Source organism: Magnolia sinica, chromosome 6 (genome assembly GCF_029962835.1).
Source record: "Magnolia sinica isolate HGM2019 chromosome 6, MsV1, whole genome shotgun sequence".
In the NCBI taxonomy this organism is placed as follows: Eukaryota; Viridiplantae; Streptophyta; class Magnoliopsida; order Magnoliales; family Magnoliaceae; genus Magnolia; species Magnolia sinica.
The window spans coordinates 71,061,172-71,345,117 of record NC_080578.1 but is presented as its reverse complement, the minus strand read 5'-3'; the positions used below and the strand labels follow the sequence as shown (position 1 = coordinate 71,345,117).

At 41.2% G+C, this 283,946-nt stretch overlaps 3 protein-coding genes across 7 annotated transcripts; 1 reads left to right on the top strand and 2 right to left on the bottom strand.

The window, feature by feature from the left end:
- Positions 1-75,642: 75,642 nt before the first annotated feature.
- LOC131248852 (uncharacterized) lies at positions 75,643-144,321 on the top strand. Its single transcript, XM_058249330.1, has 18 exons — positions 75,643-76,077; positions 91,644-91,883; positions 93,185-93,248; positions 93,334-93,463; positions 93,554-93,698; positions 98,080-98,337; positions 98,430-98,514; positions 111,132-111,234; positions 111,582-111,707; positions 111,883-111,996; positions 112,318-112,436; positions 112,613-112,700; positions 113,478-113,570; positions 113,716-113,805; positions 113,936-114,055; positions 114,171-114,262; positions 115,012-115,069; positions 144,026-144,321. Exons 1-18 carry the CDS (start codon positions 75,891-75,893, stop codon positions 144,080-144,082), a joined length of 2,169 nt encoding a protein of 722 aa, XP_058105313.1. The 5' UTR covers positions 75,643-75,890; the 3' UTR covers positions 144,083-144,321.
- A 469-nt stretch (positions 144,322-144,790) lies between these two features.
- Positions 144,791-271,242, bottom strand: LOC131248849 (lysine-specific demethylase JMJ31). Of its 5 annotated transcripts, XM_058249325.1 has the most exons (16): positions 271,073-271,225; positions 270,864-270,941; positions 250,222-250,305; positions 249,921-250,088; positions 241,549-241,617; positions 222,868-222,994; positions 221,640-221,712; positions 221,382-221,498; positions 205,750-205,869; positions 205,485-205,503; positions 203,912-203,993; positions 195,326-195,651; positions 175,300-175,415; positions 175,120-175,213; positions 161,266-161,341; positions 150,642-150,985 (listed from the first exon to the last, which is right to left on the bottom strand). In XM_058249325.1, exons 1-15 carry the CDS (start codon positions 271,166-271,168, stop codon positions 161,306-161,308), a joined length of 1,605 nt encoding a protein of 534 aa, XP_058105308.1. In that variant the 5' UTR covers positions 271,169-271,225; the 3' UTR covers positions 150,642-150,985; positions 161,266-161,305. The 5 variants fall into 5 exon arrangements, with proteins under 5 accessions (XP_058105309.1, XP_058105308.1, XP_058105307.1 ...); XM_058249326.1 differs by lacking the exons at positions 150,642-150,985; positions 161,266-161,341 and adding an exon at positions 144,791-145,281; XM_058249324.1 differs by lacking the exon at positions 161,266-161,341.
- On the bottom strand, positions 253,758-255,236 carry LOC131248850 (uncharacterized). The gene is made up of 4 exons (XM_058249329.1): positions 255,043-255,236; positions 254,818-254,936; positions 254,367-254,718; positions 253,758-254,258 (listed from the first exon to the last, which is right to left on the bottom strand). The coding sequence occupies exons 1-4, from the start codon at positions 255,134-255,136 to the stop codon at positions 254,071-254,073; spliced, it is 753 nt and encodes a 250-aa protein (XP_058105312.1). The 5' UTR covers positions 255,137-255,236; the 3' UTR covers positions 253,758-254,070.
- Positions 271,243-283,946: the final 12,704 nt, after the last annotated feature.

The window sequence follows — 283,946 nt, the reverse complement described above, 5'->3', positions numbered from 1 at the left end:
TGCATTAGCTGACTTGTACATGTGTAGGCTTAGCAAAGCTTACCAAGGATATTTTCACAGGCATGGAACGGTGCTGGCCATCATCTGGACCATTGATGTCAGAGCCACCCTATGGGTGGAAAGTGCCCAAAAAATATCTTGGCTTGGAAGATCCTGGCTTAAACTCTTGGGCTTCTTTTTTTTTTTTTTTTCTAATTATTATTATTATTTTAATTTCAGGTGTGGGTGGCATCATATGCTCGACCATCTATTGTTAGCCAGAAATTGAAAAGCTTAGGATTGTTTAGTCCTGGAGATTTATGGGCCTTGATTCAACCATGTTGGGGGCCAACTGGAATGGTCTGGGTAAGTGAACCATGGGATCCAATTGTGCAAACTGAAACTGAGATATTCTCAGTATGTTGCAGCTCAAGAATCACCTGCATCTGTTGCCCCACTACATGTAAAGACGGTTTTTCGATGCATGGAACTGTCCATCCTCTAGGCACTTTTTTGAATGGTCTATAGTCGAATAATCACTGTGGATGAACCACTGAAAAAAATTCCTATTGGTTCACATCCCGCTTTGCATATTATTAATGGTTCCTATCATTCTTTCAGCTTTCAGCATAAGTTCCTTGGTTTGGCCCATCAAGGATTCGTGGAAGTTCCGAATGATCTTCTGTACTGAGGTTCCACAAGAAGAGCTTTCTCTATGAAGAACATTTAGTGTTGAATCTCATGTGGGCCACATATGATCATGGTGGACCTTGAATTCGAAGGTTATACTGTGCGCTGCATGGGGCCCCAGTGTCACCTGGATTGGATGATCACAACCATTTGAGCAAGCGCTTGTAAAATGGACGGTTCTCAATGGGTTGAATCTACAGGCTATACAATGGATTTCTTTCGGCTTTTTTGATCATGTGTGGGTCTAGTTTGGCCCCACTGAAATTCTTACCAGAATTCAGGTACGGAGAATTTGGACCACATAAAATGACAACTCATCTAGCTGATCCCCATCTTTTTGGTTGAGTCCCTTTCCTGGTGATTGAAGGCCAGTGATTGGACAGCTAGGATTTTGTTAAACTATCATGACTTTTGGGCTACAGGTTTCTACATAGTGGCTCACAAAATCAACAGTTCTCCTGGTCATAGATTTCTCCACATGTATGGTGGAGATGCGAATGAAGCCTCAGATAAAGATACAATATATGGTCCATCAGGCTCTTCAGCAAGAGGAACGCCAATTGGAGAAGCGCATCTGCACGTGGGGACCATTCACCAAGTGGGCCACATGACGGATGTGATCTCACTCAAAAATAGGCCAGTCCACCTCATGGGGGCTGCATTCACAAAATAGCATTGGAAGAATCCCAAACGAGATTGGAAACAAATTTTGCAGATCCAGCGGATCTGTGAATTTCTGCGCGAAACAGTTTTTTGTTATCGACACTTAACCTTTGATGACATCGAAGCCACTTTGATGGCATCAAACAACAGCCAAAACTATCCAGAACATCATATGGAATTCTAGAAAATGTCGATTGCATCGAACCAGCGTAAATGGCATCGAACTTGACCTTCGATGTCATCGAATACACCTCAATGTCATCAACAAATGACACATATATTCAACAACCAATTGAGGAAATTTGGAAATAATTGATAACATCGAGCTGACTTCGTTGAGATTGAAGCCTGCTTGATGACATCAAAGGTCAAGTTTAATGATATCAATATTTTTTATAATATTGATAAAACTAACATTTCTACTTGGAAAAAACATAGTGATTATTATTGTTTCCGGACCAACTTAAAATGAACACAATCACAATTTACTACGGTTATTCTTTCTAAATAAAGTGGCTTTAGTCCAACTTTAAACATGTCACTTTTTTTTAATGAATTGGAAATATTACTTTAGTGCAAATTAATTAACTAACAACAATCTACGTCAATTGTACATCTGAATAATAATTTACAGCGGTAAGAGATGGGAATGTTGGATGATGAATTTTAAATGAACCATTTACGAGATGTTACCTGGCAAATCGTGGAATTGTCTCTCGCTCATAAGATGAGCTGGTAGAGACTGTATTGTGTGGAGTGATCCAGGGTTCGATCCCTGGTAGCGTCACCTTTCAGGGGAAAAAAAAACAGATGTTACCTAGTTTGGTAAACTATAGTGTCACCTTGCAGGGAAAAAAGAGTGTGGTGTGTAGTATGTAGTGTCAGCTTCCAAGGAAGAAAAAAAAAATGTAGTATATGAAAGGTGACACTACCAGGGATTGAACCTGGATCACTCACACGCACTACACTCTCTACCAGCTTACCTAATGAGGTGGAGACAATTCTGTACACATTACCTCAAATTAAGGAGACTTAATTTGATTAATCCTAACCTTTAATCAAATTAAATTTCCAATCCCAATATCATATTGGTTGATTAATCCTAACCTTTAATTCTAGGAAACCGGCCTACTAAAATAGGACCATTGGATCTTTTCCTTTTTTTTAACTGTACAATAAATGTCCGCCATTCCCAAAGTCAAATAATAAAATATAACTATGGACATAAATTGGATAGTTTAAATCGGAATTTCTGAGTAATAGCAAAGGATGTCAATATCTGGTAACCTGTAATGGGAGCCTTTGGTGCTTAAGCACAGTGGGTCCCACCCGATGCATGTTTTACATCAATTTCATTAGTTTTGTCATATCATCTTAGGACATTATTCCAAAAAAAAAAACTATGGATCTAAAGCTCAAATAGGCCACAACACAGAAACAGTGGGTACCAAGTGTCAATGGTTGAAAAATTCGTTGAGGCTTGCTGAAGTCATGGGATCAAGCTGGTAGTTAGATTTTCCCTCGTGAACATATAAACATTTGAATGATGAGCATTCGATCCCCACCATTGCTTATGGTGTGGCCACATGAGTTTTGAATCCACTTGATTTAGGCTAACTCCCTAATATGAGCTGGCGCAACTAATGGACGAAGTGGATGTCATGCTGCCATCTCTATTAGCCTCATTTCACAGGAAATATGTGTCCATATTTAACTCTGTGCAAATACAAAGGTGCTGGACTGGACCGGGCTGGCCTGCCTTGGGCTGGGCTGGACTAAAGTATCAGGGCTGAGGATTGAACTTGCGTTTAAAATTCAAACTAGCTTATTATTCATTCGGGCTTGGACAATATACAACAGCCCGTTAGCTTCGCCCACCTGTTGGGGTTTGTACAGATACAATTCTTAACGAGTGATCCGCGGTTCGTGTGGGTCCACGGTAATGTTTATGTGAAATGTACCAGACGGGTTACTATATGTTAGAACCAAGGCCCAAAAGGCAGCCCTATTCGTGATTCAGGTGGACTACACGGTTGAAAATAGTGTTAAGGGCAATGCTCATTTCCCTTAATGTTAACCACTTGAATCAGGTGTGGGCCTGATTTTTAAGCCCTATCTCTAAATTTTGTTTTGAAATCTAACTGTTGTGAATTTTATATAATCATCATAAGGGGCTTTATAAAATTCAAGGGTGGATATCTCTCCTCCAGTTATTATTATTATTATTTTTTACTTTAGTGTGACTCACATAAATCTAGCCTATTTTTTGCCATGGGCGTCAAGTGGGATTATACATATAAGGGGGGAGTGGATTTCAATCAATATGGGCATTAAAAAGATTAAGGGTGGCGTCTTCTTGCAACTGTCTGATAAAAGAAATTTTATGGAAGCCCATCCTTCACTTTTGATGGGGCTCACTGTGATGTACATGTGTAATCACACTTTAGGTCCAGGTCAAAAAAATAAGGTTGATTTGTGATTTATGTGGGCCACATCAAAGGAAATAGTTGGGAAAGAGACGTCCACCTTTGATTTTTTCAAGGCCCACCATGGTGTTTTTATAAAATCCACTCTTAGCATTAGATGTTACACCAAAATTTAGGCGTGGGGCCAAAAATCATGCCCATACATAATTCATGTGGGCTGCATCAAGAGAAATAGTTTAGAGGGTGAGTATTTACTGCACACTGGTACCAATCGTGTGGACCATTTGAATCATGGATGGGGTTCATATTTCATCCCTGGCCCTAAAATGGTGTGATGCACTATGTGGTCGGGGTGGATTTCAATAAAGATTATGGTGGGGACCACCTGAGCTGACAACTCCTTTGCTTTACTATAACCCATGCCACCTTGTCTTCTTATACTTGGATTAGATAGTGTAGAAGTAGAACACACCAATGACTTTGTGCATATTGGGCAAAACTCCGTGAGCCCATAATGATGTATTTGTTTTATCCAGACCATCTGTTTATTTGTTCCATGATTTTAAAGCATGAGCCCAATAGTAGGGCAGATCTAAAGCTCAAGTGGCGTTTTAATGTGTGAGCAGAGGAATAAGGCAGATCTCAAGCTCAAGAGACCACTCCATGGGAAGTAGTGGAGATAATGATGCTGATCGTTGAAACCTTTTTAGGGCTTACCATAATGTTTATTTGTCATCTACCCTATTTATAAGATTACACAAACTTGGATGATGAGAAGATAAGTATCAGTTTAATTCAAAACTTCCATGGCCCCATGAACTTTAAGGATGTAGGCCTTCAATCCCCACTTTTTTCTGTATAATCTACTTAAGCCTTTTGGACCTGCCTAGTTTGGGGCAGGGCAAAAATGTGTGCACAAACACATAATGTATGTCCCACCATAATGATGCTGTGTTCTAAGGGTCACATCATCTCCTGTGTATGTCCCACCATAATGTATGTATTATATCGACACCATTTATCTATTTTTTTTTCCTATCATTTTAGGGCATGAATTAAAATTTAATATATCCAAGTTAAGTTTAAGTCAACCATACCAGAGTTGTGGGGATTGAACCTCTACCATTGAAAACTTCCCAAGGCATAGAAGTTTGGTATCAAGCTAACTTATGTCTTTCCCTTCATCCATGTCAGTATCACTTTGTGAATATATTGTATAGAGGTTCACAGACTCGTGGATAGAGTGGCTAGAATCCTCAATGAATATTGAGGTGATCGATTTTCATTATATAGAATGTATGTACAATTGGAAGATCCTATATAATAGAAAAGAAATAAATGAAATATATAAAGTTGAGATTATCCTATAAACTCGCAAAGGAAAGATATATATAAGATAACAAATCATCTAAGATCAAGGAAAAAATCGGAAGAGGATTCTTCCTTATCACCCCCCTTCAAGCTGAGCGTGGCAGAAGGAATCACGTGAAGCTTGTTACGGAAAAGTAGGAACTGAGGCTTGGTGACTCCCTTGGTAAAAGAATCGGCAAGCAGGGGACGTGAGGGAATAAATGCGACTTTTAAGGAACCATTTGCGATCGGTTCACGAACAAAATGGTAGTCAATCACAATATATTTAGATCGAGGCCGAGTGACAGGATTGACCGCCATAAAAATAGCAATCTTGTTGTCACATAATATTTTCAGAGGGGAAGGCATTTGAAGACATAGATCACGGAGTAGTTGAACAATCCAAGCAACGTCAGCGGTAGCAACGGCTAAGGATCTATACTCAGCTTCGGCACTAGAGCGAGAAACAATAGATTGTTTCTTGGAGCACAATGAAGAGATCACCACAGGATAAGTTTCATTTTCACCTAAGTATACATAAGCTCATTTGATAGTGGTTTTAGATCAAGCTTTAAAGCATTAGTTAGTGATGACAGAGATCGTAAGTCCTCGATAGATAGGATTTGAGTGCGCGGTCTTCATCGGTATATACCAATGTCCTGGGTAGTAGTGCTTTCATCCACCATCTCTTTTCAGGTGTTGGACATCCCTTCATCATTCAATCTTCTCCTTGGTCGACCTTGGCTTCACAAAGTTGGGGTCGTACCGTCAACTCTCCACCAGAGGGTCAAGTACATTTATGGGAATAAGGTGATCTGCATTCTGGCAGATCCTAAACCACTTTTTCCCATTGGAAAAAATGTTCACAGGGAGCCTAACATCCCAATTATTGATGCATGGAAGCCAGACAAAGACAAACCATATTATAGTTTTCAATTTGAAGCAGTGGATCACGTCCCAGCAATATGTCCCTTAAAATCAAACTATATTTTCACTCCAATCGAGCATCAAATCCTGAACTACCACCATGAACACCAATATACCGCCAAGGTAACTGAGGTTCAAGAAAGAGTAGGAAAGGTGGGACTGGGATATGAGTCTCATTCATTAGAAGAACCAAAGGAGATAGAAGGACTAAGAGATGAGCCATCCCTCCCATTTCACACCAATCCAATTTGTTAGTGCCGGAGTCATCCATGCAAGTCAAAATCTAAATTTCAACCCAATAGGTCATGACAATAGTCTCACCCTCATTGAGTTGCCTAAGAAACAACTGGGCAAGGGGCATGAGCTACCCTCTCTTGATTGAACCACAACAATAATCTCACCAAAGCTACAACAATCTGAAGAGTTCTATGACACAGGGGATGAAGGAAGGTCTGATGAATCTGATGCCAAGTCAGAACCTAGCCCTCGCTACATCATGATGATTGGGCACAATAAAGAAAATCAGCCCATTACATCTTAAAACCTTGCCCCTCGAGGGGAGAGAGCGCAGAGCTCCAACTGGTTCACCATCCCCATTACGTTTGAATTGGATGGCTAATCTTATCAGAGTGCCCATTTGGAAAAAAAATGTCCTTGTAAATAGATATTTGCACCCCGGGCAAGACCAGGATAGACACTAGTTCAAAACGCCTGCTTGCTCGGTGTTTGATAAAATTAAAAGACCAAAAAATCTGAAAAACCTTCAAAAATAAAAAATAATAGAAAATCCTCAAAAACCAAAAATAATAGAAAAAACCCAAAAAAAACCTTAAAAAATAGAAAATCCACAGAACCCAAAAACAGAAGAAAATTTACAAAAACCAAAAACATCAAAAAAATTTCAAAATACCAAAAAATCAGAAAACTTTTCAAAAACCACAAGCAATAAAGTGCGAGAGTCATCTGACGAGCTGCGTAAAGCTAAAGTTGACATATATGACTTTAACATAGAGTTAGACTTCGAACTCATGGGTTTAGAAGAGGTCAAGGATAAGGGAAATGCTAATTCGACTCCTGAACTTAAGGATCTCCTCAATAAGTTTGATTCAAAAGCTAACGTTGCACCTGACGATTTCAAGGTTGTCAATCTCGGAACCCCTAAGAATCCTCAGGAAGTATGCGTTGGAAAATCCTTATCTCTGAGCAACAAGAAAAGAATGATCGAGTTTTTAAAACCACGGTTATCAAACTTTGCCTTCTCCTACAAAAATATGCCTAGACTCGATGAAGATCCGGTGGTACTTCATCTACCCGCGAAGCCCGAAATCAAGCCGGTCAAGCAGAAGTCAAGGAGAATAAAACCAGAGTGGATCCTGAAAATACGGGAAGAAGTAATCAAGTAATACAACGCCAGTTTCGTGGTAGTATCCAACTATCCAGAATGGCTCGCCAACATCGTTCCTATTCCTAAGAAAGACGGTAAGGTTCGGATGTGCATCGACTTCCCCGACCTCAATAAAGCTAGTCCGAAGGATGATTTTTCGCTACCCCACATCGACATTCTAGTTAATAACACGACATTATACAAAATCTTCTCTTTCATGGACGGTTTCTCTGGCTACAACCAAATCAAAATGGCTGCAGAAGACCGTGAAAAGACATAATTCATAACGCCATGGGGAACCTTTTCCTACCGAGTCATGCCATTCGGGTTGAAAAATGCCGGAACAACATATCGGCTAGCCATGACGACACTATTCCACGACATGATGAACAAAGAGCTAGAAGTCTACGTGGATGATATGATCGTCAAGTCCCGAAGCATTGAAGGGAATTTCAAGGACCTCAAAAAACTCTTCTACCGATTGAAAAAGTTTAAGCTCCACCTTAATCTGTAAAAGTTGTATCTTCGGGACAACCAGTGGTAAGTTTCTCAGTTTCAATGTCAGCGAGGTTGGCATTCGAGTTGATGAATCAAAGACAAAAGTAATCCTGAAGATGTCACCTCAAAAAACTGAGAAAGAAATTCGGGGTTTCTTAGGTAGAGTCAAATATATCAGTCGCTTCATTACTCAGCTTACGCCCATATGTGAGCCTATATTCAAGCTGCTCCTTAAGAACACACTAAAAGAATGGAATGAAGATTGTCAAGAAGCCTTCGATAGAATCAAGAAATATTTGCTAAACCCACCAGTGATAGTCCCGTCAGTGCCCAGATGGTGCCTGCTACTCCATATCTCGGTCACTGTGGACGTCATCAGGTGTATCCTTAGCCAGCATGACGACACAGGAAGAAAGGAGCAAGCGATTTACTATCTCAACCGTCAATTCATTGATTATAAGTCCCAGTTCTTGATAATCGAAAAGATACCTTGCCCTCGTATGGGCCACCCAATGCCTTCGCCAATACATGATCACTTATCTAATCCTCCTACTTACACGAATGGATCCACTGAAGTGCCTGTTTGAGAAACTGGCTCTAACTATCGCAAAATAGCAATTGTTACTTTTCAAGTTTGACATGACCCATGTCACTCAAAAAGCAATCAAGGGGCAAGCTTTGGCTGACCATCTCGCAACACACTCCCTGCCTCACTATCAGCCACTAAAGACCTTCTTCCCTGATGAGGATATCTTATTCCTTGATGGAGAAGAAGGACCAAAGTAAGATGAATGGACCTTATACTTCGATGGTGTAGCTAACGCTAAAGGAAGCAAAATAGGGGCAATCCTCTACTCTCCAGATGGCATCCCCATCTTTATTTTGAGAAGGCTATTCTTCGGGTACACGAATAACATAGCCGAGTATGAGGCATGTATAATAGGCTTAAAAGAAGGAATCATTTTGGGGTGAAACAATTAAGGGTGTAAGGCCTGTATCTTAGTCTGTACCGTTCTGTAGACTTCCGTGATCCTCCCTGTCAAATTTCGACAACCTGCGACCTGTAATCGGCATTTGCGCGCGACCTTGAGTCGCATCCCATATATCTGAGTTGGCTCAACTCGAAACTTGTACCATTGCGACCGTATCGTCATCGCGGTTCCAACGCGCGTCTTATGCACCGTTGTGATACCTAAGCCAGGAGTTATGAGACCGCGTATATTTCGAAGAAATGTCGTGTGTTATGAATTGTAAGAGAATCCCTACAACCCATCACATCAATCAATTAAGTACTAGTCAAGTACACAACCTATGCCTCTCTCATCCCTTTCTTACCAACAAAGACAAGAAATCCATACCCCATGCCACCTCACCCCTCATAAGTCAACTCTCTCTTACGCACACCCATCCCTCTCTTACACTACCCATCCCCCTCATCCCATCCTTCTTACACACATCATTCCTCTCTCATTTCACTCCATCCCATCTTATTCTCCACCATTTCCAAGCAACTAAGGAGAGAAAATAAGCTATGTGAGGCCCACTCCCTACCACCCAATCTCCCATCCTAGTCATTCATACTTCATCATCTTTCATTAAAGAGAGAGCCAAGGAGTTTGGCATTCCATCGGACCAAGAAGATCCAATGGTGGGTGTTTTTATAGGCATAGATTTATGTTTTGATGATGGGCCAAGTGGGGCCTATCGATCGATGGTATGGATCTTACTTTGGACTCTAGGTGTGGCCAATGGCCCACCATAATTCATATGATCATCCCATGATGGGGCCATTCTCCATGGACCCCATCATGATGTTTATTTCCTAGTATGAAAAGGTTATCTAGACCTTGCATTTTGGTGGAGATGGGATCTCCACCATTGATTTTGATTGGTGGGCCCACATGTAATGGTACCCACTTGATGTATGTTGTAATGCATGGAAGGGAGGGCCCATAGTGGCGCTATTTATCTAACTATCTCTCTTTCCCATCTAGTGGCCCACCTTGATGCATGATATTATCCACGCCATTCATCATCCGGTGGTGGAAAACCACCTATATGTAATTGCATCTAGGTTGTCCAGGGCTTAGACGTTAGTATTGATTAAAAAAATAATAATAACATAATAAATAATAAAATAAATAAATAAATAATAGAATATTATATTGCATGTGGTGGGCCACACGTGGGACCCACATAATATGGAAGATGATTGGCTAGTGTAACTCACACCAGCTATTTAGCTGATGTAATGACATCAGTAAGCTACGTGGGACCCACCCCATGTATATTAATCCAGACTATCCACCCATTTGGCACGTGTGGGGCCCACCCCACACGTGCTGCATGTGTGGGATGGGACCCACCTTGATGTATGTACCTTACATCCTAGCCGTTTATCCATTTAAGAATGGTGGACCCTATCGTAATGTATGTGTTTGATACATTCCATCCATCTGTTTGGGACGTGGGGCCCACCTGAAAAATTTCGCGCTAAGACCCGAGTACTATCTCTATTTTCCTTAGAAGTTAATTATGGGTTAATTAGCGTTAAACTCGATTGCTTGTGAAATTAGCATCAATCACTTTAAATTTGATTTGCATGACTCAAAACCTGTAGAATAGTTAACGCTATGTTACTCTGAAATCTGGGATTCAACGCTAAATCCAGTTGCCCTTGGGAATTTTTAGAAACTTTAGATCGGACCTGGACCACGCGTCGAAAGTCCGATAGTGATGATCTTAGTTAGTTATGGTCACCATGTTAGACTTGACCATCACCTCAAAAATCAAGTCCAGATGATATTCTGAGTCGATTTGATTGAGTCGGAGTGAAGAGTGTGAGAACGGTGAGACATTAAATGTGATTTTATGAAATCTGAGTCGTGTCGTTTGTGCGAGGATTTTAAGCAATCTGATCATTAGATTCTGACCCAATTTCACCCTCGGATCAAGGAAGGTGGCCCAGGCATGTCTTTATGCTTGTGGACCTGATCAAGTTTCGGTGACCGTTGAATTGAGTGTGGTCCGCCACGACTGATCTGTAAAGCTGATCGGTACGAAAACTCAGCCTGACCTAGATCCATGGTCAGTGAGCTTAAGTCCCACCGCACATGGAAAAAGGACCACCAGAAGTGCTCTGTTGGATCGAGAGAAGCCTGATTTGGTTATAACCTAAGTATATCTTGGCCCTGGGGCTATTTTCATCAATGTTAGGCCTATATATAGACCTTAAAATCCTCAATCTCTTTTCCATACGAATTTCCTAACCTTAGTTAAGAAAGAGAGGGGAAAAGAGAGAGAGAAAGTGAGAGAGAAGTTGGTGAATCATCTTAATATTCTTTCCTGTCGCTCTTCATCCTTAAACCTTCACTTTTGAATCGTTATTTTGGCGATTCTAAGTTCAACCTTGGGAAGTTAACCTAACCCTAATCTGTTTAGAGCTTGGAATAGTCTATGTATTGTTGTAGCTCATTTCTATTCTTGCCTTAGGTTATCTAGTCGCCGTTGACGAAGACATATCGTCTGAATCTGATCTGTTGCGCACTTCCTGGTTTAAGGTGCGGACTATATTCGTATAGGTTATGGTTTTCAAGGCGTTCAATGTCAGATAATGGTTTATTCTTATTGTGGGTGCAATTTCACATGCCAAATGCTATGTTTATTTTACGTTCCTGATATGTATGTGTTATAGGTATTCTATGTAAATGTAGGAAGTATCGTATACATATAAAATATGAACATGTGTTTGCCATGATTATTTGTCGTGTACTTGTGCTAATTGTATGTGTGTCAACTCCTTGGCAAAAGGAATTGTCCAAATGCGTGTATTCCAACATGCGTCATGTATGTTGAACTATGTAGTCCAAGTGTTTGTAGAAATGTCTGAATGGTTTAAAGTGCAATATATTATCCTATTTGCAGGCATTGAGAAGTGATTCTCAACTCTCCTATAGGTGTGTAAGATTTCCTACATGCAAGTCACATTCTTTGTTGTTTAATTTCAAGTATTACTTATGTGTAAATCCATGTTAAGTTGATATGCTTCAATGCTCACATATTACATGATTTGAATTGTCGTTCCTTTACTATTCTAAATTGTATATGCATATCTGTTATAATGGAATGTGTTTGGGACTATGAAATAGTACAGGAAATTGGTAATCTGCCTTGAGTTCATGGCTGAGGTTGCTTTCGCCACGAAGGACGTGATTTGACGAACACGAGTCATATTAGAGTTGTCGGCAGTGGTTTGGCCACACGGAGTATTTATGCACTCTATGTCGTTCAACCCAATGTTCGCTCATGCTAGTCGAGTCCGTCAAGTAACCCGATTGTCCGATGTATGTTCACCATGTATGGACGCTATTGTTTGAATCTAGGGTACCAAACTTACCGATGAAATCCCGTTAACCGTGGTACCTTGATCCGCTAAGACTCATGAGCCGGACATGGTGGTATGGGACACCGTGGTCGAGCTATCGGCCTACGCTGGGGTGACGAGCCTCCTCGTAGTGACCAGTGAGCAACTAGACTTGTGAGCCGATTATGGTGGTATGAGACACTATATTCGTGCTGTCGGCCTACATTGATTGGTGACGAGCCCTTTGTAGTGACCTCGAGCATACCTGGATATTACATTAGGGCGACGAGCCTTAGAGTAGTAACGAAGGTATGATAGGCGTGCATTGATTGGTGACGAGCCCTTTGCAACGACCTAAAACCATATGATCGTATGAGATGGCCTAGGACTGACGACCCTAGAATGGATCACTGTGTGGAAATTGATACAAGAAAGGTACCTTAGCTTCCCAATCCTGCTGTATGAAAAGGACTAATAACAACTTGGTAATCATGTTCATGCACCGCATCTGCATGTGCGTGGAAGTCGTTGGCACTACGGGAGGATGTCATGTGTAACGTGAGATGAAGACGCTGAGGGAGTAAGGCGAGGGCATGCATCATTCTGCATGCATCCTTGCATTAACAAGAGTAATTAGGACGTGTTTGATTGTACTGCTTTACCATTACTGCTTGATTGAATTGATAATATGGTAACCTTTGCTTTATTGTTCCACTGAGTTGATCACTCACTCCCACGTTCTGGGGCGGTGTTTAAACACCAACCAGACTCTGTCTTAGATGCAGATGTTGATGCGACCCCTGAGGCAGAGCAGGAGTTCGAGAATGATAAGGCCGCATTTTCTTTTATGCAGTTCTTGGCGGGTTCATGTGAGTCATGTCTTGATGCGCGGGAATTCTAGGTTTTCTTTTGGAATAGATAATGTCATTTGATGCTTGTATTTTGTTAGCAACACTTGCAAGTATGACCTGGCATGTATACGTATTTCAGGGACTTGCACATGTACACATATGTTTCTTTAAGTCTTCCGCTTGCGTCTATCACTTATCCCTGAATTATGTTTGCAGTTTGGCTTAATCTATTCCATGTTTTATGTACTCTTACAGACAACATACATCCATCATTAAATATGTTGCATAAGTGATGTTTTGAAACTCGGGAGCTGAGTTATGCACGACCTCCGAATCTCCTGTGTGGTCGTCTGGTCGAATGGCAGCCTAATAGAAGGGGGCAGTACGTATGTTGTCACCACCTTAGTGTAGGAGGGAGCGAGTTTATTGTAGAATATGTGTATGTGTTTTCGTTGCTTCTATCGGTGAAAGTTTACTGAAAATGATCACCGAGATCGAGTCTGTGCTCACTCCTGATCACACACAACGACCCAAAATCTCTTCTAGACCGTCCATTGACGAGTTTAGATGGTTTATCTTCCCATCTCAGCCCTTAAAATGTCAGTAAACATGTGTTTGTGTCAGATTTTAACCTGAGTGGCCCGGTAGGCGTCGAATCAGACTAAGGAGCCGATCGGGGCATTTTCAGGGGGACCCAGGGGGGGCCCAAATGGCGAGTCATCGCCGAAGTGTCCAGAGACCGGCGATGACCTGGCCGGTTCGGTGAGCCCTCGCCGCCCAGCGGAGCGGGCCGGCTCGAGCCGAAGTCGTTGGGGCCTAGTGTGGCTGGCTCCTCCATGGTTGCACTATATTAGGTCTTTTTAAAACTCCTTTCCTTCATAAACTACCTTCCCAAGCTCTCATTTTCTTCAAGTTTCTCTCAAAACTCCACCAAAATCTCTCCCCAATCTCCTTCTTCCATTTTCGTGCACACCCAACCAACCCATCTCAAAAATCCATCCCCATTGCTGTTTTCACTCCCTTTTCTTCTCATTTGAGCTCTCAAATCCTCCTTTGGGATCTCAAGTGTGTGGAAGCCTCACCATTCTTCCCATTTCTCCCATTTCTCTCATTTTTCATGGCCCTATTTAAGTTTATTACGACCATATTTTCCATCTCCACCTTTCTCTCTTTGATAGGGAAGAAGAGAGCGCCCGTGGATGAAGCCGGGCCTAGCCGCCCAACCCGTGTAAGAAGGCCGAGAGGAGCCGCCGCGAGCACGACCGCCAACTGTGAGTTTCAAACCAAGCGGGACCTTGATCCTCAAGCTCCCATTGAAAGAACCTTGTTGGCGGAGCTATCTCATGGAGTTTATGAAGGCCGTAGGGTCCTTTTTGAGGCTCATGTTGATCCGCGGCTATTTGGCGAGTTCCTGTTGTTGGAGCGTCTGGAAGGAGCTGATTGGTGTCCCTTGTTTGAGGGCGAATATCGCGCCAATGTAAGCACTATTTGAGCTTTTTATGCCAACATTTGTGATCCTTCGCTAGAGCCTCTACAGTTCAAGATTCCTTGTGGTAGTGGTCGGGAGGCCACGATCAACATCGCTTTGATATCCCGACTCCTAAATGTGTCACTTGGTTAGGTGCATGTTAGTGAGAAGAATTTAAACAGTATGCGCGAGAGGAATTGTCGCACCAGGCTCTTATATGGTCGTCTGGTCGAATGGCAGCCTAATAGAAGTCTTCTAGCTACCAACATGACGGACGACTTCCGCTTGCTTCACCACATGTGTACGTTCAATGTATATCCAAGGTGGAGCAACCATAGCGAGTGTACGCGCCTGATGGTAGATTTTCTGTATCAGGTGGGGCAATGAGTGAAGCTATGTGTATGCCAATGTACATCTTGCGTCGATTATCCTTATCGCTCGTTCGAACAGGAGGACCGAATCGCTCCCATTTGGCCAACTCATTTGTTAGCTTGCACATGAGTTTGGCAATAGGCTTGGGGCTAAAAAGATTGTACCCGTACTATACATTAATGAGACGACCCTAAATCAGATGAAAATTGGGCCTCGTCGACGACAAGCCTCAGAAAGTGAGGATGAGACAGAGAGCGATGAGGAAGAGAGTTATGGCGAGGGTGGAGCTGAGAAGAAGAGCAGGACGAGGAAGAGGTAGAGGCCCAGGATACGAGTGACAGCTCTCCTCCTGTGGCACCAGAGCAGAGCGCAGATCAGGCTGCCAGGGATGCCCGTATTGCTCGGCTTAAAGAAGGGCAGGCTGTTTTACGCCAGGATATCATGGATCTTCGAGGCCTTGTGAAGCATAAGTTTAAGAAGGTGACTCGAACTCTGAAGTCTATGCTGTGTTGCTTGCAGGATCTCCTGATTCCGAGTAGTTGCAGTTGTAGTCATCATTTGCTTTGTTTTGTTGTTTGCCGTTGTTGGCATAGTAGTTGGAAGTTGTTTGTTGTTTGCAACTTTAGATGTTTTAGTTCACATGCTTTCTCTATCACGATTCATGTAATGCTGCACTTCTTGTATTGCGACAATTTTGTTAAATGAAATGCTTGTTGTTTATCATTGAAGTTGTGCTATGATTCTTTGTATGGGTGGATTATGTGGATGTTGAATCTTACATTGCATCCTCTGTTGAATGTAGGGTATGCCTCCTAAGGGTTCGAAGACTTCGGCCGATCTCTTTTGGTCGAGTCACTTGGGAGTTTCTCCCTAAGCGATGTTAGATGGATCCACGTCGGGCCGTCTCATGGGCTGACTCTGCTAGGCCGACTACACTCTGTGATTCCACCTATGGCTCCTACAGTCACGCCTTTGAGCCGAACAGTGCATCTGCGTCGATGCCGTATGCATCTTAAATGCACCTAGCCTCTTGATAGGTTTGAGCCATGATGATCTGGCGACAGCTGTTATAAGGCTTTGATGTCATCCATGGTTCTCATAGCATCTTTGCTCGGTCGGTGGGGCGACTCCACTTGCTTCACCTATGCACCCATCGGGAAACGCTAGTGCTAGCGGCACATTGAGTGATTTCAGCGCTTACGACCTCCCACATTTGTGGGTTCTCATAGACCCAGGAGGCCGAGTATTGGATTAATCGCATCTCTAAGATGAGGCCACTGTTCTTAGGTTGAGCCGGTCGAGCTTGCCTCCTTCATGTTTGAGAAGGAGGCCAGTTTATGGTGGGACAGTGTTCTTCGCACAGTTGCGGAGGGTTTCGTGTGGACATGGGAGGCGTTTGAGACTCGCTTCTACGAGAAGTATTTCCCGGTCACTTACCGACACGAGAAGGAGAGTGATTTCCTTCGCCTCCGTCAGGAAGGGATGTCGGTGACAGAGTATAAGAACCGGTTTATGGAGCTGGGTAGGTATGCTCCTTTGCTTCTAAGTGATCAGCCGATACGAATGCTACATTTTTTTGAGGGGCTGAGGCCTGAGATTCAATCGAAGATGTGTTGTGCTAGCATAGGTGATCAGCCGATGCGGATGCAGCATTTTTCTGAGGGGTTGAGGCCTGAGATCCGATCGAAGATGTGCTGTGCTAGCATATCTTCCTATGCGAAGTTAGTGAGCATGTCTCTGCGAGCTGAGTAGGATGGGGACAGGTCGTCTCGTATGCGAGCACCTATAGTTCCCAGACCACGACCTGACTTTTAGAGTGCACCATTTCTTGGCAAGAGGCTATAGGCAGATTCTCCTCTGAGGTGTTCAGCGCCGCCCGCTCAGCAGGTGCGAGTTATCTTCGCTGTTCGTACTGTGGGAAGATGGGGCATTCGGATCATACTTGCTTTTCGCGTATGCGGGATAGTGGATTTACTCCACCGCAGAGGATCAGCTGTCCAATGCCTCAGGTTATATCACCTCCACCTCTTTGTTTAGCGCCAGCTCATCCATCCTTCAAAACTTCTGTACTTAGCTTCAGGCCACCTCAGCAGCCCATGGTTCCTCCACTGAATCGCCAGCAGTAGGCTTGAGTTCACGCGCTCTCAACTAAAGCGCCTGTGGCTGACTTGGTGCCGAGATCCTTCGAGGTTACCGCTCACATTGAAGGTATTCTCATTTCTATGTTGGTGGATACAGGGTCCACTACCTCTCTTATATCATATGCGGCAGTTAGGCGTCTGAATTTGAGCAATGTTTCCATGAAGGGAGTGACGCTTACTACCGCTACAGGGATCTCCTCTGCTATGAACAAGCGTTGTATGGATTGTTTAATTGATCTTGGGAGTGGATCGATTCTTGTTGACTTTTTTGTCGCACCTCTTTACCATTACGATGTCATTATGGGTATGGATTGGCTCACGAGGATGCGAGCAGAGATTGATTGTGAAGCAAGGTCGGTGACAATCAATGGACCTGATGGCGAGACAATTACTTTTCCAGTTCAGGTCAGTTACCCTTTTCGTCTTGGTTATTATACTTCTCTGTTAGAGAGTATGGCTGGATCGGCATTTGAAAGCATGCATATAGTTCAGGAGTTTGAAGATGTGTTTGAGTCGATTCCTGGATTACCCCCTCAGCACAAGAATGATTTTACTATCGGTCTCATGCATAGTGCGGCACCCATTTCTTTGCCCACCTATCATATGCCTCCGAGTGAAATGGAGGAATTGAGGAAGCAGATAGATGGTTTGTTAAATTTGGGCTTTATTCGGCCTAGTGTGTCTCCTTGGGGAGCACCTGTTCTGTTTGTTAAGAAGAAAGATGGTTCCTTGTGATTATGTATTGATTATCGCAGGTTGAATCTAGTAACTGTGAAGAATAAGTACCCTTTGCCTAAGATCGATGATTTGTTTGATCAGTTAAAGGGGGCACGGTACTTTTCGAAGGTTGATCTGCACTCAGGGTATCACTAGTTGCGCGTAAAGAATGAGGACGTGCAGAAGACCGGACTATTTTTGGCCATTATGAGTTCCTTGTGATGTCGTTCGGTCTTACGACCGCATGCACCGGCCATGTTCATGGATTTGATGAACAGGGGTTTCGACCATTCTTGTTCCGATTCGTCATTGTCTTTATCGATGACATCTTGATATATTCTGCGAGTCGGGAAGAGCATGAGGAGCACTTAAGAGTGGTCTTGGATACTCTTAGGAAGAATCAACTTTTTGCACGTAGTTCAAGAAATGCGATTTCGGAAAGAGGAAGTCAAGTTCCTTGGACATGTGGTGTCCAAGGAAGGGATAGTCGATCTTGCTAAGGTAGCTAGTTCGGGAATCGGAGAGCGACTGGTTCGATTCTTGAGGTGAGGAGCTTTTAGGGGTCTAGCGAGGCTATTATCGACGCTTCATATAAGACTGCTTGAAGATAGCCAGACCGTTGTCTCAGTTGACACGGAAAGATTTGAAGTTTGCTTGGAATGAGAGGGTGGGATAGCTTTTCAAGAGCTGAAGGACAAGTTGACGTCCGCCCCTGTGCTAGTATTGCCAGAGCAAGGGGTTAAGTATACGATATATACTGACGCCTCTCGCGTTGGCCTGGGTTGTGTCCTTATGCAGAAGGACAAGATGATTGCTTATGCTCCGAGACAGTTGACGAAACATGAAAAAAATTACCCTACACACGACCTGGAGTTGGCAGCTGTCATTTTCGCACTAAAGCTCTGGTGACATTACCTCTACGGAGAGGAGTTCGAGCTCTTTTGCGACCACAAGAGCCTTAAGTATATTTTCACACAGCGTGACTTGAATATGAGGCAACGCCGATGGATGGAAACATTGAAAGATTTTAAGTTCGATGTTTTTTACCACTCGACAAGGTGAACCTTGTGGCAGACGCGTTGAGTCACAAGAAGACTATAGAGTTTGTGGCTCTGTTAATGATAGCAGAATGGGACATGTTGGAGTTTGTGCAAGACTTTGAGCAGAAACTTATAGTGGAAGAGTCGTATGAGGTTATCGCACACATTCGTGTACAACCCCTCATTGACGAGAGGATCGTTGCAGCTTAGGCAGATGATGAGCTTTTGGCGAAGATAGAAAGCGGGTTGGTACAGATTAGAACTCCGAGTGGAGTATTAGTTCGGATGGGGGCCTATGATTTCGTAGCCCGTTATGTGTCACAGACATTCCTGACTTGAAACGGGAGGTTCTCGAGTCAGTCCATAGTTCTAAGCTTGCAATGCATCCAGGTAGCACGAAGATGTATCAAGATATGAGAAGATCTTATTGGTGGGACAACATGAAGGTCCACATTGCTGAGTATGTATCTCGTTGTCTCACGTGCCAGCAGGTCAAGGCAGAGCATCGCCGACCTCCTGGGTTACTTCAGCCCATGCCCATAGCAGAATGGAAGTGGGACTTCATCTCTATGGATTTTATTTCAGGGCTACCGAGAATGAGGAAGGGACATGACTCTATTTGGGTGATCGTCGACCGATTGACGAAGTCAGCTCATTTCTTACCGATCAGAGTCACAAACTCTGTAGACGAGTTGGCTAGGTTGTACATCAAGGAGATTGTACGTCTGCATGGAGTTCCCTTAGAGATTGTGTCTGACAGAGACACGGATTCACATCTATCTTCTGAACTCGTATCCAAGAAGCGATGGGTGTGAAATTAAAATTCAGCACCGCGTTTCATCTGCAGACAGATGGGCAGACAGAACGTGTGAATCAGATTCTGGAAGACATGTTGCGAGCTTGTGTTTTGGATTTCAAGGATAGTTGGGATGATTGTCTCCCTTATGCAGAGTTCGCGTATAATAACAGTTTTTAGGCGAGTATCGAGATGGCTCCCTACGAGGCATTGTATGGTCACCCGTGTAGAGCACCGCGTTGATGGGCAGAAGTTGGTGAACATAGCTTGATTGGCCCAGAGTTGGTATAGGCAACTTCAAAGAAAGTTGACATTATTCGATGTCGACTTCTGACAGCCTAGAGCAAGCAGAAGAGTTACGATGATACGAGGCGGCGACCGCTTGAGTTTGAGGTTAGAGACCATGTATTTCTTAAGGTTTCCCCTATGAAGGGAGTTCTGCGTTTCGGTAAGAAGGGAAAGCTCACGCCAAGATTTATTTGTCCATTTCAGATTCTGGATCGAGTGGGAGTGGTAGCATACCGCCTTGCTTTGCCCACACCACTTGCGGGCGTGCATAACGTATTTCATGTTTCTATACTGAAGAAGTACGTTCCTGATCCTTCGCATATTATCAGTTGGGAGCAGGTGCAGTTGAGCGAGGATGCCACATATGTCCTGTGACCGACTCGTATCCTAGACAGGAAGGAGCAGGTATTCCGTAGCAAGGTCATCCCTCTTGTGAAAGTACTATGGACGCATCATAGTGAAGAAGAGGCTACTTGGGAGTCCGAGGTCAGAAAGAGCTACCCTCAGATCCTTAGAAATATGAGAAGGTACGAATTTCGAGGATGAAATTTTTCTTTAAGGGGGGTAGATTGTAATGACCTGGAAAATTTTGTGCCAAGACCCGAGTACTACCTCTATTTTTCCTTAGAAGCTATTTGTGGGGTAATTAGCGCTAAACTCGATTGCTTGTGAAATTAGCATCAATCACTTTAAATTTGATCTGCATGACTCAAAACCTGTAGAATCATTAGCGTTATGTTACTCTGAAATCTGGGATTCAACGCTAAATCCAGTTGCTCTTGAAAATTTTTAGAAGTTCTGGATCGGACCTGGATCACGCTTCAAAAGTCCGATAGCGATGATCTTAGACCATTTTGGTCACCATGTTGGACTTGACCATCATCTCAAAAATCAAGTCCAGATGAAGTTCTGGGTCGATTTGATTGAGTCCGGAGTAAAGAGTGTGAGAACGGTGAGAAATTAAATGTGACTTTATGAAATCTGAGTCGTGTCGCTTGCACGACGATTTTAAGCAATCTGACCATTGGATTCTGACCCAATTTCACCATCGGATCAGGGAAGGTGGCCCAGGCATGTCATAATGCTTGTAGACCTGATCGAGATTCGGTGACCATTGAATTGAGTGTGGTCCGCCACGGCTGATCTGTAAAGCCGATCGGTACGAAAACTCAGTCTGACCTAGATCCATGGTCAGTGAGGAGCTTAAGTCCGACCGCACAGGAAAAAGGACCACCAGAAGTGCTCCGTTGGATCGAGAGAGGCCTGTTTTGGTTATAACCTAAGTATACCTTGGCCCTGGGGTTATTTTCATCAATGTTAGGCCTATATATAGACCTTAAAACCCTCACTCTCTTTTCTATACGAATTTCCTAACCCTAGCTAAGAAAGAGAGGAAAAGAGAGGCAAAGTGAGAGAGAAGTTGGTGAATCATCTTTAGATTCTTTCCTATTACACTACATCCCTAAACCATCACTTTGAATCATTATTCCGGCGATTCTAAGTTCATCTCTGGGTAAGTTAATCTAACCCTAATCTGTTTTAGAGCTTAGAATAGTTTATGTGTTGATGTAGCTCATTTCAATTCTTACCTTAGGTTATCTAGTCGGCGTTGACGAAGACATATCGTCTGAATCAGTTCGGTGCGCTATTTCTGGTTTAAGGTGCGGACTATATTCGTATAGGTTATAGTTTTCAAGGCTTTCAATGTCAAATAATGGTTTATTCTTGTTATGGATGCAATTTCACATGCCAAATGCTATGTTTATTTTGCGTTCCTGATATGTATGTGATATATTAAGATTTGTGTATTCTATGTATATGTGGGAAGTACCGTATACGTATAAAATATGAACATGTGTTTGCCATGATTATTTGTCGTGTATTTGTGCTAATTGTATTTGTGTCAACTCCTTGGCAAAAGGAATTGTCCAAATGCGTGTATTCCAACATACGTCATGTATGTTGAACTATGTATTCTAAGTGTTTGTAGAAATGTCTAAATGGTTTAAATGCAATATATTTTCCTATTTGCGGGCGTTGAGGAGCGATTCTCAACTCTCCTATTGGTGTGTATGATTTCCTACATGCAAGTCACATTCTTTGTTGTTTAATTTCAAGTATTGCTTAGGTGTAAATCCATGTTAAGTTGATATGCTTCAATACTCACATATTACATGATTTGAATTGTCATTCCTTTACTATTCTAAATTGTATATGCATATCTGTTATAATGGAATGTGTTTGGGACTATGAAATAGTCCAGGAAATCAGTAATCAGCCCTGAGTTTGTGGCTGAGGTTGCTTTCGCCACGAAGGACGTGATTTGACGAACCTGAGTAGTATTAGAGTTGTCAGCAATGGTTTAGCCACACAGATTGCTTACGCACTCTATGTCGTTCAACCCAACGTGCGCTCGTGCTAGTCTAGTCCGTCAAGTAACCCGATTGTCCGATGTATGTTCACCATGTATGGACGCTATTGTTTGAATCTAGGGTACCAAACTTACCGATGAAATCCTGTTAAACGTTGTACCTTGATCCGCTAAGACTCATGAGCCGGACATAGTGGTATGGGACACCGTGGTTGAGCTGTCAGCCTACGCTGGGGTGACGAGCCTCCCAGTGAGCACACCAGACTCATGAGCCGATTATGGTGGTATGGGACACTATATTCGTGTTGTCGGCCTACATTGATTGGTGACGAGCCATTTGTAGTGACCTCGAGCATACCTAGATAGCGTGAGGCGACGAACCTTAGGGTAGTAACGAAGGTATGATAGGCGTGCATTGATTGGTGACGAGCCCTTTGCGGCGACCTAAAACCATAAGATCGTATGAGATTGCCTAGGGTGACGACCCTAGAATGGATCACTGTTGTGGAAATTGATATGAGGAAGGTACCTTAGCTTCCCAATCCTTCTGTGAAAAGGACTAAAAACAACTTGTAATCATGTTCATGCACCGCATCTGCATGTGCGTGGAAGTCGTTTGCCACTGCGGGAGGATGTCATGCGTAACGTAAGATGAAGACGCTGAGGGAGTAAGGCGAGGGCATGCATCATTTATACATACATCCTTGCACTAACAAGAGTAATTAGGACATGTTTGATTGTTCTACTTTATCATTATTGCTTGACTGAATTGATAACATGTTAACTTTTACGATATTGTTTCACTAAGTTGATCACTCACTCTCACGTTCTGGGACTGTTTAAACACCAACCAGACTCTGTCTTAGATGCAGATCTTGATGCGACCCCTGAGGCAGAGAGGGAGTTCGAGGATGATGAGGCCGCATTTTCTTTTATGCAGTTTTTAGGCGGGTTCTTATGAGTCATGTCCTGATATGCGGGGATTCAGAATTTTCTTTTGGGAATAGATAATGTCATTTGATGCTTGTATTTTGTTAGCAACACTTGCAAGTATGACCTGGCATGTATACGTATTTCAGGGACTTACACCTATACACATATATTTCTTTAAGTCTTTCGCTTACGTCCTTCACTTATCCCTGAATTATGTTTGCAGATTGTCTTAATCTATTCCATGTTTTATGTACTCATACAGACAACATACATTCATCATTAAATATGTTGTATAAGTGATGTTTTGAAACTCGGGAGCTAAGTTATGCTCGACCCCCGAATTTCAGGGACGTGGGGCCCACCCCACACGTGTGACATGTGTGGGGGTAGGACCCACCTTGGTGTATATATTGTATATGTGAGACCCGTATCCTAGCTTGTACCTTTCCATAGACTTCCGCAGTCCTGGTCGAATTCCGGTGACCCGCAACACGCAGATAGCAATTGCGTGCGATCCTAAGTTGTATCTCGTATTTTAGAGTCAGCTCGACCTGAGACTTGTACCTTAGCGACCACGTCGTCGCCACGGCTCCGACGCTGCGTCTCGCGCACCGAGGGGATACCTAGGCCAAGAGATGTGGGCCCACGTTCAGTTCGAGAAAAATGCCGCACTTTGCAAAGCCCAAGAGAACCTTTCAAATCAATCACATCATATCCCATTAATCAAGTACATTTCCCATCCGCAAAAGCAACCCCTAAAGTCAACTCACTCTCTCTCTCTCTCTCCACCCATACATGTCAAGTACACACCCATCACTTCCCATCACTCCATCACTCACTCACACCCAACCCTCTCTCTCTCATTTCTCACTCCAACTCCCAAGTAACTTATGAAATCCAACGTCCAAGCTCCCCAAAGAAGCTAGGTGTGGCCCATCTTCCTACCTCCCATCTCCACCATCTAACCGTCCAATGTCCATCATCCTCCGTCAAAGTTGAAGCCAAGGAGCTAGGGATTTCATCGGACCAAGAATGAATGATAATGGTGGGTGATCTTTGGGTTTCTACATGATTTGAGGGCCCACTTATGATGGGACCCATTTGATATATGTATTGTAAGTAAGGAGGGGCCCATGGTGTCGGGTCCCTCCCATTTCACTCTCTCTCTCTCTCTCTTTATGATGGAATGTGGCCCACCTGATCTAGACCGTCGTTGTTTTGCGCCCCACCTCGGTACCTGTCCATTTAGATGAGTCTAGATGAAGTAAAAACACAAATATCAGCTTGATCACGTTGATTGTGGGGTGGCCCACTCACATGGACCCCACCTTGATGTATGTACACTATATCCTCACCGTCCATTTGGAGAGATCATGGGCCAGATGGGTCAGGTGCATCATTCAGCCTACTGTTGGGCGTAAGGAAAACAACAAATATCAGCTGGTCCATGTGGACTCCATCACCATGATGCATTTGTTTTACATCCAGCCATCCATCTAATGGTGTGACCCACCTCAATTTTTTTAAAATGTATTTACATCCAGAGGACTGGACACTGTTTTGATATAAATAATAATAATATATATATATTATAAATATATTATATCATATAATATATATGTATATGTATGGTGGGCCCCACATGGGACCCACCTGATGTATGTGGAAATCCACATAGTCCAATGTGCTGGACGGTGGATTCCATCGTGAGGATCTCAACCTCCCATCGTGGAGTTGACTGGACGGTGTATATCACACCAGCTTTGTTTGGAGCAGGTGGACCACACGTGTGGACCCACCTGATATCTGTGTTCCATTTAGACTGTCCATCAATGGATGTCTATATCCAGATCGTCCATCGTTGGATGTCCAGAGGCTGGACATTTGATATATATGATATATGATATATTATTATAAATAATATAATAATATATATGGTAGGCCCCACGAGACCCACCTTGTAAGACCCGCATCATAGTCCATACCGTTCTTTAGGCTTCCGCCGTCCTTCCGGTCGAATTCCGGCAACCCTCGACCCGTATCCGACGTTTATGCGCGATCCTAAGCCGAGTCCTACATACCGAAGCTGGCTCGAACCGAAACTTGTACCCTAGCGACTGCGCCGTCACCACGGTTCCAAGCCATGACTCGCGCACCGATCCGATACCCAGGCTAGAAGATGTGGGTCCACGTTCATTTCGAAGAAACGCCGCACGTTGCGAATTTCGAGGGAATCTCTACAACATGTCCCATCAATCAATTAATCAATCAATGTAAAGTACAAGTCATATCCCAAGTACAACACCCATCTCTCATTTTTCCACAAGTCAACTCTCTCTCCCCTACACATCCCTCTTTTACAAAATTTCAAACCAAACCTTACCCATCCATCTCCTTTCCTTACAACCACCACTCCACCTATCCCTTTCATCCATTAATTCTCTTTTTCTCTCATTTTATCTCTACTCTCCAACTCCATAAGCAACATCCCATGTCCAAGCTCCCCAAGTTTCCAAGAGTAACTCAAGTGTAGCCCACTCTCTCATCTCTCATCCCCACCATCAAAACCCATCAACCACCATCAAAAGTGACAGCAAGGAGCATAGGAGTCCAAGGGATCAAGGAGGAGTGTAATAGGTGGGTGATCCACTGTTGATTCTTGTTTTAAGGGCTCACTAATTGTGGACCAACTTGATGTATGCATTGTTTAAGGGAGGGCCCAATAGTGGCGGGGTCCCTCCCCTTCTCGTTTCTCTCTCCCTCTTTCTCTTTCCCTTTCTCTTTCTTTGTGATGTCTTGTGGCCACCATGGTACAAGACGATCTTGACCGTCCGATCGTGAGGCCCACCTTACAGCGGGCCCATTGGACGGCCAAGATGAAAGAAAAACACAAGTATCATATTGATTCAAATTAGGTGGGCCACGTTCATGTGGAACCCACCTTGATGAAATGTGGGCCACATCCATGTGGGACCCACCATGAAGCCTGTGTTTATCCATGCCATCCAGCGTCCCTGGACCCTGGACAGGGTGTGGCTAACATGGAATGCGTGTACTGACATGGGTGTGAACTAACAAGCTAACAAAAAAATTAATAATATAATATATATTTGAGCTTTTAGGGTAGGCTGCTCATGCAGGCCCCACCTTGATGCAAGGATCAAATCCATGTCGTCCATTCCATTTCCCAGCTCATTTCAGGCATTGAACCTAAAAAATGGAGCCGATCTGATTATCTGGCAGGCCATAATATAGAAAATAATGGTTCTTACCGTTAAAATTCACTTTGAAGTTTTCTATACGCCAAAATACCTAGGATATTGGGCTTATTTAGCCTGTAATGAGCCGTAGGATCCAATGGCTGGTGTGGATTTGTCTGATGAGGGCCCCACCTAGAAAATTCTTTAGAAAAATATGTTTTCAAAAAAAAAAACAGCAGCAGTAGCAGCAGACGCTGCTGCCGCTGACAACCGAGGATGCTAGCAGCGTCCTGCTGCGTGGACGTTGGAGGTAGGGACCCACGGTCCCAGCTGTGGGCCCCACCGTGATGTGTGTAAAACATCTACACTGTGCATTTTGTGGGCCCTCCTTCTAGCTGTGGGCCGCCACAAAAATCAACCATACCTGAAACTCAGGTGGCTCACACTACAAGAAACAGTGAGGATTGCACATCTGTCATTGAAACCCTTTTGGGTCAGAAGTTTTGAATCAATATGAAATTTGTTTTTCCCCTCCATTCAGGTCCCTGTGACCTTATTAACAGGTTGGATGGTAAGTAAATGTTATGGTGGGCCCACGTGGGACCCACTGATGTATGTAATCCACACCTTCCATTAGTGTGGACCCCACCATGAGGTATGTACTTTACCCATGCCGTCCATCCCTATGGGACCCACCATGATGCACGTGTTGCACCCAAACCGTCCAACCACTTTGAAAGATAATTTTAAGGGTTGAGACAAAAATAAGACTGATCTAACTATCAAGTGGACCACACTGCCATAACAGTGGGGATTGAACGTCCAACACTAGAGCCTTTTGGGTCATAGAAGTTTTGGACTAATATGAAAATTTTCTTTCCTCCATTCAGGTCTTCATGACCGTATGAATAGTTTGCATAGAAAACAAAATGTTATGGTGGCCTCTATGGAAATTTCTAAACAGTGAAAATTACTATCTCCACTGCTATTTTTGACGCGGTCCAAATGATATTTTGATCATTATCGCTGCTGTTATTGTGGTATGGTCCAGATGATCCATTGGATATGATTCAATTTTTTTTAATAATGCTCTAACATGATCTCTAACAATAGATGAATGGTGATGTGAAACAGCCCATTTGATTCGGCCCATTTGATTCGACCCATTTGATTGGCCCAGATGATTCGGCCCATTTGACTAGGCCCGATGTAATATATGAGACACATTGTTGAGGCCCACCTTAATATAAATGAGGCCCATGTGATGTGGCCCATTTGATGTACATGAGGCCTATGGGTCGAGGCCCAATGGGATGTACATAAGGCCCATTGCAATGTGTGATTCCACTATGATTTATGTAATGATGTTTTTTGGCGGCCATGCCTTGGGAGCAATGATGGTTTGATGTTCACATTGTGAGAATGTTGTTGGTTAAATGTCTGCATTGTCACTCTCCCTAGGGCCCATTGATAGGCCCATACTTGTAGTGGTAGGCCGTCTAGGCCCATCTTCGTTATGAACAGAGCCCAGCACCATATAATATATTTAGTATAGATCCATGATTCATGATCATACGCATCATATGTATGCCTGATATGAAGAGTTACTGATCATAGCATATGCCTTCGGGCAGATTGTTTATGGGCTCCCTGATAGGCGGAGTTGTCCTACATGAGCGCGCAGTACGCGTAGGATTGTTGCATGTCTGGTAGAGTGATTTATGCACTTGCATGCGTGTGATTATGATTATTATATGCCCTAGTGATATCAGGGTCATAGCCTCCACAGAGACATCGTGGATGACTGAATTGGATACCGAAAATATCGTTATTCCGGATCCGACCGTACTTGTGATTGCCTCTCGATTCGGCAGATGTTACAGCTATGACCGCACTTTAGGGACAGGCGGGCGCCTAGTTGTTTCGCTTAGCTCAGGAGCAGATTGTGCGAGTGCCCTTCTTCATGAGTTCAGACAGCTCGATCCCGTTTCCAGGGCGAACCAGATCTGACAGCAACCGAAAGATGTGGAGAAGATTTTTAACATTATGAGATGTACGACCCAACAGCGAGTCCGATTGGCTATGTTTCTTCTCCACGGAGAAGCCAAGCACTAGTGGACCTCCATTACCCGTGTTGCAGGGGCTGATTTGTCTGGACATGGGAAGATTTCATTGACCGATTCGAGTAGCAGTACTTCCCCACATTCGTCGTCAGAGAGCGTTAGAGTTCAAGACTCTAGTGCAGGGAGACATATCTGTGACATAGTATGCAACTTGTTTTATGGTGCTATCGAGGTTTACGCCGTATCTGGTTGATGAGGGGCGGAAGGCCCGTCGTTTCAAGAACGGCTTACGTTACGGTCTTCAAGGCCGTGTTATTGGGCATAAGCTCCCGACCTTTCAGGAGGAGGTAGTACGGAGGGCCTAGATTTACGAGATTAAGTGGGCCAGCACGCAGATCGAGATCAGAGGAGAGGCCGAAAGAGGTAGGCCCCCTCCGGTAGCTCTCGGCAGCGTCGACAGCAGCAGAGGCATACAGAGTCACCCGTCCGAGCAGCCAGTAGCACCATCGGCACCTCCAGCTGCACCACCTCTGAGACAGCTTTTTGATACCGCTATGGATGCGGTGGGATAGGACATCATAAGTGGGAGTGTCCTCACGACCTTAGTAGCAGCAGGAGAGTACCACAACTCCACCTCCACTGGTCCTCCAGCCCTCCCAGGTCGGCCCAACGACTACGCCACCACCTCAACCGTCGAGGCCCTAGCGGCGGAGAGATAGATGAAGGCCGCCATAGAGGCGCGGCACTGGCCGGACCTCAAAGGGGACATACACCTTCCGGCCCGGCTCGTGTTAGGTTCTATGCAACCTGAAGGACCCGATCCTCGAAGGAGTCGTTGAGGGTATACTCCCGGTCTCTGCATGCATCGCCCGAGTATTATTTGATTCGGTGCTTCGCACTTATTCATGTCCGAGGATTTTTACCGATCAAGTAGTTTACCGACAGAGTCCGCTAGTGAGGGATTAATCGTATCGACGCTCTTGGGGAAGACTACAGTATTATGCGTCCACTTCTGTTCGTCTTGCCCGTGTTAGTGGGAGAGATTTTCTTGCCCGCCGACTTGTACGTGCTGTGTCAGACTTTGACGTTATCTTGGGCATGAATTGGCTTGCTAAGTACCACGCCATCTTAGGCATAGCGAGGAGTCACATTCGTCGCATACCAGGACTTGCCGTAGTTTCGCTTCACCCTGCGAGCTTCGAGGAGAGCCGTTGTCTTACTTGATGTCCTACGCCGTTGAGGAGCTTTGTTGTCGCTTGTATTGATCGATTGCCGATTGTTGTGATTTCCCCGACGTGTTCAAGGAGATTCCGGAAATTATCGTCGCGCGTCATATAGAGTTCCGTATAGATTTCACGCCCGGTACCACGCCTATCTCGAAGGCCCCATACCATATGACATCGATGGAGTTGCGTGAGCTGCGGCGAGTTGGACGAATTACGTGAGTTGGGATTCATTCGTTTGAGCAGTTCACCATTGGGAGCGCCGGTACTCTTCGTCGGGAAGAAGGATGACTCGTTGAGGCTTTGCGTAGATTATCGCGAGCTCAACCAGGTCATGATCAGAACAAGTATCCACTCCCGAGGATAGACAATTTATTTGACCAGTTGAAGGTTCTTTTCAAAGATTGACCTACGTTTTAGTTATCATCATTCGGGTCCGAGAGGAGGACATCCGAAGATGGCTTTCAGACACGTTATGGTCATTTTGAGTTTCGAGTCATGTCCTTTCAGGTGACCAATGCACCCGCGGTCTTCATGCGATTGATGAACGAGGTCTTTTGTCCATATCTCGATCGTTTGTTGTAGTCTTCATCAACGACATTTCGATATATTCGAGGACCCGTGAGGATCATATCGACATCTGGAGATCACATTGCAGACCCTCGTGCCCACCTATGTGAAGTGGAGAAGTGCGAGTTCGGTAGGAGGAGGTGAAGTTCCTTGGTCACGTGGTGACGAGGGAGGGTGTTGCGGTGGACCCCTCAAAGGTTAAGGCGGTGGCGTCAATGGGGCGGCTCACGTGCGTCAAGATCCGCTTCCTTGGTTTAACAGAAACTATTGGCGTTTCATTGAGGGCTTCTCTAGTCCCTGTTGACCAAGTTGACTCGGAAGGGCACAGATTTTGTTTGGGCTGACGCTTGTGAGCAAGCATTTATGGAGATGAAGGACCGTCTAATATCACGCTCCGTCCTCACTCTTTCCTTTGAGAGTGATGGATTTGTTATATTTATCGATGCCTCACATATTAGTTTAGGTGCTATCATGATGTAGCACGGAAAGCCCGTGGCCTCATGCTAGATCAAGGTCCATGAGTTGAACTACCCCATGCATGATTTAGAGTTGGCGGCGGTCATTTCGCACTGAAGGTGTAGAGACACTATCTTTATGGGGTCAGGTTCGACTCTTCTCCAACCACAAGAGCTTGAAGTATCTATTCTCTCGGTCTGAGCTGAACATGAGGGAGGTGATGAATGGAGCTATCGAAGGACTATGATTTTGATCTCCGGTACCACCTGCAAGGTGAATGTGGTGGCGGATGCCCTCAGTAGTCAGCCATGAGGCCCAGTGGCACACATGATGATTCAGAGTGGAGGATGCTTGAGAATATAAAGAGTATGACTTTGATTTTGGTCTGCAGTCCTCTTCTATCGTGAAGTTATCGAGCATATCGATTCAACCCTCTCTTATCACAAGGGTGATCGAGGCTCCATAGGCAGATGAGTCATTACAAGATTACCGAGTAGAGGCAACATCCGTGGAGCAGCAGATTGGCAGATTGGTTCTAATGGTGGACTCCGCTTCAAAGGCCGATTATGTGTCTCGAATATTCCTGAGTTGCGCAGAGATCTTATGACCGAGCCACATCGATCGCAGTTTTCTATCCATCCTGGCTCGACGAAGGTGTATCGCGATATGGAGAGATAGTATTTTTGGGTGGGGATGAAGCGCTAGATCGCCAGTTTTATCGCCGAGTGTGGCACATGCCAGCGTGTCAAGGCCGATCATTAGAGATCCCCTAGTCTATTGCAACCGTTGAGCGTCCTGATGTAGAAGTGGGAGCATGTATCTATCAACTTCATTATGGGCTTATCGAGGACTCAGTGCGGGCATAACACCATCTGGGTTGTTTTGGACCGTTTGATGAAGTCAGTACATTTTCTTGCGATTCGTGCGACTTGGCCTTCGGACCGACTTGCGAGGTTATTCATCGAGGAGATTGTGAGACTGCACGGCGTTCCAGTCTCGATCGTTTCTGACCGAGACCCGAGGTTTACGTCTCAGTTTTGGAGGAGCTTTCAGAGAGCGATGGGCATTGATTTGCAGCTCAGCACCGCGTATCACCCGCAGACAGATGGCCAGAGGTCAATAAGATCCTTGAGGACATGCTTCGGACCTACATAATTGATTTCGGGGTAGTTGGGATGAGCATCTGCGATTGGGTGAGTTCGCATACAACAATATCTACCATTAGCATGACTTCTTTTGAGGCATTATATGACAAACCGTGTAAATCTCCGAGTTGTTGGACCAAGGTTGGAGAGCAGTGTCTCTTGGATCCCAAGCTTATGCAGCATACGTCAGAGGTTATCAATATCATCAGGTAGAGGATGCGCACAGCTCAGAGCCGCCAGAAGAGTTTTGCTGATCGTCAGCGTTGTCCTTTCGAGATTGTTGTTGGGGACCATATATATCTCAAGGTCTCACCCATGAAGGATGTGGTTCGATTTGGAGCGAAGGGCAAGCTTACCCCGAGATTCATTGGACCTTTGGAGATCACTGAGCGCATTGGTGCCGTGGCCTATCGGCTTGCCTTACCATCTCAGTTATCTGGTGTCCATAACATTTTTCACATCTCTATGTTGAGGAAGTGTGGGTCAGACGTAGTTCCTGTTATCTATTGGCGGTGGTTGGAGGTTCGTGAGGACACTTCTTACATTGAGTAGCCAGTTCATATCCTTGATCGGAAGGAGCAGGTCCTCCAGACCAAGGTCATTCCCTTGGTGAAAGTTCGGTGGGGTCACCATTCTATTAATGAGGTGTCTTGGGAGCACGAGGCTGAGATTCGAGAGCGCTATCCCCATCTCTTTGATGATTAATTGTATAATGGATCATGTATGCTGTCTCTGATTTTATATAATGATACCTTATTTCCTCTTCTTTTATGAGTTATGATGACTTACAATGATCGTGTAAATTTTGAGAATAAAATTTTTATTTGGAGGGGAGAGCTGTAAGACCCGTATCATAGTCTGTACCGTTCCTTAGGCTTCCGCGGTCCTTCCGGTCGAATTCCGGCAACCCTCGACCCGTATCCGACGTTTGCGCGCGATCCTAAGCTGAGTCCTGCATACCAAAGTCGGCTCGACCCGAAACTTGTACCCTAGCGACCGCGCCGTCACCGCGGTACGCCGCGACTCGCGCACCAAACCGATACCCCGGCCAGAAGATGTGGGCCCGCGTTCATTTCGAGGAAAACGCCGTGCGTTGCGAATTTCGAGGGAATCTCTACAACATGTCCCATCAATCAATCAATCAATCAATGTAAAGTACAAGTCATATCCCAAGTACAACACCCATCTCTCATTTTTCCACAAGTCAACTCTCTCTCCCCTACACATCCCTCTTTTACAAAATTTCAAACCAAACCTTACCCATCCATCTCCTTTCCTTACAACCACCACTCCATCTATCCCTTTCATCCATTAATTCTCTTTTTCTCTCATTTTATCTCTACTCTCCAACTCCATAAGCAACATCCCACGTCCAAGCTCCCCAAGTTTCTAAGAGCAACTCAAGTGTAGCCCACTCTCTCATCTCTCATCCCCACCATCAAAACCCCATCAACCACCATCAAAAGTGATGGCAAGGAGCATAGGAGTCCAAGGGATCAAGGAGGAGTGTAATAGGTGGGTGATCCACCATGATTCTTGTTTTAAGGGCCCACTAATTGTGGGACCAACTTGATGTACGCATTGTTTAAGGGAGGGCCCAATAGTGGCGGGGTCCCTCCCCTTCTCGTTTCTCTCCCTCTTTCTCTTTCCCTTTCTCTTTCTTTATGATGTCTTGTGGCCACCATGGTACAAGACGATCTTGACCGTCCGATCGTGAGGCCCACCTTACAGCGGGCCCATTGGACGGCCAAGATGAAAGAAAAACACAAGTATCATATTGATTCAAATTAGGTGGGCCACGTTCATGTGGAACCCACCTTGATGAAATGTGGGCCACATCCATGTGGGACCCACCATGAAGCCTGTGTTTATCCATGCCATCCAGCCATCCAGCGTCCTTGGACGTTGGACAAGGAGCAGCTAACATGGAGGCTAACATGGAGTGCGTGTACTAACAAGCTAACAAATATATATATATATGAGCTTTTAGGGTGGGCTACTCATGCAGGCCCCACCTTGATGTAAGGATCAAATCCACGCCGTTCATCATACTTCTTGGCTCATTTCAGGTGTTGAGCTGAAAAGTGAAGCCAATCTGACCATCTGGCAGGCCATAGCATAGAAAACAGTGGTTATCACCGTTAAAATCCACTATGATATTTCTATACACCGAAACATGCTCAATATTGGGCTTGTTGGATTTGTTATGAGCTGTAAAATACAATGGCTGAAGTGAATCCACCTGATGTGGGCCCCACCTGAAAAAAACTTCAGAAATACAAAAAAAAAAGTATGTGCAGCAGGCGCTGATGCTGTCTAGAGGATGCGTAGCGTCCTGCTGTGCTGGACATGAAAGATGGGTAGGGATGTGGGTCCCTACCATGGATCCCACAGTGATGCGCAGGGCAACTAACCACTTTGATGATCAAATGGAACGAATACTCCTAGGGTGATTACGTATCAAAAGAAATGACAAACCAAACTGTAAGACCCGTATCCTAAACCGTACTGTTCCGTAGACTTTCGCAGTCTTCTCGGTCGAATTCCGGCAACCTTAGACCCTTAACCGGTATTTGCGCGCGACCCTGAGTCACACGCCGTCAACCTGAGTCGACTCAACCCAATACTTGTACCCTAGCAACCGCGCCGTCGCTGCGGTTCTGATGCCGGGTCTCGCGCGCCGAGGCGATACCCAGGCCAGGAGATGTGGGCCCGCGTTCGGTTCGAGAAAAACGCCGCGCGTTGCAAAATCCAAGAGAATCTCTACAAAACGTCACATCAATCCATCAATCAATCAAAGTACAACCCATCACTCCATTCCATCCCCAAGTACAACTACCCTCCCCAAAAGTCAACAAGCACCTTACCTCTCATGTCACTCCAACATCCCTCTCTCCCATCACCTCGTTTTCTCTCTCCCTCATTTTTCTTCATTTTCAAGCAACCATGAGATCCCAACGTCCATGGCTCTCCATGGGAGGAGCTTTGTGTGGCCCACTTCTATCTCCCATCTCCACCATCCAAGTTTGATCTCAACCGTCGAAATTGTCCCTTTGGAGCTTTATCATGCATTGACGGAAGAATAAGAGATCAAAGGTGAGTGTTCGTAACTCTAAATTATGATCTTGATGTAGGTCCCACTTTGATATATATGATGTGATCTAAGAGGAGCCCATAGTGGCGGGGTCCCTCATCTGCACTGTCTCTCTCTCTCTCTCCCTCTCTCCCTTTTTGTGATGGAGTGTGGACCACCTAATCCAGACCATCCACGTGTTGGGCCCACCTGATCAGATGGACAGGCTGGATGAAAGAAAAAAAAATGTAAATATCAGTTGATCCAGTGCCGTGGTGGGCCACCATGTGGACACACCTTGATGTATTATAAACACCGTCCATCTGGTGAGACCCACCTCGTGCATATGATGTGTCTGGGCCGTCCATCTGCTGGACGGCCAACAACACGTTGCTGATGAATTAACGTCAATAGGTTCTGTGAATTTCCCATGAGGCATGTGTTTCATCCATGTGTCATCCATCAGGGTCTGGGCGTGGCATCATGTTGATGATGTGTTGAATATCCACATAGTCCACACCTGGACGTGGGACCCACCCTGATGGCGTGAAGTATATCCACGCCGTCCAGGCTATAAGCAGATTCAAATTTCTAGTGGACAGCTGTCCATACGTGGGCCCACCATGATTTATATTTATATCCACACCGTTCATATATCTGGACGGTGGAAATCCCACCTATATAGTTGCTGGGTTGGATGTTAACTCGGTACGTGGACCTCCACCATGAGGTATTGTTATATCCAAACCGTCCATCAATGACGGTGGGGTCCACGATGATGTATGTATCCTATCTCCACCTCATCGTCCATCTAGACAGTTGCGTGATAGGCCACCATGATGTTTTGTTACTTCAGCCGTCCATCTGGACGATCCATGTGATGTCTGAGATGTATATATAATATAATATCTAATATTATAATAAATATAATGGTGGAGCTCACCTTGTTATGCAACCATCCACATCGTCCAGTCTCCTGGACGGTGTGACCCACCTATTTTATATATACATAATATCATGTATTAATATATATATATATATATATATATATATATTATGCATGTGGACCCCACGTGGGATCCACCATGATGAATGCCTTTATCCTCACCGTCCATTATCAGGGACGGTGGCCCCAGCTGGTGACGTCAGCAGGTGAAATGAGTCCGGTGATCCAGACCGTCCATCTAAAAGGCGAGCAATCCAGGGCTGCTGTATTGGCGCCAGTCTTGTGGGTATTATCCACACCGTACATTTGCAAGGTCCCACATGATGCGTGTGCTTCATTCACGCCGTCCATTTAGATGGGGCCCACCACAATATATGTACTTTTGATCCCCACCGTTCGTCTGATGGACGGTGGGCCTGTAGCTGCTGCATTGTACAGCAGGGGATAAGGGTCACCGTGATGTATGTACAATCCACTTCATCCATCCATTTGGATGGTGGCAGATGGGGCCACCACTGATGGATGTATTTCATGCAAACCGTCCATTCACTCTCGTGGACCCCTCACTCTGTTGGATGTATTTGATCCAAACCGTCCATCCATTTGATGTGCTGGCTACCCCACCATTGATGCATGTGCTGCACCTAGACCGCCCATTGATGGGCCCCACGACACCAGCAATTTTGTGGGGCCCGCTGGTGTATGTGTTACATCTAAACCGTTCATCCGTTTGGTGTCATGTCTCAAGCCTTGAGACTAAAAGTAAGACAGATCTAGTATCAAGTGAACCACACTGCAGAAATAGTGGGACTGAATGTCTACCATTGAAACCCTTTGGGTTACAGTAGTTTTGGACCAACATGATGTTTGTTTATCCAGGTCTTTGTGGCCTTATGAACAGACCGAATGGAAGGTAAATGCTATGGTGGGCCCTCTTGATTTTAATGGTGGAAATCATTATCACCGCTGTTATGTGTGGTATGATCCATATGATCTCTTGATATAATTCTTTTTATTTTTTTATAATACTCTAAAATGATCTCTACGGATAGATGAATGGTGTAGTCCTGTGGACACCTTTCACTTGTTGTATATGAGGCCCAATGGGGCGACGATGTGACCCATTGTGATATATTTGAGGCCATAAGTGGGGCCTAATGTGTTGCATATGTGGCCCATGAATGAGGCCCATTGTGATGTATATTAGGCCTTTGTGTGAGGCCATGGGCTTACTTTATGTTTGGCTCTATGTAGGTCATTGCTTGGGATCGATGTTGGTTGAATGTCCACATTGATGGGCAATGATAGTTGGATGTCCATATTGTGACCTTCCTTAGGCCTTATTAGGCCCATTCTCACCGATACCGATTTGCTGATTCTGATTGTCGATCGATTTTGATTGTCGTGGTGATTGACCGATTAGCGATCAAGGTTGATTATCGTGACCGATTTGTCGATTATCGATCGATTTTGATTGTCATGGCCAATTGACCGATTAGCGATTAAGGTCGATTATCGTGACCGATTTCGATTTCAGTATCGATTGATCCGATTGTCGTGATCGATTTGTCGATTCTGATTATCAATTGATCCGATTATGTGACCGATTTGCCGATTGAATATCGATCGATCCCGATTTGTCGATTACCGATTATCGATTGATCCGATTGTAGAACCGATTTTCCGACTCTAATTATCGATCGATCCGTTATCGTGACCGATTTGCCGATCGATTATCGATCGATCCAATTGTCGTGGCGATTTGCCGACTCGATTATCGATCGATCCGATTGCCGTGACCGATTTGCGGATTCACTCTAATTATCGATCAATCCGATTGTGGTGACCGATTTGTCGATTCGATTATCGATCGATCCGATTATCGTGACCGATTTCGACTCGATTATCGATCGATCTCGATGGGATTGTCGTGACCGATTTGCGATTCGATTATCGATCGATCCGATTGTCGTGGTTGATTGGCGACTCTAATTATCGATCGATCCCGATTGTCGTGACCGATTTGCCGACTCTGATTATCGATTGATCCCGATTGTCGTCACCGATTTGTCAATTCTGATTATCGATCGATCCCAATTGTCGTGACCGATTTTCTGACTTTGATTATCGATCGATCTCGATTGTCGTGACCGATTTTTCGACTCTGATTATTAATCGATCCCGATTGTCGTGACCGATTTGCCGACTCTGATTATCGATCGATCCCGATTGTCGTCACCGATTTGTCAATTCTGATTATCGATCGATCCCGATTGTCGTGACTTTTGTTGATTCGATTATCGATCGATCCGATTGTCATGACTGATTTACCGACTCTGATTATCGATCGATCCAGATTTCCATGGCCGATTGCCGATTTCGATTATTGATTGATCCCGATTGTCGTGACCGATTTGCCGACTCTGATTATCGATCGATCCCGATTGTCGTCACCGATTTGTCAATTCTGATTATCGATCGATCCCGATTGTCGTGACCGATTTGCTAATTCTGATTATCGATCGATCCAATTGTCGTGACTGATTTACTGATTCTGATTAGCGATCGAGGCTGATTATCGTGACCGATTTACCGATTTTGATTATCAATCGATCCGATTGTCGAGGCCGAGTATTGAAGTCGATTTCAATTGTCAAGGTCGATTGTACAGGCCGACTCCGATTGTTAAGGCCGATTCCGAGTGTCAATTCCAATCATCGAGACCTATATGATGTATATGCGAACTGTAGTCGAGGCCTACTGTGATGTATTCATGGCCCATGGGCAAGGCCGATTGTGGTGTATTCATGGCCTATGGGCAAGGCCATTATGATATGTATTAGGCCTATCATGTATGACGCATTTGATGTATTCGTGGCCCATGTGTAGGGCCGCATTTCATGTATTTGAAGCCCATGAGCAGGGCCCACCTGTTGTGTATATGTGGCCCTTGGGTAAGGCCCATGGTGTTATATATTAGGTCCTTGTGTGAGGCCATGAGTCTACTATATATTAGGCTTTATGTGGGTCATTCCTTGAGGGTAATGCTGGGTAAATGTCCACATTGACGAGATCGATTGTCAATGCGGTTCTTGATACCGATTATGAGTAAATGACAGCATAGCATCATGATACATGCCCATACGCATCATCTGCATGTTTGTTATGAGATGTGATTGACCATTGCATATGCTATATGGTAGGTTGTTTATGGGGCTTCCTGATAGGCGGAGTTGCCCCACATCAGAGCACAACATGTGCAGGATTGATGCATGATTGGACTGTGTGACTCATACATCTCGCATTTGTGTGACATGACCACCGTACGCCCTAGCAATATCAGGGTCGTAGCCTCCATAGGTATTTTATGGATCGCCAGATGGGACACTGGAAATCTATTCTACATGGGGTGTTATAGATATCCCTGGATGAAAGTCCCTAAACCCTTTTGGTTCCAGAGGTTGCTCCAACGTTTAGACCGAGTGGATGCATGAGCGCATGAGAGTCGTATACCGTTAGGCCGCGTCTCCCACTATGTCGTGGTCGGTTGGAATGGGGTACAGCCTTACCTGCCGGAGAGGAGGGGGTAATGCTAGGTTGAGTCTGACTAGCTCAAGGAATGGGTCCACTACCGACGAGCCGAGCCCGATATTGGCAGACCGATAGTGAGGTCTCTTCCACTCACCTTGTTGCGCACGATGGGGCGGCAATCTGGTTTGGAGTGTAATAGACCCCGGTGATTTTCCAGAGAGGAACCGTACTGATATGTGGACTTATTGAGTAGGAGTTGCATACTCATGCATTCATTTCATTCACTATCCACTCGGGCTGGTGGTGCGTAACTATTTGTTACGTGTATCTTCGCAATGACCAGGATTTCGGTTGAGGCGCGCGACTAACCTGAGATCAGGGGTTTACCACATTGAGTCCGACTATCCAAATTTAAGTATGAGACTGGTTTGGATAGAAGTCCCTTGTGATGGACCCCGTAGCTTGCGATACTACGTACTATCATCCCGACTACACACTCCAGTTTGGTTATTTCATTCGCATTGTATATTGCATTGCATCCTTAGCACATAGTATTTGGCTTACTGTCTCCGCATTGCATAGATGATCACATTGCTTTATTAGTATATGATATTAGTTTATTATATTTTTGTATCGCATAGTTTGAATAAGGTTGATGTATTTATGGGTCTATCAGCATGTTTTCACATTACTCTGATATTGTATGATTTATGAACTTGTCAGTATTTCTACTTACTCTGATTACTCTGATATTTCTTACTTGGCACTTATCTTGTGCACACACTTTCACCACCCTCTAAGCTTTCTATAAGCTTATGCACGATAGATACTTGCAGGTGGTGTTAGGTCGTAACAACATTGAGCTTGGAGCATGCAGCGGACTTCTGGAGCTTTGATTTTTGACATATGTATTTCCCTTTCAGTACTGTATTTAACTGTTTATATTAGTGGATATGTGATGATGATGTTGCCTTTATGATTTGGGTATACTTGTGGTTATGCTTATTACAAGATAAATGTACACCGAAAAATCCTCCTTGTAGGATCCCAGGATCGAAATCTGGCGTATAGGCATTGGAAGCCGAGAATGGGGTACTACGGAGGCTGTCGGCACTGGATTCGGCGATTGGGGTTTTTGTGAGTTCGATTTCTGATTTGGGGCGTGACAGAAGTTGCAGTGAGGATTGCACATCTGTCATTGAAACCCTTTTGGGTCAGAAGTTTTGAATCAATATGAAATTTGTTTTTCCCCTCCATTCAGGTCCCTGTGACCTTATTAACAGGTTGGATGGTAAGTAAACGTTATGGTGGGCCCACGTGGGACCCACTGATGTATGTAATCCACACCTTCCATTAGTGTGGACCCCACCATGAGGTATGTACTTTACCCATGCCGTCCATCCCTATGGGACCCACCATGATGCACGTGTTGCACCCAAACCGTCCAACCACTTTGAAAGATAATTTTAAGGGTTGAGACAAAAATAAGACTGATCTAACTATCAAGTGGACCACACTGCCATAACAGTGGGGATTGAACGTCCAACACTAGAGCCTTTTGGGTCATAGAAGTTTTGGACCAATATGGAATTTTTCTTTCCTCCATTCAGGTCTTCATGACCGTATGAATAGTTTGCATAGAAAACAAAATGTTATGGTGGCCTCTATGGAAATTTCTAAAAAGTGAAAATTACTATCTCCACTGTTATTTGTGATGCTGTCCAAATGATATTTGGATCATTATCACCGTTGTTATTGTGGTATGGTCCAGATGATCCATTGGATATGATTTTTTTTTTGTAATAATGCTCTAACATGATCTCTAACAATAGATGAATGGTGATGTGAATCGGCCCATTTGATTGGCCCAGATGATTCGACCCATTTGACTAGGCCCGATGTAATATATGAGGCACATTGTTGAGGCCCATGTGATGTGGCCTATTGATGTACCTGAGGCCCATGGGTCGAGGCCCAACGGGATGTACATAAGGCCCATTGCAATGTGTGATTCCACTATGGTTTATGTAATGATGTTTTTTGGCGGTCATGTCTTGGGAGCAATGATGGTTTGATGTCCACATTGTAAGGATGATGTTGGTTAAATGTCCGCATTGTCACTCTCCCTAAGGCCCATTGATAGACTCGTACTTGTAGTGTGTAGGCCGTCTAGGCCCATCTTCATTATGAACAGAGCCCAGCACCATATAACATGTTTAGTATAGATCCATGATTCATGATCATACGCATCATATGTATGCCTGATATGAAGAGTGACTAATCATAGCATATGCCTTTGGGCAGATTGTTTATATGCTCCCTGATAGGCGGAGTTGCCCTACATGAGCGCGTGGTATGCGCAGGATTGTTACATATCTGGTAGAGTGATTCATGCACTTGCATGTGTGTGATTATGATTATTATATGCCATAGCGATATCAGGGCCATAACCTCCACAGAGACATCATGAATGGCTGGATTGGATACTGAAAATATTGTTTCTAGCATCGGGGCGTCATAGATGTCCCTGGGTGAAAATTTCTAAACCCGATGGTTCCAGAGGATGACTCCAACGTCGAAATCGAGTGGGTATATGAGTGCACAGGGCCGAATACCAGGAGGCCGCGTCTCCCACTGTGTCATGGTCGGTTGGAAATAGGTGTGGCCTTACTCATCCGAGGGTAGGGGGCATTATTAGACCGAGTTTGACTAGCTCGTGAATGGGTCCACTATCGATGTGCTGGATAGGTATTGGCAGACTATTGGCCAGGCGGATGGTGAGGTTTCTTACGCTCACTTGGACTGTGCGGCTGGGAGAGGGGCAATGCCATTTGGAGTGTACTAAACCCGGTGATTATCTAGAATAAGAACTGTACTGATATTTGATGAGCTGTATGTGGATTTGGATGAGGATTGGTATGTTTGAGTTGCATCATGCATCGTATGGTCTTGATATGGCCGATAGCATTCATATCTTGCACCGCATTGCCTTGGTACGACTGCCTGCATTCATGTACTCATCAGCATGATTCCGCATTACTCTGACTTTGCATTCCGAGCATGCTTATATTGCGCACACACTTACACCACCCTCTAAGCTTTCTATAAGCTTATGCATGATTGATGCATGCAGGTGATGCCAGGACGTAGCTATAGCCTCGTCGTAGTTGGAGTGTGCAGCTGAGCTTCTGGAGTTTTTGTTACTTTCATTATATTGTATTTCCCTTTCATACGTATTGTAGTCAAAGTTTTTGAACATAGTGAATTTTGTGATGGTGTTCTTGTGGTTATTGTTCGTGGGTTATACTTATGGTTATGCTCATTACGAATCAAATTGATATTAGAAATCTTTCTTATAGGATCCCAGGATCGGAACCTAGTAAATGGGTGCTAGAAGTCGAGAATGGGGTTCTACGGAGGCTGTCGGTGCCGGATTTGGTGATTAGGAATTTTGTGAGCCTGGTTTCTGAGTTTGGGGTGTGACACACCTACCATGGAATAAGATTGGCCGGTGTATCCCACCCCAGCTATATAGCTACTGCAGTGACATCACCAAATTCTATGGGTCCGACTATGATGTGTTCGTTGATCTAAGTCGTCCACCTAGGGACGTGTGATGTGTTTATTGATCCAAGCCATCCATCTAGGGACGTGTGGACCTCTAGCAGCATCAGTTGCTGAATTTGATGTCAGTAGGTTTTATGGGTTCCGCGTGATGCATGTGATGTGCCTGCACCCTCCATCCCTGGACGGTGAGGCCCTTGATGTATTTGTGGTATCTACGTTGTCCGAATAAATGGCGGGCCCTGAATGATTTGTGTTTTTATCTCCACCATTCAGACTGCTGGACAGTGAAATGCACCGTGATGCATGTGCCTTATCAACACCGTCTATCAAGTGGACAACACTGTAAAGATCAATGGAGAATGAATGACTACCATTGAAGTCCTTATGGGATCACCAAAGTTCTGAATCTATATGATATTTGTTTTCCTCTTGATTCAGGTCTTTGTGACCGTATGAACAGATTAGATTGAAAATAAATGTTATGGTGGGCCCTGAAATTTTTAAACGATGAAAATCATTGCCTCCACTGCTATTTGTGGTATGGTTCAGATGCTATTTCAATATGATTCATTTTTTTTAGGAATGTATGAGGCCCATTGTTGCGGCCCATTGATGTGGCCCACTTGTTGTATATGATGGCCCATTAGTGCGGCCCATTGATGCGGCCCACTTGATGTATATGAGCCCATTGTTGCGGCCCACTTGTTGTATATGATGGCCCATTAGTGCAGCCCATTGATGCGGCCCAGTTGATGTATATGAGGCCCATTAGTGTAGCCCATTGATGCGGCCCACTTGATGTCTATGAGGCCCATAGTGTGGCTCAATTGATGTATGTGAGGCCCATGTTATGCGGCCCATTATGATGTGTATTAGGCCCAGGTATGTGGCCCATTGTGATGTATTTATGGCTTGTGTGGCAAGGTCCGATGTGGTGTATATGTGGCCCTAGAGTGAGGCCCAATGCGATCAATGTGCGGACCAATGTAATGTGTGATTTCACTATAATGTATATAATGATGTTTATGTGGGCCACTCCTTGGGAGCAATGTTGGTTAAATGTCCACATTGATAGGTAATGATGGTTGAATGTCCACATTGTGACCTTTCCTTAGGCCTTGTTAGGCCTATTCTCACTGATTCTGATTGTTAAGGCCGATTCCGATTGTCAAGGCCGATTGTTAAGGCCGATTCCGATTGTCGAGGCTGATTGTAGAGGTCGATTATCGATTTTTGAGGCCGAATCCAATTATCGAGGCTGATTCTGATTGTCGAGGCCGAATCTGATTATCGAGGCCGATTCTGATTGTCGAGGTTGATTGTTAATGTCGATTCCGATTGTCGAGGCTGACTCTGATTGTTGAAGTCAATTGTCGAGGTTGATTATTGAAGCCGATGCTGATTATCGAGGTCGATGCTGATTGTCGAGGCTGATGCTGATTATCGGTGCCGGTTATCGATACCGATTATGAGTATGTGACAGCAAAACATCATGATACATGCTAATACACATCATTTGCATGTTTATTATAAGATGTGGTTGACCATTGCATATGTCATTGGGCATGTTGTTATAAGACTCCTTGATAGGCGAAGATTGTCTTACATGAGCGCACGGTATGCGTAGGATTGATACATGACTGGATTGTATGATTCATGCATCTTACATTGTGTATTGTGATTACTGTATGCCCTAGCGACATCAGGGCCGTAGTTCCACAGGCATGTTGTGGATGGTTAGATAGGACACCGAAAATGTTTGGTTCGAGCATCTGGGCACTTTGGATGTCCATGGGTAAAAGTCCCTAAACCTCCGAGGCCAGGAGACACCCCAACGTCAAAATTGAGTGGATATATGAGCGCCTGAGTGCCAAATACCAGTAGGCCACATCTCTCACTATGTCGTGGTCGGTTGGGATGGGGTGTGGCCTGATCCGCACGATTCGTAGTGGGCAAAACTAGGCTGAGTTTAACCATCTCATAAATGGGTCTGCTATCGATGTGCTGGGTACATATTAGCTGACTACTGGCCAGGTGGATAGTGAGGTCTCTTCTACTCACCTGGTTATGCGCAATGAGGCAGCAATCTGGTTTGAAGTGTATTAGACCCCGGTGATGATCCTAGAGATGTACAGTACTGATATGTGGACTTATTGAGCGGGAGTTGTATACTCATTCATTCATTCATTCACTATCCACTTGGGCTAGTGGTGCATAATTATTTGCTACATGTACCTTCTTAATGGCTAGGATTTCGGTTGGGGTGTGCTACCAACTTGAGATCAGTAGCCTACCACATTGAGTTTGGATATCTAAATTTAGGTATGAGACTGGTTTGGATAGAAGTCTCTTATGATGGACCCCATAGCCTGCAATACTACGTACTATCATCCCGACTTCACTCCAGCTTGGTCATTTCATTCGCATCTCATATTGCATTACATTTGTGGCATATGACATTTTGGGTTGCTATGTTTTCTGCACTTATATAGCCTAGATGAGGTTGATGTTATTCGTGGCTCTTTAGGATTTGCATATTGCATTGCATCATCGGCATCAGATATTTTGGCTCTCTGTGATTCTGCATTTGCATAGCCGATCCGCATTGCATAACTCATGGACTTACCAGTATGTTTCCACTTACTCTGATATCGTATGATTCATGATCAGAGTAATTATGGATTTGTAATTTCTAATTGCATGGCTCCCAACGCGCATACGCCAGTATTTCTGACATTGTATAATTATGGCGTTGTATTTGTGTGCTTGACACTTATCTTGCATACACTTTCACCACCCTGTAAGCTTTCTATAAGCTTATGCACGATAGATGCGTGCAGGTGGCGTTAGGTTACAGCAGCGTTGAGCATGGAGCATGCAGCGGTCTTCTGGAGCTTTGATTTCGACATATGTATTTCCCTTTCAGCATTGTATTCAAATGTTTATATTAGTAGATATGTGATGATGATGTTGCCTTCGTGATTTGGGTAAACTTGTGGTTATGCTTCTTACGAAATAAATTTACGTTGAAAAAAACCCTCCTTGTAAGATTCCATGATCGGAATCTGGCGTATGCGCGCCGGGAGCCCAGAATGGGGTACTACGGAGGCTGTCGGCACTAGATTCGACAATTAGAAATTTTGTGAGCCTGGTTTCCAAGTTTGGGGCTTGACAGTATATCCACTCTGTCCACCTGTCAGGACAGTGGTGTGAACCCCACTGCGATGTATGTGTTTCTCCACACCATTCGTCTGGACATGTGGGGCACTCCATGATGTATGTGCTTTAATCCATGCGTGTGGACCCCACCATGATGCATGCATTATATCCCACCGTCCATCCAGTAACCTCGCCAGCTATATAGCTTCTGTATTAGTCAGCAAGTTCTGTGGGGCCCGTGTGATGTATGTGTGCATCCAAACCGTTCATATGCTTGCACATTAGCAAGTTCTGATGGTCCGATCATGTGGGACCCACCTCGATGTATATGTTGTTGCATCCAAACCGTCTGTCAGGTGGACTACACCACCAAAAATCAGTGGAGAATTAAACATCCACCATTAAAACCGTTGGGGTCACAGAAGCTTTGGATCAATATGAAAGTTGTTTTTCCTCTTAATTCAGGTCTTTATGATCGTATAAACAGATTAGATGGAAAATAAATGTGATGGTGGGCCCTGTGAAGTTTTAACTGTGAAAATCATTATCTCCATTGTTATTTGTGGTATGGTCCAGATGATCTTCCGATGTGATTCATTTTTGGGTAATGCTCTAAAAAGATCCCTAAATAGATGAATGGTGTAGATGGTGCGGCCCATTGATGCGGCCCACTTGATGTATATGAGGCCCATTGGTGCGGCCCATTGATGCGGCCCACTTGATGTATATGAGGCCCATTGGTGTAGCCCATTGATACGACCCACTTGATTTATAGGTGGCCCACTTAATGTATATGAGGTCCATTGGTGCGGCCCGTGGATGCGGCCCACTTGATGTATATGAGGCCCATTGGTGTAACCCATGTGATGTGGCCCACTTGATGTATATAAGGCCCATTGTGATGTATTTGATGACCCATGGGTTGAGGCCCAATGTGATGTATATAAGGACCATGAGTGAGGCCCAATAAGACGTATGTGAGGCATTTGTGTGGGGCCGAATGTGATGTATATGAGGTCCATTGCAATGTGTGATTCCACCATGATGTATGTAGTAATGATTATGGCGGGTCATGCCTTGGGAGTAATGATGGTTTGCCGTCTACATTGTAAGAGCAATGATGGTTGAATTTCTGCATTGTAACTATCTCTAGGGCCCATTGTTAGGCCCATACTTGTTGAGTGTAGGCTGTCTAGGCCCATCTTCATTATAAAGATAGTTCATCACCATATAACATGCTTAGTATAACTCTATGATTCATGCCTATACGCATCATATGTATGCTTGATATGAGGAGCGATTGATCATAGCATATGTCAGTGAGCAGATTGTTTATGGGACTCACTGATAGGAGTTGCCCACATAAGCGTGCGGTACACGTAGGATTGCTGCATGACTGGACAATGTGATTCATGTATCTCGTATTTATATGACATGATTACTGTACACCCTAGCGGCATCAGGGTCGTGGCCTCTACAGGCATATCGTGGATGGCTAGATTGGATACTGAAAATATTGGCTCTAGCACTATGGGCACATAGGATGTCCTTGGGTAAAAATCTCAGAACCTTTTTGGTACCAGGAGATGCTTCAACGTCTAGACTGAGTGGATACATGGGTGCACGAGTGCCGAATACTAGTAGGCTGTGTCTCTTACTGTGCTGTGATCGGTTAGAAGGGGGTGTGGCCTTATCCGTCCAAGTAAGGGGGCTGTAAGCTAGGCTGAGTTTGACCAGCTCGTAAATGGGTCTGCTATTGATGAGCCTCGTAAGTATTGGCAGACTACTGGTCAGGCGGATAGTGTGGTCTCTTCCACTCACTGGGCTGTGCGGCTAGGGAAGTGGTAGTCAGCATGGAGTGTACTAGACCCCGGTGATATCTCACAGGGGAACTGTATTGATATATGTATTTGATTAGGACTGACATACATGTTTGCATCTCACGTATAACATTGGCCATGTAGGCCTTGCATCGCATAGCCTTGGTATGGCCGATAACATTCATGCCCTACATCGCATAGCCTGGGTACGACTGATAGTATTCATGGACATACCAACATATTTTTGTATTACTCTGATATTGCATACTTGGCACTTGCCTTGTGCACACACTTACACCACCCTCTAAGCTTTTCATAAGCTTATGCACGGCCATTGCGTGCAGGTGATGTTGGATCGCAGGAGTGCGTGATAGATTATTTTAGAGTTCTTTTGATCATCTTGTATTTCCCTCTCCGCATTGTACTCAAATGATTTATTATAGTGGATATGTGGTGATGTTATTTTGTGACTTGGTTATGCTTGTGGCTATGCTCCATTAAAAAAAATCATATTGAAAATCCTCCTTGTAGGATCCTAGGATCGGAATCTGGTATATGGGTGCCAAGAGTCGAGAATGGGGTACTATGGATGCTGTATACCAGGCTTAAAAGAAGTAATCATTTTGGGGCGTGATAAAGGGTCTTCGGTGATTCTTAGCTTATCATCAATCAAACAAACAGGGACTGGAAGACGAAGGATGAGAAGTTGATTCCGTACCATGTTTATCTCGAGAATATCATTGACAAATTCTGCAAAGTCACTTTTACATACATGCCACATGCGAAAAAACCAATTTGTTGATGCCCTAGCCACATTAGCATCTATGCTAAACGTTCCCAAGGGAGCAACACGATGGGAACTGTATGTCAAACTACAAGAAGATCCAGCATTCTGCCTGCAGATTGAAGAAGTTGAAACACCACCTGACAAGCACCCTTGGTATACCGATATCATGAAATACCTAGAAGATCGGGTATACCCGGAAAGCGTCACGCCAACAGACCATCGTACGATCCAACGATTAGCCACACAGTTTACTATTAATAGTGGCATCTTATACAAGTGATCCTTCAACCAGGTCTTATTGCGATGCATGGACGAGGCTGAAGCTACAAAAATCATGTACGAGGTCCACGACGAAATCTGTGGCCACACATGAACGGACACATGATGGCCAAGAAAATCCTATGACTAGGATACTACTGTCTAACTATGGAAACCGACCGTTACTAACATGTCAGGACATACTTTAAATGGCAAGAACATGCGAATCGGATCAATGCGCCTGCTTCTGAGTTATATAACATAACCACACCTTGACCGTTTTTAATGTGGGGCATCAACGTCATTGGAAAAATCAACCCCAAAGCATCCAACGACCATGAATATATCTTGGTAGCAGTCGACTATTTCACCAAGTGGTGGAAGTGACATCTTTTAGCACCATCACCGCCTTTCACGTGTACGGTTCCTAAAGAACAACATCATCATCCGATATGGAATCCCACATGTCATCATCACAAATAATGGGACACCTTTTGTGAATAGAAAGGTGGACAACTTTCTCGAGCAATTTAAAGTCAAAAGGCATCGATCTAGCTCCTATCGGCCGTAAATGAATGGAGGGGTGGAAGCAACCAACAAAACACTCGTTCATATCCTAGGAAAAAATGGTGATAACATATCATGACTGGTCAGAAATGCTCCCATACACGCTTTGGGCTTATCGAACATCCATACGCACTGCAACGGGCGCCACTCCATACAAACTCACATATGAAATGGAGGTTGTTCTACCGTTGAAGTCAAAATTCCTTCATTGCGTATTCTGTTAGAAAGTGAAGTGGAAGAGGGAGAGTGGTTACAAGATCGTTATGATCAACTGCATCTGATAAATGAAAAGCGCATGCGAGCTTTATGTCATTCCCAAGCTTATCAAAGAAGGATTGTACGAGCTTACAATAAGTGGGTCCATACAAGAACATTTAGAATATGAGACATAGTAATGAAGAAGATTCTACCTCCTCATCTACCTGACCCAAGGGGCAAATTCAAACCCACTTGGGAAGGCCCGTTCGTTGTACGAGAAGTGCTCCCTAGAGGTGCACTTCACCTCACTAATATGGAGGGAGAGGATCTAGCTGAGCCCATCAATGCCGATCACTTCAAAATACACTACAGATAACCTTTAACAACAAAATAGGACACGAAAAAAAAAGACATGTACAAATGACAATTCAAATTGCCCAAAATCCAAAAAAAAAAACACAAAAAGCTTTAAAAAAAAGAGAAAAAGAAAGAAAAAAAAAGGAATGAAGACCCATAGAGAAAATCAAAGGTAAACTCCCATCAGCCTTACCTCATTTCTAAGAAAAATTTCGATCTTAGAAGGCATTCTAAAGCCTCTCGTTGCCATAAAAATCATCATCGACCAACAACGAGAAAGTTTTTCAAGCAAAGAAAAAAGAGAGAGGAAGAGTGTGTCTAAGCAAAATGGACGAGGTGAAAACCCGCAAGGGCGCTTCGGGTAAAAACAACGGATCCACAATGGGCCTAGTGATAACCTGAAAGGGCGCAAGGGGCAAATAGACACATCTGCCAAAGGGCTAGCAAGAACAAATACCTGTGATGTGGTGAAAACCTGAAAGGACGTTATGGGCAAAAATGACGGGCTAAGCTAGACGTAACGAAAACTCGTAAGAGCGTTACAGGTAAGAACAACAAGAAAAGAAAGGAAAAGAAAAGAAGAAAAGAAAAATGATGTACTTCAGTAATGGCAGCAACTCATATCTGAAGTCAAAGACGTGAAAACTACAATATTTCAAGAACTATCAAGCGCAGCACAAGCCAAGAGACATGGATTTCCACTGCGTACTCTTAAGGATAATTTCAAAAATCTTCGAGAATCAATTCAAAAGTCGTATAGGATGAACAAGGGAAAGGTCAAGTGTCAGATCCCTGCTGTCTAAAGCACCAAAACATAAACAATGCTCATAAGATAAGTTTGGTTACTTAAAAAAAAAAAAAGAGTTTCCATTTTTTTATCGCATCTTTATTTACACACATGGTATTTTTTTTTAAAAAGAAAAAAAATCCTTACAGGGTGCACCATCTGTGAGAATATTATGTATATGGGATTGTGTATGGGTTATTTGTCGTAATATACTATGTATAAAGAAGTTCTAAATAAGCTTCCTTGTATAGTCTTGTAGAGTGGTTATTTAAACCCACCTTTGGGTTGAAGAAATATAGAAAAATATTCTCTAGATTCTTGAGTTTATATGGTATCAGAGCGTGGTTTTTGAATCTGCTACACGACCAGCTCTCCTCCATTGATTCCGGCAGCCCATCATCGATTCCGGCGCTCCCACGTCGAGATTTCAGCGGCCCCCATCAAGATTTCGAGTGCCCTTATTGATTCCAGCAGCCCCCATCTAGATTATAGGCCCTCATCGATTTCGGCGGCCTCCATCGAGATTCCAGCGGCCTCTATTGAGATTTCAGCGGCCCCCATTAAGATTCTAGTGACTAAAACTCCCAATTTCTTAGATCCATTGAAACCCATTGTAACGTCTCGAAAAATCCATACAAAGACCCGAGTACCACCTTAGCGAAATTACCCAGGACAAAACCATTTAGAAATTAGGTTAATGCTAGCAAGTACTAAAGGAGTGCTTATGAAATTAGCACTAATCGCTTTAAATATGATCTGCAAGACCAAAAACGTGCAAGAATCATTGACGTTACATTACCCTAAAATCTAGAATCCATCCTTAAACCCGGTTGCTCTCGGGGAGCACATCGAAACTCCGTATCGGACATGAACGGACGTCGAAAGTCCGATTACCCCAAAACTATATGGATATGACCGCATTCCTGGACTTGACAACCCCTCGAAAATCAAGTCTTGATTGTGTCTAGAATCGCACAACTTGAGCCGGGAGTGAAGAGAGTGTGGAAAACGTGAAAATATTTAGAAATAAAATTTGAATTTACGTAGGCCAAATATAAGGATTCATACCATCGAGATCCGACCCAAATATACCCCTAGGGATCAGAGAAAATGTCCCACACATGTCAATGTACTTCCGTTAGTGGACCGTGAAATTGAAACTATAGTGCCTTGTGATCTGTAAATTCGATCGGAATGAAAACTCAGCCTGACCTATCCATGGTCAGGGAGCTTATGTCCGACCGCACGTGGAAAAGGGGCCACGAGAAGTGCTCCGTTGGACCAGCGGCCCATATTTGGATATAACCTAAGTATACCTTGGCCCAGGGCCCATTCCCATCAACCTCGCCTATATAAGGACCTTAAACCCTCTCTCTCTCATCCCATACGAATTTGAGAAACCCTAGGAGAGAGAAGAGAAAAGAGAAAGGAAAAGAGAGGAAGTGAGAGAGTGAGTTGGAAGATCTTCCTAGGATTCGATTCCGTTACTCCACGCAAATGTAATTGGGTAAGAAAACCTAACCTTAATCTGTTTTGGGTGATACCAATCCAGTTCTTAGGTAAGAAAACCTAACCCTAATCTGTTTTAGGATTTCAGATAGTGTAAGTTATGAAATAGCTAACCTAATTTATGCTATAGGCTGCCAATCTGTAGTAGACAAAGACTTAGCTTTAAAACTGAGTTCGTTACGAGTCTACCGGTGAAAGGTGCGGACTATAAATGTATAGGTTATGGTTTTCAAGGCTTTTAATGTCGGTTAATAGTTTATTACTGATGTGGGTGCAATTTCACATGCCAAATGCGATGTTTGTGTCGCGTTTCTGATATATATGAACTATATTGAGTTTAGTGTATTCCATGTATATGTAGAAAGTATCGTATACGTATGAAACTTGAACATGTGTTTGCCATGATTAATTATCGTGTGTTTGTGCTAGTTGTATGTGTAACAACTCCTTGGCGAAAGGATTTGTCCTAATATGTGCTATCACCAATATACATCATGTATGTTGGAATATGCAGTCTAAGTATTTGTAGAAATGTTTGAATAAACAAGTGTGTAATAAGTTGTACTTTATATGGGTGTTGAGAAGAGATTCTCAACTACCTTAACGATGTGTATGATTTCCTCCATGTAACTTACATTCTTTGTCTGTTTTACTTAGACACTGCTTATGTGTGAATTCATGTTTAAGTTGAAATCCATCAAATGCTCACATACTTGTATGATTGGAATTGTTGATCTATTATTGTTCTGATTTGCTTGTATGAGTAGCTGTTATAATTGAATGTGTTTGGGACTACAGAATAGTCCAGGCAATCGATAATAGGTTCTACTATGGTGGCTGAGGTTGTCTCGCCACATAGGATGTGATCGGTGAATCCGACCGTACTTGGGATGTCGGCAGTGGTTAGGCCACACGGAGTGCTTACTCGCTTCATGTCGATTATCTCAATGTGCGCTCATACTAATCGAGCTCGTCAAGTAACCCGATTGACCCAATGTATGTTCACCATGTATGAACGCTACTGCTTGAATCTAAGGTACCAAACTCGTTAGTGAAAAATTCTTTTAACCTTGGTACCTCGATCTGCTAAGACTCATGAGCCGGGCATGGTAGTATGGGACACCGTGATTGAGTTGTCGGCCTACGCTGGGGTAACGAGCCTCCCCATAGTGACCAGTGAGCAACCCAAACTCGTAAGCCGATTATGGTGGTATGGGATACTATATTCGTGCTGTCGGCCTAAATTGATTAATGACGAGCCCTTTGTAGTGACCTCGAGCATACTTTGATACTGCGTTGAGGCGACGAGCCCTTACGTAGCAACAAGAGTACACTAGGCCTGCACTGATAAGGTGACGAGCCCTTTGCAGCGACCTAGAACCGTAACATCGTATGAGATTTACTAGGATTGACGACCCTAGAATGGATCATTGTTTGGTAATTGATATAAGGGAGGTACCTTAGCTTCCCAATCCTTCTGTATGAAAAAGGACTAATAATAACTCGGTAATCATATTCATAACATCACACTGCATGTGCCCCGGGTTGAAGAGCACAGAGGGAAGAAAGCATGCCACGACCGTAAGATGGTGTCGCACGAGGGAATGTAGGCGAGGGCATGCATCATAGAAACATTTCATCCTTGCATTAATCAGTAGTACTTAGGGATGTTTGATTGTATCGCTTTATCATTGCTTCGGCTTGAGTGAATTGAGAACATGTTAACCTTTGCTTTATTATTCCACCGAGTTGATCACTCACTCCCACGTTCGGGATGGTGTTCTAAACACCCACCAGACTCTGTCTTAGTTGTAGATGATGATGCGACTCAAGAGGTGGAGCCCGATTACTATGATGATCGGGATGAGTTCTCATATATGCAATTCTCCTGGGGTTTCGCTTAGGCCACCCGGATCGACGGGGCTACGGGGTTTATTTTTGTAATTAAACTATTTTGAACTATTACATGTATATGATGACTCGTGATCTTTTTCAGCGGCCCCCATCGAGATTTCGAGTGCCCTTATTGATTCCAGCAGCCCCCATCTAGATTATAGGCCCTCATCGATTTCGGCGGCCTCCATCGAGATTCCAGCGGCCTCTATTGAGATTTCAGCAGCCCCCATTAAGATTCTAGTGACTCCCATCAATTTCGGCGGCCCCTCCAGATCCATTGCAGTAGATTAAGTAACAGTTCCCAATTTCTTAGATCCATTGAAACCCATCTCTGGCTCACTACCTCTGTCTTCACATATGGATCCATTGATCTGAGATCTATTGAACCCATCAAGTCGATTATTCTCCATCGACGACAACGGCTCTACCTCTACTCATCAGATCCAGTTTAGCTCACTCAGAAATTAGTGGTACATTTCTTCTTCTTGGTTTTTCTTTCTCTAAATAAGTTTCCCTGTATAGTCTTATAGAGTAGTCATTTAAACCTACCTTTGGGTTGAAGAAATACAGAAAAATATTCTCCAGATTCTTGAGTTTACATCATCAAGTCATGGTCGGTTCTCCGAAACACCTGGCTGACAACAACCTTTGCTTGCTATTCAAGTTAGTATCGCTCCCTTGGCACCAAACTCTTCGATCATTCTATTAAGCTCTCTCAGTCGACTTCAATCAGGACCGTTGAAATCCCCAGTGGAAGTGACCGGTTAGACTTATTTAAAAAGAAAAAGAGAGAGGAGGCCAAAATAAAAATAGCTCGACAACGCCTCCCCGCGAGATCAAGCAGATATTTTTAGAATAAATAGCCTGAAAAAAATAATCTTTCCAAAAAAAAAACTCAAAAATACAATGCGTATGTTATCCAGGGCATTGGAAGTCCTCCATACTTTCTGGTGGGTACCAATGTAATAACAATATTGATTTTAATTTTATTTGAATCTTCGGTTTTCTCTGAAATCGAAGTGGAACACGAGATGGCCAGATTGAACTTTCAATGTCACTCTGATCGTCTCGGAATGCGAATTGAATATATCCGAGTTAGTATAACTGTACTTCAAGTTGTGGGAGAAAAACTATTATAACAATAGTGTCAGACTTGAAAAATTAAATAACGAAGAAATAACTCGAAGTGATTCTAGTCCGGGACACTTGTCAGCCTAGTATATTATAATGCAGGATATCCGTAAAGCCGCAAAAAGCGTAGACAACTGCCCATTATAATAACTAATCTTACAGGCAGTCCTAGGGAGTTGTATGGCATCAAGAACCACTCTTCAAAATTAATTATGTTAGGTGGATCCCCATAAGGCCGTAAAAAGCACAGGGGCACTAACCATCCAAAATTCATACTTGTAAACCACCCTTGATGCAAACTGTCAATCACGATTTGAAATGGTTGTGATTTGATATCCCGTAAAGTCGTAAAATGTGCAAGGACAAATCACAATGTTTTCCTTAACCCTCAAAAGACACCTGAATTACTTCTTAACTAGACGAGTCTTTCGATAATGACACTTCGGTGAGAATATACTATACCACGTTTACATCTAATCCAGAAGGTGGGGTGTTCACTCGCTTTGGCATTCGATTGCCTGCAACCTCTGCTAAAGAGAGACATTTATAGACACCGCACCTAAAACAAGGACACGTACTCTTTGAGCTTCAACTTGACTTCAATATTTTGTCTCCTACTTACTTAAAAATCATTGAAAAATCAAATAGATCAAACTAGGAGCATACTCGCACGTGCTGGAGACAACCAACAGATCCGATCGGTTAGCACCAAATCTAGTAGTGATTTAGTCACAGCCGAGCATTTGAACTCCAAAAAAATAACTCTCATATGGATGACTATCCACACCCCCCAACCTAAAATCTACATTATCATCAACATAATGAAAATGTAATGTAGAGAACAATAAAAATAAAAGAAAGGGTGGATAGTACTTGTCAGGAAGAAACGAAAATGCTAAGTGACACTAAAAAAATTTGAATATAATACAAATCCTACACAAATGCACCATTAGACTAGGAGCATCAATCTGAATATTCTAGCTCATGAAGAGGGACAGACTCCTCTCCCAAATGAAAGTTTTCTACATAAGACTTCAATCTCTGATCGTTAACCTTGTACACATTGCCATTACGTGGATTTTTAATTTCAACAGCCCCACGAGTATAAACATTCTTCACAATGAAGGGGTCTGTCCATCTTGATTTCAATTTTCCTGAAAAGAATTGGAGATGAGAATTGTACAATATGACCTTTTGCTGAGGTTCAAAATTCTTCCTCAAGATATTTTTGTTATGAAAAGCTTCAGTCCTCTCTTAGTAGATTTTAGAATTTTCATAGGAATCTCTCCTTAGCTCATCTAATTCATTCAACTCTAATTTTCTTTGTCCACTTACTTGGTTCATGTCAAAGTTTAACTTATTCATTACCCAGTATGCTCTATATTCCAATTCCACATCATCCATAGCCGAGAGTCATTCAAGGTGTTTGGCAGCAGACTTGAAACCCAAGGCTCTTATAGGGCAAGGAGAACCTGAAAAAACTAAGAAGAAGGTGAAATCGTCAACGCATGATAGGCCTTAGGTTTAAATATACCAGATTTCTCTCTAGTAACCATTGAGTGAGTGTTGGTAGAAGTTGGCGGTATGGAAACAGGCAGTGGAGACGAACTGGGAGAAGGGACGATAGACACAGCAGGAGATGTCAGAGGCAAGGATTCACCAAGACCATCACCGCATGGCAAACAAATAGAATCCGAAACATGAGAAGATAACAGCAAATCCGGAGAGGTAGGAGACACATTATTATTAGACTCCAAAAAATTAGAGAAAGTAATATAACGTGTTGAGCTGGGAAGTTGTTGTATATCGTTACCCGTATAAGGAAAATTAGTTTCATAAAATTGGACATGTCGAGAGACATAAAGACGCTGTGTCTTACGGTCAAAACAGCGAAATCCCTTATGAAGGGGGCTATAAACTAAAAAGACACAAGGAGAGGATTTAGGAGATAATTTGGTAGGAGCATAATCTTGCAAATAAGGAAAGCATAAACATCCAAAGGTGCGAAGCATAGAGTAATCGGATTGTTTACCAAATAGGAGCTCGTAGGGAGGTTTGCCATCAAGAGTTTGCGAGGGGAGTCGGTTGATGAGATAAACGGCTATTGAGAAGGCCTCAACCCAAAAAGGCAACTGCACACGGGCATGAAACATAATGGTGAGACCCATTTCAATAACATGTCGGTGTTTACGTTCAGCAATCCCATTTTGACTCGGTGTATAAGGGCAAGCAATGCGCAGCACAATACCACAAGATGTGAGATGAGAGCGAAATTTATTATTTGTAAATTCAGTTCCACCATCACATTAAAAAGACTTAATTTTGGAAGAAAATTGAGTCGCAATATAATGTTGAAAATTGACAAATGTATCAAAAAAGCAGATTTCTGTTTTAATGGGAAAAACCAACTGAATCTAGTACAATCATCAATTAACACTGCATAATACCGAAATCCGGTAGTGGAACATACAGGGGAAGGGTCCCATAAATCACAGTGTAGGCGATCAAAGGGTAAAAGATATTGATTATTATTAAGTGAAAAGGGTAAACGATGGCTCTTGCCAAGGTTACAGCCAACACATAAATTTGAATCTAAACCTATCAATTTATCACTACAAGAAATAATACCAGACTTGGAAAGAGAGTCAACAGTATGAAAACTAGGGTGGACTAGATGAGCATGCCACGAATGGACAGAGGCACACGACTTATTGGTGGAAACGATGGAAGCAAAGGCATGATGATTCTGATCGAGCACGTACAGACCATTCTCACATCTACCGACCCCCAGCACTAGTCTTGTGACCCAATCTTGTATGGTAAAACTAGAAGGAGAAAAGATTGCACAACAGTTATTATCCTTTGTAAGTTGACTAATGGAAATAAGGTTTTTCTTAATGCTAGGAACAACTAAAACATTGGATAAAAGGATTGAGCTGTTAAGAACAAGAGTAGAGACGGAACCAGTGTGAGAAATAGGTAGAGACTGACCATTACCAACCATCACCCTTTCATTACCAGAGTGGACAACAGGAACATCCACACCCTTGGGATCATTTGTCATGTGAGAGGTTGTACCAGAATCCGGATACTAGTTGGAGTCGTCGGAATCTGGAATTAAACAAGCAGCGAAAGCCTCAACAAGGTTGGCGGACTGCTTTTTCTTAAGATTAAGAAACGTCCAGCAGCATTTAGCCAAGTGTCCCTCCTTGTCACAGAGTTGACAGTAAATCGGAGAGGAAGCGGACAATTTTGAGGCAGAGTCAAAGGAAGGTTTTGGCTTTCCTCTCTTGATGTTGTTCGATCTGGTAGAGGAATTTTGTTGAGCGTAGAACGCCAAGTTGGTAGATTGTTGAGACACCGATCTTTCAAAAATCTCATGGCTCAAAGCTTTTAGAACAATATCTATAAAAAAAAAGGTAACGGAAGCTAAGAGAGCATCGTAGTTAAGAAGATCTTGTAATCGGGTCCCAAGGCTCTCAAGAACCAGTGGACTTTATCCAGGTCATCAATGGGACGACCAATTGTCACTAGTTGATTGCAGATGCCTTTGAAGAGTCAAGAAAATTCAGCCATGGATTTTGAGCCTCGCTGCATCAGTTGAAGCTCGTCCTTGAGTTGGAGTTCTTAAGTCTTGGATCGGTGAGAGAAAGAGGCTTAAAGAGTAGTCCAGGCCTCATGCGCATGACTCAGACCAAGTACTTCACTCATAGACTCCTCTGTAAGAGAAGAATAGAGAAGACTTAGAAGAGTCTGATCTGTATTTAGCCAGCAAGTGTAGGCTGGATTCATCTGGGCGGTGCAATCAAAGCCAGTAACCTTCAGAGAAGGAACCGGGACACTACCATCCAGAAATCCAAAAAGATCTTGGCTAGTCAACAGAGGGATGAACTGATTTCTCCATAACAATTAATTAGAGGAGGTCAGTTTGATAGTGAGCATATGAACCATCGTGTTTAGCGTAAGTGAAGATGATGAGGACGAAGCAGCCATGGAAAGGATTGAAGAAGAAACGAAATGCTCTGATACCATATTGAGGTTCAAAGACCCATGGATAGAGTGGCTGGAATCCTCAATGAATATTGAGGTGATCGATTCTCATTATATAAAATGTATGTACAGTTGGAAGATCTTATATAATAGGAAACAAGTAAACGAAATATATATAGTTAAGATTATCCTATAAACTAGGAAAGGAAAGATATATACAAGATAACAAATCATCTAAGATCAAGGAAAGAATCGGAAGAGGATTCTTCCTTATCATATTGGATAGCAAATAAACATCATAGTGGGCCCCTGAAAGGCTTCAATAGTGGATGTCATTTTACTGCTGCTTTCTGACAAAATAGATGAATGGTGTGGATATAACAGGCGCAGCTTGGGATCCATGATGGGTGGGATTCCTAATTGTAGGGGCCCACCTTGATGTATGTTCCTTATATCCACACGGTTCATCCATTCCTAAAACTCATTTTAGGGCATGATCCCAGAAAATAAATCACATCCAAATCTCAAGTAGACTATGATACAGGAGATAGTGGTAATTGGCCATTCAAAACTTGTGGCTGCTCATAAAAGTTTTAGATCAAGCTGATTTTTGTGTGGTCTCTTATCTAGGTCTTTGTGACTGTGAACACCTCTCCCCACACGCGTGCACGAGCGTGGCGATGCCATCACTTTGTTGACTTTTGTATTGATTTTGTTACTGTGGGCGATGTGTGCTATTGACTCGTGTATAAAAATTCATTTGATTTGAAGTCGCCACTAACCAAATGAAGCATAAAATCCACGGCCGGCTAATCGCTTAGGAGTCGAGGAATCTCACGATTTCTCAACTTAAGTGACTCCCGCAGTTGGTCTACGGCCGTAGATTCTGAGTAAAGGGCCTCGGTGATGGAAAAGGAAGGGTTTAAGCACCCTTTTTTTCTCACACAATGTGCGGTCTCTACTTCACAAAATTTACAATTTTTGAGGATTTAATGAAATTTCGTCATTTTATATTTGGCTGTGCTTCGCATAACCTATGAGGGCCAAGCAGGCAGCAATAAGAAAAAATTATCTAGCCTTACATTATAAAGCTAAGTGACCCTAAGTAGGCAAATGAAGTAAAATGCAGTGAATGAAATAAAAATGCTAACTAGCCTTGCTTCAAAGGATTTAAGATCCTGGGCAGGCAAATAAAGTGAAATTGGAAGATGAAGAATAATGCAAAATGAGATAAAAGGAAATGTAGATATGGTTAATGCAATTGAAATGTGTAGAATGGAATGCAAATTAAATAGAGATGGATGAACTCTTAGCTTTTTTTACTCATTTGATGGGCATTTTTGTCTCCTGTGTTGGGTAGCATGTCGGCACGTTAGAAATCTTTAAGTCATTTTGAGTAGACTTACCGGCAGACTCTAACCCTCAGACCCTCTCTGTATTTTTATATCTCTCTTCCTACTCTTTATTTTTTCTCTCTCCTTTCTCTCCGTCTTTGTTTTTGTTTAAGTTATTTGCCCCTCCCTCTCTGTGCATGTGTGTCTTGAACGCTTTATATAGGCGTTGCCTTTACTGCCAATGACCCAATGCATTGGGTAGTGTTGTGTGTTGTGGGTGCCCACCTTCTGTATGTTATTATTTATATAAATAATAATAAAAGTAATGATTAAAGTTATTATATATATATATATATATATATATATATATATATTTATATTTATATATATATAAGTTAAAAGATAATCATTACCTTTTTATTTATTTATTTATATAGAATGTAATTATTATTTTTTATTTTTTCTGTCAAATGTTCTTCATTATTTGGAAAGATAATCAGATAAGTTTTCTAACAAGACTAGAATCACTTCGATTGGACCTCGTTTGATGTACCGAAAATATGTCCATCCAATATATGAGATCGGTTGTTGGCAATTTGACCAATGGTCTGCTTTTGATGATATTATGATCATTGGAAACGTTGCCTGATAAGCTTTTCATTGCAACTAAAATTATTTCAATCGGATCTCATTTGACTAGTTTAAAGCGCGGCCAAAGTTTTTACGATTTTAGTCAATCGGCAATGCGTGGTTTTGATAAACGGGTCAGATCTTTCTCATCATAATTAGAATTGGAGGAAACTTAAGTTTGTTAAAAAGATCATTTGACCACCTATATGATTGATTACTTATATGATTCAGCTTTAAGTCTTAAAAATCTCACTTTCTCATTTTAATTCTACTCATTCATACTTGATTGCATAATGGAGTGATTTCTGAAAAGGTTTGAACATTGAGAATTAGGGATTACTTCATGCATGTTTTGCTCGGGACTAACAAAATGTTGGTTGGGGGGTATGTTGAGTGTCAAATATTGCATATTTTCCCTTATTTATATTTTGATTTTATGAACATGATACTGCTTAATGATATATTTTATACATGTTTGTGTTGTAAGGTGAACTTGAGAGCTTAGAGTGAAAACAATGTTAAAAGCATGAATTTAATACTCAAGAATCACCAAGTAAAAGAATAGACTTCTGGAAACCGAGATTGAAGATTTCAAGACCCCAAGAGTCAAGAAAACCCAGTGAAAAAGTAAGGAAGTGCATAAATTAGTGTAGGAAATTGCAGGATCCGAGCTTAAATGATATCGAAGCTGTCATCGAAGTCAGTCTTCAATGACATCGAAACCCTTAGATGACATCGAAGAATTACAGAAAAATCAAGTTTGGTTGCTGGACAAATTGGATGCAGTTTTGGATTCATCAAAACAGTTTCGTTGACATCGAAGCCAATCTTAGATGGCATCAAAGGCAGTTTGAGGTCATCGAAGGGTTTACGCGGAACCTACGCGGATGCAGTTTTGGATTCATCAAAACAGTTTCAAACCAGTTTGAAAGAGGGAGTTCCCCACCTATAAATAGGGCATCCCAGGGCATTCCTAAGCATCATTCAAGGCATTCCAAAGCAAGATCTAGGATTTTTAGAGAGTTTTATCTAGGGTTTTTGGAAAGTTTCATAGTTTTAATTTGTTTTTCTTTACAAGCTTTTTATTCTTTCTTATTGCTTTTTATTTCTACAATTTAATTATGTCTTTCTAGTTCTCTCTAACCCAAGCTAGAAGGGAAGCACATTAGTTTAATGTTTTCATAATTATGATGATTAATTGTTTTAATGATGAGAAGAATGGTGTATACATGTAATCAATTGTTTAGGTTTAATTTTTATCCTCATGTGATATCCATATGTTTCTATTATATGAGATCTACATTGATGGATAAGCCTACCCTGAATCAATTAGATTTTCTAGATAGGAGAAGTTCTCAACCTGCTACATTTCTTTGATTCATTATCTCATGGATATTGAATGCTTAAAATCATTGGCGCTTGAGAATATATATCAATGGTGCAAATCCATAATTTTCTAATCTTTTATGTCATTTATTTAAAATGTTTAAACTATTTTATTTTCCGATTAGGCCGACCATAGTACTCAGATCCTAGTTGTGTTATCCAAGTCATCATGATTATGGAACATTAACTTATGTATGGAACTTTGAAGCTTGGGTGTTATTTTTAAATTAATTGAATTTCATACATTCAAAACCTTCAAAATCAAATCATCCGTTTAGTTTCCATTACTTAGTTTGTTTTGCATTTGATTTTCTCCTTCTCGCAATTCATCTCCCTATGAGATCGACCCTGTATTCACGAGATATTACTTACGAACCTCTGTACTTGGAAGCAAGCAATCAAGTTTTTGGTGTTGTTCCCGGGGAGAGACTGAGATAGATTAGATCTGTGCAAGATAGCTAAGTTAAGTTCTTTTCTAAGGTAAGTTCTCTTCTAGACCCTCTAAAATTTTTGTAGATTTTCTATTTTTCTTTGAAAGTAAATTCAGTTGAGTCTTTCAAGCACTAACTGTGGCATAAGGTTGCCCTGCTTGGGATTTTATCACCAAAGTGCTATGGTTGTCCTACAGTTGTTGTTTGATCACAAAGATCATCTGCTGAATCTATTTTTCATATTAACATAGTTTATTTTATACATTTGTTTTATTTTCTTTTGATTTATTTTGCTTTATGGATTGAACTCTTATAATCGGCTCTGCTGCCTAGGTTGTTGATTTATTTTACTTTGTGGATTGAACTCTCATGGTCGGCTCTGCCGCCTGGGTTATTGGTTAAGTTTTTATTTTTATTTTAAGTATCATACTTACCATTTAAATTAGTGGTATTTATTGCGTGGTGTGGATGGTTTATGTCCCGTTGGAGTGGGGATCAAAACAATCGACTCTCTTCCGAAGGCGGACTAGTTCCAGGCCTTGATCATTCACTTTGGAGAGCCACTTAACATCACTTGGATTTCATGGCAGACCCAGTTGATAATCCAAATCCAAATCTGTTAGATCCAACTATAAATCAAAATAAAGAAAATCAATGTAATCCTCCTCTTGACGATGAGAATGAAGTTCATAGGAATGTGTTAAACCAACCACGGACTTTACGTGAATGTCTACACCCTGAGAGAGCAACTTTACCATATTGCATGGTGTTCCCTACTCACACGAGGAAACCAGGTGTGATTCAATTAATTCCTAAATTTCATGGCTGGGATTCTGAAAGCCCCTATTTGCACCTCAAGGACTTTGAGAAAGTGATTGTAACATTACAAGTAAACAATGGCAATAGGGATGCACTTAAGCTTAGGTTATTCTCATTTTCTCTAAAGGATCGGGCCAAAGCATGGCTCAACTCTCTAAGACCTAATACCATCACTACATGGCAAGTTGAAAAAGTTCTTTTCCGAGCACAAAACCCAGCCTAATTCATAACTTAAGTGGGCCACACCAAACTATGATGTTGAAAGTGTAACCCCACCCATTAAAACATTCTTGAATGTTTGTGGGGCCACCAATATGCGGTTCAAACATCTAACTTGCCAATTGTGCGAAGGTCCCACCAAATTTAAGGCCATTCGTAAACTCATGTGATTTTTTAGTTGTTGTAGGCATTTCACACTGTTCTAGATGGTGTGGACTAAGGTTAGATAGTGGATGAGTTTTGGGAGAAGATCAACTGAAGATGAGTCACCGGATAATGCATATTTCAAATCTACAGCAGATATCATGGTAAGGTCGAACCTTAATGGTGCATTTGATCCACGAAATACCCGTGGAGGCTACGACCTTGGTGTCGCTAGGGCGTTGGTGGTCATGTCACACAAATGCGAGATGCATGAGTTACACAGTCCAATCATACATCAATCTTGCGCATGTCGTGCTCTCATGTGGGGCAACTCCGCCTATCAGGGAGCCCCATGAACAACCTGTCCTATGGCATATACAATAGTCAATCACATCTCATATCAAGCATGCAGATGATGCGTATGGGCATATATTATGATGTTATGCTGTCACATACTCATAATCGATATCAATAATCGGCATCAACAATCGGCATCGACAATGTGGACATTTAACCAACATTGCTCCTAAGGAATGACCACATAGAGTCAAACATATAATGGGCCCACGGCCTCGCACAAAGGCCTAATATTCAACACAATGGGCCTCACTCAAGAGCTTAATACACATCACGATGGGCCTTTCACATGGACCTAACATACATCACAATGAGCTCCATCGCCTGGCCCTCAAATGCATCACAATGGGCCTCATCACATAGGCCTCAACAATCGGCTTCGGCAATCAAAATCGGCCTCGACAAATAAAATCGGTCTCAACAATCGAAATTGACACTTGAAATCAGCCTCGACACTCGGTCTCGACAATCGAAATCCACCTCGATACTCGGCCTCAATAATCGGAATCGATCGATAATCAAAACCGACAAATTGGTCACTTTAATCGAAATCGGCAATCGGTCATGACAATCATAATCAATTGATAATCAGAATCAGCAAATCAGTCACGTCAATCAGAATTAATCGATAATCAGAGTTACCAAATCGATCACGTCAATCGGAATCAGCAATCGGTCATGATAATCAGAATCGATCGATAATCAGAATTGATAATCCACACCGATACTCAGGGTTGATAAACGGCGTCGGCCTTGATAATAAGCAGATAAACAAAGCAAAACAGGGTCCATAGATGATTAGCTGATCAACCATAGTATAAAGATTGACAGATATTCAGCCTTGACCATTGGAATCAGCCTCGGCAATCGAAATCGACCTCAACAATCAGAATCGACCTCAATAATCAGAATCGGCCTTGATAATTGGAATCAGCCTCCGCAAATGGCCTCGACAATCGAAATCGGGATTGACCTTAATAATCAACCTCGACAATCAGAATCGGTATTGATAATCGGAATTAGCCTCGATAATCGAAATTGGAATCAGCTTCAATAATCAGCCTTGACAATCAGAATTGGGATCAGTCTCAACAATCAGCCTTGACAATCGGAATCAGTGTCAATAATCAAAATTGACCTCGATAATCGAAATCGGTCTCGACAATCAGAATCAGCCTCGATAATCGAAATCGGCGTCGATAATAGGCCTCGACAATTGGAATCGGCATCGATAATTGCCCGACCAAGCTCTAAGGGAAGGTCATAATGCAGACATTCAACCATCATTGCCCATCAATGTGGACATTGAATCAACATTGCTCCTAAGGAGTGGCCTATATAGAGCTAAACATATAGTGGATCCATGGCCTCATACAAGGGCCTCATACACAACATAGTGGGCCTCATCGTATGGGCTGAAAATATATCACAATGGGCCATGAATACATCAAGCCAGGCTTCATTCAAGGGTTGGAATATATGATCTTCAAATACACAACAGGTGGGCCCCGCACACGGGTCTTAAATGTATCACATGGGCCGCATCAATGCGCCGCACTAATGGGTCTCTCATACATTATAATGGGCTGCATGTATGCGCCATACAGACATCATATTAGGCCCCACCAAATGGGTCATAAATACATCATATCGGGCCTCATACAAGGGCCTCCTATACATCGCATTGGGGTGGGCCCTGCACATTCCAAATGGGCGGACGGTGCGGGACGAAACACATACATCATGGTGGGCCTAACAGATGGGCCACAAGTATATCAAGTGGGCCTCTCGAATGGGCCATTAAAATAAATCAAGGTGGACCTAACAGATGGGTGGAGTATCATGGTGGGCCAACATGTGTAACTCGTACATCATAACAGGCCCTAATAGGGCAGCCCATGGCCCAGAAAATGGATGGACAACCTATTTATACATCATAGTGGGCCTCACAAGTCAGCCCATGTTTCAATAAAATGGATGGGTGGCGTGTATATACAACAAGGTGGGCCCTACACACAGTAGGTGGGCCTCACAGAGTTTCAACGGTGGGTGCCAGCCCACTATTTCTCGCGATGTGGACCATTGAATTTGGAGCTGCCTCATTTCCAGGCCCTTGGCCTAAGTGATATGGAAAATTGGATAGGCGATCTGGACATACACATGCAAGGTAGGCCCCACACACCACCAACGGGTCCACAATGGAAGGCCAACGGGGTTATACAACACCTACAACTTAGGTGGGCCAGCTGTTGAATGGTTAGTCCAACAATGCCCAAGCCCTTGCTGGATAGTAAACATGTGGGCTGTATGGATGAAACACTTACATATGGTGGGTCTCACGTCCCACTAAACGGTATGAATAAAACATACATCAAAGGTGGGTCCCATTTATCAGGGATGGACGGTAAGGGTATACATCATATGGGCCCCATGTTCCAGCCCATGGGCAGCATGGGAAAGACACATACATCAGGGAGTCCCACGTGCCAACAAGGTAGGGTGGACGGTGTGGATACCACACCTACATCATGTGGGGTTCCACTGTCCATGCAATGGATGGATAGCGTGAATAAAACACTGACATCATGGTGGCCCACCGTCAGATGGACGGTTAGGATAAAACACATGCCTTGAGATTAGGCCCCACAAAGCCCTGCTGAAGTCCTAAAGCAGCTAAAAAGTTGGGCCCACCGTCTAATAAGCTGGACAGTGTGGAAAATAAAACACATACATCGTAGTAGGGCCCACTGTCCATACAGCTGGATGGTGTGGAATATATATGTATAACATAAAGGTGGGCCCCACTCATCCAAAAAGATGGACGGTGCGGCTGTTAACACATACATAGCAGTGGGTCCCACCGTCCCTGTTGGACGGTGCGGATGGAGTACATACATCACAAGTGGGCCTTACAAACAGACGGCGTAGATAAGGCACATACAACATGATAGGTTCCACCGTCCAGTCCCTGGGCGGTGGAACAAACAGATACATCAGGTGGGGCCACGTAACTGGCTGACGTCCACGCAGTGGGACCCACCATCCCAACTCTACTCGACAGACGACTGGATAAAACCCATATATTACATGGGTCCCACGTGGATGAAACGTATACATAAAAGTGGGTCCACACGTGTGGAACCCACCAGCTTTGTCATAAAGTTGATATTGGTGTTTTTCCTTCTCATGCAGTTCAGCAGCCTCTGCTGCGGGATGCCTAATGACTGGACGGTGTGAATGAAACACCTGCATCAACGTGGGGGAGGGGTCCATGTACACGTGGCCCATTAGCCACGCACATTGAGGTGGCCCACATCCAGGTGCTGGACAGCGTGGATGGCATATGCACAACACATGGGATCCACAAATCAAGCTGATATTTGTGATTCCCTTCATCCAAGGCCTACAAAAGGCGGAAGCAAGGTGGGCCTCATGATCGAACGGTCTGGATTTACTGATCAAGTGGGCCACATCATCACCAAAAAAAAAGGAAAGAAAGAGAGAGAGAGAGATAGAGAGAGAGACGGTGTAGTTGAGGGACCCCGCCACTATGGGCCCCTCATAGATCACAACATATACATTCAAGTGGGCCTCAAATTATCAAGATCACGTAAATCAAATCATAAAATACACCCACCATATGATCTCCTCTTCCTTCTTCCGCCTATAGCCTCTAGAGCTCAAAGGGAACATTTTTAATGGTTGAGATGGACTTTGGATGGTGGGATTGGGTGGTAAGAAGGTGGGCCACACCAAGCTCTCTCATGGAGATTGGAGGAGCTTGGACGTTGGGTTGCTTGCTTGAAAATGAGGAAAAGAGAGAGTGGTGTGAGTGATGTAAGAGGATGATGGGTGAAAGGGTGAGTGATGGGTGATGTGTACTTTGACATATGAGGGATGTGTTACTTTAACTTTGGGGTTGCTTGGGGATGGAGTTTTGTACTTGTCATGAGAGGTGATTGATGGGATTGATTAATGGAATTGATTTGACATGTTGTAGAGATTCTCTTAGGATTGCACATATGCGGTGTTTTCTCGAACTGATCGTGGGCCCACATCTCCTGGCCCAGGTATCGCCTCGGCTCGTAATACGCTGCGTCGGAACTGTGGCGACGGTGCGGTTGCTAGGGTACAAGTCTTGAGTCGCATCGACTCTAATATACGGGACATGACTCAGGATCCGTGCAAATGCCGATAACAAATCGCGGGTTACCAGAATTCAACCAGGAGGGTCGTGAAAGCCTAAGGAACAGTACGGTCTAGGATACGGGTTTTACATTTATGCTCCAGGACACTTTTTCTGATAAACAACTATTTGCGATCTCCAAATTGCCTTAGTATGCGGATATAGTGAACTATATTATGACGAAAAAAATGACATATCATTAGAAGTCATAAGATAGGAAGCATTTTGAAACCCAGGTTAGAAACTTCTTCTGAGATGACCCGTATTTATATAAATATGGGACTGATTAGATTTTTAGATGTTGTGTCCCAGAAGATGAAATTCAAAGTGTTATTTCCTTTTACCACATAGAAGTATGTGGTGGCCATTTTTTTTCTAAGAAAATCACTGCAAAAATTCTACGGTGTGGTTTCTATTGGCCCACCATTTTTAAAGATACACATGCTTTTTGTGTTACTTATGATAGATGCCAAAGATTGGAAAAAGTGTCCCGGCGCAACATGATGCCTTTATCCCCAATTTTATCATTGGAGATTTTTTATTGTTGGGGTATTGATTTTATGGGCCTGTTTCCATCTTCTTTTGGATTTCTTTATATATTGGTTGGTGTAGACTATGTTTCCAAGTAGATTGAGGCAATTCCAAATACGACCAATGACAACAAAGTGGTCATACAATTTCTCAAGGAAAATATTTTTTCTAGATTTGGAACTCCAAAAGCCATCATTAGTGATGATGGATCTCACTTTTGTAATAGGACATTTGAGGCTTTGATGAATAAATATGACATCAAGCATAAAGTGAGCACCCCTTACCACCCACAAACGAGTGGGCAAGCTGAGATTTCTAATTGGAAAATCACATACATTTTGGAGAAAACTATAAGGCTAGATAGGAAGAATTTGTCCCTCAAACTATGGATAGTCAGACTCAATACGGTAAACTCCTGATCTCATGTTAGTCACACGTCTAACCGAAATTTTGGCCATGTGAAAATCACAACAATTAGTTGCGCACCACCAACCCGAGTGGATAGTGAATGAAATGAATGAATGAGCATGCAACTCCTACTCAATTAGTCCACATATTAATACAGTTCCTCTTTAGAAAATCACCGGGGTCTATTACACCAATGGTTGATCTCATATTTGTTCCACGTGATGAGGGGGGACTAGGATGAGGTTCAGGGGCTTTCCCTTGAAGGACTAATGGAGGAGGGGGTAATGCCCCTTGCAGAATGAGTGGAGGAAACTCCAAGTCATAGCTTTTGGCCGAGAATGCTTGGAAAACATGGGAGAATATTCTCCCAGGATGGCATTGACGTGGGGATGTTGGAAGTGTTAGGGCATGCTTGATGTTGTGGCAGAGGATTTTGGAGTATGTTATTGCTGTTAGCGACAGCTGTTTTAGGGGGCGTGACCACGATATGGTTCTAATTGATCAAATTTTGGCATGTTTTAAGGAGAAACATGTTCTGTGGCATGACCCCGCCCTTGATGGAATGCACAATACTCATATTCTTTGTAATTTGGAGCCAATGGGTTTGGCGATGGTGTAGGCTGGAGAGGTGCAAAGAGTTGCCTTTGGATGAGTATAGCCAGAATGCCCGTGTATGACTGGGCCAAAGGTATAAATTGCTTAGACACATGTGCCACACCCGTTTGCTTGTTTTGGTTTGTGCATCGTGAATTCCACCTATGTTACTGCTACTGAGGTTGGTATTGGTGTTCCTGCAAAGGAGCTCTTAACATTCCTTGTGAGGAGGCAATGACATTGTTAGTTTTCGCTTAGCGAGGAATGTCCATATCTCTGTTTCTTACTCTGTATTTGCCTGTCTTTTCTTCAAGTTTCGCCTTTTGTACCGAGGTAGACTGGTGGGGCCATGGTGCAATTGTGTTAGTTCTTATTCCCGCCTCCACCTGTTCCCCTGCACGGATTAGCTGAGTAAAATTGGCATATGAGTATGAAATCAGATATCCTGATATGTTTAGATTGGTCGAATGGACGATCATAGAGATATGTTCTTCTTCATCAATTGGTGTTTTCATTTGTGCGGCCATGGTTCTCCATCATCCCATATATGTAGACAATGTTTCGTTGCCCCTTTGCCTAAGGGCTGTCAAGTTTGACCTTCGAGGTATTTAGATTGTACGCAAAACGATTTATAAAGGCTTGGGACAATTGTTCCCATGTTCTAATCTTGTGATAGTCTAGAGATGTGTATCAATCTAATACATCACCCCTTAGGAATTTTTTGAATAGACGGATCAATGCCCCGTCATCTTTTGACATGGCATCAAGTTCACCGCAAAAAGCCTTTAAATGTGTATTTGGGCATCCTGTGCCGTCGTATCGTTGAAATTTGGGCACCTCGAAGTTTGTAGGTACCTTAACATCGGGGAATGGACAAGGATCCTTGAATTTCGTGGACGGGAGTTCCACCCTATGTTGTTTCTAAAGTTCATTTTGCATGGCCCTTAGTTAGTTCTCGAAGTCGATCGAATTCATTTGGTTGGGACAAAGGAGGTCGCACTCCTTTTGGCATTCGGTTAGCCTCTTATTTATAATGATCGACTTCTTCGATATTCCTGTGTTCCTTGGTCAGAGGGATATAACGCATGTTGTGGTGAGGGAATTGGAATGTGGCCCCACCGAGAGGGTGAGCTTGGACGAATGGATATCCATGAACAATAGGTATTTTCTGTGGTTGACTGGGTGGAAATTGAAATAAAATCCCACTGGGAGAAGGTTGTTGGAATTGACTAGACTATGATTGACTAGAATGTGTTGGTTGAAGTATTGCTTGACTCCCGTCAGGAGGAGAGTGTGTTGGAGTTTGAATTGCTGTGACTAGTGTGTTTTGAAAGTGAACATGATTTTCGGTAAGGGGAATGAGTTGAAATGGATTGATAGTTGGGTTTGATAGATTTACATAGATGCTTGGTGGATGCTTGTTATGAATGAGTGGTGCAATTTTTGCGTGAATGTAGTTCACAATGTTCTCTAACTTGTTCAAGCCGCGAGTGAGATTAGTTGTCGAGAGAGTGGATGCGGTCGGTTGAGAGGCTTATGGTCTTAGTGATTTTGGAGGAGTTGGAGGATTGCCACCTTGAGCTAACATTACTGCTTATGCACGGGTTCAGATGATGCTTTGGTAGGTACGTGATGATTGTGCAGGGCGGTGAGCCTGCAATTGATTTCTGGGCGCAATGGTGGCAGAATGGCCCGTTACTATCTCACAATTGGTTTACTTTGCAAAGTTTTTTTTTTTTTTTTTTTTTTGTGTGTGTTATATATATATATATATATATATATATATATTAATAAGGCAAATGTACAATAAACATAAGTGTCAGGAAAATATAGGACCAGTGCACACTGGATTAACAAAAAGGTAAATAGACTAGTGTGAACTGAATTGCAGAAAAATAAATAAATCAGTGACAACTGGAATACTGGACGTAGATAGGAAAGTAAAGTGGACCAGTGTAGATTGGAATGTAAGATACTTGCGGGAAAGTAAAAGGGACCAGTTTACACTGAAACACAGGATGTAAGAAGGAAAGTAAATAAACTAGTATAGACTGAAATACAGGATGCTTGCAAGAAAGTAAAAGGGACCAGTTTGCATTGGAATGCAAGATGTAGACAGGAAAGTAAAGTGGACCAATATAGACCGGAATGTAGGATGCATATATGAAAGTAAACGGATTAGTATACATTGGATTGTCAGCGAATTAGTGTGTTAGTAGGAGACCGGTATTTACTAGAATGTTAGAAAACATGATACTGAAAGTAAATAAGACCAATATTCACTAAAGTGCATGAAAGTAAATATGCTGAATTTATAAAATTCTCATAAATTGAAAACTTATGTGTTTCCAGATGGGCTTAGGCTAGTAACTAACACAATCCCTAGCAAAATCGCCATTTAGTCAACACCTCCACCACACGAGTGTGACGTGTTCTTGGGATACCATTTTATGGGGGGGGAGGGGGGGGCGCTATAAATACGTGGTACTGAATTACACTTTGTGGGATATAAATTTCAGTCGGAGTTGTAATTAATAGGAAGAATTTGATTAATCTAAATATATCTGGATTTATGTTGAATTTTGAGATCCGTACTATTGGGGCGGTCCATATATGTCCCTTCGTACGCGACAATCCAGTTGCATATGAAAGTACAGGAAATTAACTGGTCCATTGGTTACAATTATTTTGCCCACCAAACACTGGTTTCATGTGAAAATGTGTTTTGTTGGCCCCACGCATGGGAGGAAGATGGATGGTTAGAAAAATGATACAAAAAATGATACAACGATCCGTGTACGTTCATCACGTAGTTGCGCTAAGCCTGCTCAACGAACCCTCTCAGTATTTGTGACAGATAACATACATCGGTTAGGGCACACCTGATGAGCGTTCTTGATCCTTCAGGCATGAGCACATTGGTACGTGTGCCAGAAATCCCCAATTCAATCTTTCTTCGCGGAATCGTCTCATCCTCGACCACCTAGGACGCTTACCGAGCGGATTAGGTGAGAACCCGGATCCACCAGGTGGATGGGACCCCTTACTGTGGGGTCCACTGTGATGTATATGACTACATCCACGCCGTCCGTCTATATTGAAAGCTCATTTTAGGGTATGATCCATGAATGAAGCAATTCCAAATCTCAATGTACCATAGCACAAGAAACAATGTTGAATGACTATTAAAAACTTTTTGTCTGGTATAAAAGCTTTGGATTAAGATGATATATGTGTCGTCTCTTCATACGGGTGTTTGTGACCTTATCAATAAGTAGGATGGCAAATAAACGTTCAAGTGGAATTCATGAAGTTTTTAACGGTGAAGATTCAATCAATACTGTTTCCTGTGGTGTGGTCAAGATAAGATTTGAGTCCAATTCATTTTTTAGGATCATGACCTAAAACTAACTTTCAAAATGGTTGGACGGTGTGGATTTAAGGAAAATAAATCACTGTGCGCCCCATAGTCAGGTGTCCCACCCACCTCGGTAGATCCGGGTCTCACCTAATCCGCTCCCGGACTCCAAATCCAGACCGCAGAAAAATGTAAACCGCTATAGATTGCGTATGTTCCCAGAATCAGATTGATTAGACCGTTCGGACCTTTGACCGATGGACATTTACCTCTAATATTTTGGACCGTTCGCTATTTATCATTGCACTGTCCACCAAACGATTATTTAGATCAAACTGTTACAATGAACCCACGGTTTTGGGAAAACGGATTGGCTACTCTCCCTGCCACCAGCCAATGGCTGATGGTTGGTGCTCTGTAGGCCCCACTATGATGTATGTGTTTCATCCATTCCGTCCATCTAGGTTTCTAGATCATATTGTAGTATGATACCAAAAATGAGGTATATCCCAATCTCAAGTGGACCACGTTACAGGAAACAGTGTTGGATAAGTGTTGACCATTAAAAACCATTTGGCGGCCATAAAAGTTTTGGATCAAGCTGATTTTTGTTTTTCCCCTTCATCTGGGCCTGTAGGACCTAATCAACAGATTGGATATCAAATAAGCTGTACGGTGGGCCTTAGGAGGATTTTAATGTTGGATATCCAATCAATATTGTTTTCCTGTGGTGTGGTCGACTTAAGATATATGTCCATCTCATTTTTAATTTATAACCTAAAGTGATCTGTACAAATTGATGAACAGAATGGATGGAATACATACAACATGGTGGGGCCCATAGAGCACCGATCACCAGCCACCGGGCTGCTGGCAGTGGGAGTAGCCAATCCGTTTCCCAGTTTTGGTGGTTTGGATTTCGACGCCTCACCTGAATGGCTGAAACTATAAACTTTGATACAGGGTGTGAGGTGATGGATGATACACATGCACTTCCAAATTGCATACGTGGCACACAAGTAACTCAAATTAAACGGTCCAAAACATGGGTCTTGGTTTAGATATACCATGCACGAAAAATTCCACTCATTTGATGATCCGACCGGGGATTGGTGGACTTTCATTGGATGGTTAAAAGCGACAAACATCCAACGGTCCAATCTCAAAAAAAAAAAAAAAACTCTTCGCCAATCAAAGGTTAGGACTTTTAGTCAGTTCAATTTTAGTTAGACTCTGGCATGTATTCAACTTTCCAATTCTGAGTGCCAGCGTATCTAGCAACGTACTATGACAGAGTATCAAGTAATTCCTGGTGTCCTGATGACGCAGGGCAATTTGCACCTTGGTACGTTTTGTGTCTATCGCGACTCAGAAACTAGCATGGGTCACTGCGTATTGGGGCCCACATGCTGAGTGTTCTGATGATCGGAACCGTCCATTTGTGAAATATACGATATAGGTCTTTGTTATCATATTTATAGATGATTTTAGAACAAAAAAAAAGATTTATAGTGAATCAGGTTAAACACTAAAAATCAAAGTTTAGCTTCATCAATAAATCGTCACTATAATAGAATATATTACCTAAGATAGAAGCGAGAATATGGACGGTCCAAATTATTGGCCCTCTCATCATGTGGGCCCCAGTGGCCGTCGAAGTATGCTAGTCTCTGAGACGCGACAGAGGCAAAACAAACTCGTTTACAGTCAGGAGTCAGAAGGCCAATTTGGTAATTTTCAGTCGAGAGGTGAACTTTTAACATCCCATCTCAATCACCAGAAGAATTCCAAAAAAAAAAAACAAAAATCCTCCATTTTCAAAACCTCGTTTCTATTTTCAAATCTCTCTCTTTCAGATCTGCTCTTTCGTATCTCTCCTTCCGATTTCAGTTCATTTTTCCTTTTCCATGAGGATATCTTCTTTTATTAGGAATATGATCTTTGGATTTGAGTTCTGAGAGGAGGAAAAGAGAAAGAAGGAAGACAATTATAGGAAGGATTGGATGGGGGCCGTGCCTTCTACGCCGCGGACGAACGCACGGCCGCACGACACGGCGGAGTACCTGATCGGAGTCTTCGTTGGGAATAAACCCTTCCCTCTCTCCTCTGATTTCTGGCAGAAGCTTCTCGAGCTCCCTCTCACCCTCCGATGGCCCACCAACCGTGTCCTCGATGCCTGCCAGATCTTCGGTCAGCTTCGCAATCTCCTTCTCCTTTTCCCTTCTTTATGTTCTTTTTAGTTGTAGATTTCGGTTTGCCTGAGCTTGATCCGCACCGTTGCTGGGTGGATCATGCTTTTGGGTTGGTTGTGGTGGGAAATTGGCTTCGACCTGATGTTCCTGACCGTCTGATTGGTAACCCACAAATTGATGGTGGAAAATGGGTACTGGCCGCGGTTCGTGGCAGTGAATGTGGTAAATTCCATCAGTTGGATGGGTAGGATCATCCTGTCAGATGGGTGGGGCTCACCAATCATGAAATGTGATTCTCAATTTGATTGTTGTGGCTGGATGATGCAGGACATGAAAATTAAATATGTTATGCAAGATCTCAGGCTTAGATCACACTAATTCAGAACAATCACATAATTATTCCACATCCCACACAAAAGCTCAAACATTCAAGCAAGGAGAATCTGCGCGGGTCTAGGCCTACACAGGCTAGGACTGGATCAGTAAAATTATGGACCAAACGATACTCAAAGGGAAATAGCAATCATCCACACATGCACAACAATCAGTCCCTAATCCAAGGGATTCACGAATTACAATTCAGACAACCTTAGGGTAAGAAAAGGGGCAAAGAAAGTAAAAATCACGCAATCTAGGGTTAGGGTTATGAAAAACTGGTGTGAAAGGGGAAAATAGGAAGAAAACTTGAACCAAACGACAGCTCCTACTTGTGGATTGTGGCCTGGGCCTGACGCACGTGCGTAGGAGGTTGGCCGCATGTGCGTAGGAGGTTGGCCGCATGTGCGCTGGGGGCTCGAATCCCAAAACGGCCTTCTAGGCTCTGGTTGGCTAGGGGGGACTGCAAACCCTCCACATCTCGTGGCGATTCGACGTGCGGTCTGGGCGTAGTGCTTCGTCGAAGTTTCGGCCCTCCTGTAGGGCCAGATTTTGGAAACTGGCTGTAGGGAGAAGAACAGTTGCAAAACAGGCGGATTTGAAGCGAAGATGATCGTAGAATGGGAGAAATGTGGATGATAAAAGATGGGTGGATTGGAATAGACGTGGCTTCGCACCACGGTAGTTAGCCCTTCGAAAAGGGAGGGCTTCACACCCACTTGAATTTTTCCATAACTCAGAAACTCAGAGAGCAGAAAAACACGCATGAATTTTTATTCAACTTCAATGAATGAAAAAGCTAAAGGGTTGTCTATTTATAGGCAAACCCTATACCCCAAAACTCGCGTTATGTGCGCAAACTATTACTTGGCGATGAAGTAAACTAAAATAAAGACTAATAAAAGAAATATAATCTATCCATGATATTCTAAATAACATAGATAAGTAAAACTTAAAGTATGAAATTAATTAGACTAGCGGGCCCGATCATTAGATCCCATGATGGGCTTTATTTGACTATCGGGCCCACTTCAATGAATCAAATTCTGTCTTCTAACTAGGAGGCCCTCCCTTGATGTCGTCATCGATCTAGATTGACGGTGGGGCCCTCCTTATTCTTGCTTGCGTACGTACGTAAGGGGCGGCGTGCGCGCGAAGGTGTCTCGTATCGGTATCGGTTGGCGTAATGGTGCCCTCCAAAACCGATATGGATACGGGGGCGTAACGGTGATACAGGGGTGTAACGGTCCGTAACGGTGCATTTTTTTTTTTTTGCCAAAAAAATATGAAAAAATATGGATTAAATCCGAAATATTCTAAGCATTCCAAATATGCATTCATTTATAAATTGGAACATGTTTATAGTGGTGTAACGGTCCACTCTTTGGTAAGAAGTTGTATCGGACTGTCGGATTAATTTTTTAACCAGGTAATTTGAATTTGACTACAAAATTCATATATTTAATTTTTTAAATATGTAATTTATATACTTAACAACTTGATATCATTTCTCCCAATAGTTCTTTAAAAAAATGAAATTAAATTTAGGTAGATGGCATTGCCAATTTGGGGCTGACTTGGAGGACCAATCTATTCTCCAAATCAGCCTCAAATTCATGCCATTTATTGTGATTATCCCACTTATAAATTGGTGGACATTTATTGGATAGTGAATCATAAAAAAAAATAAAATCCCTATTTTAAAAAATAGAAGTTCACAAATTAATAATTAAAACTATTCAAATAATTTGATTTTGGCATTGTGAGTTAGCAATTGCAGTCCATAATTTAATTGTCAAATTTCAAGTTAATATATGTCTCGTGTACAATTTTTTAAAGCTTGAATTATGAGGGACTCGGATGTAAAGTGCAGCACACGTGTCAAAGTTTTTTGGGCCTAACCCGTGATGAATGTGTGATATCTACACCATCCATCTATTTTGCCAAATAATTTTAGGGCATGAGCCCAAAAATGAGGCACATCCAAAGCTCAGGTAGATTGCACCATAAGAAACAACAATAATTAAACGTTCACCGTTAAAAATTTATTGGGGGCTAGAAAAGTTTTAGATCAAGCTGACATGTGTGTTTTCTCTTCATCCACGTCAATGTGACCCAATTAACAGGTTAGATTGAAAATAAACATTACGGTGGACTTTAAGTAATTTTTAATGGTGAGCATTCTATAATCATTATTTTCTATGGTGTGGTCCACCTGAGATTTGGATATTTTTAATTTTTTGAATCCTGACTTAAAATGACGTGGCAAAATGGATGGACGATATGGGTAAAATATATACATTACGGGGGGCCCAATAAACATTACCGTGCGCCCTACGAATTAATTGTGAAAATCATTATCTCTGCTGCTATTTTTGGCGTGGTCCACATGATCGCTGGATATAGTTTATTTTTTGGCTGGTGCTCTAAAATGATCTCTGAAAAATAGATGAACGGTGTAGATGTGATAAATACATCACCGTGGAGCCCATATAACTTTGATCTCCTTTGAACCGTTCGTACAACTCGGAGCTCGAGGAGTGTCAGTGCTCGTCTTTGCGTGACACGTACCTACAGCTGCTGGAAATAAAAAGAAAAAAGGAGAGAGAGGGAAACGAAAAGAAAAAACAGAGGGAAAGAAAGAAAAGAAAAAAAGAGGGAAAGGGGGAAAGAAGAGATTGAGAGAGAGAGAGAGAGAAAGAAGAAGAAGAACAGGAAGGAGAGAGAGTGAGAGAGAGGAAGAGGAAGAAGAAGAAGAAGAAAGAGAAGAAGAAGAAGAGAAGAAAGCAAAAAAAGGTAAGGTTTTTTTTTTTGTTTTTTTGTCCCACCGTTACCGTTACGTATCGGCCGTTACGGCCGATACGTAACCGATTTGGGATACCCTTGTGCGCGCGCGTGATGTCCCCATGAACTCTCCCCAGCTGCAAAGATTTCACCATCGGCGAAATAAAACTCCTAAACCGCTCAAGGATGTCAGGATCGAGTCTCCAAAGCTCCTCCTCAGTGAGCTACGTGCTGTCTGAAGTTGGGTGTGACTTCCATTTAACTAGGTACTTTTGAAAACCGCCGTCCGACGTTGAAACTATCTGATGGTCTAGAATATCCTCTATTTCTTCTCTGGGTGTGTGAAGGTTAGGTATGGGAGGTAGAGGCTGGGAAAAAAGGTCGGGAAGAGGAACTACTCCAATATGTTGAATGCATGTGCAAACGTTCGTAGAGCGTAGATTGTTGCTACTACAGCATACACTGCTGGCCATTATTTTAGATAATCTTGAACCGAGCCAAGCTTGCCTGGTACTTGGTATTGTTGGAGAATGAAATGAGTTATTGGGTTTCTTTATCTGCTAAAAAAAGAAGAAGAAATGAGTCATTGGGTGATTCATTAGCTGAAGCAGACCAGGTTAGATAAAATTTGACCGAGTCAGAATGACTGGGTTGAGTTGTATTATCTTTGTCTGTTGAAGTCAAACTTTGAAACTATTATGTAAAAACCACGTGACTAACTCATGAAGGATGGTTGAAGAAGAGCAAGTGTACTACTCGAAGTAAGCATGACTGAGTGGGCCATGCAACGCATGGGCTGCATGCTAGTTGCATGGAGAGTAAGTATTTATTGTAGAGCCATTCGATCTGAAATGTTGCTGGCTGAGAGCTGCAGATTTCCTCAATGTGGTTTGCCAGTCAAGGGTTGTAGACTTGCAGTGGAATTGCAACATTTTTTATGCAATTGCATGGGCCAGTGACCCTAAAATAGGGCCATTGCCACTTGAAGTATTAAAAGCAACATCACGATGACTGTTTTAGATTTTTGATAACTTTCACCTAGTGCTTTAAACAGCGCGTAGCATATAGCGTAGCGTTTGGCCCTATATAGTGTGTAGTGTAAGCTATATAGCGTATAGCATAAGCTACATGATACTTAATATTTTTTAATTAAAATAATAGAAAATATGATAAAATTTACAAAATACATAATTCCTTTTGGGTTTTTGACTGCAAATCTAGATTGTCAACCACATATTTCCTTGTAAAATCTGTCTCTTTGCCTTTAGACATCTCTAAGCGTGACCTCTTTTTTTTTTTTTTTTAATCTAAAATTTAAATTTATTGAAACATCACAAATTCACAATATGGACCACAATTTGGATGGTTCGGATTGATCTAAGTGCTCTATCCACGATATGGACCACAATTTAAATGGTCCAGATTGATTTAATGTAGCGCCACATGTGATGGGGATGAATCATGACCATTTTAAAATAGTTGTTGAACTAGCATAGAAGAAAAACTAAAAAAAGAGAGGAGATTTTAGGTAGCATACGCTACCTGCGCTACATTGTACGCTACGCTACATGTAGCATACGTTACGCGCTACGCTACGAGCACTATTGAAAACACTGCTTTCACCTAATTAGGAATGGGTCCCATCTTGCCTACCAATGATAGGCCTTTAAAGGCTTCTAGTTTTGACCTGTAGGATCCTCCTCTTGTATGACATAGACTTCTAGGTAATCCACTCCTACGAAATACACTCCCTCTTGTATGAAATAGACTTCTAGATAATCCATTCCTACAAAATATACTCTTGGATGTGTGTATTTCTCTTTCCTAAAAGAGAAGATTTTGTTACTTTACTTCCTGGTCCTTTCATGACTCCCAACTCTTATGACCTAAGTCCTATTGAATCCTCTCTATCAACAACCTTCACTCACACATGCCCCTTTTGACAAAAGAATCTGTTCATATTCTGGTAATCTTGTATCGAGTGAATTTAGACTAAAAAAGGCCTAATCTTGTATCTACTCTTGGGGTTCTTTTGATGATGATTGGGGACCATGCAGTCCTGCATCAACCGTCCTAGTTGAAAGTTACTCAACCTTGAGTGAAATTTATCACATGCCTTGATTGCGTGTTCGTCAATCATCTCCAATGCTGTCAAATTGCATATGCGATCGCATAATCCTATGCGCATATGCGATCGCACAATCGCATATGCGACCACATATTTTTTGTTTTAATTTTAATTTTTTTGAAATTTTTTTAAAAATTGAAAAATATGGAAAAATTCAAAAAAATTGTAAAAAAAGAAGAAATTAAGGGTAACTTTCCTAAGTTAATAAATAACTAATTTTACAAATTTAAAATATATTTGAGAGAAATAAAATCAATTAAACAATGAATTAAATAACAAGTGCTTGAATCTTGATCTTTCAACTTCCAAGAGAGGGAATGTAGGGGGGAAGAGAGAGAGAGAGACCACTTGGAAGTACGAAATATAAGAGAGAGATTAAGACCACTTGGAAGTAGGAAATATAAGAGAGAGAGAGAGATTAAGACCACTTGGAATTAAGAAATGTAAGAGAAGAATAGAGTAAAAGAGTTTTGGAGTGAGAATATTGCAAATGGGGGAGGTTTGGAAGCCTTATTATAGACAAAAAGTTTTTTTTTCAAAAAAAAATAATAAAATAATGTGCCAACCATTGGCCAATATGCGATTACATATGCTATATGCACTCGCATACATCGCATATGATTGCATATTTTCGTATATGCAACATATGCGATCGCATATGTGCCAGATCGCATATGCCATGATCACATATGCGGTCGCACATGACAACAATGATCATCTCTATTTCATTCATACTAATCCAAGGGGACTTTTCTCTCCATTGGATCAAACATTGGAGTGTGATACCATCTTCATCATTGATCTAGCATCTGCCCAAAATTGCACCAGCTTCATCTGTGGCCTAATTCGACATGTATCCAAATAATTTGTGTTTTCACTAGGCGGACTGGTTTGTAGATCATAAAGATTGGAGATGTTGAATATCAGTGAGATATGTGTCTAACAGTTTGATCTCTTCTTTGTGGTCCCCTATCTTATTCTTGATCTTAGATGTGCCGATCTTCTTCTTTCAAACTTGTTGTATACTTAAATACGCCCATTGGAAATTGCTCCCTTCATAGATGCACCATCAAGCTAGGTATTCCATAATGGTAATGTTGGCTGTAACGGCCTCCTAACAGATTGTTACGGGGCTGTTACGGGCCGTTACGAGGCAATTCTTCTGTTACCTATTTTGGGATACCTTGGCATCAAGTCATATTCAATATACATATTTTATTGTTGTTGTTGATCTATGTTGGCTTTGTACTTCACGTTCAACTCCATGAATTGTTGCTTCACTTATTAATTTACCATCTACACATCCTCTTAGCCATAGCTTCTACATCATCACCAAACTTTTTCTAAATTTGGCGAAGGCACCAAATTTAGAGTGTGCTTTGGTCTCTGTGCATAATTGATTTTCTAGTTGATCTGTTCTTCATGTTATTGAACACAATACCAATTGAAGACTACATACGTCCGAATGTTTTTTCTTGTTGCTTGTGAGTATTTCCAAATGCATGGTTCATCACTTCTGTTTTCCCGTCGGTTTGAGGATGGCACACACTTCTATGTTATTTTTGTGTCTCACAGTGCTTCCACACAATCCTCCAAAAATAGCTAAGGAACTTCATCTCAATTAGGGGTGATTCGAAACTCCATGCAAGCATATAAAGTTTTTAGAAAGAACAAATTTGAGGTCAGGAACGAAGATTACTTCTTAGGATTTTTTTTTCTTTCTTGGAGTTTCTTCATATGATACCATTTTTCGTTTTGCTTTTTTAAAATTATTTTTTATTTTTCTTCTCCTTTCCTTGCTGTAACCGTTGCATACTTGCAAGCGGAGTTTCTCCCACCATGTTGACACCAATCCATTGAATTTAATCGCAACCAACTTTGCGTTTCAATCACCAAGAACTTTCAGGTTATCAAAGAACCTCTCAAGTGTTGCCAACCAATAAAGGAATTTTATGATGTGACCTGCCTGTTAAAATTTGGGTGAATCCACTTTGGTTTGGAGTTCTTGGTCACGGCTTGTTGTGTCATCATCATTGACTCTGTGTGGATGCCCTGCGGTTAAGGCTCAAATTCCTCATCACTTGACTCTCCAAGTGAAGTTCCTGTCGCGGAAGTCGATGGGGTGGGAAATAGTTTGTGATTGGGTCACGGGGATCTTGCAAACCCATCATATTTATGCTTCTAGACAATTGGCTCAAATCCTAATCCTGTTCTTAGATAGTTGGAGCTCTTGAAATTTTATTTTGGTTACATATTGCTTCAAAATCCCCTCAACACTCTTTGACCTTTGTTTCCACCTTGATCAGCCTCAGGATTTTTGTGGAAATCTATGCGGATTGATTTGGATCAAAGCCAAATTATTGGATTTTCGCAACATGCCTCAGATCAACTTGAAGCAATTATGGACCTAGGATCTAGAAAGGGAGTGCTTTGATACCATTTAGCGCAAAAAAGATTGAGGGGGAGTAAAAGAAAGACTTAACAAGAGCATTCAATTGCAAATTGATGCAAGTTCCAAGTGGCCTGTATCGATCTATATAATTATAAAGGGATGAAAAGGAAAAGAATCTCTTCTCACGTTCGCCAATGTTCCATAAATGAAATATAAAATCCATTCTGTTCTCCCAATTGTATTTCTTATACTTACACCCTAGACCTTGCTTCCCATATGAAGAATATTAAAAGTAGAGATTTGCTGAGGGCCCGTTTGGCATTGCTTCTAGCAATTGCAGAATTGGTTCTCGAGAAACAATTCTTTGAAATTGTTTCTTGAGAATTGCTTATGTGAAGAAGGACATGTTTGGTAAACATGCATAAGAAAACAATTTTCCCATACCTTAAAAAAAAAAGAAAAAAAGAAAAGAAAAAAAAAGAAACAAGAAGAAAGTAGAAAAATTATCCAAGAAGGTTTCAATGGCGAGCATTGAACTAGTGTTTCCTATGGTGTGGGCCACTTATGTCTTCTCTCTACTTGTTTAGAGTCATACCCTAACATGATATGGCGACACAAATGGATGGAGTGGCTGTCACATGGTCATTGCAGTGGGCTCCACATCGTTGTAGGTGGGGTTTATAGGAAAGTCACATTCGTCTGGCTTCTCTAAAGATGAGATTTACTAAGCCCACACACGCGTGCAATGCAACTCATGTACACACCACACATTTGCCATCATGACACATAGGTCTGAGATCCAATCCATCAATTAGAAAGGTACCACTATTTTGTTACCTTTTCCCAAAAAGAATAAAAAATGATAGCCCAAGAATTAGGTTGATCCATTGGTCAAGTGGGCCACATTTTGCTAAACAAGTGTAGGGCTTTAAAACACTTGGCTAAAGTTTTCTAACCTATCCACCTATTTCCAATATTGGAGCCCACCTTCTGAGTGGATCGGATTACTTTGAGGGAAATCATGGTTGGACCAATCGGTGGATGGATTTTATCTTGGACCTACGTGCCATGATGGCACATGTCTAGGTGTACAGCTCTATCCTCATGTGCAATTAACAAACCTTCCAACACTAGAGAGATCTGCACTTCTATGAGTGATTTTGGGTAGTTTGTAGAAGTGGAAATAACTATAGGAAATGGGGGGCTAGGCGTTGTGGAAAAAAAGTGTAAATTTGGAAAATTGTTTTTCTAAAATTGAGTAATTAAGTGGCCAACCAAACATACTTAAGAGCCCTAAAAATAGAAACATTTTTTTTTTAGCAAAGCCAAACAAGTCCTAAGTCTACATGCATTTACACGACAACTTATGTACATGCCACACATTTGTTAGCATGGCACATTGGCATGAGATCTAATATTTGTTAGAGCAATTCCACTATGTAGATGCTCTTGCCCAAGAATCAGGTCGGTCCACTCATCTTGTGGGCCTCAATTTATGAAACAAATATATGACTGAAAAAACTTGGCTGAAGTTTTTTACCCATCTAGTTGCTTCTAAAATCGTGGCTCACCTGCTGAACGGACTAGCTTTATTTGCATATTAGAACATCCACACAGTCAAACCCATTTAATGGATGACTTGGATATGGGGCCAGTATGCCATGCTCGGAAATGTGGTGGCATGTGCATGATTTCACAGACTGATCATTCTCATGGGGCAAAGACATGGACTTAGCCAAATTATGCTCATCTTGTACCCTAGAGATTTTACATAGAGAGTAGAGAATTATGGATAGGGTTACAACTTACAAGCATGTAGAGAGTTGTAGAGAATACTAGACTTGTATAGAGTTGGATGGAGGCCTTTAGAATGTTCTAGAGTTCTCCAGTGGTTTCTTGTAGCTAGAGTAATTTAGTATTCTAAAAAGTTTCAAGATTGTTCATGGCCATTGGATGATCGTCACATGGCACAAGCTTAGCCATCTATGTGAGAGTTTGAGTGTTCTTAGGTCTATATAAGGAGGTTAGAGCCTCATTTGTAATCATGTCAAGAAAGTTACAAGCCTTGGAGCTATAGGGCAATAGAGGTATTTTTCCATTCTCGTGTCTCCCTCGAATTCTACTAAGTGTTGGTGCATAGGTAGTGTTTGTTCATGGTGGGATTGAGATGAGTGCCACAATCTACTACGCTTAGGTGAAGCACTTGGGCCATGATTGTTTATTTTTAAACCATTTTGACAACTTTTACCCATTAGGAATGTCTTACCTTGCCAACCATAGATGGACCTTTAAACATTAAAGCTTCTAGTTTTCACTCATGGGATCCTCACTTGGTGCTCTGCTAGAAAATATACTTCTTAGTATCTATAACACCTTGGTTTTTGCTGCCCAAGTATGATACTCTTGCAACGGAAACCCGAGTATTACACTGCGAAAATCACACGTGGGTGTGTTCCCAATGTTCTCACTTCGTACATAGTCAAATTATCATTCATACATAATTAAAGTAGCGTTCAACATGCAGCGGCATTAGCAATTAAGTAAAGATAACTAGTGTTTTAAATATTGACAATATTGGCTGATATATTCCACGATATATCTTGTATCCTACTTGTGCGATACGAAACTCGTAAGTAGTGTGATACATCTCACATGTTCAATTCAGTGAGCATTTTCAATTTTCGATCCTTTTTTTCTTCCCCCTATAAATCATGTTAAATCAACGTCAAATTGTTACAAATACATGGTTTTTCATGAAAAAGCATGGATTGGGAGCTTCAATTTTGAGATTTGGAGGAGATGGGCCGAGTTGCGGAAAGTTGAAAAAATCAAAATTTCTTACTTGCTTGCAAATCGGTTGCAATCCTTGTGTCCAAACATAAAATCAAACATGTATGTAACATAATCTAGTGATTCTTCTTTGGCTTTTGAATGTGTTGGTTGTGTTTCAACACGTCTTCTTATATTTATAAATTATATGAATGAACTTTGAATATACTTGCATCAATTCAGTTAGACAACGCATAGATTAGGACCCCATACAAAAAACCTATTATGTGCACTTATTTTTTTGTAATGTTTTGATTTATAAGTGTTTGTTGATGTGTTTTTTAACAATCACTGAAGTTTCATTGAAAAAATCGACCAATTTCCCCATGTTTCCAACAACAACGATACATTATGTGATACAATCGATACATCTCATGCGATAACCGATACGTATCTATATCCCAAAGGTGCGATACGTAATGCGATACCGATATTTTGAACACTGAAGATAACCATACCAGAAATATCAGTTCTAATATCAATGCCAAACAATTCCAGGAGGGTCCACCCAGATAGGGACTATATACAAACCATACATAACCAAGTGTATAGGAAAACCAAAATTAACCAAGGGAAGGGCTAGCAAACTACTGATGGCTCCTCGTCTCCTAGCTCCCCTTCAGCTTCCTTGTGAGCTTCTTTGCAATCCCTACCAGCATGCTCTATCTCTCTATCACCTAGTTGGTGCAATGCACATATCAAACGATGTAAGTGGCCAACTTAGTGACAAATCCCATCAAGATTACACACAACAAATTAACTGAGCATAGTTTCCAAGTAGAAGCAACAATTCATAACATTCAATCTATATATTCTAGTCTTGTTTTAATGCATGAATGCATGAACTATTCATGGACCGGGGGATGCACATCTAGTCGGCAATTAGGGGTAAAACCTACCATGCAAAAGGGACGGCCGCACAGTGGTCTAGTCATTCAGTAAAATACACTAAGGTACAGGCGCACAATGACTAGCCATGGTAAAATCCCATGTAAAAGGGACTGCCGCACACCGATCTAGACATCCGGTAAAATATACCAAGATACGGCCACACAATGTCTAATCGCCCGGTAAAATCCCATAAAAAGGACGGCCACACAATGGTCCAAAAGCATGTAAAGTTACATCGGATTCATCCGGCAAAATACTCTAAGGTACGACCATACAATGATCCGAGAACCCCGTGTCTTACATCGGGCAATCCGGTAAAGTCCACCAGCCATGTATGCGTGATTAACCCAACTATTATTAGTCCAATTTACAAACAATCCAATTATGATAAACCTTTACAACTAGTCGGGCCTTTCTAGATTAATGAAAACATGATGAATTAGATATCTTTCCCACCATGAGTCCAATCCTGGACATAACAAATGATTCAACCTAATAGGCCACTTAGGGAAATCAAGTCCATTTAAGGACAAACAGGTGTTTAATTCAACGAGCCACTTGGGGCAATCAAGGCCATTTAAGGACACAACAAATGGTTCATTCTGCAAGCCACATTGGGTACAACATCACGAGGGTGGAATTCATTGATCAAATTTATATAACCTTTACTTGATAAATGCCACCAATTCAAGGTATAATGCCATGTGCATGTGTCCACAACCATTTAAATCCACATTTTCATGAGCCTTAACATAGTAGCGCATGTTACTCACCAACGCATAATTGAATTCGTATTCATGTGAATCATACAAATCAGAGTTATATCCATGTGATTTGGAGAATTCATGTGAGTGCGCACATGTGAATTATTCTAAATGGAGGAGCTAACAAATGCATAAAGGCCTACTCATATGATTTAATTATATTGGATTGCACATGTAAAGATGAAATTTAAGAGCTACCACATGATCCTACATATTAATTTAGTAGCACAATCAGAATACGAAAACTAATCACCAAGTTAAACATGTTGGGGAAAGCTTGAGGGATAGATCGCCACCTTGCAAGTAGAGGCCCCTTGCTGTGAATGTCCACAAGTGTGGTAATTTGGGGGAAGGTTTGATTACCTATAACCGGATCCAGATTTAATTCAATTAACCTTGGTTAATTTCAAATTAAGTTCCAAATAGTATGAATTTGGGACGGACTCACTCCGATTATCGATTTGGTGACTAGACTTGGCGCAACCCGGGACTCTCACGAAGCTATCCCCAAATACGGGTCTCGCATGCGACTGGGTTGCGCCTGCCAGCCCGGATCCAGCAAACCTACCACGCACAATGATCTGTGTTGATCAGAATTTGTAGAATAACATGCATGCACTAGCTAGAGGACATGCAACGTGCATGCGCTGGTTAAACGATGTACAAGATGGCTCACCCGACCCAACTTGGTGAAGAATGGTCGAGGCAACTTGACAGGGATGCACGCGGTTGCTTTGCTTGAGCTGGCAGCCCCTACTAGTCCATCTTCTCCTACTTACTTTAGCCTCTCTTCTATCCCCAGCTGCTACGGAAACTGGACTCGTCTGGGCTCGCCAAGATGACTCGGAGCAGCGAGATCCGTCCCTTCTCTTGCTGTCGAATCTTTCTCTCTCCCTCTCTTTCTTCCTCTCCCTCTCTCTCAGGTGTTGGAAGTGTCATTTGAAAGAGAGGAAACAAAAAGAGGTACTTAGAGTGCGAGGAAAAAAGAAGAAGAAGAAGAAGAAGAACGGTTTGGTGGTTCTCTGGTCCACAACCTGTGGGTGTCTATCAGTTGGACCGACAGAACCCTAATTTGTCGTATAATGGTTCCTTTTCACTATTCTATGGCCCTAGTGATTGTCCCATGGACTCTATTGATTAACCTTTGAATTTGAACATTCAGTTTGGTGCGTTGTAGCGAGAATTTTATCTGGCCGAACATTAGGAATCTAATAGACTGTGGTTTCGATGACCTGTGCCCCACAATCAGTGTTATACAGTGTGATTTGACTATGTACAAAGTTTAACGAGTTTTGGGGTTTCTAGAATTAGGGTTTCACTTGTAATCTCTAAGGTTTTTTTTTTTTTTGTTAGCATGTGCGCACATGTGCGATTGTTTAATTTTTCGGAAAAATTTCTAAGTGACTCCCAAGGACATCCAATACCCAAGTATTGGAGGGCTAGGGTGTTACAATATTCCCCTCCTACCGAAAAGGCTGACTTGTTCACGGTGGGATTGAGATGAGTGCCACAGTCTACTATTCTTAGGTGAAGCACTTGGGCTGTGAAAGTGAGCTGCCTCATGCTCACATTTGGCTCTCAAAATCAACATGATTTTTATTTTAAAACCATTTTGACAACTTCTACCCATTATGAATAGGTCTTACCTTGCCAACCATTGATGGACCTTTAAACTTTAAAGGCTGCGAGTTTTCACTCATGGGATCCTCCTTAGTGCTCTCCCAGAAAATAGACTTCTTAGTAATCCCCTCCTACCAAAAAGATTCCTAGATATGTATCTTTTCTAACACAGAAGATATGTTGCTTAACTTCCTGGAGCCCTTCTTAAATGCAACTTATCTTCTACTTAATCCTTTTCCTAAATAACCCTTGCTGAATCAAGTAAACCTTTTCTACAAAAAATTCCACGTGTATCTGTCTAGTTTCATATCAAGTGGATATAGGACTAAAAAAAAAGCCTAACCCAAGGCTATACATATGCGTGGGACTCACCTGGACCTCAACGCTTTCATCTTCTCAGGGTTTCTTTTATGTTGATTGGGGAGTACACGGTCCTACAATCACGTTCTCTTCCATACTTGACACCTATATCTGCACTGGGAGAAAAACTGTTCGTAGAATTGTGCAAGCATTATATTGTAGACCTGCATATGCATGCTTGACATGTAATATTCCCTTTTGCGTTGGACACTTGTCAAGTGGTGATGCAACTTTAGTTACCTTATTAGATTCAGAATAGGTCTTACCTTGCCAACCATTGATGGACCTTTAAACTTTAAAGGCTGCGAGTTTTCACTCATGGGATCCTCCTTAGTGCTCTCCCAGAAAATAGACTTCTTAGTAATCCCCTCCTACCAAAAAGACTCCTAGATATGTATCTTTTCTAAAACAGAAGATATGTTGCTTAACTTCCTGGATCCCTTCCTAAATGCCACTTATCTTCTACTTAATTCTTTTCCTAAATAACCCTTGCTGAATCAAGTAAACCTTTTCTACAAAAAAATTCCACCGTGTATCTGTCTAGTTTCATATCAAGTGGATATAGGACTAAAAAAAAGCCTAACCCAAGGCTATACATATGCGTTGGACTCACCTGGACCTCAATGCTTGCATCTTCTCAGGGTTTCTTTTATGTTGATTGGGGAGTACACGGTCCTACAATCATGTTCTCTTCCATACTTGACACTATATCTGTACTGGGAGAAAAACTGTTCGTAGAATTGTGCAAGCGTTATATTGTAGACCTGCATATGCATGCTTGACATGTAATATTCCCTTTTTGCGTTGGACACTTGTCAAGTGGTGATGCAACTTTATTTACCTCATTAGATTCAGAATGTTTGTAAAGATTACCTTGGTCATGGTTTGTATGCCCATGCATAGCTTGCAGCTTGCAAATGCAGAAGAGGCGTCAAGCTCTACATGAAATCATTTGAATTTTCTTCCGGATTTGTATTTACTGTAGTCAAAGGGCATGGTAATGTTTTATCATCCCCTTAGTTGTTTCCTTGGGGTCGCCTTAACCTCTTTCACAGGCACTTTTGATCTTCAATGTTAAATGATGGAGGACTTTGAAGACTCACATATTGATTTTGTTGTTTGGTCCCTCCAAGAGTGTCAATGAACATTGAAACATGAAGTATGAATTGGGAGGGTTGATAAATATGATAAGCCATTTCTAGAATTAATGCTCCTATAAGCTAAACCGTTTTACCATCATCTTGGTGTATACTAATAAGAAAAGTACCTTGATATGACAATTCTCTAAGCCTACAGATGCCAGTTTTGCTCAACTTCTGTGTTTTTCACTTTTATTTCTTTACTGCTTATATGCAGGATTTGGTGTTGAAGTAGCTTCTGCAGTGGTCCTCATTTAGTTTTCTTTTGTTATGCTTGTGCAGCGCAGAACAACTATTATACAAGGCACCTTGCAAAGATTTTGATTCATCTGGTATGGTGTTTGCAAGAATCTATGTCAACTTCGGCTGGGTCATCAACAGTTTCTATGAAGGCTATGAATGCAGCATATATATCATCCATATTTCTTAAGTACTTGATTGAGAATGCAAAAAGTGATAATTTTGAGGAGTTGTATCCCTTCCTTGATGAAGGTGAAGCCGCACAACATGGTTTTCCAAAGGGTAAGACCCCATCTTAGTTCAAAGCTATGAATTCTCAATCAAGCCGGGACCATGTGTAAACTTGTAATCCACTATCATTATTCATCAGTATATTTGGTCTTGTGGATGTTAATAACAGTCTTTTTATGCTTCAGCAATATAATACCTTTTGTCTCTATCATAATCATCTAAGCCATATGCCAATTAATTGGGGTCAGCTACATGAATCCTGTTTTGCCATTCCACTCTATCAAGGGCCATACCTTCAGTTAGACCATATGTCATCATGTCTTTTCTTACTAGCTCTATCCACGTCCTTTTGGACCTTCTCCTTGCCCTTTTAGAGCCTCCAACTTGTACAAACTCACTCCTAACCGATGCGGTTCTTGGTCTCCATTTTACATGACCAAATCATTTGAGTCTGCTTTCCCTCATTTTGTTACCTATTGGTACTACTCCTACATTCCCTCAAGTGCATTCATTTCTAATCCCATCTTTTATCGTCTTGCCACTCATCCATCTCAGCATACATCCTATCTTTCCTCACCCTTTGTCTCTATAGGACCATTAAAGTTGGTTTCACCTTTCATTTTTCTTTCAAGTTCATTATTGCCCTGGTCCAAATTAGATAAAACAGAATTATTTTGGGCTTTGGGGCCTTCTGATGAAGATGGTACACAGTTATAGTATTCTCAGTTTGGTGTTAACCAATGTTTCAAAACCACTATAATTATCTAATTTTAACCCTTGTGAAATCACATGAAAGGTTCTTTTGACTAGATGTATCTGCTCATCTACTGTTATTTGGTTCACATGGGGAGTGGTGAAGCTCCACTGGGATGTTGGCTTTTGTCAATCGACTTGGTATTCTGCAGTTCAGGACAATGTCTTTTTTTTTTTGTTGTGTTGAGAGAACTAAAAATTTATTGAATCACTCGCAGAAAACGAGAGAGGACCATGTCTTGAAGTATTTATCTTAATAATTTCAGTTAACATTTATCTTTCTGGAGGATTTGTTTTCCAGCTTTTAATTTATTTTTAAAATTTTATTTTATGTAGAATGTCTTATGTTTGTTCTTCTGAACATTTCTTGATTTTGTTTTTTAGTAATTGGCATTGATATCTCAGTATTGCCCGTATGTTAATGTTGAACTCAAGTTGGATGGTTTTATCCATTGACCATGTTGTTCATAATGACGCTTCTCCAGCACTATATCTTCCTGATTGGCAATGTTTTTCCTCCCAACTTTCGGTCATTTTAGTGATTTTGGATCTTTATGTATTAATTCATGAGTCTTATGTTTTTTGTTTCTGTGATGCAGACCAAAGTATTGAAAGTTTTGTTATGCATGGTGTGCTTAGTTTTATCAGCACGTCAGATGTAAGGTATATTTTACTTTCTCTTCAAAATTACATATTCTTCAGTTGCTTCTTCCGCTCTCCTGATTTTCTATAATATCTTTATGTCAAGTCCCTACACATGCCTCCTCCATTACGAACTGCTGAATTTGATGCTTGTGGCCATGTCTACTCAACTTTGTTCTGGACCATCTCCGGGGGTGAAAGATGTGCATCCATTCATTGATGCAGCAATGATTCAGGTAATGTCAGAGTGATTCCAACTTTTTTGGTGGGTCACGAATTCAAAAAACATAGCTATAGTGGTTTCACATTGCTAATTTTCTCTTCAGGAAGGTGCTTTGGTAGGTTCTGTTGTTCGTAGATTGCTGCTTAATTATATCACACGACCACGGGTTCCTTTAAATGGTTCAGCTTATCCCATTTTTTCTGAAGGAAGTCAGCCTGGTGTTTTACAAAAAGTTGGTTCTGCTGCTGGTATGGTGTTTCCTTCTTTTGTTGTGCTCATTGCTTTCAAGGAATTCCTTTTTGTTCCTTTTGCAAATTTGCGTTAGTTTGAGTCGCAGTTCATCTCTTCAAATGCTAGTCTCAATTTCATTGGATCCTACTATGGTAAACATCCTAGTGCAATGTTTTATGCTGAAGACACACCCTGCACATGAATTTTAACCTAAGGTTTATGTGTTTATATTTTCAAGCAAGGGAAGAATTATACGAATCAAATCGAACTCTCCTGAAGTAGAGCATTATACTGGTCTAATGAACTAGGCCAACCCGTACTATGCATTGACAAAAGAACAAAATGAACTTACGTCATTTTGAAAATGATCAAACTGCAAATTATGAATTCGAACTCGAATTGGTTGAATTGCGATTCAGGTAACTATGTAAGGCCTATTCTCTTGAATATTCAAGAGAACTCTTCATTTTTCTCTCAGTACAGACTTTGTAAGGGTTGTTTGGGATCGAGGAATCCTCTGCTCCATGGATCTCCGAAATCCCCTGATTGGTAAGGCAAAACCCCTAACCCCATTTTTCTATAGATTTGGGTCCATTCCAGATCCCTAGATAACTAAAGACTTCCCAAATCCATCTCCATCAAGGATTCGCCCTTTCTTCCCATCCAATGCCTGCACCAGTGGCTTCCTCTTTGATCGCTTGGGTGTGGGTAAGACGATGAAGAAAAAAGGAGGAAGAAAGACGAAGGGGAAGAAGAAGAAGAGGAAGGAAGAACTATTGATGGCAGACACACACTCTCTATCTCTCTTTGGCCTTCGATCTTTAGGCCCCAATTTTCCATTAGTGGACGATCTGAGCCCCTAGATGGGGCACATGGGACCAAGATTGGTGGCTAGAATTTGAGCTATTTTTGGGTGGCGGGGCCTAATGGTTGTTTCGTTAATCTACCACAACGGAGAATTCCATTGTCTGGGCTGTTTCTCTTTTATGGCAAGATTCTGCAAAGCAATTTATTGGTGGGGCCCACATACATCACTTAGCTTATATCTCAAACATTTCCTTTGGAATGCCCAAGGATTTTAAAATTATGACCATCGTTGAAAGCAGGAGGGTCCCCTCATCATACACATCCGATTTCCACTCCACTAGACTATTGCCATTGGAGCAATGCCCAGGGCGGCAAATGCATTGAATCATGGGTCTGAGGGAATGAGAGAAAAACAAAGAAAAATGTAGGAGTTTCAAGACAATGTAAACAGTGTTGCTTTAGTAGGCCATCAACAGAGACATCTTTAGTGTTTCCATCGTGAAAATGACACTTTCCTGAGGTGATCGGGGCCATTAATTTAGTGGGCCATTGCTTGAGGTAGATGGGGGATATATTTATTAGAATCGGCATATTTTGTCAATTTAGTTATCAACACCCATGCACATGGGTATTGTAGGGCTTTTGATCTGGTTGGCCATAGTGTGGGTTGGATGATTGTTGTCATCTGATCTACAACATTCAGCCTTTTAAGTATTGATTGTTTAAAACAGGAAAATGGATGGCTTCGGTCCATAGGTGTCTTTAGAAGAGGTGGTGAAATTGAACTTTTTAAATAGTCCCATCAAGTGGGTCCAATCCTTTTGGTTCTCTAGTAAAAGAATCAGGCCAACCCACAGTTTTCTTCCATGCTGGTGGGCCCCACATCAGGTTGGGCCCATGTTTTGGATGGCTTGGATCTCATGATTGTGTGATGTGCTGGTACACATGATAGAGCATAGGTGAAATGTGTTGCAGATGTATTTGGGCTTCTTTCAAAAATAATTCCTCATTACTAGTGTTTTAAATAGCGTGTAGTGTATAGCGTGGTATTTGGCCTTCTATAGCGTGCAGTGTAAGCTACACAATCCTTAATATTTTTAATTAAAATAATAGAAAATATGATAAAATTTACAAAATACATAATTTCTATGAGTTCTTGACTACGAATCTAGATCATCAGCCACTTATTTCCATGAAATCTCTCTCTCTCTCTCTCTCTCTCTCTCTCTCTCTCTCTCTCTCACTCTGCCTTTAGACATCTCTAAGTGTGACTTTTTTATTTATTTTTTTTTTATTTATTGAAACACCACAAATTCATGATATATACCACAATTTGAATGGTCCAGATTGATCTAAGTGATCTATATATGATAGGGACCACAATTTGGATGGTCCGAATTAGTTTAATGTAGTGCCATGTGTCATAGGTATAAGTCATTACCATTTTAAAATAGGTGTTAGGCTAAAATAGAAAAAACACTTAAAAAATGAAATTTCAGGTAGCTTTCGCTATCCACGCTATACACTACGCTATGCTACATGTAGCGTATGCTACATGCACTGTAGCTTACGCTACATACCCTATAGCTTACGCTACCAGGGAATTACGCTACTTGCGTATGTAGCGTTTTCACTACGCTATGCTACGTAGCGTACGCTACACGATACATAGCGTACGCTACAGGCTACGCTACAACGCTAATGAAAACATTGCTCATTACCAAACAACAAACCCATGAAAAGTTAATTCAGCATTTCTTTCAATCTCTTAGTTCAATTCCAAGCTTCATGCCTTTGACATCAAGTTACTTACATTTTGATGTGGTCTTTTACTTCATATTCCTAGTGCATTTCCTCTGATGATGATACTTCACATCCATTTAAACATTATATACATTGTCATCATCATCTTAGCCTTCCAACAATTTTGGGTCACCTTCCGAATGGTAGATTGGCAAGGGTTTTACAATAGACTGCCCACTAGACATCAACCTTCGTCTTTTACTAGGGCTCTAAACTGGCCATGGTAGAGGCTCACTTTGAGGTCATGAGAACCTTGTGAATGGACCAAATATAACATGTCGGGCTGACGGGTCGTCTTTCCGGAAATGTTCAACAAAAGTTTTCCCCTCGCATCTTGGTCACTTCTACTTTTTCGTTACCCAGTGCTAAACCATGGGGGCAGTTGCCAGGTATACTGAGCACAAGGCGCATACACTTGAAATTACCTTGTATTTCAAATAAGTTGGCACAGAGTTGCACACATGTATTGCCAATAGACCAAAAGTGGAAAGGACTTCCTCAAGTAGATTTGCTGCAAAGAATAGCCCACTATACGTATTTACCAAACACACGTGCTTACATGATCATGCCCAATACCGCATTTTAGCCTAACTATTGGTGATATAGATGTGCTATATATCTGCACCAATGTTGTCAAAATCGTTATTGTATTGCAGATCGTAATGGGGGTTGAATCGTATCGTAAATTGTAAGATTTTTTATGATTTTCTTAAAAATATAAATAAATCAGAAAAAACTCAGCAATCATCCTTTTGCCATCAATATGCAGCAAGTAATATGCATGATAGTGTTAAAGGATTCTTATCTTTCCCCCTTATTTATTTATTTATTTATATTATTTTTTAATTCTTTCAAGAAATTTTCCTTGAAAAAGATACAAGGATCCTTTAATAATCTATGTTCTTGTTAACTTTCTTGAATGTAGAACCACGTTGGAAAAACGACATTTGATTTTGTGGACCGATGAAAAAAGATATTTTGATTTCTAACCCTCATTCCACAGTACATATAAGTCAAGACGTTCGTAACCATCCATTAAAACATTCCAGATAAGTCATACATCAATTTGGTGTTTCGACCAGTTGAGAAATAAAAAATTGTTAAAAAAAGTCTACAATTTGACTTTGAAGAGAATATATACCATGTAATCTCTTACAAAAGAACAAAATAATATAATTTACCTTCTATGGACGATTCTTTTTCTGTTTTTCTTTTTTGGAAAGTTTTTCTAAATGATTCTTAAAGCTCCTACGAATTTTAAAACATAACATGAAAGCCAAGTGAAGTTTAAAATAGAAGGGAATAAGTATAATTTGCATCGTAAATTGGGATTCAAATCATAAATTGTAGGATTCAAATCATAAAATCTTAGGATTCATTTAAAAAGGGATTCAAATCGTTTTACTTAAGATTTGATTCAAATCGAGAATCGTAAATGTAGAATTTTGACAACCCTGATCTGCACATAGATCTCTACCTGGTAGTTAATCATCAGCCAATCCCCAGCCTGGGTAAAGAAGGTGATGCTAGGGAGCATGTGGGCTTTAAGCTTTTGCCCATAAGCTATGAGAATTCCTGTTTCTTACGATGATAAATTTGTGCATTTGGCATCATAAGAAAGGATGATGGGTCAAAGAATTATATGAAACTGGATTATTCTTTATCCATCCGAACTATGGTTTTTAAGGTTATGCTTCTGTAAAATATTTTGGACTAACCTGATTTCTATGTGTGTGCTTGTGTAGTAGAAGTAACTGATGACCCGCATTTTTACTTTTGGTTTGGCAGCAAGTTTTGTACTGTTGCCATATTACACTTTCAATTATATTGTCAGTTCAAGTGGTGAAGGTTCAAGAAGCCCGTTGGCTGATCACAGTCTACTTGTTTTACTTATTCTCATTCACTACCGAAAGTGTGTTTTGGTGGATGAGTCCACGACAAATAAAACTGATGACAGTGCCAACTCCAATTCTTATCTGAAAGAGGAAATGTACTTCTCTGACAACCCTTACCGCAAGGCCTTAGAAAATGCTAGGGATATTGAATGTAAGATTGTCTCTCTTTTGTCCTTTCAAATAATTGGGATTATGTTCGTTCTGCAATATCCAGCTTTGATCAAATGCATCGTCTGCTTGCAGTTGATCGTGTTGATATTGAGGGCAATGCTCACAGTGGACCACTTGTGAGATTGCCTTTCGCTTCTTTATTCGACACCCTTGGGATGTAAGTGTTTATTATTCCTGCCTTAGGTCAAAAATTTTAATGCTATTTTACATGTTGGTTTTGTAGATTTTGCTGTCAAATAAGCAACTGAACTAAAATTTTCTGTGTACCTGTTTGGTTTTCCTTCATAGTTGCCAGCTACTGGAATGTCTGTCGTTTACCTTTATGGTTACGGTAATTGCCCAGTTTTCTTTGCAATGGTTCTGCTGTAATTAGAACAATATATGTGAATGTGTTACCATCGTTGTATCCGTCAGTCAGGATATCAATCCCATGTTTCCTGCTTGATTTTGCTTCTAGCACTAGCATAGAGTCTTGTTGAAGTCTCTTCTTTTATGTTTGTTCAGTTAAATTTCCTCCTAAATGTGCATAACCTACAGGTAATCCAAATCTTCAGGTTTTTTTTTTTTACCTTTGCGTTTTGCAGGGAATAGTCTCGCCTCAAAATGGGGCGGGGACAACCTGACATCATCAAAAAGAAGAAGAAGAAGAAGAAGGAGAAAAGAACCAAGATGCCTAATAAAAAAAACAACAACATAAAGCCAAGAGCCGGGATCCATTCAGAACGAAGAAAGGCTATGATATGCTAAAAACAACATGGAGTCTCTTCTTTTATGTTTGTTCGATTAAATTGCCTCCTAAATGTGCAGAACCTATATGTGATCCAAATCTTCAGTTTTTTTTTTTTTCCTTTGCATTTTGCAACAACATAGAACCAAGATCAATTCTCCCCCCTGGGATTACCCGATGCATGTGGTTTTCGGGTGATTGCGTGCATCTGCAGGGAATAGTCTCATCTCAAAATGGGGCGGGGACACCCTGACATCATTAAAAAAAAAACAGCAACATAGAACCAAGATGCCTTAAAAAAGAAAAGAAAAGAAAAAACAACATAAAGCCAAGAGCCATGACCCATTTAGAACAAAGAAATGCTATGTTATGCTAAAAACAACATAGAGTTTTGTTGGAGTCTCTTGGGCCTGAAGCCTGACTGGCCAGCTCGGCTCGGTTCGGTTAGCAGCTTGGGCCAACTCGAGCCAAGTTCGAGCTTGTGCAACATTTTCTCAAATACATGGATTGCATCTTCAATCTCCCACACTTCGAATGCAAATCAGTAAGAATGCTTTTGCATGCATTTCATCAAACACTCGGCTAGCAGCATCAAGATCAAGATATGGGAACAATCCTACAATGTAAAGGTTTTTTTTTTTTTTTTCGGGATTTGTTTCTTCAATCTTCCCTCGGATACCCATTTCAAGAATACCCTGATATGAGGGTAGTCTAAAAAATAATACTTCGTTGAGGCATTTCATCAAACACTCGATGAGCAACATTAAGATCAAAATGACCGAGTCATTGAGCCTATTCGATCCGAGTTGATTCGAGTTGGGGTTCGAGCCAAGTCGAGTCGAGCTCAGGTAGGCTCGACCTCAACTCAAAATTTTTTTTGAGCTCTAAAAACCAGCTCGACTCATTCCGAATCCAGTTTTGAGCTGATTCGAGTCGAGCTTGGGCTAGCTCGACCTCAACTCAAAATTTTTTTCGAGCTCCAAAACTAGCTCGACTCATTCCGAATCCAGTTTCGAGCCGAGGCGAGTCGAGCGAGCTGACTGAGCTAACTCGACTCGTGTACAACTCTAATGGTGATACAAGAACTGTGGCCGAGTGCTGGTAGGTATCTTGGATTCTTGCTTCTTGAAAGGATGGAAAATCTTTTTGATTCTTGCAAACATGGTGCTAATTGTCTCCAATGAGTAGGTTAAAGGCTTACTTTGAGTTCTCTACTCCATAAATTAGTCACAATTTTAGGAAGAGAGAAAAGGTGTTCTATACTCATGCTAGTAAACCATATAGTTGTCAAACACGTTGATAACCCTTGCAAAAAATTTAAAATGGGAGATGGAAGACTACCAAGAGGTGTTGTGCCTATCAGTGTTCGAAATATCGGTATCGTGTTACGTGTCGCATCCTTGGGATACAGATACGTATCGGTTATTGCACGAGATATATCGTTTGTATCATGTAATTTATCTCACTTCTTTGAAAACATGGGGAAACATTGGGAAAACGGTTGAATTTTTCAATGAAACTTTAGGGATTGTTAAAAGATACCTTAATGCACACTTTTAAATCATAACGTCTCAAAAAAGAAGTGCTCCTAATGGGTTTTCTTCGTGTAGGGTCCTAAGCTATGCGTTGTCTGACTGAACTAATGCAACTATATTCAAATTGAATGCATAGCATTTAGAGTTTACATGATGATCATTTCATCAAACACTCCTAAATACTCCGAAAATTGACAAGGACTTAACAAATCTGTAAATCAGCCCCCATACATGCTTGATTTCATGTTTGGAGTGCAACATTGCAAGCAATTTGGGAGAAATTGGAGAAATTTTGAATTTTTTCCAAATCTGACCACCTACCCTCAAATTTCGAAATTAGAGTGTATGTGATGATCATTTCATCAAATACTCTAAATATTGTGAAATTAGTCTCAATTGATAGTCGGTTGAAGGAAAATTTCAAAAAAAAAAAAAAACATGGAGAATGTGAAAAACCAATGTATATCAAAATCAAAGCTCCAACTCTATGATTTTTCATGCCAAACATGAAGAACCAATGGATTTATAACAATTCGATACTAATTTTACATAATTTGAACAAAAAAAAGGATCGAAAATTGAAAATTTTTACCGGATCGAACAGGTGGGATATATCGGCACTACCTATGCGTTTCGTATCACACAGGTGGGATATAGGATATATCGTGGGATATATTAGCCGATATTGTCGATATTTAAAACATTGGTGCCTATTGGGGGAAAGAGTAACTCGACCCAAATGAAGAAGGCTTCAAAATTTGGAAAAGGGATCTAGGGCTGCAAGTTTGGTTCGGGCCAACCTGAATTAATGAACCCAACCCTAGTTCTGGTCGGGTTGGGTTAGGTTGACAAGGTCTTCGAGTTAGATTGGGGTTGGAAAACTCAAAACCTTTGGGTTGAGTGAATTCGGGTTGGGAATAATCACATGTTTTGGGTTTGGTTGGGTTGGGTCAATTTAGGGTTAAGTATAGAGGAATTCGAGATGGAAGACCACCAAGAGGTGTTGTGCCTATTGGGGAAAGAATGACTCGACTCAAATGGAGAAGGCTTCAGAATTTGGAAAAGGGATATATAGGGCTGCAAAATCGATGGACCCAACCCTAGTTCTGGTTAGGTCGGGTTAGGTTGTCAAAGTCTTCAAGTTAGATTGGGGTTGGAAAACTCAAACCTAATTTGAAATTGGGTTGGGTTTGGGCCGAATAAATTCGGGTTGGGAATAATCACATGTTTTGGGTTTGGTTGGGTTGGGTCAATTTAGGGTTAAGTATAGAGGAATTCGAGTTGGAATGGTTGGGTTGTATTGTGGTTTGGGTCCTCTAGGGTTGGGTCACGCTCGGGTTGATTGTCTATCCAACCCAACCTGCCCGAGTTGCATGCTCAAAGGGAGCCCTTAGGGTGCCTCCAAGACTCAACAATGGCCCCGTTGGCAAGCCCGCCGTGGAATCATTTCGTAGTAGTCTTTGGCATGAAATGGGCCCTAAGGTAGTTTGTAGGTTAGGAGGTAGTTAGTAGGTGCAATTGTCCATGAAGGAAGGTGGAGCTTTATTTGGGCCTTTTTCCTTAATTGGTGAAAATGAAGGCTCTTAGGAAGTTGAATAGCAACCGCGCACTATTCAGCAAATTTCTTGAGGGAGATTGTGTTTATAAATTGGATATATACATTATTGGGATTAGTGTTTTAAATAGAATGAAGCGTATAGCGTAGCGTTTGGCCCTCTATAGTGTATAATGCAAGCTACACGATACTTTTATTTTTAAAATTAAAATAATTTAAAATATAATATAAATAAATATAAAAATGGTAAATAAAATTGAAGAAAAATGCATAGGATGTCAGATAGATCACTAACAAAAGAACAAAAGAAAAAAAGATTGTACGATCTCCCTAGTCTGAAGTCATAAATTTGTCAAGTACAAATTCCATAATGTTCGTGTAATTAAACCACATTAAAAATGTTAAACTTTCCACTCTAAACTCTAAAGGTCCAAACACCATCTTCCTTGTCAAGTAACAAGTCATTGTCATCATCATCCATTCCTCCACCCAGTGTTCGAAATATTGGTATCGCGTTACGTATTGCACCCTTGGGATATAGATACGTTTTAGTTATCTCATTGGATATATCGGTTATATCACAAAATGTATCATTGTTGTTGGAAACATGGGGAAACATTGGGAAATTGGTCGATTTTTTCAATGAAACTTAAGTGATTGTTATAAATCAACACATTACAAAAAACAAGTGCACATAATAGGTTTTCTTTGTATGGGATCCTAATTTATCCGCTGTCTAATTGAATTGATGCAAGTATTTTCAAGGTCTATTCATATAATTTATAAATGTAAGAAGATGTGTGGAAACCCGAGTAATACATTCAAAAGCAAAAGAAGAATCACTAGATTAGGTTATGTACATGTTTGATTTTATGTTTGGACAAAAAGATTGCAACTGATTTGTGAGAAATTGAGAAATTTTGATTTTTTTCAATTTTTTGCAACTCGACCCATCTCCTCCAAATCTCGAAATCGAAGCTCCCAATCCTTTTTTTTTTTTTTTGGTAACAATTTGACATTGATTTAACATGATTTACAGAAAAAAAAAAAAGATGGCTTGCTTGAATATAAAATGCAAATATAAAATCACCCAGTGAATGATGCATCATGGTATCCATCGCTAACTCATAGCCAAAATCTCCTCCTTTAAATTCGTATTTATTGAATTGAATATTAACAATAGGATGATCTTTCCTATAAGGGATCATCCTCAACATGCACTCATATGGCTCGCTTTTTATCTCGGGGTGTGAAGAGAATTTGTTTGAAAACCGTATTTGAGGATTTAAAACGTACCTGGCCGCATGTAAAGGGTGATGAAGTTGTGGAGTCCATCTTTCATATATCTTGTTCCAAATTGGAAGATATTTCTTTTTATCTTGATTGCAATTGAATGAAACATTCTCCTTTGTAGAGTCCATCAATTCATAAGTAAAGCCCATTGTAGGCCCCTTGGAATCCACTTCTCTTAACACACTCCCTAATGGTATAATGCTCTTCATGCACAATAAAACCTGCAACCAAAACTTCAGATCAAACATTATTAGAGCTTGTACTTTCACTCATTTTGGCTTTTTAGCCCAAGCACAAGATGACCACTTCTCTGATGAAAACATGGCTTGAAGAACTTGTTTTTACTAATAAAGAATTCGAAGGGTGAGGTACATAGTGGCAAAGCGTGTTGCTGCTGGACATTGAAGCTCAATATTTTTTGTTAAGCTTCTCATCATGCTAAGAACTATCCAATGCCCATAAACGAACTTCATAATTTCTCTTGCCTTCTTGGGTGTCTTGGGGTACATCTTTATCTTTCATATATCCCCCAACACTAAGTCTATGCAATGCGTGACGCATGGAGTCTGATATAATATTTTTTTCTTCTCCATCAACTTCTTCCCGACACTAACATAGCTTGAATGGTTATCTGTAATAACCTGCACCACATTCTCTTTCTCGATTTCTTTTACAACATCAAGATACTCAAACAATAAATTACCATATTTTATGAATCTGAATCATCGACAAACTTATAAAACATTGTTCCAGCTAGGTTGTTTGTTAAAATATTGATGATGCAATTGTTTGACATAATTGTGCAGCCATGTGTTTTCTAAGATTCCTTGTACCCCTTCATCAAATCCTTAACATTATTTACTTTTTCCTTGAGTATCCACGTCCCCATCTCATGCATGGATGGCGGCTTTAAACTAGGTCCAAACTTTCCAATAGCCTTACACATAGCAGGAAAGTATGGGTAATTGCACAAGTTGAATGACAACACATTCACATAAAAAAACTCCCAATCACCTTACAAACTTCTTCTTTCTTCCTTTTTCCACTTCGAATTTAGTATCACTTGTCGTTCACTAATTACAAATTGGCCTATTGGATCCTGTGCTCTTATCATGCCAGAAATAGAACCAGTACCACTACCAACCTCATATGCGTCATTACCACCACCCCCAAGCTACTAGACTCGGATAAATACGCTGACCCCCCTCTCCCAATGCCACGGAGCACCTTATTTTTTTCCCTTCATGATGATCCTCAAGTGCTTTTGCACACTCCAACTTTGCTTCTTCTGTTACTTTCGGCCACAACTTAATCCTAACATGGGTTCTGACCAAGTGATGCTTTAAGCGCGTCACCCCTCATGTACACCTTTGCCTATAAAACTTGCACGGTATATAATTCCCGTGCATTCTTGACTGATCACAAATTCACAAATTCACAAATTCACAACCACCTATTTTCAATAGCATATTTCCATGCAAAATCTCTCCTATTCTCTTTGCCTTCCGACATCTCTAATCTCTTCTTCTTAATTTACTGAAACATTACAAATTCACAAATCAACAAATATACACAATTTTTTGTAGGGTCATAGCCACACTATAGAAAATAGGTGAATAAATATTATGCAACTAACAATGGCTGCACAGAATGTAACAACTAACAAGTAACAACTCATAACTAGTAATAAGAACTCAGTCCTAAAACAGTGGTTGTAGTGTATGCAACACTAAAACAGGCCATTTCGAATTTTCCATGCAAAACGGGTCTCTAACTGGACCATTTTCATGCAAAATGGGTCTATGGGTGGGCCATTTCCATGTAAAACAGTAAAACAATGGCCGTATGCAACCGGTGCTTGTCAAACAAGCTTATTCTATAGAACCAGCATCCCCAACAGGGATTTTTTTTTTTTTTTTTTTTATAAAAATTTTTAACAGCAACCAAACATGGAAGAAAAATGAAAAGAAAATGGCAATCAAATAGGGAAGAGATGAAAAAAAAAAACATAACAATGTAACTAAATCAGGTTAATAGTGATAAACATACCTTTAATCTCTTCCAAATCAAGTAGAAATCTCAAATTGGAAGGCCCACAACTGCACAGACGTCAGATTGGGAAAATCCTTATTTGTCCTTTGTTTTTGGTCCAATGCCTTTGAAATTCCACCCGTTGGATTCTCTGATGTGGCCGATTAAACCCCTAAAATCTTGCTTCAGAAGGATGTGTATGCTGAGATAATCGAAAATCCTTTAAGCAGCTCAACTGGAGTCGGGTAGGGTTTTCAAAACCCTTCTAGAAAGGTGGTTTTTTTTTTTTTTTTGTTTTGTTTTTTAGTTTTTGGGTTTTGAACTTGTGAGTTTGATACCAGTTATCAGACCTAAAGTCTCTCCAGCTGTATAGTTTCAAGCCCAAAATCAAATGGTTAAGATTGTCCGATTGGTGTAACTGTATGAATCAAGAGTAACCACGATAGGGACCACAATTTGGATGGTCCAGATTGATGCGAGGAACTGCCACATGTGTTGTATATGAGTCACCACCATTTCCAAAAGACCCAAAAGTCTAGCATTTTAAGTAAGAAAAAGAGAGTTGCTGGTAGCGTACGCTACCAGCAATACATGCTACGTACACCGTAGTGTACACTACGTGCCAGAACGTATGTTACATGGGAGCCACGTTACCAGTGTACGCTACGTGGCGTTTTAGCTATGCTATGCTACACGCTACATAGCGCATGCTACCAAAAACACTGATTGGGATGTATCCCACAAATTGTACAAATTTCTGGCTGATCAAGTGTACTCAAATCAGCCAACACTATTCATCAATTTAAAAACAAAAATGAAAAGAAAAATTTCCCCTCAATTTTTTTAGGGAAATGGTGTATACGGACAAGAGATGTTCATTAGTGGGATGAATTCCATTGACTGCATAAATTTTAGGTCGTTTCGAGCAATTCAAGTGTCCCCAAATTGGGCTTGCACTATTCATTCAATTTTTTTTTTTTTTTTTTTTTTAAATAAAATAAAATTTCCCTTAATTTTCTTTAGGTAAATGTTTTATATAGATTAGAGATACGTACCAATGGTGTTTGTTATTTGCTTAGTCATGAACAATTTATTATTTATTTACTTATTTACATCTACGCTTGTGTTTGACACTTTGACAGCAATCACCGTGAACATTTTTCGTACATTATACTTGTGACTTGTCACCTGTGGTTTGTGTAATTGTGTCACCATTACTCATTTGTGTACGTATAATTTTTTGTATTTGTGTCATATATTTAGGAATATTATATATAAGAACTTTAGAGTGAGCTGGATGCTTAGTACTTGGCTTTAAACTAGCAGCCTGACAGAGAACATTTTTTCCCCAGAGAATGGCCCATTACACCACCAAATTAATGTCCAAAAAGAAAGAATACATATTCGGAATTCTCACGGTTTTAATTTTTTAATTATTTATTTATTATTATTATTTTTTTCAGTATTTTGAGATTTCTCAAAAAATGTTTGTTACGAGGCTGTAACCTTGGCCACTAATTCCAATGTCTTCAAGGAGCGTTCTCCATTCAATATTAAGGAGGATTTGGCCCAACTAGAGGTTGAGGATGCTTTGCTCTCTCGGGTCAAGCGGACCGCTCCCCCTTCAGGTGTGTGGAAGATTAACTTCATTGGCATCTTGCATGGTTCTCAGGCGGGTGCTGGCATGGGGAGCATTCTAAGAGACTCTATAGGTAGGCAATGTTTTCGTTTGCATGTTTGATCCCCTTGGCGTCTAGTTCAAGCAACAGGTTTCTCTTTGGGGACAACCTTACACAACCTTCCCGCTGCTCATGACATTCTTATCATTGTCGAGGGGCAAGAGACGAGTCATTGAGTGGGCGTCGAGCAGGTCTAAGACATTGGGCTACCATTTTATTTTCAATGAAATCAGGGCTTTGTCCTCTAGATTAAACATTTCGTTTACTAATGTAAGAATTTATTTGAATGAAGCTGGTTAGTGGTGGAAACCACACATCTTTGTATCTTGCGATTTCCATCCTAGAGAGAGAGATTTCTTTTTGCGACCCTATTATTGAGAGGAATGAGTATAGGTTGGCAAGGTGGAAGAAATCTTACCTCTTGATGGAAGATGGATCACGCTAATCAAATCTGCCCTTTCCAACTCCCCAGTGTACTTCCTTTCCCTCTTTTAAGGTGTTGGCTGTCGTGGCAAGGAAGATTTTGAAAATTCAATGTAGGAGAGGAGGGAGGAGGGGCGCAATTTTCATTTGTTGAAGTGGGGAGACATTCAAAAATTGAAAAACGAAGGTGTCATTGGTGTAAGCAGAATTAGGTAAAGAAATTAGGCTCCTCTTGGCAAATGTTGGTGGAGATTCAGAGAAGAGCTGGATGTGCTGTGTGGAGATGTTATTAGACAAAAATATGGCGTATCTGCAGGCAGTTGGTTATTGAGGATTCTGTCTATGAATATCTGTGGAAGGAGATTAGTCTCCTAGGTAGAAGAGCGGACCTTGGGGAGAGGTCTATCCACAAGAGTTGTATTTTCGATGATGGAATCCACTTTTTCTTTTGTCCGGTGACAAAATCGGTTTCTGGGAGGACATGTGGCATGATGACATGCCATTGGATGTTCCTTTCCCTTGTCCTTGTCCACTCAGCAAGGTTAGTGGTCGAGTTGGTTAAGGAGAGGTGATTGGAGGCACCGTTGTTTGGAATGTGAGTCTTCTTAGGAATCTCAATGACAACAAGTTAACTCGAAGTCCTATCAATTGGTCTTGAGTAAAAGCTGTATGGGGCAAGCATTGAGACTTTGATAGGTGATGGAAGGATTTGAAGTGGTGGTCTAATGGCATCTTCACTTCTAAATCCATTTTCGATGCAATTTGTGCAAATGATGGTCCTCCTTGTGTATGTGCTAAATTTTGGAGGTTTCCAATTCCACCAGGGCTCAATTGTATGGTTGGGCCGTGTCATCAACTAAAATTCTCACAAATGATAATCTAAAGAAATGTGTGAACCCAAATATGTGGATTTGATTGTGAGTAAATGGGATGAGGAATTAGGTGATCATCTATTTTTGCATTGCCAAATCCCCTGTTCTGTTTGGCACCATTTCTTTGAGCTCTTAGAGATATTTTGGGTGTTGAATGGCTCCATTTTTAATGTAATTTCAGGCTAGATGATTGGGCCTTTTAATCCTTGGGGTTTGCCATTTGGAAGATGCTTCCATTTGAAATTATGTGGAGCCTTTGGAAGGAAAGGAATTCAAGGATTTTCTTGATAAAGAGATGCAGATGCATACCTTGAAGGGTGTATCATTTGAGTGGGCTATTCAGAACCCAATATTCAGGGGGATTACTATGGTGTCTTTACATAGGACTCGTTGATCTCTCTTCTTCTTCTTCATCTTTTCTTGAGAAGTACTCCCGTTAGGATGGAAAGGAAGGGTTGAGAGCCTCCGTTCCTCCACCTCTTTTGAATCTTCTCACCCCCCTTTGATCCCCCTTATGTTGAGTCATCTTTCAATTGGGTGCCTCACATTTTGGGGGATGGGATAGTCGGCTGTCTTCTAGTTCTTGTTTTCTAGGTTGGGACCTTGTTGTTGATGGCTTGTTTTTTTTTTTTTTTTTGCCCCTATTTTGCTTTTTGTTTGGTGGGTGCTCTTGGATTACAATGACAAGATGGTCACTTGCTAGTTGGAGCTTTTTTTTTTTCTTTTGGCTTGAGATCATTTATAATATTTAGTCTTTTTTTTTTTTTTTTGAATCGGTGATCAAATTTATTAGAAAAAGGCTAGAGGCCTAAAGAATTATAGAAACGATCAGAAAGAGAAGGAAAAGTAGAAAAACTAAAGCTACAAATCAGCACAACTTTCACAAAGCTGATCTACCCCAATTCCCTTTGCTTCGATAGCCCAATCCCTAACATGTGCTTTTACCAAACTGCCAATGAGCTCCGAAGGTCTTTCCTGATTCTTGAAAACACGGTTGTTCCTTTCTAGCCATATAGCCCAAATCCCAGCAAGTAAACATAGACGCCACATTTGCTTTCCTTTTTTCCCTTTTCCCCCACCCTGCCAGGATCGGAAGAGAGCTTCAATAGAACATGGCATGACCCAACAGAGAGCGAAACTGGCAAAGATATTCGACTAGAGCCGTGTAGCATAAGAGCAATGGATTAAAAAGATGGTTAACTAATTCCTCAGCCTGATAGCACATAAGACACATTTGGAATAATCATTCCCCTTTTACTCAAGTTGTCTACTGTTAGGACTTTGTTCCTACCCACTAGCCACACTAGCGCCTCCACCTTTGGAGGAGCTCCATATCTCCAAATAAAAGCTGTGTGACTGATTTCCTCACTGTCAAATCCTCCGCTGATCTTTTGATAGAAGGATTTAATTGTATACTGACCAGATTTTTGTGGAAGCCACCTGAGGGAGTCTTTTTGAAGCATTTGCGGCTGAACGTTCTCCAACAATTTCAAGAAGGACAACAATTCCTCGACCTTTGCCTCATTTAGATTCCTTCTATACGAGGGCACCAAAATCACCTCCTTGCCAATAGTGGAATAACATCCAGCCGCTGACATGTTGACCTCTGGTGATAACTCCTCTAGAAGTGGAAAGCTCTCCCTTAGTGTAGTATTTCCTAGCCAGATATCACCCCAGAATCTAATCACCTCACCATTACCCAAGTAGAAACCAACCCCTTCCCAAACTTTCCCTTTTAATGAGGCTACTCCCCTCCAAATAGATGAGGACCGATACAGAGATGATTCCTTGAACCACCAAGAGCCTTCTTGCAGCCCATATTTCCTACCCACTGCCTCCGTCGATAAACTACCCTCTTCAACCCCGAACCTCCACACCCACTCGGCCCTCATCCCATGGTTTACAAACATTTTCTCTTCCGCCCCTCCACAGAAAATCCCTTCTGATCTTCTCTAGCGTATCCACAACTCCTTTAGGACATTTGAATAAGGACATAATAAACAGGTAAATTTGCAATAATTGCCTTTAGCGCGAAAAAGGCCACCTCCTCCTTTGATAAGCCAACTCCTAATAATTCACTTTTACCTGGATTAACCTTGAGACCTGATACTGCCTCGAAACTATGGATAATCATTCGAAGGTTTTCGACCTCCACTTCATCTGCCTCGGACAACAGTAATGTATCATCTGCATATTGTAAATGTGATATATGAAACTGAGAATTATCCACTCTGAAACCACGAACTAGACCCACTACAATGCCTTTATCATTCATTTTACTTAAAGCTTCCATTATCACCACAAACAGATATGGCAATAGAGGATTGCCTTGCCGTAGACCTCTAGATGCTTGGAAGAAGCCATTCGGAGATACATTTATCAAAATTGAGAATTTTCTGATTTAACGCATAACCGAATCCAAGATCACCATTTTTGCCCACACCCGCTCAATATATAGTTCAAGAATTCCCAATCTACGTGATAGTACGCCTTTTCAATGTCCAGTTTACAAATGACTCCCTTTTTACCTTTCCTGTGATAAGAATTAATAAATAAATAAATATAAAAAATGCAAGATAACTCAGCATGGTTTGGTTTCATCTATTTCTTCATGAGGTCCACTTAAACACCTAAAGACATAATTTATTTCACTTTGCAGGTGCTTGGCTGATGAAAGTTCTGTCCTGCTGCTCTATTCATTGTTGCATGGGAACTCTGATTTTTTGGAGTATGTCCTGGTTCGAACTGATTTGGACACACTGGTATGTATATACATCTTACAATTACCCATTTTGGTTGAGGTTATTAGATTTGCAACTCGTGTTGTTATTTAATGGTGCACATTGTTTCATTTATATTACTGTTGTGTTGACAATAAAATCACTTGAAAATTGAAACATTACCCAAGAAACTTGCTTGCACTAGTATAATCGCAGGCCGGGAGTCATTGAGCAGTTAAATGTCCTGCATAATGTTCACTATCAGTCTATTCTACTCTAATTCTTCTTAGTTGATTTCTAATGCAGACATCTTCACAGTATATCATGTAAATTTATGGCAGGGTATGCCAATTTGAGCTAATGTATTTCTGTGGCAATGGAATCAACAGTTAATGCCTATTCTAGAGACGCTTTACAATGCTTCAAGAAGGACGTCTAATCAAATATATATGTTGTTGATTATCCTTCTTATACTAAGTCAGGATTCATCTTTCAATGCCAGCATTCACAAACTGGTAAGACTAGCATCTATAGTGCTGGCTATATATCTTCTAAATTGCTATTATATATTTGTATGTTTTTTGCTATTATTACGGCATTCACAAGCAGGTAAGAATAGCTTCTATAGTTCCAGCTATGTATCTCCTAGATGGATTGCCATTATATATTTGTATGTTTTTGTTTTTACAGATACTGCCAAATGTTTCATGGTACCAAGAGCGGCTTCTCCATCATACTTCCCTTGGTTCTCTGATGGTTGTTATACTCATAAGGACTATGAAGTACAACCTCTCCAAGCTGCGGGTATGTATTGGATCAATCTAGCTTTTTCCTTGTGTGGATGTGCTTGCAGATAGTTTAGCGATGAAGAATTTACTTCAGGATCTTTCCATAAATCTCTGGCCTTTTGTCTGTCTTCTTATTGAGCATAAACTCTATTATCTTCTTTAAAATGCCAATCTGGTCCTTCTAGTGTATGATATGGGTGGGGCATTTGGCATTCTATTAAACCAAAGATATGTATTAGAGATGTCAAATATAGTATCAGTTCCTAATATTTTATGATCTCTTCAAAAGATTCTTTTTTTTTTTTTTTTCACTTTGCTGTGTGATATTTTTTAACAGGATGTTTATCTCCATACAAACTGCCTTGCAACTTTGGCAAATATGGCACCACATGTTCACAGGTTGAGTGCCTATGCATCACAGAGGCTGGTCAGCCTTTTTGACATGCTTTCTCGCAAGTATGATGCCTCCTTTTGCCTTCTCTCCCTATTATGCTAAAAAGTTTGTGGTCACAAGCATGGCTGTTGCAAATTTTTGTACTAATCGTTTTCTGAGTGTAGTTTTCACTTTTGGAAAAAATAAAATACTATTATTTTTACGAGCTTCATGGATTTTGTTCTGCAATTTTCTCCAGGTATACCAAATTAGCAGAACTAAGGAATGATAAGATTCTTAAAGCTAAAGCAAACTCAGTAGAAGGGGGCAGCTTAGCAGAAGAAATGGTATTCCTTTTTAGTTCTCATCTCCTTGACAATTTGGATGCTCGCAATTCTTAGGGGTTTGTTGAATGGGATGCATGCTACCCCAGATCCTAGTTGGATAAGGTTTGCTCACTTCTGATTTGAGAAGCCACCTAATGTGGTTTGCTTTCTCCCAAGCTGCCAACATAGTTCTCAAACTCAGTGGACCGACTCGAAACTTGGCCGAGTCATGGAGACTCACTGCCTGTTGTGTGACTTAGTTGAGTCTGGACAAGACTTGTCGAGTTGGCTTGAGTTGTTGGCTGACTTGATACGACTTATCATGACTTGACAGAGTTACTGGCCCGGTCCATGATGTTTTGTTTTTAAACTAAAAAAATGCATGATACAAGAATCCAAGAAGCAATCTCATCTATCAAAGCAGGTAAGATGCTGCCACCGCACTACATTGCATGGCTGTCTTTTGTTTCTGATATTTTAATTACTTTAGCTGTTTTCAACCATTTTATATGCATTAAAAATAGATTTTAATTATTAAAATATCAAGTCAAATCGATTAAAGACTTGGTCGAATCTTCAAGTTGACCCGACCCCGGCTAGACATTGAGTAGAGTTGAGTTTTTGAACTCTGGCTGCCACAAGGGCATAGCAGATTGTTTCTTCTAGGAAGCTTGCCAATCCTGTTTAGCTTATTGGGGTCATTGTCCCAAACTTGATGATGCTAGTTTTATTTTTCTGTTTCTGCGCAGCTTTTGTAGTCATCCCTTTTATACTAAAAGAAGGTTGATTTCATTGCAGTCGACAGAGTTGCAAATTTACACTGATTTCCTAAGAATTGTACTTGAAATCATAAATGCCATCCTTACATACGCCCTGCCTCGCAATCCTGAGGTATCATCTGATTAGTGTATTATTGATGTCTGCAATTGTGCTTCATTGGATTGTACAAGATAACCTTATTCGATATGATGTCATTAGATAATAATAACCTTCCCAGCCATTTTTTCATGTGGTCTTCTTTGATTCAATTGAGCAGGTTGTGTATGCAATAATGCACCGACAGGAGGTCTTTCAGCCTTTCAAGAATCACCCACGTTTTACTGAGCTGCTTGACAACATTTATACTGTATGCCTTTGAATCATTCATTTGAACATTTTAGCAATTAGTGCTCTCCAAAACCGAGTACAACTTTTCTGCGTGTCTTTCTATTTCATCTCCTTGGGAACTGAACATGTCTTTGTGACTGTCTTCATAGGTATTGGATTTCTTCAATAGTCGCATGGATGCTCAACGAATGGATGGTGAATGGTCTGTGGAGAAAGTTCTCCAAGTCATAATCATTAATTGTCGATCATGGCGTGGTGAAGGGATGAAGGTGAATGCTTATTTTGATGTTAGCTGGATCCTATTATCACATAAGAGTACTTAATTCCTTTTCCAATAACTGGCAATCTTTTCACATGTGGTTTGGAAATTTTGCAATTGAGCAGATGTTTACTCAGTTACGATTCACATATGAGCAAGAGAGTCACCCTGAGGAATTCTTTATTCCATATGTATGGCAGCTAGTTCTGTCTCATAGGTATTATTCCTGCACTTCTTTTCGACATTCTAAACCTAGGTATTATGTAACAGTATTGGTCGGCTTATCAACTAATACAGCCCTATAATAGCCTTTTATTTTTTATTTTTTGGGAAAAAAATCTAAAAAATTATTGGTAAAAATTCTAAAAGAAAATAGGAGGATCCCGAGTATGTATTCATTTCTGGTTTGGACATTTATTAGATGGTGTAACGGGCCATTCTTTGGTAAGAATGTTGTTTGCCGGACAGTGTCAGCTTGCCTTGCTAATACTCAAACAAATATGCCCTAATTGAACACAAATCAAGCATGATTTGGTGGATTAGGGCCCATTACATGTAAATACAACAAAAAGAAGTAAAAATGACAAAAAGCGAGGGTTTACCCCTTGGGGTATTTCCCAAAATGATCACTCAGCTTCAATTCCAATTAATCGTGGTCAAATTTTGTGTTTTTATCCTTAAAATATTTCTACATCTAGTTTAAAATTAGTTTCTAAGCTTCCTTCATGGTTGAAATGAGGAAAGAAGCGGGAGAGAGTTTTGAAACTGTAGAACTAGTACTTACTTTTCTTGTCACTTTTAGACTGCAAATTGTTATTCATATTAGTTTTCTACTACCTTCCTTCGTCTTTGAAGATATCCAATTTAATACATCCATTGTTTTAGTTTGCTTGCTTTTCTTACATTCTGCATGGTTTTAGATGTGTGGCATTGACTGATACTTTCATGCCATGTCCATTTGTTCAGCACTTTCAGTTTCAATCCTGCTGCCATAAATTTGTTTGTTGCTGATATGCCCATGGAAGTAAGTACTTTCTTCCCAGAGAGTGTAATGTTTCTATGGTTTCTGTCAGTTCTCATATGATCATCTTTCTAGTGAATATTACATTTCTTTGTATTTCTAGTCCAGTTATATCTTCTTCTATGGAGTCATTTATTTTCAATTCCCAATCTCAATTTAGTTTCAATTCTCATTTTTAATTTATTTATTTAGCTTCGGTGGTAGACCTCCCTAGAATGAAATCAAACTGATTTTCTGATACATTCATCTCAGGCCTTAGCGGATGAATAGAGGAAAAGTACCGTGATACCTATTCATAAGAATAAAGGAGACAGAGTTGCACTAACTATTGTGGGATTAAATTTAGGAGCCATATTATATAACTCTAGGAAAGAGTGATTGAGCAAAGACTAAGGTATGAAGCAATGTATCAGAAATTTAGTTTGGTTTCATGCCAAGGAGGTCTAGTATGGTAGCCTGACTGGCCAGCTCGGTTCGGTCAGCAGCTCGGGCCAGTTCGAGCCAAGTTCGAGCCTATGCGGCATTTTCACAAACCCATGGAGTGCACTTTCAATTTCTTACTGTATGTAAAACAACAACAGCTGTTTACAAGTATTTCATTAAACACCTTGTAGGCAAACATCAAAATCAAGAAAAAATGGTATTTGTTTCATACACATACCCCTTGCCACCAGCCGACACTTCGTTGAGTCATTTCATCAAACACTTGGTGAGCAACATCAATGTCAAAGTAACAGAGTCACCGAACTGGTTCGATCCGAGATCGATTCGAGTCGAGTCGGGCAAACTCGAACTCGGTTCGAAATTTTTTCGAGCTAAAAAAATTAGTTCGACTCGGCTCGAACTCAATTTCGAACCGAGTCGAATAGAGCTTTTTCGAGTCAAGTCGAGCGAGTTAACCGAGTCAACTCGGTTCGTGTACAACCCTAGCTGACCCTAGTTAGTTAGGATAAGGCTTAGATGACGATGAAGTAGATTTTATATTCAAACTAGGATATTTAATTTTTGAGGGAGTTAGTAGCCACATCTGGAGTTTATGAAAGTTAGAAGTTCGATTTAAGAAGCATTCCCTGCAATTATGTTTGTTACAAAGTGAACTATCATCACTTTTGATAGGCCTTGCCTGAATTTGTGTTTTAGAATGGAGACCTATGCCTTTAGGAAGAAAATTTAAGATTCCAACAATGGAAGTAACCACAATATTTTCATAGAAGACTTTACTGGCTTAGTTAAGTTACTTGTGACAAAATACTTAAAATTGGACTTCTAGTATGCAATTCACCGAAGTCCTGTCCCCGCTGCATGTATGCATGCATAGTTGTTAAAATCCTATGATTTCGGATTTAAATTGAATCTTTGGCAAAACGATTTGAATCCCTCTTAGATGAATCCTACAATTTGCAATTCAACTTGGGGATTTTTATGGTAAAATTCCCCATAAATCCCAAGTTTACCAAAGAATTTTCCCACGAATCAAATATCTTGATGGTGCTTTTTGATGTGGGAAGTTATGAAAGTACCCTTATAGATTATTTTTCTTTGACAAGTAAGAAAGTGAGAAAATTTTTGGGGTCTACGTGGTACGTGTATGACTTCCAACCTGCCAAAGATATTGTAATGCCCTAGTTTTCGAAGCTCGAGTGTACAATTTGTTTTCTGAAAACTCGAGTGTTAACCTTTAATGATAGCCAAATTTCAGGTATATATATATTTTCCCTTTCTTTTCTTTTTCAGAGTTAGCAGTTTAGCGGAAGAGAAACAAATCAAGCATGAAGAAATTTGTATACACATTAGAATACACGAGCGGCTTCTCATAGGGCTTATGCAAACCAATTTCTCAATACTCATAATTACAAAAAGAAATAATTTAACACATGAAACAAAATAAATTACAACTAGTCTTGAACTTCAAGTTCACGTAGCTACTTTTGGGCAGATACAACTGTACATCCTTGGCATTTGTACCCTGCTCCTTATCAACTTGAACATGAGTATCATTTAAACCACCTGCACTACCCGTACGATTATATATTCAAAGGATAAGTGACCAGCTCAGTATGAATTCTCCTCAAGATTACACACCACCGCATTAGTTAAACATTGTTTATACAATAAGGCATACAAAACAATTAATGATGCAATCTTATTTAAATGCATGGATGTGTGAATGCACATCAAATAGGGATGCTCATCCAGTTGGACAAATGAATGGACCTTTCAAATAGTCGGTCCATTTGTGCAAGAGAATGGGCCTTTCAAACAGTCAACTTATTCATGCACGGGAATAGGTCTTTCAAATAGTCGACCTATTCATGATAAGAGAATGAGCCATTCAAACAATCTGTCCATTTAAGCAAAAGAATGAGTCTTTCAAATAGTCGACTCATTCAATTTGCGGGAGAACGGATCTTTCAAACAATTGACTTGTTTATTTAAGAGAATGAACCTTTCAAACAGTCAGTCCGTTCATGTAAGAGAATGAGTCTTTCAAACAGTCGAAGACCCATTCGATGACCCATTCAAAATGCAAAAATGGTCATTCGAACGGCACTCTGTTCTTTCAAACAGTCAACTATGCACCCGATAATGCCCAAGTGCCATGAATGCATGATTAGCCCAACCATTATTATTCCAATTGCAAGTAGTCGATTTAAGAAAGCTCAAGGGTCACTATGGGGGGCTCGTCACTCAGCATAGGCCGAAAGCTCGGGCATAGTGTCCCATAACACCATCCCCGGCTCATGAGACTCCAACATTAAGATGTTTTATGGTAACCTCCTCAACTAGTGGCAAATCATAGTTCAACGAGTGGAACTTACCATTGCAGGATTATACAAAATAATCCATCAAGCCACTTATGGCAAATACTCAATCGAAATCGTATGGGGCAAATATCAAATCAAAGCCACAGTGGGGACAACGATCCACAAGATGGTAAGCACGCATCAATATTCCATTTAAGCCATCAGTCAAAGTAGCCATTAGGTTGAGGGTCCATTATAATTACAATCAATCAAGTTATATCCCAAGTCCAGATGTACATATATAAGTGGAGTTTTCCACTAATAAATGTAGCAATTCAAGTTCCACAATAATTCACAAGTACGAGAAGATATTGAGGTGCAACGTATAGGTGTTTATACAAGATACATGTTAAGCATATAATTTGAAGATCAATTCTAATAACTAGCGCAAGTAAACATGAAATAGAGATATCAATTATCAGTCGAGATTAGAATGGAAACTATCGCTTAAGCTAACTTGAAAGCGGAAAGCTTAAGGGGAAGAAGTCATCACCTTATGTTTTGAACCGCCTACATTGTCAGTAGGAAGTGTGTGCGCCTTTATAGTTGGATCCTTGATCACTCGAGTCGATCCGACCCAGGACTTGATCTCGACTCAGCTGTACTTAGTTGAACCTATCTGAACTCAGCCGCACTTGCTGAACTTGGCTGAATTCGACAAATCAACTTGCCACCGCTGCTCTTCCTTCTTCCTCACTTCTTTCTTCCTCTCTCTAGGCCAACCAGTAGCGAGTCTGGGCCTAGCTAGGCCCACCAAACGCTGTGAGTTGTGGCCCAAACTTGACGGCAACGCGACTCAAGTTGGCGACTCATTTCTTTTGAAGAAGAGCTCGGCTCCTATCCTCCTCTTCTCTGGGTGTCTAGCAACCATAGGTGCAAACCAGACTCAATCCAACTCGACCCAAACTGACGACCCGTGCACTCCTCAACTGAGTCGACCCGATTGCGACTCATCTGCCACTCTCCTCTCTCTCTCTCTCTCTCTCTCTCTCTTTCTCTCTTCTTCCTTTTCTTTTCTTTCCTTCTTCCCTGCTTCCTTTCAAAGCACGACATCCAACAAGTTTGCTGGACTCAACAAAACCCGACCCGATTCTTACAACTCGACTCGACGAGTTTCAGCCGAGTCGACTCGGCAACAAGCATTAACCCCCATTTCTCTCCTCTCCTCTCTTTCTTACCTTCTTCTTCTTCTTCTTTTCAAAGTCTAGCAGTGTCTGACAAGGTGTTTCGTATCCGTTACGATACGCCCATAATAGCCGATACGTAACGGTAATGGCCGTGATCGTTACGCGTTATGGGGTCGTAACGGCCACCCCCTCTTTTTTGTGCCCGTAACGGCCGTTACAGCCCAGAACGGCCGTTACGGTACCATAACAATTGTTACGGGGAATAGGAAAAAATGAAAAAAAGAAAAAGGAAAAAAAAAGCGTACGTACCTTTTTTTTTTTCCTTTTCTTCTTGTCCTTCTCCTTCTTCTCGGGCTGTTGCTGCGGCCCTGCTGTGGCCCTTCTTCTTCTTCTTCTTCTTCTTCTTCTTCTCCTTCTCCTGCTCAGGCTGCCCACCGATGCCGATACGGAATACCTTGGTCTCTGGTCTCAGATAGAGCTTGACCTGACTTGCATGGACTTGGCAACAACCCACGTATTGATCCAGTGACTCGGTCGGGCCGAGTCAGTGACCCCGCGACTCACACGACCACACTTTCTTCTCTCTCTCTCTCTCTCTCTCTCTCTCTCTCTCTCTCACCCTATCCTTCTTTGGGAAGACCTAGACCGACCCAGGCTTGCCTCAAACTTGACCCGAATTGTCAAAACATGGGTCAGTGAGTCAATGAACTTGGACAGGCTCGAATCAAGTTCGAAATTCACCAGCAACTCAGTGGGCAGGACGACAACACGGTGATCCGTTGTAGCCGCACCACCCCTACTCTCTCTATCTTCATCTTCTTCTTCCTCTCTAGCTTCTCTTTTCTTTCTTCCCTCTCTTTTCATCTGCTGAAGGTCTAGCAACACCCTCGGACGACCAGGCTCAGCAGACTCAGACCGACTCAGCGGGAATCGGTGCGGTGCGACACCCACCGCGAGTAGTGGCTCTCTTCTTTTCTATCTTCCTCTTCATTTCCTGCTTTTCTCTGTTATAGAGTCCAACCATCTCTGGACTTGGACAACTCGATCGAACGCGCCCAGAAACACCAGTAGATGCGGCGGGGAAGATTATTGACCCTAATGGTGGATCTCCGATCGAGCTGTAACACCTCAATCCATGCCTTTCGAACAGCTCAGATGCACTTTCTGGAGCTTGAGGAATCTGAAAACAGAGCTGGGAGAGGTTTTAGTTGATGGGTTTCGCAAACGAAGAATCGGCTGATTTCTAGGGCTGTTGAAAGAATGGGGAGGGAGACCGACTTGATTCCCACTACTCTTATAGTGTTGCCCTAACCCATTCAGAGCCGTTGGATGAAAAATAACGGCTTGGATGCTTTGTCATGCAACAGGCAACAAGTGCAGCTGGTAAAACAAAACTGCCCGCTATTTTCCTTATTTTATTATTATTATTATTTTCATACTGCAAGGGAAGCCCTAAACCACGCAGGGAGAATGGATGGTTTGGATGGACTCATTCCAAAGGCTGAGATGGAGGGAATCCTGACTCGGATCACCAGCGAGGCGGAAGCGTTCCGTTTTTGAAAATCACTCGTACGCGGCTTGACTTGTGCTCGAGACTGAGCACACACACGTGTGCATCATTAGGTGGAAGTTGCAGGGTTTTGATCAAAAAAATGAACGGTTCCGATCATCAAGAGGGTCCTTGATGGTTGGCCATGGTTCGACGAAAACAGACGTTGTTCGCTCCCATGCTTGTGGGAGGGTAAAAAAAATCAAAAGGAGCTTCCATTCTTTGGCTCGGGTCAACCCGGTTTGACCGGGATGGCTGGTGTGGTGTGGCACGGGAGTACATGAACAGGTGCATTCACAGTTGATCTGATGACGATCTATGGTCCTATCTCGCGATCAGAACCGTTCATCTAACTGGTCAGTCGCCCTGGGCCACTATATTACACAAATGGGCCACACAACGCTTGTTTTTGGGTTCAAATTGTGATTTCCGTCTATTCGATAGTTGGGTTATTTCCAAATTTGATCCTCAAGGTTTTTCTGCGGTTCCCTTGCCTATTCTAGAGGGAATTTAACGGTGGCTACCACAATTGGATAGTTGATATGCTTATTTAAGCAACAATTTGTACTACCGAGGGTCTTGATGCTGATGAACCGTGGATCAAGTGACTCTAGGTCCCGAAACTGGTTTTGGTATGGCTTAGTCAATCTAACAAGTGTTGTCTGACATCTTATTCCAATTGAGTTCCTAGAAATGAGTCTTTTGAGGTTTATTACGAATCCCCTGATGGCCCAACTTACAAATCAATGGTTGGGTAGCTCAATCTGTAGACGAAAAGTGTCCTCGATGGTTAGATGGGCGGATTGATTCGAATTTGCACATTTATGGTCCTAGGAGTTTGATATCTGTGCAAGTGGGTACTAACAGTTGGATTTATAGTCTAGATAGGTGTTCCCACAATCTAGCGGTGTATTGTTCTCCACTCAGGTATGAAGCTTATAGATGATGTATCTCGTAATTCAGTCTTCAAATTTTTAGGATGGATGGCTAGATTTTATCTATTAGGGAGAATGAGCCCCTAAAATAGGTTTCTTAGATGATGTATAAGGCCTATTTTGAAGATCTATGGACAGATGGTTGGATGTCATGATCTATGGGCGAAGATTACTCCCAACTGTTAAATCAAGCTGTTTAGATAAATCGGGTTTGTGTTTATTCTAAGCTAGGTCCTCATGATAACACCCGAGTACTGAAAAGTACGGGGTGTTACAGATATGCATCCAATCATGATAATAACACAAACCAAAAATCTTTCTAATCGAATCACCAAATGGGTTGCATGTTCATTTTGATGTTTTTAAGTGATGCACATTATTTCTTTCATGGTATGTGTATGACTTTCAACTTGGTCAACATATGCATCCAATCACGATAATCACACGAACCAAAATCTTTCTAATTAAATCACCAAATGGGCTACATGTTCATTTTGATGTTTTAAGTGATGCATATTATTTCTTTTATGGTATGTGTATGACTTCCAACTTGGTAAACATATGCATCCAATCATGATAATCACACAAACCAAAAATCTTTCTAATTGAATCACCAAATGGGCCGCATGTTCATTTTGATGTTTTTAGGGGATGCATATTATTTCTTTTATGGTGTAGCTCACCTTATGTTTAGATCAACCAAAATTTTGGTTCTTTTGAACATCATGGTTGATTACTTTTATTGGATGGCTTGGATATCTTACAAATATGATGTGGGCCCCACAATTCCCCACTTTATGACTTTCTAAAGGAAAAAGTATATAGTGGGCATTATGGTAATTTCACTACTCAAAAATCACTTGCCTAACATTTCGGTTGGAAGAGGCATTTTTGGTAAAATCCTAACTTCTGAGGAATTTCCCAGTAAAAATCTCTTTAAATTGTTCTCTTCTTTTTAAAATTTCTATCGAATTTCATCTTATGTTTTAGATTTAGACTCGTGGGGACTTTAATAATCTTTTAAAATAAGTCAACTATTTTATTTTATTCTTTATGAGAGATTAAAGGTGAGAATGGAGATTCCGGTCATCACTAGTTGGAAATCCCCAGCTGGTAGATAAAGGGTAACAACCATTAGCGGAGCAGAGGGTGTTGGTGTCGAAAAAGGGAAGCGGAAGCTATCAGAATACCCAACACTATTTTTTGATAGTTTCCTAGACGGGTGGATGCCAGTTAACTTTGAAAGGGTGTTCGGGCAAGCATGAATAGTAATGGAGGTAGTCATACCTCGAGATCGGGATTCGCGTTCGTTCAGATGTCAACGGAAGTGGATATTAAGAAGGCAGTGCAAACGTTGAATGGAGGAAGGTTTGGAGGGACTAAATTGTGCCTTCAAAAGGCTAGGTATGGACTAAAGCTTAAGGACATGGAAGGGATAAAGTGGGTGGTTTCAGGAAAGTCAGAGGTTAGATGAAGGAATTAAATAAAAAAAGCGTATTCCTCACGGGCCAAGGGACAGATAGTTCTCAGAGGTGTAAGGAAAAAGGAAGATCCTTCAAAGAAGTGCTGGAGAACAGTCCACACCAAGATTTAAAACAGGGCTCAGAGGCAGGGGAGTCTTTGAAGTCAGAAGAAAAATGGGTATGGAAGTTGTATTATTGGAGGGACCGAAAGTGCATATTCACAAGAAACTTCTAGAAGAATCCATGATATCCTTCAATAATAGCTTAGTTGTCGAAGTTCGGTTTGGGATTTTAGAAGAGGATATTTTGGTATGGTTTGCATCCCATTGCAGAGGGGTGGAGGAAGAAGATAATTTTAAAATGACTTAAAGGAAGCTTATTCTTGATCTCACTTGTGGTGAGTTTCTCGAAACATTCCTTGCAGTGGATTTAGAGATGACATAAGGTACATTCGTCAGTATCTAGTGTTGGGAGGAATGGTCCATTTTCGGGGAGGAAAAATGGTTTCAGTTCTGGAATATCCCTATGGAGTTATGGGCTTTGGAAATATTTCGGGAGATTGGACGATGTTTGGGCTCTATTGTTGCAATCGATCCTAAAATGGAAGATAGTGAAGAACTGGAATTTGCAAGAATCTGGATTAAGATTCAAAAGTTCAATCCAATTCGGAAATCAATCCGGCTAAAAGTTGGGGCTACAATAGTCGAAGTTAAAGTCGTAGAGGAGTAGAGATGACGCTAATTGTCACGCTATAGACTCGGTGACCGGACTCACAAGGAACTCGATAGCTGGTTCTGGCCGCAACAGCCTCCGTGTTGCCCCGTTCTCGGCTCCTGGCACCCATTCACTAGGTTCCGATCCTTGGATCTCATAAGGAGAATTTATAACATAAGTCTGAATCCAATAAGAGCATCCCCAAGATCATAACATAGTAACCACAGATGGTGACCATAGGAACACATCACAAAAATCCACTAAGAATTAAAACTTTGATACAAGGTACGATGCTCAAGGGAAATACAAGGTCTGAACAACGACGACTCCAAAAGGTCCTCGGCATGCTCCAACGCTCCTCCTCAGCTACTGCGGCTGCCTAGAATCACCTGCACGCATCAATCGTGCATAAGCTTATAGAAAGCTTAAAGGGCGGTGTCAGTGTGTGTAATACCAGTGCCGGAAAAAAAATAAAATCAGAGAATGCAGAAGCTCGACATGAACCATGAACACTATTAATGCCACTAGCCATACCAAGGCTAAGCTATGAAAATCATGAATGCAACAAGCCGTGCTAAGGCTATGTAAAGAAATACATGAGTACTGGGCGCCATACCGAGGCAATGCACAAAAGGCCTATATAGCTAATGCTAATGCAATGCAATACATGCCAGTCCTCATATCAAGTCCACAAATCTTATACAGTTCCATTATAGGGAAACCACGGGGGTCAAATACACTGCCAGCCGACTGCCACTCTCCTAGCCACACAGTCTAACGAGCGTAAGAGACCTCACTACCCGCCTGCGGACAGCCAATCATTAGCAAGGCTCGACGGTAGCGGACCCATTCACGAGCTGGTCAAACTCAGCCTAGCTATTGCCCCCTAACTCAGGCGGGTAAGGTCACACCCCATCTCAACCGACCACACTACAGTGGGAGTTGCGGCCTAATGGTAGAAGACACTCTGACGCTCATGTTTTTCACTCTGTCTCGGCGTTGAGGCGTCTCATGGTACTATGAAGGTTTAGGGGCTTTCACCCAAGGACATCCTATGTGCCCTAAGTGCTCAAGAGATATTTCCGGTGTCCAATACAGCCATCCACGATACTCCTGTGGAGGCTACGACCCTGATGAAGCAAGGAGGGATATAAACTATATAATGCCAGATGCATGAATCACGCATAACAGTCATGCATCAGCTCCAAACATCCTATGTGCTCAAGAGGGGAACTCCATCCCTCTGGGAAGCTATAATATATTGCCCAATGGCACAACCATGACCACACAAACACAATGCCAACCAAGCACACAATGATGTATATGGGTCATGAAGATGAACAAGATGCGTTATGAGGCGATGTACGATGTCGTACTCTTCGCCTACCCTAGAAGGGACTAGGTCTAGGTACTTAGACGGATTTCCATAAGGAATCAACCTCTAATGGGGGCCCAATAGCCTGGGGTAGCCCACGAGACTAGATAGATAATGGCATGGGCCTAAATAATAAAAATGGGCCTAGCAATGGTCTATGGTGGACCTTTAACCACCCATAGAAGCAAGAATGAGCCTAACAAGGGCCTAGAGGGGTACACCAATGTGGGCATTCAACCACCATTGTCCCCTGAAGGCGGCCCAATAATAATCTACCAAGGATCAAGGCCCAAGGCCCAAACATCATCATGAATAAGAAACGAACAGCCATAACATTCCACATACATGCATATTGGGCCTCAAATAAATGGCCCAAGGCCTATTCAATACATAGGTCCAAAGGGCAACATACATAGCCCAACCCATATGCAATACTACGGGCCCTTAAGGGAGGTTAGGGCCCAACATAAGGGTCACCAAATCCGTATATTGTGGTGGGCCTAGTGGGCAGCCCATTACCCCAACCACATGGGCAATAATCATGTTCTAGCCAAGCAAGTTGGGCCTACATTCTAGCCCAAGGATATAGTTGATTTGGTGCGCAACCAAGGCCCAACCATTTGTTTAATCCAGCTCACTAACCCAACACAATATCATAGAGAAATCAGCCCAAGAGTCCACTTGGCCTATCTAGAAAGTTCCAGCCCCTTTGGGCCTAAAGAGTCCAAAAATCTGAATTGCATACATGGACCCAAATAACCCAACTATGGTGGGCCTCAAGAGTGCATTAATTAAGCCCAAAAATCAGGGGATTAAAGGCATGCATTTATCACCTCAAAACCCTCACAATATGGTGGGTCCCACTCCTTAAACTCCAGCCTAAAAACAATACATATTTATGAAAAATCTTGTTGGATTTTCAGCCCACTATCTGATCGGGCATGCTGGAGCCTAGTAAATTAAATTCTGTTTGGGACACAAGTCCAAATGGTCCAGCAACAAGGTCAGAGGGTCCCTCCACATAGGGAGTGAACCAAACATAAAGCATACTGCTGGACCAAAGTCCAGCAGCAGCCCACATGGGGCGTCCCACGATGGGCTGGGCGATCCAATGGGCTAGACATCCAACCTATTCCAAGGCATAAGGTGGGCCCCACCTTGGTCGTTCCACACCAAGGTGGACCACATAAAGGATAGATGCATGGATGAAATACTACACTGAGGTGGGCCATATCATGGTGGGACGGCCAGCCTTGCTGGACGTCAACACCATGGACGTCCGGCCAAGTGGGCCGGTCCAGCCACTGCACTCAAATCTCCAGTGGCCTGAATAGCCCCAAATCTTGTAGGTGGGTCCCAGCAAGGGTGGACCACCTCAAGAATAAATTTCAGAATTTATTAAGCATGCTAAGTATTTTTAAGAAATAGTATAGCAATATATACTAGAAAAATCTGGTTGTGCAGAAATCTTACTGTCCTTATGTTTGGGATCACATGGAGTGGGCCTAAACCTACCCAAACCCTTGGAAAATTTATGGGAATGGTGGTCCTACTCATAGACAACAAGTGGGGTCCACTGGGGTGGCCCACTTATTCCAGAAAATGAGGTAAACATGCACATTTCCACCTTGCTGTGTTGCTGAACTGTCCAGAAATTTCTAGACAGTAAGTCTACTGTGGCCCATCCCATGGGCCTTAATCATGGGAGATAGGGTGTGGGCCCCATTCTACATCAAAGTAGGATCCACACACAACAAAACCCCCCTAAAGAAATTTGGGATAGAAAGGCCTGCAAACAGGTCTAAACGATAGCTCAAAACTCATGCTCCAACTGGGCTCGAAATCTGGACAGCAACATAGGTTGTCCATATTTCAGCCCATACAAATTAATCAAAGGGTTCATGGCCCTGATTCAACATGTGGGTTCTACCTTGATAGGTTAACAAAATTCCAGACCCATGAGTTCACTCAGACCTCCATGAAAGAGCCATTTTGGAGGCCACCCAAACCATGCATGCATGGTGGGCTTGGACGTCCCATCTAGCTAAGGGTCTGAGATGTTGCTGAACTGTCCTTAGTGGGCCACATATCATCAGAATACACGAGAAAAATAGAGAGAAATGGAGAAAGAAGAAGCAAATCGGCCATTGGTGGAAGGTCCCGTCACTAATGGACCTTCCACTCCACAATCCACACCATCCACTATGTATACACTTACATGCAAGCTATTATGCATCAAGATAATTTGCTGTAGGGTAGGGACATCTTCCCTACATGCATGCAAAGGCCTAGATGACCTATGAGATGCAAGAATAAAGAAGGCATCATGGTGGGTTCATGGAGAATGGCCCATCATGGAAGGAAATGAGAAGGATCTAGGCCCATGGCCTTCATCCTAGGAGCCATGTAGGACCTCCACCATGGGTTGGTGGGTCCTACATGCTTCCATGCAAGCAAGAGAAGAAAAGGAAGAAGAAGAAAGGAAGAAAGTCTTCTAAAGTGCACCCACCTTTAAGATCCACCTTCAACTTCAAGTTGTAGACTGCATACCTCCAAAGGTGGGATTCTAATAGTGGTGATGGTGTTAGGAAGGCTAGATTGGAAGGAAGAAGAGGAGAGTTGCTGGATTTTTGGGAGGGAGGTGGACGTTCCACCCTTGTAAGAAAGAAAGGAGGAGAGAAAGGAGGGAGGAGAGAGAAGGGAAGGTGTTGTAGAGAGGTAATGATGGCAAGTGTAAGATAATTATGCTTTTTTGGGAAGAAAAGCAATGATTTTCCTTTTGGGGAAGAAATTCCATAATTGCTTGTAAGAGAGAGTTGACTAAAGCTCTCTCTCTTGGGAATTGATGCAACTAGGTGTGCCTATCTTGAAAAACGTGTAGGGCTAGGAAGTGGACCCCACCACATGATGAATGACCAAGAAATGCTCGGGTTGAAATCACAAGATATACATGTCAAATTTATGCATGAGACGCGGCGTTGGAACCGCGGTGCTGATGCGGACGCAATGGCATAGGTTTCAGGTCGATCTGGGTCGGGTCTACATGACGCGACTCAAGTATGATCGCAAACGCTATCCACAGGTCGCGGGTCCCGGAATTCGACCGGTAGGACCACGAGACCTAGGGGAACGAAATGGATACTTGGGGTTGGGTCTTACAGCTCTCCCCACCAACAAAGAAATTTCGTCCTCGAAATTGCCAAAACCAGGACAAAAGGAAATGCATAAACATCATCATACATTTCATCAACAATCACAGGAGAAGGCAATACATAAAGCAATATAACAATCAATTAACAAACAAATGGGGATAATGCTCGCGAATCTCTGCTTCGCGCTTTTAAGAAGCCTCGGCTTCCGAATGATGACCCCACTGCATCTTCACCAGGGGAATGACCATGGTCCTGAGAACTTGCTCCTTCCGATCGAGGATACGAATAGGCTGCTCAATGTAAGAAGCATCCTCACGGACCTCAAGGGGTTGCCAATCAATCATTAGAATGATGCCCGACCTATACTTCCGCAACATCGATACATGGAATACATCGTGGATCTCGGACAACTCTGAAGGTAAGGCAAGCCTGTAGGCCACCATCCGTATGCGCTCGGTAATCTCAAAAGGTCCAATGAATCTCGGGGCAAGCTTGCCCTTCGCTCAAAACCGAACCACACCCTTCATGGGCGAGACCTTGAGATATAACATGTCCCCAACTGCAAACTTAAGGGCTCGACGCAGACGATCAACAAAACTCTTCTGCCGGCTCTGAGTTGTGCGCATCTTCTGCCTGATAATATCCACAACCTCTGATGTCTGCTGCACAAGCTTGAGACCTAAGAGATGACGCTCTCAAATCTCGGTCCAACAGCTAGGAGATCTGCACGGTCTGCCATATAGTGTCTCAAAAAGAGCCATGCCAATGGTCGTCTGATAACTGTTGTTGTACGCAAACTCGGCAAGGCGCAAATGCTCGTCCCAACTACCCGCAAAGTCAATCACACAGGCTTTGAGCATATCCTCAAGGATCTGGTTGACCCTTTCGGTCTGCCCAACTATTTGTGGATGATAAGCGGTGCTGAGCTACAAAGTAGCCCCCATCGCCTGCTGAAAGCTCCTCCAAAACTGAGGCGTAAATCTGGGGTCTCGGTCAGAGACTCAGAAACGATCGAAACCAGAATGCCGTGCAGTCTCACTATCTCCTCGATGAATACCTTCGCAAGCCGATCCAATGTCCAGGTTGCACGCATCGAAATAAAATGTGCCGACTTTGTCAGATGATTGACGACAACCCAGATGGTGTCGTGACCGCGCTGAGTCCTCGGCAAGCCCATGATGAAATCAGTCGACATGTGCTCCCACTTCCACAGTTGAACGCTCAACGGCTGCAAGGGACCAGGGGCTCTCTGGTGATCGGCCTTGACACGCTGGCAAGTGTCACACTCGGCCACGAAGCTAGCAATCTGGTGCTTCATCCCAAACCAAAAGTACTGCCTCCTCATATTTCTGTACATTTTTGTGGAGCCCGGGTGGATGGTCAGTCTCGATCGATGTGCCTCAGTCATCAGATCTTTACGCAACTCTGGCACGTCCGGAACACATAATCGGCCTCTATAGCGAAGTCCACCATCGGAACCAATCAGCCAGTCTGACTGCTCCACGGATGCTGCCTTTGCTCGGTATCCCTGAAGTGACTCTTCCGTCTGCTGAGCCTCGATCACCCTAGCAACCAGAGGGTTGAATCGACAAGCTCGAAAGCTGAACAATGGAAGAATGCAAACCGAACTCAAAGTCGAACTCCGATACATCCTCGAGCATCTGCCATTCACGAACCATCATCTGTGCCACCAGGCCTCGTGGCTAACGGCTGAGCACGTCCGCCACCATGTTTGCCTTACCCGGGTGGTACTGAAGGTCGAAGTCATAATCCTTCAACAACTCCATCCATGGCCTCTGTCGCATGTTCAACTCTGACTGCGAAAACAGATACTTCAAGCTCTTATGGTTGGAAAAGAGCTCGAACTTGACCCCATAGAGATAATGCCTCCACACCTTCAGTGCGAAGACAACTGCTGCTAGCTCCAGATCATGCGTGGAGTAGTTCAGCTCGTGGACCTTGAGTTAGCGCAAGGCATACACCATTGGCTTCCCGTGCTGCATCAGAACAACACCCAAGCCAACTCTTGAGGCATCGGTAAAAACAACGAAACCATCACTCCCATCAGGAAGAGCGAGAACAGGAGTGGACGTGAGGCGGTCCTTCAACTTCATAAATGCCCCCTCACAGGCGTCACTCCAGACGAACTCGGCGCCCTTTCGCGTCAACTAGGTCAGCGGTGTTGCAATACGGGAGAAACCCTCAATGAATCGTCGATAATAACCCGTTAGACCAAGGAAGCTACGGATCTCGGACGCGTTTGTGGGTTGGCCCCACTGACGCACTGCATCAATCTTCGAGGGGTTCACAGCGACACCCTCCCTCGTCACCACATGACCGAGGAACTTCACCTTCTCCTGCCAGAACTCACACTTCTCCAGCTTTGCATATAGCTGGTGGGCACGGAGGGTCTCGAGCACCATCAGCAAGTGCTCCTCATGGTCCTCCCGGGTCCTCAAATACACAAGAATATCATCAATGAATACAACTACGAACTGATCGAGGTAGGGCCGGAAGACCTCGTTCATCAGCTGCATGAACATGGCGAGCGCATTGGTCAGCCCAAAAGACATGACTAGGAACCCAAAGTAATCGTAGCGCGTCTGGAAAGCTGTCTTTGGTATGTCCTCTCGGACCCAAATCTGATGATAACCAGAGCGCAAGTCTATCTTGGAAAAGAATTGAGCACCCTGCAGCTGGTCAAACAAATCATCAATCCTGGGAAGCGGGTATCTGTTCCTAATAGTGACCCTGTTGAGCTCACGATAATCAACGCAGAGCCTCAACAAGCCATCCTTCTTCCTCACGAACAATACCGGAGCGCCCCACGACGAATTGCTAGGATGAATAAAACCCAACTCTCGGAGCTCATCCAGCTGCTCCTGCAGTTCCCGCAACTCCATTGGTGCCATCCGGTAGGGGGCCTTTGAAATAGGCGCAGTACCGGGCACCAAATCAATCTGAAACTATTTGTCGACGCGACGCAGTAGCTGCTCAATACACCCTGCTATAGACTCAAAGATACAAGCCAACAAACTCGACAGTGGCTCTACTCTGGGCTCGGCAACGAATTGGAATATCGGCAAGCTGAGAATATGGAACGTGACTGTCCTCGCGGCACAGTCTAAGATAGCATGGTACTCGGTAAGCTAGTCTATACCCAGGATGACATCATACTCGGCCATCGGCAACACAAACAAGTCGGCGGGCAGGAACATCTCACCAACCAAAACAGGACAAGATGAACAGAGGCGACTCAAAACTGCGGACTCCGACAGAAGACCGGTCGATCGGCAGAACTCCTCGGCCACGAATGAATGAGAAGCTCCAGAATCAAATAAAACATGAGCAACACAAGCAGAGATAGGAAGAATACCCTCAACTACTCCAGAAGACGACTGCGGGTCCTGCTAGGCGGCGTAGAATCTGCCCTGAGCTGGCAAGGGAAGCAAGCCTAAAGACTACAAATCCTGACCCTGCACCTGCTGTGTGGCAATATATACTCGACCCAGGGCCTGTGGGGGAGGTGCCTGTCCCCTCTGATGTGGTCTTTGCTGCTGCTGCGGAGTTGTAAGACCCTACCCCGAGTATCCATTTCGTTTCCCTATGTCTCGCGGTCTTACCGGTCGAATTCCGGCGACCCACGACCTGTGGATAGCGTCTGCGGTCATCCTTGAGTCGCGTCATGTAGACCCAACCCGGATCGATCCGAAACCAATGCCATCGCGTCCGCATCGAAGCCGCGGTTCCAACGCCGCGTCTCATGCATAAATTTGACATGTAAATCTTGTGATTTCAACCCGAGCATTTCTTGGCCATTTATCATGTGGTGGGGTCTACTTCCTAGCCCTACACGTTTTTCAAGGTGGGCCCACCTAGTTGCATCAATTCCCATGAGAGAGAGAGAGAGAGAGAGAGAGCTTTAGTCAACTATCTCTCTTACAAGCAATTATGGGATTTCTTCCCCAAAAGGGAAATCATTGCTTTTCTTCCCAAGAAAGTATGATTATCTTACACTTGCTATCATTACTTCTCTACAACACCCCTCCTTTTTCTCTCCTCTCTCATTTCTCTCCTTCTTTCTCTCTTGCAAGGATGGAACGTCCACCTCCCTCCCAAAAATCCAGCAACCTTCTCCTCTTCTTCCTTCCAATCCAGCCTTTCTAACACCATCACCACCATTAGAATCCCACCTTTGGATCTATGGAGTCTATGACTTGAAGTTGAAAGTGGATCTTGAAGGTGGGTGCACTCTAGAAGACTTTCTTCTTTTCTTCTTCTTCCTTTTCTTCTCTTGCTTGCATGGAAGCATGTAGGACCCACCAATCCATGGTGGAGGTCCTACATGGCTCCTAGGATGAAGGCCATGGGCCTAGATCCTACTCATTTCCTTCCATGGTGGGCCATTCTCCATGGACCCACCATGATACCTTCTCATTTCTTGCATCTCATAGGCCATCTAGGCCTTTGCATGCATGTAGGGAAGGTGTCCCTACCCTCCAACAAATTATCTTGATGCATAATAGCTTGCATGTAAGTGTATACATAGTGGATGGTGTGGATTATGGAGTGGAAGGTCCATTAGTGGTGAGACCTTCCACCAATGGCCGATTTGCTTCTTCTTTCTCCATTTCTCTCTATTTTTCTCCTGTGTATTCTGATGATATGTGGCCCACCAAGGACAGGTTAGCAACATCTTAGACCCTTAGCTAGATGGGACGTCCAAGCCCACCATGCATGCATGGTTTGGGTGGCCTCCAAAATGGTTTTTTCATGGAGGTCTGAGTGAACTCATGGGTCTGGAATTTCTTTACGGGTTTTGTTGTGTGTGGATCCCACTTTGATGTAGAATGGGGCCCACACCCTATCTCCCATGATTGAGGCCTATGGGATGGGTCAAAGTAGGCCAACTGTCCAGAAATTTCTGGACAGTTCAGCAACACAGCAAGGTGGAAATGTGCATGTTTACCTGATTTTCTGGAATAAGTGGGCCACCCCAGTGGACCGCACTTGTTGTCCATGAGTAGGACCACCATTCCCATAAATTTTCCAAGGGTTTGGGTAGGTTTAGGCCCACTCCATGTTATCCCAAACATAGGGACCGCAAGATTTCTGCACAACCAGATTTTTCTGATATGTATTGCTGTCTTATTTCTTAAAAATACTTAGCATGCTTAATAAATTCTGAAATTTATTCTTGAGGTGGTCCACCCTTGCTGGGACCCACCTACAAGATTTGGGGCCATTCAGGCCACTGGAGATTTGAGTGCAGTGGTTGGACCGGCCCACCTGGCCGGACGTCCATGGTGTTGACGTCCAGCAAGGCTGGCCGTCCCACCATGATATGGCCCAACTCGGTGTAGTATTTCATCCATGCGTCCATCCTTTATGTGGTCCACTTGGACGTGGTCCACCTTGGTGTGGAATGTCCAAGGCAGGGCCCACCTTATGCCTTGGAATAGGGCTGGACATCCAGCCCATTGTGGGACGCCCCATGTGGGCTGCTGCTTTACTTTGGTCCAGTAGTGTGGCCCACCTAATTCTTTATGTTTTGGTTCACTCCCTATGTGGTGGGACCCTCTGACCTTGTTGCTGGACCATTTGGACTTGTGTCCCAAACAGAATTTAATTTACTGGGCTCCAGCAGGCCCGATCAGATAGTGGGCTGAAAAATCCATCAAGATTTTTCATAAATATGTATTGTTTTTGGGTTGGAGTTTAAGGAGTGGGACCCACCATATTGTGAGGGTTTTGAGGTGATAAATTCATGCCTTTAATCTCCTGGATTTTGGGCTTGATTAATGCACTCTTGAGGCCCACCATAGTTGGGTTATTTGGGTCCATGTATGTAATCTAGATTTTTGGACTCTTTAGGCCCAAATGGGGCTGGAACTTTCTAGATAGGCCTAGTGGACTCTTGGGCTGATTTCTCTATGATATTGTGTTGGGTTAGTGAGCTAGATTACACAAATGGTTGGGCCTTGGTTGCCCACCAAATCAACTATATCCTTGGGCTAGAATGTAGGCCCAACTTGCTTGGCTAGAACATGATTATTGCCCATGTGGTTGGGGTAATGGGCTGCCCACTAGGCCCACCACAATATACGGATTTGGTAACCCTTATGCTGGGCCCTAACCTCCCTTAAGGGCCCGTAGTATTGCACATGGGTTGGGCTATGTATGTTGCCCTTTGGACCTATATATTGAATAGGCCTTGGGCCATTTATTTGAGGCCCAATATGCATGTATGCGGAATGTTATGGCTGTCCATTTCTTATTCATGGTGATGTTTGGGCTTTGGGCCTTGATCCTTGGTAGATTATTATTGGGCCGCCTTCAGGGGACAATGGTGGTTGAATGCCCACATTGGTGTACCCCTCTACACCCTTGTTAGGCCCATTCTTGCTTCTATGAGTGGTTAAAGGTCCACCATAGACCATTGCTAGGCTCATTCTTATTATTTAGGCCCATGCCATTATCTATCTAGTCTCATGGGCTACCCCAAGCTATTGGGCCCCCATTAGAGGTTGATTCCTTATGGAAATTCGTCTAAGTACCTAGACCTAGTCCCTTCTAGGGTAGGCGAAGAGTATGACATCGTACATCGCCGCATAACCCATCTTGTTCATCTTCATGACCCATATACATCATTGTGTGCTTGGTTGGCATTGTGTGTATGTGGTCATGGTTGTGCCATTGGGCAAGATATTATAGCTTCCCAGAGGGATGGAGTTCCCCTCTTGAGCACATAGGATGCTTGGAGCTGATGCATGACTGGTATGCGTGATTCATGCATCTGGCATTACATAGTTTATATTTCCCCTTGCTTCATTAGGGCCGTAGCCTCCACAGGAGTATCGTGGATGCCCGTATTGGACACTGGAAATATCTCTTGAGCACTTAGGGCACTTAGGATGTCCTTGGGTGAAAGCTCCTAAACCTTCATGGTACCAGGAGACGCCTCAACGCCGAGACCGAGTGGAAAACATGAGTGCCCGAGTGCCTTATACCATTAGGCTGCAACTCCCACTGTAGCGTGGTCGGTTGAGATAGGGTGTGGCCTTACCCGCCTGAATTAGGGGGCAATAGCTAGGCTGAGTTTGACCAGCTCGTGAATGGGTCCGCTACCGTCGTGCCTTGCTGGTGATTGGCTGTACACAGGCGGGTAATGAGGTCTCTTACGCTCGTTAGATTGTGCGGCTAGGAGAGCGGCAGTCTGCTGACAGTGTATTTGACCCCGGTGGTTTCCCTATAGTGGAACTGTATATGATTTGTGGACTTGATATGAGGACTGGCATGTATTGCATTGCATTGGCATTGGCTATATAGGCCTTTTGTGCATTACCTTGGTATGACGCCCAGTACTTATGTATTTCTTTGCATAGCCTTGGTACGGCTTATTGCATTCATGATTGTCATAGCTTAGCCTTGGTATGGCTAGTGGCATTGATAGTGTTCATGGTTCATGCCAAGCTTCTGCATTCTCTGATATTTCTTTCCGGCACTGGTATTACACACACTGACACCGCCCTCTAAGCTTTTTATAAGCTTATGCACGATTGATGCGTGCAGGTGATTCTAGGCGGCCGCAGTAGCTGAGAAGGAGCGTTGGAGCATGATGAGGACCTTTTGGAGTCACCGTTGTTCAGACCTTGTATTTCCCTTGAGCACCGTACCTTGTATCAAAGTTTTAATTCTTAGTGGATTTTTGTGATGTGTTCCTATGGTAACTATCTGTGGTTACTATGTTATGATCTTGGGGATGCTCTTATTGGATTCAGACTTATGTTATAAATCCTCCTTGTGGGATTCCAGGATCGGAACCTGGTGAATGGGTGCCAGGAGCCGAGAACGAGGCACCACGAAGGCTGTTGCGGCCGGAACCGGCTATCAGGTTCCTTGTGAGTCCAGTCACTGAGTCTGGGGCGTGACACTAATGGCGGTGGAGAAGGATACTAACGAAGATGCATGATGTGCAAGCTCTAGTGGACCACCAGGAATTAATAAAAGTGTGTGCCCTCATCCCATTGGCCAATGATTCGTTTTGCTAGAGGGATCAAATGAGCGAGTGATAGGTGTTGTGGCATCTCTTTAGAAGTTGGCAGACTCGGAGGACTTAATTGCGAAGGAAAGGGAGGATGCAAGAGACCGAGGACGCGGGTTGAGTAATTTAGTTGATGCGGGTCAACATGCAGAATCCATTTCACGTGGGACTCTTATCCCTATTGTCGCACATGCCCATCCTAACTTATTAGGTGGCATGTGTGACCAAAATCCCCTTCAAATTACCGTCTCTAGTGAGGATCCCGACCATTTCTTAGTAGGGTTCCGTAGGGAGGTTGGAGCCGAAATTGAAGGACTCACGATCTCAGCCAGAAATGAAATCAGCCAGCATGCGGAGGTGGAAATTGGTCCATTGGTGGTCTTTATGGATACTAATGAAGATGCACAATGTGCAAGCTCCTACGGACCACCGGGAATTACTGAAAGAGTGTGCCCTCATCCCATTGGCCAGTGACTCGTTTTGCCAAAGGGATCAAATGAGCAAGTGACAGGTTTGGTGGCGTCTCTTTAGAAGTCGGCGGAGTCAGAGGACTTAATTGTGAAGGAAAGAGAGGATGCGAGAGATCTAGGACACAGGGCAAGTAATTTAGTTGATGTGGATCAACGCACGGAATCCATTTCATGTGGGACTCTTATCCCTTTTGTTGCACGTGCCCATCCTAACTTATTGGGTGGCACGTGTGACCAAAATCCCCTTCAAATTACCATCTTTAGTCAGTATCCTGACCATTTCTCAGTAGGGTTCTGTAGGAAGGTTGGGGTTGAAATTAAAGAACTCACGATCTCAGCCAGAAATGAAATTGGCTAGCATGCGGAGGTGGAAATAGGTCCATTGGTGGTCTTTAGGGAGGACAGGGAGGCCCAAGGTGTGAGGATTGAGATGCGGCTACATGCCACCAACAACAGATTGGCTTCTCGGACGTGACTTGCTCGAGTGGCCTCACTCAGCATCATGAGACTCGTCCAAAGGGTTTTGAGGAGACCCCTTTCATGCTAGATCAAGCCTTTTAAGTTTATGAAGCTTCAATGGCGGTATCGGTAGCTTCAAATTTGGCGACGCAATCTCGGGACGTAGGAAGGGAAGCTTTGGAGACGGAGATTCCAGATATTTCTATTGTGCAAATAGTGGCCCCGCTTGCGATCGACAATCAGATGGCTGCCACTTGCGGTCAACAATCAGATGGCTCTAGCGACGTCAGAGAATTTCCTGGTAGTGTCTGAAGATGACACCTTTGCTGTGGTTTCAGTCAGACAGCCAAAACATGAAGGTTTCGATGGCCTATGGTATGAAATGAATTAAAATCGTTACTGCAGAGATTTTATGGATGGTTGGGGTGACTTTTGGTGATGGGTTGGAAGATTATGTGGCTTTGTTTGAGTTTGTGGAGGAATCGGGCAGACAGATAGAGCCACAACTAGAGCAGGAAGATAAGCAAGTCAATAGTAGAGAATTGGCAAGGTTTGATCAAGATTCTGAAGTGGCAAAAGAATCGGTAGTTGCAATGGCGATTGCAGACGAAGGGTTCCCAGCTGAAGGTGGTTTTCAATGAAGGTTTTCTCCTGTAATGTTAGGGGTTTGGGGTGCCCGCGAAAGCAGATCCTAGTTAAGGATAGTTGTAAGAGGTACAAGGCGCAGGTTGTTGCACTTCAAGAGACTAAATTGCAGGCCATTGATCAGAGCATTGTTAACTCTTTATGGGGAGGGGGGCATCAGAAGCAATGGAGCATTTAGATGTAGTAGGTTCAGTAGGGGGTATATTACCAATTTGGAATTCTTCTCGCTAGAGTGAGGAAGATTGTTGGAAAGGTAAATTTTCAGTTTCGGTTCTGCTCAAAGATAGATCTTTAGGATTTTAGTGGAGTTTTTCAGCAGTTTATGGGCCAAATAGACCTAGGTTTAGGCAAGATTTTTGGGCTAAATTAAATTCTTGTTGAAATAAGTGGGATGCACTGTGGTGCGTGGGTGGAGACTTCAACATGGTGAGATTTTTGTTCGAAAAATTAAAGGTGGGCAAAGTTTCTTGGAGTATGAAGGACTTCTCGGAGTGGATAGTGAAGAACAAGTTAGTTGATTTGCCGATGGGGGGAGTTTTATTTACTTGGTCAAATGGTTAGATCCAACCCTCTTTTTTTTAAAAAAAAAATTTAGATCCAACCCTCTTAAGTCTAAACTGGATCACTTTCTGCTTTCTCCAGATTGGATTGATAAATTTCCTCTAATTTATCAAAGGTGGCTGCCTAAACCCACTTTCGATCACTGCCCTATTAACCTAGATTTGGAAGAGGAAGATTGGGGCCCACACCCCTTTATATTTGAACTAGCCTGGCTTGAAATAGAAGGATTCTCGGAAAACGTAGTCAGAGTGGTGGTCTTCGTTCTCCGTTCACAGTGATATAGGATTTTTTTTATATAAAAAATTGAAGCTGTTGAAAGTTAAAATTAATGATTAAATAGGCTTCTTAGATGTACCAAGGGGGGATGTTCTTAATGTCATTGACAACTAATGACTTATTGCAAAAGTAGAAGAGTAATCAAGAAAGCTACTTAATGGATAAGAGAGATCTAATGAGATTTTATTGCATGGCAGCTGATTTATTTTGTATAGTTAGTTGCTTAACTAGGAGGCTTGGGCCTCCTTATTGATGGGCCAGCTGTGGGGATTGGCCCTGGCCCATGGATCTCGGGCCAAGTTCAGCTTGCATTAGTCCTCTCCGCCTTGAAAGAACTTGAATCCATCGATTTAATAGCTTGATATTGCTCATAGAGGTCAGGATTGCTTGGAAGTCTGTAATTGTGATCTGTGTAGAGCATTGAAGAAAGTTTGTCCTTACCAACGGATGAGAAACTTTTGTTAGCCATCTTAGCGAATGTCAATGATCGTGTTTGTAGGTAGCAAAATGGTCAGAAGTGTGATAACTTGTTCCTCGATATCATCGTTAGTACGATGCCCGCGATAGATGGAAAGATCTTCCACATCGAAGGTAGGATTAATGGGTACATTTGGTGGGCGATTTAAAACGTAAGCATTGGCACTAACTTCTTGATGATTTTGAATGGTCTTGCACTGAGAGGAATTAAGCCTCTTCGAGGATTCGGGGGGTAACCGTTCATGACGAGTACAGACCATAACCAAAATTCAACAAAACGATGTCTTGCATTTACATGTTGTTTATGACTTTCATTACTTGTGGTGGTATTATGTCGAACTTCATCATGCACCTGCTACATATGGTAGATGAAGTTGTCAACTTCTTCACTTGGTCTCGACTCTATGGGTAAAGGGACCAAATCGATTGCAAGATGCGGACATACGCTAGTTGCTGCTTCAAAAAGTGACATTATCGTGCAACTTGTTGATTGAGTTATTATAGGCAAATTCATCCATGGGTATTACTAGGACCCATGTAGCTATATTATTGCAAAGAAGCCACTGTAATAACTTGCCCAAGATGTAGTTGACCACTTTTGTTTGACCATTAGTCTAAGGGTGGTAAGCACTAAAGCATTGAAGCTTGGTCTTTGTTGCTCATTGTTGTGCAAAGAGTTTTAAAAAAAAATAGCTCTTGAACTTGGTATCATGATTTGACACAATTGTCTTTAGAAGTTCATGTAAACGAGCATCTCGAAAAATTAATTGAGCAATCTCGAGTGCGCCTGCTGTATTTAAACATGGTATGAAATGAGTCAGTTTTGAAAATCAGTCAACCACCACAAATACTTAATCAACTTTTCAACTGATCTTTGGCAAACATAGAACGAAATCCATGTTGAGATCTTCCCACGAAGCATGTAGGATCGGTAGTGGTTGATACAATCCACTATTTTTCTTTAGACCCTTAGTGAGTTGGAAAACCATTCATAACTGGCAGATCTTCATGATATTTGATTTTAGATGAGGCCAAAAGTATCGGTCTCCAACAAGGGTTAGGGTCTTATCACAACCCAATTAACTACTACATTCACTAGTGTGTAATTCCCTCACAATATAATTGTGGATTGACATGGTTGGTAAGCAAAGTTGTGTCCCCCAGAACAAGTAGCCATTGTGAATGCTAAATGCGGGTGTCTCGCATGCTCCCCATTAAGAATGTTTATATAAATATGCCTAAAATCCCCTTCTCTTCCACATGCTCAACTGTATCTCTTCAAATTCTGCAATAATGACTAACATCGATGATGAATAAATGCACATGACGGGTTAAGACATTAGCAACCTAATTATCGTTGCCAACCTTGTGACAGGTGACAAATGAGAATTCTTGTAGTTAAGTGCTCTACTTGACATGAAGAGCATTCATCTCCTGCTAAGAGTTTAGGTACTTGAATCCCTCATAATTAGAGTATAGGACAAACTCCTTGCCAACCAAATAGTGACGCTAATGTCACAAAGTTTGAACAATAGCATAAAACTCAAAATCGTTAAGTGGAGCAGAGTTGCTTCACTTCAAAGAGCTTCTCACTGAAGATTGCTATTAGATGGACCTCCTTATTGAGAACCCCACCGATGCTAATGTTGGAAGCATCGCAACTCACCTCAAATACCTTCATAAAGTTCGGAAGGTGTAAGTGCTCTACTTGACATGATGAGCATTCATCTTCTACTAAGAGTTTAGGTACTTGAATCCCGCATAATTAGAGTATAGGACAAACTCCTTGCCAACCAAATAGTGACGCTAATGTCACAAAGTCTGAACAATAGCATACAACTCAAAATCGTAAGTTGAGCAGAGTTGCTTCACTTCAGAGAGCTTCTCACTGAAGATTGCTATTAGATGGACGACCTTATTGAGAACCCCACCGATGTTGATGTTGGAAGCATCACAACTCACCTCAAATACCTTCATAAAGTTCGAAAGGTGTGAGTGCTCTACTTGACATGATGAGCATTCATCTTCTGCTAAGAGTTTAGGTACTTGAATCCCTCATAATTAGAGTAGAGGACAAACTCCTTGCCAACCAAATAGTGACGCTAATGTCACAAAGTCTGAACAATAGCATAAAACTCAAAATCGTAAGTGGAGCAGAGTTGCTTCACTTCAGAGAGCTTCTCACTGAAGATTGCTATTAGATGGACCTCCTTATTGAGAACCCCACCGATGCTTATGTCATTACGTTGGATTCTATTAAACTCTTTTGTTACTGCACTTGTCCATTGAAGCTCTCTTTGTTTCATGCAATCGATGAGGCCATGAAAACTACGAATGTCAGAGATAGTAGTAGGTGTTAGCCAATAAATAATGGCTTTAACCTTAGTGAGGTCCAACTCTACACCTTGTGGTGAGACAATGTACCCTAGGAAGATCATAGATGTACTTGTGAAGGTGCATTTTTTAAGGTTAATGTAGAAATGCTCACGTGGACTCCGAAGATAAGACCCAGGTGATTGAGGTGTTCCATCCTCGATTTATTGTAAATAAGAATTTTGTTAAAGTAGATAATGCAAATTTGCTAATAAAGGAGTGCAACAACTGGGTCATATGACATGCATGACAGTGTTAGGCGCATTTGTGAGACCGAATGGCATGACCAACCACTCGTAGAGACCGTCCTTCATCTTGAATGTTGTTTTTCATTCGTACATGGTCGGATGTGGATCCGCTAGTATCCGTTGCAAAGATCAATCTTGGAGAAGATGCTAGCACCTAGCATCGAGTCCAGAATATCATCGAGTCGAGGAATAAAGAAGCAATACTTCACCATAATTTTATTAGGTATTGGGGGTTAGGAGGGCTAGCACTGCTCATGGTTTTACTCTTTCAGATGTAGCCCGTTTTTATAATTCATAAACTTGACAATTCAACTTGGCGTGCTTGGTTGGACTTATTTGGTTTGCCGATAAGTTAGGTAAGTATGCTCTGGAAACCAAATCTATGGCGTGTTGAATATCCCTTAGCAGTTGTAACTCTTCGGAGAAATCAAATCATCGGAAGTTATGGAGCATGGATTTAACTTCATTAGAAATAGGCTCATCTTAATCAGTAACAGGCTCCTGCACCTGTTTTGACATTCGAGTGAATATTACTTGTCCTTGTTATCTTCTTTAAACTTCAGCATGGTGAGAACATAGTTGAGAAGGACAACTAATGTTGAAGATAGAGATGTAGATGGAGGTGACATAATTGCAATAGGCGAAGCTGGATCCTATGACCTTGCCATAGGGAAGTATACGTGTTAGCCTCATCGTCACTTTGTACCTTTTCAGTCAAAGAGCCAAGGTCGATTAAGATGGATTTGGGCAACATTCATCGGAATTATGTCGCTCCAAATGTCGTCCTCATTGATGTCGATTTTAAAGGACACCAAACACCTTTGAGTTGCGGGGATATTAGAGTCATCAACCCACACAACCTTGTATGGTTTCGTATGCTTTTCAATTGGTAATTTGAGCTTAATAATTACTTCTTGTGAGGCGATTTTCGTCATTGTACCGCCATCGATGATCAGTTTAGATCCTCGAAACTTCACCTACATATGGAAAATAGTGGTCCATCACCAGTCTTCCACTTTCTCCTTAGTGGTGGTAAGGAGGCTGCATATGATAAGAGTGGAGCCTTCAACCACAACTTCGATCGTAGTTTTAACAGGGGGTTCTCTGGCTTGCAATGCAGGCTCTACATAGGATTGTTCTATCTCGATGTGCTCGTTGTAATACTCATGATCATCTAGGTAGTAGGGATCCTCATTACCGCAGTAATGGAGGTTCTTGGTGTGCGGACACTTATCATAAAAGTGTCATCTCTGTCTGCAACAATAATAGTCAACATCTTTCCTTTCTTGCCTAAGGGGTACCTTTGGTGTCATGTCTCTGTAGCGCTAGTTGCCTTTGGTATGAATTTTTTGGAGGGCGTTGCAAAGGTCATGGTTTTCTTATAGGCAGAGTTTGCATCTGTGGGCCGAACTTAATAGGTTAGAGAGGTGGTCAATAGCCTTGCGGTGGAGTCCGATTAAGATGTGGATTTGGACATTTCCGCACAGAAGGATCCTTAGCTTGAGAGCCAAAGCATCGGAGAGTTTGTTGTCGAGCCTTCCGAAGAACATGTCAACTGACTTGAAATCATGCATGACCACATGTTGGATCTCTTGGCATAACCCTCTCTGATAGCGGTTAGTCGTTACGCAGTTGGTTGCAAGCTTACGATGGATGGTAAGCTATTGAACTTCTTAGTATAGTCATCCACCTATCTGTTTGAATGCTGTGAGCTCCTGGAGAAGGTTTTCCATGTAGTCTGAAAGTAAATACTTACTTTTGAGCTTCCTCCTGATGTCAGCCCACCTAGTTTTTTGGGCTTGGGCGTCCTTTATCAATGGGCCATTTGTGGGGCTTGGGCTGCTTGACTCATGGATCTTGGGCCCAGTTCAACCAGCATCAAATTTGCACCTAGGACTTCAAAACATGACAGCAATTATGCTTTGTGGTGAACATTATTTTGGAGGCATCCTGTTGGTGGTAGTACCTTTGACACATTAATTATATATGTAATCAGAGTTTAAACGGATGATTTTGACAAGTAAGATTTTGAGACCTTAAGAGTTTTGAGTTTATGGGGAATTTTTTATGCTTAAATTATCTCAGTCTTGATAATGCTACCTCTGACTTACCAGCTTTCATACGTCTACAACATACCATTGCCAGATTTTTGCTGCTCTCTTGTTGTTAAGATTTTGTAGATAACTTCTGCCATATTCTCCTTTGCATTAAGTTCAATTCCAAAACATTGTATGTTTGTGAAATAATAAGAACATCCATAACGATGCTTGCTTTTCTCCAAAAGCAGAACACTCAAACAGAGGAGAAATCCGATACAATCCAGACAGGTGAATTGCATGTATAGGATGGATGACGTACCCAGCAGCGTGAGGTTCAGTTGTAGCGTGGTTGATGGGGACTGCTCGGCTATTATGTAAATACATATGTAGAATTTAGTAGTATGTATTCTTGTCATTCTTTATGTTAATATGATATATGAACCTGCAAAGGTTGTGAGGGCATGTTACACTGTTCCCATCCTTTCATAAATTGAGTAGAGATGTCTATGTATTTCAATAAGACAGTTTTACAGGTTTCTCCTCAGTGCTGTATTGATTCCCACCGAAGCCGATACCGCCCAACCTACATGCACTAATAAAAAAGGACTTTTATACTCTGGTAGAGTGTGATGTATGATACACAGGCACGTATGAATTACTTATAAATTGCATATGTTGCATCTAAGAATTCAATTAAACAGTCAAATTGACGCAGCCTGAAACAAAAAAAAAGAGGAGGCATATTTGATTATCTGACAATCGGATTGGTGGGAATTTAATGGACAGTTAAAAATGAAAATTTTCCAGTGTTACTGTTTCAACAAATGTCCACGAATCAGAGGTTAGAATTGTTTAACAAGTCTGATTTTGGGACCGACTTAGCAAGTGGGCTCATTTGAGATAACGAGAACTATGTTTTCTGCTGGCATGTATCACTTTCCTGACCTGGTGTAGCAAAATCGTCATTGCAATCAAATATGACAGGCCTAAAGAAATGTTATTGGAACTATACAACAAGGTAACTTTTTAAAAACCTTTTTGAAAAAGGTATGGAATGTAAATACACCTTTTTTTTTTCTTTAATAAATAAAATTCCCTAAACATAATGTGGCCCCACACAACTAATCACTCGCACGAGTTGACTCCAATTGGGTCGAATCACCCTTAATATAGCGTACACTTGCAAGATCTGAACTGTTCATCTTCTGTGCCCGACTGTGGATCCACTACCGCACACTGAAAATCAGTCAGATGATCCTTGCCATCTATTGGAAGATTTTTGCACAAATGATTGATAGAGAAGCTTTTGAAATTCGCAGCAACCGATCCAGGGGGCCATGGGGTGGATTGGGTTAGGAGTTGGGAGTGCCCGTGGGGATCTACTGCCAACATCTTGGATCTTACATGTGAGCCAACTTAATACGTGTGATGGGGCAACCTTGCTCGACAGGTTGGATGATACACTCCACGGTGACCCTACGCAACTAGTTGCTGGAAATTATATCTGCAGCGGCCGAGGAAACTGTCGATTTAGAGATTTGCTAAAATACATGAACTTATTGGTATTGGTATATTGGTAGATTTAAGATTGGGATTATTTTTAGAAGATCTAAGCCATATTATACAATTGGCTACGTTGAAAAGAAAGAAAGAAAGAAAAAATAAGAATAATAAAAAATCCTCGATTGGATATTTTTAACCCTACGGATGATTTAGCTCTTTTCCTTTGAACATTGACGTTCTTTTGGCCTTTGTTTTGTGAGGCCCATTATATAAATGGTGTGGATCATTAATCTAGGAGGTTATAGTCCCTATGCAAACATAAGCAAAACGAGGGGATGGAATAGCGAACCTCCTACATTAAAGACAAAATAGTGGGGTTAGGGCACAGAAACCTTTCCATGCACCGGAAGTTCCTGCAGTGGGAAGCCAGGTGGGGCCTAATATGATGTTTGTGAGAAATCCACCCGGTCCACCCGTTTTTCTAGCTCATGTTAGGACATGAGAACAAAAATGAGCTGTACCTAGGGCTGTTCACGAGTCGAGCTAGCTTTAAAAACTCGCTCGACTCGGCTCAAGTCAGCTCGGATTGACTCGGCTTGAACGGCCGATTCGGGCCAGTCAAGCTAATTTTTGGAAGCTCGAGTTGAGTTTGAGTCGAGTTCGAGCATGGGGCATTTCAACTCGACTCAAAGCTCGAACTCGAGCGTGACTAGGCTCGATTAATAAGTATATTAATTTATTTTATATATATATATATATATATATATATATATATATATATATATATATATATATATATATATATATATATATATATAATTTTTACTTAAAAAAAACCTAAGCAACACAACCCAACCCAACCCTATCTCCCTTTCCCTTTCTTCTCTTTCTATACCCGCCGCATGCCCGCCTGGCGCTCGACCAACAATCCACCGGATCACCACCACTAGCAGTCTTTTCGAGCAAGAAGACTAGCACGCTGCCTGCCCGCATGGCCAACACTCCACCAGACCACCACCACCCGATCTTGCCGAGCGAACCAGTGCGGCAGCGTGCCCAATCCCGACTACTTTTAAACAAGAGGTGCCTGACTTTTACAGAAATACAGAATGGATTACTCATTTTCTATTAACGAGGATTTAACATTTCTTCTAAGCTAGAGTTCATGATCTAGATTTGTGGGTTTTGCTATTTGGATTCAAATTCCATGATTTATTGTTTTTCTGATGTGGGTTTTTGAAATCTTCTTCTTTTGCTTCTTTTCTAAATGGGTATCATTTTCTGTATGTGTGTGTGCTGTGATGAGTGGGAGGAATGGTGATTGGATGCTGCGGAGGTTCCCCTACTATACACATGGCATTTACCTCAAATCTGAACCGCCCAAATGGTGGGACCCACTGTGGATTGCCCCATCTGTGAAAAATCAGTTTTGATTGGAGAATTCCATCCTTTGTGAACAAGCTCGAGCTCGACTAGAGGTAAACTCGACTCGACTCGAACTCAACAGCTTTGGCAAACAAGCCAAGCTTCAATGTTGAGGTTGAGGTCGAGCTCGAACTCAAGTACAGCATGGATGAGTCGAGCCGAGCTTGGCCCACCTCAACTCGACTTGGCTTGATGTACACCCCTAGCTGTCTCCAACACTTACGTAGGCTACTTGACAGAAACAGTAGGGATTTGATGCAGGAAAGGGCGTGAAATAGTGGAAAGAAGATCACACGGTCTTCCTCTAATAGGCAAAACCTCGAATCCACTAAGTAATTTGAATCCACAAGATTAAAAATAATAATAAAAAAAAAAAAAAATTCAAAAAATCAAATTTGTACTGAGAGATGATCTTAAGACTTCCCGATTACAACACTTATAAAGAAAGAAACTTTCGAAGTTACCTTATATAAAGATTGACAGGTTATTGTCCTGCATTTCATTATGATACCTAGATCAAAAGTTTTGGCTGATTTACAGTCCACACTTTCAATGCAATCTGGAATGAGTTTCTTCGAACCAAACGCGCTGGGCTAGTTGCATCATGCCCTAGGACTGGGCCTAGTTCTACGGGACTACTTCCTCTTCTGTTTGGGCTTTTTTTTGGTCCAACTGATGCTAAGAATGTATCTACGGTCTGCTCTACACTATGATTGAATATCCACTATTGAAACATTCATGGGGGCACAAAACTTTTGGATCAAGATAATATTTTTGTTCTTTCAGTTCATCCCAGTGGGAATTATCCTACAAATGGTTTGGATGGCACATTAACATCAAGGTGAACCCCAGAAAGGTTTCAATGTAAGGCATTTACCTCCTTTTGCTGTCATATGGCCCACTTGAATTTTGGATCCACCTCATTTTTGGGCTTGCGTCCTAACATGGGGCTCGAAAATCAGATGGACAGGTTGGATTTCTCACAAACATCACAGTAGGCCCCACCTAGCTTCCCACCGTATAAACTCAAGGAGCAGGCAATCCACTCCATCGCATCATCCATTTATGATGTCACAAGTTTTGTGTGGGCCAGAAGGACTAGAAATAGCGCAGACCCTTCCATCATGAGTGCACTGAGGTTCCTCAACAACCTATTTGGATCAGTGGAACTTCTTGCCTAATCAGAGGCTCCTGGCTGCTTCATCAATGGGGCAGCACAGCACCCATAAATGTTTTAGGCTGAAAATAACCATCATTTGAGCGAGAGATCATCCCTCAATGGCCATAAAATAACCAATGGGATCTTCATTCACCAAGTTCCAGATTGAGATCTAGCTCTGTGCAACGCAGTACCAAGTGCCATGTTATGAATACACCCAGATCCATAGCTCAACTGGCAGACTGAGTGGAGATACCTCGTTTCAACACTTGAGGTCTTGGTATCGATCCCTAGTGGGGGTGGCTAACACGGAGTGTGTGTTCTGTCATGGGTGTGTACAACAAGCTAGCCCAAAAAGAAAAAGAAAAAGTGCCATGTTATGAATCTTCAAGCTCTTCCTCATAAAGGCCTTGCACTACATGAATAGGATCAATTTCTGGCCTTCAGCACCAGTACACTGAGTCTCTTTAATATACATACCCTACCAAAAAAAAAAACTCCATTGAAAGCTAAACAAGTGTACTACTCTACGACACTGTACAGCAGTAATAAAAAGGTCATGGTCCATTTTCGAAGTGTCTATATCATCGATTGATCAGGCTGAGGAAACTTATGATAGCCTTACAACATACTAAAGCATGAATCATTACAGCATCTCCATGGGTCTCACATGCTAGGGATGATAAATCAAATCAAATGCTAGCATCTATCATCTGGTGACTGCATCCTCAGCTCCTGGTGCTGGGAGTCGGGCTAAATAAAGATAGGTCTCATGCCAAAGCATATATTGGCCTTGAATAATGGCCGAGGAAGGTGCTTTGCACTTATCACAGATGTAGCAATAGGTTTGTGGGGGCACTGAGCTCTGTCGTTGGTGTTTGGCATACATACTTCTTCTGGTAGGCCTATTGCTTGTTGCAAAGCCTTTCCAGTGGGAGCAGGAGTTTACATACTAGTGATACTCGCCTTTGATGTCTGAAGTCTCAAGATCAAAGTGAGAGTGTAAGAATGAATTCATCCCTTTTGAGATAGCATTAGGGGGTATTTATACCCCCAAGGGCCCTGATTTCCTGCCCTAAAGATACGCTAAGCGATTATACTAACGTGACTTTCCCTGATTGGACAAGAGGAAGCACTGATTCCATTGATCTTCGAAAGCAAGCAGGCTGGGGCAGAGGCTACCGCTTGCTTGAGAAGAGCTAGGTGCCTGTGCCTCAGCAAAGTAGTGCTGAGTGCTCTACGCCTAGAACAGAGGCTTTGCTGAGGGGTTTTTCCATAGCGTAGGTGCTGGGGGAATTTATGTGCTAAGCATATGGAGTTGATCTAAACAGGCACTAAATCTTCATTTGGTGTGTAGGCTCATTTTAGAGAGTGACAAACTCCATGTCAACACAGAGGAGAAAGGATCTCGACATGGTTTTTATTAGAGTAGAGAGAGCTTAAGATATGTTCCTTAAAGAGTTAATCCAGTGGTTGTTAGGAAAGAAGGGAGTTTCAAAATGATACATGGCATGAGGATGTGTATAAGAGAGCAATAATAAATCTCAGTACTGCTAATGGAGAGACAGGTGAGTTCCAAATTATTATAGGCTTGGACCAAGGGTCAACATTAAGTCCGTACCTTTTTGGAATGTTTATGAATGAGTTAACAAGACATTTTTAATTAGATTGGAATGTAGGACAGTTTCATTATACAATTCCCAGACTTTAACGCATGATCTAAATGCTTAACATATGGGATAGCCCTACAACTAGCAGTATGAACACAATAAATACCAAGGCACACCCATGGCAATACCCCTTTATCAAAGAAAAAAATAGAGACTATCAGAAAAGATTGCTATGGACCTCAGTTTATTTATTTGGGTTCCCATGGCTCAGTGGTAGACTGAGTTTCACAGCTGAGGTCATAGGTTCAAGTGCCCAAGTATTGTGTGTGTTTAGAAAAAAATGGTTAATATTTATTACTTTCTGTTGGTAATAATTGAATAAGTCTGTTTGTAGACCAAAGTTGTAGTGATAATAGGGGTGGGGAACGAGGTATTAGTTAAGATTGTTGACTAAGTTCTCCAAAATGAACACTTGTCTTGGGTCGATTATTCATGAGAGTGTAGAGATTGAGAAGGGTATTGCCCATAAAATTCAAGCTTTGTGGAAGAAATGGAGATGTGCCTCCAAGGTTTTATGTGATCTCGTGTAGCACTCAAACTGAGAGGGAAATTTCATAAGATGTCAATAAGACTAGTCATGCTTTATGGTAAAGAAAGTTGGGCAATTAAGGAATAACATGTTCATTAGATGAGTGTAGCTGAAATGAGGATGTTGAGATGGATAAGTGGCAAGACGAGAAAGGATAATTAGAAAGGAACGCATCCAAGGGAACTTACGAGTAGCACCAATAGGTAATACGATGAGGGGAAAGTACACTTTGATGGTTTGGCCATGTGCAACGGAGACCAAGAATTGCACCGGTTAGGAGTTAGTACAAGTTGAAGGTTCTAAAAGGGCAAGAGGAAGGCCCAAAAGGAGATGGGTGGAGGTAGTAAGAAAAGACCTAATGGCTGAACTAAGTTATGACCCTTAATAGAGCGGAATGCAGAAATAGGATTCATGTAGCCAACCCCAATTAATTGGGATAGGCTTAGATGACAATGATGGTGATTTATTTAATGATACTTATTATTTGAAAGCCTTACAAAAGGCATGTTTCTAGTTTAACCTCATTCTAGACCCAATTCAGCCACATTTTAATCCTAATCCACACCCGAAACTAAAACTGACCAGACCAGATGAGATACTTGAATTGGATTCAGAATGGATAATATAAAATCACCCTTCCAAATGTGACACAATCGTAATCCAATAAGGCCTGACCTGTATAATTTTCATCTTTGGGGGGGGTGGGGGTTGCTTGGTCGATATTTATACATCTCATGCATTATACTTAAAACCAATCATAATAAAAGCCCAGATGTATCCATACAAAATTGAATCAGGAATAGCCCAAGGAAGATACAACCCTTCCTCCCTTTGTGTGTGTGTAAGCAAGGTTTCAGCGAACTGATGATTGAGGTCGATCAAGATTTACTCCCAGGTACTTTTCCAATACATTCTTGAATGCCTGCAACACCCATTATATAAAGGGATTAAAAACCAAAACTCAATATCTTATTTTTGGAATGATATCTATGTTATTAGTTTATTACTATAAAAGAAATAACCTCCACTGTTTTATCTTCTTTACTTGCTTTAACATGTTCCACCATATTGTCAATAAGCAGCGATTTAAATATAGGTATCAATGCATGTACTGCACCCTTGGGATACAAACTTATTGTATTGCATGTGAATATCACTAATTTATCACTCTATAAGTGAACAATGAGAAAATGACGATTATATATATATATATATATATATATATATATATGAAACTTCATAGAGACATGATTACACACTTTTAACTGAAAATACTACAGAAAAAAGGAATACATAATAAGTTTCCTTAGTATAGGGCAGTGTTTTAAAGATCGATGATATCGGCCGATATATTCCACGATATATCTTGTATCCCACATGTGCAATATGAAACACATAGGTAGTGCCGATATATTTCACCTATTCGATCCAGTGAGCATTTTTTATTTTTGATCCATTTTTCCTTTTCTTTTAATTTTGCTCTAAACAAGGTATTCTGTAACGGTATGGTGGTCGTAACGGCCTCCACCATTACCATTACGACCTCTTTTATTTATTTATTTATTATTATTATTTTTTTTAAATTGAAAAAAATCTGAAAAACCTGTATCGGCCTAGTAATGGACTGTTACGGGGCTATTACGACCTTTACGGGTGGCATAAAGGGCCGTTGCGGGTCATTTTTTCCCGTAATGGTCGTTACGGCCTTTACGACCCCATAACGTGTAATGGTTGCCACCATTACTTTTACGTAACGGCCTTTATGGCACACCGTGACTGTAAATCATGTTAAATCAGTGTTAAATGGTTACAAATTTATGACTCTTCACATATATATATAGCGGAATGCTCAGCTGCGAACCAGTTCGCACGGACGTCCTACGAACTTTTTTGAGAACTCATCATATGTGATGAGTCTCGAAAATCTAAACGGTCCACATGAAGCAAAACCTCATGAAACCCCCTGGTACCAATTTATACTTTGAACCAAAACTTTGGTGGGCCATGAAAAATGAAAACAGTTTCTTCCCTTGATTTGCATTTCTCTTTGCTATGGCCCATCAGAATCTTAGATCAGGGTGAAAATTCGTCCCCTAGGGTTTCATGGGATTCCGCATCTTATGGACCGTTCGGATTAGACGCCCATGACACGTGTGCAAAGGTGCGCACGTGCGTAGGTGAGCATGCCTCTCTCTCTCTCTCTTTATATATATATATATATATAAATGAAAAATCATGGATTTGAAGCTTCGATTTTGAGATTTGAGGGAGATGGGCCAAGTTGTGGAAAATTGGGAATTTTTGAAATTTCTCAATTTCTCTCAAATTAGTTGCAATCTTTGTATTCAAACATAAAATCAAACATGTATGTAACCTGATCTAGAGATACTTCTTTTGCTTTTGAATGTATTGCTTGTGTTTCCATACATGTCTTCTTACGTTCATAAATTATATGAAAAGACTTTGAATATACTTGCATCAGTTCAGTTGGACAATGCATATATTAGGACCCTATACAAAGAAAACCCCTATTATGTGCATTTTTTTGGTAATGTTTTGATTTCTGTGTGTATTGATGTCTTTTCAACAATCCCTCAAGTTTCATTGAAAAATTCAACCAATTTCCGAATGTTCTCATGTTCCTAACAACAACGATACATTACGCGATACAATATGTATCCGTATCCCAAGGGTGTGATACATTACGTGATAACGATATTTAAAACATTGGTATAAGGTACTAAACTATGTGTTGTTTGACATAAATGATGCAACTATATCAAAAAAAAAGTTCATATAATTCATAAATCATGCAATACAAGTACTAGAACACAAACAATACAACCAAAAACCAAAAAAACAAAAAAAAACATTTGTGCTCATTGCATCCCACCAAGAGATTCCCCCAAAATAACTCAGAAGATGAGTTCGGAATTTTTTTAGTTTTTCACCTTGTATGCAACGCCTCAACATCCCTAATACGCACCACATGCATCGACGATATTAGGGAACTTTATAAAGGACTCCTGTGATACCCTGCAACATTTCAAAATATCAGGCGATACCACTGATACATTGCAGAGTCTCATGCTATATGGGAAATTTTAAAATTGCAAGAGTTAGGTATTGGTCCTGTGAGATACCAATAATATCATGGACAAATTGGTTGGGACAGGGGATGGGGCTCACTTTAGCAAACTTTCCATACATAAGCCTTTTGCCAATAGGGTCTAATCATTAACAGACTTCGTATTATTCAGCCCCCTATAATACTCATAATACATCCCAACATATTTCTATAGGATATGTTGGGTCTACAGCCACTTGTTCTGGTCATGTTTTAGTGTGCTAAACTGTTTATATGGGCCTCATAGTGGACGGTGGCTGCCTCAAAAATCTTCAAGACTGCAGGATCCTAAACTTTTCAATAATGGCTCAGAAAAGCAATGTTCAAGGAGGTTGAAAATAATTAAAGGAAAAGAATTAAATGATTGAATAAACGATTAGGATAATTGAATCATGACCTAGATACAACAAGTGTTCGTAATATCGATAATATCGGCCGATAATATCGGTATCAGCAGTCAGCGATACGAAACCCCCAGAAAATACTGAAAAATACTGAAAAAATGCCAAACTTCCATTTATCGTGCGATATATCACAAAATATCGTGAGATATCGCACGATAAGGCCTGATATTGCAAATTTTTGCATAGGACTGTAGCCGTGCGACATCCGACGACATTTGACGACATCCCATCCAGAAATTCTGAAAAAAAAATAAAATCACTTACCTATTCAATCTGCCTAAGAGAGTAGCTTTCGACTGGATTTGGGTGAAATCCACAGAAATCCTCTCTGAAATTTGAAGAAATCATTGCCAAGATCCAAGAAATCATCGATTTGGGAGAGATTTTAGGGTTCTGGAATGTCGGAACCCTATCTGCGTTGAAAAAAAGGGCATCCGAGCCTTTTTTACTGGTATTTGCGTTGGCTGGTGTACCGCACACTACCGAGCTTATTGGCGCGTTGACGCCACCAAGTTTTGTGGGTCCCATCATAAGGTATGCGTTATATCCAAACTGTTCGTCCATTTGTCAGGCTCGTCGTAAGGCTTGACCCGAAAAATAAGACAAATCCAAAGATCACACTGCAAACAGTAGTCAGAGATTGAACGTCTACCATTGAAACCATTTTGAGGTCACAGAAGTTTTGGATCAATATGATATTTGTTTTTCCTCTTCATCCAAGTCTGTGTGACCTCATGAACAGATTGGATGGAAAATAAAAGTTATGGTGGGCCCTACGAATGTTTTAATGGGAATCACTGTCCCCCTATTATTTGTGGTGTGGTCCACTTGAGCTTTGGATATGACTCATTTTTGGGATCATGATCTAAAATGATCTCTCCAAATGGTTGAATGGTGTGAATATAATAAATACATTATTGTGGGGCCCATATAACTTTGAACCGTCCATGCAACTCGAGCTTGGAAGTGTCAGTGCTCGTCTTCGGACGTGAATTTCCTGCGAAAGCCTTTTGTAGGCACTTCCTGCGCAAGGATGCTGGGTGGGGCCCAATGAGATGTTTATGGGAAATCCACCCCATCCATAAGTTTTGCGAGCTCATTTTAGGACATGTGACCAAAAATGAGGCGTATCCAACATTCAAGTGGGCCACACGAGAGGAAAAAGTGGGCATTTAGTGAGCACCGTTGAAGCATTCTTATGGCCAAAAAGGTTTTGTCTCAGGCTATCTTTTGGGTGCTTTCACTTCATCACATTTGTAAAGACCTTATAAACGGTTTGGATAGCATATAAATATAAGATGAAGCGTATCCAAAGCTCAAGTGGACCACACCAGAACGTCTACTATTGAAAAATCTTTGGGGGCCAAAGAAGTTTTAGATTAAGCTGATATTTGTTCTTTTCTTTCATCCATGTCTTTGTGAATTTATGAATATGTTGGATGAAAAATAAACATCACTTTAGGCCTTGGGAAGGTTTCAACAATGGAAATTAGTATTCCTACAGTTTGTATGGTCCATTTGAACTTTGGATATGTTTCAAATTTGTGCTCAACACCTAAAATGAGTTGAAAAAATAGATGGACGACATGTATAAACCACGTACATTTACGGTGGGCCACATAGTTTACTTAGTATGATAAGATCCAGTGTGGTGCCGGGGAGCGGATTAGGTGAGACCCATCCTCACCTATGAACGTACAACCCCTACTGTGGGGCCCAACTTGATGTGTGTATCATATATCCACTTTGTCCATCCATTTTTTCAGATCATCTTATAGTACTATCCCAACAATTAAGAAGATCCAATTATTAGGTGGACCATATTCAAGGAAACAGTGGTGGTTGAACACGGTACCTTTAGAAATTTCTTAGGGTGTACCTTGATTTTCCCTATATTTTATTATGCACCTAATATGTTGATAACTTCACATAAGTTTAAATGAAGAGAAAAAACAACTATCAGCTTGATCCAAACTTTTGTGGCCCACTAATGGTTAATCACCATTGTTTCCTATGGTATGGTCCACCTGATTATTGGATCTGCTTCATTTTTTGGATGATGTCCTAAAATAATATGAAAAAAAGGATGGACGGAGTGGATATTGAATATAGTTGTCTTAGTTCAATCGAACAATGCATAGCTTAGGACCCTATACAAAGGAAACCTATTATATTCACTTCTTTTTTGAGATTTTATGATTTAAAAGTGTGCATTAGGGTTTTTTTTTTTTTTAATAATCCCTAAAGTTACATTGATAAAATCAACAAATTTTCCAATGTTTCCCCATGTTTCCCAAAAATTGCGATAAATTACGCGATACAAACGATATATCCCGTGCAATAACCGATACGTATTTGTATACCAAGGTTGCGATACATTGCGCGATACCGATATTTCGAACGCTGGATACAATGGCTTTGGTACCAGCTCTATAATAGCACACCTCCCATAAGTAAGCCTCTTATTCAATTCCTAGTAAATAAGAAAACTTTTCCAATGTGTATAGATTTTCCAGCCCCATAAATAGAAGTTTGTGACAATATGTCATGCTGGTGAGCTATAGCCATTAAATCTAGGTCATGTATCAAAGATCAAACCATTTACATGAAGGGCTTCATTGATAGACATTTCTCTTCATTGCTTCCAAAGCCCCATAAATATATATTGAATCATCACTTGGGATTACCTGCCCACGAGCTGGAGTTCTTTGCATACCAAGGCCACTCTGAAAAGGGTGCGCGTTCATACTTTTTTCAGCTGGCTCCAAAGCCCATCAATAATAATGGTTAGCAAGAGCCTTCTATTGGTAAGTGCCCCCTATTGATATGTGGTAGTGATACCAAGCATGTTGCCTCCCATCTCATAGCATCAAAGTAAGAAAGGGAATGATGCTCAACCACTGGTATGAAGGTTTACAACTGCTCGTGAGCTTGGGCTTTTGGGGACTCCTCACCGGTGATTTGAATACATTCTCTAACATCCGGGAAGAGTAGATTCCTTTTATATTGAGCTCGTTGGCTTTTGGGAATCACAATGGAATAGTCAAATAAATCAAAACTAGAATAATAATAATAATAGTGTGATTTTCTTCTTCTTTTTTCCACACGCACACACCCCACACACACTCATGCCATAGTGGGATTTCACCACCTACGAATATTCGAACCCTTGACTTAGTGTTGAAACTATTGTGAGTCTACCACCAGGGTAAGAGTAAGGACTTGAACCCTTGACCTAGTGTGAAATCATCTTCCACCTATTGTTGCTCAAGTGATATGTTAGTCTTCTTCACCTATCTATCTCTTCTAGAGTGACTAACTGACATCACCTACAGCACAAACCACCTCACTCAAAACCCGAGTGTAGAGATAAAGAGTCGGGCAAGATTATCCCCTTACCCAAACAACAATGGCTTTTTTAACTTCCCTTTGAAATGGGGAGCTAGACTTCATTCTAGGATTGGAAAAGGCAGGAAAATCAAGATTTCAAAAAAAGAAAAAGAAAAGAGCGATAACATAGTTGCAGCGAGCCCACTAGGAAGGAGGAATAACACATGTGTTAGTCTATACAATAAGCGTAGAAGAAGGAAAGACCTTTGAGAAAAGTAGATGAGTGCATGTGGTTAACACAGTGGTCCACAGCATACTTTGACCACCCCCGTGATGCATTAAGTCATTTAGTGCATAAACCCAATAGCTACAGGGGCAAGCCGAGCATAGACATAGAAAGCAAATAAAGGAACAAATATTATTTAATTTGTTAATATTTTTTACATTGGTTTGGTTGATTTTCTTCCCTACATAGAGTGAGCTCCCTTTCTCCCCCTTCGACTCTTCCTAGTTTGGCTTGGTACTCTACTCTCCTTGTAGGGAGTGAGCTCCCCGACTTTCTTTCTTTAGTTGCTAAGACTTAACTTCATTTTTTGGCACTAGATAATTTAGTACTCACAAAAGGACCTATAAGACATGTAGTCCCCCCCCCTCCCCCCCTTTTCAAATGGCCTATCTTGTCGTGACAATCCTTGGTTGTGAATGGAAGTATGCAACTCTAAAATCAACCTCCCCCTTCTTCAAATGGCCTGTCTTGTCGTGACAATCCTTGGTTGTGAATGAAAGTATGCAACTCTAAAATCATGGAACCATTGATAGCCACATGACCTCCAAGGTTCACATGGTTTCAGTGTGTTGGTTGATCGGGGAGCAAGAAAAGGTTTCTCACTTCATATTGTTGATTTATTGCTACAGATGGCTTCAAACTAGATTCATTACCTAATGGATCTTTTCTTTCTAATATTCCTCGTTATTTCCTAGATCATTTTTCCTATCTAACAAAATGCTATTGGATCAAATGACAAAGACGTTGTCGTTTCCTACGGGCTCGTATTTCTCACCTAGTCTACTTACAGGATCCACATGTTACCTTTCCTGCAAAATCTAGAAGTCAAACTAGACTACGCGAGTTGGTACGGAATCAAACCCATCAACGCAAGCGAGGAGGCTACCGTCATTTTTGGTATGCATGTCTCGGAGCTCTCTATTCGCAATCTAGAAGAAATAATGTAAGAAGGTTGAGAGAGAGAGAGAGAGAGAGAGAGAGAGAGAGAGAGAGAGAGAGAGAGAGAGAGCTCTAATGCTCACACGTCCCCACCCCTCTTTGTTTTATCAGTAGGGCTTCAGTTAAAAGGGGAAATTACAAAAATACCCTTAAACCAAGAAACATAAATAAGCACACTACCATAAACTCAAAAGCTCATGTATACTCAACCCATGCACAAAGACCAGACCCAAACATGATACTCACACATGGGGACACATCACAAGTGTCCACACGTGTGATCATCTCACACATGTGACCACTCTAACACTCCCCCTCAAGCTGGAGCATATATATCATAAATGCCCAGCTTGTTAAAAAACTTGTCTAGATGAGTCTGACTTAAAGCCTTTGTGAACATACTAGCAACTTGGTCTTCATATTTGATGAATGGTGTCGATTTTCCTTGTTTGCGACCTTCTCTTTGATGATGTGGCAGTCTATTCAATATGCTTTGCCCTCCCATGATAGACTGGATTATTAGTGATATGTGACGCAACTTGATTATCAAAATATAGGTTCATGGGAGTATCAACCACAAAACCTAACTTATACATCAACGTCTTCAGCCAGACAGCCACACAAGTTCACATGTGGTATGGGCCATGGCTCTATACTCTGCTTCTACACTAGGATGAGCAACAACTTGTTGCTTATTGCTTTTCCAGGTATCAAGATTACTTCCTATAAAGTAGGATAACTTGTGGTGGGTCGCCTATCTAAAGGAGATCCAGCCTAGTATGCATCAAAGAATCCTTCCACTTTAAGATGTCCATTTTGCTTGTAGAGAATTCCACGACTTGAGGCACCCTTCAAATATTTAAGAATATGGACCACGGCTTCCATATAAGAAACGCGAGGGGGCTTGCATAAACTGACTAACTACACTGACTGGATACGTAATATCAAGCTGTGTAATAGTTAAATAGATCGATTTCCCAACCAACTGGCAACATCTGCTTGGATCATCAAAAATGTCTCTTTCATCTATACTTAACTTGGAGTTTGCATCCATAGGAGTTGTAACTGGCTTAGCCCCTATTAAACCTTTCTCTTCTAACAAGTTTATAACATATTTCTTTAGTGATAAATTAATTCCCAACTTTGATCGAGCCACCTCAATACCCATAAAGTATTGAAGATACCCTAATTCCTTTGTACAGAAGTGTTGTTGCAAGAACTTCTTTAACTTAGATATGCCTTTACTATCATTTCCAATAATGATGATGTCGTCCACGTAAACAATAAGAAATAGAGTGCAAGTCTCCCTCTGCTTAACAAAGATTGAGTAAATAGCCTAATTGCATTTCATCCCAAACTGCATTATCACTTTACTAAATTTGTCAAACCACGCACGTGGAGACTGCTTTAACCCATAAATTGACCTTCTTAGTTGATAGACTTTATCAAACCTCCCCCCCCCCTCCCCCCCCCCCCCTTGAGCAACAAAGCCAGGTGGTTGCTCCATGTACACTTCTTCAAGTAAATCACCATGAAGAAATGAGTTCTTTACATCTAGTTGATATATGGGCAGCAATAGAGATCACTACATGAATTGAATGAAGCTTGACCACCGGGGAAAAGGTTTCAGAGTAGTCGATTCTAAACATTTGAGTATATCCTTTTGCCATTAGACAAGCCTTTAAACGATCCATAATGCCATCAGACTTGTACTTACGGTATTTACCCATTTTCACAGTTTCCAACAGGTAACTTAACTAGAGTCCAAGTTTGATTTCGATAAAGCATAACCATTTCTTCTTCCATAGCTCTTTTCCACCCATCAGAATGTAGAGCCCCCCAAAATGATCGACGGACAGACACAGATGACAAGGACAAAGCAAACTGTCGAAATGAATGTGATAAACCATTCAATGAAACAAAATTTGAAATAGGATGTAAAGTACAAGAACGTATACCTTTTTGAACAACAATAGGTTGATTAGCTTCATTCAACAAATCTAGTGAAGACTGAAGGGGAGGATCTTCAGACAAATTGGAAGAACTAGCAGAGGGCACATCACTAGCTGCTTCAGTACTTCTCTTGGAACGTCTAGAATAAACCTGCAATGGCGGAGGATTGGGATGTGACTCTGTGGCTTGCTATCCTAGTAAATCTGTGTATGTCACCATAGGAAGGGTGGTAGAGTTTTTGGAATACTGCAACATCTTTCCATCATCGAAGAAATATGGAGCAGTTTTAATAAAGGTGACATCCATGGACACATTGTCTTCAGGTAATAGGATTATAGCATTTGTAGCCACGCTGAGTATTTGATACCCTAGAAAAACACACTTTATAGCTTTGGGCACAAACTTATCAGAGACATGATCAAATTGACGTACAAAACATACGCATTCAAAAATTTTAAGAGGAAGAGATAAGGAAGGACACTGGGGATACAAGACAGATAAAAGGAGTTTGACCTCCTAATGCCGATGAGAGCTTCCGATTTATAAGATAACATGTAGTTAAAGCCACATCACCCCAAAAACTCTTTGGAACCTTCATGTCTAGTAATAATGCCCTAAGCTACTTCAAGCAAATGACGATTTTTACACTCAGCAATTCCCTTTTGCTTTAGTGTGTGTGCATAGGATGTTTGACGTATGATGCCATGAGAATTAAAAAAAAAAAGGAATGAAAAAGATTTGATTTGTACTCCTTGGCATTATCTGATCTTAGAACACACACTTTAACATCAAATTGAGTTTGAATTTGAGCATGAAATTCTTTGAAACACATAAATACCTTAGAACGATCTTTCATCTAATATAACTATGTCATTCTAGAACAATTATCCACAAAAATGACAATATTTAAAGTTAGATAAACTAGAAATATGAATGAGTCCCCAAACATCTGAATGTATCAAATAAAATGGTTTGTCACTAACTTTATCTTCACGGGAAAGAAAAGGCACTCTATGATGCTTGCTTAGCTCACCAGCTTCACATTTTAATTTAGACACATAGGGCAAAGACGGGACAAAACGCTTCAAATTAGCTAAAGATGGGTGCCCAAGCCTGAAATGTCATTGATGTGGAAAGAAGTTAGCATGAAATGCAACTCTAACTTTAGTCGTTTCATTCTTGAGATAGTAGAGTCCATTAGATTCATGCCCTCCACCAATCATCCTCCATCTTTAGATTCTAAAACTCACAATAAGAAAGAAAAAAAATTGATAGAACAATTCAGGGATTTGGTTAGTTTACTTGTAGATAATAGGCTTAATAGGAACTTTGGAATATACAAAACTGATAACAATGAAAGATCTGATGTAAGACATACAAAACTCTCACTAGATACACTAGTTAAGAGTGCCATCGGCCAGGGTAACAAATGAAAAGGATGAAGACTGAACTAACTAGGATAGTAAATTACGCTTACCCGTCATATGATTGGAAGCACTAGAATCAATAATCCATGTAGTACATTCAGAAAATGTAAGGCAAGATGTACCTAACTGAGCAAGGGTAGTAGTGGAAGAAGACGCATGAGAGGAATGAATTTTCACAAGCTTAGCGTACTCTTCCTTGGACATAGTGACTGTGTCACTTAAAGTACTCAGTTCAGCAAGAGTGACATGATTGGATACATAACCTTCTGAACTATCCTCCAGAGAGTTGACTTGATTAGCCTAGGCATGCTTTCCATGAAGATCCCAACATGAATAAGTATTATGATTGTTGAGGCCACAATGAGGGCAATGATGATCACCACGACCACGACCACGGCCACCTTTAAATCTACCGCCTCAACTACAACTATCTCCAAATCTATCACCTTGACCACGGCCACCTTGAAATCCCCCATCACCTCTACCCACTGCAGAAATAAAAAGTCCAACAATTTGATGAAATGAAACTTTGAGTAGACATGCTAGCCGTCCTTTGTACTATGGTGAACGCTTCTGTCAATGAGGAAATTTTACTACCTCCAAGAATCTAGGACTTCACAGGCTCAAACTTATGTCTAAGGCCATAGAGAAATTTAGTAGCACAAAGTTCCTCCCTTTGCCTACGCATAACTTCAAAATCTATTGACAACTGTTGCTAAGCATTCAACTCTTCCCACATGCTGGGTAGCGCAGAATAATATTCTCCCACACTTTTATCCCCCCACTGAAATGCAAATATATTTTGTAGGAGTTCATAAATACGGAAGTTTTTCTCCCCAGAATACATTTCCTTCAAGGTGTCCTAGACGTCTTTGGCAGTCTTGAGAAAGATAATGGTGGCACTGATATGTGATTCCATGCTATTCCACAACAATGCCCTAATTTGGGCATCCTCTGGCACCCAATCATCACAATCTGCCGTAGTGGTATTAGGCTTGGGGGATTCCATGCTATTCCACAACACTGATATGTGATTCCATGTTATTCCACAACAATGCCCTAATTTGGGCATCCTCTACCACCCAATCATCATAATCTGCCGCAGTGATATTAGGCTTGGGGGATGCCAAATATTTAACTTTCCTTTTTCCAGTCAGAAAAACTTCTACAAATGTAGCCCACGGTATATGTTTTGTGCCATTCAATTTCATTGATGTTATTTGGAGGGGCACCAAATCCGATGAGGATACAATACTGCTCTTAGGATCATTTTTGGAATCCATCTGAATAATAACAACAATTTTCCTTCAATACAAATTCTCCAACAAATTGATGTACTAAATCAATACTTGATTTCGACTTTCAACTTGTCTCAATAAACACAATAAAGGAGGGTCTTCACAAACTTCTAAATAACCCTCAAATTTGATTTCATGCTTCAAGAAACTCAACGTAGATCACACACTGGATGAACGATGGCCCATTTTGTCCCATCACGTGGGTATAATGCAAAAGTAGGCCTTACACATAGTCGTTAAACACGATTTCACCACCCATCACGTGGGGGCACAACACCTAGAAGAGATTAGGTTAGATCAACCCCAAACAATTTAGGGTTTCCCAAATAAGGTAAAGAAGATAGATCAAGAACCAAAACCTGGATAAAAGTCACTCTGATACCATGTTCTCGATCTAAAAGGAAGAATTCAAGGAGGGAGAGAGAGAGAGAGAGAGAGAGAGAGAGAGAGAGAGAGAGAGAGAGAGAGCTCTACTGCTCACACACCCCCAACCCTCTTGTTTTATTAGTACGACTTCACTTAAAAGGGGAAATTACAAAAATACCCTTACACCAAAAAACATAAATAAGCACGCTACCATAGACTCAAAAGCTCATGTATACTCAACCCATGCACAAAGACCAGACCCAAATATGATGGTCACATGTGTGATCATGTCACATGTGTCCACACATGTGATCACCTCACACGTGTGACCATTCTAACACTCTCAAGAGTCTGAAGATTTATCAGTACAAAAAACGCCACACACCGCATCGGTATGAACCCGATCGCAAAGAGACCATTCAACAACTTGGCTTTGGGCATATATGGTTGGTCATCCTCAATATGTGCCTTCCAAACTATTGAATCCCTCTGACCGACAATGTTTATGGCTACCCATTAAAGTTAAAGGCTTTAGCATGTCTAATTATAAAAGCTTTGAAGCTAACCATTGCTCAAGGCATTCCTGTTTTTTGCCTAGTTCCACACATGAGACATGCAAAAGGCATGGGATGACCAATTCACTAGGGAAAGAGAATTCAATCTTGTAGTCATCTTCCACTACCTTTTGTTATGTATCTTTAATGGTTGGTTGGGTGGTTTGGCGAACAAATGGGTCGGCTACTTAGTTGGGTCCCACCATGATGTTTATGTACAATCCATCCCAACCACCATGTGCATCACCTCAAGTTAGGCCAAGAGCCCAAAAATCACCCCATCTATAATTCAGGTGGACTACATGATTGGAAACGTGTATAGGGCAATGATCGTCCTCCAAACTGTTTCCCTTGGTATGGCCCACCTGAATCACGGATGGGCCTAAATTTTGGTGTGTCATCTAATGGTTGGAGTGCATTTCATGTAATCACTATGGTGGGCTGGGTAAAAATCAAAGGTGAATGTTGCTCCCCCAACTGTTTTCTTTCATGTGTCCCACCTAAATCACAAGTCGAAAGCTGATTTTTAGGTTTTGTGACTAAACTGGGATTATGCATGTGAGACCTGTATCCTAGCCCGTACCGTTCCGTAGGCTTCCACGGTCCTCCCGGTCGAATTCCAGCGACCCGCGATGTGTAGATAGTAGTTGCGCGTGACCCTGAGTCGTATCCCATATTCCAGAGTCAGCTCGACCCGAGACTTGTACCTTTGCGACCGCGTCGTCGCCACGGTTCCGACGCCGCGTATTACGTGCTGAGGCGATACCCAGGCCAGGAATGTGGGCCCGCATTCAGTTCGAGAAAAACGCTACACGTTGCAAAACCCAAGAGAACATCACATCAATCCCATCAATCAAGTACACATCAGACATCAATGTCAAGTACAACACCATCCCCAAAGTAAACTCTCCCTCTTACACATCCTTTACATGTCAAGTACATCCATCACCTTTCACCCATCCCTCACCCATCACACCTATCTCTTACAACCTCTCTCTCTCATCTCTCTCTCCCTCATTCTCCAAGCAATCCACATCCAAGCTTCCATGAGAGAAGCTAGTGTGGCCCACCTTTCTACCTCCCATCTCCACCATCCAAAGATCATCTCGACCGTTGAAATCGCTCTTGGAGCTCTAGAGGCTATAGGAGGAAGAAGGAAGAGGAGATCAAAGGTGGGTGATTTTTGTGTGATTTTGATGATTAGAGGGCCCACATATGGTGGGACCCATCCTGATGTATGCATTGTTTAAAGAGAGACCCATATTGGCGGAGTCCCTTCGCTACTCATGTCTCTCTTTCACTCTCTTTCTCTCTCTCTCTCTCTTTGATGTGTGGCCCACCTGATGATACACGTGTGATGATCCAGACCGTTCGCTTGCGGGACCCACCTTGCTGCCCATCCGTCTGGACAGGGCTGGATGAAGGAAAAACATAAATATCAGTTTGATCCAAACTCCGGTGGGCCACCACTTGGACCCCACCTTGATGCATGAATCTCACCCGGGCTGTCCATCAGTGGGCCCCGATTTGATTGGGTCCAGTTGTTGGAGCTGGCACTATCCAGTCTCCAGCGGGCCTGGATGTCAGGAAAACAAATATAAGCTTGGTCCGTGCGGACCCCACCATGATTCATGTATTGTGACCCACTTGTGGACCCCACCTTGATGTGTGGTGTCTGTACCGTCCATGGGATTGGACGAGGGACCCACCATATTTATATATTTTTATTCACACCATCCGTGGGAAGGTGGGACCCACGGCTGTAGTGATGTCAGCAAATGTCATGGGTTAGATAATGAGGTATGTGTTATTTTCATCGCCCATCTTTGGGACGTAGGGCCCACACATGTGGCATCCACGCCGTCCAGTAACTGGACGTGGGACCCCCACGTGATGTATATGTTGTATATCCACACCGTCCAGACCCTAGACAGTGTTGGACCACTTGATGTATGCATTTTTGCATCCACGTCATCTGTGGAAATACTGCTGGACTGCTGTCCAGCAGCTGCAGCGGCCCACCATGTGTTATACCTATTTGATCTATGCCGTCCATTTGCAAGTCCCACCCTGCACATGTGAAAATTCCACACCGTCCATCCTTTATCCATTATATGAAGATCCCAAGGCTCAGATGGATCGCACCATAGTAGACAGTGAGGATTGATGTCCACAGTTGAAATCTTGGGACCACCAAGATGCGTGTACTGTCCACATCGTGTGTGGACCCTCGTTGATGCATGTGCTGGATCCACACCGTCCAGACCCTGGACGGTGGGTCCCACGCAGCCTCGCAGCTACTGGATCATGAGGTATGTGTTATATCCTACCATCCATCCATAGGGCAACCCTGCACGTGCTGAACGTGCAGTGCATGGGGCCTGCCCATGATGTATGTTTTAGCCACGCCGTCCAGTTCGCTGGACGTGCGGCCCACTTGATGTATGTGTTGAACATCCATGCTGTTCATCTGGTGGGCCCATTTGGAATGTGCAGGCCCACCTTAATGCGATGTATTTATGGCCCATTGATGAGGCCCGATATGATGTATTTGTGGCACATTTGATGAGGCCCATTATGATGGACTTATGGCCCATATGGTGTGGCCCATTGTTGCGGCCCACTTGATGTATATGATGCCCATTAATGCGGCCCATTTGATGTATATGAGGCCCATTGGCACGGCCCATTGATGCGGCCCACTTGATGTATATGAGGCCCATGTAATGCGGCCCACTTGATGTTTGTATGGCCCATGTGGTGAGGCCCAATGTGATGTTTATGTGGCCATGAGTGATGCCCAATGTAATGTTTATGTGGCTCATGAGTCAGGCCCAATGTGATGCATATGTGGCCTATGATTGAGGCCCATCGTGATTTATTATGGCCCATTGATGAGGCCCAATGTGAAGTATTTATGGCCCGTTTATGAGGCCCATTGGTGCGGCCCGTTGATGTAGCCCACTTGATGTATATGAGGCCTATATGATGAGGCCCGAAGTGTTGTATATGAAGCCCATGTGATGTATGAGACCCTTGTGTGAGGCCCATCGTGATGTGTAGTAGGCCCTTGAGTGAGGCCCATGGTGATGTATATTAGGCCCTTGTGTGAGGTCATGGGCCCACTATATGTTTGGCTCTATGTGGGCCACTCCTTGGGAGCAATGACGGTTAAATGTCCACATTGATGAGCAATGATGGTTAAATGTCCACATTGTGAGCTTCCCTTAGGCCTTAATAGGCCCATTCTTACCGATTCCGATTGTCGAGGCTGATTCCAATTATCGATGCCGATTATGAATATGTGACAGCATAGCATCATGATACATGCCCATACGCATCATCTGCATGTTTGTTATGAGATGTGGATGACCATTGCATATGCCACAGGGCAGGTTGTTTATGGGACTCCCTGATAGGCGGAGTCGTCCCACATGAGCGCTCGGTATGTGCAGGATTGATGCATGATTGGACTACGTGACTCTTGCATCTTGCATTATGTGATTGTGATTACTGTGCGCCTTAGCGACATCAGGGCTATGGCCTCCACAAGCATGTCGTAGATGGCCAGATGGGACACCGAAAATGTTTAGTTCGAGCATCTGGGGACTTTGGATGTCCGTGGGTGAAAGTCCCTAAACCTCCGTGGCCAGGAGACGCCCCAACGTCTAGACCGAGTGGATATATGAGTGCCCGAGTGCCGAATACCAGTAGGGCAGTGTCTCCCACTGTGTCTTGGTTAGTTGGGAGGGGGTGTGGCCTTATCCGCCCGATTCGTAGTGGGTAAAACTAGGCTGAGTTTGACTAGCTCATAAATGGGTCAGCTATCGACGTGCCAGGTAGGTATTGACTGACTACTGGCCAGGCGGATAGTGAGGTCTCTTCCACTCACCTGGTTGTGCACGATGGGGCGGCAATCTGGTTTGGAGTGTACTAGACCTCGGTGATGATCCTAGAGATGTACGGTACTGATATGTGAACTTACTAGGCAGGACTTGCATACTCATTTATTCATTCATTCACTATCCACTCAGGCTAGTGGTGCGCAACTAATTGATCGTGTACCTTCGTAATAGCAAGGATTTCAGTTGGGGAGCACAACTAATCTGAGATCAGGAGTCTACTACATTGAGTCTGGCTATCCAAATTTAGGTATGAGATTGGTTTGGATAGAAGTCCCTTGTGATGGACCTCATAGCCTGCGATACTACGTACTATCATCCCGACTTCACTCCATCTTAGTCATTTCATTCGCACCACATATTATATTGCATTCACAACATTTAGCATTTTGGGTTACTATGTTTCTGCATTTATATGGCTTAGATGAGGTTGATGGTATTCGTGGCTCGTCAGGATTTGCATATTGTATTACATCCTCGGCATCTGATATTTGGTTCATTATGATCTGCATTCTGTACTCTGATATTGTATGATTCGTGGACTTACCAGTATGTTTCTGCTTACTCTGATATCTTATGATTCATGATCTTGCCAGTATTTCCGACATTGTATGATTATGGCGTTGTATTTGTGTGCTTGACACTTATCTTGCATACACACTTTCACCATCCTCTAAGCTTTCTATAAACTTATGCACAATAGATGTGTACAAGTGGCGTTAGGTTGCAGTAGCGTGGAGCTTGGAGCATGTAGTTGACTTTTAGAGCTTTGATTTCGATACATGTATTTCCCTTTCAACATTGTACTCAAACTGTTTATATTAGCGGGTATGTGATGATGATGTTGCCTTTATGATTTGGGTAAACTTGTGGTTATACTTATTACGAGTTAAATGTATATTGGAAAAAAAAATCCCTCCTTGCAAGATCCCATGATCGGAATTTGACGTATAAACGTTGGGAGCCGAGAATGGGGCACTATGGAGGCTGTCGGCACCGGATTCGGCGATCGGGAATTTGTGAGCCCGATTTCCGGGTTTGGGGTGTGACAATGCATCTAATGGTCGGAGTGGATTCGCATACAGATCACAGTGGGCCCTGCCAAAAATAAAGTCCCGGTGTCCCTCCCCTACTACAAAGAGATTATGCAGAAAAAATGTAATTATATGGGACGTTGCTCTGGATTTTAACAGGACCTACCGTTATGTTTATATAAGATTCACTTTGACCATTAGATATTTAGTTCAATATTATGCCCAGAGACTAAAAACAAGGTTGGCCTATGATTCCGGTGGGCCACACCAAAGGAAACAGTTGGGAAAGAGATGACCACTTGATTTTTATAGGCCCACCATGATAATTATATGTAATCCACTCCAACCATTAGATTCCTTACAAAAATTTAGGCTTGTGGCCCAAAAATCATATCCATCCGTGATTCATTTGGGCCATGCTAATGGAGACCATTTGGAGTAGCTATTTTTTTTTTGGGCCCTTGGCCAACATTTGGTGATGCACTTGGTGGTCGAGATAGATTTTACATAAACATCACAGTGGGGCCCACCTGAGTCACTGACCCATTTGCTCACAGCGGCTGTGACGAAAGGCAGTGGGATGATAATTATATTGATTAATAAGGAAGCTTTTTGAAAAAGGTGCAAAGTGTAAATGGCAAATTAATTACGTAGTGTTTTTTTTTTTTTTTTTTGTAAAATTTTCGAAAAAAAACCCCTACCCATTACCAGTGTTCGAGTTGTCGGTATCGCTACAAGTTTCGCTGGCCAGAGATAAAGATATAATATCGTTATCGTCGATAATATCACTGATAACCGGAAATGCAAGGAAAAAGGGGGGAAACTTGGGGAAAATGATGGAATTTTTCAGTGAAACTTCAAGACATGGCTAAATACACATATTTACATATTTAGGAATAAAAAATTGCGAAAAGAATACATTACATAATAAGTTTTCATTTAATGGGACCCAAAAAGCATGCGATGCCATAAAAAATCACTTTAATAGCAACAAAAATAAGTTTATATATTACAAATGCAGCTGGCATACATTAATTAAGACACGTAAAAGTAAATGAACTAAAAGAAAAAAAACAAATATATGATTGATCCCGAACTTTCGTGGCCCATTAATTGTCAATCACCACTTTTTCCTTTGGTATGGTTCACTTGATAATGGGATGTACTTATTTTTTGGATAATAAGCTAAAATGATTTGGTATCTACACCGTTAACTCATTTTGACAAATCATTTTATGGTATGGGCCAAAAAATGAAACGAATCCAAATCTTAGGTGGACCACACCACATGAAAAAGTGATCATTGAATGACAACCATTAAAAAAATTACGGGGGCTAGGGCTACATAGGTTTTGGAGCAAGCTAATATTTATGTTTTCCCTTCATCTAGGTTTATTAGACCTTATGAACAAATTGTATGGAAAATAAACATCATGATGGGCTCCAGGAAAGCTTCAACGGTGGATATCATTCCCACCACAACTTCCCGTGGTGTGGACCACTTGAGCCTCATATCTGGCTATATTTTGGGCTCATTCCCTAGAATAACATATCAAAATGGATAGACGGTGTAGATAAAACAAATATATCATGGTGGGCCTTACAGAGCCCTAATAGACCATCCATCTCTAGGCTCCTGATCCGCGCCAACGCAGATTTTCCCAGCAGCAGAGTTACCTGAGAACTTTCTGAGAACTCATCATATGTGATGGGAGTCCAAAATCTGAACAGTCTAAGTAATGCAGCACTCCATGAAACTTTTATGGTTCAACTTTTGCTTTCATCTAAGACTTCAGTGGGCCATTATAAAAGAAAACAATTTTCTCTCTTAATTTGCATCTTTCTTTGCTATGGCCCACCAGAGTTTTAGATCAGGGTAAAATTTGGTTCCTGAGAGTTTCATGGCATCACATGAACAGTTTAGATTGGAGGCCCACTACACGTGTGAAAAGATGCGTACGTGCCTCATGTAACCGTGCCCAATGAAAAAGGACGCGGATTACCTATATGACAGGTTGAGTAGCGAGTGACGTCACCAAGTTATGTAGATCCTATCATGATGTATGTGTTGTATCCACACCGTCCATCCATTTGGAGAGAACATTTTAAGGCATGATCAAAATAATTAGGCCGATCCAAAACTATAATGGACCCCACCACGGAAAATAGTGGAGTGAGTTACACCCACCATTAAAACCTTCCCAAGGTCCACCGTAATGTTTATTTGAGATCTAATTTGTTCATAAGTTAACACAAACATTAAATAAGGTAAAACACAAATATCAGCTTCATTGAAAACTTTTATGGCCATTAGAAAATTTTAATGGTGAGCGTCACTCTCTCCACTTTTTCTGTGGTGGGGTCCACTCGAGATTTGGATCTGAATCATTCTTTGGCTCATGACCTAAAATGGTCTCTCAAAATGGATGGACGGTGTGGATACAAAACATACATCATGGTGGGACCCACAGAACTTGGTGACGTCACTTCAGTAGCGAGTTCGCTACTCAACCCGTCAGTAGCACATCCGCGCCCAATAAAAAAGGGCTCCAAACCCGTTTTTCATCCGAGAGACCCTGAAACCCTGGATTCTTCCCCAAATCTCCGGATTTCTCTGGATTTTTTTTTTTCTCATTTTCTTCCTAAATCAATTCCGTTAACAATCTAATAGAAGAAAGAAGAAAAGGGAATCGAGATTTTCTTTACGGTAACCTACGAATGGCGAGCTTCGATTCAAATGGCCCACCAAATAGAGCTTCCAATCAGGGTAATCTATTCTACAGGTGCGGAAATCCACCTTATTGAAAGTTTCCCTCTCTCTCTCTCTCCATTTTTTTTCGGAATATTTCTTCCAACGTGTTTCGTATCGTTGGACTGCGATATCGACATTATCAGCCAATATATCGGCCGATGTTGCGAACATTGAGTGACAACTGGACTTTTCGAAAAAAATCGATAAAATCGCCGAAAAATCGGCGATATTAGGAAGAGAAAAGAAAAAAGGGAGTTTCGGTGTCGCAACTCTAGCGATACCGAAATTAACAGCGATAATTTGATAATATCGCCGATAATTTAAACATTGCCCATTACATAAGGGCGCAATAAATTAATGGAGAGGGAGAAGAAAGCGAGAGAAAGGAATTCATAAGAAATGAAGCCATTGATATTTCATTCTTGACCATCAATATTTTGAACAGTGTTTGAAATATCGATATCGCGTTATGTATCGCACCCTTGGGATACGGACATGTATCGGGTATCGCATGGGATCTATCAGTTGCATCACGTAATATATTGTTATTGTTGGAAACATGGGGAAACATTGGGAAATTGGTTGAATTTTTCAATGAAACTTCAGTGATTGTTAAAAAAGACATCAATACACACTTATAAATCAAAACATTATATATATATATAAACAAGTGCATATAATAGGTTTTCTTTGTATGGGGTCTTAATCTATGCATTGTCTAACTGAATTGATGCAAGTATATTCAAAGTTTATTCATATAATTTATAAATGTAAGAAAATGTGTAGAGACAAGCAATACATTCAAAAGCAAAAGAAGAATCACTAGATCAAGTTACATACATGTTTGATTTAATGTTTAGACACAGATTGCAACTGATTTGCGAGAAATTGGGAGAATTTTTTTTTTTTTTTTCAATTTTCTGTAACTCGGCCCATCTCCTCCAAATCTTGAAATCGAAGTTCCCAATAACATGAAAAATCATAGATTTGTAACAATTTGACATTGATTTAATATGATTTACAAAAAAAAAAAAAGGATAAAAAATCGAAATTGCTTACCGGATCAAACATGTGGGATATATTCGTGCATTTCGTATCACGCAGGTGGGATACAAGATATATCATGGGTTATATCGGTTGATATCGTCTATATTTGAAACACTGGCCTTGAAAAGCTTCAAGATTGGAAGATCCTACTCTTCTAATTAGTGAGGCCCAGAAAAGAATGGTCAAAGAAACATCCACATTCAACAAAAAAGAGTTTGATCAAAGCTTTGAAAAGTTGAAATTTACATTGAATTTTAGGTATACCCTAGCCACACTAATTTTGAATAATGTGATGCCTCATCATAGAAGTGGTACCCTGTCGTCTAATAGTCGGTGCCTTAAATTGTGCAATGGACATGATTTTATGCTATTGTTTACACAAGAGATCCATTGATCAGACTACTTCACATAATTTACAAAATCATATGAGTTTGAACCCAATATGCACAGATTGAGACCGTATCTCAACTCACTTATAGTGACAAATTGTAGGATGCTGATGCATCGTAACATGAATTGTGTCCTGAAACTAATCCATCTATTTTGTACAAGTGGGGCCCTTCTTAGTAACCCAAGTCGTTGATATGGTGGACCAAAACATGGATAGTATGCCTCAAATATTTTAAGATTTGATTATTAATTCCATATATGATACTTAGACGCTACATATGTGCCCCCCCTAGATCCATATCAACCACTGACTGTGATGATTACACAGTACCTACGGATGGGCGTACTAGTTCAATTCGGAGAGGATGAGAACTAGTGTTATGTTAGAGAGTCTTTTCACTAGTACAATTCTACCATGACTTGGGCACGGTACTGTCAATTTGTGGAGCAACAATACTATTCCCAGCCCTGTTGAGATGGAGATGATGATTTAGAGCCACCGCGCAGCTCTATATGGGTCTAAGCCCCAACCACACACATTATTCATAGGTATATTTCTAGTTTTCTACTTTGGTTTTAAATGTATTACTTGTGTTTCCATACATGTCTTCTTTTATTTATAAATTATATTAATAGACTTTGAATATACTTGCATCAGTTTAGTTAGAGAGTGTATAACTTAGGACCTTATACAAAGGAAACCTATTATGTGCACTTGTTTTTTGTGATGTTAAGATTTAAAAGTGCATTAATGTCTATTTTAACAATCTCTGAAGTTTCATTGAAAAATTTGACCAATTTTCCAATGTTTTCCCATGTTTCCCAAATAGTGTGATAAATTCACCGTTCCAAATGATATATTCCATGTGATAATCGATGCATATCCATATCCCAAGGGTGTAATACGTAATGTGATACCGATATGGTAAACACTGGTTGGATGTACCCTCCCTTGCTTTCATTCACTTAAGTTACAAAATCAAATTACTGAAAATACCCCATTTTTATACAATTTACAATATAAGCCTTTGTGAATATAAAATATGCGCACGAGGAAAACTAAAGGGTAGAATTAGAGGATTGGGTGGGCCTTATATTCATACAGCCCATATTAACCATCTTTAACACTGAAAAGTCCGGCTTTAAATATGAATAATTTGCGAAACATGATTCGTAAAGCCAAACCTCAAACACTTGGGGACTGCTCAGATGATGATGTCCCAGACTCCCAGTACATAGGATATAGAGTCAGAGACGGGGTCAAAGTGTATCATATTGATTGACAATCTTCAAATCACGATCTAACATAATGATCATCATCAGAACATGAATTGGCAATCATTGAGTTGTTGGACCCAACACTTACTACAGTTATGGACCCGCCCCCCCTGTCCCCCCCATTCAGTTATAACAGTGATATCATAGTTGCATGAAGCGTGAAGTGAAGCAGTAATAAATTTGGGTGCAGGAGCAGGGAAGCATCTCTTTCAAAATGTAAACAAGAATAAATAAGAGTAGCAGAAGCAGGAGCGAGAGCAAGAATCCAAAGCGGGGATTTGAAGCAGGGGCGGTACCTAGTTAGAATGATCTTGCAATTAAGGATAATATGCATAATTTCTTTTAATGGCCTTCATGCGCTGATTATCCAATACATGCACTATACAACAGACCATTCCTCATCATTCATCATCTACAGGAAGTTACATGAACCACCGTATCGACCTCTTGTATGTGCATAAGGAATTGAAACTGCACAAAGTTTGTTATGAAAATTAATTGCAGATGAATTTCCATGGGGATCTGTAATCTGGACTGCTTGGTGGGCCCTTGTCATGGACTTGCCATGGCACAAAAGTCAGTTTCTTGTCCTATCCTAACTGCTTGTATGGAACATGGCGCAATAAGTACCTGACCAGTCTGATGATCTGTCATCGAATCAAAATGACACAGATCATCAGACTGGTCAGGTTCTTGAAACACTATTCCATCCATAGAGGGATTGCTAGACAAGTGGTCCAGATCTTTCGTCGAATCTTCCATGCAGCGTTCATTTGGACTAAAAGCATGTCATATCCATGTTCAGTAATTAGCATTAATCTGTGCACATTCATCTACAAAGTTTAAGGACCAAAATATGGATAGAGATAATATATCTGCAGATGCTTTGGCCCATTAGAAGTTGTCAGGTAATCAAGCATGATGGCCATTAAATTGCCTAAGTGGATCATTTGTGTATTATGTAAGTACCTGGAACGCAAACAACTCTTTGCCATTCAAAATTGCATCCATTGCCGCAAACTGATCATCGAATACACTGTAGAACAGCCGGTAGAATCCATTCCTGTTATGTAATAATGAACTAGAGGATCAGTGCAAAAATTATGATATTGACATCATCTTTACACAAAATAGAAAAGCTGCACGTACTGCTCTTCTTTTGTTGTTTGTTGATCCATCTCATCAAACTTCTGTGTGAGAACTTCTGCCCCCACTGGTGTAAGCATATGCAAGATAAGAGCCTCCAATGTTCTTGGGAAGTTATGCTGGAAGGAGTGGGTTATTGGGTTATTTTGAGACTTCAATAATATGCTCGTTTCTAAATATGATAGTGAAAACAAACACATGAAAACTTAATAGCTTTTTTCACATGCCAAAAAAGGTTAAAAAGTGTTTTTTTCTTTTCCAAAAAAGAACTGAATGCTGGCTTTTTTTGCAGGAGGAATTATGTGATCCTTGAGCCTAGGATATATGCACACTACCCTCAAGCCTTGAACTTCTACAAGCTGTTCTCATAGCTCACTAATCCAGACTGTTGATGATACTCCACAGATATATCCAAAATTGGAATATCATACCCACCAAATCTTTACCATTTTTAACTATTGAATGTGGAACGCTGCTATTTTATTTTCAACCATCTATTTGAAGGCACTGCTCAAAAAGGGTTAAAGTTTTTCCATCAGGAGAATGTTTTTAGAATCCCCCACCCACACAGTGGCCCATCAGATCAACGGCTGGATCACTGATCTATATATCCCCCATTTGTACAAATTCAACACTTCAGTCAATTCCTCCTTTTGCAACTGTTGCGCAGAGAAGAACTCAACAGTATCTGTGCAACAAAAAAATAAATCATAATACAGATTTGAATGCAGTATGTCTTTTCAATTTGATTGACTAAAAAAAAAAAAACAGTCCCAACGACAATTAGTAGCTTTCTTTCTCCATTGTGGGTTGCGGGTGGGCCTGTATCCTGTTTTGCTTCATGCTTGGGCTTTTTTGTGGATGCACAGCTCTCGATTAAACAGTTCGTTTAATTTGTTTGCCGTAGTTTCTTTAGCTGAAGCATGCTATAGTCAGACACAGACAGCCATATTGGGTTGTTTTCTTCTTCCCTGAGTAGAAGATAGGGTTTGAAACAAAGGCTGTCAAGTTCAGCAGGTGCCATGCGGACAACTACATGGAGTGATGCATCCGAGGCTAAACACAATCAGTCAATCGATGCATCTAGGTCACACAAGCTGGCTGGTTAAAGATCAAGCCCATACAAGGGTGCAATGTTTTAAATATCGACGATATCGGCCGATATATCTTGTATCCCACCCGTGCGATACGAAACACACAGGTAGTGCCGATATATCCCACATGTTCAATCCGGTGAGCACTTTCAATTTGAGTGTATGAGGGCTGATCTACTGATTTGTTAAGTCCTCAATTTTTGGAAAATGAAAATCATTTTTAATTAAAAATTATTAAAATGTTTTAAAAAAAATAAAAATAAAATCCCTTCAACCAGTTGCCAATTAAGACTAATTTCTAAGTATTTAGGAGTGCTTGATGAAATGATCATCACATACATTCTAAATGTTATGCATTCAATTTGAATATAGTTCCATTAGTTCGGTAAGATAGTGCATAGCTTAGGACCCTATACAAAGGAAATGTATTAAGTGCACTTCTTTTTTGAGATGTTATGATTTAAAAGTGTGTACTAAAGTATTTTTTAACAATCCCTAAAGTTTCATTGAAAAATTCAACCACTTTCCCAATGTTTCCCCATGTTTCCAAAAATTGCAATAAATTACCCGATATAAACGATGTATCCTGTGTGATAACCGAAACGTATCTATATCCCAAGGGTGCGATATGTAATGCGATACTGATATTTCGAACACTGCAAGGGTCCTTGATGATCTAGCCTTCCAGATTGAAGATCTAGACCATCTGACCATCCATATTGAATATTTGGACAACTTTGAGGTTCCACATTAATCTGATAACAACTCTGAACCCAAGTCAATGTTATGATTGGAACATGGGTATAGGATTTATTAATTGTTGAAAGAAACATATCTCTGGATCTAGTTGAATAAGTCTTGTACAAACTTAAATAAGATGTGGCATAAAGTTAAATACATTCATAATGGGTCCAGCCCAATTGAGCCCTAGACACTGATTGTACATGGATTAACCTTAAGAAAAGGGAGAGAGAGATTAGAGTTTGACATCCCATCTCTCTTGTTTCTCTCTCACACATCAGAGTGCTCTCTCTCTCTCTCTCTCTCTCTCTCTCTCTCTCTCTCTCTCTCTCTCTCTCTCTTGCTATTTTGCATGGTATTAGAGTGGATCTGATCGATCTCCATGCTCCAATGTTGAAAACTGCCACCAGATTGACAGAGTGCTGAAAGAGAAGAAGATCATCACCGGTTTGATTGGGTAATTTCGTTCCAATCTGTTTTTCTCGTTGGTTCGAAGGAGAGAACCAGTTGGGTTCTCCCTAGTTCATCCATGAGGACAGTGATCCTCTCACCATCAAGTTGTTTCGACCAGTTGGGCTTGGATTAATTGGATCCATCGGGTTGTTTCAACCAGTTGGGTTGTTTTCCTCGTTTTCTCGATTGATATCACTGTTTTTAATCTGTTGTTGATCAGCAATCTATTGGATCTGCTTTTTTGGATCACTAGCATAAAAAGTCAGCAACGCTCCACTGGTGTTGTTGCCTTTTTTCCTGTCATTTTTTAAAGCATTGCACATCCTACTGGTTGATTCCACTGGGATCTAAGATCACCATTCCATCATAGACGCTGATGCTGCCACCACTGAGATAGCGTTGCTACTCTACCATTCTGCTGCTACTCCAGAGGACGCTGATCAAATCTGGAAAATGATGATCAGATGATGTTGATTGGCCCATTAATCGATCAAGTTAGACCATTCGTTGCTGATTAGAATTCCTACACGGGCTCGCTGACAATCAAGACCAGACGCTGCAGATGTTTTGATCAATCATCATCCACGTAAAACCTTGGTCCAGATCTGCTTTGTTGTTGTTGTGATCTGCGCCACCATATCATTATCATGTTGTCGTTGCTGCTGTTGCAAACTGCATCATCATCATCTGTTGCTGTTGCGATCTGCATCATCATCAGTCGCTGCTGCTGCTGCGATCTCCTGATTGATCAGTGGACCACATCTGCAATCAGCAGCATCTGCAAACTGACCTGTTCCAGTCAGATCAATTGTTGCCGAGATCATGATCATGTGAAAAGCATCCATGCTATTGGACCAGTGGCCATCATTTGCATTATCGTTACTGCCTTGCTCTCATCATCAGTTTCTTGTTTACATGGCTGGTCAACAAAAAATGTGCAAGAAAATGCCTGTGGGGAATATTGGGATGACCCACTTCACCACTTCCTTGGCTTCCCTTAACCACCTTAAGCAATGCTCCTGCTACCTCCTCAGGGTTGTCACTTGGAGTAATCAACATAGGAGCCACCGACCATTGACAGACACATCAGTTTCCAACGCCCTGGTCTCATTGGCTAATGGATCTCTGTCTAACGTCCTTCGTCAGGGAGTAACCTCACCCAGTACTCACATTACCTTACCCTCAGTTTTATGTGTGCCTAACTTTCCTCTCAGCTTACTAGTGCGTAAACTAACCAACACATTACAATGGAAATAATGGAGGATTTCAGGACCTCAAAACAATGGAAATAATTGGAGGGCATGAATTGCATGGATTGTACTACTTCTTGGAACTTCGAATTATTCAAGCCACCTTCAATGTCAACACCACCCATAACAATGGCATGCCCAGTTTGGTCACCCCTCACCCCTCATTGGCTTCCTTGAAAACACTTGTTCCTTCTGTATCATATGTTTTTTTTTTTTCTATCAAATGTCAAGTATGTCAATTGACCAAACACACTCGCACCATTTTTGCCACGTCTTGATAAGCAGAGTTTATCTCCATTTGATTTGGCATGCCCAGTTTCGTCATCTCTCATTGGCTTTCTTGAAAACTCTTGTTCCTTATCATCTGTTTTATTATCAAATGTCAAGCATGTCAATTGGCCAAACGCATTTGCACTAGCATATCACCACATCTTGATAAACGGAGTTCATCTTCATTTGATTTGGTTCATATTAATGTTTGGGGTCCGATTCGAATACCTAGTTTTCAAATTTTCAAGTACTTTGTTACATTTGTCAGTGATTATTCAAGAATAACATGGGTATTTTGTTCATGCTCTTTTGTTTGAGGCCGTGTGTGGTCTCCTTATGATAGGCGCCCCGCCTTTTGTCCCCGGAGTGCCCGAAGTTTAGTGTCTCTATAAAGTTCAAACTTCAATTCAATTAAAGAGCTCTTTTGGAAAAAAAAAAAAAAAAAACATGGGTATTTATGATGAAAGATCAGTATGAAGTATTTGACATGTTTAAAAATTTTCGATTTGAGATTTGTACACAATTTAACTCTAAAATCAAATGCTTTAGGTCCGATAATGCACTCCAGTATCTCTTGATCCACTTCCAAGAATTCTTAACTTCCATGGCATTACCCATCAGACATCCCATCCTTATACTCCACTATAAGATGGGGTTGCTGAAAAAGAATTGACACTAGCTCGAAGTGGGATGATCCCTTCTTCCTTATATGTATGTTCCTGAACATTTTATTAACCAGATGCCCTCCATTCTTAATGGCCAAACTCTATTTTTTGTGTTATTTCCCGAAGCTTCACCCTTTCCTTTGCATGCCCAAGTGTTTGGTTGCACTGTGTTTGTCCATGCACTATATCCTGATTACAATAAACTTGATGCAGTGCCATTAAATGTGTTTTCTTGGGTCACTCTCACACTAAAAAAGGGTACAAGTGCTTCAACCCGTCATGCAATTGGATAGCAGTTAGTGCAGATGTGACCTTCTTTGAGGATTCACCATTCATTTCACCTCCGCCCAGTCAGGAGAAGCATCTATACTCAGGGGAGATCTCTCTCCCATTCCTCGTCTTGTTGTTCTTCCAACACAGGCCATCCCACGACATCTAGACAATCTGGCATCACCTATCAAGACCAATCCTGTGGTCCCCATTTCACACCAATAACCATCTCCTTTGGAAGAGACTCCTGCAGCACTGCCACTAAACTTGATGCAGTGCCATTAAATGTGTTTTCTTGGGTCACTCTCACACTAAAAAAGGGTACAAGTGCTTCAACCCGTCATGCAATTGGATAGCAGTTAGTGCAGATGTGACCTTCTTTGAGGATTCACCATTCATTTCACCTCCGCCCAGTCAGGAGAAGCATCTATACTCAGGGGAGATCTCTCTCCCATTCCTCGTCTTGTTGTTCTTCCAACACAGGCCATCCCACGACATCTAGACAATCTGGCATCACCTATCAAGACCAATCCTGTGGTCCCCATTTCACACCAATAACCATCTCCTTTGGAAGAGACTCCTGCAGCACTGCCACTAACTTCGGAACTTGATATCTCAAAGCTCTTTGTAAAGGTAAACGCTCTTGTACCCTTCACCCAATCTCTAATTTTATTTTATACCATCATTTGCTTTCATCTGTCTGTACCTTTGCCATGTCCCTGTCATAGGCATTGTTCGGAGTATCCTCGATATTACGATAATATCCCCGATATTATCCATATCTCTAGCTCGGCAATACCAATAGCACTAGTAGTGATACTAATAACACTGGTAATATTAGAAATTCTAGGTATAAGTGATATATCGCTACGCATTGCCGATGTATTGATATCGCCAATGTATCACCAATCTTTTCAACTGTGTAAATTCCATGTGTCACTTGTATCGCCAATGTATCGATATCGTCTATGTACCGCCATTATTTTCGATTGTGTAAATTCCAGGTGTCTCTTGTAGACCCCACCCTCGATTTCAGTGGCAGGGAGAAGACAACTTGCCTCGGCCCTCATAGGGGTCGCCTCATCTCCCTCTTGCTCTATCATCCATCTTATTAATACCCTAAGACTCTCCTGATATGGTGCATCGAAGGTTGATGTGGCTAGGGTTTCAAGCCAAACCTTCCTCTTCACCTTTTAGCCCAGGCAGGAAGCCCTAGCTTTTCTGAGTGACTTCTCTCTTCACCATTCCATGGGCCTCAGCTCAATATCTCCTTGGGTGCCGTCAGTAGTCTCTACCAACAAAGGCACCTGGATCCGCATCCAGGGTATTCCCATCCACGCGTGGTGCAGGCACACCTTCGAACAGATAGCTGGTTTCTATGGAGTTGTTGTGGAATGCGACCAACTCTCCCTATCTTCAGCCTTCCTCATTTTTGCCCGAGTGAAGATCATCCCCAATCCAGGCCCAATCACTTTGGTCTTGGATCTCGAAATCGACAATCCATCTTTTCCGATCATCACCTCCATTGAACACCCGTCCCTGGCCCAAGGCTCTCCCATCTCCCCCATCAGCCATACAACCCCACCCCAGCCGATCGAAGATCCTCATGTCTATCAACTTACCCAGGACAGACCATGCCCACCAGCTGTTCGATGCAATGCCTCACCCAACCTGGAAAGACAAACTCATGCTCTGCCCACAATCCCGGGCCATCCGATCATCCAAGCCAGCCAAGCTCCCACATCCACCCATCACAATCTAGATCAATCCAACCATATGCACCCCACTCCAAACAACCAACATCTGCACCCAACGCTCCACCCAGATGTCCCACACTAGGCCCCCACCCCTCAATGCGACCCCATTGTTCTCTCCATGGCCCCATATCCCTCCACCACCCACCTAGCTAGCCTAACCCACCTAATGGCTAATCCTCAACCCAACCCTTCCCAACAGCCTCCCCCATCCCCATCCTTTGCTCACCCTTTAACCCGATATACTGATGCTTCTAGCAAGGCACCAACAGCCCCACATGGCACCCGAACACCTAAATCCATAATTCCACACCCCCCACTCGACCCCATGATCCCAAATCCCTCCACCCTTCACCCAACAAGTCCAATGTTGCCAATGCAGACCTCCTCATTCTCCCAACCCTTGCCTCATCACACCCCAGGCCCTAACACGCATCAACCATTTCTCTCTCCCACCGCAACCACCTCGCCAGTAGGGCTAGATTTTCACATCTCCCAGTCACCCCAACCGCCCCGCCCCCCCTGAAAGAAAGAAAAAAAAAACTCAACCTCATCTATCAGCTTAGGCTGGCACGTCCCAGCACTTGGAGGTTTCTGCTCAAATCTCTAGGACTAAAGATAACATGATAGATAATCAAGGCACCAACAACCCCACATGGCACCCGAACACCTAAATCCATAATTCCACACCCCCCACTCGACCCCATGATCCCAAATCCCTCCACCCTTCACCCAGCAAATCCAATGCTGCCAATGCAAACCTCCTCATTCTCCCAACCCTTGCCTCATCACACCCCAGGCTGCAACACGCATCAACCATTTCTCTCTCCCACCGCAACCACCTCGCCCTCCCCAAAAAAAAAAAAAAAACTCAACCTCATTTATCAACTAAGGCTGGCACGTCCCAACACTTGGAGGTTTCTACTCAAATCTTCAGGACTAAAGATAACATGATAGATAATCAAGGGAGGTGGAGCTGGCCCTGCAATCTGGACAACTTCTCCTCAGCCAAAAACTCAGAAACAGATGAAGAAAATTCCCTTTCAGTGTACATTTCAGACTCTCAGAACGAACCCCCTGACTCTCCTATCCCATCTTGTAATGCTGAGGGGGAGCTAGAGCTTTGGGTGGACATCAGTGGGCATCCAAACCAATATTCACGTGCTCCCTCCCCGACGTTAGCAAATATCCGCTCGGCCATTAAGAAGAGAAAGGATTCAATCAAGCGAAGCTTCAATCTAGCAAAAATCAGGAAAAGCGCTGCTACGAAAGGAGGGGAATCCAATGCCTAGCATCCTCTCATGGAACGTGCGTGGTGCTGGTAATGCCCCGACCCTTTGGCAGCTCAGAAGACTAGTGCATATCCACAAGATAACCATCCTATTGCTGCAAGAGCCCATGGCTCGCCCTGGTAAAAGGGCTCAGGTTGCAGCTAAGCTAGGCTACCATCAGTCCATAATTAAAGATTCGGCTGGAGGGAAGATCTGGATTCTCTCCAGCCCCCCGTTCAACCTCCAGACAATCGCGGCTACGAATTGATGTAAAGCGGGTCGTGGACAGTTTCATGGCCAAGATGGACCAGAAAAGGGCCGTTCGACGACAAGTGATCCGGACCGTCGGACCTTAGATCGGGCATATCTCACAATCTGGAATGAGTTAACGGGCGTAAAATATATGATTTTGGGATAGAACAAGCTACTTTAGCCAACCAACCCCGCTACACCGGGTTATGCAAGCTGGAATTGCGAAATACCCCTGGATCGACGGTTGTTTCCCTGTTTTAATTTCGTTTTTACTATAAATAGTAAGTTTTAGTTTGATTATAACTCTTCATCCGTCGGGCTTTAGGAGTCGCGCCCAACATGAAAAGAGCTTAAAATAATTAGGAGAACAGTTTGGTGAAGCCAAATAGGACACTTACTATTTTTGGCTGAAAACTTTGTGCACTAGTAGACATCACAACCGTCTATAAATAGTAAGTTTACTATTTATAATAAGTCGCAAATTCTAGGAGTTTTAGTTGTAGTTTGATTCTGATTTCTTTCCCATTGCTTGGTACCTCTATTTAAAGGGTTGTGAACTCGTTTTTATTCATTAATTAATCAATTTTGAATTTATTAGAATTTATTTCTATTTTCTGCTTTCTTTCCTCGTGGATTCGAGAAGTCTCTGTGAGGAGTCCAGAGAAGCTTCGTGGATTCGGAGTAGTTATCCTCATCACGCTCATCCCTGCGTCAATTGGTATCAGAGAGAGGATTCCCCTTGGGCCGATGACAAACAATGAAGGTATGAATCAAAATCCTGTGGTCGATGATCCAGGGATTCATTATCTTTCGGAAAGAATGGAAGCTTTCCACCGAGAGAGTCAGTTGACCATGCAAGGGCTGCAGGTAACCCTCGACCGTCTTGCGAATGCGCTACTTCCGCCCCAAGCCCTAGGCGGTGCTCCACCACCTATGGTTGCTCCACCACCAGTGGTTGCTGTACGACGCAACCCCGATTTTCATAGAGCACTACCAGTGGCAAACCATAGGGCTACACCAGATGATTCAAGTTCTAGCGACGAAGACCTTAATGAGGGTTTTGCTCGACGACCAATCCATGGAGGCGATCATCTAGAACGTGTTGAAAGAGACTATTGAGGTAAGGATGAACTTCCTAGTTTTAACGGTTTATTACGTATAGAAGATTTTCTCGATTGGCTAGCCGAAGTAGAGAGATATTTTGATTATATGGACGTGTCGGATCATAAAAGGGTAAAATTGGTAGCGTTTAAATTAAAATCTGGTGCTTCTGCATGGTGGGAACAATTACAACTCTCACGAGCCCGTCAGAACAAGGCGCCCATCTCATCATAGCCACGGATGAGACGTCTTCTTCGATCACGATTTCTCCCCAGTGATTATGAGCAGATATTATTCTAGCAATATCAAAATTGCCGACAAGGAAATCGAATCGTCACAGATTACACTGAAGAATTCCAACGGTTGGCTACATGAAACGATTTGTCAAAGTCTGAGTCACAGAAGGTGGCACGGTTTATAGGTGGGTTGCGACCGACAATTTAGGACCGAGTTCAGATGTACCCTGTTGGGACCATGGATGAAGCAGTTCAATTGGCGGGTAGGGCAGAAACACAACTTGCAAGAGCTCTTGCTCGTCCATATCCTTCAACTCGACCCCCCATGACGGGTCCTACGCAGGATCCAGTGCTGGCACGAGGAAAGGATCCAGTAGGAGAACGTCCTCAACCTCCTACAACCGCAAACCATGATACGGGGAGCAACTCATCCAGACCTCAATGTGCAGCACCCACAACAGCGAGCCCGAGTAGGATTCCAAATCCTTATGCTCGGCCAAAGTCGAACAATTGTTACCACTGTAGCCAGCCAGGCCACCTATCAAACACTTGTCCTCAACGTCCCGCAGCAGACTCGACTATAAACGAAGGGGGCACTGAAGATGAAGCCGTAGAAGAAGACCATGACTTTGATGAATATGAACAAACCACTGAAGAAATAGTAGGTGGCGATGAAGTGACGGGCGAGGATCGTGGCGAATTTCTAGTTGTGAGGCGATTACTATATGCCCTACGAAAGAAATTACATCCACAGCGACACATATATTTTGTACTCGGTGCACTATCAATGGAAAGGTCTGTGATGTGATCATAGACAGTGGTAGTAGCGAGAACATCGTCTCAAGAGTGATGGTGGACAAGTTACAGCTCCCAACGACGAAACATCCTTCCCCATACTCAATTGGCTGGATAAAAAAAGGTGAATGAGACTAAGGTAACTGAACAATGCACCATCTCGTTTTCAATTGACAAAAATTATAAGGATCAAATACTTTGTGATGTGTCGACATGGAAGCTTGTCATATGCTACTCGGTCGACCCTGGCAGTCGGACCGTGATGCGACCCATCGGGGATGAGATAATGTCTACATATTCGTCAAGAATAGTCGAAAAATAATTCTTGCCCCTATGGCACCAGAGAACCACCCTGAAGCCTCTAAAGTGGAGGAGAGTTCCCCTCTTGACCATTCGAGATTTCATGGAGGAATCCAAGGAAACTGGCGAGGTATACGCCGTAGTGGTGAAGGGTGAAGAAGAGGAACCCTCAAACATCCCTCCAAGTTTAAGACTGTTACTAAACGAATTCAAAGAAGTCTGGCCTGAGGATTTACTTGATGGATTGCCCCCCATGAGGGACATCCAACATCACATAGACCTCGTCCCTGGGGCTAGCCTGCCCAACCGCCCTCATTATCGGATGAGTCCGAAGGAGTGTGAGATGCTTCAGGGGCAAGTGGAGGAATTGATCCATAAGGGTCTCTTGAGAGAGAGCATGAGCCTATGTGCCGTACCACCATTATTAACGCCAAAAAAAGATGGAAGCTGGCGCATGTGTGTCGACAACCGGGCAATCAACAAAATTACCATCAAATATCGGTTCCCAATACCACGGTTAGACGACATGCTCGATATGCTAGAAGGGGCCAAGGTGTTCTCTAAACTAGATCTAAGGATCGGGTACCATCAGATTCGTATCCGACCCGGTGATGAGTGGAAAACGGCATTCAAGACCAAGGAAGGGTTGTATAAGTAGCTAGTCATGCCCTTCGGCCTATCGAACGCACCAAGTACTCTTATGCGTTTGATGAATCAAGTTCTACAACCGTTCACTGGCCGATTTGTGGTAGTATATTTTCATGACATATTGATATATAGCCAGGATGAGGCGGAGCACAAGAAACATCTCAGGCAGGTGTTGCGGGTCCTACAAATTAACAAGTTATACCTCAACTTGAAGAAGTGTAGTTTTTTAACTGACAGCTTGGTCTTTTTAGGATTTGTTGTAACATTCACTGACATTCGTGTGGACAATGAAAATGTGCGAGCTATTAGGGAATGGCCAATCCCGACAAGCATTCATGAGGTGAGGAGTTTTCACGGGTTAGCGACTTTTTATCATTGATTTGTGCGAGATTTTAGCACCATAGTCGCGCATATAACAGATTGCATGAGAAATGGACCGTTCCAGTGGACTGATAAAGCTGACAAGAGCTTTCATGAGATCAAGCATCGTTTGTCTACAACACCGGTCTTGGTGCTTCCTTATTTCGACAAATTATTTGAGGTTGAGTGTGACGCTTCATACGTCGGAATTGGAGTATTATCACAGGAAGGCAGGCCGGTAGCTTTCTACAGCGAGAAGCTCAGCGAAGCTCGAAAGAAGTAGTTGACTTATGAGCTTGAGTTGTACGCAGTTGTTCAGGCGCTGCGACATTGGCGGCATTATCTGATTCAAAGAGAGTTTGTTCTGTACACTGACCATCAAGCATTAAAGTTTATTAATAGTCAGACTAACGTGAACCGTGTGCATGCTAGATGGGTTGCGTTTTTACAGGAATTTACGTTCGTTCTGAAGCACAAGTCAAGACAGCAGAACAAGGTGGCTAATGCACTTAGTCGTTGTGCATCACTACTTGTTACGATGAGCAACGAGGTGGTCGGCTTCGACTGTCTCAAGGAACTGTATGCTGAGGATGAGGACTTCAAAGATTCTTGGATGAAGTGCCAAGGTCACCCCAGTGACCTTCATATACATGACGATTTTCTCTTCAAAGAAAATCGATTGTGCATTCCCCAAAGTTCTCTGAGGGAGCAGATTATTCAGGAGCTACATGGAAGTGGCCTCGATGGACACCTTGGGCAAGACAAGACGCGAGCTCTTGTGGAAGAGCAGTATTACTAGCCGCAATTAGTACGTGATGTGGGAAAAGCTTGTCATGTTTGTCAGACCTCCAAGGGGCAATCTCAGAATACAGGCCTTTACACCCCGTTACCTGTGCCTGACGGTCCTTGGGAGGATTATCAATAGACTTCGTGCTTGGTCTCCCACGAACACAACGGGCATGGATTCGGTGTTCGTATTGGTAGATCATTTCTCCAAGATGGCACACTTTATTCCATGCAAGAAGACCCTCGATGCAACACACGTGGCGAATCTATTCTTCAGGAAGGTCGTACGGCTACACGGGGTCCCCAAAACCATTACTTATGATCGCGACACGAAGTTCTTTAGCCACTTTTGGCGGACTTTGTGGACTCGATTCGATACACGACTTCAATTCAGCAGTGCTTACCACCCACAAACTGATGGGCAGACTGAAGTTGTGAATCGCACGTTGGGAAACCTCCTTCGCTGTATTTCAGGAGAAAAACCGAAGCAGTGGGATTTGACCTTATCTCAAGCAGAGTTTGCATTCAACAACATGATGAACCGCTCGACAGGGAAATCACTGTTCCAAATTATCTACAGACGAGTGCCTCACCACACACTTGACTTGGTCCCTCTACCCAACCACCCAGGCACGAGCATTACAGCAGAACATATGGCAGACAAGATTATGGGCATCCATGCGGAAGTTCAAACCAAGCTACATGCCTCGAATGAGAAGTACAAGGAACAAGCGGACAAGCACCGGCGACAAAAAGTGTTCGAGGTGGGCGACCGCGTTATGGTCCATCTGCGCAAAGAGAGATTTCCGACCGGGACGTACAACAAGTTGAAAGATAAGAAGATTGGACCCGTCCCAATCATTCGAAAGATCAATGACAACGCTTATGTTGTTGATCTTCCAAATGACATGGCGATCTCATGGACTTTCAATGTCGCGAACCTGACCGAGTATCATGAACCAGAACAGGATGAGAACTCAAGGCCGAGTTCTTTTGAAGTAGAGGGGATTGATGTAGAGCGGGTCGTGGATAGTTTCATGGCCAAGATGGACCAGAAAAGGGCCGATCGACGAAAGAAGTGATCCGGACCGTCGAACCTTAGATCGAGCGTATCTCACAATCCGGAATGAGTTATCGGGCATAAAATATATGATTTTGGGGTAGAACGAGCTACTTTAGCCAACCAACCCCGCTACGTCGGGTTGCGCAGGCCGGAATTGCGAAATACCCCTGGATCGATGGTCGTTTCCCGGTTTTAATTTCGTCTTTACTATAAATAGTAAGTTTTAGTTTGATTATAACTCTTCATCCATCGGGCTTTAGGAGTCGCACCCAACGTGAAAAGAGCTTAGAATAATTAGGAGAACGGTTTGGTGAAGCCAAATAGGACACTTACTATTTTTGGCTGAAAACCTTGCACACTAGTAGAAATCACGACCGTCTATAAATAGTAAGTTTACTATTTATAGTAAGTCGTGGATTCTAGGAGTTTTAGCTGTAGTTTGATTCTGATTTCTTTCCCATTGCTTGGTACCTCTATTTAAAGGGTTGTGAACTCGTTTTTATTCATTAATTAATCAATTTTGAATTCATTAGAATTTATTTCTATTTTCTGCTTTCTTTCCTCGTGGATTCGAGAAGTCTCTGTGAGGAGTCCAGAGAAGCTCTGTGGATTCGGAGTAGTTATCCTCATCACGTTCATCCCTGTGTCACGAATCAATGTGTTACTCTCCGTATTCCTATCAAAGACAATGACCAGTCCATCCTCCTTTTAATTGTATACGCTACTTGCAACAAATAAGAGAGAATCCACCTATGGGACGAAATCATCTCCACATCCAATTCCCAACAGGGCCCGTGGCTAGTCTGTGGTGATTTCAACACCACTACTTGCCCAGATGAGAGAATCGGCAACCAATCTCCGAATATCAGAAGTATGGAAGAATTCAAAGCAGCCATTGGGGACGCTGGTCTGATAGATGTCGGGTTCATTGGATCGAAATACACATGGTGCAACAACAGATTGGGGCAAAATCATCGATGGGCCAAGCTCGACAAGATGTTGTTTAACACTGCTTGGCTTCAAGCATTTCCAAACAGAAAAGTCGAACACTAACCTTGGGTTTTCTCGAATCATTCCCCATTGCTCCTTTCCCTTGAAGACTCAACAGATACCACCCCGAGGCCCTTTAAATTCCTGAATATGTGGATTCATCACGATGGCTTTCTTTCCCTAGTTCACGATTCTTGGCAGCTAGATATTCAAGCCACGCCCATCGTCAAGCTGTTCCTGAAAATGAAAAGGCTAAAGTCGGCCTTGAGAGTTTGGAATTCCCAGGTGTTTGGGAATGTCTTTCAGAATATCAAGATGGCGGAAGACAAAGTTACTTATGCCGAAGCTCAACTCCTCTTCTCTAGATTGGAGGACGACAGGATCAACCTCAATCAAGCCCAAGCGTCCCTCAAGAAGGCCCTCCTCCTGGAAGAGATTTTCTGGAAATAGAAATCCAAAATCTCTTGGCTAAAGGAGGGGGTTCGGAACACTCAGTTCTTCCACGCCTCAATACTCGACAGGAGGAGGTTAGCTATCAAGTCCTTTCATCTTCCCTTTGGCTCCACCATCTCCTCAGACAACAAGATCGGTGATGAGGCGGTCAGATTCTATGCGGACCTCTCAAGCCCAGGGCCACCCAACCTCCTCTCAACCTTCTTGAGTGTATCCCCACCCTTGTTTCCCATCATATGAATGAGATCCTCTTGCGCCCACCCAGCTTGGACGAAGTTAAGGAGGTTGTTTTCGCAATTCCAGCAAACAACGCGCCTAGCTCGGACGGCTTCACGGGCTCATTCTTCGCCTCTTGTTGGGACATTGTCCATGGTGACATCTTTGATGCTGCCACGGAATTCTTCCAGGGAGGCACCATTCCGAAATCCTTCTGGCGTTCGTCCTTATTCCTCATCCCCAAGAGGAAAAATGCCTCCACTTTCCCTGATTATTGACCCATCAGTTTGTGCAACTGCATCCACAAGATCCTATCCAAAATATTAGCAACCAAGTTGTCCAAGATTCTCCCTTCCATCATATCTGAAGAACAAAGTGCCCTCGTCAAGAATCAATCCATTGTTGAGAGCATTTCTATTGATTCGGAAATGGCCAGTGACATCGACCGTAGAGCCCATGGTGGCAACATCATTATTAAACTGGACATGGAAAAGGCTTGTGATAGGATGGAGTGGCCCTTCATCTGCGCTGTCCTCCTTAAATTTGGCTTTAATCTGACCTGGGTCCAGCTGGCCAGGCAATGTCAGGAAGGATGTTGGTTCTCCATCATCATCAATGGAAAGCCGCATGGCTTCTTCCCATCATCGAGGGGCCTCCGTCAGGGAGACCCACTCTCCCCGGCCATTTTCATTATTGCAGCGGAGGCTCTCAATCGAGGCCTCAACTTCCTTTTTCAGTCAGGGAGATGCCTCCCCTATAATCTCCCAAGAAGCTGCCCCATCATATCTCACCTTCTTTTTGCAAATGACACCATTATATTCTTGAATGGCAGGCTTTCCTCGGTCCGCTCGTTGCTAGCATTCATCAAATCCAATGAAAATGTGTCGGGGCATAAAGTCAACTCCTCCAAGAGCAGCTTCATCCTTCCTAAGAGAGCTCCTCCTAATAGAGTCAGGCAGATAGAGAGAATCTCTGGTTTTCAGCCATCCTCCTTTTCCATCACATATCTTGGCGTCCTTATGCTCAAAGGGAGGATCCGATTTCGCCACATGCTGCCCCTCATTCAGAAGATCGAACACAAATCGCCAGTTGGAAGGCAAAACTCCTCAATCAGGCCGCAAAGTTGGTCCTAATTCAGCATGTCCTTGCTAGTATGCCCATGCATATCCTCTCCACGGTCAACATCCCAAAAAGAGTCATCCAACACATTGAGAAGTCCCTGGCTTCTTTCTGCTGGGGATCTTCAGAGAGATCCAAATGACGCCACTTGGTCAGCTGGAAAACGATCTGCTACCCAACCTCAGAGGGTGGTCTAGGGATTTGTTGAATGCATGACGCCATGCAAGCCTTCCGCTGCAAGATGGCTTGACATCTTATTCAGGGGAACTCCTAATGGGCCAGACTTATTTCAACAAAATATATACATATTCCCATCCTCTCGTTCTGCCCCGGCGGGAGCAGCGGTTCCAGTCTATGGAAAGACATCCGCAACAATTTGAATTTCTACATCCTTAACTCCAAATGGCTGATTGGCATCGAGAATGTTAAGTTTTGGCTCTAAAATTGGACAGGCAAGGGCCTTCTCATTGGTGTGGCCACTTCTCTCCAACCTCCGCTTAGAGACATGCTTGTCTCCGATTTCTGGGACTCTTCCGGCAGCTAGAACCTGACCCAAGTAGCGAACCTCCTGCCCCCTCAGGCCATCCAATCTATCATAGAATGCGGCATAGTCAAATCTGACAGAATGGACAAGCTTAGTTGGAATCTCTACCTGGATGGCAAATTCTCTCTCAAATCAGCCTGGGCCAAAATTCGTGTATCGAAGCCTAAGCAAAGATGGGCCGCCTGGGCCTGGAACAAGTACATTCCTCCTAAGATTGCCATTTTTTGCTAGAAGGTCATGCACATGGTAGTTACAGTTGATGATGTTGTCCAACGCTTTGGGATTACCCTTGCATCCAAATGCGTATGCTGTGAACATATGAACTATCCCGCCGTCGATCCCTCCCCTCGAGCTCCCTACTAGTAGGCTTCAATCGTCAACACACAGCCCAACATCCTTCCTGCTCAGCAACCTGCTGCTGATCTGCAGTAGCCCCTCCCATTTCGCCCTTGCAATTAGGGCCTAGGCCCTCCTCTCCATCCAACTGTACAACAACAAATGTTAGGCAACCAAGTAGGCCTCCTCTCCCATCGTCGTCCAGCCGACAACCCTTGCTAGAGGCCGCGTCGAATAGGCCCGCGCAGTAGGATCCTCATACGGCCTCTCCCCATGGTCCAATCTAACTTCTGCCTGCAATGTCCAGCCTTCCCTGTAGCAACTATTCCCATCAGGCCCACCCATCCAGGCCCCATCCTATCCAACCTCCATCCCACTCTGCTAAAGTTTCCTCCCTAACCAACCCCACCCTTTCTTCTAGCCCCAATCAACGCCCCCCCCCCCCCAATCAGCAACGCTACCCACCTCCCTAACCCTCATGTCGAGGATCTTCACCACCTATTCTCCCACAGCAAGATCGCCACTGCGGTCTGGACCCACTTCACCTCCCTTTTCCAAATGCCACTCACTCAGAACCAATCTGTTCATGCTAGAATTCATCAATGGACATCAGCTACCTCCACATCCTCCCTGCATCGGCTTCTTTTAGGCTTGGTCCCATCCATTATAATCTGGGAAATTTGGATTGGTAGGAACGAGGCTAGATTCGATAACAGGAACTTCAAGGCCGACGCCACCATCATCAGAATTTCCAATCGATTTATTGAGATAGGTGCTCGTCAATCATTCAAGATGGCAAGAGTTAGTCCTAAGTGGTTTTGGAGCGTTTCTCACTCTTCCCTCCACTCCCATGATGGCTACTGTTGTCAAATGGATCAGACCTCCTAAGAACTAGATCAAGCTGAACATTGACGGATCTGACAAGGGAAACCCTAGTACTGGGGGGGGGCGTGTCGCGACTGCTGGGAAAACATGATTTTGGCCTTCCATAATCAGTTCAATCAGGTTTCCAATATGGTCGCGGAAGCTCGAGTCATGGTTGACGGCATCCATCTTTGCCAAGACATAGGGCTATCCTCCATCAATATTGAAACGGACTCATGTGCTCTATTCGACGCGGCCTCTAGCTCTTCCTCTTCATGCGGCTGCAACCTCTGGTATCACCTAGGGTACATACACCAACTATCCCGACCCCTGAACCTTCGATTCTCTCATACACTCCGTGAAGGAAACTCTGTGGCGGACGGCTTTGCCAACTTGGCCAGCAATGGTACCCCCGACAGACTGTATCTTAGCTCCTCAGATCTTCCCTGTCTCATTAGAGGGAACCTCGTTCTAGATAGAGCAGGAATGGGCCAAATTAGACACCGAAAAATTAAGATAGGAATTGGGTAACCTTGCCCCCCCTCTCTCCATCCTTGTCGCGGCCTCTCTCTCCTTCTTTCTAGCTTTGTCTTTGTCTTTGCTTTCGTGATGTATGCATTCTTTTTTCATTTTTTATTCCTAAATAATATGTTTCTTTTAGCATCTCCTGAAGTTTCACAAAAAAAAAATCCATTGTTTTCCTCATGTTTCACTAATGTTTCCCAACATTTTTAAAAATCGGCGATATCAATATTGTTTATGTATAAATGACCACCGAAACTTCTAGCTATACCGATGCTTCGAACACTGGTAACATGTAGCTGTTCCTACATCCCATCACAAGGCATTAGCTCACCTTGGGTGGCAAAGAGCCATAAAAGATGAAATTGTTGCTAAGCTCTGCATAAGCACTTTGGAACTAGTCCCCTTACCTTATGGTAAAGGCTTAGTGGGCTGCTGGTGGGTTTTCTCCATGAAACACATACCTAATCAAGGGTATTCCATAATGGTAACGGTGGCCATAATGGCCACTATCGTTACATTTACGATATGGACCATAACAGACATTCCCGTCTCATTTTTTATTGAAAAAAAAAAAAAAAGCCTCGAAAAAAGTTGTATCTGTCCTGTAACGGACCATTATGGGGGCCATAATGGTGGTTATAAGTCAAAATTTTTTTTTTTTTTCCATAGCAGCCATAACAACCCCATAACGTGTAATAGTTGCCACTGTTACCTTTATGTAACAGTTGTTATGGCCCCATTATGGTTGTTGCGGCACACCATGTACTTGACAGCTTGATTGAACGTCTGAAAACAAGATTGACGGCAAGAGGATATACTTAAATACTGGGCTCGGATTATGAAGAAACTTTTTGACCGGTTACTTAGATGAACTCTATTCAGTTGTTGATTTTAGTGGCTGCAAATAAGATCTTGGCAAGTATATTAGCTAGATGTCAAAAATGCCTTTTTGAATGGTGAGCTGACTGAAGAAGTTTAGATGGAGCAACCTCTTGAGGTTATTGCTCAGGGGGCGAATGAGAAAGTTTGTAAACTCAGGAAGGCTATCTATGGTTTGAAGCAATCTCCAAGGGCCTGGTTCAGGAAGTTTAGCCAAGTTCTAGTGGAATTTGGCTTCCACAAATGTCATGTGGACCACTTTGTGTTCGTGAAGCAAATATCCAAGGGAACATGGCATTGGTTATCTATGTGGATGACATAATCACTACAAGAAATGACGAAAATGGTATAATTTAAGTCAAGAGGTACATCAAGGAGCAGTTCCAAACCAATGATCTTGGGTCCCTGAGGTATTTTCTACGATTGAGGTGGCCTAGTAATCTGCGGGGATAAACCTGTCTTAGAGGAAATATGTACTAGACCCATTAAAAGAAACTGGACTGTCGGGGTGTAAACCATGTGAGACTCTAATGGATCCAAACAACAAGCTTTCAGACAATCATGGTAACTATACTTGGATAATTGAGATAATTAGTCAAAATTCAAGGATGGACCATCCCTCCTTGCAATGAAGCAGACGATTGTTGGTGAAAATTTCTCATGTTTTCACCAACAATCAGGTTACTTTTGCATAGCAACAGCAACTGACCCCCAACTCCCCCCAACTCTAGCAAACTTAAGCATAATTAGGTTACTTACAAAATAAAGAAGCTTAAAAGAGAGCTTGAACCTACCACCATGGATGACAAGACGTGTTGAAGCACAAGGGGTTTAAGAGTCCAGAGGATGTTGGCAACTGGATCATCTTCTAAACAGAATGAAGCTGTCATAACCTGTATGTTCTCCTCTTTCAGGTGAACAGTTGAACCTTTCACAGAAGTAGAATGCCCTTCTTGACTCTGACCAGCAACATTAATAGAATCATGAACTAAGGAAACGAGTTCATGAAAAGCCTGAAGCCCAACTGGTTCCAGTTGTTGCAATATTGTCCCATGCTTTTGGCTATTCCCCTTTAAATCCTTGCCATAGGTATGATCATCAGAATCGCGGTCACGATGGCCTGAAAGAATCCATAAGGAACAGTACTTCAGCTTTGACAGAAAACTTAGCAACAGTGACTCACCTGATAGTAATTCTTGGTAAATGGTTCCAATCCTACATAGGAAGGAAAAACACACCTCCTATGCTGGAGATATAAGCATAGTATTCCTTTAAGATGCGTTTTTTCACACAATAGAATGCATATCTTCTGCAACAATTTCAGATCTTAAATCATCTATGTACATCGATTAATAAATAAATGTCAGGATGATTGAGAAGCAGGTCATGATGATGTGGGTACCAAATAGACGTGGCAATGGTCAAACTGAGCCCAACCCATTTAACAAACGAGCCCAGAATGCAGGCCCAAGTCTGACTTGAGACCCTAGATGAAATGGACAGGCCCAACCCAGCCCACTTGGGAAAAATGGGAAGATTAAAAACAGCAAAAGGGAGCTACTTTCAGAAATATATTGAAGAAAGGAATTTGAGATCCCATAAATTCAAGAAATATAAATAATTTCATGATGGTCCAAATTTGGATGGTAGTGAAAAAGTTCAGTTGCAAATAGACAAAAATGCCCTAAAGCAAACATGTCAAAAAAAATTAACCATTTATCTGGAATATAGATAACTGCAACCTTTTTCTAGTGGCTAGAGAGTTAGCCTCTGTGGTGCACCAGAATACAATTGGCCACTAGATCTTTCAGGTTCCTCTACAATACAATGTCAATTAGCCACTACATTTTCTAGTGGCTTGAGATATAGCTGCTTCCAGGTCCACTCGATGTTTAAAAGAGAGAGAGAGAGGGAAAAAAAAAAAACCTGGAATACATTTACCACTACCTTTTCTAGCGGGTTATAAAAAGGTTAGATTGAGGGCATTTGTCCATGGAAAACAGACTTTCACTAGTGTCCAAATTTTGGGAAATATATGAAATCATTTCCAAAACGTTATACTTTTTGGATAAATTACCTTTTCAGTCTCTTTCTTGAAAATATCTATAGAATTATGTCTTTTTGTAAATTTCCCTAAAAAATGTATTGGGAGGGCATGAACAAAAAGTCTTTTGCAAGGTTCCACGCGTTTCTGCCACTAATGCAAGTTTGAAGTTGTTGAACAATGCTTATTTAGTTGAATATAAACAATACATATGGATGGGTCAAGTTGGACCAAGGTCAACCTGAGCCGAACCCATTTACTTGATGGACCATGTTTTCTAACCCGAGGCCAACTCGAAACCCACAGATCCAATCTAATAGCTAAAATATGAACTGATTGGACTGAGGAGCCCAGAAATCCAAATGGAAGCCTTTTCTAGGAATCATATACAACCGTATACACAGAAATAGGGCCAGGCAAACATACAGCACCCTTTTAAGAGAGAGATGGCAACCGTACAGCCCTATAAAGTGCTATATGATTGCGTGTCTAGGGAGTTTGAATAGTATTTGGACTTTAATTTGGTTTCCTCTTTTCTTTTTTCTTTTATTATTACAACATTATTAAGAGTAATTGTGTTAATTTAGCTGTTAACAAACATAAGTGTGGGCTGTACGGCTGTACAGCCCACCTAGTCTTTTGTTTCTTCTTATTTCTGTTTTCGGCCTTATTTCTTAATGCTTAGAGGTACTTTGGGTATTTTTGGTTTTTATCGCTTGAATATAAGAGAAATAGGGAGGATTATTTTACCAGGGAGGATGATTTTACCTGATTCTCTACTCTTCTCATTCTCTTCTACCTAGTCATGGTGTTTGGTCTTATTTGTGTTCAGTCTTATTTCTTATGCTTAGGGGTACATTGGGCATTTTTTGTTTTTATCACTTAAATATAAGAGAAACAGGGAGGATGATTTTACCCGATTCTCTACCCTTCTCATTCTCTTCTGCCTAGTCTTGGTGTTTGGTCTCATTTCTATGTTCAGTCATATTTCTCAATGCTTAGGGGTACTTTGGATTTTTTTTGTTTTTATCACTTAAAATATAAAAGAAACAACGAGGAGGATTTTACCCTATTCTCTACTATTCTCATTCTCTTCTCCACAACTCTTTTTCTTCTTCCTTTCTCTTCTATATTAATCTATATGGTATTAGAGTGCATTTACTTATGATCTAATCCATCTTCCTCTCTTCTATCTTACAAATTCTCTTCGCTCTTTTGTTCTTTGTCCTGCCCATCTCTCTTCTGCTAAAATTTCTTTAAGAAACCTAGGGTTTCTTTTCTTCTTTTTTTTTCGTGTGTCGAGCTTGTGTAATAGTCAACGTGTGAGAGGGTGAATGTCGTATTATTCTCATTAGATGCCATATTCGTGATCGTCATCTTGTGTTTGGTTAGAACTTGTAGACATGTGGGCTGATTGTTCTTGTCAAGTGTGGCATGCGCATCATGTGAGGCATGCAAGTGGTGTGTTCTCCTATCGTGAAAGGTCAGGTAGTATTCGAATAAGCATTGTGTCTTAACCTTTATTCTAATAGAGATGAAAAGTGATCCAAAATCTGAATTTATAAATCCATTAGATTTTCTAGGGGTTCAAATAACCTCTATAAAATTAAATGGAGCAAATTATCTCCAATGGTCTAAATCTATTAAATGTTTCAAACGGCCAAGGACAAACTGAAATATTTGACAATGGAGAAGCCAAATGAGAGTGATAGCCAGTATGATCAATGGCCGGAAAATGCTCGGATATGACATGGTTGTGGAATAGTATGGAAACAATCGTAAGTGCTAATATAATGGCTTTATATATATATATATATATATATATATATATGACAAGAGACGCATTCGTCTAACAAAAATATCTCTTGTAGTACCAATCATTTGAAGAAATTTTCTCATTCTAACAAGGAGATAGGTCCCTCGGTGAATATTATTCAAAACGTAAAGGAATGTGGGAGAAACTGAGTATGTATCAATCTCTCACTGGTAATCTGGAAAAGAAACATTAGCAACATGAGGAGTTCCATGTGGCTAAGTTCCCATCTCTAAATGAAGTGTTTGCTTGCCTCCAATCCATTGGCTCAACGAGTGGAGTCAATGATAGCTCTGGTTGGCATCATTTACTGGACGAGGCAGAGGTGGTGGTTGAGGTACCAGAGGTAATCAAGGCAGTTGTGGTGAAGCGAGAAGAAGTCATGATAGAGGTCCTGGACCCAGAAAGTGTACCCATTGTGGCTTATAAGTCACTCTGTTAAGGTGTTAGGATCTCCACAAGAAGCCGGTCTACACTAATCAGACATCTTATACTAGAGAGAGCACTAGCACTCTTGCGAGTTATACCTTTAAAACTCAATAACCACGTGTTTGGAAAGACAGTTACACTTACTCAAGAAGGTTGTATTGAATAAGGTTCAATAAGGCTTGATAAGTTCAATAAGGTTGTATTGAACTATGGTTTTGTTCAAAGTCATGCTGATTATTCTATCTTCGTGCGAAGAGGCCCCTTAAATATGATTGTATTAGTTGTATATATTGATGATATTTTGGTTACAGAGAATGACAGTAAGGGGATTAAGGAACTTAAGAAGTATCGTCAAAGTCACTTTCTAACAAAAGACCTAGGTCATTTTCAATACCTTCCTAGTATATAAGTGGTCAGATCAAAGGAAAGAATTAATCTGCCTCAACGAAAGAATGTTTTGGATTTGTTCATAAAGACATGCTTTCTTGGTGCTAAGCCTTTCTTTCTTTTTTGAGGAGCCAATTGACACACCAATGGATATGAATCATAAACTAGTTGGTGATCGAGGAGATGTGGTTGAAGACCTATGAAGGAATAGAAGATTGGTCAGAAAGCAGAAAGCCTATCTATCTGACTATTCCCAGGCCAGATATATCATATGTTGTGAATGTAGTGAGCCATTTTTTTTTTAGCTCTCCAAGGGTGTTTCACATGGATGCAATTGATGTACACAAGGAATAATCATCTTCAAGTCATAGAATACTTTCATGCAACTTGGGCAGGCTCTCTAACTGATAGGTGGTCCACTAATTGGTACTACATGTTTGTGGGAGGAAATATAGTTATGTAGAAGAGTAAAAAGCATAATGTTGTAGCCCAATCAAGCATTGAAGCAGAATATAGGGCAACAATTCATACCACGTGATTCGTGTGCATCAAGAAGTAGTTGCACGAAACAGGTTTTGCAGTGAACCTCCCATCCGGTTAGTTTATTTTCTATTTTTATAACCAAGTGGCCTCCCCCATTGCAAACAATCTATCTAATCTATTATAAGAGAACTAAGCATGAAGTCAACTGTCACTTCATACATTGGAAGGTCTATAGTGGAGAAATCTCTACGCCATATGTTCGGTTTCAAGATCAACTTGCTAATGTGTTCACCAAGGCTCTCAATCATGGTCAGTTTACCTGCATCTATTCCAAGCTTGGCATTGATGACATATATGCTCCAGCTTGAAGGGGAGAGTTAACAAACATAAGTTTGGGTTATATAATTGTACGGCCCAACGGGTCTTAATGTTTGGTCTTATTTATGTGTTTAGTCTTATTTCTTGATGTTTAAGGGTACTTTGGGTATTTTTTATTTTTATCACTTAAATATAAGAGAGATAGAGGGGGACATTTCTACCATATTCTTTACTCTTCTTATTCTCCTCTTCGAAACACTTTTTCTTCCTCTTTTTCTTCTTCTTTCTTGTCTATATTAATTTACATTAAGGTGAGGACCAATGTGTTAAGTATCAGTAATGGTGGCAATAACGGTCACCACCATTACCGATATGGAGTATTGGCATAACAATCAATACAGGAAGCGTAACAGTTGATACATCGTTGTATTGATTGAAAATTTATTTTTTTGCTAAAAAAATTCTAGAAAAAAAATCCAAAAATTAAAAAAATTGTAAATATTCCAAATATGCATTAATATTATTTTTTTAACATGTTTTTGGTAGTATAAAGATCCACTCTTTGGTGAGAATGTTGTATCGGGTTGTCTGATGAATTTATGAACCTGACAATTTAGGATTGGCTACAAATTTTCTATATTTAAATTTCTAATTATATAATATCAATGATGAATTTATTAGAATGAATGTAACGCCAAAACATCTCACATTTACATGTTTTACTATTTTTTACAGTATTGATGTATTACATACCTCGCAACTCACGTACATTTCATTTCAACATATAGACTCCCGAGACTTTTGTGTCCTATTATGTAATTTCTATATCTAATAATTTGATATCATTTCCCCCAATAAATCTTAATAAAAAATCGAAACTAAATTCGAATGTATAGCATCACCAATTTGGTGGATCACTCAATGTCCCAAATCAGCCTCAAATTCATCCAATCTATTAGCATTTATCCCACTAATGGATCGGTAGACATTTATTGGACAGTGAAGAATGAAAATATCAAAATTTCAAAAAATAAGTGTCCGCAAATTAACGATTAAAATCGTTCAAATAATTTGATTTTGGGATTGTGACTTGGAAACAACAGTCCATTAATTTAATTGGTTAATTTTCAATTAATATTGCCTTGTGTACAATTTTTCTTGTGGCCGGATTAGGTGGGACTCAAATTGCATGATCTGGCACACATCACTAACCTAGATGGTATGTTGACATGGCAAATTTTTGTGGGCCCAACCGTGATGTATTTGTACATCCACACCGTCCATCCATTAGGCTAAATAATTTCAAGGCATGAACCAAAAAAATGAGGCAGATCCAAAGCTCAACTGGACCACACCACAGAAAGCAATGGGGACAATGATGCCCACCGTTGAAACCTTCCTAGGGCCCACCATGATGTTTATTTACGATCCAACCAGTCCATAAGATCACACAAACCTAGATGAAGGGAAAACACAAGTATCAGCTTGATCCAAAACTTTTGTGTCCCCCAAGAAGTTTTTAATCGTAGGTGTTCAATCCCCACTGTTTCTATGGTGTCATCAACTTGAGCTTTCGATTTGCTTCATTTTGGGGCTCATGCCCTAAAATAATCTGAAGAAATTGGTGGACAGTGTGGATATAACACATACATCATGGTGGGGCCCACAGAACCTTGCCTTGTCAACGCACCACCAAGGTCGGTGGTGTGTGCTTACAATATCCAATCTCGTTGAATTTGGTGAGCCCTGAATGTAGGGACCACCTTGATGTATGTGTTGTATATCCATGTCGTCCCAAAAATGAGGCAGATCCAAATCTCTGGTGGACTACACTGTAGTGATTCAATTCCCACCATTAAAAACTTCCTGGGACTCCAAAATTTTAGATCAAGTTGCGATTTGTGTTTTCCCTACATGCAGGTCTATGTGACCTTATCAATAGGTTGGATGGCAAATAAACATTACAGTGGGCCCTATAAAGTTTTTAATGGTGCGCATTCAATCCTTACTATGTGGTCCACTTCGGATTTGGATTTGCTTCATTTTAGGGATCATGCCCTAAAATTAGTTGGAAAAACAAATGGACGACATGGTTATACAAGACGTACATCAAGGTGGGCCCCACGAAATAGTGAAGGTGCAGTTAGCATCATGAGCCTTCAGAATAGTGAAAAGAAAAAAGAAATGTGGCTGGAAATTGGCCACATAGTCATCTCTTTTAAGAGGAGAGAGGAGGGAAAATGAAAAGAGAGGGAGTTGTTGGTCGTCGCTACCGCAACAGAAGCAGAAGAAGAAGAACTGTATAAGAGGTAAGTCGTTTTCTTTTTCGTTTCTTCTTCATCACAGGACTGTAACAGCTGTTATAGCCCGAAACAGCCGATAAGGGGGCCGAAATGGCTGTTACGGTTCCATTTTTCAACCCCACGCTGCTTCGGACCCATATCATATAACGGCCTTGGCCATTACTGGTACGAATCGGCCGTTATGGCCGAAACATGACTGTTTTCGATCACCTTGGTGAAGACAAATGGGAATTAGGCTACTGGTAGACTTATATTAACTGAGAATTTTGTGTGTAGGGCTATATAAACATAGCCCATATGTAGATTAACAATGAAATAGACAATTCAATTAGGTGAAATTTATATGTTTCCTAAGATGAGAAAGAAACCCTAGAACTGTGACTCTTCTAGAAGGCTACAAATGAGACTTGGTTGGTCGATTCTCCTTGCGGTGGGACTCCACAAATGCATTTTTTTTTTCCCTTTTATCTTTCTGTTGTTTTCTCCTAGTCTGCATGTTGCACATAAAAATATTGAGAAGTTTAAATAGATTATTCAGTAGATTGGAGATATTGATGTTGCCTCCACAGTGTCAAGGAGTATGTGCGCAAAGGTGGCAGTGTCATGGAATCTAACATTATTATTTTAACAGACTGTTCGCATGGAAAAGAGACAACCAACAGGAGGATCGGAACTTAGGACTACAACTGTCATGCAAAGGTTGAGATGCTCAAGTTTCATGGAAATCTCCAACCAAAGTAATCCTTATATCGGTTGGTACATGTGGAACAATTCTTTGAATGGAGGTAGATATCATACAAGAAAAAGGTGAATCTTGTGGTGACCTGATTCTGGGCTCATGCACTTTCGTGGTGGACTCAACTCTAGGATAGGCAAGCTAATGTGAGGACCAATAGGAAATAGGCTCAGAGTATTTTGATTGAGAACTTTGTGTAAGTCTATGCAAAAATATCCATACATATGGAATGGGACAGAAAATGAAATAGACAAATTCAACTGAAATGAAATTTGTCTTTGTTTGTTTACTAAATGGGAATGATACCTTAGAAATGGGACTCTAGCAGAAGGTAGGAACAAGATTCCTCTAGGCCATTCTCCTTGTATCGAGACTCTACAAGACCTTTTTTTTTTTTTCTCTCTTCTTCTTTTTTATCTATCTTTCCTGCTATCTTCTCCCTACTCCTATGAACACTGCTTTTGAACTGATTATTGATAACATTGTAGGGGTGAGATTGAACTAGTCCATTCAACTCGTGGTGAGATTCTAGAAAAGATTTTTTTTTTTCCTTTCTTTCTTTCTTTTCATCAATCTTGCCTCCTACCTTCTCCTATTCTACTCCTTCAACAGAATTATTAGGAAGTTTGAAGTAATTATTGAGAACATTGGAGCAATTAAGTGTTCATACAACTTTCTGCCAGTATTTGCAGACTAAATCTGAGAATAATGGTACACTTGTGAACTGTTGTTAGGCTGAAATAGATCTGGACTAAAATTTCCAGATTTATTTCCATCATATTGGCACAAAAAGCTTACATACTCCAGATAAATCTGTCCTTCAAAACATGCTCCATATAAAGAAAAAGAAAGAAAGAGGGGCATGACCTGCTTCTTCATTACTTGATTTCCCATATACTTCCTGTCGAGTCTTCCCGGTATGAACAGAGCTCCGTTGAAGCATTTGATTCTGTCCTAATTTCAAAAGAAAAAAAAAACACTCTTTACATTGCTTAAATATATACCAATAATCTGAGAACATGATGTTTGCTAGTCTCACACACATGTAGACCAGCGCTGTGCATGCCTAACATATGTTGATGTGTCACATGTGAAAGATCCAAGTGATCCATTAGTTGGCCCCAAATTTTAGGTTCTATGGAGCAACAATGTGGCCAGTCGACTCACTAGCGAAAGGGCATCTACACGTTGGAAACAACTTCATAGGTAACTTGGTTCTTGCTATAGTTGCATGAAGCATGAAGAAAGTAACAACAGATTCAGGTGTAGGAGCAGGGGAGAGTCTATTTCAAAATGCCAGCAACTATAATACGTAGGAAGCAGGAGCAGGAATGCAAGTCCAAGCACAATTTGATGTGGGAACACCACTCTGGTAGAAGATTTGTGCAACTAACACATTTAACAAGTTGCACATGTGGAGGCCTGTATATGATCTGCACAAGATGTGTGTGTGGGATTAGTAAACCTCCATCTTAAGAAGAATTTCTACTAAAATCCAGATCAACATATAAGGACATCGACTTCCCTAAAAGGTATGTCAATCAAATCCTTCGAAAAAAAAAAAGAAGGTATGTCAATCAAAACATGAAGCCCAGACTAATTCCTTTAATGAAGTAGGAGTCTAGTGGAACTGCACATGCTTTCGTTTGTGCTTAGTTTGGATGAAAACATGGCTTTTTAAATTTCATTATGACTGGCATTGTTAGCCACAACAACAAGAATAAACAGGAAAAACCACTGGAAAATTCTATGCATATGGATTACTCATGCTAAGAAAACCAGAGAGAGCAGTGGTAAGGAAGGGAGCTTTGATTAAGGATGAAAGGCCTGAAAGGAGGATGAAAAAGACTTAAGACTCACAAGAAGGGATATGAGGGCCTTTTCGCTTTACCTAAGCTGGGCCACGGATAGGAATTTTTTGCAAAATAGGATTTGTAAGGCTAACCCCAAATAGCTGGGACAAGGTCATGAAGAACAAGAAGGTGGTGGGGTGATATGGGTTGCCTAACACTTTTTCTTCTTTTTTTTTTCCTTGAGAAAATAATTGGCTGTGTAGAGTCTATTTCTGGTATAGAACTGTGTAGAAGGTTTCTGTTTCCAACTTTATAGACTAGGGCAATGATGGAGTATTGACTTGTGAGTTTGGATCAAGAAAAGAGTAAAGTACATTTTATGGAACATTCTCTAGCCTTTCAATCAAACCTTTAAGCGACCAAATTGTGAGAAGTTTCGCTCAAACAGATTACAGAAAAGAAACTTTTGCCTCCTTAAATGATTAGAAAATTAGTCAAAACCAGTCATAATAATCTATGTCATACAGCTTCGAAATTGCTACCTAAGGAACAACATCCAGTTTTAACTTGCTCATCCCATCTTTTCTCAACAAGTAGTCTCAAACATAATCTACAGTAATATCAGATCTAGTTCAGAGGATGCATACCATTTCCTTATCTACCAATCTTTTCTACGGATCAAGGATTTGACAACCAATTCAAACATGAAAAGAAAAAAGAAACAAGTTATTTACATACAAAAGGTCAGAAAATTTCAAAATACAAAAATATGGAAACACAACTGCAATGGATTGCTAAGGGTGCATTTGGTTGCACTAAATATCATGTCATCAGTCTAGTTTGGTGCAAATATCATGAAATTTCATGATATTTCACATTATCGTGAAAAAATGGACGAAAATTTTTAGATACCTTCTTATTATTCTGCGTAAATAATATGCATCCATGTGTTCTGACATATTTGCCATCATATTAGACTGCCACCAAATGTTTACTGCAATGGTCAAATCATCACTATCCACTTGATGGAACCTGTTGCACACAATATTTCAAGATTCCTTCAGTGAATTAATTTAGCAGAAATAGAAATAAACTAATCACTAAAATTAATATACGCCATGGTCAGACCAGGAAAGGCTTATTCTACTGGGAGAACCCTGAGATAAACAAAAGTTGCCTAAGGGGCTGCACTTGCGTATCTTTGAGAGATTATTTCTGTAAAAATGAATTGCCTATGCTAGACGTGCAATGGGCCATTTTTTATTTTTATTTTTTGGAAAATTGCAATGGACATTTTGTTAACCTCTTTGAGATACCAAATTACATATAAAGTCTAGCAACCATATGTGGTCCACCTGGTGCCTATGGGATTTGACTTAATCCCCAATTAACCAATAGAAATCCACTTCTTAATCCAACACCTTATAAAAAGGGGGGGAAAAAAACCCATTAAAACTAACAACCAATAGAAACAGAAACTAGAGACCTAACCAAAGCAAAACAGCAACTAACAGCTATTCTTTGTATCCAGAACTCTAGAAGTGCAAGTCAATCACTCATAAAAAAGGATGGAGTTTGTGTTTGGAATAACCACATAATATATATCAGCTGAAACGATGGTATCATATTCATATCGGCCTGATACAATACACACGTATCGGCCTGTGCCCACAAAAATGGCCTCTAACAGGTCATATCTGGCCAGATCACCGATACTGCCATAAAGGCCCAGATTTGAATTTTTTTTTTTTCCTACTCAATTTTAAAGAACCCAGGGCGTAAGTAGAGGAGGACATCCTTATATTTATGGGAAATGGTACTATGAGGTCGAGCTGTGTGGGCCCCACCGTGATGTGTGTCAAACATCAACACCGTGCATTTGATGGGTTCCCTTAAGGTTATGGGATATCCCAAAAATCAGTTGTATACGGAATTCAGGTGGGCCATACCATCTAAAACCATGTGAAGACATGCCTAAAACATATAAAAGCACTTGATGGAGCCCACCTTAGATTTGGATGCAACTGAAACTTGGTCTGACACCTCATCCAAGTAGGACACACACAATGGATGGGTGGGATTTGTGAACCACATCTCAAAGGGCCCAATAAATGATTATGAATGTTTTAATGGACGGTAACCCCTCTCAACTGTTGTATGTGGTGCGGCCCACCCAAGTCATGGATTGACTTGATTTTTAAGCCTGCAGCCCACCATGGATGGTGCATCTGGGTGATGGGGTAGATATTCGACATACATCATGGTGGGGCCCACACAGCTCGACCTCATAGCACCATTTCCCATATATATATATATATATATATATATATATATATATATATATATAGAGAGAGAGAGAGAGAGAGAGAGAGAGAGAGAGGAATGCTCACCTGCAAACCAGTTCTCACGAGAACTCGTGCAAACTTTTCCACAACTCATCACACGTGATGTAGGTCTAAAATCTGAACCATCCATGTGATGCAACACCCCATGAAACCTCCGGGGCCCAACTTTTACCCTTATCCAAAACTTTGGTGGGCCATAGCAAAAGAGAGACAAATCAAGGGAGGAAACAATTTCCTTTTTCCATGGCCCACCAAAGTTTTGGATCAGAGTGAAAGTTGGGCCATGGGGATTTCATGGGGTGTTGCATCACATGGACGGTTCAGATTTTGGGCCCACATCATGTGTGATGAGTTGTGAAAAAGTTCTCACGAGTTCTCGTGAGAACTGGTGCCGTAGGTGAGCATTCTCTCTCTCTCTCTCTCTCTCTCTCTCTCTCTCCCTATATATATATATATATATATATATATATATATATATATATATATATATAAGATAGATTCTTGAATTTCTCTATTTTATCATTTTACCAGATATTTTTACAATTAACTTTTTGGCTTTAAAAAAAATTGACCGGTACAGTCTAATATGGGCTGCTACATGATAATATAGATTACAATATGCCCGTATCGTCAAGGTATGCAAAATCGGTTACGTATCGGCCATAACGGTCGATACGTAACGGTAACGATCGATACTGTTACACGTTACGAGGTCATAATGGTGACCCCCATCTTTTTGACTCGTAACGGCCATTACGGCCCATAACAGCCATTACTGCCCCATAATGGTCAGAAAATAGCTACTTTATTTTGGCTTTTTAAGTTCCAGTTTTTTACATTTTTTTGATACTTTTCTCTTCCAAATTCTCCTTAAACCATTCCATTGCAAATTCCAACCACTCTTAGCTTGAAATTGATGATCAAAACAAGTTATTTTAAGGATTTTGTTGATTCGAAGCTCCGTGGGTCATTTTTTGGAAAATCTTCAAAAATAGGTATTTATACATTCTTTTCAATGTATTTTTTTTTTAATGGTTGAATAAGATGTGTTTATCATAGCAGAACTTATTAGTGTGCATTTAACAGATTATGCTAATGATTTTATATTTTTTTAATTGTTTTTATTTTCAGACTATTTTTCGTCGATTTTTTTTAATTAGAAATTTCATTTTTTACAATGTATTTCTGCTTTAATGGCTGAATGTGATGTGTTAATCATAGTAAAACACGCACATGCACGCTCCCCTATGCACTTAAGCAAGGAGGAAGGCCCCACCATCGATCTGGATCGATGACGACATCCAGGGAGGGCCTCCTAGTTAGAAGACGGCGTTTTGGTTCGTTGGAGTGGACCCGATAGTCATGTGAATCCCACCATGGCTTCTCATGATCGTGGCATACTATTCTAATTAATTTAGTACTTTGGGTTTTGCTTATTATTGTTATTAAGAATCTCATGGACGGTTTAGATTGCTTTGATTAATTGTTATTTTTTATTACTTTGTCTCCAAGTAATAGGTTGCGCACATGGCGCGAGTTTTGGGGTATATGATTTTATTATAAATAGGCACCCCTTGTAGTCTTTTTTTCTCAATGAAGATTAATAAAATTTCTGCATTTTTCTACTCCTCTAAATTCCTGAGTTGCGGAAATTTAATTGGGTGTGAAACCCTCCCTTCCTTGAAGTGCTGACTACTGTGGTGCAAAGCCACACCTATCTCGATTCGCCCCCACCTTCTTCCATCCATATTTCTCCTCCTGCAATCATCTACTCGTCAAATCCATCCTTTATTGCAGCCGTTTTTCTCTCTACAACAGATTTTTAGAATCTGGCCCTGCAGGAAGCTGAAACTTCGGCGGAGCACCACGCACAAACTGTGCATCCGATCGAGTTGAGATTTGGGGGTTTTGGAGTCCATCCCTAGTCGACCAGGGCCAAGGTGGCCTTTTTCTGAATAATGGGCCCTACACACGTGCGGCCGGGCCATTGCTGTTGTCCACACGTGTGGTACTTCTCTGGTTCGTCTCTCTCCTCTCTTTCACTCCTCTTTCACCCAAAATACCTAAACCTAAAATTACTCAGATCCCCAATTTTATACCATTTCTTCAACCTTAGGGTTCCCCAAATTGAAATTTCTAAATCCCTGGGATTGGGGGAATTATTTCTGTGCATGTGTGGATGAATTTACCCTCCTTTGATTCTTGTTTGGTCTATAATTTTGATTGATCCGGCCCTAGCATGTGTAGGCCTGGATCCGTATAAGATTCCCCTTGATTGAATGTTTGAACTTTGGTGTGGGATGTGGAATTTTGTGTAATTGTTTCTGAACTAGTATGATCTTAAAGCCTGAAAATCTTGCATATCATTCTTGAATTTCATGTCCTACATGCTTCAGTGGAGCACCACGCGCAAACCGTGTATCAGATCGAGCTGAGATTTTGGGGGTTTTGGAGTTCATCCCTGGCCGACCAGGACCAAGGTTGCCTTTTTCTGAATAGTGGGCCCCACACACGTGCGGCCGGGATCACACGAACGTGCATCTGGGCCATTGTTGTTGTCCACACGTGCGGTACTTCTTCGGTTCATCTCTCTCCTCTCTTTCACTCCTCTTTCACCCAAAATCCCTAAACATAACCCTAAATTACTCAGATCCCAAATTTTATGCCCTTTCTTCAACCTTAGGGTTCCCCGAATTGAAATTTCTGAATCCCTTGGATTGGGAGAATTATTTCTATGCATGTGTGGATGAATTTACCCTCCTTTGATTCTTGTTTGGTCTATAATTTTGATTGATCCGGCCCTAGCATGTGTAGGCTTGGATTCACATAAGATTCCCCTTGATTGAGTGTTTGAACTTTTTGTGTGGGATGTGGAATTTTGTGTAATTGTTTCTAAACTAGTGCATTCTAAAGCCTGCACATCTTGCACACCATACTTGAATTTCATGTCCTGCATCAAATTTGGTATCAGAGCTTAGGGTTCTTATAGGGAAATGCATTGCATGTTTAGGGTTTAGTTTATTTGTGTCCATTATGTATTAAGTATCATCATATAGAGTTGTTTAGAGGTCCATAATTTCTGATATAGGCTGCTGAATTTTCTGCTATCAGAAAATTGGAATCTCTTTGCTGGATTTTCTGTTGACAGATGTTTTTGGGCAAATAGGTTGCTGGAAATTTAGTATTGTGTCGTTTTTTACATATAGTCTTATAGGAGCATTTAGTTCTATCTAGGAGCATATAGTTGTAATAGAAGGTCCTTAGATTGAGTTAGTAGTTGTATGCCCGCACGTACGGGTCGTGGTTTTGGCTTGCGCCCTACACTAAACATGGAGCAACTGCAAGAGTCAATGAACAAGCAGACCCAACAGTTTGAGTCTTTAGGTAGGCGATTGGAACAACGTATGGACCAACGCTTTAAACAGCTTGATGTGCGCATTACCCTACTAGAGACCTCCGCCAAGGCAAACCCCACCATTGGAGAAGATGCCCAAGCTCAAGCAGGTGGTCAGAAGGATAGACCAAGGAATGGAGGTAACCAAGGAATCGGTTATAGGCACGCATCCGTGCACCCACCCCGTAAATCAAGACCACTATGACCCCGATGCGCAACTTCTCAAAGGAGTTAGAGTTGATGCCCTCACGTTTGATGACCACTTGTACCCTAAAGCTTTTCAAGATTGGTTGGCAGACATGGACAACCTTTTTAAGTGGTACGATATGTACGGCCTTATGACTAGAGAGAGTGCACCAAAGGCTAGTGTAGAGTTACCCACTGAGGCCATTCTGATAATGGATGAGTTTCATGATATCTTTCCTGATGATCTACCGGATGAGTTCCCCCCTATGAGAGATATATAGCACACCAGGACGTAGGACACCATACTACCTATAACCGAGTTTGTGTTTAATAGTTCTATCGATAGGTCCACAAGTCTAACTAAGTCCTTTTGAAGTCGTTACTGGTTATAAACCTAGGAAACCTATTGATCTTGTCCCTATGTCACTATCCCATAGGCCGTCAGAGTCTGCAGAGTCTTTTGTGCATCACATTCATTCATAGCATCAAGAAATTAGGTAAAAGATTATGACTAGTAATGAACATTACACACTTTCTACAGACCAACATAAACGCTTCAAGGAATTCAATGTAAGGGGCTTTGTGATGGTCCGTATCATGCCAGAGCAGTACCCTCAGGGAGCCGTTCGTAAATTACATGTGCATAGCGCTGGACCATTAAAAATTATAAAACGAAACGGTCTCAATGCGTATGTTGTAAATCTTTCACCCTCAATGGGAATTTGTTCCACATTCAATGTGGAGGATCTAGTTGCATTTCATGAGGCCACTGATGCATTGTCCAACATTTTGCCTAACCATCCTGATTCCCCAGACTTCTCCCTTGATCCATGGCCCTTTCCTGACCCATGGTCCCAGCTTCTACCTCTCATACCTACCCTTCCCGACCCATTTTCCTAACCTCTACCTCCTATACCTACCCTTCCCACACCCAAAGAGGAGATAGAGGATATTTTGGACCATCAGATAATATCGATGTCGAATGGCAGGTTTCAGAAGTACCTGGTTAAGTAGCAGTCACGACCAGCTTCAAACAGTACGTGGCTCACTAAGGAGGAGCTTTAGAGACTTGATCCTGACATTTTGGAGCGGTTCAGGAGTTTTGTTTCGCTAGGGGCGAAATCTTCGTAGGCGGGGAGAGTTGATGGGGACATCACCGTACAAGCACGACCCCTACGCATGTACGCAAGGAGGAGGGCCCCACCATCGATCTGAATCGATGACGACGTCCAAGAAAGGCCTCCTAGTTACAAGACGGCGTTTTGGTTCATTAGAGTGGACTCGATAGTCATGTGAATCCCACCATGGGTTCTCATGATCGTGGCCCATTATTCTAATTAATCTAGTACTTTGGGTTTTGCTTATTATTGTTATTAAGAATATCATGGATGGTTTAGATTGCTTTGATTAATTATTTTTTATTACTTCATCTCCAAGTAATTGGTTGCGCACATGGCGCGAGTTTTGGGGTATAGGGTTTTATTATAAATAGGCACCCCTTCTAGTCTTTTTTCTCAATGAAGATTAATAAAATTGCTACGTTTTTTTGCTCTAAATTTTGTAAGTTGTGAAGATTCAATTGGGTGCGAAACCCTCCCTTTCTCGAAGGGTTGACTACCGTGGTGCGAAGCCACACCTATCCCGATTCGCCCCACCTTCTTCCATACATATAACAATCCTCCGACAAGCATTCCATCTGCAAATCCATCAATATTTTCAGCCGTTTCCCCATCTACAGCAGATTTCTAGAATCTAGCCTTACGGGAGGGATGAAACTTTGGCGGAGCACCACGCACAAACCGTGCATCGAATCGAGCTGAGATTTGGGGGTTTTGGAGTCTATCCCTGGCCGAACAGGGCCAAGGTGGACTTTTTATGAATGGTGAGCCTCACACACGCGCGGCCGGGATCACACGCACGTGTCTGGGCCATTGTTGCTGCCCACACGTGCGGTACTTCTCTCTCTAGTTCGTCTCTTTCCTCTCTTTCACTCCTCTTTCACCCAAAATCCCTAAACCTAACCCTAAATTACTTAGATCCCCAATTTTATGCCCCTTCTTCAACCTTAGGGTTCCCCGAATTGAAATTTCTGAATCCCTTGGATTGGGGGAATTATTTCTGTGCATGTGTGGATGAATTTACTCTCCTTTGATTCTTATTTGGTATATAATTTTGATTGATCTGGCCCTAGCATGTGCAGGCCTGGATCTGCATAAGATTCCCCTTCATCGAGTGTTTGAAATTTTTGTGTGGGATGTGGAATTTTGTGTAATTATTTCTAAACTAGTGTGTTCTAAAGCCTGAACATCTTGCACATCATACTTAAATTTCATGTCCTGCATCAAAGTTGATGGGGACATCATGCGCACGCGCACACGTACGCATGGAGGGCCCCACCATCGATTTGGATCGATGATGACGTTCAGGGAGGGCCTCCTAGTTAGAGGACGACGTTTTGGTTCGTTGGAGTGGACCCGATAGTCATATGAATCCCACCATGGGTTCTCATAATCTTGGCCCACTATTCTAATTAATCTAGTACTTTGGGTTTTACTTATTATTGTTATTAGGAATATCATGAACAGTTTAGATTGCTTTAATTAGTTGTTATTTTTTTTATTTTTTTTTTACTTCGTTTCCAAGTAATAAGTTGCCCACATGGCGCGAGTTTTGGGGTATAGAGTTTTATTATAAATAGGCACCCCTTGTAGTCTTTTTTTCTCAATAAAGATTAATAAAATTGCTACGTTTTTCTGCTCCTCTAAATTTATGAGTTGTGAACATTGTTTTAAATATCGACAATATCGGCCGATATATCCCACGATATATCTTGTATCCCATTAGTGCGATATGAAACACACAAGTAGTGTGATATATCCCACATGTTCGATCTAGTGAGCATTTTCGAATTTCGATGCTCTTATTTTCTGTAATTCATGTTAAATTAGTGTCAAATTGTTACAAATTCATGATTTTTCATGTTTTGCATGAAAAATCGAGATTTGGAGGAGATGGGCCGAGTTGTGAAAAATTGAAAAAAAATCAAAAATTTCCAATTTCTCGCAAATCGTTTGCAATCATTGTGTTCAAACATCACATTAAAAATGTTTGTAACCTAATCTGGTGATTCTTCTTTTGCTCATGAATATTATGCGTGTGTTTCCACACGTCTTCTTACATTTATAAATTATATGAATAGACATTGAATATACTTGCATCAATTCAATTAGACAACGCATAGATTAAGACCTCATACAAAGAAAACCTATTATGTGTACTTGTTTTTTGTAATGTTTTGATTTTAAGTGTATATTGATGTCTTTTTTAACAATCACCGAAGTTTCATCGAAAAATTCAACCAATTTCTCAATGCTTCCCCATGTTTCCAACAACAACGATACATTACACGATACAACCGATATATCCCATGTGATAACCGATACGTATCCGTATCCCAACAATGCGATACGTAACACGATACCGATATTTCGAACACTGGTTGTGAAGATTCAATTGGGTGCGAAACCCTCCCTTACTCGAAGGGTTGACTACCGCGGTGCGAAGCCACACCTATCCCGATTCGCCCCCACCTTCTTCCATCCATATTTCTCCTCCTACAATCATCTACGCATCAAATCCATCCTCTATTGCAGCCGTTTTTCTCTCTATATCAGATTTCCAAAATCTGGCCCTAGAGGAGAGCTGAAACTTCAGCGGAGCACTACGCATAAACCGTGCATCGGATTGAGCTGACATTTGGGGGTTTTAGAGTCCACCCTTGGCCGACCAGGGCCAAGGTGGCCTTTTTTTGAATAGTGGGCCCCACACACGTGCGGTCGGGATCACACGCACGTGCGTCTGGGCCATTGCTGTTGTCCACACGTGCGGTACTTCTCTAGTTCGTCTCTCTCCTCTCTTTCACTCCTCTTTCACCCAAAATCCCTAAACCTAACCCTAAATTACTCAAATCTCCAATTTTATGCCCTTTCTTCAACCTTAGGGTTCTCTGAATTGAAATTTCTGAATCCCTTGGATTAGGAGAATTATTTCTGTGCATGTGTGGATGAATTTACCCTCCTTTGATTTTTGTTTGGTCTATAATTTTAATTGATCTGGCCCTACCATGTGTAGGCCTGGATCCGCATAAGATTTCCCTTGATTGAATGTTTGAACTTGCGTGGGATGTGGAATTTTGTGTAATTGTTTCTGAACTAGTGTGATCTAAAGCTTGAAAATCTTGCACATCATACTTAACTTTCATGTCCTGCATACATCGACGAAGCACCACGCACAAACCGTGTATCGGATCGAGCTGAGATTTGGGGGTTTTGGAGTCCATCTCTGGCCGAACAGGGCTAAGGTGGCCTTTTTCTGAATAGTGGGCCCCACACACATGCGGCCGGAATCGCATGCACGTGCGTGTAGGCCATTGCTGCTGTCCACACGTGCAGTACTTCTCTAGTTCGTCTCTTTCCTCTCTTTCACTCTTCTTTCACCCAAAATCCCTAAACCTAACCCTAAATTAATCAGATCCCCAATTTTATGCCCTTTCTTCAACCATAGGGTTCCCCGAATTGAAATTTCTGAATCCCTTGGATTGGGGGAATTATTTTTGTGCATGTGTGAATGAATTTACCCTCCTTTGATTCTTGTTTGCTTTATAATTTTGATTAATCTGGCCCTAGCATGTGTAAGCCTGGATCCGCATAAGATTCCCCTTGATTGAGTGTTTAAACTTTTTGTGTGGGATGTGGAATTTTCTGTAATTCTTTCTAAACTAGTGTGTTCTTAAAGCCTGAACATCTTGCACATCATACTTGAATTTCATGTCCTGCATCATATATATATATATATATATATATATATATATATATATATATATATATATATATATATTATTTTTGGACTATTTTTGGCCAAATTTTAAAAATTATGAAAAATCATTTTTTTTCGATGTATTTCTGTTTTAATGGTTGAATATGGTGTGTTAATCATAATAGAATACATGAATTTTGGATTAGTGACTTTATGTTTATATTTTCTTATTTTGGACAGGCTTCGGGGCTTCTTAGGGTTTAGGACATAATTTTTTCTTTATTGATTAGATTCAAAAGTTCGAACTTTATTTTATTAATCTATTTACATTAAGTTTCGATATTAAAATTAATTAATTCATGCTCCTATAAAAACTATATATAAACTTAGAGAATCGGGTAGACTCACATAAGTCATATCTACCTAAGAAAATGTCCGAGTCTGGCCAACAAGTGATGATATTAGATGGTAACACCAAATGAAGTGCAACTATTGTGACAGACTAATAACTAGTGGAATTATGCGTCTTAAACAACATCTGACACATCGAAAGGGTAAAATTGCGGGATGTACTAGAGTACCAAAAGATATAATGATCTTAATGGAAGCCAGTTTGGATGAGTCGAAGGGTAAACACGCTGCTGAGCAAAAGAAGAAAGATGATATTTTGGAGGCAGTCATACATGAGGTGTTTGGTCCTAAATATATGGGCGTTTGTGATGAAGATGTTATTGATTATGACGAATATTCAAATCGGGAAGTAACTATGGTTAGGAGAGAAACCTTGTGTCTTGTTCATAAAGAGGATGAACGTTGGCGCATATTTGGCACGAGGGAATCTATACGTGATACAGGGGAGCAGTGGGAGTGGGAGTGCGATTACATCTACAAGTGGGGGTGGGGTGAGGGTAGGTTGGGTGGATTATGATGTATGTTTGGGAGCTGACAGGAGGCATCTTCACGATGCCCCTGTACATTTGGACGAAGAAGTAAATGAGCCCGGGAGACCCTCTATTGATTCAATCCTGTTTAGGAAAGAATCAACTAAACAAAAGAAGATAAAACAAATGTGGAGTAGAACTTCTATTGAGAAGTTAGGTAGGGCAGCGGCAAAGTTATTTATACATGCCAACATACCTCCTAACGCGGCTAATTCTCCACATTTGCAGGTTGTAATTGATGCAGCAGCAGAAGCAAGTAAAGGAATTAAAGCTCCCACGGCTAGGGAGATTAAGGGTAAATAGACAAATGCAGAGTATGCGGATGTGAAAGCATACGTGTCTACCTTCAAACCCATATGGTAGGCCAGAGGATGCACGATCATGTGCGATGGTTGGACTGGCCTAACCAAATGCAGAATGATCAACTTCATGGTGTACTGCCACTTGGGAACTATGTACCATAAGTCAATTGATGCCTCGATCGAAACAAAAAATTCTAATCATAGTTTTTCCCTAATGGATAAAGTGGTGGACGAGATTGGAGAGGAGAATGTGATGCAAATTGTGACAGATAACGAAGCATCATATAAGGCTGCAGGACATAAGTTGATGATAAAGAGACCACATATTTTGGTCCCCATGTGATGCCCATTGTATTGATCTTATATTGGAAGATATTGGGAAGAATAAGAGTCTTAGGGAAATGGTCGAAAGGGCAAGACAAGTGACGACATTTATTTACAACCATAATCAAGTAATCACAATAATGAGGAAGTTCACGAAGGGACGAGAGTTGATGAGACTAAATTCGCAACAAACTTTATAGCCTTGGAGAGTTTACACCAACATAGGAGAGAGTTGAGTGATATGTTCGTTTTTCGAGATTGGCTTAACACAAAACATGAGAAGATATCAGGGATACTAGTTGAAGTTGTGAACACCATACGGGACAACAAATATAGGAAGAAGGTCAAGAGAATCCTAAAGGTGATGGAGCCACTAATGAGGGTACTCAGTCTTGTTGAAACCGACAAAACACCTACCATGGGCTTCCTCTACGATGTCATGGATAAGGCGAAGTTGGCAATTCAACGTGATTGTACAAGCTAGGAGTTATTGGAAGATGATCGACAAGATATGGACAACACAACTCCATGATTTTCATGCAACAGGTTACTACCTAAATCCTAAGTACAGATATGCCCAATCATTTGTTACGGATAATGAAGTTCATGTCAGGCTAAAGAATGTGATAAAAAGATTAGAGCCTGACTTAGATATTCAAATAAAGGTGTTAAATGAATTAAATACATTTGGAAATCGCCAGGGTAGCTTTGGTGATGCTCTTGCACAACATGCAATATTTAAGTTGCAACCGGCGAATTGTGGATGAATTCCGGACTCTTCGAAAAATTGCAGTAAAAGTTTTGAGCCAGACAACATCTTCTTCTAGCTACGAAAGGAATTGGAGTTATTTTGTACTTATTCATTCAAATAATAGGAATAGAATGCAGACTAGAATGTTGAATAGACTTATCTTCACGCGCTACAAAATAATAAGAATGCGACCACATCATAGGAGCATTATGGGCACCGGTGACACGGAGAACTGTCTAATAAACTTGGACAATGTTTATGATGAGGACGACCCGCTTCTACCTTGGTTGGAAGCAGGGGTAAAACAGATTAAAGAGGATTAAAGAGGAATAGTGAAGAATTGGAAGTTGATGATCCAATAATACGCACAGCGCAGCAAGAGAGTCATGCAGCTGTGTTGGACCTAGAAAGAGGGACAACTTTCATGCAAAGTCCGGCTCAAGTTCAACGGAAGAGTACGAGCAATAGTAGTAGTGAGACCGAGTCGGATGATCATGTTGCCCCTCCATCATTCTATAAAATTTCTTTCACCTCCTCCACTACGATCGTTTGGGACGGTGACCCTTCCAGTTATAGAGGCAAAGTCAGGATTATCTCGTATCATTATACTCCTCCATTCGAGGGTGGTGTGTATTCCTTCCTCCCCCACGGGTCTCCTCACCTCTCGGTTCATCTCTCTCATCATGCAACTAGAGGATTTCCGATTGATCAAATGGGAGGCTCATCTGGGAAAATAGGCGCATGAAGAGTAGAGGAGCTTTTATATAGCTCTTTCGGTTGGATCGGATATTCCTCATATTGGATAGATATACGACTCTAGAAAGTAGAGGATGGTGATGACCCCCCTGATGCTGGCACTTCTGGTGTTGCTCAGCACACCATACAACTGTTTAGAAATCGCGAGGCAGATGAACGTCGACAAGGAGGTACACGAGGTTGAACTTATGAGTGTACTAAGTAACGATACGGTCAGTAGGAGGAGGCTAGGTCTAGTGGTGCATCAAGAGGTCCGAAACATTAGCAGGCCCATGGACCCGAGCATTATGATGGATATTCTTATGGCCAATGGGATTATGGTTATAATGAGCATGTTCCGTCACATTCATGTTGTAGTAGTCATCCTTATCCAGATCCAAATCCAAGTTACTTATCACAAACTTACTCTCAATCTCAGGATTCCCAACAACCTAAGTACGGGCACCAATACAACTATTCGACGAGCACTGGTGGATATCCTTACTCGGGGTCAGATTTGTTGCCTAGTCAGGATCAGTCATCCTCTGATTTCCTTGACCTAGTCTTTCCCTTTGGCAGTGGATATTATGGATATGCAACACCTATTCCACAGCCGCAGCCTAATGATGACGATGACGTGGAGGTCGAGCAACCACAACAAAGCAGGTTTTCATTTTGGTGGTAAGTCACGGTGCGAGTAATACATATTTTTATTAAGATAAGTATTGTTATATGCCCATTCGTCCATTACCCACACATTTACCAAGCAAGCACACACTTGATACTGTCGAACTTGTACTTAAAATAATTCCTCTGACAACCAATTAAGTAATCCTTAATCAAGTTGCAGGGGAGTATATCAGACACTACTAATTTTATTTTATTTTATATTCTTAACTTGAGGATGACAGGACAAGAGTCAAGAATCACAGGATAGGAGAAGTCTCTGACATGTTGAAGACTTTAAAATAGAATGAACATTGTAATCTGTGCAAGTCTGGACTCTGGAGACCTTACTCCTCAGGTGTGTTAATAACTTAATATATAATAAATTATGAAAAATAATTGCAAACACCTACACATGTAAGATATTTTGATATTAAATTCATTTTAATATATCTATCATTGATATTAGATAGTTAGAAAATTAAATATATGAGTTTTGTAGTCAATTCCAGGTTGTCAGGTTCATAAATTCAATTCATCAGATAGCCCGATACAACTTCTCACCAAAGAGTGGACCGTTACACCACCATAAACATGTTCAAAATTATAAATGAATGCATATTTGAAATATTTAGAATATTCCAAAAAATTTGGATATTTTTCCATATTTTTCTAACAAAAATAAAATAAAATCAGCCGATACGGGGCGTATCCATGTCGGTGGGGACTGTTATGCCCACTGTTACCGCAACGGTACACCTTGCGTATTGTATCAATTTTCAAACAAGCTGATACGCCCTCCAATATAGATATTCAGAAGCATCAATGGAGTTGCAACATGAATGGACTTTAGAATTTGTCCCCTTATTTTCTGCCACATCATCACGTGGTGAAACATTGACAACCAAGCCACCAAGCATCAAAGGCAGTGGGGCCCACCATGCAACATCAACATCTTGCTTAACATTGAAATTCAATCATATCCATATATAGGTGTCCACAAAATTAGTAGTAATTCAATCAAAAGGTATTGGAATTATGCGATCGTGAGCTCATTGGAAAGCTAACACGATGGTCTTTTAAATGTAGATGAATTTCACGTCGTTTCGGCATCATTTCATACCCCAAAAGTACGCTGCAAGTTATTGGCTACATTTTAGACAAACAATTGGGTTGTAGACCGGCATGATGAGCCTGTCAGGGCTAAAATTTAATCCCCAGGTGTGTGAAATCATGGCCTGCCTTGGGATGACCTCTATTGTTGAATTCAGTGAATCCAAGCGAGTGAGAAACTCAAAACAATCCAGACTGTCGGAAAGCTAACACGATGGTCTTTTAAATGTAGATGAATTTCACATCATTTCGGCATCATTTCATGCCCCAAAAGTACGCTGCAAGTTATTGGCTACATTTTAGACAAACAATTGGGTTGTAGACCGGCATGATGGGCCTGTCAGGGCTAAAATTTAATCCCCAGGTGTGTGAAATCATGGCCCGCCTCGGGATGAGCTCTGTTGTTGAATTCAGTGGATCCAAGCAAGTGAGAAACTCAAAACAATCCAGACTGTCGAATCTGCTTGGAACGATCCAGATGGTCCATGGTTGAGGTGGGGCCTAAACTTGGCAGTTTGGTACGATCCTTTAGGGTCAAAGAGAGAAACCCTATTGCAATCAGTGTTCGTAGTATCGGTATCATTACATGTATCGTTGGCTGGGGATATGGAAACATGCATCGGTATTTGCTGATACCCAGAAATGTATTGCTGATTGAGGGAAACATTGGGACAACATGGGGAAAATGGTGGAATTTCTCAATGAAACTTCAGGAGATGCCAAAATAAAAATATTTGCATAGGAATCAAATAATTGCCTATCCAAATCCCAAACCAACACACCCCCCCCCCCCCCCCTCCCCCCCTCATCTCTCTCTCTCTCAACAACACAACAACAACAATTATGATGATGAGCTCTAGAGTTTAAAGGTACACGAAATCACATTAAGTAAAAACGATTGCAGCACACTACCATTTCAAGGATAATGAAGAGAAAGAAACTAAGATAAAAAATGAAGACCAAGACCCTTACCATCCTTCAGGTATATATAGCGCATCGCCAGCTTGCAGAATGACTTTTTGTGAATGATTCATGGAGTTTTTAGCTCTTGAGTGCATTGAAAAATCAGGACTTTCTATGTCAACAGAGCTGTGAAAAGAATAGAACTATTAGATGATTAGTACTGTGAGGGAAGTGAGAAGCCCAAAAGCTATTCCCAGTTCTAGTTACATTTTGAAAGGCATATGGCCAACAAGATACAATACACAAAGTTTAAAACGAATAGCATACCTATGGTTGGAAGCTTCTCCGTATATAGGCATCGGATAGAGAAAAGAACTTGCAGAGGGAGGCCATAACACAACTGAGAAGAAACACCAAGTTATCAGTTAGGATGATTACCTTTGATAATTTGGTGGGACAGTAAGGCAAAAGAGGATGATCAAGTGAACTTAGAACATGCAGTTATAATGCTCCTAGTTGCATCTTTACACTTGGACAGTCCATTCAATCAAATATGGATTGTCCATTATGTCCAGCACATATTTCACAGCTACCATGCAAAACCCATACCTACCAGATGCTCTAATCAACTAATCAATAGCCTTTAAAATGAATGGTTATTAACGTTTATATGAAAACAGGTCCATATACCAATTTGAGCCATTTATTTAATGGAGACATCATGGATAGTTTATGGTTCTAAAGGATCACCTTTATCAGACAATCCTAATCATCCCATCCTTGGCTTGAAAAAATAAATGGCTACACAAAAAAAGGCCAATTTACGAATGGATCAGATGACAGAATCGGGGAGATTTTTCAATGGTAACCCATGAAATATGTGTCAGATCTTTTTTGACAGTCTAGATTGATCGACCAAGCTGTCCAAGTGTCCAGACGCAACTAGGGACGCTATAATCTAAAATGCTCGGAGAGCACTGGATTATCAATCAAAATGGAATTACAAAACGAAAACCAAATGAATCATGCAAAAGAAAGAACACAAGGGAAGGGGTATTATGCTCTGACTAATGAAATTCCTATTAGTAACTCCTAAAATTCCAGGAATAAGATTATCAAATTATGTTCAAAATAGTTACTTCTCATTTGAAAACTTACAAAAGAGCTAACCACTTAAATACCAGAACAGTCACATCATCACTAATAAGAGTTCAGCTTTTTAATTAGATTCTTCAACGTTTTTTGGTCCCATAGCAAAGTTCACGTACGGAGAAGACTGCTCGCATACGATGCCAATGAAAGCACCTCAAGTCTCTCAGTTTATAAATGATTGTTCCACAGACACAAAAACCGAAGGGTGGAAATCACTGTAAGAGACAGCAGGTGAAAAGGTATGAAACATAGGACAGGAAATAAGGTACTACAAACATGATATATTTTTGCACCACTCATCAAGAAAAGTATCAACGGAAACATTGATGCCCACTGGTAAACCCTCCAGTTTGCAATTAAATGGAGAAAGGAATAGCTATGTTTTAAGATAAAAATGTTTTACCTTGTTTGCATCCAGCAACGACACAGAGAAGATTATGATGGGGATCATAATGAGTACTAGACCTAGATCGAGCATTGTTCATCCATAAATTAATAGATGCTAATGGCGATCTCTCCAAAAATGCAGGCTGCACCACCAAGCAAAGATCAACTAAGGAAAAATGTAGGTTGCACCATCAAACAGATCAACCAAGGGAAATGTAAGCTGCACCATCAAGCAAAGATCAAAGAAGGTAGAATGGAAACCCAAAAAGAAATAAGAACACCATATAAGTTAGAAATTTCAACATCATTTCAAACATATGAGGATTTCCAAGATCCACAATTGATTAAGCACCAAACAGTGTTCAAAGTATCGGTGTTGTTGCATGTATTGAAGACTAGGGATAAGGAAACATGTATTGATATCGCTGATATTATCGTTGACATTGTTCAAATTATCTCTGATATTATTGAAATATCTCCGATATTATCTCCAGCTCAGCGATACCAATAACACTGGCAGTATTAGAAATTCCAGCCATCGGTGATGTATTGCCAATGTATCGATGTGGCCAACATATTCAATTGTGTAGATTTTAGGTGTCGCTTGTATTGCCAATGTATCACTAATATTTTCAACTACGTAAATTCCAGATGTCGTTTGTATCGCTAGTATATTGGCGATATTTCGATATTATTGCCAAAAATCTGTTTATTTTTTTAAAAAAATTCTTTTCAAAATTTTTATGGGTGCATGGTTGCATGAAGTGTTCAATTTGTCGATGATAATATTAATAACATCGCAATATTATCGTTATCACAACATGGGCGATATCAAGATCACAATATTTTGTTTTCTTTCCAGTTGTCGACGATATCTTGGTGAAATATCATTTGTTGTCAATATTCCGAAATATCGATGGATGTTTGGATGGAAGGTTGGATGGAAAGATGGGATGGATGAGATGGTTGGACTAATTTCTTAAGACAACACATGCTTTTATGCCCCCATTGAATGGAAACTTATTATGCATGCATTCTTTTTGTAGTTTTTCTAATTCCTAAATATGCAAATATGTGTATTTTAACATCTCATGAAGTTTCACTAAAAATTTCCACCATTTCCCCCTTGTTTCCCCAATGTTTCCCACATTTCTGGTTATCGGCGATATTATGGGCGATATCAATATTGTTTCAATATCCCCGGCCAACAAAACTTGTAACGATGCCGATACTTCAAATATTGATTGTCAATACTCGGAAAAATATCACGGACTGAGGGAAACATTAGGGAAACGTTGAGAAAAAAGTGGATTTTTTCAGTGAAACTTTAGAAGATGTTAAAAGACATGTTTACACATTTAGGGATAAAAATATTGTGAAAAAAAAAAAAAACTATACATAATAAGATCAAATCCAATGGTCAAATTGGCCGAATCAGACAAGGATGAAGAAAGTCTAAAAGTCGTCAGGGGGGGCAGAAGAGACCACAAAGGAACAATTTTGGTGGGCTAAGGATATTCTGGAGAGGGTGAGAGGTTTGGTGGGTTTATAATTTGGAGTTTAGGATGAGGACCTTCATGCTTTCTTCCAATTTGTCTAAGGCAGAGAGGTGTGTAGCAGCAATAAGAAATTCAGGCGTTGAAACGTACGAAATCTCCCAAGGGCTAGAGGAGGGAACTTCTTAATCTCGAACGTTCCATTAACTATGATTCTGCAGGCAAAGCGAGTGGAGGAAAGAGGGCGAGAACAGGTAAAGTATGTGACCAATGATTATTTCAGGCAAAGCCAGCTTAGGAAATTGTGTAGAAAATCGAAGGCAAACATCATTGCTCTTCAAGAATCAAAGCCACAATTGGTGAATAGAGGTATTTTAAGAGTCAATTTGGGGGATCAAATTTAAGGAGTGGGTTGCTGTTTTAGACCATCGACCTATTGTAATTGAGGTGGATAAAGAGTTGAGGTGGATAAAGAGGATAGGGGCCCAAGACCTTTCAGGTTCGAGTTAGCTTGGTTGGAAATTGATGGTTTTGATCAGCTAGTAGTCAATTAGTGATCTTCCTTTGTAGTAAAAGGTTACGCCGACTTCAAGATGAGTAGGAAACTAAAGCTTTTGAAAGATAAGATTAACTTGTGGAAGAAGGACGTGCTTGGAGCTCAGGAAGAAGATTTTGATAAAATGCAAAAGAGATTCATGATTTAGATCTTGAGGAGGGTGGCAGTTTGTCGATGGGAGATAGAGATAAGGGGGCAGCTTTATCTTTGAGTTATGTTAATTGGTCTAAAGAAGAGAAAATTAGATGTCATCAAAGATTTAGAGCGGTGTGGCTCAAAGAAGGGGACAACAATACTCGTTTCTTCCACGGTATAGCTAGTGCTCAAATTTGGGGAAACAAAATATCTAGTTTGATTGTGAATGGATTGAGGACCTTAGACAAGAGAAAGATTTGTGACTTCATCGTGCATTTTTACAAAAAGTTGATAACTTATGACCAACAGGAAAGGCCACAGTGGGACAACTTTAAGAGTTTTCCATCAATTGACATCGAAATTTTTTTATTTTATTTTTCGCTTTAAGCACCAGTGTCAGAGGAAGAGGTTAAAGTTACTCTAAAATCGATGTGTCGGGACAAGGCCCAAGGCCCGATAAAAAATTTGGCAATTAATCAAAAGGGTGTGATGGACTTTATCTCGGATTTTTTTTAGTGAAGGCGTCTTTCAAGTGGCTTGGGGCCTCTTTTATCGTCCTCATCCCTAAATTGAAGGGGGGGGGGGGGGGGGCAAAGGTCCTTGCTTCAAGATTTCGAGGAGTTCTCATGAAGGTCATTTCCTATAATTAGGGAGCTTTTATTGAGGGTAGATAGATTTTGGATAGTGCTCTTATCGCCCATGAATGCATCGATTTCAGAAATAAGGAGAGGAAAAGTGATATTGTGTGAAAGCTTGACACTGAGAAGGTATATGATCATGTAGACTGGGCGTTCTAAGATTATATGCTAGAGATTGGGGAGCAGTCTTAAGTGGAGGGGCTGGATCCGGTCATGCGTGGAATCTACCTCTTTCTCTATCTCGATTAATGGTTCACCATAAGGTTATTTTGAAGACATCCAAGGGTCTCAAGCAAGGGGACCCTCTATCTCATTATTTGTTCATCGTTATTAGGGAGTCGTTGAGTATGATGCTTCATAAAAGGGAGGAGAATGGTTTATTTAGTGGGTTTAAGGCTTCAGAAGGTGGGCTCCAAATTATTCATCTTTAGCATGCACAATGTTCGAAGTATCGGTATTCAGTACAAGTTTCACTGGCCAGGGATACGGAAACAATATCAATATCGCCGATGATAGCGCTGATAACCGGAAATGCGGGGAAACATGGCAAAAATGGTGGAATTTTCAACCAAACTTCAAGAGATGTTAAAACGTACATATTTGCATATTTAGAAATTTTAAAAAATGCAAAAAAGACTACATACATACAAGTTTCCATTTAATGGGGCCTTAGAAATCAATCCAACCATCCCATCTGGCCTATTTAACCATCCAAACATCCATTGATATTGCAAAATATCAACAACACATGATATTTCACCAAGAAATCATCAACAATTGGAAAGGAAACGAAAGATTGTGGTCTCATTATCTCGCATGTTGCAATATCGATAATATTGATATATTATCAATATTATCAATGACAAATTGAACACTACATACAACCATGTGCCCATGAAAAAAAAATTGAAATAAATTCTTTCTAATAAACAAAATTTTGATGATATCAATACGTTGGTGATATTATTGAAATATCGTTGATACATTTATGATACAACCATAACCTAGAATTTACATGTCGAAAATATTGGCGATATTGGTGAATTGGCAATACAAGCGACAGCTAGAATTTACATCATTGAAAATATTGACAATTACATTAGCAATATTGATACGTTGGCGATACTTAGCGATACATTACTAATACCTGGAATTTCTGATACTACCAGGGTTATCGGTATCACTACAATTGTTATCAATATCGCTGAGTTGGAGATAAAGATAATATCGGAGATAATTCGAACACTGAGTATGCAGATGACATGCTTTTGTTTTGTATTGTGATGTGGTTACAGTGGACAATCTACGAAAATTCATTGTTTATTTTGAAGCAGTTTCAGGCTTAAAGATTAATGTTGACAAAACAAAATTGTTGGGAGTCCATGCTAGTAGTGTAGACATGCAGTGCTACGCTAGTATCTTTGGGTGCAAGATTGGGATGTTCCCCTCGATGTATTCAAGGTTGCCCCTTTGCATAGAAAGCCAGCTAAACACCTTTGGGATATGGTGATGGAAAAAAATGAGAGGAAGTTAGCGAGTTGGAAACATTGTTATTTATCTTTAGGAGACCAATTGACTTTAATTAAAGCGGCTTTCTTTAATATGCCCGTGTATTTTATGTTTTTTTTTTTTTTTTTTTTTTTTCTTGAATGTCCTAAATCAGCCTTGGATAAGCTTGGAAAGGTGCTAAGGATGAGAGGGAGTTTCATCCCCTCAAGTGGGAAGAGGTGTGTAAGCCATTTAATGTAGGTGGAGTCGGCCTAAAAAGTTTGGGTGACATGAATTTGGGTCTCCTTGGGAAGTGGATTTGGAGATTTAGCACTAAAGCAGGGCGACTTTGGAGAGAGCTTGTGGCTACCAAATATGGAATGCAGACGGGAGAGTGGTTTGTGAAGAGTTCCTCTCTATATAGAGCCTCTAGCGTCTAGAAAGCGTTTGCATCAACAGATCATTGGTTCATAAAGAGGTAGCCTTCTCGCTTGGGAACGGGCATCACAATCGGTTTTGGGTGGATATTTGGTGGGGTGATCGTGGACTTTAGGATCCCTTCCCTAGGGTAGCTCCCCTTGCTCCCAATCATTTCATTGCTATGGTTGGTTGTTATTCCTATTGTGGGGGTTCCATGGTTCGGAATCCTCCTTGTTGTAGGAATATGATGGAGGAGGAGATTGTGGAGTTTGTCTGGTTACTTGATTGCTTAAAGAGTATAATCCCCTCCACTCAAGAAGAGGACATAATTATTTAGATTGCGCATTGTCAGGCAAATTATCCATTCGCTTGCTTTTCAGGTTGATTAGCAAACCACCTCCCATATTTGGCCTTCCTCACCCGTTCCATCATTGGTTCTATGGATCCCTTCCTCGTGTAGTGGTTTTTGTTTGGCTAGTGGGTAAGAAGATAGTTCTCACTATCGATAATCTTCTAGAAAGACCCTTAATTCTCCCTAATATTTGCCTGATGTGTATAGAGAATGCGGAGATGATTGACCACCTCTTCTTTTTGCATTACCCTTTTGTTTGTAAAGTTTGGGATTTTGCTTCATACTGATTGGGTGATGCCAAAGGCAGTGTTGTAGAGGTTGATCATCATCGTTGTGTTTTGGGCTATTTGGGGGGCTCGTAATGGCCTCTGCTTTCAGAGTGAGAGAGCTTCAATGGCAGAGGTTATTAGGAAAGTTAAAGGGCTTTGTTCTAGGTTTGGTTTTCTACGTAAATGCAGCTAGGGCTATTAATCTTCTTTTCTCTTTTTCATTTTTTGTGTTAGGTCGTATTCTTTTCTCGCTTTTTGGCAGGCTTCTTAATAAATTATTGTAATCTCTCCAAAAAAAAAAAAAAAAAACTTTGGTGTCAAACCCCCTTAATTCCCCATTAGAGCTTAATAAGATCTTTGGGTAGATGATGAGTATAAAGAATGTTAGTGTATAGTAGTGGCCCTTGGCCCTTGGCCCTTTTAGTGTAAGTGTATTTGCACACTTTCCTCTTCTCTAGCGGTGTACTATATGCTCTATTATACTAAAATATTGTGTTAGGACAAGCAAGCCTAACACAACATCTTTCCCAAACTCTCCTCCTCCTCTCTCAATCTTCTCCTCTTTTCTTCACATTATAATTATTAAACCATTCTCTACTTGTTATCAAAGCATAGATCCAGGCATTCCACATCCAACAGATTGAGAGGCAACACGTCACTTTGCTGACATTAGCAACCCTATGGCTGACGTCAGCATTGTACAGACGCATGGACTCCGTTTAAGCTAAAAGTTTAGGGGTTTGATAGATCTTGATTTTAGAAGATTTGTCATGATTTTTTCTAAATTTTCCGGACCTCCTTTCATGGTATTTTGTGCGAAATAGAGAAATTCGAAAATCAGACCCATCTTCCGTTTTTCTTCGATCTACCTCAAATCGGTAAGCTTTTCTTTGGTTTCTTTGCTCAAGATGGATCGAAATCTTCCTCCCAAGCTACCCATGGAGGATTTTATTTTTTATTTTTACCTAAGATCCATGTTTGAGAGGATTTTAATCTTAAATGGACGTGCGGCTGGGCTGTTTTTCACTCGATTGGCCTGTTTTTGACTGAGTTTTGTGTTATTTTGGATCATTGCTATTTGTTTGAGTTTTATCTCTTATTACCTTGAAGGATTGAGTGAGATAGAGTTGTTTGAATCAATCCTTCTTGGCATAGGTTTATCTCTCTTGGACTCTCCTATGGCTGATAAAGGGCCCTCATCTCTTGGCATAGGGTTTCTTGAATCCAACCCCTTGTAAATTACCTCCACTAAGTTGAATGGTGATAACTATCTTCAATGGGCACTTTCTGTAAAAGTGATCTTAGGAGCCCGTGAGAAATTGTCGAATATTTTGGATAATCCCCCAAGTTCTCAGTGATGTTTTTATCCTCGGCTAAAGGCATTTGGGATACGCTTCATGATATGTTCTCGGAATCTCAGAATTTTTCACCAATATTCCAGCTTTAGTCAAGAAATTGGTTGGTTTCAACAATACCCAAGATCATTAAAAAAAATTACTATTCGACACTTCGGGATATGTGGGATGAGTTGAACTTGTATCAGCCTCTTTCTTCCAAATGTAAAGAGGATCATGAACATGCCCATAAGCAGTGGGATGATACTCGTATCATGGAGTTCCTAGCTGGGTTGAATTCCGATTATCTTCATGTTTGAGATTAGGCTGTTATGCAGGATCCTCTTCCCTCAATGACGACAGTCTATGCCATGTGTCAGCGTGCTACTGTCTCTACTCTTCCTTCTCATTCATTTGTGCCACCAGAGTGTTCGGCACATCTTGCTGGCGATCAGTCATCTCTTGGCCGCCATCCTTGAGTTCAAGACGCATTTCTAGCTTTGGTGGTCATGGTAGAAGCCGCGAGAACGATCGCAGTCGTGGCGATCATAGTCTTCCTGGTCGTGGTGGACGTGGATGTGGACGAGGACATGATGGTTCCCGCATTTGTTCACATTACGGTGGAACTAATCGCACCGCTGATTATTACTGGCAGCTCCATGGTCGTCCCACGTCTGCCGCTACTTCTGTTGCACCCACAGTTGCTCCTGAGACAGTCTTCCACCCGGACAGCTGAGCAGTCTACTTCAGAGGAGTCTCTCATCATTTCTCGGGCTGCATATGATGCCCTTATGCGGCTTCACGTTCCTGATATTCCTGAGCCATCTCACGCAGCTTCGGCCCAGTCAGGTACTTCTCTTCTTGCGTTATCCTTTCCTACCTCCTGGGTCATAGACTCTGGAGCTTCCTCCTATATGACTGGTAAGTCTCCTAGCTAGGGCTATTAATCTTCTTTTCTCTTTTTCATTTTTTATGTTAGGCCGTATTCTTTTCTCGCTTTTTGGGGGGCTTCTTAATAAATTATTGTAATCTCTCAAAAAAAAAAAAAAAAAAAAAAATCTTGGTGTCAAACCCCCTTAATTCCCCATTAGAGCTTAATAAGAACTTTGGGTAGATGATGGGAAGCTTCTTGATGATCCTTGCATGTATCAATGCCTAGTTAGTTAGTTGTTAACTATTAGTCGTCTTGGCCTATCTCATGAAGTCAGTCTAGGAGGCCACTTTATGCATGCACCTGTCTTCAGTAATCTATAAGTTGCTTGCGCAAACTTTGCTACATCGTCTTCTTCAAGATGTGGCATTCTATTTAGTTGTCATAATCGTCTAAATATTGAAGGTTATTCAAATGTATACTTGGCAGAATCTCTTAATGATCGTCGTTCTACAACAAGGCATTGTACTTTTTTTAAGGAAATCTTAGTACATGGAAGATAGGAAGCAAACTGTTATTGCAAGATCCAGTGATAAGGTTGAATATCGAGCTATAGTGGATACTACATGTGAAATCTTGTGGTTGAAAATCTATCGTTGAGTTAGGATTTCTGATGACAATTCCTGTGCCCATTGACTATTCATGTGCCCGTGTACTGTGACAATTAGGTTGAATTCATTTTGCTTCCAATCCCCTTTTTAATAGGAGTGTTAATGGGTTAGGTTGGCTAGTCGGGCTTCCCAGCCAGGCTCGGGCTTAAATGTCAAGCCGGTTTATAAACGGGTTGGGCTTGGACTATGATGTCCAAAGGCCTGTCAGCCCAACCTAGCCCATTAAGGTTTACAAAGGTCCCTTCCAAGAGCATGGATTAGATGAAGCGGGGTAATAGCTTAGTGGGTGGGGCCCTAACCGTGGGGCTCACCTCGATATATGTGGTGTATATCGACACCGTCCATCCGTTTTGCCAACTTAGTTTAGGGCATGGTCCCAAAAATGAGGCCATTCTGAATCTCAAGTGGACCACACCAGAGGAAAATAGTGATGATTGAACACCCACGATTAAAAACTTCCTAGGACATGTTTGGATTGCTGGTTTGGCCCATATTGTATTGTTGTGAGTGAATCGCCTGTCACATCATGTGTTTTGTGGGGTTTATTGGGTATTGAAGCAACATACAAGCCTGTTTGGATTAACCAGGCATGACAATAGTTCTCACATGAAGAAGTACATCATGTGTTTGGAAAAGTAGATTAGATAATACATAGGCAACACCTTACCCTTACCATGTAGGGTCCATAATGATGAATGTGTTGTATATCCATGTCGTCCATCCATTTTTTTCAGCTATTTTATGACGTTATCTCAAAAATTAAGAAGATCCAAATCTCAAGTAGACCACACCACAAAAAAATTATGGTAAACGACCATTAAAAGCTTTTTGTAGGCCATAAAAGTTTTGGATCAAGCTAATCTTTGTATTTTCCCATCATCCAGCTCTAGTTGTCCTTATCAATGGGCTGGATGGCAAATAAACACTAGGGATCTTCTTATAGTAGACCTTTGGAAGTTTTTAATGGCAGGCATTCAATCACTATTGTTTCCTGTAGTGTGGTCCACCTGAGCTCCGGATCTGATGGGCTTGCAAAATTTGGTGACGTAAACACACCACATGGAGGGTGGTGTGTGGCACACTGTATGAAGCGGCTACAAATTTGGTGGATCTTCGGATCCACCAAGGTGGGTGGGATCCCTAACATGAGGCCCATTGTGATCTATGTGCCTTATATACACACCATCCATCTGTTTCAAAAACTTATTTTAGGGCATGATCCCAAACATGAAGCAAATCAAAATCTCAAGTGAATCATAATACAGGAAAGAGTGGCAATCGACCATTAAAAACTTCTCACGGGCTCAAATGTTTTGGATCAAACTGATATTTGTGTGGTCTCTTCAACTAGGTCTTTGTGACCTTACCAATAGGTTAGATGGCAAATAAACATTCTGGTGGCCTATGTGAAGTTTCTACTGGTGGGAATTCAATCACAGTTGTTTCTCGTGGTATGGTCCACCTAAGATTTGGATTTGCTTCATTTTTGTGATCATGCTCTAAAATGATCTGTCAAAATCATCGTGTGCCATAAAGGTTGTTAAGTAAAGGTAAAAGTGGCAACCGTTACATGTTACGGGGTTGTAACGGCCGTAACAGCCGTTATGGAAAAAAATGACTCGTAATTGCTATTAACGGCACGTTACGTCCCCTATAAAGGCCATAACAGCTCCATAATTGTCTGTTATGGGGCAAATACAGGTTTTCCATACTTTTTAATCAACATTACAGGGCAAATATATGTTTTTGAAGATTTTTTTTTTTCAATAAAAAAAGAGACCGTAACTGCCGTTACGGGGGCTGTAACAGCCGTTACGGGGTCGTAAAGGCCATTACGTAAAGGTAACAGTGGCAACCGTTACACCTTACAGGGTCGTAACGGCCGTAACGACCGTTATAGAAAAAAATGACCCATAATTGCCATTAACGGCACGTTACATCCCCTATAAAAGCCATAACAGCCCCGTAATGGTCTATTACGAGACATATATAGGTTTTTCATACCTTTTAATCAACATTATGGGGCAGATATAGGTTTTTCGGAGGTTTTTTCAATAAATAAACAAATAAAAAAGAGAGACCATAATGGCCGTTACGAGGCCGTAACAGCCGTTATGCCCAGTATCGTAAAGGTAACAGTGGTGGCCGTTACGGCCACCATTACCGTTACAGAACACATTGGTTACGACCGTATCGTAAAGGTAACGGTGGTGGCCATTGTGGCAACCGTTACCGTTGTAGAACACCTTGGTCAAAATAGATGGACGGCATGGATGTAAGGCATATACATCACAGTGAACCCCACAAGGATCCACTAGGGTTGTACATCGAGCCGAGTCAAGTCGAGGTGGGCCAAGCTCGGCTCGACTCGTCCATGCCGTACTCGAGTTCGAGCTCGAGCTCGAACTCGCCCTCGAGCTCAACATTGAAGCTTGGCTTGTTTGCCAAAGCTTTCGAGTTGAGCTAGTGGTTCGAGTCGAGTCGAGCTTGTTCACATGTCAATTTATTACATTTTTGGCTAAAAAATACAAATTAAATGTCAACAATATTAAGTCTAAAATTTCTCATATGCCACATTACTAAGACAAAAAAAGACTGTCACATTCACATAAACCTCTAAATACTATCATACCACATGTTGGTCCTCAACATCAAATCCAAAGAGTTAAAATATATCAGAAAATATAAAACGCTAAACAAAAATTTGAAAGCTTACATTCCTTCAAGAAGTTTTAGATTGCATTCTGGACCTCGTCTTCACTCCCATTCTCCGCCTCATACTCTTCAACATCGAAACTGCTACCGCCCCAAACTGGATGCAACCAATCTTGCGTACATATCAATGCTTCAACTGTATTCGAGGCGAGTGAGCTTCGATACCTGCCAACTACCTTGCTCCTAGTGCTAAAAGTTGATTCTGATGCCACGGTCGAAATTGGAATGGATAATGTCTCATGCCATCACTGGAAGTCTAGGGTATTCACGAGCTCTCGACTTCCACCACTGCAAAACATCGAAATCATCTTCTTGTAGCCTTATGACCGGCTCCTTTAGATACTTCTCCACTTCGGATTCAGTTTTATGCGCCTCCGTTTCTTCTTCGTCTAAAAAAGACAGTCACGAAGTCGCTTGCCCGCAATAGAAGAACAACCCACAGTTTGAGAAGTACCTACTATACTTGATGTTTCGGCCGAATTATCAACATATGAAGTAAACAACTCTTCAATTGCAGCATTAATAATGGTGGTCTCGGCTGAAACTCTTTCGGAACTGGAATAAAGTGATCTGAAAACAAATCTAACCATTATCTTGTATCGTGGATCCAAAAAAACTGCAATGGCCATTAACAAGTGGCAGTCAGCCCAATACTTATCAAATTTCATCTGCATTCCTATAGCCATTGCTTATAAAAAATCCGGACCCTCAACAACACACTTTTTTAGCGCGTCCATAATGAAAATAATTTTAGGGAGAAATTGATTTGTCGTAGGATACTTATTTCCTGAAAAAATCTTCGTGGAGTCGTAAAAAACTTTGAGAAATTAATGAACATGTTCGACTTTCTTCCAGTCTTCATCACTAGGCACGTATGTGTACATTTTATCGCGCACCACAAGTTCAGGGAATGCAACTTTCAATTCTAAAGCCGTATCCAACATTTCATAAGTTGAATTCCAGCGCGTCCAGACATCCAACTTCAACTACTGTTTAGATTTCAAATCCGAACATTGGCTTATATCATTCCACGTACTTGGTCTTGAAGGTGACCCTCTTATATATTTAACGTTATCTCGTATGTTGGCAATCGTTGAATCAATTGCCTTCTTGCACAATCAAGTTGAGTATGTGAGCACTACATCTGACTTAGAATAATTTTCCTTCGAAGAATAAATTTCCAGTAGCCTTAAATTAAGTACGTAAGAAAGAAACCAAAGTATCGTTGGAAGAGGCATTATCTAAAGTAATTGAAGAAATTTTCTCTCAATGCCCCACTCAACAAGACAATTGTAAATGTAGTTGGACAGTACCACACCGGTATGAGGAGAAACGTAGCGAAAGTTTATAATCCTCTTTTGTAGTTTCCAATCTGCATCAACGAAGTGTGCGGTCAATGACATATATCCCTTTCATTGATTCGAGGTCGTCTACATATCCGAAGTCAAACTTATTCTGGATACGGATGCCAGAAGAGCTTTCAAGTTAGCTTTCTCAATCGCATACATCTTCATGCACTCTCTTTTCGCAATAATACGAGATGCCTTCTCACATTTGAGATTTAAAAATTTGCAAAATCCCATGAAAACTTTGCTTTCTACGATGCTAAATGGCTTCTCATTGACTATCACCAACCTCGCATACTACTCTTTCAGTTTTTCCGGATAATACTTATACACTAAGAGTGTAGCTTGAGAGTCGTCATCTTCAGAAATGGTAAATGAAAGCAGTTGTTGGACTCCACCCTTCATTGTTCTTGATCTCTTCACATAATTTATCAAGATGCCTCTGATAGTGAGTTGTAGAAGAACTAGAATGCTTGTTGTAAAGAGTTTTACAAAACTTGCATCTAATCTTGACTGAACCATCTGGTTGCGTGATCTCATCAAAAGATTCCTATATCGCTGATCTTTTTTTCCCTTTCACCGAACCTGAAGCCGTTTCAACCTTGTTTTCTAATTTGTCTCCCTCCACAACAAAAGGAGATGTGATTGACGCACCAGGGCCAGGAGTACTTGGGTTTTCTTCACTAGTCATCTAAAAATCAAAAGATAACAAGGGTAGGGTAAGATCAAGGCTTTTATAGGTTGAAGTAATCAGTCAATCACATTTATATGTATATATAAATATATAATACAAACAATATTCGGCTCCTCTATAAACTGCAAGACACAATTGTCTCAAATAGTCCCCTAATAAAAAAATCCAATGGGATACATACATATACATAACTATAAACTGTCCATAATCATTTTAAATTTTGTTTACTAATTGTCTCTAAATATCTCATATATTCCAACTTGTCTCTACCTAGAGGTGCTAATTGTCTCTATCCCATTCGGTAACATACAATGTACTATCCCCATACAATTTACATGCGAGCCGAAATTTTGGCAACACCTCCCTATATTCTTCAGATATATGTAAAATTCAATACTAATTAGTTGCTACACCCACATGTAATCCATTACACATGTAGTGGAAACCAACTAGTAAAGAACCACACATCCGGAGAAAATATGGGGAAACACTACCGAAATTCCAAATACATGTAAATTGAATGAGGACAACCCAAGTACATGGTGTGGTACCGAACTGTCCAAAATGGGACAATTTAAGAATCCATAAAGAACAAGTAGATGATTGTATTTGTTCAATTTAAATTCCTAAACGGGGGGTATATTGCCAAAACACTAGGTGGCCTAAATACTAATTAACAAGTAACAACATCAAATGACAAAGAATCATAAGCATCAATATTTAAAGAACAAATATCAAAATATATAAGAAACAATTTATCCATACAACTACAAGTCTACAAGCAAAAAATTTAAGAACAAATAAGAAGATAATGCATTTATGGTCGGCAAGTTAAGTTAGAGTATTATAATAGGAAAGTTAGGTCAATGTATTTACTCCATACAAGTACAACTACAAGTCTACAAGACTACAACTACAAAACTTAATACATCAAAGTTAAGTTTTAATATTCTCCTTATCCTACTCTAGATCATATCCATAATTTTCGTCATCCAAGCTCAGACTAGTGGTATCCTCTCTAATATGCTTATTAACCTCCCCAGAATCAAAAAGTGGGGAGAGTTTTTCACCATGCTCTTGTATAGATTCAGCTAATTGTTTCAAACTTTTTTTATAAGTTGACTTACACAGAATACCCAAGATCTTGTAAAATGAGGCTAGTTTGGAAACAAACTTTGATCGCTTCATGCTTGTCGAGCTCGGTCCTACTTCTGCGTCATGTTGTCGAGGAGCACATCGTTGATATCTTAATGCATCTGCCTCTTCCTTACTTAACTTCAAGGCTATTTGTAATTGTTCTTCTTCCAGTCTTCTTAATCTAGCTTCATTCTCCTCTTCATCTTCCCTACATATTCTCTTCACCCTATCTATTTCAACTTCTTCGTTGATTAGAACTGGTCTGTTATGATATATCTTATGGCTAGTTGTGTTCGGTATGAGGGAGGGGGGTAGAAGGCTTCTTGTTGGAGTCCACAAGAGCCTGGTATAAAATTCGCACCTCCTCTAATGCTTTGGGACATGGTCCCCCCCCCCGATAAGTGTAGTCTAAGCCGATTTTTTTGTTAACAAATCTGGCCCCACACAAATTATATTGAATTTCCATTCCTCCAAAGTCTGGGGAGTAGACTTGGGATCCATGATCCCAAATATTGGTGGATGGATCATCTGAAGACATTGCTGCACACCATTTAGAATATTGTTTTACACAAATATTGGTGTGAAGTACTTAACTCAACCCCGCACCCAACCCAAACCCGGCACCCGACTCAACCTAGCGCGGAAGCACCCAACCCAACCCAACCCCGACCCAAAACCCAACCTGAGTCAACCCAGCGCCCAACCCAACCCAACCTAGCCCCCACCCCGACCCAAACCCCAACCTGAGTCAACCCAGCGCCCAACCCGACCCAAACCCTAACCTGACTCAACCCAATGCCCAACCCAGCCCCCACCCTGACCCAAACCCTAACTCGACTTAACCCAGCGCTCAACCCGACCCAACCTAGCCCCCACCCCGACCCAAACCCTAACCCGACTCGAGCCAACGCCCAACCCGACCCAACCCATCGCCCAAAAAAAAAATCTCCAATAATATACTGATATACATATTAAAAAAAAAAAAAAAAAAAAAAAAAAAAAACACCATTAATCACCTACCTTTGTTTGTGGTGGTTGAATGGGCTGAGCGGGCCTGAGAAGAGTCGCCGAGTCGGGATTGGGTGCGAGTTGCTCGAAGTCGCCGAGTGGGCTGCGCGGGTTGCTAGGAAAAATCAAGAGAATGAGAGAGAGAGAGAGAGAGAGAGAGAGAGAGAGAGAGATAAAGAGGGGCAGAGAGTCTCGGGCTGCCATGCTGGGTGCGGTCGTGCAGCATGCTAGCTGGCGGTTGCTCGTGCTCGGTAGGGTAAGGGAAAGAAAGAGAGGGAATGGGGACGGACGGTCAGGTAGAGTCTTTTACTTTTTACTTTTTAGTAAAAACTTTTAAGTTTTACTTGTATATATTTTTTAACTTATATATATATATATATGTGTGTGTGTGTGTGTATAATATTAAAATATATTAGTTGAAATGCACCATGGTCGAACTCGGCTTGAACTCAACTCGAGCTTTAGAAAACAAGTTTGACTACCCCGAGTCGGCCTTTCGAGCCGAGTCAATCCAAGCTAACTCAAGCCGAGCTTTTCGAGCTAGCTCGACTCGTGTACAACCCTGGGATCCATTGATCCACCCAAACTATGCCCATGCAAATCCCCCTAATTGGAGGTGGATTTCGCAGGAAAGCTTTTAGCAGGAAGTTCTTGCGCTAGGAACCTAGGTGGGGACCACTGTGATGTATGTGAGAAATCCACTCCGTCCATCCGTTTTGAGAGCTCATTTTATGAGATGGGACAAAAAATGAGTTGGATCCAAGGCTCAAATGGGCCACATGAGAGGAAACAGTTGGGATTCTACAACCACCGTTGAAACATTCACGTGGCCACAAATGATACGTATCAGGGGGATGACCTTATAAACAGTTTGGATGGCAGATAAGCATCAAGGTGGAGCCCAAGAAGGTTAACAGTATGCATTTCTTTCTCTGAGCTCATTTTATGAGATGGGACAAAAAATGAGCCGGATCCAAGGCTCAAATGGGCCACATGAGAGGAAACAATTGGGATTCAACAACCACCGTTGAAACATTCATGTGGCCACAAATGATATGTACCGGGGGGATGACCTTATAAACAGTTTGGATGGCATATAAGCATCAAGGTGGAGCCCAAGAACGTTAACAGTACGCATTTCTTTCTCCGATTTTCCCTCTCGTGTGGCCTACTTCAGTTTTGGATCTAGCTTATTTTTGGTCGCATATCCTAAAATGAGCTCACAAAATGGATGGGCGGAGTGGATTTATCAAAACATCATTGTGGTCCCCACCTAAGTTACCAGTGCAACTTCCTTCCAAAGGCTTTCGGACCAAAATCCGTGGGATTTGCCGAATCGTCTAGATTATGTTGGAAAACCCGTGCAATACGTTGGATTTGACGTCTCGGGTTGGACGCAGAAACCGAGACCACTTCTAGGCATAATACCAAACCACAACTTTGCCTTGTTATGCATTTAATACCATACAATACGGTCCAAACTAGCGATGCAAACACGCCCTTAGGGCCTACTATAATGTTCATTTGTCATCCAACCTGTTGATAAAGTCACACAAACTTGGATGAAGTTAAAATAAAAATAGTAGCTTGATCCAAAATTTTTGTAGCCCCTAAGAAGTTTTTAATGGTGGAATTTCAATCCCTACTGTGGTCCACCTTAGATTTGGATTTTCCTCTTTTTTGACCATGCCCTAAAATGAGCTAGCAAAATGGATGGACAGCGTGGATATAAAACACATACATCAAGGTGGGCCCCATGGTTAGGGTCTTACCCACTAAGTTGTTACTCCTGCCTCACCTAATCCACGTCCCATTCCAATCGATTGGACTTCCAAAGTGTTAATTAATGCTAACAAATGGGAAGGACAGAAGGGATTGTCGGCTCGGGTGGCCCTACCACGGTGTTTATGTGAAATCCACCCCAACTACTAGGTGTGTCACCCTATTTTAAGGCACAGGGACCAAAAATCAGCCCAATCCATGTTTCACATGGACCAAACGATTGGAAATAGTGTACAGCGCAATGCTTACCCTCCAAATTGTTTCCCTTCGTATGGCCCACCTAAATAACAAATGGGGATAATGTTTGGGCTCCAAGCCTAAGTTTAGGTGTGGCATCTAATGGTTGGAGTGGATTTTATATAATTATCATGGTGGCCCCGTAAATATCGAGGGTGGACATCTCTCTCCTAATTGTTTCCCTTGGTGTGGCCCACCTAAATCACGGGTCAGCCTAGTTTTTTGGCCATGAGCCTAATGCAATCCCTACAGATCTAACAGTCAGAGTGGATCTCACGTACACATCAAGGTGGACCTCTGAAAAATAAAAGGCAGGCATCCCCGGGGAGAGTTATTTTACATACACATCTCACACATCAAGACGGAAAGGAGCTATTTGAAATGTCTTTTGGAAAATAAGGTCGGTGGCTTGGGTGGGCTACACCTTGGCGTTGATGTAAAACCCATTCAATCCATCGAGTGTGTCACACCATGTCCAGTCCATGGCTCAAAATCAGGACCATCCGTAATTCAAGTAGACCACATAGTAGGAAATAGCATACAAGGCAAGGCCCACCCTCCGAACTGTTTCCCTTGGCGTGGCCCACACAAATCACAAATGGTCCTGGTTTTTGTGCCCCACGCCTAAATATTGGTGTGGCATCTAATGGCTGAAGTGGATTTTATATAATCATCATGGTGGCCCATGTAATAATCAAGGGTGGAATCTCTATAGCAATTGTTTCCGTTAGTGTAGCCCACCTGAATCACAGGTAAACCTAATTTTTTTGCCCTTGGCCCAAAATGGGATTACCCATCTAATGGTCGAAGTAAATCCCACATACACATCATAGTGGACCCCTTAAAAAACAAGGGTGTGTGTCCCTTTATTTTACAAAATTTATTTCCCACTCAGGCCTACGCCGGGCCCTATATAAAAGTTTCAAGCCAAGCTTGGACAAATCTTGGCCCGACCCGTCGACACCCCTAGTTTTTAATAAGTGCACAAAACATATTAAAGTTGATTGTCATTTTATTCGCGAGAAAGTTACCACTGGCATTATTTCTTCCCCATTGACAGATCTATAGATCAACTTGTTGATATCTTCATTAAGGCCCTTTCAGTAGTAGTGGGAAGACGTATTTAAGGCAAGCTAGGCATAATTGATATCTATAGGTCCACAAGAGGGGAAGTGTTATAGTATATATAGGCCTGTCATGGGGCCATGGTTTGGGCTATAGGCCTTTGGGCCTCTTAATTTTATGTTATTTCTTAGGTTTTTCATGTTTCCAATTTTGCCCTTTTTCTTAGGATTATTTTATGTAATTTGCATATTTTGTCTTATCAATACAATGGAGTTGGACATCCAACCCTATTGGTTTTTCCTTACTTTCAAAGCTTTTCTACTTTGCAATAATACTGCCGATAATTGGAAAACTGACATTTTCAACAAAATAATAATAATTATTAGAATATTGGCATTAAAAGAACAAGCAGAAACAAATTACTATAGGAAGCCAACAATCTAAAAAATAAATATACAAAAGCAAGAAAGAGAATACTCAAACCATTATAATGTCGTCCTGTAGGATTTCCAATGAAGACCTCTCTTTGTTCTTGATATTTGAGATGGGAACCTGCATAAGCAAATTTATTTTCATCAAAATAGTCAAGTCCAACTCTTAGTTCATAAGCAAATTTCTAAAATTTGAATTTCATGAAAACATTCACAAGCGATTTTTAGTGCATATGGTGGTGGCTAAGTGATGAGGTGGGCACCTAGCCAATTGCCCAAAATCTTATGGGGACACCTAGACCTCAAACAGCCTAAGCTGTTTTAAGCGTAAGTGCCATACCCAATTCAATGAGCCTAATTCATCACCTAGGTGAGGCAACCAACTGTGACTATAGTGTCCAAAATTATTAGTTGCTCAAGTTATGCCTTCGACTACCATTTGTATATATAGAAAAATAAATGATAAGGTAAAAGATTTCTCACTAATTCAGTTTAGAATTAAGAAGCAGTAGTAATGAAAATGGCTGACAATATAGATTTAGAAATTTGGGTGTACATGTATATAGAGCACAAGAAGTAAGCAAGTGTTATGGCACTTTCCATCCATGCGCAAAGAGCGAAATAGAATGGTAAATGAGTCAAATTTGTTAAATGGTATTGACAATGTTAGCCTGCAAATTAATAGATCTCCAAGCTAGGAACAAATGGTAAATATTGGATATATAAAGAGTAGAGAACCTATTGAATCCAATAGTTGTGAACAAGTGGTTTGAGTTGGATTTTTTTTTTTCTTTCTTTCTTTTTCTTCTTTTGAATGATAATGCATTTTGTTTTTAATAAAATAAAAAATAAAAAAACACCACTCAAAAGAAGGGGAAATAACAAAAAGGGGAAGTGATGATGAGAAATCTCCCACTCACAACAGAAGGTAACATAGCAAGAGCCACTTGGCTTCTCCCAATTACAATTCTCAAAAGGCACTTAAGCCCAACACCAAAAGAAATGATCTGCTATTTTGTCCTATGGAAGACCGCCTCTGCCGATCTCAAGCGATTATTGAACATTCCATTATTCCTTTCTCCCTAGTAGACCACACCACCACCAAAAAGGATGGCCGCCATGGGATCTTTCTCCTTTTGCCCCTCATATCTTCAAACCAGGCGAAAGAAATTCTCACTCGACACATAAGTCCAGCACATACCAAATAAGGCCCATATTCTCCGCAATACCTCGAAATCAAGAGGGCAATGAATTAGAAGGTGATCCACAGATGAAGGTGATCCACAGATGCTGCCCTAAGGCATGAGATGCATCATTCATGCTTCTCTTGTGCAATTGATTGATAGTCAAAATTCTATCTTTGACTGCAACTTTGCAAGCCAACCAAATGCTTCCACCCTGGGAGGGGCCAAAATTCTCCATGCAAGAATCAATGTCACCTTTTGGGGACTCACAACACCTCTCCGGATGAGCCGATGTAGGGACTTTCTCCAAAAAGCTATCCACGAGTTCCAATTTCCAACACCATCTATCCCTTCCAACAGATTTAGAATCACATTCTTAACCTGACCTTGCAAGTTCATCAATTTCTGCATTGGATAAATTCCTTTCCAACTGTAGAGATCAGGACATTATGCTTCCCTCAACTGAGATAAGCTCACTCCATGGGGAACCAACACACTGTCCAGGTTCATGAATACATGACAAACATCTTCCCATAATCTAATATGAGCACCATTTCCAACATTAGGAGAGATGCCTTGGGAAAAAAACTCAACTCCCTGATCCCTTTCCATATATCCGGCAACCTGTATAATGATGTAGGCGACATGAACCAACCTCCCTCCTGGAACCGATATTTAGCCACCAGGTCCCTCGAAAGGCTTCCCTCTTCTACTATGAACCTCCATAGCATTTACATAGTAATGCGATATTCATAGCTCTCAAGTCTTTAATACATAGCCCCCTTCATCCTGAAGGTTACACACCTCTTTCCATCCAACGAGATGGAACTTATGTTTGTCTTTCGTTCCTCTCCATAGGAAATCCCTTTGGATCTTTTCAATGCAATTGATGATGCTCACTACTGAAAGAGAAACATAAAGTAAATTGGTAAGTTTCATAAAGCCACTTTAATGAGAGTGATGTGGCCACCCAACAACAGATATTTTCCTTTCCAAGCTGATAACTTCCCTTTCAACTCTTTCGATCACTAAATCCCAAAGCCTATTGGTGGGTAAACCGACACAAAGTGGCAATCCTAAGTAAGTTGCCAGAAGAGAGCCTCCTTGCACCTTAAAAATTCCACCAGGTCTTGGATTCCCTTGTTAGACGTACATACGCCAACAAATTGATCTTCTAACAAGAGAAGATTTCAAAACAGCAGATTATCCTTCTCAAATTAGCAATCTGGCCACTCTTTGCTTCACAAAATAACAGGGTATCGCCTGCAAATTGGAGGTGTGAGACTTGCATGCTGTCTCTGCTCACCCTAAAACCATTGCATAAGCCAATCTTGGTTGCTTCCAAGGGCTTCAGCAACCATGACAAATAACAAAGGCGAACAAGATCACCCTGCCTAATGCCCCTTGACCCCTTGAAAAAACCCTTTGTAAGATCTGTTCACCAGAATGGAATAGAAGGGCCAGTTTGACGCATTCTTCTACATCACACACTTTTAAGAACTAAAACCTTATGTAATAATATATTCTCATATATCATTTTATATACACTATGTTTATACAGAACTCTCAGTCATTTGCTTTTAAGATCCCATCTCTGATATTCATGTCTATGCCCATTGTCCAACACAAACTCAACTGACCCATGTCTAAGCTGACCAGCAGCACACACCATACTGGTAACATCTCTCAGCACAATGGTAACCTTTATGGGAACTATCTGACAGAATCAGTACAAAACCTATATTTGTACAATACCAATAGGAAAAAAAAAAAAAAAAAAAAAACAATATTTATAAACTAAACAACTATTTTGCCTCAGAGAATGCAGTCAATAAGATAGGACAAGACTTGTGATTTCAACAAGCAATTCCTTCTAAATCAAAACATATAATCATTATAAATTTGTATTTAAACTACCTCCAAGTATTAGTCCTATATGTAGAGTGTAGTTAAGATATGTCTTAAAAGATTTTCAACTCTCTATGTTCTCTAAGGGGCTGTTTGATTTCTCATATCTTTTGTAAATACCCGGTAAATAGATAATTATTACTCTTTGAGCTGCTTTGAAAATCCAAGAGTATTTCCGCCTCAAAAACCAGTCCAAAAGGACTGATCATGATATATATGTGGCATATCCACACTGTCCATCTGTTTTACCGGAACATTTTGGAGCGTAAGCCAAAAAATGAGACAGATCCAAAGCTCAAGTGGCCCACACCAAAGGAAACAGTGGCCTTAAAACGTCCACCATTGAAAGTTGTTTCCTTCACTGGGCCCACATTGATGTTTATTTGTCATCTAACAGGTTCATAAGGTCAAACAAACATGGATAAGGGGAAAACACAAATATCAGCTTGATCCAAAACTTCTGGGGGGCCCAAGAAGTTTTTAACGATGGTCGTTTAATTCCTACTGTTTCCTATGGTGTGTTCCACTTTAGCTTTGGATCCGCCTCATTTTTGGGCTCATGCCCTAAAATCAGCTAGCATAACGAATGGGCGGTGTGGATAAGCCACATACATCACGGTGGGCTCCACGTTTATTTCACACTTGAACTCGATTTTATCGTTCAAAAAGCGGGTGTCAACGTCAGCATTGGGAATGATGTGGTAATTACATAGGTAAGTAATCATTACCTATTTACAAGGAATTTACATTGTTTATGAAAAATCAAACATCCCCCAAGGGATGTGAAGGAACATGTGATTGATAGATTCCACATTGCCCAAACAGAGGTTTTGATTTGTTTTGGTAATCATCTCTCTGTAAATAGGAGATTAAACCTCTGGTGAGAAAGAGATGTTTCTGAGAGAGCGAGCGAGCGAGTGAAAGAGATTCCTCCAAGGATTTCTCACAGCTTCAGCAAGAGATTTCAATACGAGTTCTAAGCCAACATCCCATTATCGAATTAAAAGGATGACAGGCTCCCAATGTCAGCACTGTCACTGGTTCTAGAGTTCTTGTTAAGCCTTGGAATGAGAATCCAAGTATCCTTGGTCGAGCCCTGACGAAGGTGGTAGTTGAAGACGGGTGGACTTTTTTTTGTCTTTGGGCATTGTCCTAGCTCCCATCACCCCATCCACCCCAAGGCGGCCCCCTTTCCCACCCTTTTTTTCACTTCTGGTGGGTTGGGATGAATATAGCTTCTCCAGGGTCTTTAGCATAGTAGGAAAAGTGATGAAAGTGGTTATACCCATTGTTTGAAGTATCCTTGATATTATTTGTATCTCCAGCTCAGCGATATTGATGACACTGGTAGTCATACCAATAATGCCGGTAGTATCAGAAGTTCCAAGTATCGGCGATATATCGTTAAGTATCGCCAATATTTTCGACTATGTAAATTCAAGGTGTCACTTGTATCGCCAATAATTTTTTATTGTATAAATTTCAGGCGTCGCTTGCATTGCTAGTGTATCAGCAATATTTCGATAATATCACTAAAAATCCGTTAACTAAAAAAATCCATTTCATATTTTTTTTTAATGGGCAAATGGTTGTATGAGATGGTCGCTTTGTGCTCAAGACCCTTGGGGATCAAGAGATTATCCTCAACTTGCAACTGGATTCCAACATCGAGTTCATCCTTATGGCAGGGTCTCTGCACAAAGATGGTCCCGTCATCTCCATTCATCGGTGGGAGAACGCCACCATTTTCGGCAAAATCAACCTACGGTTTTAGTTCTACGATGTCCCAGTTGAGCTCTGGAATCGCGATTTCATGATGACATTAGGATCCTATATTGGAGACGTCCTCCTCTTCAATCAAGGAACGGAATTAGGATGGGAACTCAAAGTTGCTAGGATCTTCATCAAAACCAAACGAATCTCTCAATGGTGGGAGAACTCCACCATTTTCGGTACAACTTGTGGTTTTAGTTCTACGGTGTCCTAGTTGAGCTATGGAGTCGCGATTTCATGCTAACATCAGGATCCTGTATTGGAGAAGTACTCTTCAATCAAGGAACAAAATCAAGATGGGAGCTCAGAGCTGCTCGGATCTTTATCAGAACCAAACGAATCTCTCCATTTCTAGCCATCATCCCCGTTTTCATTGGAATGGACATATTGGATGTCTGTGTCCGATCGAAAACCCCGGCCTCTGACAAGCCATCTCCAGGAGATGTCCTCCTTCCGGCGCCTGTTGCGGTGCTTGATGCTCCATCTACTTTCTAGCTGGTTGAAGACGGGGCATAAACCGCTCAGTGTACTGGTAGTCCACCAATCCTGGCCCCAAAAACTGATGATCGCCACGTGTCCCTGCTTCCTTCCCCACATTTGCGACCCCTCTCCACATGTGCCCTTTGTTGCATCACATGTGTCCAAAAACACCCCTTATACAACTCCCCTTGCGCTTGTCTTCACCTGCCATCTCACATTAGTTGTCCTTTCCCCTCATGCCTCATCAAAACTCTTCATCCTCCTCAGTCCCATTACTCCTTCAACCCAATCTTAGTACATGTGGCAGGCATCAGGAAGCGGAGCCCTTAACAACAACTAAGTCCCGTAGCCCCTCTCTCGAAGCTGGTGGAGATCTTTGCAATAGATCCTTGCACATGGCTAAGATCTTGGCCGACGTAAGTTATGTCAGAAAATCAGTTCCCGAAGCAACAAATGGAGTGTTTTATACATCCTCGGCTTTTACCGCCTCTTCTCTCAGTGGCACAAGTGTCCGAGTGACGTCATCTCGAGGACAAGATGACGAGGAGAGCGTTTACTTGTCCGAAGCCTCGAGTAGTGCCGCTCCCTTTCATTTAATAACAGAGGCTCCCTCACCTCAATTGACTTGATCGAGGCCCTCTCGATCTACAATGATGATGATGATGACTCGGGGGACGAGGACAGTAGAAGCTCTCTCCCCTTGCCACGTTCATTTTCCCAATCTTTTCAAGTGGCAAACGACCATGATAGCATGATCCCCCACCACCACCACCCCTCTTTCGATCGTCTCTCTTCCACGTGGCATCCAGAGAGAATCCCTCTGCCATGATTGCCCTCCTAAGGACAATCTCGTCAGTCCTAGTCCATTCTCACTTAAACGATTCCCTCTTTCTCTGACTCAAGACATGGAAGCCCCCTTTCTCTCCCCTCCCATCCCTCCATTTGGGCCAACCCCCTACTCCAACAAAACCTTCTACATCCATCCTCCTCCATTGTGACTCCAGCAGTTACGGCACATCATTTTTCAACTATAGTCATGAGTTCACTTCTGCATATGGGCAAGGATATGAGCAGCAGTATGGATATGGCCAGCAATATGGATACCAATGAGCTTCATATGTGCCCTTCCCACATCCATATCAGTCACAGACTATGACAATCACGCAGTACCCGCAGATGGGCGTATTGATTCAATTCGGAAAGGATGAGTACCAGCGTTATGTCAGGGAGTATCGTAACTGGTACCACTCTACTATGACCTGGGCACAGTATTGTTGATTTGTGGAGCAGCAATACTATTCCCAACCCTGTCGAGATGAAGATGATGATTACGAGCTACCGCGCAACTCTATATGGGTCTAGGCGACAACCGATCCCCACCGTTGATATGTACATTTCTCAATTTTTACTTCTTTTGCTTTTCAATGAATTGGTTGTGTTTTCATATGTCTTTGATACATTTATAAATGTCATGCATTCAATTTAAATATAGTTGAATTAATTCAGTTAAACATCGCACAACTTAAGACCCTATACAAAGGAAATTTATCCCTGAAGTTTCATTAAAAAATTCAACCATTTCCCCAATGTTTCCCCACGTTTCCCAAAAAGTGCGATAAATTATGTGATACAAACGACATATCCCGTATGATAACCGATATGTATATGTATCCCAAGGGTGCGATACATAGCGCGATATCGATATTTCGAAATTGGGCGTATCTCCACCTCTTCATCAGTCTTCGTTGCTGATTATTATTCTAATGTTGGATCAGGGGCCAGGTGATCTCTCTTTGCAGGCTGCTGGAGATGTTGCGGGATGTCCGCCCCTCTTCCGACTCTGAAGATGCCATTGTCTAGAGCCTCGATCCTTCTGCTACCTGCTCGATGCAATCCCTGATAAATTTCTTCAGTCCCTTAGAAAGAATCGCCAGCTTTCCCGTCCTTCATTTGGTCATATAGAGCCTCCCAAAATCGTTGCTTCACCTATATCCTAGCTAGAGGTCAAGCTTTGACTATCGACAATCTTTAAAGACGGTGAATGTTTCTGCCTAACAATTGTTCCCTCTACATAGGAATGCAGAATCTATAAATAACTTATTTACTCACTGTAAGCTCGCTTCTGGAATTTGATCAGCCGTGCTAACCAGCTTGGAGACCTCCTAGGTCATGCCTTCTTTGGTCGCCAGCCTCCTCTTCGCTTGATATGGTGGTAGTGGGGGCACTTCCTCGAGACTTTGCCGGTAGCTCTTCTTTCTCACAATTTTCTAGGGCATCTGGAGGGAGCATAACTCGCACAGCTTTCAAGGCACTTAGTCTTCTCCAGATTGAGTTGTCCCTAATCTTGTGAGACATTAATGAGTGGGAGACTAGCATCAAGCCTTCGGATTCGCTCACCTTGGCTCCTTAGTGTAGTTCCTCAGGGCTTTCCCCAGTCTTGAGTTGTATAGCTTTTAGTTTTTTTTTTTTTTTTTTAGTCCTTTTCTCCTCTTCTTTTTCGTTGTTGTTTTTTCTGTTTTTTCCTCTGTTTGTTTCCCTTTTCCCTTTGGGAGACATTAATGAGTGGGAGACTAGCATCAAGCCTTCGGATTCGCTCCCCTTGGCTCCTTAGTGTAGTTCCTCAAGGCTTTCCCCGGTCTTGAGTTGTATAGCTTTTAGTTTTTTTTTTTTTTGTCCTTTTTTCCTGTTCTTTTTCGTTGTTGTTTTTTCTGTTTTTCCTCTGTTTGTTTCCCTTTTCCCTTTGGCTTTTAATATATTTTGGATTTTTTTTTAAACAAAGTGACCTTGATACTATCCAAGTTAGTAGGAGTATACTTAACATATACACATCAAGGCTGCAGAGCATAGTGAATCTAAAGGTCCATGTCTAATTGCATTGCTTAGACTGAAACGCTGAGCCACCAGCCTTGACCTTTCGTGTGAATGTCGATGTTGGCATGTTGTACACATTACCACAATTCTTATTATCAACTTGTCTGTGTCTAAATTCATTTTACCTTAAAATTTATATAGGCATTAAGTGAAAATATTAAGAGTAAACAGGAAAACTATTTAAATGAAAATGTATACAAAGAATGACCTGTGCTAAATAAACTTGATGAGCATCCTTGGAAATCAAACAGGCTTCATCTGAATTGGCCACAACAGTCCCACACCCTTCTGGTTCAGTGCAAACACTATGAGTATCAACAGTACTTCGAAGACGCCGTTTGCAAGAACTGATGAAGGTAGAGAATGGAAAGGGAACCTAGCATTCAACAGAGCAGAATGTGATGAAAATGGAATATATAAAGCATGAGACATGCTGCAGCTGAGATTCAACATATTGAATGCTAGAAAAGCCCCCTAAAGATAGATGTGATATTAAACAACATATTTACCCTCTCATGGCTTCTAAGATCCCCATAGAAGACGGGGGCAGATCTGGACAGCATAGCCTCCACAATAGAGGAACCTACTCTTTCCTGCAATTTCCGCAACATCACGTAATATGATTTCTATTGAGAAATTCATTCCCAGAGAACATTATAGATGAAGAAAAGGCACAAGCTTACAAGAAATAGAGTACCCTACTCTTTCTTGCAATTTCCATAACATCAAGTAACATGGTTTCTATTCAGAAGTTCAATCCCAGAGAACATTATAGATGAAAAAAGCACAAGCTTGAATGAAATAAAAGGATAGACAACACGACAAGCACAAGTACCAAAAGAGTGAAAAATAGTACTCAATGTAACAAAACAAGTAAGCCACAAATAGGATGGTGAGCCTGAAATGTTTGAACTACAAAATTTTGGGTAACCCTTTCTTCAAATTTATCTGAGCACTTTTCATGAAGTTCTAGTCTATGTTGTTATGCTTTACAATTTCAACTGTCCCAAACTAAAAAGAATCAGGACTTTTAGACTAACACACTAAAGCTCCACATAAAAGATAAGACCTAGATTAACAAAATAAAATTAAATTCATGTGCATGTATAAATATAGTCATGCATAATAAATAAAGTGGTATAACATAATCATCTCAAGAAAGGATCATCTATTTCTTGTGGTCTTCATTTTGGGCTGTTCCTATTTGGTTAAATCTAATTATTCGTTGGCAGTATATATTGATTTACTTAAGGAGTTTGCTCAATTAGTTTGCTCAAGGTAGCTTCTGGGATAAGTTACGTATTTTAGGTTAAATAGAGTCTCCAAATCTACCTTGATACAGATATTAATAGAAACATGGGTTTGGAAGAAGGACATTACGTGTTGCATGTACAGTTGTACACCCCTTCAGTCTAAGAAGCCATGAAGGCCAGCATTCTCATTTTCTAATTGACATAGGACACCAAGGGATGTCTAGAGAAGAACGAAAGACTTCTATGCACTTGTGAATTCTCCGCACAACACCTCTTCTACGCGCAACAAACCTGGCTCGTGCAACTACCAAGTTCCGCACAACTACTCTGCTTTAGCAGGAAATTCTTCTAAATAGCCAGATTCTGCCCAATTTTCTTTCATCTTTCATCTTACCTTCTCAAAAATGACTAGAGGTAAGAGAGGAAACATATCTGATAATCTTCGACCTGTAGATATACCCATGAAACGATTGGGAACTTCAGCCGAGGGAGCCACGTCTTCAAGAAAGAGGAGTCATGCATCCCACCCAGAGACTAGGCAAGTTTTCCAAAATATTTGGGATTGTATAGAAATTCGTGAAGAAACTTTTGAATTCTATAATCCCTTCAAGAACGAGACATTCGTCATCCCTATAAATTTATGACATCATTGGTCAATTCTTCACAGCGAACCAATTGATCAAATGGCCCGAAATAGATTTGTTTCAGTAGATCACTGGATCATGACGGAACCGCGAATCTTAGAAGGACATCTGGAAGAGAATGGATCTTGTCAAAGAGCCGGTAGAGTCCATAAAATGCGATTCCTACACCCGTGCTATAATCCTCAACAACTCTTTCCTACTCATTACTTTGAAACCACTCAACAACACTTCTTCACTAAAGGATTGTCATGGAACCAGCGTTCGAGTTGTCGGTATTGCTACAAGTTTCGTTGGCTAAAGATAAAGATATAATATCGTTATCGCCGATAATATTGCTGATAACTGGAAATGTGGGGAAAACATGGGAAAACAGTAGAATTTTTCAATGAAATTTCAGGATATGCCTAAATACACATATTTGCATATTTAGGAATCAAAAAATTATAAAATACATAATAATTTTCCATTTAATTAGGGCCTAAAAGCATGTGTTGTCATAAGAAATCAGTCCGATAGTAGCACAGCAATCACTCAAATCTCATTAAATCAATTAACAAGCATAATGCATTAATACATTTTACAGTCATGCATAAATAAGTATATCATTTATGAACAAAATACATATGCATGATGATCCATCCACCCAACCATCCCATCTATCCATTCAACAATCCAACCATCTCATCCAATCATCCAAACATCCATCCAACCATCCCATCTAATAATCTAAACATGCATATATCCATCCATCCATCCCATCAAATCATCTGAATATCCATCTCATCCAATCATCCATCAATCCCTATCCATCATCCATCCATCCCATCTATCCGATAATCCAACCATCCATCCATCCATGCCATCAAATCATCCAAACATCCATACATCCATCCCATCTATCCATCAATCCAAGTATCCAACTATCCCATCCAATCATCCAAAAATCCATCCATCCATCGCATCAAATCATCAAACATCCATCCAACCATCCTATCCAATCATCCAAACATCCATACACCCATCCCATCAGTCCATCTATCCATCCAACCAACCCCATCCATCCCATCCAATCATCCAAACATCCCATCTATCCATCCAAACATCCATCCAACCATCCCATCCCATTCATGCATCTAACCATCTAACCATTGGGAGTGGATTAGGTGCGGCCTCAGACTCAAATAAGACGGTGGCCCCCACCTTGATTTATATATTCTATATCCATCTGTTTTATAAGATCCTTTTAGGGCATGAGCCTAAAAACGAAGTGGATCCAATTCTCAAGTGGACCTTATCATAGGAAATAATGGACTGACCATAAATGGGCCACAAAAGTTTTGGATTAAGTTTATATTTCCTATTTCCATTCATCCATGTTTATGTGACCTTAGCAACAGGTTGGATGGCAAATAAACATTATGGAAAAGGTGGGCCCTAGGAAGTTTTTAATGGTATGGCATCCAATCACCATTGTTGTATGGTCCACTTGAGAATTGGATCTTCTTCATTTTTGGGCTCATGCCCTAAAATGCTTTTTTAAAACAGATGGACAATGTGAATATATAATACATAGAGCATGGTGGGCTCCACAGTAAGGGCCGCACATCTTTGGTGAGGCCTGGGTGCACCTAATCTGCTACCCTAACCGTCCCATCCGATTTATTTTTTTAGTTTTTTTTTTATTTGCAATTTTTATTCGGTGATGAACAAGTTTTATTACGTGACATGAAACTCACATTATAAAAGTAACTTAAAAGTTACCTAAATTGTTAGTTTTATTTTGATTCAAAATTATGGTGACCCATGCTTTTAAATTCTTTTAAATGTCTGAAAAATTACATTTTAGACAAACTTAAAAAGTAAAGTTAAATGGTGATCCATCCGTATGAACTTATCAACAGGTTGGATGGTCAATAAACATTATGATGCACCCTAGGAAATTTTTATTGGTGGCCGTTCAGTGACCACTATTTCTTCTGGTGTAGTCCACTAGTGATTTGTATCTCCTTCATTTTTGGGGCCATTCCCTAAAATAATCTGTAAAAACAGATGGACGACGTGGATATGCAATGCATACATTCAAGTGGGCCCTACGGAATCCCACCCTCGCAGTAGGTTCTGAACCGCTTTGAGCCAATAGGATTAGGTGCGGCCAGTGTTTTAAATAGCGGTAGCGTGTTGCGTAGCGTTCAACCCTCCGTAGCGTGTAGCGAAAAAGCGTAGCGTGTAGCGTAAGCTACACGATACTTCTATTTTTTAATTTAAAATATATATATATATATTATATATATGATAAATATTAAATAGTATAAAAAAAAAAAAAGCAAAATATATAAATGTCACATTCTTCAAAATAAAAATCCCAAAGTTAAGAGCATTAAGTACAGTACAAATGTCATATTCCTCAAAATCAACATCTCAAATTCTCAATAATTAGTCTCTAGACTCTAGTGTCTAAACTCTAAAGGTCATCTATATCTAATAGGTCATCGTCGTTGTCGTCATCCTCATTCACTTCGTCACCAGGTCTAGGCCTTTCATCATCAGCATCAGCATCTACATCTGCATGTACATCATCCACACCACGAACACTCATTCTTATATCTCCTTCCTCTCTTATAGGAGTAAGAAATCTTCCCATGGGACCACCTACACATTTTTAAAAAAAAAAAGAAAAAAAAAAAAGAGATTCATGGGTCTTTTACTTTCTTTGTTAAAAATGTTCATGTAACTTAGTCTATAACTATAAACACTTACTTAAAGTAGTTGCCTTCCTTTTCCTTGAGGAAGGTGGGGGGCAATCTCCTTCAGAAATATTAGATGTTGATGGTGCATTGCTGTCAACTGGATCATCAGACTCCGGAATAGTTGTAATGGCACTAATATCAAAGGCCATATTTTGATCTTCGAGCCACGATGGATCAGTTGGGAGAACAGGGCCTTCTTTCTCAGCAATCCATTCATCATCTGATTCAATGTGGTCCACCAATATTGGATCCATTGCCGCCCTTCTCTTCATGCTTCTTTCTCTCAATTTCATATTATACATCACATACACTAGAGAGTTGAGTTTTTGTTGCTCTAGCCGATTTCTCTTCTTTGTGTGGATCTGATCATGTGATGATCTATGTTAGTCAATTATCAAAGACTTGCTAAGCTAGTAAATAAAAATTAGCCAATTTAGAATATTGAATGGTACAAATGTCACCTGCTCAAAAGTACTCCAATTTCTCTCACAGCCAGAAGCACTGCATGTGAGGCTTAAAACTCGTACTGCAAACTTCGTAAGCTGTGGAGTTCTATCTCCAAAGCGTTCCCACCAATCAGCTACATAAATTAGTTGTAATTTATAAATTAATTAAATACTTTCACCAATTATAAAAATATAATTTACATAACAATGAAAATATCAAAATATAAAATTATAAATTACCTGGGGAACGCTTTGTCATGGTTTCGAGTGCAAGGCGAGAGCCAAAATCCCCTCCTCTTGTCATATTCATCCAACTGAATATCAGCATCAGCATGCTCTTCACGGGGGATCATCCTATCCATGCACTCAAACAACCCCCTTTTTATCTCAGGGTGTGTAGAGAACTTATCTGAGTACCGTATTTGAGGATTCAGATAGTACCCAGCTGCATGTAGAGGACGATGAAGCTAAGGAGTCCATCTATCATCTATTTTGTTCCAAATTGGAACATATCTCTTTTTTACATCATTGCAATTAAATGCAATTTTCTCCTTCGCTGAGTCCATCAATTCATAAATGAACCCCATTGCTGGCCTCTCTTCCGAATCTACTTCTCTTAAAACGCTTACCAATGGCATGGTGCTCTTAACACATAAAGCAACATGAGGCCAAAACTTCGGATCAAACATTATAATAGCCCGTACCTTTATTCCTTCAGGTTTTTTAGCCCATGAACATGAGCACCATTGTTCCGATGCAAACATGGCTATAAGACCATTCTTTTGCTTGTAAATACTTCTAAGGGTGAGGTATGATGTTGCAAAGCGTGTTACTGCTGGCCGTAGAAGCTCATGGTTATTCGTGAAGCTTCTCATCATGCTCAATACAATTCCATGCCCATAAATAAACTTCGTCACTGTCCTTGCCTTTTCAAGCGTTTCAGAATATATTTTCATTTTTCCAATATCCTCCAACATCAGATCTATGCAATGTGCAGCACACGGAGTCCAATATATCCTTTTCCTCTTATCCATCAACTTCTTCCCAGCACTCACATAGCTTGAATGGTTATCCGTGATAACCTGGACCACATTTTCTTCCCCAATTTCTTCCACAATTTCATCAAGATATTCGAATAACAAATTCCCATCTTTTATTGAATCTGAAGCATCAATAGACTTGTAAAACATTGTTCCGATCGGAGAATTAATCAAAAAATTAATGATGCTTCTATTCTTTCCATCCATCCAACCATCAGACATAATTGAACATCCATAAGTTTTCCAGGAAGCTTTGTATGCTTTCATTAAACTATCAATATTAGCAACCTCCTCTTTTAGTATCCATGTTCTCATCTCGTGCATGGATGGTGGCTTCAATCCCGGTCCAAACTTGCCAATAGCCTCACACATTGCTGAAAAGTATGGGCTATTACATAGGTTGAATGACAAAGCATTCCCAAAAAAAAATCTTCCAATCACCCTGCATACTTCTTTTCTTTCTTCCTTCTTCCACCTTGAATTCAATGTGGATTGACGTTGCTCACTACTAACAAATTGATCCATAGGACCCCTTCCTCTCATTGGTTGATTACTAGAAGATCCACTACCAAGTTGGTTGCCAATAAAAGCATCATTACTCACACTAGCGCTATTACTTCCAGAGCCAGAACCAGAAAGATATGTCGATCCCCCTCTCCCAATATCTCGAAACACCTCATTTCTTTTATTTTTTCCATCATGATATTCCTTTAAAGCCTTTCTACACTCCTCCTTAGCTTCTTCCGTCACTTTTGGGCACGGCTTTATCCCATTGTGGGTTCCGGCCAAATGATGCTTTAGGCGAGTCACGCCTCCCGTACATCTTTGACCGCAAAATTTGCATAGCACATAATTTCTATGAGATTGTCCAAGTGGATTATCAGCCACATATTTCCATGCAAAATCTCTCTCTCTCTCTTTTTCTTCAAACATTCTTCTCTCTTTAGTTCACTACTTGACCAACGAAAAAAAAACATCACAGATAAATCAGTGAGTCACAAAAATAAACAAACACACACCACTTACACTCATACGGACACCACAGTGGGGCCACCATAGAAAATAATGCAAATCCACCCCTTCACGAACCTCAGTGGGCCCCACGTGGGCCACACCATAGAAAATAATGCACATCCCACCCCTTCACGACCTCAATGGGGCCCACGTGGGCCATACCACAGAAAAAAAAAAAAAAAAGGTATAAAGAATAATAAACCGACGGTAACTAGTATTTTAAAAGGGAAAAAAATGAGGAAAAAATTGAAAATACCAAGTTATTTTCAATGTACATCGAAAAAATTCAAAATAAAGGAAGGAGCGTACCTGTTTTTGTCTCGAGATGAGGTCGGTTTGCGCCTGGCAGCTAACCTTTGACCAAAGCACTGAAGGGTGGGGAGAGAAGCAGCGTCGGCAGCGTCGGATGGCCTCTCTGAGACAATTTTGGGTCTCCAAATGGATCAGAAAGGAGAGCAGCAGCGTCGGATGGCCTCTCTGAAACGATTTTAGGTCTCCAAATGGATCGGAAGGGAGAGCAGCAGCGTCGGATGGCCTCTCTGAGATGATTTTAGGTCTTCAAATGGATCGGAAGGGAGAGCAGCAGCGTCGGATGGCCTCTCTAAGGCGATTTTGGGTTTCCAAACGAATCGGAAGGGAGAGCAGCAGCGTCGAAGGGCCTCTCTGAGATGATTTTGGGTCTCCAAATGGATCGGAAGGGAGAGTTTCTGCGTCGGCTGCTGCGGTTTGGGATCGGAAACCCTTTAGAATTAGGTTTTTGGTTTTTTTTTTTAACTTAACTGTAGCTTGTGGTGTGAGTTCACCACTGTTTCCTGCACTGAAAAAGTAAAAAAAAAAAAAAAAAACAGGTAGCGTACGCTACCTGCGCTACACGCTACATATATGTAGCATACGCTACGAGCCCTGTAGCGTGCGCTACAGGGGAAAAACGCTATTTTCAGCGCTACGTAGCGAAATCGCTACGCTTCGCTACGTAGCGTATGCTACCACTACGCTACGTACGCTATTTGATACACTGGGTGCGGCCATGGAACAGTGCAATGCTTACGGTGGGGCCCACCTTGATGTATTTATTGTATATCCATGCCATCTATCCATTTTTACAGTTCATTTTAGGATATGAGTCAAACTAAAGCAGATTCAAATCATAGGTAGACCATCACATAAGAAAGAGTGGTGATTAACCGTTAAAACCTTTTCATGGGTCACAAAAGTTTTGGATCAACATGTATTTGTACTTTTCCCTTCATCCATATTTATGCGACTTTATCAATAGGTTGGATAGCATATAAACATTAGAAAAACATTACGGTGGGCCCTAGGAAGTTTTTAATGGCGGAGTTTTAACAACCACCTTTTCTTAGAATATGGTCCACTTGAGAGTTAGATCTACTGTACTTTTGGGCTTGTATCCTAGAATGACCTGGAAAAACATATGGATGGCATGGATTTATTAGAAATACATCAAGGTGGGCCCCACAATGAGGGTCGCACCATCTTCAATAAAGCCAAAGTTGCATGGAATCCATTCCCTTAAAACTTTAAAACTTGAGAGCGAGAGAGCTTTCATTTTTACGAAATTCTCTCTTCTTCTCCGGAAAATCTGCAATGAAGATGAGATTTATCTTTTTCTTTTTCAAATCCGAACCCAAATCCCCATAAATCTCGGCGAAATCGAGTTCTCTTTCAAATCTCTTTCTTCGAAGAAAACAAAAGGGTTTTTTTTTTAAAGGTTTTCCTATCTCCGAAAATTCGGAGCTGTCAACAGCGTTTGGCCCAACAAATCTAGCCGAAAGCCACTTCCACAAGTAGATCTTGAGAAAATTTTAAAAAAAAAAGGTGAGAGAGCTTTTTTCTATATATTTTTTATATTTATTTCAATTTTTTTCCAATAATAGGGAGAACGATAGCTATTTTTTCGATAACACCGATATTTAGTCGACATTTGGAAGAGAAACGAAAATTTGGGGTTTGGATATCGGCAGTTCAGCGACACCGATAATATCGGCGATATTATCTACTTCTCATCGACAATGAAAACACTGCATGGAACACAGAAGAGTTCATGATGAGAGGTCTTTCATCACCGTGAGATCATTGCAGCGCATGGCCTCGGGCTATTGTTCAGAAACATATTAATCTTTTTGATGCAATCACTGCTTCGTCGGAGCATTTCTACAGGGATATGACCATCTTTAAAGGCTTTCTCAATCACAGGTGCCCAATTACCAACTCGTTTCACCTTCCTTTTGGTGAAGCTAGTATTACTTTATGGGATCTCCATTGCATAGCAAGCCTTCTATTATAGGCAATATTTTCGATAAATATGTGCCTTCGAACAAAGAGTTCGCTCGCGTCTCTATGGAGAATAACCGATCCAAAGTTTCAAAGACTACCCTCAAGCTCCTCAGAGAGATGGCTAATTTCCAACATACTGATGAGATTCATTCCCTTGACTGGATGGCCCATTTTTCTCAAAGCCTATGGTACAATTCTTTCCTCTTCTTTCTCAGCCAGAATTACCTTACAGATATATATAGATATATATATAAGATCTCGATGATTCTGGCCCGCAAAGCTGTTAAGATAATGGTACGATTATCAAACAAGTGATATATATATATATATATATATATCACTTGTTTGATAATCGTACCATTATCTTAATAGCTTCGCAGGCCAGAATCATCAAGATCTTAAAATTATTCATGAGAATATCAGGAGCACTGCCTAATATAACTCCACTTGTGAACTGGCCGCTTTCCTGGCTTACTGGCCAAGCTTGATAGTACTTCTGGATTCAGAACGGGCTGAAACCATCAAACCGGCACTCTGTGTTTACAGGAGCAATGGCAGAAGGTCAGAAATATTCATTGGCACCTCTTGTCCTTTGTTCACTATATCGTGCTTTCAAAGATGTCACTGCCTACCATGAAGGTTCAATCTCCGGACCTTCTTTAGTTTACGCTCCTTGGCATTACTTTATCAGCTGGTTAGGAGTGTATTTTCCTTGGACCTTCGCCAATTTGGAGAGAGCTTACATGAATCTTGATCAACTGCCACTCCAATATTATCAAGGAAGAAAGATTATCGAAAAATCATATGCTTGGATCACAAAGAAAATAGAGAACAGCAACTCTATTGACTTCTTTCAATTCCCGCTTACTAGCTTTCCTGAAGATATAGAGATTATCGATGATGATTCTATCTCTTCTAGTGAACACACATTCCTTATTTCCATCAGGTCCAATACTCTTCTGTTAAGAGAGAGTAACAAATTTTGGCGTGAAGTGTACTGTCCGAGCAAATTTGCTCGTCAATATGGTTTTGATCAGACAGTACCGGAATCCTGTGATATTGTGACAAGAATGATGGGGAGTTATGGTGTTGGACCATATTACTGGGCATTGATATGGAAGCAGATTCTGACTGTATGCACTGGATCACATTTCATAATTCCTGGTTACAACTATCCGGTCCATACTTATTGCCTGATGTGTTGGTGGGCCCATCAATATTTCTTGGTGCGCAATTGTCGTCCAGTGAACTGTGCCATATGGATTCTCCCCCCACGTGTGAGAAATTATGGGATGAATCAAGGCATAGGTTATATTGAAGAAAAAGATCATGCCCCTCTTCCTAGTTGCATAAAAAACTCTTCGGAAGACCTTATTTATGAGGTAAAGTCTGCCAATACCCTTGATGGATGGATAGCATTCGGTGCTCCTTTAAAGAATTCAAAAGATAGCTCTCATACCCCTGGGACATCAAGTCATCTAGAGGAGAATGATGATTCTTTTGCTCAATCAGAATTTCATCCTCCTCCACCCTTGCGGATTTTGCGAGATATCCTTCATGCAGCATCAGGAGAGAGGGTGACAGAAAGAAGCCATCGTCCTCTTCAAAAGGATAAACAAGTTATAATTGAAGATCCATAATTGATTTTGAAAGGTCAGTTCTTGGAGAGGATAAATCGTCCATTAACTTTCTAGAGTAGGAATTAGCGAACACTCACTGATCATATTAGGCTTGTGGTTAACACTGAACTTGATATTGCTATAGTTTGGATTCAATTCAAACAGATATTATAACAGTACATATTAGTTTTGAGCATCTAAGGAAGAATGTAATATTTCATAAGTTATTATACTTCGATATTATATATTTTCAACATCATTCTGCAGTAATTTCCAAGCATGAATGTTTTACAGTAGCGAATATTTGCATGTTTTTGTAACCCAAGATCTTGACATGATGAATATGTGTGTGTGTGTGTGTGTGTGTGTGTACACTGAGCTTTCTCACATGCTTGTTTAGAATTTCAATGATTCATTTCATCACGACGACCAATTGGCAAATATAACATATTAGTAGCATGCTTTTGTTCGTAGTATTCTCTACATGGTGTTTGTCTTCGATTGGCGGAACTATCTTGAAGTTCAAGTTAGTATTTAAGGCGCACGCCGTATACACAGTTTAGGCTCATGAGCAGTGGAGCGCACACAGTTTAAGCTAGTGAGTAGTGGAGCACACAGTTTAAGCTCGTGAGTAATGGAGCAAGGGGACTTATGCAAATGGCCTCTGTAACTCTTCTGAGTTAACTGAACCACTGTTGTCGGTGAGTTCACAAACCACGATCCATCAGAGGGGACAGTGAAGCTACCGGGGCAATGAACTCGGTAGGTTTTATGCACAGGTTGACCTGCAATAACTCTCTAGAGTTCACGGGGCTCACAAGGCTACCTGTCAAGGTACGACATTCAAGGTCGTCAGTCCATCAGTGAGGGGGATAGCTCATCTAGAGTTCGATCATTCCTCATGATTTACTACTAAAATCAAGCAAGGAACCTAGGGGGTCTTACGCACGGTTGGCCTATCTATGGACAAGCCAAAGAGTTCGCACTACAACCCGCTTTTTCTTTGCCTGCAAGGTCTGACCCATTCATGAGAGGGCATTTTCTCTCTACTTCCCTCATGATGCTGCCAGAAGCTCAACAGACGGCATTAGTCTTACACGCAATTGGCCTTTATGGGTGCTCACTCACCGCTGCCCGCATGAGTCTAAGCATATGATTGCCTTCGCAGGCTTTTTAGGGCCACTGGCATTTCATTGTTGCCCGCATAACATTTGGTGAATTGCCGATATAATACGTCGTATGCGTAATTGGCCTCTGTGGGCGCTCTCCGCAACCGTAAATGATAAATCACCATCGCTGATAATGTGGGACTTACGCATATGGTTGGCTTGCATGGGCGTCACCGCATCCGTAAATGATAAATCGTCATCGCTAATAATGTAAGACTTACGCATACGGTTGACCTGCATGGGCGCTCACCACAGCCGTAAATGATAAATCGCTATCACTGATAATTTAGGACTTAGCATATGGTTGGCCTACATGGGCGCTCACCACAGCTGTAAATGATAAATTGCTATCGCTGATAATGTAGGACCAGTGTTTTAAATAACGGTAGCGTGATGCGTAACACTCAGCCCTCTATAGCATGTAGCGTAAATACGTAGCATGTAGTGTGAGCTACACAATACTTCTATTTTTTAATTTAAAAATAGGACAAATATAATAAATAGTGAAAAAAATGGGAAAAAATATAAAAATGCCTAAAAGATGATTCATTTTATCAATTATAAGCATGTTTAAAATAGTTATTAGTTATCATTTATCAAAAGCCAATCCACATATATAAGCCAAATTAAATAATTATCACATCAACAACTTTCTAAGCAAACCACTTTAATTAACAATGTCTAATTGAAACTACAAGTCACAATTAGGAAAAGAAATAAAAATCCCATAGGTTAAAAGTATCAAGTACAATATAAGTGTCACATTCCTCAACATTAGAAACAAAGAAAACGTGAAAAAATAATAAAAAACTAAAATAGTAAAAAAATACATTGTAGCTTATGTTACGGATGCTACGTGCTATGTAGCTGTAGCATACACTACGACACCTGAAGCGTGCGCTACAAGGGATTTACGCTATTTGGGACGCTACGTAGCGCTACGGCCAGTCTACGCTACGTAGCGTACGCTACGGGCGCTATTTGAAACAGTGTAGGACTTGTGCATATGGTTAGCCTACATGGCTGCTCACCGCAGCCGTAAATGATAAATGACGAAATTTGCGATGATTGAAGATCAGCGACGTGATTGATACGCAGCAACGCTAGTTACGACGGCGAAAGGCGACAACATTATTTTTTTTGCAACGGTCGATAATAGTGATCTTACCGATAATGTCTTTTTTTGCCAAAATAGTTCTAGTTCTGCTGATAATGATTTTGGCGAAAATATTGTTCAGCTCAACTGCTTGACGATAAAGCCACTTTGGTGATAGCCGGAGATAATGGTTTAATGATGATGATACTTTTCTTCTCGTCAGAGTCGAATAATATCAACAGTAACTTGTAATATTATTTTGTGATAGGTAATGTTATAATATCATAATGCTCATTAATGTTTTGCAATGATACTTCCATGATCAATAATGATTGATGACGTTGATCAGCAATGATTGATGATAATGGCGATAATCAATGAAAGGTAATGGTGATAATCGGCGATATTTTCATAGTGGCAATAATTGGCGATATGTACGGGGGCCAATATACTTTCAGCACTTTGCCAATCGCCTGCTGACCATTAATGTTTATATCGTCATTGTCAATTGTAGACATCAATTGTTATCATCAATTGTAGACTGAAGAAGCCTTTGTGAAGCTTTTGATATAAGGCTTTTTGAAGCGATAGCATATCTGTGAATATTTTCTTTATTCAGAGTGATGTTTCAGCGAGTACATATGTTTTGTAGAGAAGTTTTTGCAATTGTGAAGTTGTACTTATCCTGCCCCTTTTGATTGGGACAGATTTCCTCATTATGTGTAGCTATCAAAATTCCTACTTCCTTCTTAAGGATGATATTTCTTGATGAATCGAGCGTTGACAGGTATTGCAATACCTTGTCCATTCTAATTTACAAGTCGATATGCTCCGTTAGAATAGACTTTAGTAATGACATATGGTCCACCCCATTTAGGGTCAAATTTGCCCCCAGTTCTGCAGGTAACCAAGATAAGCCTTTTCAACATTAACACCATGTCACCCTTCTTGAACAAACGGTATTTAACTTTCTTATCATAGGTAGCGAATATTCATGCTTGATATAATTTTAGCCGTTGTTGTGCCGCCAATCATTTTTCATCCAGGGTATCTAGTTCTACAAGCCTTATTTTGGCATTCTCATCATCGGTCATTGATTCATGTACAGCAATTCTAAGCTACGCGACTTGTGTCTCAATTGGAATGATGGTTTCGACTCCATAAACCAGTAAGGTGTAGCTTTCATTGCAGTGCGGTGAGTCGTTCGATAGGCCCATAAAGCCTCTTGTAATTTCTCATCCCAATCTCGTTTATTTCCGGTGACAATTTTCTTTAGAATTTTGACTATCGTTTTATTGAAGGCTTTTGCTAGTCCATTAGCCAGCGGATAATATGGCGTCGAGAACGAATGTTGAATGCCAAACTTCTGACATAATTTCTCCATTCCCCTATTTTTAAAAGGGGTGCCATTATCAGTGACAATCCTCTTTGGAATCACATAGTGAAAAATAATCGCATGACAAATAAAATTAATAACATCCTTCCTTTTTTTTACATAACGCAAATCGACTGCTTCTGTCCATTTAGAGAAATAATCAATTGCTGCCAGGATATATTGATGTCGTTTAGCCGATGGGGGATTTATAGGACTGATGATCCAATCCCCAAGCTGCGAAAGGCCATGAGGTCACTGACTGGTGCAGATCCTCGAGAGGTACGTGTATAATATCGCCAGGTATCTGACATTCGTGACATTGTTTTGTATAAGTTATTGCGTCTTTAAACATGGAAGGCCAGTAATATCCCATACGGTGTACGTGATGGAATAAATTTCGACCTGCTTGGTGAGCCCCACACTCTCCCGAGTCTACTTCTTGCAATCCATGATTTGCTTCTTCTGCATCCAAGCAGCACAGCAACATCTCATTGTAAGACTTCCTGTATAGTACCTCATTGTGCATAATGAACCTTTTCGATCTCTGTTTAATTTGTGATTTCAAGGCCTGATCTTCCGGCAAAAACCCATATTTATGATAATCAATGAAAGGTTGACGCTGGTCTTCATTAGTAATTTCCAGGCAAGATACCGGCAGTGCTTCAGCTATTTCATTTAAAAATTATGTTGACAGTAAGAACCTTCGTTCTTCAATCGTGACCTGGAGAGGACTTTTGTCATGATAAGACAAAGCTGCAACTAAACTAGTCAATGCATCTGCTTTTGTGTTTTCATTCCGCAGTACATGTGTGATTTCGACATTATGAAAATCTTCTAATAGTCACTAAGCTCGCTGACAGTAGGCTACTAATTCTGGTTTTCTTATCTCAAAATTCGTTGTCAACTTATTTATCACTAACTTTGAGTCACCGTAGATTTGCAGGGCCTGTATCTTCATCTCATGAGCTATTTACAATCCTATAATGAGTGTTATATTCAGCTTCATTATTGGTACACGTTTCTCCCAATGTAAAGGAATATGGTATTAGATCGCCTTGAGGGCTAATGAATATCACTCCAGCTCCGGCCCCTGATACCCGGGAGGCGCCATCAATACTCGTTCGTCTGGTAGCTCATCGGAAATTTCTTCGTTATCTGGAATTGGATGTGCTACTAGAAAATCGGCAATTGCTTGTCCCTTCACTGCTTTAGAAGATTTGTAAGTGATCGTATATTCAGAAAGAAGTAACATCCATTTAGCTATTCTCCCAGATAGCATTGGTCTTGTCATCAAATATTTAATCAGATCTACCCGAGAGATTAGGGTTATCTCATAGGAAATACAATAGTGTCGTAGTTTTTGTACGGCAAACACCAAAGCCAAACATATCTTCTCAATGGACGAATAATTACATTCTGCTCCTATCAGTCCTGCTCAAGTAATATAGGGCGCTTTCCTTCCCTTGCTCATTGTGTTGAGCTAACAGAGCTCTCAAAGAGTTTTCTCCTGCGGCGATGTATAGGATCAGACGTTTACCTTTAATAGGTGATGTCAATATCGGAGATTGTTTCAACAGTTCTTTCATAGAATCAAATGCGTTTTGACATGCTTGATCCCATATAAATTTTGTCCCCTTTTTTCATGAGATGAGAAAATGGTTGACACCTTCCTGCTAAATTTGAGATGAAACGCCGAATATATGTCAGCCTTCCCTGTAAACTTTTGAGTTCTTTTAGTGTTTTCGGAGGTGGCATCTCCTGAATGGCTTTGATCTTCCCGGGGTCGATTTCAATTCCTCGATGCCTTACGACAAATCCGGAGAAGATTTCTGACGATACGTTGAATGCACATTTAGTCAGATTCATTTTCAACTGTTTCTTTCTGAGTCGATGGAATATTGAAGACAGATGTTCTCGATGTTCTTCATGGTCGCTTGACCTCACCACCAAATCATCAACATAGCATTCTACGTGTTTGTGCATTATATCTTGGAAAATATTCTGCATTACCCTTTGATACGTAGCACCAACGTTCTTGAGTATGAATGGCATAACTTTATAACAATATATTCCCAGAGATGTTCTAAACGTTGTAGACTCTTCATCTTCGGGGGCCATATGTATCTGATTATAACCTGCATACCCATCCATAAAGGACATAACTCCATACCTTGTCGTACTGTCGATCAATAATTCTGTTATTGGCAGAGGAAAATCATCTTTCGGACATGCTTCATTCAAATCTTTGAAATCAACGCATACTCTAATATGTCCATTCTTCTTCTTCACATGGACATTATTTGAAATCCATTTAGGATGCTTGACTTCCCTTATAAAACTAACCTTAATCAGTTTATTCACTTCCTCTTTTAGTAGGGGTATTAAATCAGGATGAAATTGTCTTTGTGCTTGTTTAACTGGCTTCTTTATCTTTAGAGATATTAAGCCGGTGCATCGCTATTGTCGGTTCCAGGCCAGGCATTTCTGCATACGTTCAAACAAACACATCTTTATTTCTTTTCAACCATTCAATGTATTGATCAACTTCTTTCTCTGATAGACTGGCGCTTACATAAGTACTTTGAGGTTCCTTTTTTGTTCCCAAGTTCACTTCTCGTAATGCATCGACTGTTGGTTGTCCTCCGTCTTCTATTTGTTCAGGAGCTATTTCTGGCTATTTAATATATTCGTTGTTACCTTCTATCGCTTGTAGGCTTATTTCATGGTTAACAAAGGATTCATAAAGCATGAGATAGGAGATTATGTTATTTGAAGATGAAATCATTATAATCGGAGACAAGTTGTGGTTCCTGTTGTGAAAAACAATATGCTAGTAGTAAAAGCCAAATAAATCTATACTTTATTTTGGAGATGAAGGGGAGGATGTTCCCGTCGAAAGTCGCTATTTTGGCATTGCTATGATGCCAGGTGACGATAAAAGTTCTCCAAACAATTTCCAAGCTAATATTGAATTAGTCCCCAGCGGAGACACTATTTTGTTTTGACATAGAAACGAATGTGTTTGATAGGGGAATTATCATTCAATAATAACAAAGAATAGGGGAGATCATTCATCATTAAGCATATTTTATTGATTGTAGAGTTCGTTCACATCCTCATATTTCCCTTGATTCCAATATAAAGTACAAATCATTAAGTAAAGATCATATGGAATGGTCTAGATGATAATTTCGACTGCATTCTGGCTTGCAATGCACTCATTTCAATGAGATAAGTGTTGTGCAGGTCCAAGAGTCCTTCACCTCTCCTTTAATTTGCCAGAATTAAAGTCTGTGCAAGGAATGACTGAATTCCAATGAGAATTGCAAGACATTAGGAATTCTGACAGCATGTAGTTGTTGTATACATTGATGGCATGCAATAGAGCCCTATTGTGCGGGCCGGCGCAACAGAACCCTGTTGCGCGGTCAGGTGCAAAAGGTTATCACCCCTTTCTTCTTTCTTCTTCTCCTTCTCCAAATACCTTGCAGAGGTATTCGGAAGACTTTATCTAGGAGCTCCGAACTTGCATGTGTCCCAAATGAAGGGGTGGAGGGGTTTTTATAGGCATTCGCACGTGTGAAATCTCGAATCATGTGTTGTTTGAATCACATATCATCATCATATTGCGCGGACCCGTGCAACAAGCCTCAATTGCATTGTCACGCGCAACATGTCTTCTCCTTTCTTGTCATTTGTTCTTCTCCTTTTTCTGCTTGATTTTTCTCACTTTCGTAATCCCTTCTCTATGATTTTTATTGCTCCAACACAAGGTGAAAAAGGTGTTTGAGCACAAGGAAATCGTGGACAATTAGAAGGTTAAGTTAGTAGCTACGAAGTTTTCCAGTCATGCATTAGCATGGTGGGATGATCTACAAGCTAAATGAATTCATCAAGGTAAGTAAAAATGATGGGAACATCAAAAGACCTACTCGGTTATACCAGAGACGGAGGTGACCACCCACATCAACGCAACTCTCTTTGTGGATGGGAGACTTGAGCTCCAAATGGGGCCCGTCGAGCCATTTTAAAGACCCAGCATGCATTGGATGTGCATCAGGAAGACCCCACTTTGGGATGATGCATGTGAGCTGCTTGGGAGACCATTTTAGTCATAGGGTTTTTATTTCGTGTCAATCGGGCCATCAGATCTTCCAGATCTAGGCCCCTTGGACTTTAATCTTTTTTCTTTGATGGTTTTTGTTATTTTTAAGAGTTATTTAACGGTTGAGATTGATAAAAAGTGTTTTAGTTTCTTTATTTTGTATGATGTGTCATTTCACTTAAGTGAGTGGCATACTTGAAATTATTTTGATATTTTATTATAAAAGCATAGGTGGGTGGACGTCCAACCCTAGTGGAGAAGATTGAGAAAGAGAAAAAAGAAAGAGAGACAATCTCTCTTGTATGAAGGTTTTTTTTTCTCTTTGTTTTTAGGGTTTGTGAGAAACCCTCTCTTCCAATTAAATTGTGGAAGGGTAGAGGCTTGTTTGGTGGTGGATTCCCCAAGGTGCATTCTTCTTCTCTCTTCTCCAACAAGGTATTCCTTTTCTTCTCTTTCCGTCATCCTTCCCTTACCTTACAACCTTTCTAAACCTATCAAAACTCTAACCCAATCCATCCCTTTTCTTCTTTCTCCCTACCCATCCACATGTGGACCCACCCGCATGTACGCACGCATGCACATGCGTCAATACAGCCTTCACGTGTGGGCCTGTTTCGTGTCCTTTCCCTCCTTGATCCTCTTCCAACCTTACATCATCTCTATACCCTTTAAACCCTAGAACCACGATTCCCAAATCTCAAGCCATGAACCTGATACCCTAACGAAAATTTTGAATTTTTGTAAAACATTTCCAAAACCAAAATTTTATTCGTGTCATTATTTATTCACGTGGTTATTGCACTACCAACGCTAGATTAGAAGTCCCTACTTCTAAGTGGGCCACTCTCAAATTATTTTATATTTCCATGCAACGCGATGTGATAACATAGGACCTTTGTGTTACAAATCTGAATTTCCGAATATATTATGTGGATATATTTGGTTTTACATGTTGATTGATGACATTAATGCGTAATTGATCTCTCAACTTGCATCCTAGGTTAGTCCCCATTGTCCTAAATCAGTCATCTGGCATTTTAAATAGCAAATAGCATATAGCATAGTGTTCAATCATCTACAACGTGACACATAAGCTACATAGCATTTAGTGTAAGCTACACCCTACTTCTAGATTTTTTACTAAGGATGAGTTTAGTTGCACCAAATATCACGAAATGTCTAATTTGGTGTAAAATATCAGGAAATTTCATGGTATATAGTGCAACCAAAGACAACTTATAATAGGAAAATAGTGCAAAAACTAAGTATAAAGATAAAGAAATAGCAATAGAAGTGATTTAATGTTCTTAATTATATTATTTCACTGAAGTCATTGAAAACATTAACTATTGTTAGTGAAAATAGAAAAATGTAACAAATCATTGAAAACATTAATTGATTTTAATGTTTGTGTGTAAAATAACTAGTAGCGTGGGCTACATAGCATGTAGCATATGTTACATAGCCTATAGCGTATCCTAATTAACATGTGATGTAGGTTACATGCACCTAAAGCTATTTTCATGAGCTATGCAGCTACAAGCTAAGCTACGCTACATAGAAAAAGCTACTCGGTACATGCGTAAGCTATTTAAAACACAGAACTGCCATCAACAGTGTCTGACCTAACTAATATGGGCCAACTCAACTCAGTACCAAACAGGTGGGCCTGATTCACGGAGTCTTTTAACAAAGGGTGGCAAAACTTTACCCAACCTGCTAACCTGACCCAGGCCCAACCTGGAAAGTCATGGGTTGAACCATTTTCCATATGGGTTCAGGTTCGGGTTGTGTTTTGTCAGCCTGAAATTAAACGAGTTGGGTTTGGGTTTGCTAGGCCAGACCCAACAAGTCATTAATATGGTTTGCCCCTTGCCACCTAGCTAAATGCTAACAGCATATGTATTCTATAATCTAAAATAAACTTTAAAAAAATAAAAAATAAAAAATAAAAAGCCTAAAGTTTGTTATGATGATTATAAGGTTTTGAAGTATATTAGTTAAGACTTCTAAATATGTGGTTGATATCTTTATATTTTTATACAAAAAGGCAATTTAATTTATTCTTTGTATTTTTTTAATTAAATGGGTCAGGTCTGGGTTTGGTTTAACTCATTTATAAATGGGTTGGGTTGGGTTGGGTTGGGGTTGAGATTTTGAACCTGTTTAATAAATAAGTTGGGTTTCTGTACATTCCATCTAAACCGTGCTACTTAATAACCACATTTTAGTACAACTCAACGAAAATAACTAAACAAACGCACTACGACAATCAGTTCAAGGGCATTACTGAAAATCCAAACCCATAAAAACAGGACAATGAGGAAATGAGATAAAAGGTGAACCTGTAAATAGTCGAGACCTCCATTGGAAGGATTCCACTTGGAAAAAGCTTTCCAGCCCTTTAGGCATCCATGGAAGACCTTTTTTTTACACATAGAATGGCAATTAAAAACGAGAGAGAAGAGAGAGAGAGAGAGAGAGAGAGAGAGAGAGAGAGAGAGAGAGAATGGAATGTAGTTGTCGGAGAATGAGAATTTTCAATTGTAATTACCGCAGGGACGTTTCTGGATTCGATGTTGGAAGAAAAATCTTCAGAAGAAGAAGGAAGTTCTTCGAATCCATGGATTTCCAGAGCAGGCCCTTCCATTACCTTTCTATTTCTTCTCTTCTGATAGAACTGGAATTCAAGGGCTTTTATAGGAAGAGCTTTGCTAAGCCCCACGCGTGTACGAGTCAGCTACTGTACGCACTACCACACATGCCAGCGTGGCACACGGATGAAAAATCCAAGCCATCCATCATGTAGACCTCACCGTGTAGATGCTATTGCCAAAAGAAAAATTGGTCTAGTTAGTAGGTTCGATGTTAGAAATAATTAGAAAACTTCGGCCAATTTCTCACAACCATACGTTTGCTCGGTTAATTGTGGCCTACTGTCCATGTCGACCAGCCTGGTGAGCGGATTGCGTACTGAGTCACTCTGTCTGCTATATCGTATTGAGTAAACTTTGTAGCGGCACAGGTGATGTATGCGTCTTATCCACGCCCTCTATCTATTTTATCAGCTCATTTTATGGTAGAATCCAAAAATTGAAGTATATCCAAAGCCCAAGGGGACCACACCACAGGAAACAGTGGGGATAATGACGTCCACACTTGAAACATTTACAGGACCACTGATGTTTGTTTGTCATCCAACCTTTTACAAGGCTGCGCAGATAAAGATAAGGGAAATAAAAATATTAGCTTCCTCCGAAACTTCTCTTGCCTCGATAAGTTTTCACCAGTAGGTGTTCAATGTCCATTGTTTCCTCAGATGTGGTCCACATGAGCTTTGGATATATTTCAATTGTGGGATCATGCCGGATAGACAAGTAGATAAGACACATAAATGATAGTGGTAAGTCCACTGAATTTACTCAGTGCCCAATATGCTCTCACCAAGATATCCTTGGGACATTATGGATGTGTTTCGAAGGTGGGATTAGGGAGGGTTACGTGGTATGGAATCATATTTCGTAGAATTAAATTCCATCGGCATTGTGAAAAGATGAGAAGGATTAAATTAATTTAGGTACCATATCATCTGTCCCAGTAGGAGACACATCGGGATTGCTAACGTATTTTTAAATTTGCCGTATCTGTGAGGACACATTGATGAGGTAGGTGTAAAAATAGAACAATGCAAGTAACTATTTCAAATTCCAAGAGGTGAATTACATAGTTTATGAACAATGCAAGTAATTATTTCAAATCACACTAAGCAAACACAATGCAAACACTGAGTTTAACGTGAAAAAAAAAAAAAAAAAAACTTATAGGAAAAAATCACGGCACGAAGCGACAGAAAGCACTATGAAAGTAAAAAATTACAATAGATAAAGAGAATACCCAATTCGAACAAGCCTCTAATCTCCCTTTATAAGCCCTTGAAATCATATGAATGAATTGGAAAGCCTTAGATACTTTACAATCTCAATTACACCCAAATATATAGCCTTTACGGAAACAAATCTCGCAAATTCGAAAAAAAACCATGGCGCAAAATGACAGAAAGCACTATGAAAGAAGAAATTACAAGAGATAGAGAGAATACCCAATTCGAACAAGCCTCGAATCTCCCTTTACACCCTTGAAATCTTATAAACGAATTAAAAAGCCTTAGATACCTTCCAATCCCAATTATATTCAAATATATAGCCGCTAGGAGAATCCCAATCAAAATTGGAAACAAATCTCGCAAATTCGCAAATTTGCGAAAATCTATGTGGAAACTTTTGATGACATCGAACACACTTTGATGTCATTGAAATTTAACCTTCGATGACATTGAAGCCACTTCGATAGCATCGAAATAATACCAAAACGTTTCAGTGACCAAACATGAAAATCCGAATATTACCGATGACATCGACCGGGCCTTTGATGGCATCAAACAACCTTCGATGATATTGAATAGTCTTTGATGGCATCAAAAAACCTTCAATGACATCGAACGGTCTTCGATGGCATCAAACAACCTTTGATGACATTGAATGGTCTTCGATGGCATCAAAAAGGGCACTAAAGTGTCCAGCAACCAAATAAATATACTCTGGAAAATCTCGACGCCATCGAGCCAGCTTCGATGACATCGAAGTCTGCTCGATGACATCAAACTTGTCATCGACAGACTAATGAATTACAAATTTAAGATATTTATCAACAATCTCCACCATGTCTTCAATCGCCGTCCTTCATAGCTCCTTTTTCTCCTTCTCTAATCTTGCCTTATATCATAGCTCCATCATTACTTCTCGTGTACTTTCGTCCTCCCTTTATGCATTCGCCAAGCCTAGAGAAGTTATACAGAACTTGAACTTCTCTATAGGAGCCACCTTAATGAGCACATCCGTTGGATTCATGCTTGTGTGAATCTTCTTCAGAGTCGCGCCTCCTTCCTCAAGCATTTATCGGATAAAATAGTGATGAAAATCAATGTGTTTAGTATGTGAATGATAAATAGAGTTTTTAGCCAAAATGATAGTACTTTCGTTGTCACAATTAACTGGCATGACTTCTTGTTGAAGCCCCAACTGATTTATCATGCCTCTTAGCCAAACAACTTTGAATGCTTCCGTCACTGCCATATACTTAGCTTCGATTGTGAAAAGAGTCACCACTGACTAAAGCTTCGACATCCAAATGATTGCTCCACCTACTAGCACAAACAAGTAACCTAAAGTTAATTCTCTAGAATCCTCACTGTCTGCATAATCTGAATTCACATACCCAACTAACTTGACCCATGTTTTCTCAAAAGTTAAGACGTAGTCTTTCATACCTCGAATATATCGAAGTAGCCATTTCACCACTTTCCAATGTTACTTGCTGGGGTTTGACATGTATCTGTTCACAGCACCAACTGCCTGTAAAATATATGGTCTCATACAGACCATGACATACATTAAATTGCCCATAGCATTCGAATAAGGCACACGATATATATCATGTTTTTCCTCATTTGATTAGGACATTGTTCTGAGGAAAGCTTGAAGTGACCCGTGTGGAGAATGCTAACTGGCTTTGCCTCGTCTATCATATACTTGATTAACACTTTTTCAAGATATTATGCATGTGATAATAAAAGCCTTCTCCTCTTCCTGTCTCTATGAATATTTATGCCGAGAACCATCTTCGCAGCCCCTGGATCTTTCATCTCGAATGTCCCTGATAACTGAGTCTTCAGTGCATCGATTTCAGACATGTTATAACTGGCGATCAACATATCATCAACATACAATACCAGGATGATGAAATTGTCATCACTCAATGTCTTGTGATAAACACAGTGATCATATTCACTCCTAGTAAATTTCTGACTCATTATGAAAGAATCAAATTTTTTATATCAGTTTAGGTGACTGTTTCAAGCCATACAATAGCCCCATTAACCTGCAAACCTTATTCTCTGTCTCTTTAACTTCATAGCCTTCTGGTTGCTTCATGTAGATCTGCTCTTTTAATTCTCCATGCAGGAATGCAGTCTTCACGTCCATCTGTTCCATCTCGAGATCGTATTGGGCAACCAGTGTCAACATGAATCTAATAGATACTTGCTTTACAACTGACACGAATATCTCTGTGAAGTTGATTCCTTCTCTCTTAGCGTAACCCTTCGCTACCAACCTTGCTTTATATCTATCTTATTTCCTCTTGAAGATCCACTTATACCCGATCACTTTTTGACCCACTGAAAGTTTCACTAAATCCCATGTCTCATTCTTGTACAAAGAGTTCTCATCATTGTTTATTGCTGCCTTCCACTTTTTAGCATCAGGCTCATTAAGAGCCTCTTAAAGAGTAGATGGATCCCCCTTATTTGTAATGAGGGAATATGTGAAATTAGATTTGTCCCTATATCTTACTAGTAACCTACGATCTCGTGACGGATTTCTTCTAGGTGGCTGCTCCACCTCTTTTTGTACCTCTGTTTGCGCATCTATCTCAGTCTGAGTATTAGTTGAAAGTGTCATAGTTTGTTAATTAGCGTGAGTGTTGAGTTCGCTAGACAGAGAAGCTCCATAGGAAGATCAATCAATTGTTTGCCTCAACCAGATGTGGGCCCGAACTAGCCACAGGTAAATCTAAGCCTCACATCCCATGTCCCAAAACACCTGGTAATTAAAACCCTTAAATCTGATTAGAATATCATAGGGTTTTTGAGTTAGAAAACTTTTTTTCACAATTCAGAAAAATTTCTAAGTTTTCTACCTCTGTTGATTTATCGATACTCAAATCGATATAATCGATGTTGTCGATGTCCTTAACACTCGCTCGATAGTATCGAATGAGGACATATGTTGTCCAGCAACCGTATATACTTCTGGACGGAATTATCGATGTATCGATAGTTGTATCGATATCATCGAAATTTGAATATCGAGTCTATCGAAGTTGACTCGATAAAAATCGACAGTAGAGATTTTGTGTCCCTGTTTTTTATGGAAAATCATAAAGACCTTCGATATATCGAAGTACCCCTCGATATCCTCGGAATTTAACTATCGATGATATCGGAAGGCCTTCGATGATATCGGTCTTGGACACTGTTTACCAGCAATATTGTTAGGTGGCTTTTATCTTGGATCGGGGGTCACTCAATAGAATCGATATTCAAATATCAATGATATCAAGGCTGAGTCGATGGCATCGAGAATGGACATAAACTGTCCAGCAAGCTTAACTGGAAAATCTTTTGGATTTATTGATGCATCAACACGACTATCGATATCATCGACATTCAAATTCCGATGATATCGAGTATGCCTCGATCATTCTTTTAAATCTGAAATATTTCAAAAGCAAGTCTCTTTCATTTTCAAATGTCGAGGAATCGATCCTTGTATCGATAAAATCGGAGTTCGAAATCCAATGACATCAATGCGTGTTTCGATTCCCTTGACCAGCTGGTAAAATGTTTCAAAAGCGTATGACATTTGAGTTTATGTCATCTAGTGGTTAGTCGATACAATTGAGAGTATACACTCGATGATATCGACCCTGCTCGATGATATCGAACTCTGTCATAAATGTGACCGTTTTATATCCGTTGGAACCTTTTGCCTATATATAGAGAACTTGTCTTCAGTTGTTGGAAGAGAGAAAATAGAGAGTGCTTTAGTGTGTTTAACCCTAGATCATATACCCTAAGCCTTCTCTCTCATGGAAGTTCATCCTCCAATCCACCCTCATCATTGACATTCAATAGAGTGGATTGGGGAATGAACTTCCGCATTCAAAAATCCTCCAGCTACCATCTTAATGGTAAATCATTGAGCTGAGATATCTTGAATGCATAAATGATTGGAATCACTCTATTTCCCGTATAGGAAAACCTTCAATAGAGTAGGATTCCATTACAACCTTGACCCAACCCATCACCATGCATTAGTACATTTTCTAAGTTGCGGTTCAAGGAAGCAGAAGATTCTTTGTCAACAAATCTACTTATCTGTAAGTCAATAGAGTCCAGAGGACCCTTGTGATCATTCCTTTGTTGGATTAGGTCTAAGGTGTTTCTCACCCCTTGCAAGTCCTCTAGGAGGCCTCCGGCGGGAGTGTACGTAGTGGATGCTTTGTGTTAACCCTTGCTCTGTGGAGAGCATAAACAGTTAGGGCCTTATAGGAGGTCCTTGGCCAGTGTGCCTAAAAGTGGGTGCTTTGTGTTGACCCTTGCTCGTGAGATCATAAACATGAGAGGTTTCTTGTGTGGATCCTTGGCCAGTGTACCTAAAATCGGGTGCTACGTGTTGACCCTTGCTCGTGGGAGCATAATTGTCAACCTAGGTGTAGATTATACTGGTTAAAGGTGAACCTAATTTAAAACCTTGGGTTTGAGGGGAACCGTGTGAAACCTCCTTAGTGAAATCCGGTACACTCAAGGGTTGAGTGTGTCAGCTAGGAGTGGAGTAGACAAGTAGTCGAACCACTATAAAAATGACTGTGTTTGTGATTGCTATTGTCTTTCATTCCTATGTGATTATATGCTTTCATGTTTAATTATCTGAGATCACATCTCACACATAGTCACATCCATCATAAACTTTGATTCGCATCTTGTTTATCTTGAAGGTATTTTTATGATTGGATCCTCTTTTTAGCTTGGAAGCCATTAGAGTTATTTTGAAGAAATCCTGATCCCTGCATATCTACTTAGGACAAGTTTGATAGGATTTTAAATAAACTATAAAATTTTTATAAAAGTCCTATTCACCCCCCTCTAGGATATATTGGCATATTCCTACTTCAACTAAGGCGGTCATTATCGCAATTTCATTAGTTACGTCAACCTGAACATCCACGACCAACCTTTCGGTTCCTTTTATTCCTCCTGATTATTCTTACGGAACAGGGAACCTTCGTCAAATTTGACGTCCCTGCTAATGATGGTCTTCCCTGTGACCCAGTCATGCTTCACACTACCACCATAACTAATAAATATGTACTTTTTGGTCCTTTGGCCTAGCTTATCTCTATCAACTGACAGTACATGAGAGTAAGCCTCATAACCAAATATATACAATCCTGAGTAGTCTACTTTCTAACCACTCTATACTTCTTTTGGAATCTTACAATTAATCGTCGTTGAAGGGGAACGATTCACCAAATAGCAAGCCGTGTTAACGGCCTCAGTCCATAGGTCCTTGCCTAACTCTACATTATTAATCATGCATCGGGCCCTCTTTAAGAGAGTCTGATTCATCTGCTCAGCCACACCATTTTGCTTGGGTGTGTGGCGTACTGTGTTGTGCCTTATGATCCCTTCATTCTTGCAATATTGGTTAAATTTAATAAATGTAAATTCACCACCGTTATCAATCCTTAAAACTTTCATCTTTTGCCCTATCTATTTTTCCATCATGGTCTTCCATTGTTTGAAATTGGTGAAAACCTCAGATTTATATTTCATGAAATAAACTCAAACTTTTCAGGAGTAGTCGTCAATGAATGTAACAAACCATGACAACCCTTCAGCGGAAACCATGGACGACGGGCCCCATACATTAGAATGCACACAATTAAGCACTCCCTTACATATATGTTTTTTAGATTTAAAAGATAACATTGAATGTTTGCTATATATACAATGCTCGCATATATTAAAATTAATGCTTTTAAAGACTAGAATTAAACATCGATCATAAAGTACCTTCATGCCCTACTCGCTCATGTGGCTTAGACGTGCAAAAGTGGAATTTGCTACCGTAGCTGTAACTCCACCCGTTGAAGTATTTCTGATCAATCTATAAAGAATACCATGCATCTGTTCTCTCATAACTACAAGCCCCCCTTTAGAAACCTTAAGAACGCCATTAAATTTGGTAAACTTGCACATAGCCGCTTCAAGTGTACCAAGAGATATTAAACTTTTCTTTATGTTAGGAATATGCCTCACCTTAGATAAGGTATGCTCCATCACATCAAATATCTTGATATGGATAGTACCAATAGCCACAACATTACATGCATTATCATTGCTCATAATATACTTGTCCACAATCACATTCCCTGTAGCTGGTGAACCAACTCCGATGGAGAGTCATGTGATAAAAGCCCCCGTATCCAAGATCCACTTGTCTCTATGATTATCGTATAAGTGTTCGATCATAAACACTGACAACACATCACTTCCCTTTATTTCTTCATCAGATGTGGCAATGTTGTCCTCCTTGGATGAAGCCTCTGAATTCTCTTTCTTTGCTTTAGGATTTATATAATCCTTCTTCATGTGTCATGTCATCCCACAATTTCCGCACTTTATCTTGCCCTTACCACTACCTTTGGATTTGGATATTGATCGAGAAGATCCAATGTCCTGCTCAGAATTTCGATCCCTTGCAAACAATGCATCAGTGGAGGCTCACATGTTACTGTTTTTCTTTCTCATCACATTTCCTTAAAGGGCTGAGATGATGGTATCTACATTAAGGGTTGTGTTACCGATGTACAAGGTGTCTTTAAAAGACTCATACGAAGTAGGGAGTGAATTCAACAAGATACATGCTTGATCTTCATCGTTAATCACTACCTCCACAGCCAGCAATTTGTAGATCATTTTGTTAAAATTGCTAATGTGAGCCTTAACATCTTCTCCCTCTGTCATCTTGAAGTTGAACAACTGCAGCTTCAAGTGTAGGCGATTTTCAAGGGACTTCTCGTTCACAACCCCAAGCGTAGGGTCGCGATGCAGTAATAATCTCGGTGAGACCGAGGTCGAATCCACTAATCTCATGTGTTTTCTGAAAGCAACTACAAGAAGAACTAGAAAAAGATGAAAACCTAAATCTAAAATATTTGAGAGTAATTGTGAGAGATTTAATGAAAAACTTAAGAAATACAAAGGTAGGAAACTAGGGTTTCTAAGGATCCACTTATAGAGAAAAGGGAGATCTAAGTTTGATTCACGAACATAATTGGAATAAGAGTCTTCCTAATCTCAACTCCCTAACCTAAACCTAAACCTAAACTTGAAAACCCAAACCTAAACCCGATCCCGAACTCGAACCCGATTTCCTAAACCTAAACCTTAACCTATTCTCAATTCCCTAAACCTATAGCTTATAACGTAAACCTAAACCTTAACCTAAACCTTTAATGATGTGTACAAGTAAATTCATTTTTTTTTATTCCTTATATTGTTTTCCAGTTATATTTGTGTTGGTTTCAGAGTACAGGTAGCGATAGAAATTGTTGGTCGACTATGGCTTATAGACAAAGGGATGAGTAACCAATAATACAAATATGGGAGGCCTTCCCCAGGTAAAATGCACACTGTTGGAAAGTTTTCAATTTATCTTTCTGGTTTACTGCATAAGCATGGACATTTTGGTTCACTATTTTCTTCCCATTTCATATACTGTGCAATAGTCGACTGCAAGTCATTAGATTTTCCTAGATTTAGGGGGTTCCCGCACAATGGCAGTTTGGTAATTTTGGAGTCCTTGGTTAGGGTTTGGGCTGAAAGTACGAGTGTTGGAGTTGACGCTTTCGGAGTCCGAACTCATTCTTTTAAAAAAATAAAAAATTGAGAATATTAGTAAATATGGATTTTCTTATTAAGAAGAAAATGGAAGATGGATTGAAAAAACATAAAAGAGTTTTTTTTTCGTCTTCTTCTTCTTTTTTCTTCAAGAGAGAGAGACGGAGAGGTGAGAGTGGGGAAATTGAGGGAGATATTGGGGGAATGAAGTGGCCGCGTGAGATTTGAAAATAGCGAGTGTAGTTTGGTTTGAAAATGACGTTTCGCATGCGTGGCATGCATTTCCTTTAAGATAGTAATTTGATTTTACTGAAGATAATTGAATTACATAGGCAAGTGTTTAATGTAGGGAACTTCTCTGAAAATGTTATTCTGATAACTAACTTGATGAGAGTAATTTGTGGTTCAGTTCCTGGACCAATCTCTCTATCATATTCAAAGAAATCCACATTCTTCTTCGTGTTTCTTACATAGTTCTGTCCCATTTTTGTTTGACTTGAAAGTAAAGGTGATGCATCTTCTTATTTATTCAATCATGGAATGCACGATGTTGCCGTTAAGGTTCTTATAGATCAGGACTTTCATGAGGATCAACTGAAGAACTTACTAAGGGAGGTATGCATTTAAAACATTGCTAATAATGTTCTTTGAAACTGTACCCATTTATGTATCCAGATGTGTGTCGGAGCTATCCGGATGTTGAGCGGGGGTCCGTGGAAGGTGGGAACCGTTGTTATGACTATTGGAGGGGCCTAACCATTTGGACAAGCTGTGTTTATGTATTTGCTTAAAATTAATGGAGCAGACCCAGATGTGCGTCGGAGCTCTCCGGATGAGCGGGGGTCCTTGAAAGGTGGGAACTATTGTTATGACCATGATGAAGCTGTCCATTTCCTATGGACAGCAATGGAGGGGCCTGGCCATTTGGATAGGCCGTGTTTATTATTTGCTTGAACTTAATGAAACAGACCCGGATGTACGTCGGAGATATTCAGATGTTGAGTGGGGGTCCCTGGAAGGTGGGAACTGCTGTTATGACCATGATGAAACTTTCCGTTTCCTATGGACAACATTGGAAGGGCCTGACCAATTGGAGCAGACCGTGTTTATATCTGTATTTGTAGGGACCACACCCTTAACCTATAAACTAAACCTATTCTCAAATACCAAAACCTATAACTACAACCTAAACCTTAACCTAAACCTATAACCTATAACCTAAGCCTATAACCTAAACTCGATTCCCTAAACTTTAACCTACAACCTAACCTAAACCTATACTTGTAACCTAAACCTATTCTCAACTCCCAAAACCTATAACCTAAACCTTAACCTAAACCTATAACCTATAACCTATAACCTAAACCTATAACTTAAACTCTGAATGTATTCTTAAATTCCTAAACCTAAACCTACACCTAATCCTAATCTCAACTCCCTAACCTAAACCTAAACCTAAACTTGAAAACCCAAACCTAAACTCGATCCTGAACTCGAACCCGATTTCCTTAACCTAAACCTACACCTTAACCTAAACCTAAACCTAAACATAAAACCTAAAACCTAAATGTATTCTCAAATCCCTAAACCTAAACCTACACCTAATCCTAATCTCAACTCCCTAACCTAAACCTAAACCTAAACTTGAAAACCAAACCTAAACTCGATCCCGAACCCGAACCCGATTTCCTAAACCTAAACCTTAACCTGTTCTCAATTCCTTAAACCGATAGCTTATAACCTAAACCTAAACCTTAACCTAAACCTATAACCTATAACCTATAACCTAAACCTAAACCTAAAACCTAAAAGTATTCTCAATCCCTAAACCTAAACCTACACCTAATCCTAATCTCAACTCCCTAACCTAAACCTAAACCTAAACTTGAAAACCCAAACCTAAACCCGATCCCGAACCCGAACCCGATTTCCTAAACCTAAACCTTAACCTATTCTCAATTCCCTAAACCTATAGCTTATAACCTAAACCTAAACATAAACCTATAACCTATAACCTAAACCTAAACATAAAACATAAATGTATTCTCAAATCCCTAAACCTAGACCTACACTTAATCCTAATCTCAACTCCCTAACCTAAACCTAACCCTAAACCTAAACTTGAAAACCCAAACCTAAACATAATCCCGAACCAAAACCTGATTTCCTAAACCAAAACCTTAACATATTCTCAATTCCCTAAACCTATAGCTTATAACCTAAACCTAAACCTTAACCTAAACCTAAACCTAAACTTATAACCTACAACTTAAACCTAAACCTAAAACCTAAATGTATTCTCAAATCCCTAAACCTAAACCTACACCTAATCCTAATCCCAACTCCGTAACCTAAACCTAAACATAAACTTGAAAACCCAAACCTAAACACAATCCCGAACCTGAACCCGATTTCCTAAACCTAAACATTAACCTATTCTCAATTCTCTAAACCTATAGCTTATAACGTAAACCTAAACCTTAACCTAAACCTAAATCTAAACCTAAACTTAAAACATATAACCTAAACCTAAACCTAAAACCTAAATGTATTCTCAAATCCCTAAACCTAAACCTACACCTAATCCTAATCTCAACTCCCTAAACTAAACCTAAACCTAAACTTGAAAACCGAAACCCAAACCCGATCCTGAACCCAAACCCAATTTCCTAAACCTAGAGCTTAACCTATACTCAATTCCCTAAACTTATAGCTTATAACCTAAACATAAACCTTAACCTAAACCTAAACCTAAACCTATAACCTATAACCTAAACCTAAACCTAAAACCTAAATGTATTCTCAAATCCCTAAACCTAAACCAACACCTAATCCTAATCACAACTCCCTAGCCTAAACTAAATCTAAACTTGAAAACCCAAACCTAAACCTGATCCCGAACCCGATTTCCTAAACCTAAACCGTAACCTATTCTCAATTCCCTAAACATATAGCATATAACCTAAACCTAAACCTTAACATAAACCTAAAGCTAAACCTATAACTTATAACCTAAACCTAAAACCTAAATGTATTCTCAAATCCCTAAACCTAAACTTACACCTAATCCTAATCTCAACTCCCTAACCTAAACCTAAACCTAAACTTGAAAACCCAAACCTAAACCTGATCCCGAACCCAAACCTGATTTCCTAAACCTAGAGCTAAACCTATTCTCAATTCCCTAAACCTATAGCTTATAACCTAAACCTAAACCTTAACCTAAACCTAAACCTATAACCTATAATCTAATCCTAAACCTATAACCTAAATGTATTCTCGAATCCCTAAACCAAAACCTACACCTAATCCCAATCTCAACTCCCTAACCTAAACCTAAACCTAAACTTGAAAACCCAAACCTAAACCTAATCCCGAACCCGAACTTGATTTCTTAAACCTAAACCTTAACCTATTCTCAATTCCCTAAACCTATAGCTTATAACCTAAACCTAAACCTTAACCTAAACCTAAACCTATAACTTATAACTGTAACCTAAACCTAAAATCTAAATGTATTCTCAAATCCCTAAACCTAAACCTACACCTAATCTTAATCTCAACTCCCTAACCTAAACCTAAACCTAAACTTGAAAACCCAAACCTAAACTTGAAAACCGATATCTCAAACCTAACCCTTAAGCTATTCTTAATTCCCTAAACCTATAGCTTATAACCTTAACCTAAACCTAAACCTAAATATAAACCTATAACCTATAACCCAAACCTAAACCTAAAACCTAAATGTATTCTCAAATCCCTAAACCTAAACCTACACCTGATCCTAATCTCAACTACCTAACCTAAACCTAAACCTAAACTTGAAAACCCAAACCTAAACCCGATCCCGAACCTGAACCCGATTACCTAAACCTAAACCTTAACCTATTCTCAATTCCCTAAA

What these genes read in the sequence shown, in the direction of transcription:
- LOC131248852 (XM_058249330.1), top strand. Translation starts at nt 75,891, where the DNA reads ATGGGGGCCGTGCCTTCTACGCCGCGGACGAACGCACGGCCGCACGAC. An exon ending in CAGCTAGTTCTGTCTCATAG is followed by an intron (nt 114,263 to 115,011) that starts GTATTATTCCTG and finishes CCATTTGTTCAG; the next exon opens with CACTTTCAGTTTCAATCCTG. An exon ending in TTGCTGATATGCCCATGGAA is followed by an intron (nt 115,070 to 144,025) that starts GTAAGTACTTTC and finishes CTCCAAAAGCAG; the next exon opens with AACACTCAAACAGAGGAGAA.
- LOC131248850 (XM_058249329.1), bottom strand. Translation starts at nt 255,136, where the DNA reads ATGCTGATGCTGATATTCAGTTGGATGAATATGACAAGAGGAGGGGAT. An exon ending in CATGACAAAGCGTTCCCCAG is followed by an intron (nt 254,937 to 255,042) that starts GTAATTTATAAT and finishes TAATTTATGTAG; the next exon opens with CTGATTGGTGGGAACGCTTT. An exon ending in ATTGGAGTACTTTTGAGCAG is followed by an intron (nt 254,719 to 254,817) that starts GTGACATTTGTA and finishes TCACATGATCAG; the next exon opens with ATCCACACAAAGAAGAGAAA.
- LOC131248849 (XM_058249324.1), bottom strand. Translation starts at nt 271,168, where the DNA reads ATGGAAGGGCCTGCTCTGGAAATCCATGGATTCGAAGAACTTCCTTCT. An exon ending in GGAGAAGCTTCCAACCATAG is followed by an intron (nt 221,499 to 221,639) that starts GTATGCTATTCG and finishes TTCTTTTCACAG; the next exon opens with CTCTGTTGACATAGAAAGTC. An exon ending in ACGTCTTGTCATCCATGGTG is followed by an intron (nt 175,416 to 195,325) that starts GTAGGTTCAAGC and finishes CACTCCTTCCAG; the next exon opens with CATAACTTCCCAAGAACATT.